At 47.1% G+C, this 237738-nt stretch overlaps 3 protein-coding genes and 2 long non-coding RNA genes across 7 annotated transcripts; 3 read left to right on the top strand and 2 right to left on the bottom strand.

The window, feature by feature from the left end:
* Positions 1-5982: 5982 nt before the first annotated feature.
* Positions 5983-50504, bottom strand: ANAPC5 (anaphase promoting complex subunit 5). Of its 2 annotated transcripts, XM_047697752.1 has the most exons (17): positions 50175-50504; positions 46247-46326; positions 45670-45779; positions 44610-44802; positions 35921-35987; positions 32229-32330; positions 31066-31256; positions 26682-26763; positions 25968-26057; positions 22643-22824; positions 21430-21565; positions 17762-17836; positions 14599-14720; positions 14044-14151; positions 13813-13960; positions 7097-7259; positions 5983-6320 (listed from the first exon to the last, which is right to left on the bottom strand). In XM_047697752.1, exons 1-17 carry the CDS (start codon positions 50379-50381, stop codon positions 6109-6111), a joined length of 2268 nt encoding a protein of 755 aa, XP_047553708.1. In that variant the 5' UTR covers positions 50382-50504; the 3' UTR covers positions 5983-6108. The 2 variants fall into 2 exon arrangements, with proteins under 2 accessions (XP_047553708.1, XP_047553709.1); XM_047697753.1 differs by lacking the exons at positions 45670-45779; positions 50175-50504.
* A 22790-nt stretch (positions 50505-73294) lies between these two features.
* Positions 73295-94627, top strand: RNF34 (ring finger protein 34). The gene is made up of 6 exons (XM_047698544.1): positions 73295-73420; positions 86609-86827; positions 88764-89171; positions 90851-90958; positions 91233-91434; positions 93657-94627. The coding sequence occupies exons 1-6, from the start codon at positions 73415-73417 to the stop codon at positions 93845-93847; spliced, it is 1134 nt and encodes a 377-aa protein (XP_047554500.1). The 5' UTR covers positions 73295-73414; the 3' UTR covers positions 93848-94627.
* Positions 94628-95630: 1003 nt separating this feature from the next.
* On the top strand, positions 95631-104472 carry LOC125082681 (uncharacterized). Of its 2 annotated transcripts, none has more exons than XR_007122039.1 (3): positions 95631-96050; positions 98817-101353; positions 104021-104472. It is a non-coding gene; the product is annotated as an uncharacterized LOC125082681 (long non-coding RNA). The 2 variants fall into 2 exon arrangements; XR_007122040.1 differs by lacking the exon at positions 95631-96050 and adding an exon at positions 98055-98281.
* KDM2B (lysine demethylase 2B) lies at positions 99764-223407 on the bottom strand. The gene is given in 24 exon segments (XM_047698543.1): positions 99764-100468; positions 108474-108692; positions 109419-109580; positions 109661-109824; positions 110517-111196; positions 111341-111379; positions 112059-112172; positions 112376-112636; positions 112809-112895; positions 114103-114246; positions 120336-120560; positions 148236-148322; positions 166654-167144; positions 169387-169513; positions 175204-175319; positions 182903-183056; positions 184049-184142; positions 195462-195568; positions 195740-195918; positions 217231-217277; positions 218544-218622; positions 221621-221765; positions 223024-223080; positions 223082-223407. Coding segments are annotated over 24 exon segments (4254 nt in total). The 5' UTR covers positions 223376-223407; the 3' UTR covers positions 99764-100286.
* Positions 223408-229209: 5802 nt separating this feature from the next.
* Positions 229210-234418, top strand: LOC125082680 (uncharacterized). The gene is made up of 3 exons (XR_007122038.1): positions 229210-229465; positions 230204-230340; positions 232325-234418. It is a non-coding gene; the product is annotated as an uncharacterized LOC125082680 (long non-coding RNA).
* The last annotated feature ends 3320 nt before the right edge of the window (positions 234419-237738 follow it).

The raw sequence follows: 237738 nt of genomic DNA, 5'->3' as shown, positions 1-237738 counted from the left end.
TATCGTTAGCAGGCAGAAACTTAGGTAAACACACACACTACTGTGTAAAGGTAGAGGCCAATTATGTGAGAAAGGCAAGAAAGTGCTCATTCAAATCTAAACTCTGGCCTCAGATACACTTCTTTCTGGAAGAATTTCCTGAAATGTTATGATCCAGGCCCTCCTTGGCCTCTGCCCTCTCTGACCTCCTATAGCAAGGAGTGTTGCCACGGATTTCAGTCTCAGCCACCAGGCTGTCTCTATTCCTTCCTTTTCACTAATGGGTTCTGATTTGCCAGTAGAGCTATTACTTCCTGGAGTATAGATAGCACTGCATCTGAAACATCTGTTTACCTTCAGCATTGGGGTTGAAAGCACTGACTTTGGAGTCAAGAAAGATCTAGTGCAAATCGCAGCTTTGCTAGTGAAGAGGTCTGTGGCCTTGGCCTTGGACAGGGACTCTGGTTTCATCAGCTGTCAAGTGAAGATAACCAGCTTTGTTCACAGGTTCAGTGAGGTTTAAATACAACAATGTGTGTAAAGGGGGCGTCTGGGTGACTTAGTAGGTTACAGACTCTACCTTTGGCTCAGGTCATGATCTCAGGGTCCTGGGATCGAACCCCACGTAGGGCTCTCTGCTCAGCAGGGAGCCTGCTTCCTCCTCTCTCTCTGCCTGCCTCTCTGCCTGCTTGTGATCTCTGTCAAATAAATAAATAAAATCTTAAAATAAAAGGGGCATCTGGGTGACTTAGTGGGTTAAAGACTCTACCTTTGGCTCAGGACATGATCTCGGGGTCCTGGGATCGAGCCCCGCATCGGGCTCTCTGCTCTGCGAGGAGCCTGCTTCCCTCTCTCTCTGCCTGCCTCTCTGTCTACTTGTGATCTCTCTCTGTCAAATAAATAAATAAAATCTTTTTAAAAAATAAATAAATTAATTTAAAAAAATAAAAATTTTAGGGGCGCCTGGGTGGGTCAGTGGGTTAAGCCTCTGTCTTCAGCTCAGGTCATGATCTCGGAGTCCTGGGACCCAGGACCCTGGGATCGAGCCCGCATCAGGCTCCCTGATCAGCAGAAAGCCTGCTTCTCCCTCTCCCACTTCCCCTGCTTGTATTCCCTCTCTCTAGCTGTGTCTCTGTCAAATAAATTTTAAAAATCTTTAAAAATATACATGTATACATACTTAGTACAAAGCTAAAAATCCCATGGTTTATGTGCCTTTCTTATTAAAGTGAATTAACCAAAGCAGAGGACATCATAATTGCCTTTCTTTGACATTTGGCCTTCCTTATGATAGGAATCATCCCACTGAAGAAAACCATTTTCTTCTTAGAGATATGAAAATAAAAATTGGCTTTGCTTTTTGGGATTTCTCCTCTAAGAACACTAGAAAAACCTGTTCTAGGCAAACCGATCTTGTTGTCTTGACAACCCAGATTGCCAAGAAAATAAGTAAACAAAGCATCTGAATCTTATTTTTAAGAAAACTTGGGACAGTACAAGGGAGGGGCTGAAAACTAAGACTAAAGAATTATCTTACCCCCTAGGTAAGCTCCTGCCAAGGCTTTGTCTTTTCCTCTGGGAACTGTTCTGTGTTCTACTCATGGTGTTCACTGGAATATTCCACCTCCCAAACCTCAAACATCCAGGTAAAGATAGCAGGATTAATCACACTGATATAGGTGTGAATTCAGGTATTAACGGAATTCCTCCCCATTCAACAGGAAAGTAGAGAAACACTGGTCCAAAAAAAAAAAAAAAAAAAAAAAAAAAAAAAGGAGAGAGAGAGCGAGCCTGAGAAGTTTCCCTTCAATGGGCATTGAGATTAAAATGTTTGTTAGTCCTAAACATAAACAATTGGAGAATTGTTTAAAAGGAGAGCATAAAAGGAGAAGTCAGTGGGGACATAGATGAAGCAGCTCTTCACTTGTCTTAGATGTACTATGAGAAAGAAAAAATCAGTGTAAGCATCCAAAAATATTGGGGCCAAATACAAAACACTCTCAGCAAGTAGGAGTGTTCAAGGCATGTAGGTCAACAGGAAGATGCTCCAATGACAAGACTGAGAAGCCTGTCACCCCGGGATGGAATCCCCACAGATCCTTCCTAGTGAGGGGGCTGGGTCAGGCCAAATCTCCGAGGCTATTCCCTCAACTGTAAAATAGTATTTGGCTTACAAGCATTAGAGATGGTACGGGTGGAAGTACCTAGCACCTAGTGGCCTATACTGGGCACTAGATAAATGTGCCTGGTATTACCAGTTATCAAATCTAAACTCTGAAAAGAATGTTCACAAAATATTACGGTACTTCTCAAAACTCCGGAAACAGGGAGCTCTGGGGGTAATGTAGGAACTGGACTAGAATCCCATCTCTGCAACCTACCAGCTGTGTGACCTTAGGTAAGTGAATTAACCGCCTTATGCCTCAGTTTCTACATCTGTTAAATGGGATGAATGCTATTGCCTATTGGGCGCCTGGGTAAGCTCAGTCGGTTAAGTGTCTGCCTTCAGCTCAGGCCATGATCACAGGGTCCTGGGATTGAGCCCTGCACAGGGTTCCCTCTTCAGTGGAGAACCTGTTTCTCCCTCTCCCTCTCCCTCTCCCTCTCCCCCCATCCTTGCTCATGTGCGGTCTCTCAAATAAATAAAATCTTGTACAAAAACGCAATTGCCTACGTTTTAGGATTGTTATAAAGACTAAATGCATCAATATACATAAATTACAACATGGCACTCTGTGTTAAAATATTTGTACCCACTTGCTGCAGGGCTGGAAACACTCATCACTAAATCTGCTAGTCGAGGTCCCACCATGCTGAGTCACTGGCTTGGGTCACCACACCTTTCTTCTATAGAGACCCACTGGCAATACAGCCTCAATTCCGTCCTCACCAAACCCTTTCCCCATTTACCCAAAGTATCATTTAGTTACACTTCCATGTTAAACCATCCATAATTACACCGTTCTGAATCTTCCCTGCCCAGATGCTCCACCAGGAAAAAAGCCCATTAGCTATAACCCAGACAGTTCAGGGCGGGGTGGGGTGGTGGTGGTGGTTCATTCCGATGTTTCCAACTTTCCATTTAACCCTTATTCCTTCCTGGAGGAGAGGGTCTCAGCCAACAAATCTAAGTCACAGATGGCGGCAGGCCACGGACTATATTAGCTTTGGATTCAGTTCTGCAAGGGTGAGTGTGCAGGCTGGGAGCAGGACCAGGCAGGCTAGCTTCACGGGTGTGTAAATTGTGACCCTTCCTTGGTTTAATGCTCTATTTAATACAGGGTTTGTATTTTTACTTGGCGCTGGCCCTACACATTATGTAGATGGTCCCAGTCAGGTCTGATTTCTGGTTTTCAATGTTGATACGTGAGGGGTCGGCTGGGCAACCTTGCCCCATCTCTTGGACCTTCTTCTGCTGAGGCAGAGTGATTAGGATCACTTCTTAGACTAATTACACGGACAAAAATGTATCAGTTGAGAGAATACATTTGGAAGAATTAAAAACAAACTGATAGGGGCATCTGGGTGGCTCAGTGGGTTTAAAGCCTCTGCCTTTGGCTCAGGTCGTGATCCCAGGGTACTGGGATCGAGTCCCGCATCGGGCTCTCTGCTCGGCAGGGAGCCCGCGTCCCCCTTTCTCTCTTTGCCTGCCTCTCTGCCTACTTGTGTCTCTGCCTCTCAAAAAAACCCAAAAATACAAAAAAACAAACCAAAACCTGATAATAGTGGTTACTTTATAGGAGGAAATTACTTTTTACTCTACAGCCCTTAAGAATATTTAATTTTGGGGGCGCCTGGGTGGCTCAGTGGGTTAAAGCCTCTGCCTTCAGCTCAGGTCATGATCCCAGGGTCCTGGGATCGTGCCCCGCATCGGGCTCTCTGCTCTGCAGGGAGCCTGCTTCCTCCTCTCTCTCTCTCTGCCTGCCTCTCTGCCTACTTGTGATCTCTCTCTGTCAAATACATAAATAAAAATCTTTATTAAAAAAAAAAAGAATATTTAATTTTGGGGGTGCCTGGGTGGCTCAGTGGGTTAAGCCTCTGCCTTCAGCTCAGGTCATGATCTCAGGGTCCTGGGATCTAGCCCCATGTCTGGCTCTCTGCTCAGCGGGGAGCCTGCTTCCCCCTCTCTCTCTGCCCGTCTCTCTGCCTCCTTGTGATCTCTCTGTCAAATAAATAAATAAAATCCTGAAAAAAATAGAATATTTAATTTTTGCCATCTACATATAACCTTTCAAATTTAAGATTTTTCAACATCAACACACCAATTACTGTCTCAGTCTCTACACCAAGCCTCTTGTTTCCAGAGCAGCTGTCTTTAGCCAACAAACGCACCCCCATGAGTGGGAGTTGTTTTACACTGTTTCAAAGAGCTCTAGAGATAAATTATTTCCCATAAGAAGGTTTAAATTTAACGGAGAAAGAGCCAATGATAGAAACCGTAAAATTTGGTTGGTTCCTTGTTGCTGTTTTGGACTTGAAACACGGTGACTTTCCTGTGAACGAATACCGAGGGATAAGATAAATTCACAGACAAAGCAGTAACTGGTTCTGCTTAATTGCAGGTTTGAGACGTAAATTAGATACATTCTATATTTGAGTGATAGCACCCACACACCTCTGAGCTTCAGACCCTTTTTTTTTTTAAATTTAAAAGATTTTATTTAGGGGCACCTGGGTGGCTCAGTGGGTTAAAGCCTCAGCCTTAGGCTTAGGTCATGATCCCAGGGTCCTAAAATCGAGCCCCGCATCAGGCTCTCTGCTCAGCAGGGAGCCTGCTTCCTCCTCTCTCTCTCTCTCTCTCTGCCTATTTGTGGTCTCTGTCTGTTAAATAAATAAATAAAATCTTAAAAAAAAAAAGATTTTATTTATTTATTTGAGAGACAGAGATCACAAGTAGGCAGAGAAGCAGGCAGAGAGAGAGGAGGAAACAGGCTCCCCGCTGAGCAGAAAGCTCGATGCGGGGCTCTATCCCAGGATCCTGAGATCATGACCTGAGCCAAAGCAGAGGCTTTAACCCACTGAGCCACCCAGGCGCCCCTTCAGATCCTTCCTTAATTTATAATCACCTTATTTATGATGAATTCCTAGACTTATCGTCACCTCCCATTTATATAAAGAGAGAAGAAATACACTCATGCAGAAGATACAAAAAACCAAACACCCAGAAAGTAACTGAAACAGGTTTCTTGTCACTGGTCCAAAAACCATAAAAAGATCTTTTCCTTTTAGGGTACCTGGGTGGGTCAGTCAGTTAAGTGTCTGCCTTTGGCTCAGGTCATGATCCCAGGGTTCCAGGATCGAGCCCTGCATCTCCCTGCTTCTCCGTCTTTCTTTCCCCCTGCTTGTGCTCTCTCTCTGTCAAATAAACAAATATATGTATATATATTTGTTTGTACTGACCCACTAGAGAGATCTACCAATACCCAAAAGAGCTTATGTCTGAGCACCGATGCTAAATGAATTCATGTGATGGAGAGTATGCACAGATTCTACTAAGACATTGGCAGCTTTGCTCAGAGAGAACATCATCCTTAACATTTGCACTAATTTAATGAAACAGCTGTTTATCAAAAACAGTTGGTATCTTTTGCTATCAAAAAGAGAAGGGTGGGGCTGCTGGGTGGCTCAGTTGGTTAAGTGTCTGCCTTTGGCTTGCATCATGATCCCAAAATCCTGGGATGGAGCCCCATGTCGGGCTCCCTGCTCAGTGGGGTCTGCCTCTCCCCTCCCCACTTGTGTTGTCTCTATCTTGCTCACTCTCTGTCAAGATTTTATTTATTTATTTGACAGAGAGAGTGTGTGCGAGAGAGAATGCACAAGCAGGGGAGAGGAAGAGGGAGAAGCCAGGAGCCCGATGTGGGGCTCTATCCTAGGACTCTGGGATCATGACCTGACCCAAAGGCAGACGCTTAACCAACTGAGCCATCCAGGTGTCCCTAAATAAAAACCTGAAGAAAAAAAAAAAGGAGGTAAAAAACAAATATGTATACTCTAGCAACAAAGTAAGACTAAACAGAATGCAGTTTATTGATCAGACAGACATCAAGTACATCATCTACATGGAGGGAGGGGAAGTAAACAAGTCCAAAATCTTCTAGCTTTTATGGTGGCTCGGCAGGGACGCGCTCACTAGAGATGATTTATCAAGGGCACCCCGTGAGAAGGCAGCTCCTGATGCAGCTGCCGGAAGAGCATCGCACACCGGTTCCTCTCCTGGGTCTTCCCCAGTGTGTGGTAGAGTCTGGCCTGGAAGTAAACAACATCTCTGATTTGCTCTTTGCAGTCGACCTTTGCAAAATAGTTCTTGGCTTCGTTGAGATTCTCGATGGCTGCCTCCAGAGCTGAGGGAAAGTGGGAAAACACCACACATGTTTAACTCAACAGTCTACACATCATTTTCTTTCTTTTTTTTTTTTTAAGATTTTATTTATTTATTTGACAGAAAGAGATCACAAGTAGGCAGAGAGGCAGGCAGAGAGAGAGGAGGAAGCAGGCTCCCCGCCGAGCAGAGAGCCCGACGCGGGGCTCAATCCCAGTACCCTGGGATCACGACCCAAACCGAAGGCAGAGGCTCTAACCCACTGAGCCATCCAGGCACCCCTACACATCATTTTCAAAACATAACATCTGGGCGCCTGGATGGCTCAGTGGGTTAGAGCCTCTGCCTTCAGCTCAGGTCATGATCTCAGGTCCTGGGATCAAGCCCTGCATCAGGCTCTCTGCTCAGCGGGGAGCCTGCTTCCTCCTCTCTGCTGGCCTCTCTACCTACTTGTGATCTCTGTCTGTCAAATAAATAAATAAAATCTTAAAAAAAAACTTAAAATCTACTTTTATTGATTTAACATGTACCAGATAGTTTTGTAATTCTACTCTTCAAGAAGAAAAAAAAATACACTAGGGTGAGGTTTTTAAAAAGGTCTTTGGTTAAAATAATGATTCACTTGCCCTTAAATTCATGCCAGCAAACATGGCAAAGTACTTTAAATACAGCATGAAATTTTACATATATTTGGGAACTAAATACGTCCCAAATTTAATGTCTTTCTTCTTCTGGGTCCTAAATTTAATTTTTGTTTCCACATTGGTATTGCCTAGCAATCTCTGAGTGGCTCCCTACCTTCTGCTTTCTTCGGTGGATCGTAAGAAGCTGCTGAAGCCACCTGGCACTTGGCCACCAAGAACATGGCACGGCCTTTGTCCAGCACTGCCCCGTCAGCCAGGATGGGCTCAATGGCCATGTGGAGAAGACTTAAGGCCTGTTCTGGGATTCCAAGAATGAGCTGAAAAAGAAACACTGTGGTACTGTACAAATCCACATCTACTGCCCATGACAGAAACGGCTTCACTTCTGGCTCTTCTCTCCTGAAGGGCCATGTCTGGCTTATGCTCTCCTTGACATGTACTACATTTAATACGCACCACACTCCTAGAAAACAATGTGTGTCAATCTGATTTCATATTATGATGGCTACAGTAGGTAGTAGTTATTCACACTGTAGAAAGGTTTTTGCCTTTACAAAAAGATTCAGAATCAATATCCTTTAGATTGGTGATTCCAAAGGGTCAGAACATCATTCTTGCTGTGTAAGAATCATTCAAAGAAGGGGAACCATAGAAAATAACTCAAAAGTAATAGTAAAATAAACAAGAAACATCCATTTAATACAAAGAAACAGTAATGGAGGAACTGATGAACAAAAAGATGTAAGACATATAGAAAAAAAGAACAAAACAGAAGTCTTTCAAATCCATGATTACATTAAATATAAATGAATTAAATTCTTTTAATTACAAGGCAGAATTAGCACAATAGATTTGAAAAAAACATGATCCAACTATATGCTATCTACAAGGATACTCTGGTTAAAGACACAAATAGGCTGAAAGTAAAAAGACAAAGAAAAGATATTCCATGCAAACAGTAACCAAAAGAAGAGCTGGAATGACTATTCTTATATCAGATAAAAGGACTTAAATCAAAATCTGTTACAAAAGGGGCACCTGGGTGGCTCAACGGGTTAAGCATCTGACTCTTGGTTTTGGCTCAGGTCATGATCTCACAGTTGTGGGATCAAGCCCCACATTGGGTTCCATGCTCAGTGTAGAGTCTGCTTCAGATTCTTTCTCTGTCCCCCTCTACCCCTCCCTGCTTATGCCCTTGTACTTTCTCTAAAATAAATAAATAAAATCTTAAAAAAAAAAAAACTGTTACAAAGCTAAAAGGACATTACACACTGATAATGGGTCAATTTATCAAGAAGATACAATTATAACCACATATATACCAAATAATGGAACTCCAAAATATATAAAGCAAAAAATGATAGAACTGAAGGAAAAATTAGACAGTTTAACAATAATAGTTCCAGTACTCCCACTTTCACTAAGGGAGAGAACAACCAGACAGAGATCAGCAAGGAAATAGACCTGAAAAACACTATGAACTGACAAGCTGTAACAGTCACTGGTTAGGGAGCACACTCTACCCAACAAACAGCAGAATGCACATTCTTCTCAAGTGCACATGGAACATCTTCCAGATAGATCATGTGTTAGGTCCAAAATAATACTCTAAATTTTAAAAGACTGAAATCATACTAAGTATCTTCTCTGATCACATGAAATAAAATTAGAAATCAATAATAGAAGGCAATCTAGATGATTCATAAATATACAGAAATTCAACAACACACCTCTGAGTAAACAGTAAGTAAAAGAAGAAATCACAAGGGAAATTAGAAAATACTTTGAGATGAAGACACATACAATACACAGAAACTTATAGGACATAGTACTCAGAAGAAAATTTATAGCTGTAAAGGCATAAATTAAAAAAGAAAAAGATCTCAAATCAGTAGTTGAACTTCCACCTTAAGAAACTAAAAAAAGGGGCACTTGGGTGGCTCAGTGGGTTAAAGCCTCTGCCTTTGGCTCAGGTCATGATCCAGGGTCCTGGGATCGAGCCCCACATCAGGCTCTCTGCTCAGCAGGGAGCCTACTTCCCCCTGTCTCTCTGCTTCCCTCTCTGCCTACTTGTGATCTCTGTTAAATAATAAATAAAATCTTAAAAAAAAAAAATGGGGCACCTGGGTGGCTCAGTGGGTTAAGCCACTGCCTTCGGCTCGGGTCCTGATCTCAGGGTCCTGGATCGAGCCCCACATCGGGCTCTCTGCTCGGCGGGGAGCCTGCTTCCCCCCTGTGCCTCTGCCTACTTATGATCTCTCTCTCTCTCTCTCTGTGTCAAATAAATAAATAAAATCTTTAAAAAAAAATAAAGAAAGAAACTAAAAAAAAGGGGGTGCCTGGGTGGCTCAGTCAGTTAAGTGTCTGCCTTCAGCTCAGGTCATGATCCCAGGGTCCTGGGATCGAGCCCCGCAATGGAGAGTCTGCCTCTCCCGCTCCCCCTCCCTTCTTTGCCCTCCTCGTGCACTCTCTCTCCTCTCTCTCAAATAAATAAAATCTTTAAAAAAAAAAAAGAAACAAACAAACTAAAAAGAGGCCAAACTACATCCAAAGCTAACAGAGCCAGAGAAATAATAAAGATTAGAGTGAAAATGAACAACACAGCGGGTGAGGCAGCTAGATGATGGACATTAAGGAGGGTATGTGATATAATGAGCACTGGGTATTATATTAGACTGATGAATCACTGACCTCTACCTCTGAAACTAATAATATATTATATGTTAATTAATTGAATTTAAAAAATAAAATTTAAAAAAGAAAAAATGATGACATATTAAAAAAGAAAGAAAAAAATGAACAAAACAGAGAAAAGAAAAACAACACGATCAATAAACCAAAAGCTGGTTCTTTTTTTTTTTTTAAAGATTTATTTATTTATTTGACAGAGAGAGATCACAAGTAGATGGAGAGGCAGGCAGAGAGAGAGAGAGGGAAGCAGGCTCCCTGCTGAGCAGAGAGCCCGATGCGGGCCTCGATCCCAGGACCCTGAGATCATGACCTGAGCCGAAGGCAGCGGCTTAACCCACTGAGCCACCCAGGCGCCCCAAAAGCTGGTTCTTGGAAAAGATCAAGAAAATTAACAAACTGTTAGCTAGACTAACTAAAAAAATAAGAGAGAAGACTCAAATGACAAAAATCAAGAATGAGAGCAGGGAGTTAGCTAACAACCTTACAGAAAGAGGACTATACTATGAACAATTGTATGCCAACAAATTAGATAAATTAGATATAATGAACAAATTTCTAGAAAGATACAAATTACCAAAATTGACTCAACAAGAAATAGAAAATCTGAATGGGGAGCATCTGGGTGGCTCAGTTGGTTGAACGGCTGACTCTTGGTCTCAGTGCAGGTCTTGATCTCAGGGTCCTGAGTTCAAGCGCTGCGTTGGGTGCCTACTTAAAAAAAAACTGAATGGACCCATAACAAGTAAAGAAAATGAATCGATAACCAAAAAAGAACTTCCAAAAAAGAAGAGACCAGGACCACATGGCTTCAACGGCAAATTCCATCAAACATTTAAGGAAGAATTAACACCAATCCTCATTCTTCTCAAAAACAGAAGAGGAGGAAACATTTCTTAACTCACTTTATGAGGCCACTATTACCCTAATATCAAAGCAAGATGAAGATATCACAAGAGAAGAAAACTACAAACCAATATCCCTTATGAATACAGATGCAAATGCTAGCAAACCAATCAGCTTATTAAAAGGATCATACAGCATAATCAAGTATGACTTATCCCAAGAAGCAACAGTAGGTCAATATGCAAAAATCAATGGCAAAACCTATATTAGGGGCGGCCTGGGTGGCTCAGTGGGTTAAAGCCTCTGCCTTTGGCTCAGGTCATGATCCCAGGGTCCTAGATCAAGCATCAGGTTCCCTGATTCAGCGGGAAGCCTGCGGCTCCCTCTCCCACTCCCCTGCTTGTGCTCCCTCTCTCGCTGTGTCTCCTCTGTCAAACAAATACATAAAATCTTTTTAAAAGAATAGAATAAAGGGGGGGGACACAATCTACTCAATTGAAAAAGAAAAAACAGGGACAACCTGGGTGACTCAGTTGGTTAAATCTGCCCTTGGTTCAGGTCATAATCCTGGGAAACCTGCTTCTCCCTCTGCCTGCCTTTCCCCGTTTGTGCGCACGCACGCGCTCTCTCTCTCTCTGACAAAGAAATAAATAAAAATCTTAAAAAAAAAAAGAGAGACAAAAAACATTTCACAAAAACCTAACACCATTCAGGAGTAGAAGGGAACTTCCTCAACCTAATTCTGATGCACCAGTGAAAAACCCACAGCTAACACCATGTTTAACAATGAAAGACTGAAATCATCCCCCTAAGATCAGGAGCAAAAACAGGATGTAAACCCTTGCCACTTTTATTCAGCACTGATCTGGAAGTTCCGCACAGGGCAATTAGGCAAGAAAAGAAATGAAAGACATTCAAATTGGAATGAAAGTAACACTCTCTGTATTTGCAGATGAGCTGATCTTATATATAGAAAACTCTAAGGAATTCTTAAAAACCTGTAATAGGTATTAAACAAGTTCAGTAAAGTTGCAGGATATAAGATCAATATACATTAGCAATAAACAATCCAAACATGAAATTAAATTTTTATAAGTTTTAAAAAATATGTTATTTATTTATTCACGACAAGGAAGGAGCAAAGGGAGAGGAACAAGCAGACTCCGCGCTGAGCACAGAGCCCAACACAGGGCCCAGTTCCCAGACCCCAAAATCATTACCTGAGCCGAAACCAAGAGTCAAACAACTGAGACACCCAGGCCCTATGAAATTAGTTTTCTAAATTCCATTTACAATAGCATCAAAAAGAATAAAGTACTTAGGAGTAAGTTTAATTAAGAAATTCTAAGAATTGTGCACTGAAAATTAGAGGACACTGTTAAAGAAATTATAGAAGATCTAAATAAAAGATATCCTGTTGGACTTAATATGGACTGAAAGACTTAATATTGTGAAGATGGCAACACTCTCCAAATGCATCTACAGATTTAACACAATCTTTATCAAAATTCCAAATGCCGTTTTTGCTGAAATGGACAAACTATTCTAAAATTCATAGGGAATTGCAAAGGAACAACAATAGCTAAAATAATTTTGAAAAAGAACAAAGTTGGAGGCCTCTTACTTCTTGATTTGATTGATTAACTTTAGAGAGAGAGAGAAAGCATGAGAGGGAAGTGGGGAGGGAGGGAAAGTCTCAATGCAGGGCTCCATCTCACAACGCTAAGATCACCCCCTGAACAGAAACCAACTGCACCATCCACAAGCGTCCCTCTTACTTCCTGATTTTAAATTTAATACAAAGTTCAGTAATCAAAACAGTACAGGCATAAAGACAGAATATAGAACAATGGAATAGAATTGCGAATGCAGAAATAAACTCAATGTCCATGATCAATATTTTTGACAAGGTACCAAGACCATTCAATGGGAAAAGAACAGCCTTTTCAACAAGTGGTGCTAGGACACGGGGATATCCGTAAGTGAAAGAATAAAGCTGGACTCCACCTCATACCATATATAAAAATTAACTCAAAATGGATCAAAGACCTAAATGTAAGACCTAAGACTATTAAGATCCTTAGAAGGAAATATAGGTATAATCTTCATGAACTTGGATTAAGCAACAGTTTCTTAAGTAGAATACCAAAAGCATAAGCTACAAAAGAAAAAAAGGATGAAATGGATTTCATAGAAATTAAAAACTAGTGCATCAAAGGTCATGATCAAGAAAGGGAAAAGATGGGGCGCCTGGGTGGCTCAGTGGGTTAAGCCTCTGCGTTCGGCTCAGGTCATGATACCAGGGTCCTGGGATTGAGCCCTGCATCGGGCTCCCTGCTCAGCACGGAGCCTGCTTCTCTCTATCCCACTCCCCTGCTTGTCCTCAATCTCTGTCAAATAAATAAATAAATAAAATCTTTAAAAAAAGAAAAAAGAAAAAAAATCACTAGAGAAGCTGGAAAGGAAAACATTAGATTTCTGTGCTCCTTTCATACAGATACTGACTGCATGCGTCTGCGGCAAGGCCAAATATGTAGATATTTTTAAAATCTTCCCAATTGATTTTAATGCATAGTTTGGGGAATCTCTGCTTTAGTAAATGCCTCTAGTGCCAGTGAGTTCAAAATGCATTCACTCACTAAATATTTATTAAAAACCTGGGCGCCTGGGTGGCTCAGTGGGTTAACCCTCTGCCTTCGGCTCAGGTCATGGTCTCAGGGTCCTGGGATCGAGCCCTGCATCGGGCTCTCTGCTCAGTGCGGAGCCTGCTTCCTCCTCTCTCTCTCTGCCTGCCTCTCTGCCTACTTGTGATCTCTGTCTGTCAAATAAATAAAATCTTAAAACAAAAACAAAAAACCCTACTATGTGTACGTTTTACTATGTACCAAAAGACACAGCAGGGAGAAAACAAAGGCCCTTTTCTCACAGCCTTTACATTCCTCAGGGGGAGATAAAAAATAAACATAAAATACAATTTAATTTCCAAAAGCTTTCAATGAACACACAATTTCCTCATTTCTTTATCCCCTTATTAACCAAGCATAGCTCTGGGCCAGCTAAATCATTAATATGATACAAGTGTCCTCAAAGAAGAGGTGCACCCCCTTTCTTAAATACACAGCTTGGCACGGCCAGTGCCGCTGGGAGGGGTCAGCTTGCCATGGACTTCGCAGCTTCAGACTCCCATGGAGGGCTTGACAATGAGACTACATTCCCAGACTTCAATATTAAGAAGACGTCAAAGCTCATTATTATCCTTTCCAAAACGAAAAAGTAGTAACAGACTCACCAGTTCTTGAGCACAAATATGTGCTGTAAAATCAGAGATCAGCTTACCTGAGCAAAAGCCAAGTTCAGCACCGTTTCTGAGGCCAAGTACTGTAACCGGTACTCCTTGGAGAGGGCCAGAGCCTGCAGGAGCACAGGCAGCGCAATGGTGGGGGAGGAAGATCGCCAGTACAGCTCTGCCACAGACAGCAGGACGCTGCCCGCAAAGAGAAAGACACAGGATGAGAACAGCCGACACAAAGGACCACCTACAGCAGGGGCTCGAGGGACCTCCCTTACCTGATCACCATTTCTGTGTTCCTGATTTTCTGACAATGAATCAACAATTTTTGTAAAAGCTTGTGTGCCTCTGACATTTGGTTCTGAGCTTGTAGTACAATTGCTTTCCTGACACAGAAACAAAATAAACACAAATGGTGACGCTGATGTTTTGCAAGTCGAGCCCCCTTCAGGGTTGGAGTCTCTATTTCCTCAATTAGACTGTGAACCTCACAGGGGGAAGAACTGTGCCTGATACAATTTTTGTGAAAAGAGGAAGAAAAGTGTGTGTGTATAAGCACATGTGTATACACCTACCCCCCCCCATACACACATGCAAGAACACAAAAGTCTGAAATTATCGGTATCAGCATGTTAGTGATTATCTTGGGGTGATACTTATTTTGTCCATTTTACTCATCTGTATTTTCTAATTTCCCAGAACAAATTGGTAATAAATACGTAAGAAGTCTTATCCTAAGCTAAAGTTAATAAATTAATTTTAATTAAACAAATAAGAATAAAGGCATTTGAGAATTACTTCATCCTGGGGTTGGAGTTTTCAAAGTCTCTTACCTGTATACGCCCTCTATGCTATTAAGAGCTGTGATTCCTGTAACAAGTGAATCAGCCAAATGGTATTTGCCATCATTCATTGCTCTGTCAAATTGTATTTTTTGATCACATAACATCCATAACTAACAAGAAAAAAAAATGAAGAACAAAATGGCAAGTGTTCACCTCATTATTCAACAAAAATATAAAAATATTTCAGCTTGCTTATAGCAAATATCCTTACAATTCATACACTTTTTTTGAGACTTAAAAAAATTTTTGTAAATTTTTACAGTATCACGCACTACTGAAGTTCTTTGCAAATTCCATTCCCCTCTTTCTTTACCCAAAGTAACTGATTTAATGTTTATAACTCCCATTCATTTTTTTTTTTTTAAAGATTTTATTTATTTATTTGTCAGAGAGAGAGAGGGAGAGAGAGCGAGCACAGGCAGACAGAATGGCAGGCAGAGGCAGAGGGAGAAGCAGGCTCCCCGACGAGCAAGGAGCCCGATGTGGGACTCGATCCCAGGACGCTGGGATCATGACCTGAGCCGAAGGCAGCTGCTTAACCAACTGAGCCACCCAGGCGTCCCCCCATTCATGTTTTTATACTTTTACAGCATATATTCTTACCCTTAATATACAGTATGATCCTGTATGATTTTTTTCCAATTAAAAATTAGAAGGATTTGGGGCACCTGGGTGGCTCAGTGGGTTAAAGCCTCTGTCTTCAGCTCAGGTCATGATCCCAGGGTCCTGAGATTGAGCCCCAACTGGGCTCTCTGCTCCACGGGGAGCCTGCTTCCTCCTCTCTCTGCCTGCCTCTCTGCCTACTTGTGATCTTTGTCTGTCAAATAAATAAATAAAATCTTAAAAAAAAAATTAGAAGGATTTGTGATTTCCAAGCTTTTGAGAAAGAGAAGTCAATGCAACGCAACAGAATGTTAATGAATTTACAACAAGGGGCGCCTGGATGGCTCAGATGGTTAAGCAACTGCCTTTGGCTCAAGTCATCATCCCAGGGTTCTGGGATCGAGTCCCACATCGGGCTCCCCCTGCTCTGTGGGGAGCCTGCTTCTCCCTCTCCCTCTGCCTGCTGCTCCCCTTGCTTGTGCTTTCTTTTTCTCTGTCAAATAAATAAATAAAATCTTCAAAAAATTAATTAGTTAATTAATTAATTTACAACAAGCCTAAGTAATTTTGTTACATAAATGAACCATTTATTATAGGCTAGCAGTATTTTAAATGGTAGAGCTTCTACCCAGTTTCACTTTTTTTTTTTTTAAAGATTTTATTTATTTATTTGACAGACAGAGATCACAACTAGGCAGAGAAGCAGGCAGAGAGAGAGGAGGAAGCAGGCTCCCTGCTGAGCAGAGAGCCCGATGCCAGGACCCTGGGATCATGACCTGAGCTGAAGGCAGAGGCTTTAACCCGCTGAGCCACCCAGGCGCCCCCCAGTTTCACTTTCAATTCCTTCAGAAGTGGTGCTGTAGGTCCGGGCCACCCCCCCACCCCGCCCCAGGCTGTGGTTTTCATGTAGGATCCTCAGTGTCAGATCCCCACAGCTCAGTCTTTTCATCTTGATTTTGCCATCGAAGGAGCAAGTGTACTTGGGGTGCTGGCTTATTTCCGTCCTGTTCACCATTTTCCTGAAGGAGGCACCCTAACGGGTCTGGTATTTACGGGTGGTTCCAGCCTTCTTGGTGCATTTAGCCCTGTCACCACAAATAGGTCTCTGCCTACTTGTGAGCAACCTTGTACATTTTAAGTTTTGTATTAAGTAAATACTGTCCTATCATATGTATCCTTTGACAACTTTTTGCTTTTAAGCTCAACATTTTTCTGGGACTCACACGGGTTCATACAAGTAGCTCTAGCTTACCCTTTGCACTGATGAACAGTTTCCAATTACATGAATAAGCGACAACTTCTATTCTCTGTTGTTGAGTATTTAGGTAGGAGCAACTTTTCACTCTTCTGAACAAGGCTGCAACCAACATTCTCATACATCTCCCCTGGGGAGAGAGTTGATCTCAGGTCTACAGTGAGCAGTGGGAACGTGGTTGTAGGACATACGTCCCTTCATTGTAATGTCGTGCCCATTTGTTCTCCCCTCCCAGATGCACGTGGCTCCTTGTCCTCACCAACACTTGGCGCTGTCAGGTGTTTTACCTTTGGCCATTCTGATGGGTATGCAATATCTCATTATTGTTTTCACTTGTATTTCCCTGATTGCCAGTCGGGAAGAGCATCTTGTTATATATCTATCGGCCATATGTTTTTTCTGTGAACTGTGAATTAATTTGTCATTAAAAAAAAAAAAAACCAAAACAAAAAAACCAGCTAGGACTATAACCAAAACTGTTCCATCGCATCAGCACTGCCACAGAACCACACTTCTTTCTCCCACATCACCCGCTTTCCCCTATCTTCTATTTTGTTTGTGTCCCACCTTTGCAGCTGGGTACTCTGAGTTCAGATCACAGCCTGCTGAAAGCAGCAATGAGACCCCAGCACATTTCACACGCAGATGGGTACCCACAGCCTATCCAACAGCCCCTGGGAGTGGCAGCCTCAGGGACCAGCAGTAGGAGATTCCCAGGCCATGGTCTCTTATGGTTTCAAATTCTCGAATCCATAGCTGACTAAACTTGGTAATGGAAAGAAGAAAGAACCGGTTTAACAGCTTTCTCAGCCCCATTAGAGACAGGTATCAGTGCACTAAGGAACAGGGGGCCTGGGAGTGCTTTAAAAAATTAAATCCCTTCTGGGGACAACATTTTTCCAAAAGGTCATTTAATTCTGGGAGGAAAAGATTAGAGTTGCCAAGTAAGGGACACAACACCAAACTGAGACCTAATTCTTCATCTGTTCGTGGACATGAGCAATCCATACAGTCAGAGATATAAGGAATACTAGCTAAAACCATAAAGACAGGAAAAAAAAAGTTCCCTAAATAAATCTTTAAACCTTTTATCAGAGTTTATTTCTCTGCCCTCTTGAACAGAGCTTAGAGAGTCTGGTATGCGCCTATGTTCACCTCAGTGCACAGAGGACACAAGAGAGGAACCAAGACACAAGAAACTGAGGGAGACCCTAAAATATTCTGCTTTAACAACAATACAGTAAAAACGGCCTCTTCGGAAATAAATCCAATGCCATGCAAAAGGCAGATTACCTGGGCATGCTGACTATTAGGCGGGAATCGTTCCTTCAAGTGCTTTAACACTTCCGAAGCTGCAGCGAAACAGCCCTAAGCAGAAACACACGAGTTGGTGAGCACACCTGTGTAGAAACTGCACCTGCTACACCACTCACAGGCTGTCACTGTGATTCACCTGTTCATGGTGCTGCACCTGGGAAGGTGCGAGCCACAGACTCCCATACATCGAGAGGTCATTTTTTTTTAGGTTCTAGCATATTTTATTTGTTCATTAAAATTGTTTTTGAATTACACATGTAATGCATGTTCACTCTAGGAAAAAAACTTCAAAATAAATATAAACAATAAGAAAAATAACCTCCTAGTGTGGGATAGTTTGGTTGTTTCTAATTTCATCCATTTTAAGAATGCTCCATTGAACATCTCGGTGCATATAGCTTCACACTGTCCACCTCATTTCCTCAGGATAAGACCTCTGAAGTAAAACTGGCTGGTCAAATGCTGGCATTCCAAAGCCCTCTGATATAAACTACCAAATTACTCTCCAGAAACGTGCTAAGAACTTTCACACCAGCTCTCTATGCCTTTCTCCCACCACAAACTTAAGGATTGCCTATGTGACAGGTGAAACTAGTATTTCACTGTATTAATTTGAATTTCTTTAATGACTAGATTGAAAATTTTTTCATGTATTTGGGTCATTTGTGTGTTTTTTTTTGTTTTGTTTTGTTTTTAAAGATTTTATTTATTTATTTGAGAGAGAGAGAGACAGTGAGAGAGAGCACGAGTGAGGAGAAGGTCAGAGAGAGAAGCAGAATCCCCGTGGAGCTGGGAGCCCGATGCGGGACTCGATCCTAGCACTCTGGGATCATGACCTGAGCCAAAGGCAGTCGTCCAACCAACTGAGCCACCCAGGCGTCCCTCATTTGTGTTTTTTATGTGAATACATGTTCATGCCTTTTTTAATACCCTTATGTCATTGGAATGTTTCTTGACTCCAAAAGCTTTTCAATTTGCCCCAGTCCTTTGATTACAAGGTGAAATGTCTTCCATCTATATAGAAGTTCAATTAGATTGCAAGTGAACTTTTATTTGAAGTGGAAATTACAATGAATTGTAATAAAAGGTCAATAATCTTTTTATTCTTATGATTTTTAAATGACCAATCTTGCCAATTATTCTCATGACTGCCATAGTGAGTTGGGCATGTGGATGGAGATGGGTCGTCAAACCTTTTAGGCCAAGTAGAGAGATACACACTGCATCCCCCCATTCCTACTGTGACCTGCGCCTCCTGAGGCTGGGAGAGGAATGATACCAGATGGTCTAGAATTACACAAGAAGAACAAGAGGGCTGGCTGTCTTAGTGCTCCCTCTGGGTTTCAGGAGGGAGGTCAGAAACAGCAATTCAGAACTTATAACTTCTTTGTAGGTTCGCTCATGCCCCAGTCACTGCCACATCAAAGTGCAGCACCCAGTTTATTTGGAGATCAGTTTCAGAACACAAACCGAAGCACTCACAAAGGAAATAAAGGAGCAAATGGAGATACATGATAAAGATGCCTTCTCCACCTCGGGTCAAGCTTAATTTTCCAGGGGTCTATCTAACCTGAACAATTAAAAATGTGACAATCATCAGCCATGTGGTATAGCTAATCGTTGATGTTCTAGCCCTAGAAAGGTCTTATGAAGGCAAGTTGAGGAAAGGGGGGAAGGGACTAAATTGAAACAGAGAGGCCACTGCCTATCTCCTAGCAGTGCAATTCTTTTTTTTTCCTTTTTTTTTTTTAAGATTTTATTTATTTATTTGACAGACAGAGGTCGCAAGTAGGCAGAGCGGTAGGCAGAGAGAGAGGGGGAAGCAGGCTCCCCACAGAGCAGAGAGCCCAATGCGGGGCTCGATCCCAGAACCCCGAGATCATGACCCGAGCTGAAGGCAGAGGCCCAACCCACTGAGCAACCCAGGCACCCCAGCAGTACAATTCTTAAAGGTTCCCAACATATCCTGGCCACTGGAGCCAGGCAATGATGGGGTCAGCAGCTTCTTCACATAAGCCAGGGATATAAGGAGATGAAGACGGAAATACTAATCCAAATCCAAACAGCAGGAAAAATCTCCCAGGAAACATCATAGAACTCTAATAACTGGCCTCAGAGAAAGTTTCAAGGCTTGAGCATTGAGTCAAGACCGAGATTTCTATAAAGCAGTTTTTCAGTCCAGCAGGAAAAAAAAATATCCTTTCTACCCTACATAACTCAAACAGAGCTTGAAAGGAAGTTATCCAGTTTAAGGCTGGGGTCAGTGGGGAGAATTTGACTTTAAAAAGCCGTATGGGGAAATTTAAATTGGGTGAATTGTATCGCATGTGAATTTTATCTCAATGAAGTTGTTGGGGAGAGAGAAGTCACACAAGGCTCACACCAAATACCTAACTGAAGGTTCACTGACTCATCCATTACCAAATGCTCCACTTAAGCACGGTAACAGGAAAGCAGAAGAGATGTCAGAGGTTCCATTAAGAGGGGAAAAAAAACCCAAGAAAGTGATGAACGTGCAGATTCCTCAGGGAAAGCAAACAGCAAGTGCAGCTGGCTGCTACTCTGACGTCAGGAAGCATGGGCAATGCCTCCCAGGTGCAGGAAGAGGGCAGTTGATGAAGGTGCATGTGGGACCCAGCCAGACCCCATCCATCCCCTTTGTCTCCACAGATGCCTAAAGGATTGTCAAATGCTAAAATACATTTAGTGGAAGGAAGTCTTTAGAGACTTCTAGAAGGGGTCGACACCATCCAACAACCTTTAGGCTGCAGATTAGGGAATACTGACTGCCGATGCCTGGGTGGCTCGTTCTGTTGAATGTCTGCCTTTGGCTCGGGTCATGGTCTCAGGGTCCTGGGATTGAGTCCCACATCGGGTTCCCTGCTCATCAGAGATCCTGCTTCTCCCTCTCCCTCTGCCTGCCTCTCCCCCTGCTTCTGCTCTCTCTCTCAAGTTCTGGCAAATAAATAAATAAAATCTTTAAAAAAAAATGATACAACCTAACAATAATCTAACAGTAAGGGAGAGCGGAGAGAAGTAGAGAAAAGATATATGATCAGGAAATGCACTTAGAGCCAAGGCAGTGTTTAGTGAGACAGAGGGGAAGCTTGGGTAAGAGGCTTCCCTGACTTCTCTTCCATGAAAGAAGACATTTTAGAGCATTAGAGCAAAGGAGAGAGAAAGCCTAGGGCAGCATGAGAGACCCTTTAATCAATCCCCTACAAAGAGAATCATGTAAAATGACTTGGGCTATAAGTCAAGGTACATTCAATTCCCACTGTCCCTTTTTGTAGTCAATCAAACTTGTGCTGTAGACTTAACATTAACTGGTGTGGCCTTCCCGTCTCCTATAAACATACCTAGCTCCACTACCTGAAATTTCAAAGACTCTTTTATATTCCATTTGCTACATGGAAATAGCTGATATCTTATGTCCTTTGTCAATGCAAAGAGATGCAAAGTTCAACAACTGTGTAGACTCCACACCCCATCCATTTCCACCGATGGAATCTCACCCTTTCAGCGCCCCCTGCATCCAACCAGGCCTGACCCAGACACATCCAGTGCTTTTCTCAAGGAGCAGAGGGGAGAGGTGGGGGAGCCTCCATCGATCCCGGAGCGCGCAGGCCCAGCTACCTGCCTACCTGCTCTGCGTGCAACTCTGCAAGATGGCAGAGGGCGACAGCAAATGACTCTGTGTTGTTCTGCTGCACACCCGCATTCACAGACTCCAGGCTGTTCATGCTCAGCAACATCTGGGCCTGCTGCAGGGCCATGGTGCTGGGTGGGGAGACAGACAGGAACTCCCTTCAGTCAAGAGACCCAGGCTGCCCCCCAGCCACACCCCACAACTCTGTTGAGTGGAAATGGAAGGACAGGAAGTCCGTCTGCAGGCTCTGGCTTAGAGGGAGTGGCGGCCTCCCACTGCTGGCTCTCCCACCCTCAGCACCAGGAAAGCAGAAACGCACCCTGCATGTGTAGCCCCAAAGGAAACATGGGGTGGTTATGGCACAACTGGGAGTTCCAAGCTCCAGACCCCCTGACTGCCTCTAATTCCCCTGTGGTCACAAGTGTGTTAATCGGTTTTCACGGATAAATTCAGACCTGATGCCATCCTGGCACCAGCTGCTCTGGCAATGTACGCAGCGGCCAGTGTCTGCAGCTGTCTCAGAGCGCATCCTGCCAAAAAATGATCTCAAGTATACACAAACAAGACTGGTCAAGTAGGCACTTCCTTTCATTATTGAGTTCCTAGAAATAGACTGTCTAGGTAGAAGGTGGGGTAGGGACAGACTCCAGGATTAAAAACCTAGTTCAGAAAGGTACTTCCAAGCTAAAGGAGGCCAAATGGAAAATTAAACTTGAGGCCGGAGATGCTCCAGAAAACACACCTCAGCTAACAGGGAAGCGAAACCTGAGTGACTGTGGCCCTGCCTGCCGGGGACAGGAAGAGAGAGTCCGGTCTCAGATCACAGGGGCAGAGCACTTGGAGTCACAGGACCTGAGTGTGAGTCTTGGCTCTGTCACTTGCTACTGACATCTGTGATCTTGGGCAGATCAGATGTGTGAACCTTGGTTTTCACATCCTGGAATGGAGCCCACCCACCAGTTACCTCACGGGGCAGTTGGGAGGCACAAATAAGAATGAGCACAAGAAAGAACTTTACAAAGTCTGTGCAAAGTACAAAAATGTTTTAAAACTATAAGCATTTTCTTTAATTCCCTGCACGAACAACTTTCATCAAAGGGGAAAATGATTTGTCCGTTTGGCCTTTCAGAAAATCAGTTTGCTAGCTTCTGCTCACCTCTGGAAGGATTCCTGCCCCTATGGCCTTGAAAGTTGGCTTGAAGACCCACCTGCGGCCATAGAGTCTCCAGATGGCTGTTTTCTGTGCAATGCTGATATCGATGAGCTCTGACAGGCTGTGTTTCCAGTGTAGGAGGTCAGAATCCTTTAGGGCATCCATCAGTTTGTTTGCTGTCTTCCCAGCAAAAGCCCTCTGCTGAACTAGGGACTGTATTCCCAGGGAGGCGAGGTACTAAGGGGACAGACATACCCCATGACTCCTCAAGGTACAAATTACATGACACAATTGTTCACTTTTCTGAAATCTGGCATATTTCACATTTCAGCACATACAAACCGACAGCATTATTTAAAAAGAAATTACCTATATCCTGACTCTAACCCATATGAGATGTATTCCTGAAAACCTGGGGCTGGAATAGAGGCAGGCAGTATGCTGAGAAGAGCCAGGGCTTTGACATAAAATGGGCCTGGACTTAAACACACTCTCTCACTTATATTGTGAGTCAAGGCTGGTTAGCTTCCTAACCAAGCCTCAGCTTCTTCATCTGTAAAATGGGCAGAAACTCTATCATTAAAGAATTATTGTAAGAATTAAAATAAAACAGTATTTGGGGCGCCTCTGTGGCTCCGTGTGTTAAGCATCTGTCTTCAGCTCAGGTCATGATCGAGTTCTGGGATGGAGCCCCATGTGGGGCTCTGCTCAGTGAGGAGCCTGCTTCTCCCTCTCCCTCTGCCCCTTCCCCAGCTCATCCAAGTGAGCTCTCTCAAATAAATAAATAAAGTCTTAAATAAATAAATAAATACAAAACAAAACAGTATATGTCAAAAGTGTTGGACACATTATGGAGTAGGAGTTGTGTTTTTTTTTTTTTAAAGATTTTATTTATTTATTTGTCAGAGAGAGAGAGAGCGCACAAGCAAAGGAAGCAGTAGGCAGAGGGAGAGTGAGAAGCAGGCTCCCTGCTGAGCAAGGAGCCCAACTTGGGGCTGGATCCCAGGACCCAGGGATCATGACCTGAGCCGAAGGCAGACGTTTAATGGACTGAGCCATCCACTCGCCCCCAGAGTAGAATATTTTTTACTTCCCTTTTTAATTTTTTTAAGATTTTATTTTAAGATTTTATTTATTTGACAGAGAGAAAGAACACAAACAGGGGGAGCAGCAGGCAGTGAAAGAGGGAGAAGCAGACTCCTTGCTGAGCAGAGAGCCCAACACAGGGCTCGATCCCAGGACCCTGGGATCATGACCCAAGCCGAAGGCAGATGCTTAACCAACTGAGGAACCCAGGTGCCCCCTAAGCTGAGTCTTTTAAGTTGTGCTTTCACCTTTGAAAACTGTATCAGAAGTTAATGAAAAGATAAGTATGCTCATAATAGTCATCCTTTAAAAATCTTCCTACTTCAGGGGTGCCTGGCTGGCTCAGTTGGTACATGTGACTCTTGATCCCGGGGTTGTAAAGTTAGAGCCCCACACCGGGTGTAGAGATTACTTTAAAATCATGCGGCACCTGGGTGAGAGAGAGAGAGAGTGAGTGCGCAAGCAGATCACAGTCAAATCAAGATCCCTGCTCAGCGGGAGCCTGCTTTTCCCTCTCCCTCTGCTTGTGTACTCACTCTCTTGCTCTCAGACACATAGACAAAATCTTAAAAAAAAAAAAAAAAAGAGTCCGCTTAGGGGCACCTGGGTGACTCAGTCCGTTAAGTGTCTTATTCTTGGTTTCAGCTCAGGATGTGATCTCAGGGTCATGAGATCTGAGCCCTGTATCAGGATCTACACTCAGCAGAGAGTCTGCTGGAAGATTCTCCCTCTCTCTGCCCCTCCCCCAGTAAAATAAATAAATAAATCATTAAAAAAAAAAGTCAGCTTAAATCCAAAACAAAAATTGTACTTACAAAGTCTATCATTTATTTTAAGGGACAACTTACTTTTGTCCTTATAATCAATTCTGTACATGTAAGTTTCCTTTCTCAAAAATGAATCAAATGAACAGTTTACAGATTTAAAAAGCATATAAAATGTGTTGACTGTACCTCAATTTTTTTTAAGTAGGCGCCTCACCCAGCATGGAGCCCCACATGGGGCTTGAACTCACAACCCTGAGAGATCAAGACCTGAGCTGAGATCAAGAGTCAGATGCTAAACCGACTGAGCCACCAGGCGCCCCTTCCATTTTTAAAAAGCATATACAATAGGTTATTACACATATTACTTTCAGTTTTCCTGGACCTTGCTGCAAACTTTATGAGACAGAATGCTTAAGGAGTCCCACTGCCTATGGTGCAGTTTTTTAGAAGATGTTTTTGAGACAGAATACAGTTCTGACAGCAACAGTAATCTAGACTCTGACAGTCATTACTACTACATATATGACAAGTGAGCCCTTTCACTGCCCCTCAGTATTTGTCACCCAGGACTACAATTTAGGTCCTTCTCTGTCACTTAAATTAAGAAAAGACAAATGTACCTGTGAGGTTTATTGGTTCCTGGCTTTGTTTCCTTTTAAAACCAGATTAGCAAACTGGTTCTGTAAAGGGCCATGTAGTAAATAATTTAGGTTTTGAAGGCCACATTTGGTCTCTGTCACATTTGCTTCTTTGTTGGTTTTTTCCCCCAACTATTTAAAAATGTAAAACCCATTCATAGCTTGAGGGCCATATATAAGCAGGCAGCAAGCCAGATTTGGCCCATGGGCTTTAAAGTTTGCCAATCCCTGGTTTAAAAATAATCTTTTCCTGGGGCGCCCAGGTGGCTCATTCATTAAGTGTCTCCCTTGGGCTCAGGTCATGATCCCAGGGTCTTGGGATAGAGCCCCACATCAGGGTCCCTGCTGGCTGGGAAGCTTGCTTCTCCCTCTCCCGCTCCCCCTGCTTGTGTTCCCTCTCTCACTGTCTCTGTGTCAAATAAATAGATAAAATCTTTGAAAAAAAAAATAAGCCTTTCTTGAAATTTTTCTAAGTAAATATGTGGAAGTCAATGTTGATCAATAAACTAAACAAGGATCTCATAGAATTGGTCAATGGAATAGATGTTAGATGTTAAGATAAAGGGAGCAGGAGTGCCTGGGTGGCTCAGTGGATTAAAGTCTCTGCCTTCTGCTCAGGTCATGATCTCAGGGTCCTGGGATTGAGCCCCGCATCAGGTTCTCTGCTTCGCGGGGAGCCTGCTTCCTCCTTTCTCTCTGCCTGCCTCTCTGCCTACTTGTGATCTCTATCAAATAAATAAATAAATTTAAAAAAAAAAAGATAAAGGGAGCAGCGAGAAACCTATTGGACAGAATTTAGTGGTTTGACTAACAGTTAAGGTCATATGAAACTACCAAGAATGAAACCACACCATTTATTTAAATAATCTCACAGGAAGATGAGCCTTACCGGTAACCCAAAATGTACTGCCTTCTTCACAGAGTGTTCTAGCAGGACATAGCTATCAGATCTCTTCTGCCCCAGCACATAAAGCCAGCTCTGGTAAGAGAAATCATCAAAATATATTCTAACAACGATAATGGTTAACATTCTATTGAAATATCAGCATGGCTATAAGAACGATTTAACAAGGGACAAGATAAATCCTCTAAACTACTCTTTCACGAAGTATGAACCTAAATGAAAACCACTGAACACATTAAAACTCAGACTGAGCTAAACAGTCATTGATTTTCACCTCTGACAGCAATGAGTGGCAAGTGTTCCATAAAAAACCATGAAGCTCCCATATGGCCTTTGAGAAATCGAGATTCTCAGGGAATGTTCAATGAATTCCGTGTTCTCCTTGTGCTTGGTGTTCATGCTTTCACAGGACAATGTCTCCTCCAGCTACCAGGTGTCGCATACACCTTTTTGTTAATACCAATGTTTAAGGTGGTAGCTTTGGATTAAAATTTTAGATAAGAAATGCCCCCAACGCAAAACAGAGATCATGGATTAAGAAAGATAATAATGATGAGTTGCCTTTTCTGAATTCTGCTAACTAGTTTCCCTTCACTGCTAAGGGCCTTCCAACTGCAAAATAACCCAATTTAAATGACGCCATTCGAAGGCCAACTCAATCCACAGGCAGAAGTCCCGAGACAGGAGGGGGCAGCTCACCAAGCAATGCTGGAGACACACATGATCGTTGGACTCCTGGGCAATCCTAATGGCCTCCTGCAGGGCGAGCTCTGCCTGCTGACTAGAGAAAGACCGAACATTAATAACTCATTAACAATCACAAACATGTCCAAGCAACGTAACAGCAAGGCCATCTGTACAGTAATTCATCCGAATAGAAGCCTCTGGGTTGGAAGTTGTAACAACGAGCTTATTCCATCAGAGGCACTTCCCTCCCCCAGCAGCAAGGAACATTCAGAGTAGAGACACAGAACAGGTCCTTCCTAAGGTAGATTTCTACTACAAAGGGCAAGAAGGAATGGCTTTTCTTTTCTTTTCTTTTTAAAGATTTTATTTATTTATTTGACAGAGAGAGAGATCACAAGTAGGCAGAGAGGCAGGAAGGCTCCCCGCTGAGCAGAGAGCCAGATACGGAGTTCGATCTCAGGACCATGGTATCATGACCTGAGCCGAAGGCAGAGGCTTTAACCTACTGAGCCACCCAGGCACACACCCCCCCTTTTTTTTTAAGATTTTATTTATTTATTTGAGAGAGAGAGAGCATGAGAGGGGAGAGGTCAGAGGGAGAAGCAGGCTCCCCGCTGAGCAGGGAGTCCAATGTGGGACTCGATCCCAGGACTCTGAGATCATTACCTGAGCCGAAGGCAGTTGCCCAACAAACTGAGCCACCCAGGTGCCCAGGAATGGCTTTTTTTTTTTTTTAAGATTTTATTTATTTATTTGACAGAGAGATAGCTCACAAGTAGGCGGAGAGGCAGGCAGAGAGAGAGAGGGAAGCAGGCTCTCTGCTGAGCAGAGAGTCCGATGCGAGGCTCTATCCCAGGCCCCTGAGATCATGACCTGAGCCAAAGGCAGAGGCTTAACCCACTGAGCCACCCAGGCGCCCCGAGGAATGGCATTTCTTGATCTCTAAGAGTATTTTAATTGTCTACCCCTAGGAGGAGAGGCAAGGATAGGATACAACATTTCACTTTTCACTGCACTCCCTTCCCCATTATGTGAATTTTTTCTTTCTTACTTTTGTAATTTTTCAAAACCAGTTTTAAAAGTATTTTGAGGATATTCACTTCTGAGATTCTTTTTCTGTTGACATGGCTCCACTCCATCTAAGATGTCTCCCTTAATCTCAGATTCTGTGGAAATTTAGCCAACTATCCTTGGCCCCACTGAGCTCTCACCTCTGAAAACACCCACAGAAATACTATCTGCAACCCACGTTGCAGTGCTTAATTATATACTACTGTGTATCACTTTCTATTTATTTAATCTGTGTTAATTTTACTTCTTCAAAATAGTTTATAAGCCCAGAGACAGCGAGCTCTTAAATTTTGGGTTTCCTAGTGGCAAGTCACAGAAAAGAAGTTCTATAAATGCAGGGTTATGGAAGATCTCAAAATCAAATCAGAAATTCTATGGGTATTACTTATTTTGGAAAAATTTACATAAGGAATTTTCTTTAAAATTAGCATTAGCCTCACACAATCCATTTTAACTGGGGAGAGCTGGATTGTTCCTTAATAACCACTGATTTGAATAGAGGTCAGAAACAGGGGCACCTGGGTGGCTCAGTCATTAAGACTTTGTCTTCCCGCCTTTGGCTCAAGTCATGATCCCAGGGTCCTGGGATCAAGCCCCACATCGGGCGCCCCGGTCAGCGGGAGCCTGCTGCTCCCTCTCCCACTCCCCCTGCTTGTGTGCCCTCCCTCACTGTCTCTCTGTCAAATAAATAAATAAAATCTTTCTAAAATTTTTAAAAAAATAAACAGGTCAGATACATCTTTACCTATTTTACATTTCTTTTAAATTCCTTTCAATGCTGAGATGCAATAGGACATAATCTACTTGAGGACCTGAAGCATATCACACATACAGGCCCTCAATAAATATCAGTTGATTTAACTTTACTCAATATCTGAAGACCAAATAAATAATGTTTAAAAAAAAAAAAAAAAAAGAGGGGCACCTGGGAGACTCAGTGGGTTAAGCCTCTGCCTTTGGCTCAGGTCATGGTCCCAGGGTCCTGGGATCGAGCCCCACATCAGGCGCTCTGCTCAGCAGGGAGCCTGCTTCCCTCTCTCTCTGCCTGTCTCTCTGCCTACTTGTGATCTCTGCCTGTCAAATAAATAGATAAACTCTTTAAAATATATATATATATATATATATATATATATATATATATATATATGGCTTCAACTTAAAAAAAAAAAAGAAAGAAAGGCTTTTGGGAGAACTGTATAGACAGTATGCTAAAACGAAAGAAGGATTAATAAGGGATTACTTTTCCCAGGGAGGAGGAAAAGTTAAATCTACCAAATGGTAGATTCCCAGGTAGACTAAGACTGCTTTAAATCTCTATTCAAATATGTAGTAGAGGTTAGGGAGGGCTGACCTGCTACCTTATTACGGAAGGAGTGATCTGTACATATATTGGAGGAGTGTCCCTTATGAAAACAACAGCACTCCCCAACCCTATTCTCATCTATCACCTTTGTGTATTATGTTTAGTGTTTTTTTTAATCATCTACCTCCCCACCGTAAATTCATGAGAACAGAGGGTTTTTACCTTTTTTTCCTCCTGTACCCTCAGCGCCCAATACTCTAACACAATGCCTAGTACACAGCAGATGCTCAGTAAACAACTATAATGACTTACAAGAAATCTTCACAAGCCTATAAGCTAAGTGACAAAGTTTTACACAGGCCACAGCTCCAGGACTAGAATCAAAGAAGCTAATGGAGTACATTAATTAGCAATTAACTTGATGCGGTTAATTGTCTCTCCTATTGTAAATATATAAATTCTGCGCACCAACAGACTATTTGTATCTAGAAGGCTGAATACAAATTTCCAAACCCTAGCAGAAGCTGTTTTGAACACAGAAATCAGTTAATGGTAAATACTACAAATGATATTGCTGTTTATTATGAGAACATAACAAAGCGGAAGTTTCCAATTAAGAGGTGGTTACACCTGGGCAGACAAAAAGAAGTCGGTCAAAAGATAACATGGAGGGTGCCTGGGTGGCTCAGTGGGTTAAGCCTCTGCCTTCGGCTCAGGTCATGATCTCAGGGTCCTGGGATCGAGTCCCACATCGGGCTCTCTGCTCAGCAGGGAGCCTGCTTCCTCCTCTCTCTCTCTGCCTGCCTCTCTGCCTACTTGTGATCTCACTCTGTCAAATAAATAAATAAAATCTTTAAAAAAAAAAAAAGATAACATGGAATCTCATAAAACCATGTACTTTAGAGTAGACTCGAAGCTTTCTGAGTCCAACTATCAATCTGATGCTTGAATTCCCTTTCTGACATCTGGTCTAGGCTTGAGCACCTCGCCGTCCCTTCCTTAGGGGATCCATGTGGGACCACCTTCCTTATCACGGGCAAAGCACAACCCTTTCCTTGTACTCCCCGCTTTTATTCTTCTCCAGGAATTACACCCTTTGTCATCTAACTTCTCTTCACATGACCTTTTATGACATAAACATGCCAAACACGTGCTTGGCTAAATCATGTTCTCTCCAGGTTCACCATTCTCATATCCTTCCCAAACTATTTATATGACAATGTCTTGGAATGCCTACAAGGAGACTGTCCCCCACACCAGCTCCAACCTGTCTACGTCCCTTTGAAAATGTGACAATCAGAAATAGAATTTCTGACCTAAACAGCAATGGGTAGAAGTCTGAATTCTTGAACTCTGGACACTATTATTTCCATTAACACACCCTATGATCTCTATTCAAAATGCCTGTAGCAGAAACCACATTTCTCTCAAAGGGGAAAAAGCCGTAGGGGCAGAGGAGAACCCTCTTAATTAATAATTCACTACCTTTTCACACTTATTCACATTATTTCATTGTTTCCAAAATACCCTCCATGTTTTTATCCACATAACTCTATTTACTAATTAATAATTGGGAAATCTTATTTTTATTCATTAAAATCATAAGCATATCTTAGCAATGGGTAAGCCAGTGTCACCCCACTGAACTGACTGAATTCTATCCTAAAGTACAAACATGTGGCTTTTAGCAAGCTGTATAGAGTTTTAGCCAGTAAAAGTACTACTTCCTTTTGGCTTTTTGCAAAACTGAAAATAGCTTTTGTACCTCAGTATTACCTCCAAAAAATCCTTTTGGGAATCTCTGGCCTAATGACCTAATTTCCTTTTAACTCAATGGCTGTTCTTAGAAGTAAGGAAGAGGCCGTGCACTAAGACAGTAATGCTCAACAGTGACACTAGGGGGCAGACTGCTTAAGCAGAAGATTTTTGTCAATTTCTGTCCAGGGAAAGAGCTTCCCTCTTTGGAAGTTGACGTTTGAGAATCTCTTCGGTCTCTGCGGCGACTAAAACCTGCGGACTCACTAGTGACCGAAGCGGCAGTGCAGGGCGGCCAGGTTCAGTGCGGCGTATCTCAGGCTCCGGCCGTAGCCCTCCTCCCCGTTACTTTTGCTTTCGGCCCCAGTGAGAATCAGGCGATCGAAATAATGAAGGAGGCTGTGTGTGGAACTGAACACATCTTGGACCCGGAGGTTGTTTAAGTAGCTGAGATAGTGCTGAAAAAGAAACAATGCACGTATTTTAAACGCTCGGCTTCCTCCCGCGTGAGACTAATTCAGAGCGTCCCACTGGCTGCAAGCAAACACCGGCGTACCCCCAGCCCTCCTAGCAAGACGGCTTAGCCTAACCTTGCCCCACAGGCAGGATAAAACAAGTTCAAGATACAGTGGTTTGTTTCCTCCTTAGGGAGCCCCCAAAAGAAAAATGGGCACCCCATTAGGACTTGCATCAGAGTTTTATCGTTAATTATACATCCACTATGCCACTGCTTATATTAGGTGATGGGGTTGGGGGACTCACCTAGCTCAGGCATTGAGAAATACTGTAAGCTCAAATTAAAAAGATTTTAATTCCTGAGTTCACATAAAAATTACAAAATTAATTTCTGTAAATGTCCAAGTCATAACACAGTGAGTCTTTAACTAGTATACTAAGTTAATTATCTTACAATTATTTTGACACTATGTTCATTTTGTTTGATTCACTGACAAAACCTCCCTCCAACAGGCAGATCCAAATCAGATATATTTCTGCATGTGAATAAAGATGTCAAATCCAGGTACCACTACTAAGAAAGTTTGAAAAAAAAGAAAGAAAATAAAGTGTTCAGGGTAAAAATACAGTAAGTAATGGAATTACTTGAATTTGAAAAAAAAAAAAAAACCTAATAAAAGAGAAAGAAAAAGAATTTTTAGCCCCCAAACTTGAAAAAAATAAAGTCTACTCTATCATCTGTCCATTATTTGGAGCCTCAGAGAGACGAAGCATGAACAAGAGCAGTAATAGACTGAAGAAACTCCTAAGGGCCCAGAGGTGAGTTTTGGGAGGAAAAGCTTTGTGACCTAGGCTTGTTGACTTGCCAACATTTCCTTCGAAGAAATGGGGCCAACAGGCCAGTCCTCATTTGCACAGCTCCTCAACTCCTCAATATAGAGTAGCCTCCCTGGGGCTTTCCAACTCAGACTCACCGCTTCAGCAAAATCAGGATTAAATTTCAACAAGTTGTTCAGTTCTTTCTGCAAAGATGCTGGAGTGAGGGCTTTCGTCTCATCATTCTTTAACAAAGAAGCCTGAAATTTAAAGATGACAACTCAGTGGAAAGACATATATACGAACCAGCATACCCTATATCCTTTTTCGTAGCCACTGTCTCCTCTTGACCACACAAAACACTGTCTCCGCTTTCTGAAACTCAAAGCCTTCCAACACCCTCTGCCCAGTCGCATGCTCCTCGCATGCCCTACAAACTCTTGCTCCTTCTTCAGGCCCCAGTTGAGACTTCTGCCACTTGCTTGTATCACTTTCTAGACTACGTAAGGTCCTGTAAGCCCCTACACGTGCCCAGAAGCTCCCTGAACTAGCCCTTCCTGCAGTACTTTTCAAACTACATGAAAAGTACCAGTGTGACCCAAACCAGCCCGAGACCACCCTCAGGACTGGTAGTATATACCTCCATCCAGTACTGCCAGAGGCCTCATAGCACTCAGGTGCCCTACTCCTGGTTAACTGTGTCATGTAGATGGTGCCAGCAATGATTATACAAAATATGTAGAAAACGAATTCCAAATTAAATATTAGGGATGCCTGGGTGGCTCAGTTGGTTAAGCGGCTGCCTTCGGCTCAGGTCATGATCCCAGCGTCCTGGGATCGAGTCCCACATCGGGGGTCCTTGCTCAGCGGGAGCCTGTTTCTCCATCTGCCTCTGCCTGCCACTCTGCCTGTGCTCACTCTGACAAATAAATAAATAAAATCTTTAAAAAATAATAATAATAAAATAAATAAATAAATATTAGTACTTAACCTTGTTACAGATACTTCAACTTTACCTAGACAAATTTGTATTTATAAATAATAATTTCTAATTCCATTTGAATGTTATATTGTTACAGAAGATTCCAGAAACATGGAAAGGCATACAGAGGAAACAAAAATCATCTGTGACACCTCCACCCAGAAATCACACTATTAATATGTAAAATAAGACACTATTAATATGTCTTATTTCAGTCTTTTTTCTATGTGTGTAGGATATATATGTGATACATACATTTATATACTATACTATATATTTTTTTAAAGATTTTATTTATTTATTTATTTGACAGACAGAGACCACAAGTAGGCAGGGAAGGCAGGCAGAGAGAGAGAGGGTGAAGCAGGCTCCCCTCTGAGCAGAGAGCCCAATGCAGGGCTCTATCCCAGGACCCTGGGATCACAACCTGAGCTGAAGGCAGAGGCTTTAACCCACTGAGCCACCCAGGCAAGCCTACACCTACACCATATTTTTAACAAAATTAGAACATGGTATATCACTTTACTTCCTGCTCTTTTCATTAATATTATAAAGTTTGTCTCATCATCGGTCTCTGAAAATATGATTTTTAAAGCAAAAGTATTAACCCTGTGACCATCATATTTATTGCAAATTCTTTTTCCCATTTTATTGTTTGCCTTTTAGTTTTGTTAGAATGTGTTCTGACATGCAGACTTTTAATTTTTATGTTGAAAAATCGAATGATCTTCTTCTACATGTTTTCTTCCATTGCTTTTATGTTTAGAAAGTCTTTCCCCACCTAGAGATCACTTAAAAGTTAATATGTAGTTCCTCCCAGTTTAATTACAGCTTTACGTATTCACATTTACCCTTTAATCCATCTGTAAAGTACTGAAGTGTGAGGATGAGGTAAAGATCTAGCTATATTTTCACTTCCACACTTAAACAATTGTCTAGATGGGTTTTTCTAATCTGTTTGAAATTCATCTTCAGGGTGATCCTATCACTTTTCATCTAGACCTAAACATTACACCTTTCTGCAGAAAGAAAATTACTTACAAAAATAAGGAAAATTAGGAAAGTAGAACAAAAAAATCAAAATCCTATACTTGAAAACAACATGGGAGAAAAATATTCAGCTTCTGTTCCCAAGCAAATGAAAAAGTACAACTCAAAAGCACCAGCAAGAAATGTCTGTGGTAAAATGTACTGATGTCTGCAAACTGAAATGCATCAAAGATGAAATGGTGGCTGGATAAGGGATGTGCAGGCATACGATAAGGAGAGAATAAAACAGTAATTGTGGTATCTAGGTGACAGGTATGTGGGTATTCACTGTGCAATGCTTTTCAACTTTTCTTTCTGTTTGAAAAAGTCCATAATAAAATGTTAGGGAAAGAGAAGTCAATCTTCCAAATCAGGTTTTTGGGCTGTGTTAGTCACACACTATTATAAAATGAACATGTATTATAACTTTAAGAAAAATAAAATCATGGGGGACGCCTGGGTGGCTCAGTTGGTTAAGCGGCTGCCTTCGGCTCAGGTCATGATCCCAGTGTCCTGGGATCGAGTCCCACATCGGGCTCCTTGCTCGGCAGGGAACCTGCTTCTCCCTCTGCCTCTGCCTGCCTCTCTGTCTGCCTGTGCTCGCTCGCTCTTTCTCCCTCTGTCCCTGACAAATAAATAAATAAAATCTTTAAAAAAAAGAGAGAGAAAAAAAGAAAAAGAAAATCATGGGGCACTTGACTGGCTCAGTCAGTAGAGCATTCGACTCTTGATCTTGAGGTTTTAAGTTCAAGCCTCATGTTGCGTGTAGAGATTACTTAAAAAATGATATCGTTTTAAAAAAGACTGAAAAAGAGGGGCGCCTGGGTGGCTCAGTCAGTTAAGCCTCTGCCTTCGGATCAGGTCATGATCTCAGGGTCCTGGGATCGAGCCTCCCATCGGGCTCTCTGCTCAACAGGGAGCCTGCTTCCCCTTCTCTCTCTGCCTGCCTCTCTGCCTACTTGTGATCTCTCTCTCTCCCCCTGCCAAATGAATAAACAAAATCTTTAAAAAAATAAAAGAAAATCACACACAAAATCATAAAGAACACATAATCACACTGTATTGTTAGTGAAGAAAAGAGGACAGAGGACAAAGGAATAATGCAGATTCACTAATAAACCTACTAACAAGATAGGCACATGTGATGACATATAATGCCACAAGACTTGTTTTTACTTATTAAAGATTTTATTTATTTATTTATTTATTTAAGAGAGGGAGAGAGCAGGGGGAGAGGTAAGGGGAGAGGGAGAGAGAGAGAGAGAGACTCTCCAGCAGACTCCCTGCTGAGTGTGGAGCCTGCTGTAGGGCTTGATCCCACAACCCGAAGATCATGACAAAAGCCAAAAATTAAGAGTTGTATGCTTAACCAAGAGTCACCCAGGTATCCCTCCACAGGATTTGTGATTAAAAGTTATGGGGTGTATGGGTGGCTCAGTTGTTCAGCGTCTGCTTTTGGCTCAGGTCATGATCCCAGGGTAGTGGGATCGAGTCCCACATCAGGCTCCTTGCTCCTCAGGAAGCTTGCTTCTCCCTCTCCGACTCCCCCTGCCTGTGCTCCCTCTCTCACTGTCTGTCAAATAAGTAAATAAAATCTTTAAAATAAATAAATAAATAATAAAAGTTTATGATAGAGGCACCTGGGTGGCTCAGTTAGTTAAGCATCTGTCTTCAGCTCAGGTCATGATCCCAGGGTCCTGGGATCGAGTCCGTGTCAGGCCCCCTACTCAGTGGGGAGCCTGCTTCTCCCTCTGCTTGTGGCCCCCCCATAAATAAATAAAATCTTTTTAAAAATAAAAAAAAAATAAAAGTTTGGGATAAATAACAGAATTAACATACCTGTTGAGAAAGAAAAAATTCTGCTTGTTTTTGGGAGAGAGGCCCACTGCAAGATACCTCCTCTTCTCTGGAAGAAAATAAAACAAAACTACTAAGGAATTATACCACGGGAATGGAAGAACCAGGTGATGGGGACCAAAGAGTGCTCGTGTCGTGAGCACTGGGTTTCATATGAAGTCTGAACCCACTGTATCGTACACCTGAAACTAGTATGACACTGTATGGTAACCAACTGGGAATTAAAATAAAAACTAAAAGAGTCAAACAAGCAAACAAAAAAGAATTACACAACAGCAAGAATGGTGAGGCTGACGAAGTCAATAACTTCATTAGAAGAGCTCAAAAACCTTTACAATTAATTCTCTCCTCTCAGAAATAGAAAAAACGGGGCGCCTGGGTGGCTCAGTGGGTTAAAACCTCTGCTTTCGGCTCGGGTCATGATCCCAGGGTCCTGGGATCGAGCCCCACATCCGGCTCTCTGCTCAGCAAGGAGCCTGCTTCCTCCTCTCTCTCTCTGCCTGCCTCTCTGCCTACTGGTGATCTCTCTCTGTCAAATAAATAAATAAAATCTTAAAAAAAAAAAAAAGAAATAGAAAAAACATCCACAAAAAGTGATGTGGATGTGGAATGACCTGCCACAGTTTGCACAATATAATTGTGGAGAGTTATAGACCTAAGTTCTATATAGTGGGATCTTTCCATCATATACATCTCTCATGGTATGCCTGATTTAAAGCCCTTGAGTGGTACCCCCCAGCTTCCAGAATAAAGTCTACGCTACTTAGCAGGGCAGGCGCAATGCTCCATGAGTGGTCCTAGCCACAACTCAATCCTAAGCCTTTTCTTTCTCACCCATACCCCCGCCCTGACTTCATAGATCTCCTATGTGCCAAGATGCCCCCACTGCTTCCTCAGCCTGCAGGGCCCACTGTCCCACCCGCTGTTGGACTGCAGTACCCCATCCATCATTCAAGACTGACTCAAGTGTCATGTCCTCCAAGAATCTCTGATGACGCCTCCCACTAAGCTCCCACCATCTCCTAGAGAGGCTGAGTACAGCGCCGATGCATCGCCACACCTGCCTGCTCTTACTTGCCGCTGGATGCCAATTCTGAGCACCATGTCTAGGAACAAAACGGGCACTGAGAGTTTGCAGAATGAATGAATGAAGAGTTTCTATCTCCTTGCTACAGATACAAGATGTGGTATATTCAAGAGCAGGAAAGAGGGCGCCTGGGTGGCTCAGTGGGTTAAGCCGCTGCCTTCAGCTCAGGTCATGATCTCAGGGTCCTGGGATCGAGTCCCGCATCGGGCTCTCTGCTCAGCAGGGAGCCTGCTTCCCTCTCTCTCTCTCTGCCTGCCTCTCCGTCTACTTGTGATCTCTCTCTGTCAAATAAATAAATAAAATCTTAAAAAAAAAAAAGAGCAGGAAAGAGGTGGCTTCTGCTAAGAAATATCTCCCTAGAAATTTACATTATACAGAATTAACAGACAAGGAATATAAGGATGTAAACCTGGGCTTGAGAAATCTACACATGCACAACAGTGAAGCCTTATTTTGACACCAAAGTATGAGTAATAACACCCTTTTGCCCCGAGACTCTGAAGAAATGGACTCCTGTATAGGATGATAGGAAGTATAAAAATCAATATTTACTCATAAAGAATGCTCTCGTTAGATGCACTCTGCATCTAATATAGCAGTTCTCCAACTTTTGTGTAAATGATATGTGAATGGATATTCTGAAAGAAAATGCTTCTGAGGTTACATAATTTGGGGAACGTTACACACTCTATCTTGCTTGGAGATTCATGACGCAGGTGAGAGAAATCCAACAGAAAGAAACTTTACTTTTGTTTAATGTACCACTGAGCAAACTCATTGAACAAAGAATCCTTTCCTCAAAACTTTCAAGAAGCACAAGTGTTCCACGGAAAACACTTCAGGAGGTACTGTTCTAATATTCTCCTGGCTTCATTTCTGATAAATATTACCTAACAATCCCTAAGGCTGTGTATCAGATTCTGCAACCATTGCAGCGGCCAAGAGAAAGCCCCAACCCAGGTCTAACAAAGATCAGTGACACAACAGTGACCTGGAAGGAAATGGAAAACGAATCCGCAGGCCAAGTTCTCTAACGGAAAACAGTTACTGGGCAGTAAGGAGTCCTTTTCTCTTAACATATCTCGTAACCAAGGTAAACCCAAGGCTTGGAAGAAACATGGCTACACACAGAAAGGCTAGTGACAGGGCACCTGGGTGGCTCGTTTGGTTAAGTGTCTGCCTTCAGCTCATGATCCCAGGGTCCTGGGATCAAGACCCGCATCGGGCTCCCCACATAGCGGGGAGTCTGCTTCTCCCTCTGACCCTCCCCTCTCTCGTGTTTTCTCTCTCTGACAAATAAACTCTTAAAAAAAAAAAAGGCTAGAGATAGGTAAGAGTGAATGAATGTTGAATTCATCTGAATGAAACTGGACACACAATACTGGTCCCATCCGCCTCTAAAGTCCACAACGATCAGGGCACCTGGCCGGCTCAGTCAGTAGAGCACAGAGAAAATCAGCATCATGCAAACGGATTCTTTTTTTTTTTTTTTTTAAGATTTTATTTATTTATTTGACATAGAGAGAGAGTACAAGCAGGGGGAGCAGCAGGCGGAGGGAGAGGGAGAAACAGGTTCCCCTCTAAACAGGGAGCCTGACACAGGGCTCCATCCCAGGACCCTGGGACCACGATCGAGCCAAAAGCAGCCACCTAACTGACTGAGCCACCCAGGTGCCCCTGTAAACCGATTCTGTAAAGAAGGAAGTACAGTCCCCACAAATAAAGATCGAATTCAGTTCTGGCCTCCACAGTGGCAATCATAGCTGACATGAACCATCTTGGGGAGAGCAAGTAAAGACACCATGGCCCAAACCATCCTTCAATGACTCCTCCTATTTCCTCAGGGCCCCACACATACGTGCAGAAGAAAGTAACTTGTGAGAAGCCACAGAGGTATTCAGTTTAGGAAAAAGGCTACCCATTTGGGAAAAGGGCTCAAGTATACCTTGCTTATAAACCCAATTATTAGCTGAGACAGAATTTTAGACTTACTAGTGCTAGAAATCAAGGGCACTTAAGCTGGGTTCGTGGATGGGCTTTATTTAAGTCCATGAACCTTATAAAACTGCACTCAAAAGTTGGAAAAATCGGGGCGCCTGGGTGGCTCAGTGGGTTAAGCCGCTGCCTTCGGCTCAGGTCATGATCCCAGGTCCTGGGTTCAAGCCCCACATGGGGCTTTCTGCTCAGCAGGGAGCCTGCTTCCTCCTCTCTCTCTGCCTGCCTCTCTGCCTACTTGTGATTTCTCTCTGTCAAATAAATAAATAAAATCTTAAAAAAAAAAAAAGTTGGAAAAATGTACGTTTCTAATATGGACATAGTATATGGCATTTGTGAGACTCTCAGGAGTCTGGAAATTCCTCTTAAAGTCTTAAATCTACCACTGCATTGAAATTTTGAAAATATGACATTAATCAATCAACAAAGATTTTATTTTTTGTTTTTGAATATTTGCAATGCAGAAAACGCCGGTCTAGGTGCAGGAGGACACACAATGTGTTAACAGGCTTACAGTCCTGGGGAAGGCTGAGACTCACCCAGGTGAGAAGACAGCAGTAAGCGATAAATGCCAAATGTGACTATGAACTCTGTACTGAGAAATGGGGAGAATCACTTGCAAGCTGGGAAGGAGCAGAGAAAATGATGATGAAGAAGGTGTTCCAAGAAAGGGAAACAAAGGACAAGACCAGGACCAGGATAAAGGATCCAAGCTGAGAAACTGCAAGTAATGTCAGAAAGGTCAACTGTGGAAGGCCTTGAACACCAGCTGGGGAGACTGTGAAATCCTTCAAGGTTTCTGAGCAAGATATTGACAGAAGCAGGGGCAGCGAGGGACTGGGACAGGAACAGTTATTAAACATTCAAGGAGGAAGCGAGGACCTCACCCTTCTGAGGTGAACAGAGGGCATGAAGCAGCCCCTCTCCCCGAGCCACACTGTCCTCCATCTGTGCCTCCAACATGTGGCTTGCCTTGTCTCGGAAGCAGGGTGTATGCCGTGTGCTCTGGCAATTTCTCCTGGCTCCTTCATCACCCGGTTCTGGGTCTGAGGGGCCCCTCCTCAGCCGGACCCCAGTTACTCTCTCTCTACCCTCTACCTGAGGGTTCCATTTCCTCTCGACGGCAATGCCTTGCTCTGAAACTACATTACTGATCTGTTGCCTCTCTATTTTCTGACCCTCCGCACAGGACTCCATGAGGACAGGGCCCTCTCCCCTTGGTGACAACACAGCCTCTTACCATGGTATCTGGTACACAGGAAGCACTCAGGAAGTATTTATTGAATAAATTAATGAGCCTGGGAGATTTATATTAAATCACTGGCAAGGGAAGAAATACCAGAGAATTTCTACTTCTGTTAGGTCCTTTTAGGAGCACAGGGAAGCTGTAATTACAGCAGCCTGCAGACCAGGAGCCTCCGTGGCAGACTCACGCCGGCTAATCCTATCAGCCGGCTCCTGACAGCAGGCACTTGGCAACTGCCGGCAAATGAAACATAGGCTCAATTTCAGTGTGCCCTCTCCTCTGTGATGGGGTTTTTTTGATAAATGATAAACATCCGTGGACTAAATAATTCTTCCCTCTCTTCTAAACTAACAGTGGGGGAAAAATCAATTAATTAGCGGTTGGGTTTCTCCTTCCAGATAAGAATAATTTCACTGTGGGATGGGAGATTTGCAAGCTATGCAATATTTCTTTCCCCTTTTTAATTTGTTTTATTATTTATTTATTTATTTCATATAGGCTCCACGCCACGCAGCGTGGAGCCCAATGTGGGGCTGGACTCACGACTCTGAGATTAAGACCTGAGCTGAGATCGAGTCGGACATTTGACGGAATGAGCCACTCAGGTGCCCCACTCCTTTCTAATTTTAAAACAAATATCCAGGGCAAGAAAAATAACTTTCCTGAAGAAAAGAGACCTGAAAACATTCCAATAATGAAAAAAAAAAAAAAAAGAAAGAAAGCAAACAGAAAGAAAGGAAAAATAAAAGAGCTAAATTAAGAAGCTTTTCATAATGTAATAAAACATTAGAAAAGATCACAAAAAATGAAATTTTCCTCTTTAAAAGAACCAAGAAATGAATGTAAATATATTCTTTCTTTTTTTAATGTAAATATATTCTATAAAATAAAATCTTATTACAAGTAAAACCATTTCTTTGTTGACAAAAAACTGTGATAACCGAGAAAAATATTTATTTATTTATTTTTAAGATTTTTAAAAATTTATTTGACAGAGAGATCACAAGTAGGCAGAGAGGCAGGCAGAGAGTGAGAGGGAAACAGGCTCCCTGCTGAGCAGAGAGCCCGATGCAGGGCTCAATCCCAGGGCCCTGAGATCATGACCCAAGCTGAAGGCAGAGGCTTTAACCCACTGAGCCACCCAGGCACCCCAAGAAAAATATTTAAATAGTGTATCTCTTTAATTTCAGTGACAAAATTCAGTTACTATATGTACACTATCTTCTCGAACTATACATACACCTTTTTTTTTTGGTCCAGAAATGTCACTTACTGGAAAATTATGAAAATTTACATTGGTATACATTTTTTAACCATTACAGAGCATTCTGCATATTGTATATTTTAAGTGAAAAAACATTCCTGATTTATCGCTGGGAAGACATAAAATGGTAATATATATGCAATTTGATTCTCAGTTCTTATGGTTTAAAATTCTTCACCCCTATTTTTAAAAAAAAGTTTTTTGCAGTGGGCGCCTGGGTGGCTCAGTGGGTTAAAGCCTCTGCCTTCGGCTCAGGTCATGATCCCAGGGTCCTGGGATCCAGCCCCACGTCGGGCTCTCTGCTTACCCTCTCTACCTGCCTCTCTGCCTGCTTATGATCTCTTTCTGTCAAATAAATAAGTAAATAAAAATCTTTTAAAAATATATTTAAAAAAATTTTTTAAAGATTTTATTTATTTGACAGAGATCACAAGTAGTCGAGAGGCAGGCAGAGAGAGAGGAAGGGAAGCAGGCTCCCCGCTGAGCAGAGAGCCTGATGCGGGGCTCGATCCCAGGACCCTGAGATCATAAACTGAGCTGAAGGCAGAGGCTTTAACCCACTAAGCCACCCAGGCGCCCCTAAAAAAAGTTTTTATACATTGCAATTCACTGTAGACTTTTTTCTCCTTTTTTTTCTTTTTCTTTGTTTGAGTATAGTGTGCACAATGTGACATTAGTTTCAGGTGTGCAACATCATGATTGACATGAAACGATACACCTTCCTAGTAAATACACTGGGTCACACAAAGATGAGTTCTTAGAATAGGATAAAAGCAAAACGATGCAGTTAGACATAGGATTGATTTAGGAGACAGGCAAACCAAAATAAGTCTGAACTTTAACGCAGGAAGTGACATTCTGCAACCTGAAGTAGATAAAGTAGCCAGAACAAGGACGACCCTGCGGCCTGGATGCACTCCTGAGGCAGCTGAGCTAAAAGAGAAACTAGAGAAAAAGAGCGCCAGTATTCACTGGCCGTTTACTACATGCCAGGCATAGTTCCGAACACTTACATGGATCTGACGTTTAATGTTCGCAACACCCCTCAGGATGCCCCGTTTTGCAGATGAGGACGCTGAGGCACGGAGAGAGAGGGTGAGTAACTGGTCCAGAGTCACACAGAGGATAAGTGGAGGAGCCGAAACCCTAAGCCAGCAGTCTGTCACCAGAGCCAGACTCAAGCCTACACTGTTCTGCCTCCACTACATGAGAGGCATTTGTCAGCAACTCTAAGTGAGCGAGGCGTTGGAAGTATTTAATGGTATATAAGCTCTTGTGCCCAGTATGTGCTCAACAAATCACGGAATCAACAAAGGCCACTCTCAGGAACCACCCATTCCCCGACAGTGGTTAGCCGGCCTCCTCAGGGCAGGCGAGGCTTACTTAAATCAGAGCTCTGAGCACACTGCAGTGTGATGATCTGTGATGTCAGTCGTCCTCACCACACTGTGGGCTCCTCGAGATCAGACATGGTATATACTGTACACGTATACACACACACATATACACGTATATGGCTTATACCATACCCATATATACACATGTATGGCATATACTGTACACGTATATATGCACGTGTGTATCCTTCTCTCCCACGGCAGTAGTTTACTTGGAAGGTGATCCCAGGTAACAGCTGGAGGGAGGGGAAGTGAGGGAGCGAAGTTAAGGAAGTCAGTAAAAAGCGCTTTAGGGACCACTGGGCAGTGCGGGCAACAGGCTGTGTGTGTTGATTTTCTGCAGTCACTCATCCAGCACATATCCACCAACACATTCTGTGAGGCAGGCACTACACGAAGCACTGGGAAAGATGCCCCGAAGCAAGACAGACAGGGGTCTTAGATCTGAAGGGGTGCCAAGGCAGAAGACAGATACAACGGAGTAAGCAAATAAATGTGAAAAGTTACTCCGTGAGGAGAGCCCTGAAGGAACTAAAGAAGCCAGAAGTATTTGGAATGGAGATTACTCCAGAGATGTGTTTTAGGGAAGGCCTGTGTGACGACGCCAGAGCTGGAGCTGAAGTCAGCGTGGAGTATTCGCAGAGCTGAAAGCAGGCCGAGCTGCTGAACCGTGGAGAGCGTAGGGGAGAGTGAGGAGAAAGAGGCGGGGAGGGTTACAGGGGCAGAACACATAGCCTCTAGGCTGGGATTCTGGTCTGAACGCCAACAACAGTCGCTGTACGTTTGGGGCAGAAGGGTATGGTTTACATGCACAGGGGTTCCCTTGGATGCTGCATGAAAAACATTGCAGGGAGACAAGAGCGGAGGCAAGGAGGCCAGTGGGGAGGCCAGAGAAGTCTAGCCCTAGTGGAGACGCGGTGCTGGGGCTGCAGGGGCAGCAGTGGCAATGGAGACAAGTGAACTAAGTCCAAACTGTCATGGAGGAACAAGTGCCTGGGCTGAGGGACTGGCTGTCAGGGTGACAGAGAGGGGGAACCAAGGACACTGAGGTTCTGAGCTTCAACAACTAGGTGACCAGTGGCACGCCATCTCCTGTGCTTAAACTTTAATAGGCACGCCATACATTTTCACTGAATTAATCAACTCTTAACTCACTCTGACATAAGGAACACTATCGGTCCAGGAGGGTCCCAGCAGGAAACAAATGGCACATTGAGATGGGGCGATTTGAGAAGAGTTTAATAAAGGACCACTTATAAAACTCCGGGCAGGAGACAGAGAAGCCATAAGGGACAATACAGTTCCCAAGGCTGGTGAGTGGGAGTGGAGAACCTGACACCCCAGGCCTGGGAACCTCTTCCTAGTTCCCGGACCCCATAAGAACGCAGAGAGGACCACCTGATAGAAACTGTGACCCCACAGACAGTCCACCATGGCCCCGAAGGAAGGGAGCCAGCGGATCAACAACCTGACCCCACTCTCCTCGGCCCACGACTGCCTCCCAGTCAGACATCAGAAGGCAAGAAGCCCACTGATGCAGCCCATCCAGGTCAACTTCTTGGACCTAAAGGGGCAAAAAGACAGCGGGCAGCACGTGAGCTCTGAATGAATGAGGATTTACTATGCCTGCAATTATACTATTTCACAGGAAAGGGATGTCTACCCGAAAAACCCCAAATTACCGTATAGACACATCAAGTTCTTCTTTTTCCATTTTTCTTTCGCCCTCCTCTCTGTTGGTCAGTTCCATGTCGGCATCCTCCACTGTCTTTTTCTCGCCATTCTGGAAGTACTGTTGAAGGGCGGTGTACAGTTTAAACACTTGACTGAAAGAAAGCTTACTGTAGGCCAAGATCATATGGCGCAGAAATAAACCTAGAAAATACGACATACACAGGAGAAGGCGTTAACTAAAATCCAGGCTACACGGCGTTGATACTGCTTCTTGAACTCTGCCTTCAAAAGAATCAAAAAGAGACACTTGCAATTGCTATTCCCTCCTCCCAGAATGTTCTTTCCCCGTCTTTCACAAAACTGGTTTCCTCGTCTTATACAGGGTTCAGTCCCCACCTCACTCACCCCTCTGCCCCCACACCCTATCATCTTTCGCCATCCAAAATGTTTTCTCGTGGCTACTGGAACTATGTGAAATTATGTTATTTACTTGTTCACTTGTCACCATCTGGCCCCACCCTACCAGCATACGATCTCCACAAGAGGAAGGTCCCTATCTATCCTGTAAGTCCAGATCCTGGCACACGGGAGATCATGTAATAGCTGATGTTGAATAACATAAAAACTACCCCACAAAAAAGCCGAATGAAGTATGGGTATAAGCCTAACAGACAAGCCTCAAGAAATTTCATGTATGCACCTTATTAACTATAGCAATGATATAGTCTCACTTCACCTCTGTTCATAAAAGTTTAAATAGTGACCCTGACTTAGAGCCATACAGTGCAGACAAGGAATCCAGAGAACTATGAGAAACAGCTCTGAAACCCTAAAAGGCCCCAGGACCAGGCTAATAGTTGGGACTATTACAGACAAAACAGAAGATGCTTTTCCACAAGACAGTTACATAAACATAGGATACAATGGCAAGGCAAGAAATAACAACTAAAACATGTCCAACACCCCCACCGTGTTTGTTCAGAAATGGCAGAGTCATGATAGATGTGATTCAGAAAGCTGCTCACTTCAATGAAAACATTCTCTGCTCTCCTTAAAAGAGCGTCATACCTACTACACTCGTTTTGTGAACCTCTGGTTCAGTTCCAGAAAAAGAATCTGAAAGGTCATCAAAAAATTGTTCCATATCCTTCAATTCGCCTTCAGCCATCAGTTTGATTCTGAATGAGAAAATTGAGGTGCGTATTTTAGGAAGTCCCTCTGAACATCCTCTCATGTTTCACATTCCACAGTTATACCCAATAAATCTATTTTAAAAGCAAATTAGATATTCATATAAAATGGTGGCACATAAAACAAACTTGACAATCCAAAATGTCACTCTCATTATTCTAAAAAGCATCACTGCTCATGTTTTCTTGATCATAAAATGTGTCAAAATAACAGATCAGCCAGCAAAAATGTAATTCTCCGCAACGACTAAGAAGAATAAGGTAGATCTGTACAGAAAAATAAATTTTGAAACAGTATGTTTAATGTTAACCACTTTTCAAAAAGAGAAGTAAAGTACTTAGGAAAACTGAGAGTAACAAAGATATATTTTTAGAGAATTCATTATCTTGTGCATTTTTCTAATTTTCATCTACATAAACGTATTTTCACATATACAGAAGGAAAGAAAGCTCACCTGATCTGTACTGAATTTGCCAGCTGGGGACAAGATTCTTCAATTAACTTGTACAGTTTAGACAGTGTAATATCTGGGCCCTGGATAAAGATGACAGGGAGGTTATAGATAAATTTTAAGAGCTGGAAAATGGTAAATAGTAAACATGAATTCATTTATCAACCCCTCTGCTTTAACAGGTATTCCAAATGTGAAATTTCAAATCACAAAAATAACCAATCTATAAAATGCTAAAGGAATACATCACATTTGCAAAGCACTCTCAGTTCATCGGAGGAAAGGTTTAAAATGGAAACAAAGCATAGACTCTGTAGTCCAAGGACCGGCCCTTCCTTCCTATTTTGTAATCATGGCAAAGCTAGTTTCCTTCATCAGTAAAATGTAGATAATCGTAACCATCTCCCTTGTTCCTGACAGAGAAAGAGTAAGAAAAGGAAAAGTGCTTTGTAAACTGGAAAAGATTATTCAAACACAGGTGTCCTATTTTTCACAAACATAATTTCATTTGATCCTTCCCAAAACCTTGTGAAGTAGGCAGACACTATGTGCCCAAGTCCATAAAAGGTACCAGTAGAGACAAAGAGTATGCATCCTTGGCTGTCAAGAAGATTACGATCTGAGGTTTAAAACCAAACACTGAATCTTTTTTGGAGAGTAAGCTGACACTATATATGCCAGTTTTAGACGTGGAAAGCAATTCCACTTCTGGGGAAAGTATGTTTGGCTTGCGTTGTTTGAAATGAAGAAAAACTGAAAAGAACCTGTAAGTCCATCAATAGTTAATCCATAACTTATAATAAGTTATAAACTTTTTAAAAAGATTTTATTTATTTATTTGACAGAGAGAGAGAGATCACAAGTAGAGAGAAAGACAGGCGGGGGTGGGGGGATGCAGGCTCCCCGTGAGCAGAGAGCCCAAAGTGGGGCTCAATCCCAGCATCATGACCCTAGCTGAAGGCAGAGGCTTAACCCACTGAGCCACCCAGGTGCCCCTATAAACTTATTTTAACATTAAAATTAGGAGTTATATTTCTTTCCTTATTGGGGAAAACAATGCAGCTGTTAAAAATAATTAGATGGCTCTATTCAAATGTGCTGACATGGAAAGCTCTCCAAGACTGGTTAAGTGAAAGGAGCAAGCTATAGAATAGAATTTTATTTTTGTAAAAAAAATTTTTTTAATTCAAGCAAAATTAAAAGGATACAAATATATCCTTACAATCATATGCTTCTACCTATTTATATACACATGGATTTAAAAAAATGTCTAGAAAGCTCTATTCTGACCTGTGACTCCATGAATAGTTGAATGAGCGAACATTAACAGTGATAATCTCTGAAAGGCAAAAGGACCAGATGACATGAAGAACCATAACCTTTCACTCCATTAATTTTAGTATCAGCTGAAGTTTTTACAATAAATTTTTGTAGGGCGCCTGGGTGGCTCAGTGGGTTAAGCCACTGCCTTCGGCTCAGGTCATGATCTCAGGGTCCTGGGATCGAGTCCCGCATCGGGCTCCCTGATGAGCAGAGAGCCTGCTTCCCTCTCTCTCTCTCTCTGCCTGCCTTTCTGCCTACCTGTGATCTCTCTCTGTCAAATAAATAAATAAAATCTTTTTAAAAAAAAATAAATAAATTTTTGTATATTAGTTGAGTAATTAAAAGTTAACTGGTTTTTAAAAATTAACTAATGGGTCGCCTGGGTGGCTCAGTGGGTTGAGCCACTGCCTTCGGCTCGGGTCGTGATCTCAGGGTCCTGGGATCGAGTCCCGCATCGGGCTCTCTGCTCACCAGGGAGCCTGCTTCCCTCTCTCTCTCTCTGCCTGCCTCTCAGAGAGATTTGTGATCTCTCTGTCAAATAAATAAATAAAATCTTTAAAAAAAAAACTATTTAAAAAAAAATAAAATAAAAATTAACTAATGCTTAAAGCCAAACATTAAGCAAAGGAATTGGGAGTCTGATTGGAACGTTAGAACCACAAGAACCAAAGAACCACAAAGGATCATTTAAGATAGAAAAAACAGCATGAACAAAGGCAGAGAGATGTGAGCTAAAACACAAGTACTGTTTTGTTTCTTTCTTCTATTACTGAATCTTACAATATAATGACTTTTATTTCAATAATGGGGAAAATACACTTGTAATAACAGTAATGTGGCTAGGACTGGGAGCTACAAGTAATGGAGACCCCATTCTTGTATTCAACCAACTGGGTAAGCCACTTAATCTGTGTCCGCAGTACCCTCCCCCAACTAATATGGATGATATATATATATACATATATATGTGGCTACATATGTATATAAAATATATATGTATAACATATATACATATATATTTTTTAAGATTTTATTTATTCATTTGAGAGAAAGATGGAGAGAGCACAAGCAGGGGGAGAGGCAGAGGGAGAGGGAGGAGGAGACTCTCTGATGAGCAGGGAGCCCAATGTGGGGCTCGATCCCAAGACCTGGAGATCATGACCTGAGCGGAAGGCAGATGATTAACCAACTGAGCCACCCAGGCACCCCTGGGTGATGTATTTTTTAAAAAGCCATTTAAGGGGGCGCCTGGGTGGCTCAGTGGGTTAAGCCGCTGCCTTTGGCTCAGGTCATGATCCCAGGTCCTGGGTTCCAGCCCCACATCGGGCTTTCTGCTCAGGAGGGAGCCTGCTTCCTCCTCTCTCTCTGCCTGCCTCTCTGCCTACTTGTGATTTCTCTCTGTCAAATAAATAAATAAAATCTTAAAAAAAAAAAAAAGCCATTTAGGGGTGCCTGGGTGGCTCAGTCAGTTAAGTGGAGGACCTGGTCTCAGCTCAGGTCATGATCTCAGTGTCCTGAGATGGAACCCTTCATTAGGCTCCAAGCTCAGCTGGGAGTCTGCTTGAGATTCTTTCCCTCTCCCTCTCCTTCTCCCCCTCCCCCTGCATGTACACATGTTCTCTATCTCAAATAAATAAATCTTAAAAAAAAAAACAAAAACCCTTTATCAAGCATATTGCTGTTGTGGGGGCCCAGGACCCCAGATCTTTGTTTCTGCCACCACTGCTCAATAGACAACTACTCATCCTTCAAGTTCCAGCTTAACTCTCCACTTCCTAAGTCCTCCCCGTTCCCAGGAGTCCACCCATCTGCCACGAGAGGGTATATCCCATTTCACTTATCCCACACTTCTACTTAGGTGCTCTACTAAGCTCTGGGGATAACAAGAGTGAACAAAAGTGGCACAAAACACGGCCCTTATAGCAGTCTAACAGGGGAGAGTCAATCATAAAAGCACACAAACAAATGAGAAAAACCATAACTGATATAAAAGGTGCATGGCCCATGAAAACACACTAAAATGGAAAACAGCTAACACTCATCATTTTACTATATGCCACAAACTGTGAAGCAGAGTCCAATTTAATACAACCCTCCCAAAACATAGTCTCTCTTACTGTCCCCATTTTACAGAGAGAAACCAGAGACCCAACTAGGTTACGGAACTTGCTATCCCCTGAGTCTGCGAAATGAAAGAAAACACGGAAAGGGCTGAAACAACAGTTAAGTGTGCAAGGTCGGCTGCTCGCTTTAGGTAATTGCGGTCCTCGGAGAGCCTGTTCGATTCACCCGTCTCCAACACTCAGGACTACGTGCAGCCCCTCTCCCTAGAAGACGGGAGGATCTGGGAAAAGCATTCCTCCCCCTGTCGCTCAGCTAAGAAATGCTGGAGACAAATATGAAGGCAAAAAAAATGCATGTAAAGCGCCTGGTCGATGGAGTAATAAGGACTCGTCATCAGCAGGTGGTACTAACTCCTTTTTTTGAGGTCCTCCGGGGCTTCAAGAGTGTCGCCTGAACACTGGTGCCCCCAGGCCCAGGGCGGTGTCCGGCACAGATGCTCAGTGAAGGTTTGCTGAATGAGCGGGAGCCGGCGGGGGCCGCTCACCTGCAGCAGGGGCAGGAGCAGCTGGTTGAGCCTCCGCCGCTCCATGAGACCGACGGCGCCCTCGCCCGTGCGGCCCATCTCGTTCAGCAGCACCAGCACCGCGATCTTATATGGCGTCACCCAGTCCTTGATGCCGAACACGTTGGCGTGCACCACCCCATTGGTCATCATGGGGTTGAAGTAAAGGCTCTCGTGGACGCTGGCCATCGTGCCCCGGGACTAAGTCTGGGAGCCCGGCCGCTCCACTGCGCTGCCGCCCCGCCCGGGTTCCCGCTAGAAGCAGCGAACCACCCTCCTCAGGCCCCCACAGGACCCCGCTCTAGCCCAGGAAACGGGTATCCTCCCTCGCGGCAAGCCATTGGCCAATCAGAGAAGGTAAACCAGAGCACATGGGAGGGCTACAGCCAATTAGAATATCCAGGGGTGCTGCGCGGGATGGGGCAAAGACGGTGCACCTCAAAACTGAGTCCCTACAGAAACTCGAGCGGAAGAAGTAAGTTCCCGAGTGCTTTGGGGTGGGACAGTGAAAGGAAGGTGATTCCTTGGGGGCCGCAGCTGAACGTCTCTGGTTGGGGTGGTTGGGGGAGCTGCCAATTTGTTTGATTTGAAAGCAGTTAAAATTGAATTTTGAAACAATCCTGTTTAAAAGCAACGAAATTAAATTTGCACCATTAAAATTCGTATGTGTTTCATGATGTTAATTTCTAAACTCAGTGTTTGGAAGTTTCATTTAGCTCTTTTAAGATGTGATGAAACATTTTTTCTCACTATTTCACAAATGTCATTTAGAGACAGCCGAGTCATAGAAGGTGATACCACTTTGGTTTCCTACCCAATAAACTACAAGATCCCTAGTCTGGCATTCGTAGCCTGGCAAAATCAATCCCTAGACGATATTTTCAAACGATTTTTTACAATTCCCCTTCCATTCATCAGTATCTCTCACAAGAAGCTTCTCTATAGCCTGAATTACTTTTTTTTTTCTGAATTACTATTAATAATGACTTGCCTTCCGTACTAATCTCAATGACACTTGAAAGAAAAACCAGGTACTATTCAACTTTGGCTACATACAGACACACACACACACACACACACACACACACTGCCTAGTACCTTGTTTGTGTCTCAATCGCTGTATGTTTAATAGAATAATGAGTGAATATGTGTTCTTAGTTCACAATACTAAGAGTATTATGAGGCAGAAATGTATAGAGTAAATTCCTGTGCCCAAAAGCGAGTTATTGGTAACTTGGAATAGAAAACCTACACTTTAGACATAAAATTACATGTATTTTGGACATACAACTCTGTACATTTTAACATATGCAATATCTATGTAACTGTCTCTTATTTGTAAAAGGGGAAATCGACATTTTGCAGGAAATTAAACACATAAATAACTTCTTTTTTAAGATTTTATTTATTTTGGGAGAGATAGAGAGCACAAACAGGGGCAGAGGGAGAGGGAAAAGCAGACTCCCTGCTGATCAGGGAGCCCCACTTGGGGCTGGGTCCCAGGAACCCAAGATCATGACCTGAGATGAAGGCAGACACCTAACCGACTAAGCCAACCAGCCACCTCGACATAAATAACTTCTTTCTTTGCCTCAGTTTATTTTTGTAAACCTCCCCCCTTTTATTTATTTATTTACTTTTAATATTTTTAAAAAGATTTATTTATTTATTTATTTATTTGACAGACAAGCAGGCAGAGAGGCAGGCAGAGGGAGAGAGAGAGGAGGAAGCAGGCTCCCTGCTGAGCAGAGAGCCTGATGTAGGGCTCCATCCCAGGACCCTGAGATCATGACCTGAGCCAAAGGCAGATGCCTAACCCACTGAGCCGCCTAGGCACCCCCTGAAAGCACTTTAACTCTTAGGGTATACAATATCATCATCTCCTCTGAGATTATGTAATCATTTTCAAAGCACTTTGTTCAAGCCTCATTTATTATACTTATTATTGGTTTTGTTTCATTTTTCCCCAATGATCTGCATAAGTAGCTCCCTCTAATGGGCTGTGAGTGCCTCAGAGGCAGGCACCGGGTTTTGTTTTTCAATCTCTGCAGTCTCGATTTCTGACATAGGCCCCTAGCATCTGGTATGTGCTCCTTATTGCCAAGATTCCTTTGGCACAATTCCTGTGCTTCAAATCCTTAAAATTCACTCCACAAATATTTTTGAGTACCTATTATGTGCCAGACATTGTGCTAAGTCCTAGGGGTACAGCATCAAATATACAAAATAGTCATTTGACCTCATTGAGAAAAAAAAAGGTAGCATAGGTCATAAGTCAAAAATCCCTGATGAGTCAGTCTCTGTCTCTGGGAGACTAGGAAGGTCTCGCTGTTGTAGATGTTTGGTTGACCTCCCTTCTTTATGAAAACTGAACGCTGATCTTCTTCACCTTTCACATTTCAAAGCAGACCTCCAAATCAATAAAAGAAGCAAGAATTTATAACTTGTGGGCTTTGGTTTATTTATTTTGTCTTTTGAGCATTCTCTACTATCATTCCCCAAAATGTGTTGTCTTTGATTTGAAAAAAGTCATAGAACATGCCCTTCTGAATATGGGGATGGGCATATGGCCCTAGCAGAACAAATCAGATCCTTCTCGGGGTTTGCTGTATGGACTGTGGAGGAAAAAGATCCCTCTTTCTCCATGAGGTTGCCAGGCAGGGCTGTTGATGCTACCTGTGGGAAGAGAGAACAAGGCCAATTTGCAAAAAGAAACAGAACCGAGCAGAACTGAGGTGGGTGGGAGAGGAGAAAGAGACAGCTATGGTCCGTTGACTTCTGTTTCTACCTTAAGATCATAGTTCTTAGGGCCCCTGGGTGGCTCAGTTGGTTAAGCAACTTCGTTCGGCTCAGGTCATGATTCTGGAGTCCCAGGATGAGTCCCACATCGGACTCCCAGCTCCAAGGGGAGTCTGCTTCTCCCTCTGATCTTCTCCCCTCTCATGATCTCTCTCACTGTCTCTCTCTCAAATAAATAAATAAAATCTTAAAAAAAAAAAAAGATCATAGTTCTTCAGTTCATTCTTCAGTGGGATCAGTTTTCCTAGCAGATAATCTCCCAATCACAAAAGTTAGCAAATGTTTGTCCATCTGGTTTGGGGCTTTTGTTTTGTTTGCTTTTTGCTTTAGCTTGTTTGAGGAAGGGTTTTGGCTCTTGCAACTGTAATCATCTTTATTGATATATAATTAAATATACTAAAAGCAATTTATCCTGCCAGACCTGTTTAGTCCTCAGAAAAACCTTCAGTCTCCTTAATTTGGTCCTATGTGAGCCTTTATCTCATCTTGTGTGGTATTCAGTGACTGTCTCTGTTAGTTCCCCAGTCACCAAATAGTCTCCTACCCATCAGAAAAAAAGGTGATTCAAATGTGGTCATGATTGATGAAACAAGAAGAAAGTTGGCGTGGGAATCAGACCCCCTAAGATCTAGTCTTAGCCTTGAGAACTAACTGTCTCTGTGATTCACGCAGCCTGTCTTCCCTAGAATTTGGGTTAGTCACATTAACAATGAAAGGTTTGGACTGGATAGGGAAAGAATCTCCAAGCATCTAATTCCAGAACATCTAATTCCAAGATATTTTAATAACCCCAGACCCATTTGCAATCACTCCCTGTTCCCCCTGTCCGCAACACCTGGCAACCACTAATCTTTCTGTGTCTATAGATTGGTATATTCTGGGCACTTCATATAAATGAAACCTTCAAATGTGTGGCCATTGGTGTTGGCTTCTTTCATTTAGTGTAATGTTTCTGAGGTTTGTCCATGTCATAGCATAGGTCACTATTTCATTCCTTTTCGCGGCTGAGTAAGAATCTGTTGTTAAGATAGACTATGTTGTATTTATCTGTCTGTCCGTGGACATTTGGCCATTGTGAATCATGTTGCTGTGAGCACTCATGTACACATTTTTGTATGAACAAACGTCTTCAATTCTTTGGGGGTATATACCTAGGAGTGGAATTTCTGGGTCATGTGGTAACTCTGTGTTTAACTTTTTTAGGAACTGCCAGACTCTTCTCCACAGTGGGTGCACCATTTCGCACTTCCACCAGCAATGAACGAGGGTGGTCTCTGCATCTTTTTTTTAAAAGATTTTATTTATTTATTTATTTATTTATTTGTTAGAGAGGGAAAGAGACAAGCACAGGGAGCGGCAGGCAGAGGGAGAGGGAGAAGCAGGTTCCCCACTGAGCAGGAACCCCGATGCGGGGCTCGATCCCAGGACCCTGGGATCATGACCGGAGCTGAAGGCAACCCCTTAACTGACTGAGCCACCCAGCCTCCCATGGCCTCTGCGCCTTAATGAGCATTGGGAACTCAGCTGGTTCTTTAATCAGGTGTCATAATTAGCAATGTCATGCCTATGAAAGAACGGAGTCATTATCGAAGATGTTTTAAGTTATTTTGAGTAATGGATGACTGTACGCATGATTTTCTGTGTCTCTGAACACTGTATGTCCCAAGTAGACGTGTGCCAAGTAGAACCAATGTTCCCCATTGCTCATTAGACAGCAGCTCTCCAGCAGCTAAGTGCTGGCATGTCATCTGCAGCTCCCACAACAGATGGGAAGCCCAGCAGTGTCACAGAGCACATGATTTACCTGCTGATCAGTTCCAAAATTTCTGAAAATGACAAACCCTAACTGGGGTTGTTGTGCAATTCTAAGACATCTTGTTAGAGGAAATAGATAATCGCTCTGATTGCCCTGAGCAAGGAAAATGTAATGTGTGAACCATGTCTCCTGTGTACATGCATAAACCATCTCTTTTTTGATAATCCAAGAAAATCCAGCTGCAAGGGAAGAAAATTTCTTCTCTTAAATAAAATGAGCCCCAACTCTGAGAGAGTCATGACGCGTCTCAGGGCTCAATTAATACAGAAAGTTCTGGGTAATTAACTTAGCTGCTGGGGAAACTTGATCACTAGGCTGACAGGCATCACTAAGTATTTCCAGACCCAAGGTAACATTCCAGCTTCTCAAAGCTCATGACCTGAATTGACCTCGCTCTCTGGGGAAAGAAACCCTCATTGCTGTCTCTGGACCTTTTATTTCATCCAATGGAAACATCAGCATTTGCAACTGGAAGGATCAATAACCAAATGAATTAGCTGGGGGTGAGTTTACACTTCTCCTGTCAATTGTCATCATTTGTTTGCTTGAACCCACTTCACGTATCTCTTAGTGCTAATGTGGAAGATACATTATGCAGTTTTCATAAGCGTATGAGATGAGTACATTTTACGCCCATCATTTTCATCTCTTTGAGGAAACCTAACCTCACTCTCAGTACTTGGCTACATGGCAATTTCCAGTAGAAGTGGCTGCTTTCAGTAATAGAAACAGAAACTATATTTGTTCATTGCTTTTCCCTCTTCCCGGGATGTTAATTCCTTGGTTTGTAAAAATTGCACGCATTTTAGTTTTTTTTTTTTTTTTTTTTTTTTTAAAGATTTTATTTATTTATTTGAGAGAGAGACAGTGAGAGAGAGCATGAGCGAGGAGAAGGTCAGAGAGAGAAGCAGACTCCCCGCGGAGCCGGGAGCCCGATGCGGGACTCGATCCCGGGACTCCAGGACCATGACCTGAGCCGAAGGCAGTCGTCCAACCAACTGAGCCACCCAGGCGTCCCGCACGCATTTTAGTTTGCAAGAGTTTTTGGATCTCTGATGTTTGATGAACATCCAGTGCCAGATAGTGGTAGTGTATAGTTCCCAACTGCAACAAAACGCCGTGTAACAACGACAAAACCTCCAACATGAAATAAGAAACACGGTTTGCTCACACAATCTGAAGCGGTAGTCTAGGGAGCTCTGCTAAGCTTGCTGGAGCTTGATCATGGGATGTTCTGGAATGGTTATGACCGGGACACCTGGAGTGGCTCTGTGTGTCTCTCCTCCTCTAGCAGGCTACCCCAGAGAACGTTCTCATGTGTGCCAGAAAGCAGAGACAAGTAGACCTTGGCATTCTCCGCTCAGTGGTGGCACTACCACGTTCTATTAGCTGAAGCATAAGGCTAGCTCAAGTCAGGAAACAGGTTCTGGCTCTTGAGCAAGAGGAGCTGCAAAATCCACATGGTGACAAGTGATGATATAGGGAAAGAAAAAGAATTTGGACCCAAGTGCTGTATACTAGAAGCAGTCCCTTCCCATCCCCTTGGAGTTCATTCTTAGACCTCAGTTTATTTAGGCAAAGGGAAAACTGGGTCCAAGAGGAATAGTTCTGACTGGTTTTTGTGTTTTTAATCTTACCAAACAATTATATAAACAGATGTATGAGCTGTTTTAGTTTGCTCAGGCTGCCGTAACCAAATGCCACAGACAGAGTGGCTTTAACAACAGGAATTTTTTTCTCAGAGTTCTGGAGGTTGGGAAGGCCAAAATCAAGGTGTCAGCTGATTCAGTTTCTGGTGAGAGCTCTCTTCTGGGATCACAGATGGCCACCTTCTCAGTGTGTCCTCATATGGCAGAAATAGAACCCTCTGGTGTCTCTTCTTTTTTTAAATTTTTTTATTAACATATAATGTATTATTAGCCCTAGGGGTACAGGTCTGTGAATCACCAGGTTTACACACTTCACAGCACTCATCTGGTGTCTCTTCTTATAAGGATCTTACTCTATCATGAGGGTCCCACCCTCAGTGACCTCATCTAACCTTAATTACCTCCAAATACTTTCACATGGGGAGTTAGAGCATCAGCAGGTAAATTGGGGGGGCACACGATTTAGTCCATAGCATGATCTAAATTAATAATTTTAGATTTAGCATCTTCATTCCCTTTTAATTCTCCCCCCCCCAATATATCTCATTTCCTATTGTGACCAGCTGTGAATAAAACTTCTTAATATTGGGGGCGCCTGGGTGGGTCAGTGGGTTAAAGCCTCTGCCTTCGGCTCAGGTCATGATCTCAGGGTCCTGGGATCCAGCCCCGCATTGCGTTCTTTGCTCTGCAGGGAGCCTGCTTCCCCCTCTCTCTCTGCCTATCTGTCAGCTTGAGATCTCTGTCCGTCAAATAAATAAATAAAATCTTTAAAAAGAAAAAACTTCTTAATATTGGGAATCAAAGTCGGAAACCAACTTTGGAGTCTCAGTGATTGATCAGAACGAATTGGAAACATATTCATACTATGTCTTATCTAGTGTTTAAGAACATTCTTGTTTCTACTAGAGTTTGGGAGAGAGTGATCTAAAGCTTCACTCGATCTAAAGCTCGAGGGAGTGGTTAACCAATCCTTGTCAAGCTGGGTTTATTGGATAGAAAATTCAAAGTAGTTTCATGCTTCCCAGCCAAAGCATTGGAGGTCGTCTTTCCCATAAGCTTCCAGAACTTCTGAGCACTACTCATTCAATCTTAAAAACTGCATGATTCTTCTACTCTTTACTTTTAGGCTGTTAATGGCCTTGAACCACAAAAGCAATTAAGTTGCCAGAGAAAGTTTCTAACATCCTGTTCATCTTAAGTTCTTGGAACAGATATTTTATTCACTGTGTGTGTAAGGAGAGAAGGGAAGGGAACCCTTTTTCAGCATTTTCATTTTGTGAATGAATGAGTAAAAGAATGAACATCTTTAAGGAGAGAGAAAGGTTTTATTTTATTTTTATTTTTTAAAGATTTTATTTACTTATTTGACTGACAGAGATCACAAGTAGGCAGAGGCAGGCAGAGAGAGAGAAGGGGAAGCAGGCTCCCGCTGAGCAGAGAGCCTGATGTGGGGTTCGATCCCAGGACCCCGGGATCATGACCTGAGCTGAAGGCAGAGGCTTTAACCCACGGTGCCACCCAGGCACCTCAAGAGAAAGGTTTTAGAGAAGAAAGCCATTATCCCAGAGAAATGATGAGATTAATCTGTTAAGAGAGTGTATTAAAGGTAGACCGATGGTGTGATGTGTTTACAGCCTGGATACCTACCCTCCAACCCTGGAGAGGGGTAGCCCTTGGGACAAGCTTTCAGGAAAGCTATTGTTCAACCCAATCAATATCTCATAGACAAGAGTATTATTGAAGTCTTCAATCAGCAAAAGAAAATTTAAATTCTCCCTAAAACCAATATTAATATCAGTATAAGGAATTTATGAAATGAAAACTAAAGTTGGGAACTTTAACACTTTTAACATCATTCCTTTCATTAACTGCTCTATGTTTTTTTTTTTTTAAGATTTTATTTATTTATTTGTCATAGAGAGAGAAGCGAGAGTGAGCACAGGCAGACAGAGTGGCAGGCAGAGGCAGAGGGAGAAGCAGGCTCGCCGCCAAGCAAGGAGCCCAATGTGGGACTCGACCCCAGGACGCTGGGATCATGACCTGAGCCGAAGGCAGCTGCTCAACCAACTGAGCCACCCAGGCGTCCCATTAACTGCTCTATGTTTACCAATGTTTCTGACCAGCCCTGGCAAAACTTACAAATGCCAGAAGAGATATCTGGGACGACTAGGACATGATTAATGGTGGCTATCAATTCTTTTATTCACCACATAGTCTGTTCTCATTTAGCACACGCTGGCACTTTGCCAGACACTGGTGAAAGCGTGATGAGCAAGACAAATTCAGCTCAGGCCCTCACGGAAGTCACAGCCTAGTTCAGACGAGCCATAAATAGGGACAACCACAGTGAGACTCCACTTCACACCCACTAGGAGGGCTATAACCAAAAAAACAGACAATAACAAATGTTGGCAAGGATGTGGAGACATTGGAACACTCGTGCGTGACTGGTGGGGAATGGAAAAGTCTGGCAGTTCCTCAAAAAGCTAAACATAGAGTTACCATATGGCATAGCAATTTCACTCCTAGGTATACGCCTGAGAGAATTAAAACACACGTTCCTGCAAAACTTGCACATGAAGAGAATGTTCACAGCAGCATCATTCACAATAGCCGGAAGACACAATGTCACTTACACTTCCAAATGTCCAACACCTGGTGAAGGGATGAACACGGTGTGGTCTGTCCATGTGACGGAATACTAGCCATCCATAAAGAGGAATGAACCACTGATACATACGTTACGACATGGATGAGCCCTGAAAACATGATGCTAAGTCACGGAAGCGAACACAAATGATTCCGTTTATATGAAATGTCCAGAATAGGCAAGTCCATGGACATGAAAGCAGAGTGATGGTTTCCAGGGGCTAGGGGTAGGGAGAAGGGGGAATGGTTGCTTAATGGGTGCAAGGTCTCTTTTGGGGGGCAATTAAAATATTTTGGAAGTGGACAGAGCCGGTGGTTGCACAACATGGTAAACATGCTAAATGAATTGTACATTTTAAAATAGTGAATTCTGTTATGTGTATTTTAGCTCAATTTTAAAAAATTAATTGAAATTTACACTTAAGGGCATGTGAGGACCTATTTTGCCAGAGCAACTCCATCTTGGGTAAATAGCCAATTTTGTTGTTTGTGCAGTAAACTTAAATTGACTCTCCCCCCAGAGAAACTTACTTAGAAGCAAGTCCAGGAAACCAGTAAAATGTAGTCGGCTAGTTCCTGATAACAGAGCCCAGAATACAAGGACGAGTCAGGCCAGATGGAGACATCTAATCAGTACGAAGTACTGTTTGTAATAGTAAGACGGTCTTGCCCAAACCAAAATGACTCCATCTTGGGAAGGACGATGATCTTATTATTCACACTGAATATGTTAACTGATTAAGCCTTCCCAGAAAGTACTGTTTGTAACGGTTCCTGGTATGGGGTAATCTTGAATAACACGTCACCAGACCGGATGGAACTAGCCAATCAGCAAGAGACACACAAACCCGGGGGGTTGAGATACCAAGATATGGGTTACAGTTTCACCCAATAAAAGGTAGCCTGTAAGACTGGGAGGGGTCGCGCTCTTCAGAGACGGCCCTGGCGGTCAGTCTAACTTCTAATGCTTGGCATAGAATAGAGCTTTGCATAACTTTAACTTTGTTTCTGTCTCGTTCCCCTAGCCAATCAATCTGATTTCTAATACTTATCATAAAATAAAGCATTAAATAACTTCCACTTTGTCTCAGTTTCGTTTTGTTTAATAATGGACCTAACAGGGCACCTGGGTGGCTCAGTCAGTTAAGCAACTGCCTTTGGCTCAGGTCATGAAACTGGGGTCCTGGGATCGAGCCTTGCATTGGGCTCCCAGCTCAGTGGTGAGCCTGCTTCCCATTCTCCCTCTGCCTCTTCCCAGCTCATGTTCTCTCTCTCTCTCTCTTGCTCTCTCTCTCTCTCTCTCTCAAATAAATGAAAAAAACCTTAAAAATATATATATACACTTAAGATCATACATTTTACTCCAAGTTATACTTTTAAAGAGATTTTTTAAATCACTTGAATTTTTCAGAGGTATGTCTTATTTCTTTCTGCAATAATTTTGACCGCATATATGTGTACTTATACACATGTAATGTTACTGCAAACTAAGCAGCTTCCATTAGGCACACATGAAAAATCTGTCTCCACTTCCTTGTTGCACACACAGGGAAGAAATGTAAGGTCGGTTTCCACTTTTAACTGTTTTCTCAGGTACGTAATAATACTTAACCTTGTTATCCTGATCAGGATATATAATACTTAAGTAGTTTTTTTTTCAATAGAAAAACAGTAATAAGGGCGCAGGGGTGGCTCAGTCAGTTAAGGGTCTGACTCTTGATTTCGGCCCAGGTCATGATCTCGGGGGTCATGAAGTGGGGCCCAGCATAGGGCTCCACGCTTGGTGGGGAGTCAGCCTGACATTCTCTCCCTCTCCCTCTGCCCCTCCCCCACCTCTCTTTAAAATAAATACAATCTTGGGACGCCTGGGTGGCTACTCAGTGGGTTGGCTACTCTGCCTTTGGCTCTGGTCATGATCTCAGGGTCCTGGGATAGAGCCCTGCATCGGGCTCTCTGCTCAGTGGAGAGCCTGCTTCCCCCTCTCTCTCTGCCTGCCTCTCTGCCCATTTGTGATCTCTCTCTCTGTTAAATAAATAAATAAAATCTTAAAAAAATAATAAAAAATAAAATAAATACAATTTTAAAAAGAGAAAAAGAAGACTAATAAAAGCATAATGGTTTAACAGCTTGAAACATCACTATCCCACCTTCAGATTAAACTATACTGAATTGACATGATACCAGACTTATTTAAAAAATGTTCACATAATTATGTGTTTTTTTTCAAATTATAAAAACAATATATGATCGTAGAAAACTTGAGAAAATATAGGAAGGGTAAAACAGAAAAAATGAAATTGACCATCATATCACAACCCAGCAGTAACTTCTACGTCACTGTTATATTTCCCTTATTTTGGTCATTGCTGCACAGCAGCATCTGGCATATGATAAATATTTGTCAAATATGTTAATAACTGGGTCTTTGTTGGCAGAAAGCTAAATCTGTCAAAAATTTAAAATCTGTCAAAATTTATGGTAAAAGTAAATTTTACCATAAAATTCATTAGAAGAATGCAGGTGTTACTGTGTTGACTTTTTATCTTTTTGATTTTCAAGTTGAGAATATGGAGCAAATGCTACAGACAGACCCAAATCACAAAGAGGCAGCATACTCCAGAGGCCAAGGAACAGCCTCTTTATTTTTTTTATTTGTCAGAGAGAGAGAGAGAGAGAGCGTGAGCGCACAAGCTGGGGGGGGGGTGTGGTCAGGCAAGCAGGCAAAGGGAAAAGCAGGCTTCCTGCTGAGCAAGGAGCCTGGTACGGGACTTGATCCCAGGACCCTGGGATCCTGACCTGAGCTGAAGGCAGACACCTAATCAACTGAGACACCCAGGTGTCCCTGGAGTAGGCTCTTTAAAACCACCCAGTTAGAATCCACTTTAGAAGTGGCCATCTAGGGGCACCTGGGTGGCTCAGTGGGTTAAGCCTCTGCCTTCGGCTCAGGTCATGATCTCAGGGTCCTGGGATCGAGTCCCACATCGGCCTCTCTGCTTGGCAGGGAGCTTGCTTCCCCATCCCTCTCTCTATCTGCCTCTCTGCCTACTTGTGATCTCTGTCAAATAAATAAACAGATCTTTAAAAAAAAAAAGGTGGCCGTCTAAAACATGTCATTCCTTTAATATGCTCGGCCACATCTCACATACCAAGGCAACTTCCCTTGTTGGTTTGGAAGCTACATTAGCTTTTGCTAGCCCCTGGTAGGCGATTTGGATTTTCAAGACTTCTTTCCCCAAAGCTGAGTTCATCCAAAGTAATGGGTCTTTTTGATGGTGGATAAATTTTCCAATGCCTTCAGGGGAGAATGCTAATGAAAGACTGCTGGGAACTAGTTCAGCAAGTAACCACGCTTCGATGTGTCTTCAGAAGAGAAGTCCAATTATGTCCAATTATGCCAAAAGTGGGATAGCTTGAACCTCCCTGTATTCCAACGGTAGTGTTTCTCCAACTTTAAGGTTCATCCGAATGGCCTGAAAAGCTCAGTAAAATACAAATTCTGATTCAGGTGGTTGGAAGCAGTGCGGGATTCTGAAAGACTACCAAAGTCCCAGGAGAGGCTGAGGCTGCTGGTCCTCTGACCACTTTGAGAAGTAAGGTCCCAACACACAAAGCTGATGAATGGCCTGACTCATCTCCACTGTTAAAATCTAGGGGTCCAGGGGCGCCTGGGTGGCTCCGTGGGTTAAAGCCTCTGCCTTCAGCTCAGGTCACCATCCCAGGATCCTGGGATCAAGCCCCGCGTCGGGCTCTCTGCTCAGCAGGGAGCCTGCTTCCCCCCTCTCTATCTCTGCCGGCCTCTCTGCCTACTTGTGATCTCTGTCAAATAAATAAATAAATAAAATCTTTATTTATTTATTTATTTATTTATTTATTTATTTGACAGACAGAGATCACAAGCAGGCAGAGAGGCAGGCAGAGAGAGAGAGAGGAGGAAGCAGGCTCCCTGCTGAGCAGAGAGCCCGACGCGGGGCTCGATCCCAGGACTCTGAGATCATGACCTGAGCCGAAGGCAGCGGCCTAACCCACTGAGCCACCCAGGCGCCCCTAAATAAATAAAATCTTAAAAAAATAAAAATCTAGGGGTCCAGAGGCGCATCCGCCTTCAGCTTCGGTCATGATCCCAGCATCCTGGGATTGAGCCCCATGAGCCCCATATTGGGCTCCCTGCTCGGTAGGGAATCTGCTTCTCCCTCTCCCACTGCTTGTGCTCTCTCTCTCTCTCTCTCTCTTGCTCTCGCTCTCTGGTTTGCTCACTTTCTCTCAAATAAATAAAAAGTTTTTAAAAAGGTAAACTTTCCTCTTTAAAAAAACAAAAAACAGTGGCGCCTGGGTGGCTCAGTGGGTTAAAGCCTCTGCCTTTGGCTCAGGTCATGATCCCAGGGTCCTGGGATTGAGCCCCGCATCGGGCTCTCTGCTCTGCGGAGAGCCTGCTTCCTCCTCTCTCTCTCTCTGCCTGCCTCTCTGCCTGCTTGTGATCTCTCTCTGTCAAATAAATAAATAAAATCTTAAAAAAAAAAAAACACAAAAAACTAAGGGGCACCTGCATGGCTCAGTGGGTTAAAGCCTCTGCCTTCAGCTCAGGTCATGATCCCAGGACCCTGGGATCGAGCGCCGCTTCGGGCTCTCTGCTCAACAGGGAGCCTGCTTCCCTTCCTCTCCCTCTGCCTGCCTCTCTGCCTACTTATGATCTTTGTCTGTCAAATAAATAAATAAAATCTTAAAAATAAATCGAGGGGTGCAGCGTGGGAGATGCAACAAGGCCCTCAGGCTGGGTCTCGTGTGGGGTCTATCCCACCAGCTGATCTAAATGATCTCTGTCTACATTTGAAGTGCTTTACCACTGACTGGACAAGGCTACACTTAATTTCTCTCTCTTTTTATTTTTTTTTTAAAGATTTTTTTATTTATTTGTCAGAGAGAGAGAGAGGGAGAGAGAGCAAGCACAGGCAGACAGAATGGCAGGCAGAGGCAGAGGGAGAAGCAGGCTCCCTGATGAGCAAGGAGCCCGATGTGGGACTCGATCCCAGGACGCCGGGACCATGACCTGAGCCGAAGGCAGCTGCTCAACCAACTGAGCCACCCAGGTGTCCCAATTTCTCTTTTTAAATTAAAAAAAAATTTTTTTAAATATCTTATTATTTATTTGACAGAGAGACAAAGTGAGAGAGGGAACACAGGCAGGGGAGTGGGAGAGGGAGAAGCAGGCTTCCTGTAGAGCAGGGAGCCTGATGCTGGGCTCGATCCCAGGACCCTGGGACCTCAGTCGAAGGCAGCTGATTAATGACTGAGCCATCAAGGAGCCCCTAATTTCTCTCCCTTTTTTTGAAAATTTGAGGTAAAATTCACATCACATGAAATTAACCATTTTGGGGGGAAGATTTTCTTTATTTATTTGAGAGAGAGAGAGAGAGAGAGAGAGAGCACAAGTCGTGGGGGGGCAGAGAGAGAAAGACAAGCAGACTCCCTGCTGAGCATGAATTTGAACCTGCATTTGAACCTGGCCCCACCACTCCCTGTCATGAGACTTTGGGCAAGTTACTGAATCCTCTGTGCCTCAGTTTTCTTGTCCATAAAATGGGAATAAAAACAGTATAAACCTTAGGCTTATTATAAGCATTAAATAAGAAGATACATGTATAGTGCTTAAAACAGTGCTTAGGACTTAGTGAACTATAATACATTTTTAGCTGTTACTGCACTTAAAACACTGATAAGCTGGGTGACTTTTGACTTTCCAAGTCAGTCACTATCTTTCTTATTTCCTCTACAATGGAAAATACAATACTTGCCTTCCCTACTTCTGAGCCTGAGGATCAAAATAAACAATAAAGGCAAAGCATTTTGGAAACAATAAAGCACTATACAAACATAAACTTCTTATTGAATGAAAGGGAAATCATACTTATCTGTTCATAAAAACACGTTTCCAAGAATTTTGATTTTCCTGAAATTCATTTGGTTTATTCAGTTATGCATGGATTAGAATGTACTAAAACCACATCTCTTTCAAATTATCATAATTCAGGGGGCGCCTGGGTAGCTCAGTCGGTTAAGTCGGTTAAGACAGTTAAATCCAACTCTTAATTTCAGTTCAGGTCATAGGGACGCCTGGGTGGCTCAGTTGGTTGGGCAGCTGCCTTCGGCTCAGGTCGTGATCCCGGCGTCCTGGGATCGAGTCCCGCGTCGGGCTCCTTGCTTGGCGGGGAGCCTGCTTCTCCCTCTGCCTCTGCCTGCCATTCTGTCCACCTGTGCTCGCTCTCTCTCCCTCTCTCTCTGACAAATAAATAAAAAAAAAAAAATCTTTAAAAAAAAATTTTTCAGTTCAGGTCATGATCTCAGGGTCATGACCTCAGTCAGGGTCGTGGGATCACGCCCCTCATCTGACTCCACACTCAATGGGAAGTCGCTTGAGCATCTACCTCTCCCTCTGCCCCTTTGTGCCATCCACACTTGTCTCTCTCTCAAAATAAATAAACAAATAAATGTCATAATTCAGAATTTCACTAATTCAGACTGTCATTGTCCTAATCAACACAGATTGTTGCAATTGTATTTATTTATATTTATTTATTTATTTATTTGACAGACAGAGATCACAAATAGGCAGAGAGACAGGCAGAGAGAGAGGGGGAAGCAGGCTCCCTGCCAAGCAGAGAACCCGATGCGGGGCTCGATCCTAGGGCCCTGGGATCATAACCTGAGCCGAAGGCAGAGGCTTTAACCCACTGAGCCACCCCGGCGCCCCTGCAATTTTATTTTAAAGCCATAAATACTAGTATGGATTTATGCTCCTGCAGGGACTAGAGCAAGAAGATTTCTGACCTCATGCTAAAGGAATCCAGACAAGAAAGGCCCCGAGTATAGGCAGAGTTAGGTGAATTTCATCAAGGAGAATATTTTAAGTCCAATAAGAGAGGTGTAATTTGGGAAGAAGGGGAAAGCATGAGAGTATCCAAGACTACAAAGATAGTTGTTGGATGAAAAAGAAAAAGAAAATCTGGAAAGAAATGGTGTTCCCTCTCTCTGTCTGCCTGCCTCTCTGCCTACTTATTGATCTCTCTCTCTCTCTCTGTGTCAAATAAGTAATAAATAAAATCTTTAAAAAAAAAAAAGTTGAGATGCAGGGGCGCCTGGCTGGCTCATTCAGTGTAGCATGTGACTCCTGATCTCAGGGCTGTGAGTTCAAGCCCCCTGTTGGGCGTGATGCCTTCTTTAAAAAAATTTTGAGATGAAATCAAACATTTTAAAGTGACTGATTCAGTGGCACTTAGTACATTCACAATGTTTCATCATCACCACCTCAATCTTCCTAGTTCCAAAACATCTTCATCACCACAAAAGGAGACCTCATACACGTTAAGCAATCTTTCCCCGTTCCTCACTCCCCTCAGAAGCTGATCACCACGAATCTGCTTTCTGTCTCTACAGATGTATCTGTTCTAGACATTTCATAGGAATGGACTCATACGCTAAGTGGCCTTTTCATGATCTCAGCGCTGTGAGATGCAGCCAGCATCAGGCTCCGTGCACAGTGCCGAGTTGGCTTTGGACTTCCTTTCCCTCTCCCTCTGCCCCTCCATTCCACACACATGTGCACGTGCTCTTTCTCTGTGTCAAATAAATAAATATCTCTGAAAGGTTTTATTTATTTATTTGACAGAGAGAGAGCGATCGCAAGCAGACAGAGAGGCAGGCAGAGAGAGAGGGGGAAGCAGGCTACTTGCTGAGCAGACAGCCTGATTCGGGGCTTGATTCCAGGACCCTGAGATCATGATCTGAGCCGAAGGCAGAGGCTTAACCCACTGAGCCACCCAGGTGCCCCAATAAGTCCTAAAAAAAAAACCCAACAAACCCAAAGTGACTTTTCTGGCTTCTTTCAGTTTGAGATCCAGCCACATTGTAACATATATCAGTACTTCATTCCTTTTTATGCCTGAACAATATTCCATTGTCTATGTATATCACAATTTATGTATCCATCCATCAACTGATGAACAGTTGGGTTGTATAAATTTTGGGGGTGCTGTGAATAGTGCTGCAATTCACACACATGAACAAGCATTTGTTTGAGTACCTATTTTAAATTCTTTGGGTATATCCCTAGAAGTAGAATTGCTAATTCTTTAACTTTTCCCACTGTTCACGGAATCCAGAATAGCCTGTCCCTGAGCTACTTGCTGATGGTGCCGATTATCTGGGAGAAGCAAATGCCATTAACAAGGTCGAAGAATTCTATTTATTAAGAATGAAAGTCTGATATACTCATCAGACAGTAAAAAGAAAAAAACTCTTAAGAGATGTACGGATATTTTAGAAGATATTTGAAAATATAGTTAAGATTTTTTAAAAAAGATTTTTATTTTTTTATTTGACAGAAAGAGATCACAAGTAGGTAGAGAGGCAGGCAGAGAGAGAGGGGGGGAAGCAGGCTCCCCGCTGAGCAGAGCCCAATATGGGGCTCGATCCCAGGACCCTGAGATCATGACCCGAGCTGAAGGCAGAGGCTTATCCCACTGAACCATCCAGACGCCCTATGGTTATTTAAGATTTGACAGTTACAGAAGCTACATTTTCATATTCGAGACTCATTTCTGGGGCACCTGGCTGGCTCAGTTGGAAGAGCATCAGACTCTTGACCTTGGGGTTGTGAGTTTGAGGCCCATGTTGTGTGTAGAGATCACTAAAATAATAATAATAATAATTAATATAAAGTTTTAAAAAGTCAGTCTCAAGTCACTCAAGGTTGAAGCCTTGTTTAATCCACTATAAGATTCATTTGCCCTTCAAATATATAGTAACTAAAATGTTTGACTTGATGAAAAAATGTTCAACTCTACCAAAAATAAAAAAAATGTAATCAAAACATAAAAGATGCCATCATTTAGGTACGATATTGACCAAGATTTAAATAAATTGATAAGTAAGTAATAATCAAGATGCAGGGAATCAGGACTTTTCTTTACAGGACTGCTAAGAATGCAAACTGATAGAAGTTTCCCTGGACAAATTTAGCAATGCATATAATTCCTTTTAAAAATGTTTATATTCTTTTTTTTTTAAGATTTTATTTATTTTTTGGGGCGCCCGGGTGGCTCAGTGGGTTAAGCCTCTGCCTTCAGCTCAGGTCATGATCTCAGGGTCCTGGGATCGAGCCCCGCATCGGGCTCTCTGCTCAGCGGGGAGCCTGCTTCCTCCTCTCTCTCTGCCTGCCTCTCTGCCTGCTTGTGATCTCTCTCTGTCAAATAAATAAATAAAATCTTTAAAAAAAAAAGATTTTATTTATTTATTTGACAGACAGAGATCACAAGCAGGCAGAGAGGCAGGCAGAGAGAGAGGAAGGGAAGCAGGCTCCCTGCCGAGCAGGGACCCTGGGATCATGACCTGAGTTGAAGGCAGAGGCTTTAATCCACTGAGCCACTCAGGCACCCCGGCCAAATTGTTTTTTTGGATAGAAAATATTTAATGATTTGGAATAATGTCCATTATATATATATATATATATATATATATATATATATAATTTATTAATTTGACAGAGAGAGACACAGTGAGAGAGGGAACACAAGCAAGGGGAGTGGGAGAGGGAGAAGCAGGCTCCCACTGAGCAGGGAGCCTGATGTGGGGCTCGATCCCAGGACTCTGGAATCATGACCTGAGCCAAAATCTAGAGTCCCACGTTTAACTGCTTGAGCCACCCAGGTGCCCCACCAATGCACCACTTCGGACATTTCATTTTATTATGACCATTTAAGCTCCATGAAGGGAGGGATGTGTCCCTCTTTTTGGTACTTGGCACCACATAGTGCGTGCTTAATTAATATCATCAAATGTTATGAGATATCAATGCCAGGGGAAATTGTACCAACTCCACATTTCTGTGGTAGATGAATTATTTTCCCAGTGCTTATAATATTTGCAGTATCCATAGAGGCTCTATGTGAATGTGGATCTAATGTACAAGAATTAACTAGTTTTACAAGGTCTGCGTCTTTATTAGAAGAGTAGTGGCGTAACCGTGGTCTGGACACAGAAGTTTTGGCATCTCTTCCTGTTTTCATCACAGCCTCATTAAGCCTCAAGCAACAGGGCTCACTCCCATGGCTCAGTTTCCCAAGCCTTGAAAAGAAAACCCTGTTCCCTTTCCGCCTATTCAGGGGGACCAAGGGGAAGGAGGAAAGCCTATAAAGGGCTCCAACTTACTATAGAGAAATATAGAATGGCCCCACAATTTTTGTTTCCTTCTCTCGAAAACAGTTTAAAGGGGGCACCTGGGTGGCTCAGTGGGTTAAAGCCTCTGCCCTTGGCTTGGGTCATGATCCCAGGGTGCTGGGATCGAGCCCCTGCTCAGCAGGAAGCCTGCTTCCCCTCTCTCTCTGCCTGCCTCTCTGCCTATTTGTGATCTCCGTCTGTCAAATGAATAAATAAAATCTAAAAAAAAAAAAAAAAGAAAACAGTTTAAAGTTCTCTTTCTGTTTCACTTATGGTATCAGGATTCTCCTACCATTCAGCAAAGTGTAAGACATAAGCCGCCAGTGAATAACCATTATCTCCATTTTACAGATGGAGGTACTTAAGGTAGAAGAGGGTTATATGTTCAAGTCGGCAAAGTAATTCACCAGCAGAATTCCAAAAAGAGTCTGAGTCCAAAACAAAATGATTCCGTGGAACCATCTGCTCTCCAGCTGCACAGACAGTTCCCTAAAACGCAGTAAGTATTGTTGAAACTATTTTTACTGTAGCAGAAGTCAATCAGACAGCTGGGATTCAGATAAGACCTGGCTTGAGCATTTCAATAAAGATGCTTTTTTCACTCTACCAGCTAATAGATTTTATGCCCTGTCTACATCTTCGGTATTTGCAAATGCAAGTTAATTGATGATAGAGAATCCCTTTGGTCTTGTTAAGTCATGAAATTCAAGCAACGGCCACAAAGAAGATGGATTGCATTGACTGGATAAAATAGTTACATTTGTGAAGGTGACAAGGATAAACACAACAAGCAAACCAGATCCAAGTCTCTGGTTCTTTTATTTGGCTCATATCTAGGCAACCAGAGTCATGCACTAATCTAATGAGGTGACTTAACTCCTTTGGGGAGGGTGGGTGAGGCGTGGGTGGAGAGATGCAAGTGTTGGATATGAGACAATGACAGAAGGTAGAGAATTGTGAAAACTGGGTGATGGATACATGGGAGTTCATCACAAACTCCCATTTACTTAATATATGTTTGAAAATTTCCAAAATAAGAAATAGCTTATTGTAGCAAGTTGCTAACCAACTTTGCAAAAAGACTCACATGGTCTTCCATGAGCTTTTAATCTTCAAAAAAATTTTTTTTTGAAGATTTATTTACTTACCTGATAGATCAAGATCGGGGAGAGAGACAGAGGGAGAGGGAGAAACTTAAGCAGACTTGGTGCTGAGCGAGGAGCCTGATCCCATGACCCGAGCTAAAATCAAGAACCAGGATCTCAGGGTCCTGGGATTGAGCCTGGCTTTGGGCTCTCTGCTCAGCAGGGAGCCTGCTTCCTCCCTCTCCGCATCCCCACTTGCTTGCGATCTCTGTCTGTCAAATAAATAAATAAATAAATAAATATCATTTAAAAAATAGTACAAGTTAATAGTTTTTTTAAAAAATATTTACAGAGTTTTGCAACTATCACCATGGATGATTTTATTAACTTTTTTGTTGTTGGGTTTTTTTTTGTTTTGTTTTGTTTTTAAATATAAGCTCTGTGTTCAATTTGGGGCTTGAACTCACAACCTGGAGATCAAGAGTTGCATGATCCACTGACAGAGCCAGCCAGGCACCCCTACCATGGTTACTTTAAAATTTTTTTCATCACCCCAAATAGAAATTGCCCATAGCAGTCACTTCCTTTCTCCCTAACCCCCTCAACTTCTGGCAACTACTACTCTGCTTCCTGTCTCTATGTATTTACCTTTCATGGACATTTCATACAAGAGGAACCAACAATATGTGACCTTCTGTGACTGGCTTCTTTCACTTAGCATCATTTTTTTTTTAAAGATTTTATTTATTTATTTGACAGACAGAGGTCACATACAGAGCGGGGGGGGGGGGAAGCAGGCTCCCCACTGAGCAGAGAGCCTCTGCGGGGCTTGATCCCAGGACCCGGAGACCATGACCTGAGCTGAAGGCAGCGGCCCAACCCACTGAGCCACCCAGGCGCCCGATAAAGCACATTTTTAATCCATTTATCAAATAATAGATATGTATAGCTTTTCACTTTTTGGCTGTTATGATTATGCTGCTGTGAACATTCATGTATTACGAATTGTGTAAGACTGATGAATCACAGACCTGTACCCCTGAAACAAATAAGACATTGTATGTTAATTTAAAAAATTCATGTATAAGTGGTTTTTGCTGTTATTGGTCATTGTTGTTGTTGTTTTGTGGGCATGTTTTTATCTCTCCTGGGTTTATACATAGGACTGGAATTGATGGGTCATATAGTTAATTCTATGTTTAACATTTTCAGACACTGCCAGATTGTTTTCCAAAGAAGCTGTACCATTTTGCAGTCCCACCAGCAATATACTCAGGTTCCAATTTCTCCACATTCTCACAACACAATTAGCTCTTTGATTTTAGCCATTTCAGTGGGTGTGAAGTGGTATCTCTTTGTGGCTTTGATTTGCATCTCCCTGACGGCTAATGAAGTTGAGTATCTTTTCACATACTTTTTTTTTTTAAGATTTTATTTATTTATTTGACACAGAGAGAGATCACAAGTAGGCAGAGAGGCAGGCAGAGAGAGAGGGGGAAGCAGGCGAGCAGAGAGCTCGATGCGGGGGGGGGGGGGGATCCTAGGACTCTGGGATCATGACCTGAGCAGAAGGCAGAGGCTTAACCCTCTGAGCTACCCAGGGGCCCCTTCACGTGCTTATTCTTTAACTTTGAGGCAGGCCTGCAGCTTCCTTTCTTAGTTGGGAGAATTACGGCTTTGTCCCACCTGCAAGTCTTTATTGAGTTTCTTAGTGCCTAGATCATTAGAAGAATAAATTAATACTCTTTCTCAATGGAGCTCAGCTACTGCTCCAACATGGTGAATGAAAGTTTTTCTTTGCATTTTTTTTTTCCCAAAGAAGAAAATTCAGGAGGATACTCTAAGAAGTTAAACATTAAGTACGCAAAAATGTAACCTAAAAAATTAGTATTCTTGCAGCCGAAGGAAGCGAAGTCCCTTTGTTTTATTTAATCTGACATAGTGCATATAAGTAAACCTATTTAAAAGAAATAGAACAGTCTTAGGTCCTATGAGAGGTGAGTGAATGGACATCTTCATGTCTCTTTCTTTAAATACTGGTGGATTTAAGAGGGGAGACGTAGTAAAGCAAAACCAACGGAGTGTCATCCAGTCGGGTTGAAGAAATCGATACTTTATTTTACCACCTCGATTTTCTCTGTTCACATAAAGTCAATTCCAAGGGCTCATCCGAATCCCCTCATTGTGTCAGGATTAGGATTTGGTTATTTTGAACGTCGCTCTAAAAGAGCAGCTGGGATTTGAGAACCGTTGGTTTAAGTGTTTTCAATAAAAGCTTGTTATTAGAGCCGAGTCTTTGAGTGCACAGCTTGCCGCTGCTCACCCGACCCTCCAGAGAGGAGACCTAAGGTCATTACCGAGTGTGAGTGGCTTGAACGTCTCGGAGGAAATCCGACGCCCGGTTCTGGCGACTATTAAAAAAAAAAAAAAGATAAACAATGAACCCTGGAACATTGAAAAAATAAAATTAAATTAAAAAAAAAAGAAAAAAAAAGAAAGAAAAGAAAAAAGCCTTCAAACCACCCGGCGTTTTCAAATTTACCACGCCCCTTCCTGCCTTCATTGCCCTGGAAACTTGACCACCTAACCTCAAAGCTAAATCTCTAGCATACGGGTTCCTCAGGGAACGGGGGCTCCTATTTCAGCGACCCAACCAAGAAAACCAGTCCCTGCGGGCGCCTCCCGCCACGCCCAGGCCCGCCCATCTCCGCTCTGGGTGGAATGGAGTCTTCCTCCGCCTACCCGGCAGGCCAAAGTCCCCGCCCCATTCCCTCCTCTTCATTGGCTCTGGTGACCAGCCCCCAGAGCGTTGGCTTCGGATTGGCCGCCGCGGCCGCCGCTCGGCGATCTTCCTGGGGGCGCGAGGCGGGCGTGACTACGCCCCTACGTCGGGACGCTCGGTCGCCGCGGGAGGTGCCGTAATCGCCGCCCAGAAGGCAGGAGGGCGGCTGTTCGAGGAGCTGCTATGGTGCTTAGTTCCCCGGTAGAGCCGACCGAGACGCGGCGGTCGCGGCCATGAAGGTGAGGGGCCGGTGGGGCCGGGCAGTTCCTCCTCGCCTCTCCTAACTGGCCGGGGAGCCTGAAGTGCCTTCCTTTAGTCTCAGCGGTTCTCCCCGCAGACACTCGGAGAGCTCCGCTGGGGGACGTCCCGGGCCGGCATCCGGGCCCTGACCAGCCCAGAGCCGAGATCCTGGTCTCCAGGACCTCTCCAGCTCCCACAGCGGCTCCCTTCAGCGAGCCTGAGGAGTGGGGAGAGGCCGGGCGGCCCCCCCGCGCTCAAGCCTGGTGGGCCCGTCTTTGCTCTTGGCCCTTCCACTCCTCGGGGGCTTAAAGCAGACCCCCTGGTTTCCGCCTCAGCTCTCCATGCCTTTGCCCACAGCGTGCCCTCTCTCGCCCCGAGTCCTTGAACTAACCCAAATGTCGGGAACACTACGGGACTGTCGCAGGACGGAGACTGCAGGACGAAGGGAGGAAGAGTAGTGCGGGGAGTCGTGAGGCTGGGACTAGGCTAACAGGTTAGAAATGCCTCCGGGCGGGGAGCCCACCCTTCTGAAGGATTTCTGCGTAGGCTTGTTATTGGGGCCGTGACCTAGAGCGCTAGCAAACTAGATGTGTCTCCATCGCCACTAGGTACGCAGCAAGTAATTTGACAGCTTGAGTTCTTCAAGGTGGGTGTGAGAGCGTGGGAGCATCAGTGAGTGAGAAGTTTAAGAAAAGGGGGAAGGGGGGAGATTCTGGCCTACTTTTGGGAGCTGATTTTCTCAACTTGATCTCAGAGTTCTAAAGAGCTCTGTGTACGACAGTCAATTCGGGTATTGATTCATCTGCTGATCTCAAACCAAGTGGGGTGAGTCGTAAAGTGATACTCTTTCAGACCCAGACGATTTCTTTAATCCCTGTGAAGAGGCGTGTTTGTTGTGGGTAAGGGAACTAACAAGAGTGAACTGCTAGCTTAAAACTACCCTCACAGAGCCTCAGAAATTTGCTGTGGAAGATTGACAGGGAGTGCCAAGTGGCTAGAGAAATTCAGCAGATATTTTCTTGAAGGTTTCCTTTGTGTTAGTGAGAGGGAGACTTGCGGAGTTGGAGTAATTGAAAATGAGATCTCTCACCTTTTAGGAGTTTGCCAATCAAGAGAAGAGACGTTCTCAGGTAACCACGTTACAAAGCAGAATATGACATAAGGTATCAAAAGCAAAATGCTAAAAAGCAAAAAAGGATATTTCTGGCCTCAGTAAACAAGATTTTTGGAAATAGGAAACTTTTGAACTGTGTGTTAAAGTGTGAAGATAATAGATATTAAAATATCCAAAACTAGCTTTCTTTGCTGCAAACCATCATCTTGCTGTGTTAAGATTCAGAAACAAAATAGGGATCTTTATATATATCTTTATATGTATACACACACATATGTGTATGCATGTATATGCATATGGCCTCAAAGAATGTCAGTATCTTGTTTAGTATTAACTTTGTGACCCATCAATGAACTAGGTGGAGAAAGAGAAAAGTAGTGACAGGTCCAGTGTTGAAATTAAAAAAAAAATTTTTTTTTGTTTTAAGGATTTTATTTATTTACTTGCCAGAGAGCAAGAGGACAAGCAGTGGGAGCCTCAGGCAGAGGCAGAAGCAGGCTCCCCACCAAGTAAAGGAGCCCCATGTGGGATTCCATCCCAGGACCCTGGGATCATGACCTGAGCCACCCACGCATCTCCAGTGTTGAAAAATTTTTTTTTTTAATTTTATTTATTTATTTGACAGAGAGAAATCACAAGCAGGCAGAGAAGCAGGCAGAGAGAGAGGAGGAAGCAGGCTCCCTGCTGAGCAGAAAGCCCGATGTGGGGCTCGAACTCAGGACCTGGGATCATGACCTGAGCCGAAGGCAGCGGCTCAACCCACTGAGCCACCCAGGCGCCCCTCCAGTGTTGAAATTTTTAATCAAGTTCTTTAAAATCAATTTATGGGGAAGACTGTGCTTTCTGAGTTGACATTTTAGAAAAAAAGTTTGGTGGTAGTTGAAAATGTAGAAAAGATAACATACTTTAAGAAGCAAAAAATAGACACCAGTCTGTGCAAGAGGACTGTTATGAAGATAGCTGCTTTTCATTTATGTTTTTATGGAAAGTGGATTCCTGAAATACAGGATTTGGGCTATTGTTTATTTTTTATTTTTTTTTAAGTTTTTTAAAAATTTATTTGACAGTGATCACAAGTAGGCAGAGAGGCAGGCAGAGACAGAGAGTGGGGAAGCAGGCTCCCTGCTGAGCAGACCCCCTCTCCCCCCATGTGGGGCTTGATCCCAGGACCCTGGGATCACGACCTGAGCCGAAGGCAGAGGCTTTAACCCACTGAGCCACCCAGGCGCCCCTATTGTTTATTATTTAACTTTGTTTAAAATTGAAATTAATTGTGAACATGCTCATCTAGATTTCTGGGCAGGGTCAGTGATTCCTGATGCCATGGAATCCTAACATGTGAAGTTCACTGAAGCAAGCACTTCTTTCAGGGGAATTAAAATTACTTTTGAGAGTTAAACAATCAGAAAATTATATCTTGGGGCGCCTGGGTGGCTCAGTGAGTTAAGCCGCTGCCTTCAGCTCAGGTCATGATCTCAGGGTCCTGGGATCGAGCTCTTCATCGGGCTCTCAGCTCAGCGGGGAGCCTGCTTCCCCCTCTCCCTCTGCCTGCCTCTCTGCCTACTTGTGATCTCTCTCAAATAAATAAAATCTTTTTTTTTTTTTAAAGATTTTATTTATTTATTTGACAGAGATCACAAGTAGGCAGAGAGGCAGGCAGAGAGAGAGGAAGGGAAGCAGGCTCCCTGCTGAGCAGAGAGCGCGATGCGGGGTTCGATCCCAGGACCCTGGGATCATGACCTGAGCTGAAGGCAGAGGCTTTAACCCACTGAACCACCCAGGCGCCCCTCAAATAAATAAAATCTTAAAAAAAAAAAAAGAAAATTACATCTTCACTCAACCCCAGGAGTAGCTGATTTTAGTATGTGTAGAATGGGTACTTACTTTCTTCCTTTAACTTGTTTGTTTACAAACTGATGTTTTGAAGTAAGTTTTGCCTCTCAAAAACTCAAGTAACTGTTTAACCTTAGAATAGCATCTAATTAATTCCCTCTAAGGGGTTTTAAAAACCCAAATTGGTGTCCTATATTGATTTAATCCTCCTTCCTGTTTTTCCGTATTTATATTGAGCACACCCCTGATTGTACTAATCATGTTCATTCTTTCAAGTTCAAAATAAAAATTAAGGAGAAAGAAATCTGTTGGATATAATTTCCTTTGCGGTTTTTGTTTTGTTTTGTTTTGTTTTTCTCTGAAAGGTGGGGGAGTGGTGCTAAGGATCAGGTATACTATTTAAAAACAAAACAAAACCCAAATAAGAGGAAGGTAATATTTATGATCTCCAGAACACCTTACTCTAAAATTCCATCTATCAGTTTGGCCAAATTTCCTACCTAAAAATATGCATTTTTAAGATCAGCATCTGTTTTTGCAGCCTGCTTAATGTCCAGATTGTATGAGAGAAAGAATTTAGGATGTAGAATTTCCTCCTTTGTGGTATATGGTCTGATTATTTGGTAATGTAAAAGGTAGAGTTTCTTGCAAATTTTATTTCAGTTGAGGCAGCAGTTTCAACATGAGATGCTTTCACATTTTAAGGAGCATATTCTTCTCAAATGGCTGTACATAGGGACACCTGGATGGCTCAGTCATTAAGCATCTGCCTTCAGCTCAGGTCATGATCCCAGGGTCCTGGGATCGAGCCCCCACATGAGGCTCCCTGCTCAGCAGGAAGCCTGCTTCTCCTCCTACTCCCCCTGCTTGTACTCCCTCTCTCACTGTCTCTGTCAAATCAATAAAATCTTTAAAAAAAAAAAAAAAAGTGGCTCTAAATAGGTTAAACGTTTTTGATAATTATCTCAACTTCTCAACTGTTTCTTCTGTTTTTCTTTGTTTTTTTTTTCTGCTATTCCTAAGTTCTGTAGGAAAGCTTAAACTAACTGAAATTTAAACTTTATTTTTTAAAATTATTTTTTTCTATCACTGGTGCTAAGATTTGAAACATCTTTTCATGTTGCTTAACACAAGGACATTGAGTTTTAGCAAACAAAGTTGTTTGGAGTTGAAAATAACACATATGGTGAGTGAATTCTCCAAGGAAGCCTTCATTATTGGAAGAACTGAATTTCTGCTTGGTCCCAGTAGCTTCATACAACATCCAAGAAAATACTCTTGAATTTGAAATTTGGAAGTTTTTCTTTAATGTAGCTGTATACGGTATTATATTTAATTTAGAGTTACGGCAAGCAACTCTTAGGAGATGGCATTATTATTATTGCTCTTTACCTATTTTAATCAAAGGAAATAATATAGGGGCACCTAGCTGGCTCAGTTAGTAGAGCTTGTGACTCTTAGAGTCGTGAGTTCAAACCCCATATTGGGTGGAGAGCTTACTTTAAAATAAAAAAAAGTATTAGAATATGATCATTAGTTTTCTGCTGTTTTCAAATCCATGAACTTTTTCATTGATTGTCATTTAATCTTCATGGAAACCAGCATGGTTTCTTCTTCTTTTTTTTTTTTTCTTAAAGATTTTATTTATCAATTTTTGAGAGTATGGGCACACAAGTGCACAAGCAGGGGGAGCACCAGGCAGAGAGCAGGGAGCCCAACATGGGGCTCTGTTGGAGGACCCTGGGATCATGACCTGAGCTGAAGGCAGACACTTAACTGACCAACTGAGCCACCCAGGTTCCCCAGCATGGCTTTTCTTATTATTCATTCTAGTTTGCCTGGTTATTATATTTGGTGGAATTTTTTTTTTTTTAAGATTTTTATTTATTTATTTGACAGAGATCACAAGCAGGCAGAGAGGAAGGGAAGCAGGCTTCCTGCTCAGCAAAGAGCCCGATGCAGGGCTTGATCCCAGGACCCTGGGATCATGACCTGAGCCACCCAGGCGCCCCTGGTGGAATCATTAAAAGTGATCACATCCTGGGACGCCTGGGTGGCTCAGTGGGTTAAGCCACTGCCTTCGGCTCGGGTCATGATCTCAGGGTCCTGGGATTGAGTCCCGCGTCGGGCTCTCTGCTCAGCAGGGAGCCTGCTTCCCTTTCTCTCTCTCTGCCTCTGTCTACTGTGATCTCTCTCTGTCAAATAAATAAATAAAATCTTTAAAAAAAAAAAAAGTGATCACATCCTGATGTGGTTTAGAATAAGATTCAAAATTTGTAGCAAACTTTTAAAAATTGAGCGTTTTGGAATTATCCCCCCCCCCCCAATAGGGATTCTAAAAGCACATTAGGGGGCACCTGGGTGGCTCAGTGGGTTAAGCCTCTGCCTTCAGCTCAGGTCATGATCCCAGGGTCCTGGGATCGAGCCCCACATTGGGCTTTCTGCCCAGCAGGGATCCTGCTCCCCCCCTCTCTGCCTGCCTCTCTGCCTACTTGTGATCTCTCTCTCTGTGTCAAATAAATAAAATCTTTTAAAAAAGCACATTAGATCACACACAAACACACACACCTACACAAAGATGGTTGAACCTTGAGGCCATTTGAAAACTGGCACTGTGCCGGAATGATGCTTGGTTATCATTCTTACAAAGACAACACATTTTCTCTTGGTTTTGTTGACTGAAATGGTGATTCAGAATGGACTTATGTTGTGTGAATCTGAGGAATCTGAGAGAGTGCTTGTAATATTGGTGGTGTATCATGGAAACAAATGTCACAGCAGTGGAAACTCAGTCCCACTCGCACACAAATTGTTTAGGCTTATGAATACACTCCCCTTCCCTCCTTTATATTCCTGCAGAGGGGAGAGACTTTCTGATTCATCCTCTAGGAAGAAACAATATAGGACAAACACTTGCAGCCTTTATGCTATCAGAGAAAGAAGAGAAACTTTTATGTTGGTGAGTTTTTAGTACAGGAGCCAAACAGCACTTTCTGGGACCTACTCCAATCTGTCTTCCTATGGGGTGATAGCATTCTGGTCAACTAGATGGTAAGCTTCTGTTGGTCAGCTTTGCTGGTGACTGATGTGTTATCAAGACTGATGGGCTATAGAGCTAAAGGTATGCTTTCACATTTAAACTACTGTTTGCATTATTTCTTAATTAGTTTCAAACTGGGAGTACAAGAAAAGGTAGTTACTGCCCCTCTACGATCTTGGTGCACCGGCTTTGGAAAAAAAACACAAGAACTGGCATTGGATACCAGAATAACATGAGGAGATCTAGGTGTCTGAGCCAGTCTGGACAGGAAGCTTTAGAATTTGATTTTGTACCATGGGCCATGTATGTGTTTAATGTGATACCTTGTTCTGACTAATACAAGCCAGGCAGGCCATGTCCCATAATTATTCAAGAGCAATTTTGGCCTAAGGTGGTATGTAGGAAATTAGATTATGCAAATCCATTTATTTTTCACTAGTCATTGGTGGGTAGAAAATAAACTGCAAACAGCTAAGTTCCCTGAGTTAGTTTTGTGCCAGGCATAGGTAGATAGTTGCCTTATTCAGTTATTCTCCATTTTTGAACTACATTTATTGTCAAGGAAGGAAACGTAGCCATCTTTACAGATTGTTCTTTCCAATCTCTTAGATTCATGTGGGTTAGCCCGTAAAGTCCTGCTGTCAGCCATGGTCCCAAGTAGGATTTAGAATTGTTAGTCACGTAAGCCCAGATCATAGCTGTAGTTTTCAGAGATCCAAACTTTGGCCTCACTCATGGAAAGGGTAGCTTTTTTTTAATCACACAAGGGTCACCATACCTTGCGTTTGGAATCAGGGCAGGGCAACAACCCAATTTACTACAAATTTAGAAGCCAAAGGGCTGTGCTTTCTGCACTGTCTAAGGAATTAGGTTTGCCCAGAAAATCTAGGAGGAAATGGAATGGTTTGGAAAATGTTTCAATCTTACCACTAGAAGGTGAATAGAGAGTGAGTAAAAGACAAAAGAAGGGAATGCAGGCTGCTTAAACTGGTGGAAGGTATTAAAGAATGGGGAAGACAGAGAGAAAGAACCCGAACCCGGGTCTCTAAAGCTTTTAAAAGGAAGATGCAAAAGGGGGAAAGCTTTTTGGCTATTACCTTACAAGATCTGGTAACTGGGCTCCAAGGAAATAGAGGCAGAGTCGGGAACTCAGAGGATCAGCTGGCATGTTCCCTCTCCACATCCCCTTGAAGATCCCACATTCAGTAAACTTTTGGGTCAGTGCTCTCTGAAATAGTTTCCTAATTGCTTTTATAGATTCTGTCACTTGAAATTTGGGACTGTCATGGCAAGTAGTAACAAAATTTGGACAGTTGAGAAGGGAAAGATTGGTTTAGGATACTTCAAGCATTATTAAGTGAATATGAAGGTGATGGTTGTGAGGTAGGGATACCTGTGCCCTGAGGGGACATGCAGAAAAAATTTTGGAAATTGGGACTTTACAGGAAGTGCTAGAAGATGAAACCTACCAAAGGGGTGGCAGGGAGATGGAGCCCAACTAGACCTGGGGAGAGTCATCTTCTGTGAATGGATTCTTCAACTTGGAGATGAAGGACAAAAATAGTTTGAACAATGGTGGGTTTTGTCCCAGAAATCACTGTCTTCCTAGTATGAGAGATTTCACACAAAACATGTAGAGGAATAAGTTAGGAAATAAAAAGTTAAGGCCAGAAAGCAAAGAGTAAATGAAATGAGGGAATAAATGAAAAATGAAGGAAGGTACCAATTTCAGCAAAAGTTCCAGGCCAATATGTGGAAAGGAACTAATTTAAGCAAAAGTTCCAGGCCAATATGTGGAAAGGAACTAATTTAAGAATCCATGAGATGGTTAGAAACTCAGCCAAGCCTTTCTGAAGGGATTAGGGGAGACTATAGAGGGAGAAGCAACACTGGAGACATGACCCACTCTTATGGGGAAAAATTGTCAGCAGGTTGTGAGGAGTGTTTGGCTAACGTCTTGCTCCTGGAACTCTAGGGGAACAGGCTTTAGAAGTAACCACAGCCCCTTCTCATCAGCATTCTGTTGAGTGGTCTTCAGCTAAAACCATGTAGGCAGGAAGAGGGCACCTAAACCGAGCAGTTGTTCACCCTTTAACCTTCACTGTAATACAAATCACTTGTGGAACCTAAAAAAAAAAAAAAAAAAAAAATTCTGGGTACACCCAGCTGGCTCACTCTGTGGAGTATGTGGACTCTTGGTCTCAGGGTTGTGAGTTTGAGCCCCATGTTGGGGGTGGAGATTACTTAAAAAAAAAAAAAAAAAATCTGATGCTTCAGGTTATACCCCAGACCAGTTAAGTCAGAATATCTGAGGTGGGACCCAGGCATCAGGATTTCTTAAGGCTCCCTTGTTGAGGCCAACCATGACTTTCTGGGCCACTTCACAGGCCTGTGTAATTTCCTATCAAGAGACCTTGACAGAAGCTGCTGTGGTACAGGACTGAAAATACCTGCTCCCAAGAAGTCGGGGAGGTTCAAATCACCAAAGAAATCACTTTCATTTCAGCACTGGGATGCCAGAAAACAAGGGACTTAGCAGGGAATGGAATGGATTTTTTTAAAATATGCTGGATGTGAAAGAAAGGTACTTCAAATAAAACTAGTGACTGGAGCTTCCACGATTTCAAATTTTGATCTTAGAAGAAGGCTGGGGTGTGGCAAACGCTATCATTAGAGGGTAACAGTACACATACGTAGGTTTACCCTTGAGTGTGATGTTAAGAGTATTTTCTTATTGGGAGATTTTGTCTAAGTTCACAGATCTAATGAAGCTGAGACCTAGGTCTTTTCACGTGTTTCCTCTTTCCCTTTGCTATGGTCTTTGGCTGAGTTATGCCAAATATTAGGTTGTAGTAAAATGTTTTTTTGCCTGGGACAACACTTTAGGAGTTGGCTTGAGCTTTGTTTTTTATTTTGTTATAAGATGCCTGAAAGACGATAGGAGTGTTCTTTTCACTGTTTTTCCTTTCACTGTTTTCACTTCTTTCCCTTCTGAAGAGGAAATTCTCTCCCCTTTATAGAAATAAGGAATGGGATGAAATTGTGACTCTCCAGTATTGATGCCTGTATAGAGATTCTACCTGTTTTCCCAAAATAAATCCTCCTTTTCCCTTTACTAGAGCTGTGAATATTTTCAGCTTAGAATTTTTTTTTTTTTTTAAGATTTTATTTATTTATTTATTTGACAGAGAGATCACAAGCAGGCAGAGAGGCAGGCAGAGAGAGAGAGGAGGAAGCAGGCTCCCTGCTGAGCAGAGAGCCCGATGCGGGGCTCGAACCCAGGACCCTGAGATCATGACCTGAGCCGAAGGCAGCGGCTTAACCCACTGAGCCACCCAGGCGCCCCTTTTTTTTTTTTTTTTTTTTAAGATTTTATTTATTTGACAGAGATCACAAGTAGGCAGAGAGAGAGGGAGAAGCAGGTTCCCCGCCGAGCAGAGAGCCTGATTCGGGGCTCAAGCCAGGACCCTGAGATAATGACCTGAGCCAGAGGCAGAGGCTTAACCCACTGAGCCACCCAGACGCCCCCAGCTTAGAATTTTAATGATTATACTCATTAATAGAGTTTGAAAATGTGTACTCTTCCTTAACTCTCATTGTAAAACTGCTTTCTGGTAGAACGAGCTGTGACAGCGCTGCTTGTAAGCGGGAGTATCATTTGAGATTTCATGCCTGCTGGGCCAGAATCCTTTTTACCTGTAATACTTTCTCCACTAGTCACAATTGGATCTTTCTAGGCGGCATGCAAAATTTGATGTTACATTACCTGTAAAAAGGTGATGCAAAGAAACCTGTTAGTTCTTACCAGTCATGGTGATGGAGCTAGATGCTGTAGAAGAAGGGAGTTGTGTTCACGAGGAGCTTGTCGGTGAGTCCGGGCGGCAGCATCACTGGGAATCGGAAAGGGGATAAAAGCCAACACAGCTGTTTAATTGTTTACTACCTAGATCAGCAGGAAGCCGAAGCTCACCGAAAACTGCTACTTTAAACTAGAATGAAGAAGAGTTTATTCCAGTGGTACTTTCTGTAGTTGAGGTGTTTCGCCCCCAAAAATGATATGTATAAGTTGAATTCCCCCCCTCCCCCCCCCGCGCAATGGCAAACTTGAAAACCATTTTTTTAAAAATTCCAGTATAATTAACAGTGTTACATTAGTTTCAGGTGTACTGCAAATTGAATTTTTATTTTATTCTTTAAAGATTTTATTTATTTGATTGAGTGACAGAGTGTGAGCACAAGTCAGGGGAGGGGCAGAAGGAAAGGGGGAAGCAGGCTCCCACCTGAGCAGGGAGTCTGATTTGGAGAGGGCTCGATTCCAGGGCCCCGAGATCATGAGCTGAGCCAAGGCAGATGCTTAACCAACTGAGCTACCTAGGTGCCCCACAAATTGAATTTTTAAAAACATTTTCGGTTTTAAGAGCTCACTTTTTTTTTTTTTAAAGTAATCTCTGTGTCTAACGTGGGGCTTGAACTTATGACCCTGAGATCCAGAGTCACATATTTCCACTGACTGAGTCAGTCAGGCGCTCCAGCAGCTCATCGTTTAAAGTTCTGAGGATGAATCTTTTGCTAAAAGAACACTTAAAAAAAAAAAGATTTTATTTATTTATTTGACAGGAGAGAAGGGGAGAGAGGGAGCACAAGGAGGCAGAGAGGGAGAGGGAGAAGCAAGCTCCCCGCTGAGCAGGGAGCCTGACGCGGGGATCCATCCCAGGACCCTGGGACCATGACCAGAGCCGAAGGCAGATGCCCAACGACTGAGCCACCCAGGCGCCCCTAAAAGAACACTTTTTTAAAAAATTAATTTTAAAAGTTTTTATTGAAGTGTAGTCGACATACAGCGTTACCTTAGCTTCAGGTGTGTAATGTAATGACTTGACACGTCTGTACGTTGTGTGCTCGCCGCAAAGAAGAACACCCACTTTAAACGAACTTAATCTGGATTTTCATGCTTTTATGTTTAAACATCATGTCTCTAGAGTCTGAGGTATGTATTTATTTAGAGGTGTGAACTATTAATGATAATTTAACCTGACTTTTAAAGGCATCACTGTTTCTCTAGAATTATAGGGTGTGAAGGTATGTAATACTCAAGTCAGTGACCCTGAGACTTGAGACAGTTTGAACCCTGTATTGTGGTTTCTTATTGCTTTACCTTCTCCTTCCCCTATATTTAGTATAGCATTATGTGTGGGAAGTAGCAAGAATAGCATGAGTCTTCTAGAGCATTCTGAATAGCCCTTAAAGGTTGTTTTTTAAAAAAGTTTCTAAAGAGCTTGTTGGACAAAGTAAATGTTTGATAGAGTTAGATAATAAAGTCTGGAACTATGTTGCCATTTTAACTAAATCACATCTCACCTACCTGGACTTCCATTACCTATCACATAATCTAGAGTCTAGAATGTGCTTAAGAATCAGGACAAGGGGTAAAAGCTCACTGGTTCCAAACACTATAGCTCTTATACCTTTGCATGGGAAAGTGCCTTGAGTGCTCACTGAAAATATATTTTCATATGTACTTCTGACCAGCTTGGTTATCCGGTTGCTGAGTCTACAGTAAAAAAGGAAACTGGTTGCTGGAGGTGAGTATAATGTGAGCAGTGGTGAGAGACAGGAGGGAAGAGACAGGAGGAAAAAAAAGGCAGTACATTAATTTCCGGTCATTTAGTGGAGTGACAAATAGCCCTTACGCCCTGGAAGGTCACTACCGTTATCCAGTCATCAGAAATTGTGTTTAGTATTTTCATTTTGAAAAGATAGGATCACTGCTTTTTAAAAATAGTTTTTTAACATCAAAGTAATGTATTTATAAAGAGTTTGGACGGTAGAGAAAAACTCAAGAAAATAGATTTATACAAGTTATATTAAACCCTAGAGCTTCAGTGGGCATTTTGATGTTTTCCCAGTCACTTTTTCAAAATAAAATTTGTATGTGCCATAGTTTATTATGCATGGCGACAAATGAGAGAACAGACGTTTAATGAAATTAAGTAATTTGAATTTATATTCTGTTTTCTAAGTGATAGCTGGGAAAATCTCCCTTAACCTGTAGGACAGCGCTATCTAGTACAGTGATCACCAGGTGAAGATTGCCAGAATACAGGGTGCTCAGTCTAGTTTGAATTTCAGATAAACAGCAAACGGCTGTGCTGGTGTGAGCATATCCCACATGTTGCACAGCCTGTACTTCTGTCCAGTCATTTTTCTCTGTGTGCATGTATCTCTGTTTCAGTGTTATGTGGATTTTTTTTTTTTTACAAAATTGGGTTCATATTGTATCTTTTCCTTTTGCTTAATGATGTCACAAGTTTCCCCATTTCCAAATACTCTATGAAAATACCAGAAATTACCTTTCCAAAGAGCTTAAAATTTTAATGCTTCAAAGAATAATCTGTCAAAACCACAGTGAGATATCCTCTCACACCTATTAGAATGGCTATTATAAAAAAGACAGGAAATAATATGTGTTGGCGAGGATGTGGAGGAAAGGGAACCCTTGTACACTGTTGGTGGGAATGTAAATTGGTGTAGCCACTGTGGAAAACAGTTCCATTGAAAATGGAACTATCATAATCCATCCATTCCATTTTGGGCATTTATTTGAAGAATATGAAAACACTGACTCAAAAATCTATACATTCCCTATGTCCACTGCAGCATTATTCACAATAATCAAGATAGGAAAACCCAAGTGTCCCTTGGTGGATGAACAGATAAAGAAGCGGGGAGTGGGTGCATGTAATGGAATACTACCCAGCCATCAAAAAGGAGGAAATCTTGCCATTTCTAACAACACAGGTGGACCTTGAGGGAATTATGCCAAGTGAAACAAGTCAGGCAAAGAGGGAAGAATACTGTGTGATCTTACTAATATGTGGAATTTAAAAAACAAAACAAACGAACAAAGTCATAAAGCAGATTGGTGGTTACTAGAAGGGAAAGGGATCAGAGGAGGGGTAAAATGGCTGAAGGGGCTCAACCGTATGGTGATGGATGGGGATTAGACTTGTGATCACCTTGTAGTGTATACAAATGTCGAATTATAATGGACACCTAAAATTCATTAACCAGTTTCATTCCTTAGAAGGATAATCTTAGTTATTTAGGGCAAATGTACTTTTCCAGATTGGCATTCCCTGAAGTTCCCAGAGAGCCCAGGTTCCACTCAGCTTTAAACTGTGGTCCTGTGTTCCTTTCCAGGCGGGTGCCACATCTATGTGGGCTTCGTGCTGTGGACTGCTGAATGAAGTCATGGGAACAGGAGCTGTCAGGGGCCAGCAGTCAGGATTTGCAGGAGGCACCGGTCCATTCAGATTTGCACCAAACTCTGATTTTTCCGCTTACCCACCAGCACCTACGGAAGGGCCCAATATAGTTTGCAAAGCCTGTGGACTTTCATTTTCAGTCTTTAGAAAGAAGGTAAGTTGGATGAAATGTTACATACAAAAGACACATTACTTAATTATATGTTGAATGCTAACGAATCATTTCTTTTCATTAAAATTACCAAAAATCGTTATTAACCATTTCCCATTCAGAAGAGTACTTAACTGGGGGTGCCTGGGTGCACAGTCGGTTAGGTGTCTGCTTTTGGCTTGGGTCGTGATCTCCAAGGTCCTGGGATCGAGCCCCGCATTGGGCTTCCTGCTCAGCGACGAGTCTGCATTTCTGTCTCCCTCTGCCCTTCCCCCTATACACACTCATGTTCTTTTTCTCTCTCAAATACATAAATAGTATCCTTAAAAAAAAGTACTCAGTTGAAGGGACTGTATTACTGTTCAAATAAATGTTCTGTGTTTCACATGTTACTCAGGCATCTTGTCTTCTGAGCTCTGTATACTTTGATTCTTCCTGATTATGCTTATGTTTTGGAACAAGAGATTTAATTAGTCTGCAGTTTTGTTCAGAGATGATTTATTTTAACTGACCTCAAGTTTCAAAAAATGTATCCCTACCAACATTTTTTTTTTTTTTTAAGAGAGAGCATGAGAGGGGAAAGGGTTAGAGGGAGAAGCAGGCTCCCCACTGAGCAGGGGGACTTGATACCCAGACTCTGGGATCATGACCTGAGCTGAAGGCAGTCGCTTAACCAACTGAGCCACTCAGGTGTTCCCCTACCCACGATCTTTTTTTTTTTTTTAAGATTGTGTTTATTTGACAGAGCACAAACAGGGGGAGTGACAGGCAGAGGGAGAAGCAGGCTCCCTGCTGAGTGAGGAGCCCAAGACTCCATCCCAGGACCGTGGGATCATGACCTGAGCTGAAGGCAGACGCTCAACCAGCTGAGTCACCCAGGCACCCCCTACCCACATTTGTAACCGGAAGTGAAGAAATTAGTGAAAGACAACCACTGTGTAGAGATTCAGCTTAAAACACTTGGGCTAGGGACGCCTGGGTGGCTCAGTTGGTTAAGCAGCTGCCTTCGGCTCGGGTCATGGTCCCAGCGTCCTGGGATCGAGTCCCACATCAGGCTCCTTGCTTGGCAGGGAGCCTGCTTCTCCCTCTGCCTGCCATTCTGTCTGCCTGTGCTCACTCTCTCTCCCTCTCTCTCTCTGACAAATAAATAAATAAAATCTTTAAAAAACAAAAAAAAAACAAAAAAAACCACTTGGGCTAAAACAGTTATTTTCTCTAAGACAGAAAGTCATTTTTTCTGAGACCCAGTCTCAGAAAATTACGAGGCTGTCTCACAGTCATTGATGTCAGTTCAGTCCTCCTAAGTATGGCAGGAACAAGGTGTTCACTTGTGGGAACAATGTGGCGAGCAGAAAGGACCACAGCTTAGTGTCGTCTTCGAGCTTTACTAGTGCAGTGACTCTGAGCGTGATGAAGGCTCAGTCGGATACAGATGACTGTACTAGTGAGATCCTCTGCTTTGAATGACCTTGAGAGATAATTTGCCCTTCTCTTTCCCTCTGTGGTCTCCCTGTCCACCTCCCCCCACCCCACCTTCAGCTTCTCTTTCAATGGGGAAATAGTTGACATAGGAAAAGAGTAGGAAGAGTTTGTGGTTGTGCTTTCTGCTCCACGTGGTTCAAGTCTTCTCTGTTCTGCTAATTACATGTTTGCGCCAAGGGGTGGAAAGGTTTTAATTCACTAACACAAGAGTGTATGTTTTTCTTAAAGGGCTGTATTTGAACTTCTGTGCATCCAAACTGCTTCAGCAGTGCGTGTTTTGATTTTCGTGGCTTTTGGAACACGAAGGTGGCTGTGAGAGTAGCCAGGGGCCCTGGGAGACTTCATAAGTTAGAAACTAAAATTGAATTTCAGTAGAAGGCAAAAAGAACACTAGTGCTTTCACAGTGGCCTGTGTCTGGCTATCATTAGCTGCTGCTTTTCTTTCTGTTTTCTTTAGCATGTGTGTTGTGACTGCAAGAAGGATTTTTGCTCCGTTTGTTCAGTCTTACAAGAAAATCTCCGTAGATGTTCCACGTGTCACTTACTACAAGAGACAGCCTTTCAGCGCCCTCAGTTAATGCGACTAAAAGTCAAGGATCTCCGGCAGTATCTCATTCTTCGAAACATCCCAATCGATACCTGTCGAGAGAAAGAAGACTTGGTAGATTTGGTACTCTGCCACCATGGCCTGGGCTCTGAGGATGACCTGGACACGAGCAGCCTGAATTCCTCACGGTCCCAGACTTCTAGCTTTTTTACACATTCATTTTTTTCAAACTATACAGCCCCTTCTGCTACTATGTCTTCATTTCAGGGAGACCTTATGGGTGGAGACCGGACCTTAGGATCTGGGGCGCTGGCACAGGTACGAGGGTATAATTATGCCTAGGGCCTGGCACTGCTAGTTGGCCATATAGGGTGGGACCTTTAGGGCTTCAGAAACCCCCTGGGAGCAGAGGTACCACACGCTACTGAATGCTGTGCGTGCAGGCTCTCCCGCTGTGAGTCTCTGAGCCGAGGTGCTGGGTAGCCCCAAAGTCAACTGTCTGAAGCTCATCGGTCTCTTGACTCTAGTTACTTCAGTTTCCTCCTAAGTTAAATAGTAACTGCTGAAGGAATGACTGTGAAAAGTAGTGTATAAATGTTTGCAAGATTATTTGTCCGTGACCGTGGACACAATGTGTAAGTAAACCTAATGCCCAGTTGGCTTGCTACAGTAAAATTGTTCCAACTTAGATAATGGGAAAAAGCCATCTGAATTAATCAGAGTGTGATTATCTACTAATTTCAAAGAAATGCCAGGGCAGAATATTGTCCCCGTGCGTCAGGGCATCCTGATTGAATAACACACAAGGGCTTGTAATTAATAATTCAGTTTGTATGTATGAGTGATTCTGAAATGCCGAATGGATTGTTTTGAACAATTCTCTCCACATTTAATTCTCTTCCCCGAAGAAAGATGTTAAAAGCAGAGGGGAAGTCTCGTTGCCTTCCAAATAGTCATAAATTAGAGAAGTTCAACCTGGGAGTTATATTATTTTCCCAAATGAGATCTGGCATCACAGCCTTGCAAACACAAGACACATCTGACCTTTGTGCCACTTTTGGGTAGATGACCATTCTTGGAAGGTCGGGGTCTTTGGGTGCTGCAACGTGGTGCTTCAGACCCAGTGCGGTGGAATATTGGAAATTGAGAACTGACCTAAACTATTGTAGAGCTCCAGTCAAAGTCTGAAGAGAAGGATATGGAAGAAGGTACATAACCCAAGTTGAAGGTCTTTCTGTCCTTCGTGAAAAAGAGCAACTCTGATCGTTGAGGAATTGCTAAGAACTAGAACTAGCATCAGCCATCAGCGAAGAGGTCTAGAAAGCATTCTTTAGAATCAGAATGTCTAGGTGCATTGTAGTAGGATTGGTGTCTTTCAGATCGAGGGGGCTGAACTTAGAGCTTTAGCTTCTGTCAGTATCTTCGAGGCTCCAGGTAGACCAGCCTCGCACAGGGCCCTCGATGACGAAGCAGGGCAGCCGCATACACTGACGGCTCTGGCGTTTCACGATGTGGCCTTTCGCAGGGAGTTAATACTCTGGTCAGGAATACACACATAGGAATTTTAAAGATTTTATTTATTTATTTGACAGAGATCACAAGTAGGCAGAGAGGCAGGCAGGGAGAGAGGAGGAAGCAGGCTTCCTACTGAGCAGAGAGTCCGATGTGGGGCTTGATCCCAGGACTCTGGGATCATGACCGAGCGGAAGGCAGAGACTTTAACCTACTGAGCCACCCAGGCACTCCTACACACATAGGAATTTGGCTTCTGAGATATCTTCACAGCAGGTAAATTCTTGATGAAACCATGTGGCTCCCAGCTCTTTGGGAGGAGCAGCAGTGCTCCAGGTCCAAGGTCATCATGGAGTACGCCAGGTGCTGGGGTCATTCTTGGGGAGGATCTGGGGAAGGATTTTTCTCAGTGTTGAATATTGACAAACAGGATGGATCCTGTTAGGAAAATAGGATTCCTGACCTAATCCAGTCGATATGTGTAGGTACAAAGTGAAATCGCTTCAGCAAACACCGAAGAGGAGGAGGATGAAGATGATGAGGATGAAGATGATGAGGAGGAGGATGAGGACGAAGAAAACTTGGAGGAGCAGGTGAGTGCTCCTGTAAAGTTCGCTTTCTTTTTGACACACCAGCGGGCAGGCAGGGCAAGTGCCTATGTGGACTTTTGCTAGATTAGCCTGGGCTGTTTCTTCTGGTTTGAGTGTAGCCTAATAGAGACGGCACTTGAAGAACTGATGAGTCTGGGAGGAGGGTCCAGTGGCGACGGGAGGGTGAGGAGAGGGTGAGGGGAGCATGCGGTTGCCCTCGCTGCGCGAGGTCTGGGTTTGCGGGAACGGAGGTGATGGAAGCCCTCTGTGATCACAGACGCCTGGGCTCTCTAAGAAGCGAGTAAGAGCTTCGCTGTCTGACTTGTCAAGCCTTGAAGATGTGGAAGGAATGAGCGTGCGCCAGCTGAAGGAAATCCTGGCTCGGAATTTTGTCAACTACTCTGGCTGTTGTGAAAAATGGGAGCTGGTGGAGAAAGTCAACCGGTTATACAAAGAGAATGAAGAAAACCAAAAGTCATGTAGGTTTCCTTTTTCTTTCTTCCCCCTATACTTTCCTTCTTTAGAGTTTTACAAATTGAGCTGTTTCAGTCACAGCGAAGTCACATTTTTTGAGAAAATTACATATCCTTTTATCGAACAAATTAGGCGTCCGAATTGGTCGCTGTTAGGTAGTAGGTTTATTATGTGATGTTAGCTCTGAGACCGCCATTGCCACGTGAGTTAGGTCGTCATCTGTTCAGTCTGGTTTTCTTGCCATAATTTGTTAGAACCCTAATGAAATCCCTTGTCTCTGTAAAAATGCGTGCTTTCCCGCTAACTCTTCTGGCAGGCCAATACTTCGGTTCTCTCAATTGTAGCTTTTAAATCCTCACTGGAAAAAAAAAATTCCCTAGAGGCAAAGAAGTGAAGTAGTTCTTAGCGTCAAGTATTAGGTTTCTGTGTGAGTTGGGGAAGCTGAGGTTAAGAATTCCTGATCTATGTATTGATGAGGCATAGAGTGGAAGTCCTTAGGGCCAAGCCATAGAGCGTTTATAGGCAAGAAAAAAAGATTTCAGTGGTGTTCAGATTGACAAATAAGTTCCTATCTATTTTGTTTGTTTGTTTTGAGAGAGAAGGAGCAGGGGGAGGGGTAAAGGGAGAGGGAAAAGCAGACTCCCTGCTGAGCAGGAAGCCCCAAGGGGGTAGATTCCAGGCCCCAGGATCATGGCCTGCATCAAAGGCAGACACTCAACCTACTGAGCCACCCAGGCGCCCTATTATGTTCCTATCTAAACAGTCCTCCCATCATTAACTTTTAATACCTTGAGGTTTTTTTTTCCCCTTCAAATCTGGTTATAATACAGCAATTATTGATAAACACTTAGGTCCAGAATATGCAGGAAGTATTTCGGCATACCCATTTCTAAGATGATACCACAAGGGTAGACACGGGAATCTTAATCCTCAGAGCCTTCCCAGGCTGTGGCTGGGAAACGGTGTTCTGGCGGTGAGGGGAGAGGTCCGTTCACTTAGTAAGCGCAGAGTGTGTACAACTGTGTGGGGCGCGCGCTGGTTGTGCATGGCTGTTCCCACCCTCCGGGGGTTTATGGTAGAGGAGGCCAAGACACGCACGTTTGCCAAAGTGCCTTTTTCAGTTAATTCACTGCTTACTCTGTCCCGGGTCCAATCTCCAGGCCTGTGGAAAACTCCCTTTTGTTTTGACCACAGCTGGAATCTTCCCTAGTTTGACTGGCTTCGGGCACTTCTGGTGTGATTCACCCTAGTAGCCTTTCCTAATAGCCTTGACAGACCCTGGCTCCTCTGCTTTCTGCTCAGAGCTTTTAAGAGTTGGAAGGAAACTTCCATGCAGGAGAGGAGACCACAGCCTAGACTCTGGTTTACTCAGGAGCCCTCCAGTGTCTTCTCTACTGGCCCATCTGTTGTCTTACCCCTTGAATCCTTTCTCCCCAGTCCCCAGTTTTTAAGAACATCTGGACATGGCATTGTTATTTCTCTTAAATTCAGAGACCGTTGGCCCTTCAGGGTTGAATTTCTGTTCGTTCTGACTGAAATCATGACATTCCCATCAGTCCCCTCTACCACCTGTAAAAAGGGATGCCTCGATGTCTGTAGCTCTAGGACCAAATCTCAGGCTGACGTAAATTCTTGAAACTCCTTCAGCACCTTTCTTATTCAGAGCTTGGATCTTCTCAGAACCTAAATCTGGGTCACCGAGCCAGGATGGCCTATCTGCTTACAGTTAGGCAGACTTCAGCTGGTTTCTGAGATCCTTCTAAACTTTCCCCCGAGTACAGGCTACTTGATGTATGACTCTTCAGAACTTTCCTGTCGGTGTAGAGATGAAGCTCTGGAAACTGACTTTTCCCGAGGCCACACAGTTGGGTTGGAAATTCCAATCATGTGCTCTGAGGCCCAGGTATAGGACAACCGTGGGTTTCTTCATTTGCACTTACAGAAGTAATCTCTCCTTATCACGTAAACTTTGAATTAGAGCTATAAAATAGAAGTAAGTAGCTAACATTTGTTGGGCCTTTCCTACCTGGCCATAAGCTAAGCATTTCTCATTTCTTCTTCACAAAATTTCACGAAGTGTGGGCATCCTTATCACTGCCATTTCTAGTGGAGGGACCGGAAGTGCAGAGAAGCTGGGTTATGTCTCCTACAGCCCCGGGCTTGTGCGGGGCTTAGCACCCGTCAGGCAGTGCGGTGCCTGCAGCCCCAGCTCTCTGTTGCTTTTCAGATGGCGAGCGGCTGCAGCTGCAGGATGAGGAAGATGACCGCCTCTGCCGCATCTGCATGGACGCCGTCATCGACTGCGTCCTGCTCGAGTGCGGGCATATGGTCACCTGCACCAAGTGCGGCAAGCGCATGAGCGAGTGTCCCATCTGCCGGCAGTACGTGGTGCGCGCTGTGCACGTGTTCAAGTCCTGAAGCCCAGGTGCTTCCCAATGGCACACTCGCCCCCAAGCTCCATCTCAGACATTTCAATGTATGGAAGCGACTGGAAACTTAACTGTTCAAAGGCTGAAAACTATTTTTAAAAATTATTTTCACTACTAACTGGGGACAGAAAGATCCCTCCTAAGTGGTGGTGACGTTGGTCTGTGCCATACGCCTGCCAGCCCGTGGCTGTGCCAGATTCGCAGGTCCCGCAGAGCTCCATCCCGTGTCCGTGATCAGTGATCGCTGATGAAGTCAGACTGCTTGCGGCATCAGCTGTTGCTCTCTTTGGAGAACAGTTATCCTGTTCTCTTATTTCTCCTTCATCCTATTTTTAACTTAAACTACTCAGATGTTTGAAACTTCTGTTCTCTTTGGATGACATCACTGTCCACAAGTGGCCCACATGTACACACTGAGCAGTGGCCCCTCTGAATGTTCACTTTATTAGTCATGTAGATTTTAAATGCTACTATTTGATGAATGTAAGTTTCCACATTGTTGCTATTTCTGGGTTTAAACATAACTGGGAACAACCAACATTCTGTAGTCAACTTGCCGGGGCCTTAGACTCGACATGTCCGTTTCTGTTCAGGTACAGCTTTTTAGAGCAAGGGCTGCATCTAGCTTCTTTTCGTTAGAGAAGTGTGTGTGTGTTAAATCCTTTATTAATGTGTAATCAGTTTACACTGTTTTGTATAGTGAAAGTGTATTTTCAGTGCTACCGCTAGCTAATTTGAACTTTAGGAATAAAATTAGATTTTAAGAAATGCTTTTGCTTACATTGTCCTTGTCCGTTCCTAATTCACTTGGGTACAGCACAAATGGGTGTCTGCGCCTGGTCTGGCACCCTTCTTCACAGGAGACGGGGAGTACCTTCAAAGACTTGCAGTCTTTGATCTACCTTTGCTGCTGATGTACCAGTAAGCTGAACTACGGACTTGCTGTCTCCTGTGACCAGGTATTGTGCTGGGTGCTTTCTGGTTCTCTTTAGCATTCTGAAATCGGTTGCCTTGTTTCACAGATGGGGAACCTCTGAGAAATTAAAGAACTTGTCTAAAATCTTAGAAAGTTGCTGGGACACTTGGCTGGCTCAGTCGGAAGAACATACGGCTCTTGATCTCAGGGTCGTGAGTTGAGCTCCACGTTGGGGGTAGGGGTTACTTAAAACTTGGGTGAATTATTTGGTATGTGACTATCTTTTAATAGAGCTGTTACCAAAAAAAGTGGCAATAAAATATTTGATACTTTAAAAAGGAAGTGGCTAACATCAGAACGTGAAACCCGGCTCTGACACTAATTTTTTTTTTTTAATTCTTCCGCTATCACCCAGCAAAGAGAAACCAGACATAGGCTTATGCAGAACAGTTCCTAGAACATGAATGATCTGAAATCGCTTCACTTTCACATCTAACTCCAACCAGGGTGGTGTTTTGGTTGAAACCGACTGTGAACTGATTCCTTCAGCAGGTATGTTTTTAAGAAATGCCTAACTTCTCAGCCGAGTCCTGTTGGGTTTTATGTGGGTTTTTTGGTGTTTTTGGTTTTTTTTTTAAGATTTTATCCATTCATTTGACAGACAGAGATCACAGGTAGGCAGAGAGGCAAGCAGAGAGAGAGGAGGAAGCAGGCTCCCCGCTGAGCAGAGAGCCCCGATGCGGGGCTCGATCCCAAGACCCTGGGATCATGACCTGAGCCGAAGGCAGAGGCTTTAACCCACTGAGCCACCCAGGCGCCCTGGGTTTTATGTTTTGACTCTGCAGTGGACAACACAGATGCCTTTAAGTGCTCAGGATCCACAAGTCAGTCAACAAATCTGAAGATTATAGCAAGGGAGGCAGATAGTCTGCCCCGGGTATAGGGAGAAAGTTTGCCTAGTTGTGAAGAAAAGCATGCCTTCCCGTGTCTCCTGGTTTTGAGGGACACTGCATGCAAACCTAGGCCGTAGGGGTATTTCAAACAACTTTCTCTCCTGTTTGCCTACAGAGCACAGGGTGGGTGCTGGCCACAGTTCATGGTAAGCAGCCTGAGCGGATCCTTACCCCACCGCAGAAACAATAAAACCCACCCCTGCTGAAGTGGTAGGAGCGCTTACCCGGTCTGTACCTCTTGTGAGACCGTGAACTCCAGAAATCCAACCTTACCCACAAACTGCTAATTCAGTGGAAAGAAGTCTTCAAATCCAGGCCAGCAGGTGATAGTAAACACAGAAATAGAAGCTGAGCAGAAGGTGCTGGTTTGTCTTAAGTTAGAAAATTGAGATTCATTTGTATGTGGCCTCAGCTTCAATAGCTCGTTTGGTGTTTCCTCTTGGATTTATAGAGGTTGTTTCAGGTATTTGTTTTTAGCAAGAGAACGAAAACTCTTTAATAGTGGATTTTTCAAAGATTTCATTTGTCAGAGAAAGAGCACGTAAGCAGGGGGAGAAGCAGGCCCCCCCACTGAGCAGGGAGCCTGATGCGGATCTCGATCTCAGGACCCCTGGGACCATGACCCAAGCTGAAGCCAGACGCTTTACTGAGCCATCAGGCATCCCTTAATGGTGGATTTTTAAAGGTAGTGTTTTGAAGTAATCTTGGCTTAGTGAATAGCCAACAGAAATTTTTAGCCTAACAGACTTGACAACTCACAAGGTGCTGACTGCCTTGTTTGACAGAGGGCAGACATTTCCCCCTACAATGTACATTTCCTAGCTGGCATGCTCTGGCTCCTGAAGTTTTTGAACAGGTCATACACGGATAAAGGTCTGAAGGTCTACAGCAGAATACGATGCTGTCCCCTTGCTCTTATCCTCACAACATGCAAGGATGGCATTCGATGCTTTGGACATGCCATGGTGGTGTTCATCCTTTGTAAACCCCAGGTTCCCCAGAGGAAGCAGGGATGGAGCGGAGCCTCTTTTCTGGATTAGGAAACTGCGATCTGATCCATGAAGCACTGCCTCTGGCTTATGCTTTTTTTGCTTCACCAGTTACAGTCTATGACTATTATTACAAATAGTTGCTCTCAGAGCAACTATTTTTAAGCATTTAGCTCAGGCCTACCTCATCTAAAGCTCATTTTTATTTATTTTTGAAGATTTTGTTTTTTATTTATTTGACAGAGAGCGATAGATCACAAGTAGGTTGGGGGGGGGAAGCAGGCTCCCTGCTGAGTGGGGAGCCTGATGCGGGGCTTGATCCCAGGACCCTGAGATCATGACCTGAGTTGACGGCAGAGGCTTAACCCACTGAGCCACCCAGGTGCCCCTGTTTTTATTTTTTTTTAAGATTTTACTTATTCATGAGAGACAGGCAGAGGCAGAAGCAGGCTCCCATCAAGCCCAATGTGGGACTCAATCCCAGGACTCTGGGATCATGACTTGAGCAGAAGGCAGATGCTTAATGAATGAGCCACCCAGTGCCCCTTATTTATATATATATATATATATATAATTTTTAAGATTTTATTTATTTATTTGACATACAGAGATCACAAGTAGGCAGAGAGGCAGGCAGAGAGAGAGGGAAGCAGGCTTCCTGCTGAGCAGAGAGCCCGATGCGGGGCTCAATCCCAGGACCCTGGGATCATGACCTGAGCCAAAGGCAGAGGCTTTAACCCACTGAGCCACCCAGGCGCCCCTTATATATATATATTTTAAATTTTCCTTAAAAATCTTAATTACTTGACAGAGTGGGAGAGAACCAAGCCGGGGGATTGGCAAGGAGAGAGAAGCAGGCTCCCTGCTGAGTAGAGAGAGCTTGTGACACGAGTCTCCATCCCAGGATCCCAGGATCATGACAAACTGAGCCACCCAAATATCCCTAAAACTCATTTTGAAAAGTAACAGGTCTGCACAGAAACTGTACTGGGGTATAACTTAGACTGGCTTGTTCAGTACATGCAGGGGAGCGGATATGCCGCCACCGCAGGATGGTGGCATGCCTCAGGCCTGGAGAGACCAGTGTCTTGGTTCTGAGGCCTGTCCCATGATAGCTTTGGCTCCCCAGCCCGGGCAGCCCTCTCTGCCTCCTCTTGGCAGACCTGCGAACTCCTGGAAACATTACAGGAGAAACGGGGCCCTCTGGCCCCAATGAATGTTCACCTGGAGAACACTGTAATTCTTTAAAAAAAATTTTTTTTTTTAATTTATTTGACAGAGATCACAAGTAGACGGAGAGTCAGGCACAGAGAGAGAGAGAGGAGAAAGCAGGCTCCCCGCTGAGCAGAGAGCCCGACGCGGGACTCGATCCCAGGACCCCGAGATCACGACCCGAGCCGAAGGCAGCAGCCTAACCCACTGAGCCACCCAGGCGCCCAGAACACTGTAATTCTTAAAGCAATTCCCAAAGAGGAGGCATCAGGATAAGGCTTACTCGGAAGTTCAGGGAACTCAAGCTGGGGTCTGTGGGGTTGCTCCATAGATGAACGAACAGGCTTGCGAAGGTAAGCCGTATTTTTATAAATAAACCACAGTGTTGGGGCCCCTGGGTGGCTCGGTTGGTTAAGCATCTGCCTTCGGCTCATGATCTTAGGGTTCTGGGATCGAGCTCCCTGTCAGACTCCCGGCTTGGCAGGGAATCTGGTGCTCCCTCTCCCTTTGCCCCCATCCCTGCTTGTGCTCGAATAAATAAAATCTAAAAACAAAACAAAACATAGTGTTAAACTAATCTTACCTTTGTAAGGTGCATCTCCTGAGTTAAATTCTGGTTTCCAGTTTGAGTCAAAGGATCTCTGTGTTTAAGCTAACAGGAGGCATGAGACTGGGTGGGATCTAAAACATTTCGTGGCAAAAAAAAAAAAAAAAAAAAAAAAAAGGAAGGGGGAGGCAACAAACTACTGAGGAAACGAGGTGTGTTATCTTGTCCATTTTCAGAATCCGTACAGCAGCCTTATCTATGTGGGAATAGAAGGTTGCAGGACCCTCTTTAAAAAAAATTGTGTGATCTAAAATGACTTCTCCGTGGTTTGTGTCCACCAGTTGGCGACAGCAGCGGCCCCGGCCCAAGGCTCCCGGGAGAGGCTTGAGCAGCTGGACCCCCCTGCCCCCCACCACGGCAGTGGCAACACCAAGGGGCCACGGCTGTTACTTCACACAGGTGAGGCGCCCGCACAGGTAAGCCACCTCCCCGAGGCCAGTGGGGCGGCCCCGTTCTTTCCCCAAAGGCCGGGAACTGCAGCTGGGAAACCGCGGGCACCGCGGGGCCACTGCGGATCTCTGCCGACTAAGGTAGTTTATACCAGTGTCGAGACTGCTGGCCCTGGACTTCTCAGTCAGCTTTCTAGCACCCCCCTCGAACAGAAACTCTCTAAGGCCGAGAGTGCTTTTTTGTACAATTGTTTATACAAATTCAACAAAGGTCAAACCGCATCAGGGAAGGTCTAGGAAAACAACACCTTAACAACAATGGCACTTATGAAGGCATAACTTTACAACTAGGAAACAGCCGTGTTATAAGCCTTGAACGAGAACTCAACTCACTTCAAAGGAGAGAAAAAAGGAAAAGAAAGGCTATGTTGGATCATTTATTCTACTTCTTGACCCACTGTATAAATTAGATCCTTGTAGAATACAAGAGCTCATGCTGGCGCAAAACTCTCCTGAGTGCAAAGGCTGAAGTCTGAATTTTAAAATTTTGAGAAATGGGTGAATTCTATACAGAGGAAACTTGGCAGAGTGTCTTACTTCGACTATAATTAACATATGTCCACATGCTTGTGTAATTCTTGATGACGTACAAAGCAGGCTCTCAACTTCCAGTTAAACATGCTTTTAATTGGAAGGTCTTCGCCTGCTCTGCCGGATCTGGGCACGTGTGTAGATGATTATTTGTGTGGATGAAGCACAGGTTCAGTTCTCTTCTACCTTAGGAAACCAGGGAAGTTGGCAATCTCAAAACAATAAAAACACAGGTATGCATTCAAACCTTGCATAAATAACTTTTAAACAATTTGTACAAAAATAGTTCTGCATAATGTAAGATGTAACAAAACCAAACAAACAAAAAATGTCACGACTGCAGCAGATGTGGCGTGTGGTCCGCTGAATGTCGACACCGACCCCCGGAGCTGCAAGGAACAAGGTGTCCAAAACGAAAACACCACCACCCACGAAACTCCTAAGCTCATGCTCCAGTAAGAGAATTTCTTCGAAGTCTGTCCTCCTCTCCGGCAGGAATGTCTTCTTGGTAAAGGCCGCCTTTAGAAATGGTCCAGAAAGCGGTGCGGTTGTAATTCGGAGAGACTGAAGGGGGAGTGTCCAGTTCACTCCTCCCCCAAACAGGAGCCAGGACGGCTTCTCCCTCAGCAAGACTAGCAGAATGGAATCGTGGGGTCTGTTGTTTCAAGTTCCAAATTGAAAATAAAAGCCCTAGTTTCTGTAAAGTTTTTTCCCCTCCCCTGCCATGATCCCTCCCCCTCCCCACCCCTTATTTACATACTTGTCCTTGGACTAACTCAGTTTCTGTAGGAGTTTTTCTTCCACTTGCCCAAACTGGACACTCACAGACATTTCAGCTATGAACTGCTCACAGCCTTCCTTGGTAACCTGCTTGCAGTACCTCAGGTCAATATGACAGATATTTCCACAGCGTTTGAAGAAGGACAGGCACTGGTCAGTAACCTTATTGCAGTCTGCGGGGGGAGAGGAGACAACATGAGGTGAAGGAAGTACAAAGGCCAGAGGCCCCTCCCGCCCCCGCCAAACCCCAGTACCGAGCAATGAAGTAACAGGACAGAGCCCTTGAGCACTGTCCAGCCCCTGGTGCCCTTGGGAAAACTGCACTTGCTGGAAAGCTCTCATTAAACGGGGAATGGTTCCATCTACCAATTATAAAGGTTAATGTATGCTTGAAAAGCGTTCAGACTTCCAAGTGAAATCACTTCCAAGCTTACCATTGCCTCTCTGTATGTATAAAATAGGTCTCCTGTCCATGCTGTTTAACAAAGACAGGCTCACACAATATGTTAGAAATACCTTGTTTTTCCCATCTAATTTATGGTCGATAAATACCTCCCTGTCTACGTGATGGTGCACTTATCTGCTTCCCCCCCGCCCCCGCACCGCTCCCCAAACTGATCTGTAGGGAATAAGCAAAGGGTGAGAGTGAGAACATCTGTATGGTCATCTTGGGCTCCTCTTGGCCCATACAGGCACTGGGGCTTTCAAGTGAGGCAGAGCAGGCTTGCGCACCCCTTGCTAAATGCTTACTGGAAACCCGTGAAGACCAGGCTACTACCAAGGCTGACAACGAGCAAACCCAGAATTCGGAGTCTTTCATCGTGCCCTCACTTAGAGACACACTCATCTGCCCCTGCTCTTGTGAATTTCTACTTTGCCTTTACCACCCTTTTTTGCTTTAAAGCTGCAGCCACAGTCGATTGGCCTCAATGCCAGTTAGCAGCCAGCGGAGGCTCAGAGAGCGCCCCCACCCTGCAGACAGATTTCCTTCATCTCCGTGGTGTTCAGCCCGAGCCCTCTGTCCTCACTAGCATCTGCACTTTCACTTCTCCATTCAGGTGAGTCGGAATGAAAACCGTACAGGCAAACTGTCAAAATACTGACAGCCCTAGTGCAGGCCTCATGACTGTCCAAGTACCAGGTTTGGAGGTGGCATAAAGAAGTAAACAAGTTTAGCCAAGTTGCAGGATACAAAATAAACACACAAAAATCAGTTGCATTTTTGTACACTAGCAATGAACAATCAGAAATTTAACAATTCCACTTACAGTAGCATCAAAAAGAACAAAATAAAATACTTATAGTTTAACCGACGAAGTGAGTGACTTTGTAACTCACTTTGTAACTCACTGAAAACTAAGAAAGTGCTTTATAAAGATATAAATGGAGAGCTGCCCCATATTCATGGGAAGACTTAGTATTGTTAAAATGTCAACACTGTTCAAAGCAAGCTACAGATTCAATGAAGTTGCTATAAAATACCAACATTTTTTTGCAGAAATTGAGAAATCCATCCTCAGATTCAGGGAAAAGTGTAAGGGATCCTAAATTATCAACACAGTCTAGAAAACAAAATTGGAGGACTCACACCTCCTGACTCACTACAGCATGTCTTACTGGCACTAAGGTCATGCAGATGAAGAGAACAGAACCGAAACCCCAGACAGAAATTAAACCCCTGAATCTTCAGAGATTTCTGACAGGGTGCCACAACCACTTAGTGGGTAAAAGACAAACTTTTGAACAAACGCTGCTGGGAAAATCAGACCTTCTACCTCACACCATACACAAAGTTAACTCAAAATTATTTAGACCTAAAACTATAGGACATTGGATTTGTCAACAGTTTCTTTGTTCTTTTTTTAAAGATTTGGAGAGCACGAGCAGGGGAGTGGAGGCAGGGGCAGGGGAAGAAGCAGTCTCCCCACTAAGCCAGGGCTTCATCTCAGGACCCTGGGATCATGACTGGAACTGAAGGCAAACACTTAACTGACTGAGCCACCCAGGTGCCCCTGAATTTGTCAGTGGTTTCTTTTTTTTTTCTTAAAGATTTTATTTATTTGACAGAGATCACAAGTAGGCAGAGAGGCAGGCAGACTGAGAGGAAGGGAAGCAGGCTCCCTGCTGAGCAGAGAGCCTGATGCAGGACTCGATCCCAGGACCCTGGGATCATGACTTGAACCAAAGGTAGAGGCTTAACCCACTGAGCCACCCAGGCGCCCCATATCAGTGGTTTCTTAACACCACACCAAAAGCATAAACAGAGTCTGAACTAAATCAAAGTTAAAAACATTTATGCAAACGTCATTATAAGAGAGTGAAAGTCCAACACACAAGATGGGCAGAAGTATTTGCAAATCCTGTATCTGATAAGGGATTAATATCCAGAGTCTATATAAAGAACTCCTTAAACTTGGGGTGCCTGGGTGGCTCAGTCAGGCGTCCAGCTCTTGATTTCAGCTCAGGTCAGTCATCTTGGTGGTGAGATGGGAGCCCTGCTTTGGGCTCTCTACTGAGCATGGAGCTTGCCTGGGATACTCTCTCTGCTTCCGCCCATCCCCCACCCCCGGTTTGTGCTCGTGCTCTCTCAAAAACAAAACAACTACAACTCAACAACCAAAAAACCCCACAACCTAGCTAATTAAAAAATGGGAAAAGGACATGAATAGACATTCCCAAAAGATGATAAATAGAAAATAAACGAAAAGATGCTCAACATCACTAGGGAAATGCAGATCAAAACCACTTTGAGGGGCGCCTGGCTGGCTCAGTCAGTAGGGCATGCGACTTGTGTGACTACTTAAAATAATACATATTTCAGGGGCACCTGGGTGGCTCAGGGGCACTCTGCCTTTGGCTCAGGTCATGATCCTAGGGTCCTGGGATCAAACCCCGCATCGGGCTCTCTGCCCAGCGGGGAGTCTGCTTCCTCCTCTCTCTCTGCCTACTTGTGATCTCCGTCTGTCAAATAAATAAAATCTTTAAAATAAAAATAAAAATGATACATATTTCAAATCCACGTTGAGTACTTCTTACCCACTAAAACGGCTCTAAAAAAAAAAAAAGATACGCAAAAATGTGGAGAAAATGGGACCCTTGTGTCAGTAGGAATTTAACTGTGCAGCAGCTATGGGAAAAAATACAGCAGTTTCTCAAAAAAAAAAAAAAAAAAAAAAAAAACAACCCTAGAATTACCGTATGATTCAGCTTGTCCACTGCTGGGTATATGCGCCTAAGAACCGAGAACAGGGACTTAAACAGGGATTTGTCCCCCCATGTTCTCCTAGCAGCATTATTCACGATAGCCAGAAGGAAGAAGCAAGCCAACTGTCCACTGATAAATGAAGGAAATTTGGTATACACAGAATGGAATACCATTCAGCTTTAAAGAGGAAGGAAATTGTGACCTATGATAGAACATGGATGAACCTTGAGAACATTAATTAAATAAGCCTCTCAACAAAACACGTAATTACACTTTCATAAGGTCCCTGAAGTCAAGTTCACACAAAGAGTATGTGTATTGTGAGGGGCGGGGAGAAGGAGGAATGGGGAGTTACTTTGTAGGTAGAGCTTCTGATGGGGTGAAGAGGAGGTTCTGGAGATGGATGGTGGTGGCGGTTACACAACAACATAAATGCACTTAAATGCTAGTGACCTGTATGCTTAAATGGTAAATTTTATGTTATGTATTTTACCGCAATTTTTTTTTTCAACTTTGGAAGCTGGAGAAGCGAGAACAGTTCAGTAGATTTGAGAAAGCTTAACCTAAACTGGCTGAAGGGAAAGCAGAGAAGCAGATTTACTCTATAAACACCCTCAGGTTCCGGTAATGGAAGCAGCAATCACACGAAATGGAGCTGAAGAAGGGGTCAGAGTCCCTCCGCAGCTGCAGAAGACTAGAGTTTCAGTCTCTGATGGTGAGAGAGAAAGTCTCTGTTCTGGGCACCACCTGGCACAGCAGGCTGGGACACCCAGCCAAAATCAGGTCTACGGGAACAATTACCTGCGGACTGTTGAGATCCCCTAGCCTCCTTCCCTTGCCAGGCCCTACGACACCGGGCAGCCTCGTCTGCACCCTCCAGTTGGGAGGTCAAGAAGAATACTTTTGGCAGCCCTGACCAGCTCAGGAGAAATGTCTGAAAGATCTCACATCTGGGTCCCCGCCCCCGCCCCTGCCCGCAAAAAAAAACAACCCATGCTGACCACACAACTGATGTCCACAGCCTCCGAACGCCCTGAAGGAAAAAGTATACGCAGGGAGAAAAAATAAAACAATATCCTCAGGATGGATCTAAGAAACAGGAACGGGAGCAGGCCTCTTTACATGAGTACAAAGAAGAGGAGAGGGCGGAAGATGGGAGGGGATAGGGGGGCAGGAGGGTATGAGTTCAGTGAATAAAAGAAAGCTCTAAAATTAAAAATAGAGGTTGAACCATATGAAGCTGCCCATGTTTTGGCTGGTTTGGACCTACATTAATAGCAGCAATAAAAAAAAAAAAAAAAAAAAACCAAAAAACGGCGCCTGAGTGGCTCAGTCAGTTAGGTATCTGACTCTGGGTTTGGCTCAGGTCCTCATGATCTTAGGGTCGTGGGATCGAGCCCCGCACTGGGCTTGTGCTCAGTGGGGAATCTGCTTGTCCATCTCCCTCTGCTCCTCCCCGCACTTGTTCTCTCCCTCAAATAAAAAATAAAATCTTAAAAACAAACACTGTATGAATTGTGTGATAAAGTGGAAGAAAACTCCCAGAAAAGCAAGAAAAAAGGTGACACAAAGATGGAAAACAGGAAGAAAAAAAGGTATCAGAGTACTAGTTAATAAAGAAAAAACAAGAAAAGGAAATTAAGAAATAATTAAAGGAAATTTCCCAGAACTGAAGGACATTTGTTTCTAGATTGAAAGTGTGAGTGTCCTGGAAGAAAAGATTCAGACGAAGGCTCATCATCAAAAATTACCAGGGGCGGCTGGGTGGCTCAGTTGGTTAAGCCTCTGCCTTCAGCTCAGGTCATGATCTCAGGGTCCCCAAATGGAGCCCTACACTGGGCTCCCTGCGCAGCAAGGAGTCTGTTTCTCCCTCTCCCTCTCCCCTTCCTCCTCTGCTCTCTCAAACAAAATCTTTAAAAAAAAAAAAAAAATTACAGATGGGACGCCTGGGTGGCTCAGTCTGTTGGGCCACTGTCTTCAGCTTGGGTCATGATCCCAGGGTTCTGGGATCAAGTCCCACACTGGGCTCCTTGCTCAGCGGGGAGCCCGCTTCTCTCTCTCTCCGCCTCTGCCTGCTTGTGCGCACTCTCTCTCTGGCAAATAAATAAAATCTTTAAAAAAAAATTACAGAAAACAAGAAACAAAGAAAATGTCCTGACAAATTACAGATTAGAGAAAATACTCACTGAAAGAAGAAGTATCAAATGGTTCTGGATTAGGCTCTGGAAGGCAAAGAAAAAGGAGCAATGCCTCCCAACCTTCTGTAAAAACATGGTTCCCAAATCCAGCTGAGCTACCAATGTGAGGGAATAATCAATGTCTACATATCCTCCATGAAACCAGAGAAGCCAAGAAAAAACGTGGGATCACAGAAGGTGGGGACCCTACATAACACACAGACCAAGAAAATTTCCAGGATGGCAGTGGGACACTGTCTCAGGCTGACAGCCGGGACAGCAGGCAGGAGTCTGGAAGAGAGCAAATCCAGAAGGGAGGCCTCCTGCAAAAACTGGTAAGGGCCAGAGGGGTCTGTGTGGGGGCAGAACAGTACTCGAGTCTGGTGCAGAGTCGGCCTGGAGACTAAGCGAAAAAGAGGCCATTAACTCCAGGGAAAAAAAATGTGTGCAAGAACGGAAATGTACTTACAATACACTATTTAGCACAACAGTGGACAGTCCTTCTGTGGCCATAAAAACAGACTTAACTGTGAATTGGAAAGATAAGGGCAGGGGGAAGATGTAAGAGTAGTAGTAATCCCTGTGTTCTACACAGCAAGCTAATAAGCACAGAATGCCTGAGTGGAAAAAGAAAATCAAGAACAGTAACGCAGGCTTGCTGTGTGGAAGTACAGAGACTCTGGAAGAAAGAATTTAAGCTGGGGAGTGTGGAGGGAGTAGGGAGACAGCGGTGAGAATCAGGGGAAGAGAAGGGAAGGACTGGCCTCAAATTCAGGCTGAGTAACAAAAGCTGGACCACTGACTTCACTCAGTCCCTAGAGCAGATCCTTCAAGTTCAGGGATCCTGAGGCATGTCCACTGTCATCTATTTTGTGCCACAGAGTTATTTTTATCATTAGTTATTATACTGATGGCAAGGGAAAACTTTTTTTTTTAAATAAATTCTTTTTTCTTTTTTAAGATTTTATTTATTTATCAGATAGAGATCACAAGTAGGCAGAGAGGCAGGCAGAGAGAGGGGGAAACAGGCTCCCCACCGAGCAGACAGCCTGATGCGGAGCTCGATCCCCGGATGCTGGGATCATGACCTGAGCCAAAGGCAGAGGCTTTAACCCACTGAGCCACCCAGGCGCCCCAAGGGGAAACTCCTTAAAAAGAAACGAATCTGGGGCACCTGGGCGGCTCAGTTAAGCAATTGCCTCCCACTCAGGTCATGATGTCAGGGTCCTGGGATTGACCCCCCACATTGGGCTCCTTGCTCAGCAAAGAGTCTGCTGCTTCCTCTGCCTGCCTCTCCCCCTGCTTGTGCTCACTCTCTGTCAAATAGATAAAAATAAAATCTTAAAAAAAACAACACAAAAAAACGAACCTAAAAGAGACTGGCTGCAGAGGTTTGCCTCCGTGTACAGCAGAGCTTTTTTTTTAATTTTTTTATTTTAAAGATTTTACTTATTTATTTGACAGAGAGATCACAAGCAGGCAGAGAGGCAGGCAGAGAGAGAGGAGGAAGCAGGCTCCCTGCTGAGCAGAGAGCCCAATGCGGGACTCGATCCCAGGACCCTGAGATCATGACCCGAGCCGAAGGCAGCGGCTTAACCCACTGAGCCACCCAGGCGCCCCAACAGCAGAGCTCTTAAGCGGAACACAGCGATCTCTCTACTGAGAGGAAGGGAGGACCTTCGTGGAAAAACAAATGCAGAAGCGGGTTTCTACACGCGCAAGCACGGCCTGGACGGCACTGCAGGGGAGGGCTTACCCCAGGATCTCTGCCCCATGTATGGCGGAACTTGTAGTAAAGAGTCACCACAGCACGCAGCCCCGCCCAGGACTAGAGCAAGAGCCATCTAGGCCCTCCTCCGCAGGGCAGCTCCAGCAACCGTGTGAGACCACGAGCAGAGCCTGGAGCTGGGATCCTCAGCCCAGCAGGGCTCCCTCTTCTCTGTCTCCACAGGGTGGGCAGCCCTTGCCACCAAAACTCCCCAAGGAGGAGGAATGGCTTCCTAGGTAGAGAATTCTCTAAATTCTCCGAATTCTCAAACCTCCCCATTCATCCTCAAATGTGGCCCAGTTGGCAGGAAGGTGCGTGAAGTGAAGGTGTCCTTTATTAGTTAATTTCTGGAGGAAAAAAAATGTTTTCTTAGGTTTTGTGTCTTACATACACGATCTGACATCCTAAGCAACGAGATCAGAACTGGTAGAGCTGGGCGGAGACGGGCCGTGCTCTCTGTCCACCTCGCCACCGGTCACATCCCAGGGCCTTCCAAACTCACTCCAGCCCCACCAGCACGTGGACCGAGGATCCTGCAGATGCAGAACCCCAGCAGCACCAGCCGGAGAGTTTTCTCCCCTCCAAGAGGCCCCCCATAGCGGGTCAGGCGGGGAGCACGAAGTACAGACAACAGCAGCAGAAACCAAGCTACCTCATCCGTCCAAGCCTGCCTAGCCTCCCCGCCCGCCGCTGCCCTGCTGCCCTCCCTGCGGCGCGAGCTGGCTTGTCCGCACCACCCCGGAGAAGCTCCGCAAGCCAGTATTCTGGGTCAGGAACCACGACGCTCTGCTCTGGCTGCTACCAGCATCATTTTTTCGTCAGCAAGTACTACCAATCTGGCAATAACTGCTGTGTTTCATGTTTCTCCTCTAGCCTTGGCCGTGTGTCTGTCGTATTTACAGATCTGTCCTCCCCCTCACGCCGGGACCCTCCGAGAGCCGACACACAAAGTATTTCCCCACAACTGTGAAGGTCCCAGCCTGTCCCCCAGGGCCCCAGGCCGAGCCTGCCGGGTGCCCCCGACTGACCTGATAGGTTGATTTCAGTTAAGGAGTCTCGGGTGGTGGTGCCCACGGCAGTGAGCAGGTTGATGGACTGGTCGGTCACGTGATTACAGTAACTAAGGTGGAGCTTGGAGAGCAGGGGCATGTGGCGGATGATGAGCCGCAGGGAGGCATCCGTGATGTCCAGGCCCGCTAGACGCAGCTCCACAATGTTCCGGAGCTTGCTCCGGTTGTCCATCTGACCTGAGGGGTCAGGAAGGAGAGAGGCAGCATGTGGACCCGATGAGGGAGATCTGCTCACACTGACCTAACACGGGAAGACTGACCAGCCACACATCGCACTTGGGATTCACTTGGCCAGTGAGTGTTTCCCCAAACTGGTTCCTACATTTAAAAATCCAAAGAACACAGCCAATCTCACGCTTCTGCAGTCCTAAAAAATCAGAACATTTGGAAATACAGCCCACATTCTACCCTGCAGTACTCTGCCCATCCGAGCAGGCCAGCACGGCATCTCCGGGTTACAGCACTTTTTCGGGTGAGCGCCAGGCGGGGAGCAATGAGCCTCGCAACCCGGCCCAGGAAGGCTCCCTCTTAGGAGCTTGTCTCTAACTACACTGACCCTTGTGCTCATGGAGGCTTAAAGCCAACAAAGTACAAATGAACGGAGAAGCGGTCAGATGCATGCCAAGACCCCCCAGTGGAGTCTCGGGTGTACAAAGAAGCCTCTGCTCTCACGCATCATTTCTACGCCTGAAGATGCCCGAGAGCACATGAGCCAGGACAATCTCTGCATCTTCTGGAAAATGGCTGAGACCATGAAGGCTTGAGAACACATGCACCGGGTGGGGGTGGGGGCTGTGGTGAAAACCATATCCAACAGCACAGCCTGGTCACGCCACCTCCAAGCTGACCCCCTTGGGCACCTCCCCCCCCCACCCGGGGCACAGCATGGTCCTGGCCACTCACCTGGCCTGTTATCTGTGGGTGGGGACAGGAGATCCCGCATCTGGGCATCCTTTAGTCCTTCTACCCACTGGACATCCAGGGTCCGGAGCAGTGGACAGCTAGAGCTACAGAGAGCTGAGACCGCGATCCATGAGCAGCCCGACAGCACCAGGTCTCGGAGCCCTGGGGGACAGAGGGGGCAGGTAGGAGATGCAGCCCAGCTCCCACCACGGCACCTCTGGGGTCCCTGGCGCAGTGCTCACCAGGCAACCGGTTGATGAGCCAGCTCAGCTGTTTCTTGGAGATATTGGTCCAGCTGAGGTCCAGGGAGACAGGCTGCCGCCGGATGATGCCGCTCAGCATCAGGGGTGTGACGGACTTGCAGTGGTTCAGATCGATGCGGGTCCACAACCGCTTGTCGCAGCACCTGGGGGCCGGGCCCAGCAGAGGGCGTGAGCCCCCTGCGAGGCTGTGGCAACTCCCCCCGCGACCAAGTTTGGGGGTGGGAGGGGCCTCCCTAACTCCACCCTCTGGATCCTTTGTTTAACGCCTATCCTGCCCACACCTGGGCACCTCTGCTCTGACTGCAACAGGCCCCCACAAAGATGCCAGGACCTGCTCTCCGTGAAGCATTTACTGGGAGCTCTACTACTCCCCCTACAGGCCACTTCCCACAACAACGCTCTAGGCAGACATCCTATGATGTCCTTTTACAGGTGAAGGTAAGTAACCTGGTAAAGGCCAGAAAGCTAAGAAATACCAAAGCTGAAGTTAAGACCAGTAACTGGAACCCTTGCTTTGAACCTGGGCTACCTCTTCAAGGACAAGGACTCCACCTGGTTCTTAGCTCATCCTCTTAGAGCTGAACCAGGCAATCAACTACCGCTCACCTCTTCTGACAAGACCAGCATGACCAGGTTGTTGTAACCACCTGGAACTCTTTGAGAAGAATTAAGCTGGACTGAGCTTAGAAGGAAAGAAAGATCATCACGAGGGACTAAAGTGGGGACACATACCACAAATGTGCCATTCCTGGTCTAGTCTAAGCCTGAGCCTGGAGCCCAACACTGGGCCAGTCCCTCGCTGCCTCCCCAGCCAAGCTCTGCCAGCGCCCCTCACCAGCGGTTCCAGGTCCTGCAGACCCGCATGCAGACACACAAGTCTTGGTGGCTGAGGTAGCTGAAGACGGCCATCCACACCTCCCTGTGCATGACATGGGCTGCCCCATCATCCAGGGGCAGTGAGTCAGGTGGGGGGCTGATGGGGGGTGGCCGAATCACGTGCCGCTCCATCTGGATGCACTTGGGCGGGGACACGGAGGGAGGGGGCCGGGAGATGACACGGGGTGGGCTGCGTAGGCCGGGCCCCAGCTGGTGCCGCAGCTCCCGGGGAGGGCCGGTGAGCCCCTTGCTGAAGCGGTGGGGGCGCTCGCAGAGGCCCAGGGGCCGCTTGGGCTCCTCGCTCTCACTCTCGGGCTCTGACTTGATGGGCTGGTGGTTCTCGTTGGCCAGGCTGTTCTCCGTCTTCTGGATCTCTTGGTTCAGCTCCTTGCTCAGCTCCTTGCTCAGCTCCTTGGTGGGAAGCCGCCTTTTCCTGCGTATCTTTACCTTTTTCTTCTCCTCGGGGCCCTCTGCCCCCTCGGTGCTGGGCCCCGCGGTGGGGGAGCTGGAGCGGGAGTGGTCGCTTTCCCGGGCCTTGGGGGGCGCCTCAGGCAGGTCATCCTCTGGCTCCTGCTTGAAGCGCCGCAGAGGCTTGTTGGCAAGAGCCATCCGGTCCTCCGCGTTCTTCCAAGACCGCCGCTGAGGGAGGAGGGGGAGCAAGGGCAGCTAAGCCCCTAGGCTCAGGACTGTACCCACCCAGGCCTCTCCACCCTCCCCGGCAGCACCCACTGACACAAGGGCAGGCGTGGGGGGAGGGGAAGACAGGAGAATGGAAGACGGTACCTTTTTCCTGAAAAGCTTATCTTCTTTGCCAGGTTTTAGCTGTCACAGGAAAAAAAGCATGTAGATCTTGCTCCCAGGGTTCATGGGATTTGGTCCCCTCAACCCCCAACCCCACCATGAGTCCACAGTCTCTAGAGTAGGGGCTGGAGAATCACCTTCCCCGCAAATCCCATCTACTGTGACTGAAAGACGGTGGGCCCTGCCTGCTGCTTTTAAGAGAGAAGTTGGAAGGGGATAAGCATGGTCAAGCTGTTCCCACCCAACTGACCTTCCACCCTCGGACAGACCCTGAGATGTACACTGGCCCACTGAGGTCGGACTTGGCCCTGGGAGCCAGTCCTGGAGGCAGGGCCTGCGGGGTTCCCAGCAGAGCCTTAATGGCTGTAGCTGGGAAGACAACCAGGCGCCACCTCGTGGCCGAAGTGGGAAGGGCAGGTGGGCGGAGCTGCCACCAGAATCCTCCGAGGTTCCCAGACCCACAGAGCTTCCCCGCGGCAGCCTCAGCTTCCCAGGCCCCACGCCAGAAGCACGAGCCAGCCATCCGGGACTGGGGCCTGGGACGCTGCGGCGCACAGATGCCTCGGAGCGGCCACGGCAATGGGCTGGAGGACCCAGGGGAGGGGGGGATGAGGGAGGGCCGGCGGGGGGGGGGGGGGGGGTTTGGCCCGGGACTCACAAGTCCCCAGGACCTCAGGAGGGCGGGGCGACGTGGGAGCACCTGCTGCTGGAAGTAAGTGAGACTGGATCTCCACCAGGGGCTGAGGCTGCTGCCTAGAGGGGGCCTCGGCGAGAGGTGAGAGGAGGAACCGGGGGACGTTTGAAGCGTCGAGGCCTAAAGGGGGTGGGAAGAGGAGTGACTCGCTGGTTTCCCCCTCCTTACTTTGGGCCGGGCTCTCAGGACTTATGTGACCTGCTCAGGGCAGCCAGAGGCCAGGCCCCCGAGTTGTCCCCGCTGTCCTTCCCGCCCCCGCCCGTGCACCCCACACCCGGGACCAGCCAGGCCACCCCTCGCTGCCCGCTCCTCCCAGTGCGTACTCGCTTGCGTCCACTCAGCTCTTGGGGCTTCTCGTATTTCCGCTTCCTCCTCAGGTGCGCATCGTCCGACTTTCGGCGCAGGATGCCGTCGGGGGGTACCTTCTTGGGGTGTTCGTCTGACCTGCGCCGAGGTGCCTCCTCACACTCACTCCTCCGCTTGGCAGGCTCCTGCCCTTCCTTGTTGTCCCGGTTCATCTTCTGCTCCTTGAGCAGGGAGCCGGGCAGGTTGGAGGCATACTTAAAGCCAGGGCCACGCTTTTGCTTGTAGGCCAAAAAGAGAGAAGGAACAAACCCACTGTATATCTTTGGACTTGCCCCACTCTGGGAACCCGCAGCACCTCACTGGCCAACAATGCAGGGACAGGGTGCATCTGGCAAGGCCAAGGCCCGCCCCTCCCAGGCTGACCCCTGGGACTTGGAGCCCGACACTCACTTTCCCGGTCTTGCCGGCGTGGTTACACTTTGGACACTCCCAGCAGTTTGGAAGCTCATCGTTGACTACGCCCTCTGATTCCTTAATCTGCAAAGGACACACGCCAGTCAGCAGGCAGGGACCAGGCAGAGGATGCCACACCTGCCAGCAGCAGCAACAGCCCCCTCCCATATGGTATTTCTAGCCCATCCCTGACCAAGAGAAAACAAACGTGGCTAAGACAGGCGGCTCTGGATTCTGGCCAGCGGTCAAATCCTAACTTTGCCTCTTACTGGCTCAGTGATCATGGGCAAATCACTCCATCTCCGTGGGCCAGTGCCCTCGACCATAAAACGGACCGTACCTGTCTCACAGCCACTCTGCAGTTCAGTGAGATAACCTCGGTAAAACGACTGGCTCAGGGCCTGGCAGCACCCAGAAATGACCCCACCAACTGTTCAGTCATTGAGTAGCACTGTCCTGGGTGCTGAGTGTGAGCAGCTCTGAGGCACTGTCTCTGATCTGGGAGACCAAAGTCACCAGGCAACTAAACCATGAAGGTCTGACTTCCAAAGGCAGGGAAAATCCCAGTGCGGCCTTCAGAGTGGGAGGTGTGTGCAGGAGGAGGAACCTTGAGACAAACCCCTACTACCGCCTCGGAGGAATGGACACATTTCAGAGCTGAGGTAACATCTGGGGCAGGCAGACCTCCATCTTGCCAGGACACACAGATACACATAGGCTGACACCTGGGATGATGGGGAGGTGCCAGGCATGAGGACATTCTCTGCGGAAAGCCCAGAACAGTCTCCTCCCTTCAGAAGTGGAACCTGTTGCCTAAGACAGGCAGGCAGAGCATGCGGTCCCCACAAGAAGGCAGCCCTGCCCCGGGCACACCAAGGGAGCAGGTTCTTGGCACACAGCAACACTAACGCAAGCACCTGTTGTTACAGGACCCGCCCTCCCCTGGCCTGGGCCTTGTTCTCCCAGAAAACCCAAGCCAGGATTCCAGCAAGCAGCACAACCACCCAGCCTCTCCCTCTGGTTTGGGGGCAAGACTCTGGGAACTGTCTGTGGTTCTGTGGGAGGTGGGGGATATGTGTTTTTTTTCCCTCGAAGACATGGGTGGGGGAGGTCTGAACTACTCCAGACCCTTCTGGGCCTCAGCGCATTATATGACACACAGAGCCCTGCAGACTTGGACGTCCTCTGCGGAAGGAAGCTCGCCGGCCCCCCAGCATCAGCACCCCCACCCCTGAGGCCCTCAGTTGGGGGCGCTGAGCGGCACAGCCAGAGGCCCCCTGGGACTGCTCACCTTAAGGCATCCAGGGTGGATGATTTCATTGCAGATGGAGCACTCCATGAGCATGAGGTTAAACTTTCCTTCTTCCTCTTCCACCGTGTCTTCCTTCCCTGCCTCGCCACACACCAGGCACACGGCAGTGTGGGGCAGCACTGGCTGAAGAGCCGGAGAGAGCACAGCTGCGTGAGCAGGGGTTGGGGCCGTGGGGAGCAGGTCACAGGCCAGGAGTCAGCAGAGAACTGGCCCGAGCCCTGCCTGTCGTCCATTCACTCATTCATTCCGACAGTCATCAGGCTGCTGTCTCAGTGTGCCAGACACTCAGTGCTGGGAAGGGCACCGAACAGGACAGAAATCTCTGCCATCCCGAGCCCACCCTTCAGTGGAGGGACGCAGACAGATAAGAGTGACAGTGTATGTTGTGACAAGGGATATGGAGAAAAATACAGCAGGGAGGTCCAGGAGTGAGGGGGGCATGCGGGCTCCCTGGAAATACGGAGGCCAGGGGCCAGTGTCAGGGGCAAGGAAGGACCTGAGGGGGTGGGTGGGGCGTGAACTGCGCCCAGACCCTCAGGGGACTGAGGCTGTGCGTCACCAGCACTATCGCTGCACTGTCCCCACCACCTGTCCAGGGAGGGCCGCGAGGTCAAAACCATCGTCAGAGTAACACTAAGATGTTATCTGCCTTTTCCAACTATGTTGACATTTGCTCCGGTGAGTGAAACTCTGGCACTCTGTGTCAGGGCGGCACGGGGTTTGTCACTGCCACACGCTCATGACCAAGATCACCAGGTCTCACTGAGGAAGGGCTTTGATGGGCCAGATGACACTACTCATGTTATTAAAACTGACGCTTGAGTGCGTAGTTTTTTAATTTTTAAAAAATTATTTGAGTCCCTATCTTTTTAATGTTCTGTATGACAAAATAAGTATGCATAAAGCACTACTGCGGCATACCAAAGGACGATGGTTATCTAAAGGAAAGGCACTCGTGACTAAGTTGTGACCTGACTCGGTCCTTTTCTCCATAGGACATCATTCTATTTGACAGAACAACTGATTAAAAAAAAAAAACAAAAAACAAAAAGAGAGTATTGGCAAATTTCTCAAAGATGAAATGAGCTGGTCAATTCCAGAAAAAACAAATTATAGCATTTGTTATAGAGGATAAAATTCTGATTTTAAAATAAAAATTAGAATTTTGGAAAACTGACATTAGCCGCCGTGAACTGGATAGCTTCCCAAAAGTTAAAGACCTAGTTCTTTTTTTTTTTTTTTTAAAGATTTTATTTATTTATTTGACAGAGAGAGATCACAAGTAGACAGAGAGGCAAGCAGAGAGAGAGAGGAGGAAGCAGGCTCCCCGCTGAGCAGAGAGCCCGATGCGGGACTCGATCCCAGGACCCTGAGATCATGACCCGAGCCGAAGGCAGCGGCTTAACCCACTGAGCCACCCAGGCGCCCCTAAAGACCTAGTTCTAAGGAGATTGGTGGTGGTGTTAACAAATGTGATTACTTTTTTTTTTTTAAACATTGTATAACACTGTGTGCCCATATTTGGAAAATCTGTATAACTCAGTGAGCCAGTGTTTCCCAAATAATGATGTTGTAACATCATGCGTGAGCAAATGAGCTGTTCCAGGTGCAAGAAAGACTAATGAATTTTAATGTAACAGTATGAAAAGTTCATTGATACAGTTTCAGATTCCACACTGCAACTAACCTTTAAGAAACTACCACCTGTTGAGTTCGGGCAGAATCTCAGAGATACCCACCACCACCTGAGAAGACTATGACAATACCCCTCCTCCTTTCTAACTACAGATCTGCGTGAGGCTGCGTTTCCTCACACAGTTCCTCCAAAACAACATACTGAGACAGAATGAAGCCAGACACAATGAAAGAAATGCAGGTCTTGTCTAACGAACCAAACTAAAAGAAGAGGTTTACAAAAACGTAAAACAATGCCATTCTTCCTCATCATTTTTGTTTTGGGAGATGGAGTTATTGCTCATAAAAATGTCACTCATGAAAAAAAAAGTTCTTTAAAATGTCGTTAAGTCTGTTTTTTTTTCAATGAATTCAAAGTATTTTTTTAAACTTCCCCATTTTAATTTTGAATATAGTAATAAATAATACACATCAACAAAGCTCTTTGGGGTCCTCATAATTTTCAAGGGTTCCCAAGACCAAAACATTGGAGAACGGAGCGACTGGGCTGCAAGCCCTTTGCCAGCACGCCAGCACTTACTGTCTCCCCTTATACACACCCACCTCCCAGTACCTGGGATCCAGACAAAACACTCAGTTTTTATTACACTGAATTAGAAAAGCTTCAAGTAAGCTGGGATATATGCTCCACTAAATGAAAAGCCTATAAGATGGCACAAACATCTGAGTTCAAATAACACCAAAGGCAAAAGAGCTATCATTTGTTCAACAGATACTTAATAAACATCTACTCAAGCCTGAAGCAAGGACCCAAAAGGGGAACAGTAACGAGGAAGGCCCCTGTTCCCTCAAGCCGTCCGGGAGACGGAACATGTTGAAATCCCAGGAAAACATGGAAAAGTCATGTGCAAGTGCCTTGGGAAGCAGCGAGCAGCTGATTTCTGGAGGACTCCCAGGACAGGGAATCGGGGCTCCTACAGGCAGAGCAGTGGGGAGCAGGAAAAGCAAAAGAGACCTCCAACCCACGTGACGGGGACAGAGAAGCCAGAGCCAGATGTGTGCAGCAACAGGGGCAAGCCAGGCCAGCTGGGGACGGGGAGCGCAGCAAACCCAAAGCTGGGGGTGCTGGGTGAGGGACACCTGGTGGCTGGAAGATGGTCTGTGATGGGGGAGGCAAGGGCAGGGGACGGACTCTGAGATCAGCAGGCGGAACCACAGGCAAAGCCCTGCAGAGCCTCAGGAGGGGAACCCAGGCCCAAGCCAGCAGGGAGAAAGAGCTGCGCAGTGCGAAGCGATGAAGCCTCACAAGTAGAAGCAGGGCGAAGGCTGGTCACAGAGAGACACTCTGGCACATCAAGAGAGAAGGGAAGAGAGGTGGCCTGCGTGTGTCAGAGGTGGGTAAAGCGCGGCAGGAAGAGTCCCAACAAAGTGGGAAGGTTGGAGGAAGAGTAAGGAGGACACCAAGGGTCAGGCCAAGACCACATTTACTGTTAGCTCCAGAATTCCCATTAGACTGGAGAGACACACAAAAGTGAGGTTTCCTTCAACACTCACTGTGCCAGGCACTGAGCTAGGCACCAAAGCTGCAAAGCACCGGTGACAGCAGAGACAGGTTCTGAACCTGCGCCTAGAATGCGGGGCAGGAGCGGAGCAAGGCTAAAGAGGAAGAGACAGTTACAGGTCATGGCCCACGGCCCGAGTCTTCTCAAAACCAACAGTCCCTACAGATAACAACCCTTCAATCCTGACACAATGCAACAGGTCACACGGACCCTCACTCCAGAAAAATGTATATATAGGCATGCACAGAGACAAAAAGCTGTATTTAATTTCAAGGGGACTCCCAAATTTCCTGAAATCCACTGAAACGACCTGGGTTCAGGTAACAAAAATAGAAGCAATGAAACAAAAACCATATGGGAAAGGAGATAATCCACTGAGTGAAAAGGCAACCCATGGAATGGGAGCAGATACTTAGAAACCGTGTATGTGATGAGGGGTTAATACGTAGAACACATGCAGAACGGCAACTCAGTAACAAAAACACAAACAATCCAATTTAAAAAATGGGCATAGGACTTAAAAAGACCTTTCCCCAAAGACGCTATGGCCAACACACACAAAAAGATGAAAAGATGTTCAAAGTCACCAATCATCAGGGAAATGAAGATCAAAACCATACGGGTAACCGCTACCAGCACAACAGAAAACCACACGTGTTGGTGAGATGTGGAGAAAACGGAACCCTTGTGCCCTGCTGGGGGGAACGTAAGGTGGGTCAGCCTCTATGGAGAACAGTATGGGGGTCTCCAAAATAATTAAAAATAGAGCTACTGGGACACAGGGTGGTTCAGCTTGGTTAAGCATCTGAATCTTGATTTTGGCTGGGGTCACGATCTCAGAGTCATAAGATCAAGCCCCAGGATGGGCTCCGTGCTCAGTGTGGAGCCGCCTTGAGATTCTCTCTCTGTCCCTTTCCCTCTGTCCCTCCCCTCACTTGTGTGTGCATATGCGATCTGTCTCTCTCAAATAAATCAATAAAATCTTTTTTTTTTTTAAAGATTTTATTGATTTGATAGAGATTACAAGTAGTCAGAGAGGCAGGCAGAGAGAGAAGGAAGCAGGCTGCTCACTGAGCAGAGAGCCCGATGCCGGGCTTAACCCCAGGACCCTGAGACCATGATCTGAGCCGAAGGCAGAGGCTTTAACCCACTAAACCCATTGATTTAGGCACCCCTAAGTCAATAAAATCTTAAAAAAAAAAAAAGCTACCATATTATCCAACAATCCTACTTCTGGGTATATATCCAAAAGAATTCAAATAGTAAAAGGCGAAAGATTTATACGATCTGAAGAGAAACCAGAGTATAAGAATTCAAATAGGATCTCAAAGAAACACTGGGCCCCCCTGTGTTCACAGCAGGATTATTTACAAGAGCCAAGAGATGGAAGCAACAGAGGAACAGGTAACAAAAATGCAGCACAGGGGCGCCTGGGTGGCTCAGTGGGTTAAGCCGCTGCCTTTGACTCAGGTCATGATCTCAGGGTCCTGGGATCGAGCCCCACGTCAGGCTCTCTGCTCAGCAGGGAGCCTGCTTCCCTCTCTCTCTCTCTCTCTCTCTCTCTCTCTCTCTGCCTATTTGTGATCTCTTTCTGTCAAATAAATAAAACAAAACAAAACAAAACAAAAAAACTGCAGCATATACAAATGGTGAATATTATTCAGCCTTTAAAAAGAATGAAATCCTGACTGGCTCAGTTGGTAGAGCGTGCAATTCTTGGTCTTGGAATCATGAGTTCAAGTCCCATGTTGGGCACAGAGTTTACTTTAAAAAAAAAAAAAAAGAAAAAGAAAAGGAAATCCTGACCCATGCTACAATATAGATAAACCTTGAGAACATTACGCTCGGACAAATAAGCCAGTTGCAGAAGAAACAGCACTTTCGGGAGGTACCTACAGCAGTCACACTCAGAAAGTAGAAAGGTGGTTGACAGGGGTTGGGGGAAGGGAAATGGAGTTGTTCAATGGATATAGGGTTTCCATTTGGCAAGATGAAAAGGTTCCAGAGATCAACTTGCACAACAATGGGTATATAGGTAATAGGACTGCACTGGACACTTAAAAATGGTTAAAATGGTTAATTCTGTTCTGTGTTTTTGACCATAGTAAAAAAAGAAATAAAACCACTGAACTAAAACAAAAACACACACAGTATATGTGGAGGGAGAAGGGGGAAGGTGCCTCTGGCCTCAGAGGGGCAGCCGCAGCCAGAGAGAAAGGCGCACGCAATGCCAGGCTGGGCCTTCGGAGCTAACCCAGGAATCCCGTCCCTCCTGCTAAGCCTGCTTTCCCACAGGAGCAGAGAGAGCACACTGTTCGCACAGGGAGGACCCCGAGGCCGGCAGCAGCACCCTGTGGAAGGCAGAGTGTGTGTATGTGCCGGACGGACCCACGGAGACACCCCGGGACCACACCAAGTTGTCAGAGTCTGCATCCACTGCCAGGTCCTGGAGCAAGGCTGGGGGCAGTGAGAGGGTCCGGAGGCGCTGGCCAGACTCTCTGGCAGCCCAAGCTCCTGGGCACCATCAATCAGTCCTCTTTATCCGGGTCAGGCCCCTCAGGAGGGGCACTGACCTTTCCCCTAGACCTCTGACTTTGAAGGCAGGACAGGAAGGAAGGGAGGGCCTAGAACCATCATGAACTGGACCATAAATGTTGGCAACGGGGTCACAGACAGGACAGGCTGACATCTGTAATGGCAAAGACTTCAAAGTACTCAGCCACCGAAGGGAGGAAGGAGTTCTAGGACCGTCAGCCTAGGAAGAAAAAGGGGCCCAGGATGGTGAAGTGGGCCCCTCAGTCCTGCAATGTGGGATCTGAAACAGCGTGGCTCAGAGCCCCCGTTCTTGCCGCAGGGGGCACCTCTGAGGTGTTTCTGCAACTGGAACACCCACTCTAAGAGAGAGGCCAGGCGACCAACAAGCGGGCGCTGGGGGGCGGGCAGGTGCTGGGGCGCGCACGGGCGCTGGGGGGGCGGACGCGGAGCTGCCCCAGGGCGCCCGGCTGCCGCACTCACCGCGATGCACTGCCGCATGATACAGCTCTGCTTCATCCGCCCGGGGCCCCCGAACTTCTTCATGTCCTTGCAGAAGTGGCACTCTCCGCACTCGGTCCGCAGGCAGGCCTCGCACTTGCGGCATCGCGTCCGGCGTCGGCGAGCTCCCGCCGTCGTCCGGTTGGCGGCCAACTTCACGGCGGAGGCCGGGCCCAGCTTCCCCTTGGGCCGCCCTACTGCCCGGTTCTGCGGGAGAGCACACGGGATGGTGAGATGGGCCACAGGGCTGGCCAGACCCCACGGCGGGGGCGCGGCTGGGGCTCGTGTTCCGCTCCCAACCCCAGGACCTCGGACAGCGGGCCTTACGGAGAAGCAGGGCCTTTACAGCAGCGATCCAACTGAAGTAAGGTCACTGCAGTGGGCCCTACTCCTGTAGGACCAGCGTCCCTATGAAAGGGGCAGTTTGGGCCCAGGAACAGAGGGAGTGTGTGTGGAGACACACGAAGGAGATGGCCCTGTGACTGGAAGTGTCTACAGGCCAAGGAAGCCAGCAGTCCCCAGAGGCTGGAAGAGACAAGGCGCCCCGGGGGGGTGGGGGGGGGGGGTTGGTTAGGAGCGAGCACAGTCCTGCCAGCACCTGATTTCAGACTTCTGGCTTCCTAACTGTGAGAGAATAAGTTTCTGCTGTTTTAAGCGCCCCCGTTTTGGGTACTTCATTCCGGCAGCCCTAGAAAGTGAACAGAGGACACCCTGCTTCTGAGAGCACGTCCTGGTTCAAAGACCCTTCCGCCACTATCACGTCTCAGCACAGGCGCCCCCCTTCCTGCCTCGTGCCAGGTTCTGCATCCCCATGAGGCCACAAAGGGCCACATGGAAGGCCTCTGTCCCCTCGGCCAGGAACACAAACCTCCTCCCTACTCCAGGTGGCTGAGACCTAATCATTCTGCAGGCCCCAGTCTACACACTGCTTTCTTCTGACGGCCCTCGGTGCCCTCCCTTGTTCTGCGTTCTGGGCGCCTCCTATGGGCTGTGTTCTCAGGGGCCTTCCCTTTGAGACAAGAGCTCAGGAAGGCAGTTATCAAGAGTGTCTTGTCGGGGCGCCTGGTGGCTCAGTGGGTTAAGCCTCGGCCTTTGGCTCGGGTCACGATCTCAGGGTGCTGGAATCGAGTCCCACCTCGGGCTCTCTGCTCAGTGGGGAACGCCCCCTCCCACCACCTCTCTGCCTGCTTGTGATCTGTGTCAAATAAATAAATAAAATCTTTTAAAAAAAATATGTCTTGTCACCAGTGTCCTTTGACAAGATTGCCTAGCACAGGATATGCTCAGCAAACCAAAGTCTAGCAGAATGGGACAGAAAGCCTAAGGAGCCTTGGCTTCTGAGCTCCTCTCTAAACGGGCTCCAAACGCTCTTTTCCCGCAACTCAGAAGAAAACAGAGATGAACAGCAGAGCAGTGCTAAAATGCAGAACAGTGAACCAGTCAGCCACGGGTCCTGCCCAGAATCCTGCTGTCTGGGGTGGCAGCCTCAGAGCCCCTTGCCAGCCAGGATCCGTGGGGGAGCTCCCAGGCCAGCTGCCTGGGACACCCTCTGCTCAGGTCCCCCATGCACCTGGGACTGGAAGTGGGAGGGACCAGGACGGTAGTGTGTGTTGTCTGAAGCACCTTTTCCAAGCAGCAGGAGTCTGCTGGAAAATGGTTCATCGGTTGGGGAGACACACTCCTTATCCCAAATTATGACTGAGTTGGCATCTAACGCTTAAAACAGCCCCTTTGCGGCCAATTAATCTCAAGTCCGGTCCCAGCCTTTTAATTTTACTTGCATGCCACACCTGGATCCCTAACAAAAGCCTCTTGTCAGCTCCCGGGCCCAGAAGTGTGGTTACTCTGTATCACAACAGTGCAAAGGGTCCTCCTTCCAGAGACCCCTCCGCGCACCACCACAGGGGCTATCTAGAAACCTATAACCACATCAGGAAGAAACACAGTCCATCTTTCCCTGTGAATAACGCCTCGCCATCAGCCATTTCTTCTGCAGTGCAGTGGTCCCTGCAGAGAGCTGAAAATCTCACACCATCCCCCTTTGGTATTGACACCTTAGATCCTTCCCTCCAATTTATCTTCCTAGCACCCTGCGACATTCAGGGGAGCCCGGCTACTCTAGATCTTTATCCCCCTCAACTTGCTCTAAACTCCAAAGAAGAAAGGGAGACACAAGACCTGGCTCCAGTGGCCCATCAGTCCTCGTCGACCCCACCTGGCCCCTGCTGCTCCCACAGAGCCGCTCCACACTCAGTCAGGGCCCCCCCTCAGCTGTAGGGTGGCCTGGCCAGCGGCCCTGGTACCAGGGAGGGCCACTGGACCTATACGCCATCAGCTGCATCGGGCAAGCAGCAGCTCCCACAGAAGCTACTCCGTCTCCCGGCAGTGAAGGTCCAGCGGCCCCTCCCACCAGTCCTTATACCACACCCCAGTGAGGGCTGGGGCACCCCTGTCACACATAGGAGGAGCTTAGCAGCCCTGACACTGGGAGAGGGATGATCAGGCTACACATCACACGCATCCATTCAGGTCAGGTACTGCTGCCAGACAAGTGGTTAAACACAAAAGTGTTTCAGAACGTCTGGAGTTGAGAATGGTACACAGGGGCCATGGACCTGAACGCTAAGCAGCTGACCATAGAACAGCAAGTGTGCCAGACGGGAGCAGCCGTAAGGATGGCGACGGCAGTGACAGTGGATATTTGCCGAATGCCTGCTACTGTGATCATTTTACATATGATAGGACCTTATTTTCCCAACAAGAACCCCATGAGAGATGCCATTTCTCAGACAAGGAGACTGGAGGGAGAGGTAAAGCGACTTGTCCTAGGTGACAGAGCCCGCCGAGGATGAGCACACAGCCCTGGAACGGGTCCACGGTTAGCGCCTTCCTTCACGCCCACAGCAGGACAGGTGCCAAAAAGAGATACGGAGAAGCACACTCACTTCCAGAGAGAAACGGAAACCAGGAGGGTTTTTCCCTCTCTTCACAGCTCGTAAGAATCAGATTCTACCCCTATAAAGAGCACGTGTCCTGGAAGCAACTCACTCCTCTAATCCCCAAAACACAGGCGACAAGGTGGACAATTCTGAACCTCAAGTCGGGGAGACAGAGGGCAGCCCAGTCTGACCTCCAAGGACAAACTGGGGTGAAGGGCTCAAACTATGATGCCCAGAGCAGGAGAGTCTAAGGACCAGTTGCTTTGGTGAAAGACTGAAAAAATTCCCAGAGTCCAAACCCGGCTCTCCCCTCCCACTCGGGCACGTCAGGTATAAATAGCCTCTGGGCGCCTCTGGCCTAACTGACCTGGAGGACAGCGTCTCTCCGAGAAAAAACCTTGGGCCGATCCAGCCAGTGTCACAGAGCTCATTCGTGATGCTGAGATGAGCCTACCTTCCAGCGCTTTCCAAAGCACATTCCCACCCAGAGAAGCACTTCTCCAACCCACGGAAAAAACAAATCCTCCTGAGTTCTGATGGCAGCTGAGCCGCTCTGGAAAATGACAGAGCCAATGACAGACAACATCCTGGAAGAGGTGTGAGGAGGCCCTGTTTTCCGAAGACCTCGACTCAGGCCCTCTCCAGCCGGTTGCCAAGCCAAGTCTCAAGTTGCCAAGAGAAGCTGCTGCCGCCTGCAGCTTCATGGCCAGCTTTTGTGGGACGTGGGCGCCAGGTGGCTTGTCAGGAGTCAGCTGAGCAACACATGAAGTACACGATCCTAAGACACACCACCCAGAAAACCAATAGGTGATAAAGACACTGGAGGGTCTCTGAGAAGGAAGATAAACAAGCCAAAACCCTATCATTCTGGTATCAAGCTCCTGTCCTAATCTCTTCTGCATGGTATCTTAAGGTTCACAGCCCAATTCTAAACTCCACTCTATCCCACCTTTGCCCCTACTTGTTCAAGTAACCCAGAACGCAACTTTCTTAATTTCGGCATGACCCGGTTTTCTCAGCAAAAAGGAGTGATGGCAGCCACCAACTTTCACTTACAAACCAGCCTTCTCAATCCCAAGGCCACTTGTTGATTTTATCAGCCCAGCTCCACCTGTTAAGGAAATCTGCAGTCCACATGCCCCCCTACACAAATCATAGTATTCCAACAATCTTCTCTACCAGCTACTCCTAAGCATCTTCGTTAAAGGCAACATCATTCCAGTAGTTCTTTCATTCATTCCACAAATACTTACGGAGTCCCTCCTACCCATCAGATCCTCTCCTCCTGAATATTCATGGACAGAACCTTTTCAATCCCTCATCTCTAAAACTCTGGGGTTAAAATTACTTGGAGTAACCTAAATTAACGAAAAAACATCCCATGTTCATGGATTCAAAGACAATATTGTCAGGATGGCAATACTCCCCAAAATGATCAATAGATTCAATGCAATCCTTATCAAAGTCCCAGCTGGGTTTTTGTAGAAACTGACAAAGTTTTTCCTAAAACTCATGTGGAAATGCCAGGGACCTGGAAAGGCCACAGCGATCTTGAAAAAAGAATAAAGCTGGAGGGGCGCCTGAGTGGCTCAGTGAGTTAAAGCCTCTGCCTTCGGCTCACGTCATGATCCTACATCATCCCACATCGGGCTCTCTGCTCTGTGGGGAGCCTGCTTCCTCCTCTCTCTCTCCCTTGCCTCTCTGCCTACTTGTGATCTCTGTTAAATAAATACATAAAATATTTAAAAAAACAAAAAAGAAAAGAAAACAAGCCCTTAAAAAAAAAAAAAGAATAAAGTTGGAGGACTGATATGTCCTGATTTCAAAACTTAGTACAAATCTACAGTAAACACGACCATGTGGTACTGACATAAGGACATACAGATCAATGGAATTTAGAGTCCAGAAATAAACTCTTCTAGTATTTATGACCAAACAATTTTCAGTGACCAAGTGAATTTCAACAACTGTGTCAAGACAATTTAGTGGGGAAAAGATAGTCTTTTTAACAAATGGTGCAGGGACATGCAAAAAGAATGAAGCTGGACCCCTACCTTATACTATATGCAAAAGTGACCTCCAACATGGATCAAAGACCTAAATGTAAGAGCTAAAATTATAAAACTTAGAAGAAAACATAAGGGTAAATCTTTATAACCTTGACTTCTTGGATATGACCCCAAAAGTACAGGCAACAAAAGAAAACAGAAGAACTGAACTTCAAAACTAAAAACTTTTGTGCTTAAAAGGGGCACACTCCGGTGAAAAAGCCCAGAGAATGGGAGAACTTACTGCCAATAGTACATCTAGTAATGGACTAGTACCTAGAATATATAAAGAACTGCAACAACTCAACAATAAAAGGACAAACATCCCAATTTGAAAACGGGCAAAGGATTTAAATAGGAATTTATTCAAAAACATATACAGGGGTGCCTGGGTGGCTTGGTCGATTAAGCACCCGACTCTTGATTTCAGCTCAGGTCCTGACCTCAGGGTTGTGAGACTGAGTATCATGGCAGGCTTGGCTCTGGGCATGGAGCCTGCTTATGATCCTCTCTCTTCCTCCCCCCGCCCCGCCCCCTGCCACATGCTTTAAAACAAAACAACCCCCCCAAACCCATATATACAAATAGGGAATAAACACAGGAAAAGATGCTCAACATCACTAGCCAACAGAGCATACAATCCACACTGGAGACTCATTTCATACATTCACCCACCTGCCTACCCAAGTGTTTCCCGGTTGAGAACTATGTACCAGAGTCAGTGCTAGGCGCTGGGACTACAGAGATGATTATGTTCCTTACTCTTAAAGGCATTACGGTGGGGTGGGGGGGTGGGGAGAGAAAAAAAGATAACTATGTAAATGCAATGCAATGTGATGTGATAGGACGATGATATTTAAAAGTAACACTGACTAAAGTAATTGCTCTTTTCAACATTTGCCATCAGTAATCTACAAGAAATTATCTCCATTCAGAAGTGAGGAAACTGAGGCACAGCAGAGTTAAGTCATCTGCCTAACGTTACATGGCCAATGAACGAGAAGCCAAGATAGGAGTCTGGGCAGGGGCTCTAAAGCCTGGACCCTGACGTGCTGAGCCTCATCTCACTAGGAAGGGAGGTTCGGAGGAGGGTCTAGACACAGGAGGTAGTGACAAAGGGTCTTAAGGGAGAATAGGCCTCTGCACTGGGACAGGGGTGGGGTAGAGAGCAGATAGTCTAGGCAGAAAGAAGAGTAGTAAGATAGAGATGTGAAACTACGCGGCACATTCAGTAGCCTGATAGGGCCATTGGAAAACAGCCTTGAGATGGCAGGAGCCTAATCCTGCAGGGCCTCATAGGACACAGAGAAATGGTGTCCCCTTCAGGAGCAACACGATCACATTCTGGCACGTGTGTGAGTATTTTTTGGGAGGCTGAGCAAGGTGAAAGGCAGGGAGAAGAGATGAAGACACTACAGTAGCCCAGGCTGAAGATGATGAAGGCATGGAGAGGGGACGATTCAGATGTTCTAGAAGCAGACCCATGAGGCTGCCTGATCATGGGGTGTGCAGGCAGGAAGAGTCCTGAAAAGCTCTGAGGTTTCTGGCTTGAGCAACAGGAGAACACGGGGCTTAGGAGAGGAGAGATCAATGACTCCATCATCCACACGCAGACTCTGAGGGGCCAAAGGATGTTCAAGGAAGGTGGCCGGCAGGCAGGAGGGCCCAGAGCCCATACACAACTGGGAGTCAGCATCAGTACTGTTAAACTAGTTAAATCCATGAGGTTGCCCAGGGAGAAAAGGCAGAGTGAAAAGAGGATCCCGGACACTACATTCAAGACTACAAACATTCAAGGACCAGTGCAAAAGACCAACTTGTGGAGGAATGGCCAGAAAGGCGGGCAAGGTAGCAGAAGGTTGTGTCATCACCGAACCAGGGAAGAATTTCAAGAAGGGAAGACTGTCAAGACGAGTCAGTGAGAAGAACAGTGAAACATGGTTGTGTTTTTACAATTAAGACAGTTCTAGGTTTCCTAGCAAGCTACTCCCAACTGCAGCACACTGACATTGAGCCCCACAAGGGTAGCCACAGCCCCCCAAACATGCTAATGTCATATTCTACTGCATAATACAGATTCATCTCAACATATGCCTGTTCCCAAATCTTCGTGCATAATGGACATTTCAGGAAAAGCCGGATTTTAGCAACTTCGTGGGGTTTCTTCACACACACCTGTAGACTCCAGGGAGGGCTTCGGTTTGTTTATATACTAAGGGTAAGGAGCAAGAGAATAAAAACACAACAGTTACCAGAAACCCAGGGGAGGAGAGGACCTCTGGAGAATTTGAGGAAAGCTAAGGAACTTTTCCCAGAAAAAAGCACACGAAGTCACCAACCTTTGCATAAAATTTCAGGAAGGTTCAGGGATCACAGTCTTAAAATCTCACTAAGAAGCTATAATGAGTAACACATTAGTTATGGCAGCATAAACTTCTGAGAGATTTTCCTCTTCGTAATTTTCTAATTGTTACTTTTTTTGAAATGAACAACAATCTCTATTATTATTATTATTGTTATTATTTTTAAATGGGCTCCACACCCAGCCTGGGGTCCAACACAGGGCCTGAACTCATGACCCTGAGATGACCAAGACCTGAGCTGGTACCAAGAATTGGATTCTAACTGACTGAGCTACCCAAATGCCCCAACAATCACTTTTAGTTTAAAATAAGGAACAAAGCTACTTTCAGTTCAAGGGTTAAAAATAAAACAAGATGGAACAAGAATTTTCATTAACAGCCATTCTTTAAGGGGCATCTCCTTAAACTGAAAAGAGCTAAAGAATTTTCTGACACATTCTGCACTGGAGAAGCAAATCAAGTCCATGGGAGAAGGCCCAGCTAAGAGTGAGCACCGGCAAAGGGCATGCAAGGGGTCTCCTCCCACCCACCATCACCCCCTCACTCCTGGGAGCAGGGGGACACTGGCTGCTGTGGGAAGGAGTGGGGCAGACAGGACTAAGGAAGCCTGGTGCTACCCAGGTGGGGACAAGAGACTTGCACAGAATGTCAAGATGGAACAGGCAAAATTCTGATGAGGGGTGGTAGTGAGGGGCTAGGTGCAGCTGCTGGAAATTACAACTGGGCAGTAGTAATTTCCCAACAGGGCCTCCACTGGTCTCTTCACACAGCAGGCAGGGAGTGTGCCTGTGTGCCCATAATCCAAGACTTCCACCCCTCTTTGAAGGACATGTTACAGAAGAGTGGGGTCTAGAGCCCACCCAGAGACTCACTCACCTGTGGAAGACATAAATGCTTTTGAGATCCTTAGAGGAAGTCACTGTTCTCAGGCCCATGAAACCCGGAGGCTGGGTAAACTAGTGAAGAAGGGGGAGGAGGAGGCAGGGAGCCCTGAGCCACAGCCTGGAGCTTCTGCAAATGCAAGGTCCCTTGCTGACAACCATCCTCTGTTGTTAATATGGGAAAAACCTGCTGTCCTTTGACCTGGCTTAGGGGTCACCTCAATACACCTGTGTGGGACAAATCATTTTAAAGCAAACCTTGAGAACACTGCTGACAGCTCCCGAAGAGCCACAAAGAGCTGACTGATGGGTGGAGGAGGAAAGTAATCTGGCTACAGGGAGTACAGGTCCTCTCCTGATGGGAGTCTCTCTCAGGAGTGGCAGACCTGAAAACGTGGTTTTTAGCCCAGAGACATATGAAGTCTTGTCTCATACACTGTCAAAGATTGTATCTACCATAGGCTGCAGGGTGTGGCTAAATTAAAAAACAAAACAAACAAAGCAGGTAACAGGAACCTCAATCCTGAAACACCAAAGCGAAGTCAACGCTGAACACAGGTGTCTTATGAAAGAGAAGATGCAGGAAGGATTAGGCAGATCCAAACCGAACTGAGAAATTTTCAAACCAAGATTTGGTGCAAACCACGACACCAGAACCATTCCCACAGGGTCCTATACTGACTTGATAAAAGTTCCAAGACAAAACCACTTGGGTTGTCTCCAGGTTAATCCAGTTGGTAAAACCAGTGAGATTCAGGAACACCGTAAAGGTAGATGCATGTGCCTGAAAAATATCCAGCAAAACTCAGAAAACAATAAAGTGTAATGAAATAATAAAATTTAACTTCGTTTGTTAGATAAACCACTTAATGATGTGTGTGATACAATTTATGTGCAGCACACACAGCACTTCCTCAATCACCCCTAATGGAAGAGGAAAAACGCTCCCACATCTCGGCCTGAACATTCCAAAATATCTTTATTCCACGGAGGAAAGACACCCAGGATTATAAATAAGCATCTTATTTACCTGGTCCCGTGCCCGCATGATAACACAACCCACCCCATGCTTAATTCCTCGGACAAGTCTACCTAGCCTGCGCCCTGTTGCAAATATTGCGCTGATTACATTTCGTAAATCCTCAACTTTCTTCCCCCGCTTCCTAAACACGAATCTTCCCGGAGTAAATTCACGCCGTAAACACACCCAGGGCTTTGTTTTATACACAGATTTCTCCCCCCAGGTCCCAAGAGAGGCTGCTTTCCCTTCTAAACCCAACGGAGGCCAAATACTGCCATCTGGGGTCACGGCTTCCTCCCGCCCGGCCGCGGCGGAGCGCACTCGCCGGGTTCCGGATTCCCCGCGCCGGCCCGAGGCTCGCACCCCTTCCTGTCTCCGTCTGCCCACGGCGGGCGGCGGGCGCGCGGCGCCCAGACAAAAGCTCGGGCCGTCGGGCCCACGGGCCCCGAGCCGCGGCGTCCTCCAGCCCCGAGGCCGAGGGTCCCGGTGCAACTTTGCAAACAGAAAGGAGAGAGGCGCCGGCGGCCGTAGGTCCGGGTGCGCCCGGGGCGGCCGGCACGCGCGTGGGCCGCGGGCTAGGGCGCGAGGGGAAGGCGAGGCGAGCCCTGGCCGCCAGCGCCGGCGCCCGCAACTTGCCCGCGGGCCATGGCCCGCGCCCGGCAGGGCCCGCCCGACGGCGAGGCCCACATTGTCCCCGCGGCACGGCCGGCCACCCTCCCGCACCGCCGCTCGCACACGCCCCCTGCCCGGGCCGGCTGCGGGGCCCGCGGCGCCCCGGCGGCCGCCGGCCTGCCGCGCTCCTCCACGCCCCGCTCGGGCCCGGCCCTGGCGGCCCCGCCGGCGGCGGCTGCAAAACTTTCTCCTCATCGCGGCGGCGGCGGCGTCGCGGCCGCCCCGGGCGCGTCAGTCGGTCGTTCGGGAGGTCGGCGGGCGGGCGGGCGGCGGGTCCCTCCCTCAACCCCACCCCGGGCCGCCGACCTGGTCCGGCTCCGATTCATAGTCGTCGTCCTCGGCGCTCACGGACATGGCCATGGCTCATGGTGGGCCCAGGCTCGCGCGCGCTGACATGGCTGGAGCGGCGCCGCCGCCGCCGCCGCCCGCCCGGAGCAGGCTCGGCTCGCCCTGGCTCGGGCTCGGGCTCGGGCTCGGGCTCGGGCGCCTGCTGCCGCGAGGAGGGAGCCGCGCCGCGCGCCTCGCACGCCCGCGCGGGAGGGGGCGGGGAGGGGCCGGCGGGAGGTGGGGGGGGGGGGGGGGGCCGGGGCGCTCATGCATATGCATGAAGCGAGCCAGGAAGGGGCTGGCCCCCCGGGCCGGCGGGCCAATGGCGCGGCCGCGGCGCTTGGGCCGCACACAAAGGGAGCCCGGCCTGCGGTGACATGGGGGCGGGCCCGCCAAGGGCGGCCCCTCGCGGCCGGCGCGCGGGGACTGGGACTGCGTGGGGGCGTGCCCCACGGCCCGCCCGGCCCGCGCGCCACGGGATGCACATGGGTGGCTGCACGCCGCCGCCGCTCTAACAGGAAATGCACGCCGACCTGGGGTGGGGTCTTTTGTGTGGTCCGGCGGGGCGTCTCGCGGGAGCCCCGGGGCGCACAGGCCACGGGGGGATGGCTCTGCACGCGACACCGGGCAGGAGTCCCTGTGCACCCGGCAGCGGGCACACGGGCTCCCGGGTTTGCACATGCTCTGGGACCAGGACCTGATGTCCGCGAACCCGGGAGTCCGGTACCCGGAGCTTGCAGGCCCGCTGGCCTGGATACGGTCCGGGGGCCCAGTTCCCCCCGAAAGCGGGCAGTTAGGTTGGGCCGGTCCCCTGACACGGTCCTCGCTGCCCTGAGGTTTGCGTTGGCAGATGGAGAGGGAGTCAGCGCGAAACGTACGGTGGTGCTGGTGGGAGTTCCCATAGAGCTGCCTGACTTGGAGGTTGAGAGAGAGAGAGAACGCCCTGAATGCACTCTGCCCCGAGGTGGGTGCCCCACCCTCTTGGACAAGAACCCTCCTTCCGGTGGTGTCCTGGAGGTGCTGTGCGCTGGAGACGATCTCAGAAGGCGTAGAGAGCTACAGGCCTGAACCCAGTTCTCCTAGGAGATTAGCAGCACCCCGTGGCTGGTGCAGAAGGTGTGGGTTTCTAAATTCTTTAGACTGTAAAGGTTCCTCTTAATGCTTAATCCAACAGCAGCCCACTCCTGCAGAAAACTGTTACTGGATTCAGACTGAGGTTCATTAAGAAAAAAAAAAAAGTCTATGGGTTTTATGCCCACAGCCCTTATCCTGAAGAAGGTGCTCTGACCATTAACTAGAGGGATCAATGCTGTTTCAGGCATCAAAACCACAGCTAAACTCAAGACAAGGAGTGGGAGGGCTTAGCTGGGTAGCTGGTGCAGCTGTCATCTAACTGGGAGTGTTCAAGATGACACTGAACATGCATACCCATACCTGCTCAGTTTCTTCATCTAGAAAATGGGAAGGTTTGCCCAACCCAAGGAGCATCCTTCTGCAAAGAGATCAAAGGCTTTCCCAAGAAAAAGCTCATTAGCTGTGAAATCTGGTGATCAACTCTGCAGTACTGTCCAACTGTTATTCATGCCCAGGCCACTGGCCATGAAATCCACTGTGAGAACGGAAGGGACCCATAGGCAGGTCATGGCCTGGGCTTTCAAGGAAGGCAGAATGCGTGTGGCAGAGACCTTGTAAATAAAACTCAGGAGTCTTCCAGCAGGGAGTCGGCAGGAAGGAGTGAACACGGATGTCAGTTTTACTGAGTGCATTTTGAAGTCTCTATGAAATTTATACACCCACTGACACTATGGGAAGAAATCCCAAGAGACTTGCTCTTTACTGAAACATATCTACTCCGAGTTTCCTTCCTCCCTTCTTAAAGTTTTCACAATCCACTCAAGGTTAACAAAAACAAAAAGCAAAAGCATATCCCCCTCCTCCACCTCACTCCATCCCCAAAGATCTCAGCTTTTAAAAAAAGCTACGGTGATAGACCAAAGTCTGTAACTGATGACCTCTTAGGAGCCACTCTACCTGAAGCCCCTTTTTTAAAAAGGGGAGGGGCTGATAAAATGCTAATCATGCTTTCACTTCATTGTCATTCACTGTGGTCAGAATGGCAAAGGTACAAAGATACCCAAATACCATAATACATCAAGAAAGAGGTAAGGAAGTGGAACTTTTTTTTTAAGGTCTCTCTCATTGCTTATCAGAAGTGCAAGATTACTTAGACCTGTCTTTGGGCTGATTTCTTCTGAACGATCCAAAACTCTTTTCTGTATTTAAGGAAGTAAAAAGACACGGTTCTCATTTATCATGGCACAAAGAAGAGAAAAGGAAAATGTTGATAAACAGAAGCTGTGGCTAATGCAGACTTCCTTCTACCACACCATTTCTGAACTAAAAGGGGCCTCAACCAGACCCCCTCACTTCACAAGTGAGGAAATGGAGACCCAAAGAAAATGAGGAAGTAGCTCTTAAGCCCAGGGTCCCTTATATAATAATACCACCACCGAGAGACAGCCCCCCCCACCTTCCAAGGATTCAGACAGTAATAGCAGCTAATATTTACTAACCATGGTTGAAGGGCTAGATAGAGCCAGTGCTGAGTGTTCTGTACATTATCTCATTTATCCCTTTAAGCAGTCCCATTAGGTATGTACTACTGTTCACCCATTTTATAGAAGAGGAAACTGAGGCATATCGCTGCTCAGAAATGAAAGGACCTGGATCCAAACCCACAGGCAGCTGGAGTCCGGAGCCTGGAGCCTGGGCTGTTAATTCGACCCCTCCAATGCCTCAGGCCACGGACAAAAGAAAAAGATGCCAGATGAGACCGGATGTAAGAATCCAAGTGAAAAATTCAAACTTAATGTTGAATTAAATTAACTGTCCCTTATTAAATTTTGTAAATTCTGTACTCCCGGTTCAAATTCAATTTCAAGGCAGGTAGGTATGGTTCTGGTAATCTTTGGTAACCAAACTGCTGTCTGATCATCTGTCAGAGGCCAACTCTGAAAGTAGGAAAACCCGATTAAGATATCATATTGCAGTGGGTTCTCTCCAGACATAAGAAGGCTCCTGCCAGCCACTATCCTAACACCTCTTAAAAATTTCTCTTCTGACCTTGCGAAGAACTTCTTAATCTGCTTCCCTTGATCAAGTTTCCTTTAGCTAATCAGCACACACAATTATCCAACATTTGTTTTGTCTTAATAATGTGCTGGACCACATATAAAATACATCATGCTAGCCATGGCCCAGTAGGATTGTGATCTGAAAATTTAGTGTTTACATTGTGCTTTAGGCTTATCCTTCCTCCCTCTTGACCCCATCTTTGAGTGACCCTAGGAGCTGAAAACTCTCCCAGCTCCACTTAGCTAAGGCTTATGTTCTTAGAAAGAGCTTCCCGAAGCTGATGCCACTCGGGCAGTTGGTGCCTGCCCTGAGCCAGGAGGATCCAGAACTTCCACCAAGTGGTGAGGAAATAAACAAAAACACATGGGAGCCCAGTCAGCCTTGGTCACAGTGGGCGCCCACTCCTCTGTTTTCTCTCCGAGTGTCATTTAATTTTCTGGTCTGCCTATCAGATCATGAGACACCAGGAATGTCCCCTGTTGGCCTAGAGATTGTGCCCAGAATCAGCCACGCTGTCTCCAGTGCAGGCACAGGTGGTGAGTTTAGGTCCTTGGGGACAAGGGACAAGCTGCCCCTGGGGCTCTGGACTTCCCTAGGACAAGGATCTCTCCTACACCTGGACCCTTTCCTTGGGCCCATGTCGAAAAGGGCATGGCTAAAGCTTGGGAACGTGATTCCCCAGAGGATCAGGGCAGGCAAAGAGAATGGATTCTCTCCGTCCAGACCAGCAGCTGGTGGGCGTTTTCCTGAACCAATGGACCCCATTTGTGTAAACATGTCCCTAAGGAAGGAACAGAAATGACAGAACAGGCACGTGAAGGGGAGCTTCCTACTGTCCTACTGCAAGTAATAATTTATATTTAACAAGCAACAGAGAATGCATGCTTCAGTTAGTTTACTGTATTTTGCCATTTGTCTCTCTTTCAATAGGGTTTTCCCCCCTTAATGGCAAAAGGTCTCTTGGAGAATTATTTTTCTAATAAAACGTAAATAAGAGGAATTTTTACATTGTGTCACAGTGCAGCTTAGGAGTGACTGCAGGGTAGTCTGGATTATGGTTCAAAGACTGTCTGTGTGACAGACCAAGGGTTGCAGTGATTTCTGCTGAGGAAATTACTAATGTTATTTAATTGCTTTCTATTTTCCCCCTGGAGAGTCATTCCACAAGCATTTAAAAACCACACATATTTGTCATAGGGGTCCTTAAAACAGACTGAGCTTTCTGTCCAGGGGCGTTCCTCTCCTAATAATGTCTCTTTAGGTTACCAAAATCAACCAACAAATATTTACATTCACTGGAAGATTTGTGATGGGGCATGGGTTTTTGTTTTTTGTTTTTTGTTTTAAGATTAGCTAATTTAACAGGTGATAGGCATTGATCTGAGAAATATTTTCCCCACCATCCACCCCATTTTCAGTTCATTTGCTGACCTAAGGAAGTTACTTCCCTTCTCTACTCATTGCCCTACAAAAATCCAGGCTAAGGCTGAGCACTCAATTTGGATGTGATAAATGAGTTCACTTGACAAACCCCTCTCCCTTGGGTCTTGGGGTGGGGGGATTGGAGGGGCTAAAAATACATAAAATGCGAGCATCATTCTGGCCTACAACCGAGACTTCGGTAACTTAAAAACATTTTTCTTATTATCAAGACCAAATCTTCCGCCCTTTGATTTCCTTCCCAACCAAATCCCCCCTCCCATCATCTGTCTCACCATCATCCAGCTGAGAATCGGGATGCAAAGTTCTGTGTTTTCAAAGTATTCAAAGGAAAACACTAAATCCAAAGATCACTCAAGACAGGCAGTAAACAGACAGACAAGGTGCAAAACAGGAGTAAAAGTGTTTTTGTTGTCAATGAGTCGCTCTGCTCACGACAGCCAAACTTCCATTCACTGATGAATGGGTGGACAAAATGCGGAAGAGCTATACAAAGGGATACATATGTATATATTTTTTCACTGGCCACCACTTAAGAGTGATGTTAAGTTCCTACTCCTTTTTTTTCTTTTTTTTCTTTTTGTTTTAAGATTTTTTATTTATTTGACAGCGAGAGAGATCACAAGTAGGCAGAGTTCCTATTCCTGAAAGGTAACCTGGTTGGGAAATGTAGGCCCTAACCCTGGGGGTGTGTTGAAACTAAGGAAACCAGAGAGTTGAATCTCCTCTTAAAGAAGCTGCTAACAGGCACTGTGGTGGTGGGATGGGCTCTGATGGAGCTCTGATGCCCTTCATTTAGGGAAGCCTGAGAAATGCAAATGTACAGTGGCTGGTTTGGTGGGTTGTAGGGATAGGGGAACTCTCTCTCTCTCTCTCTCTCTCACACACACACACACACACACGCTTTGACTAGAGCCATAGCTTCTCTTCATTTACCATTCTTGCTTTCCTTGAAAAATGGTTCATTTCCAGCAGGCCAATTTGCCTAGAAAAACCCCCTGGATCTATGAAAAGCCATGAGTTTATCATGACATTCAGTGTAGAAAAAGCCTGACAAGTTCATCTGTCACCATTTGAGGCGGCCATTAAACCAACTTCTTACTTTGAGAATTGGTATTTAAAAGGGAAGGAATTAAGCATGCCTACTGTCTTTTCAGGAATAACTGTGTTTAAGTATAGCTGCAACTCATAAGGGAAAACCCTGCCCCCCCAAATCCAACTCAGTGATGTAAGCCAACTTTTTCTCAGTAATATTGGGGGGAGGAGGGGAGGGGAGGGAGGAGGGGCCAACAAATTCACAAGGGAGGGATGATAGACTTTCAAGTTTCATTCTCATCTCCTGATAAAATTATCGAATGATCAGCTGGTACTAAAACCATCGGGGAATGATGGGAGGGGCCCAATGTTTCCCCTTCCAGACTATTCTCCGGAGGAAAGAAGGACAAAGCTAACTGAATAATGGGGATCAGATCACCATCACCTTAATCCACAACCCATGACACTGAACTTTAACCAAGCCTTCAGATCTACTTTCCAGTTTACAGAAATTACAAGAGATAGTGGGAAAGCCACATGACACAAGGAAGCAATCAGACAAATGCATAGAGTGGGATATTCTGCAGGACAGATGGTTCTGTCTTCTCTACAAATCAATGTCCTGAGAAAGGTCTGGATTGAGAGAGAATTGAAAACAGATTCAGCGTACGGGCCTGGATGGGAGCCTGGTTTGGATAAAGCATCTGCGAAGGATGATTTGGGAAATCTCAGTATGACCAGGCATTAGGTGGCATTAAGGAACTGTAAATTTTGGTAACATGTAATCACACGGACTTTAGCTGTGTAGAAAAATAATTAGTCTTTTGCAGAGATGCAAACTAAGTATCAGGTAGGTAGGGGACACAATGTCAAAATCATAACTTTCTAAAGAATACTTGCGCGTAAAAAAATAAAGGAGTTCAAAGGAGGTGACGCCCATCCCTGCACACCCATTAGGGTAGCTGTTCTCAAGACCAGAAAGTCACAAGTGTCTGCAAGGATGTGGAGACACTGGAGCCCTTGTGTACCCTTGGTGAGCATATAAAATGAAAAAATCATATGGCCACTATGGAAAATGGTACGGCAGTTCCTCAAAAAATGAGACGTACAGGGCGCCTGGGTGGCTCAGTGGGTTAAAGCCTCTGCCTTCAGCTCAGGTCATGATCTCAGGGTCCTGGGATCGAGCCCCGAGTCGGGCTCTCTGCTCAGCGGGAAGCCTGCTTCCCTCTCTCTCAGCCTGCCTCTCTGCCTGCTTGTGGTCTCTGTCTGTCAAATAAATTAAAAAAAAAAAAAAAAATCTTTAAAAAAAAAAAAAAAAGATTAAAAAAAAAAAATGAGACGTACAATTACCGTATGAGCCAGCAGTTCCAATTCTGGGTGTACCTCTCGCAAAGAAGAGGTTCACAGCAGCACGATTTACAGTGGTCAAAGCTGGAAGCAACCCGAGTGCCCACGGGTAGATGAATGAACAAACACAATGTGGTCTCTCCAGACACTGATGATACTGTTAGCTTGAAAGGGGAAGGGGGGGGGGGGGCACCTGGGTGGCTCAGTGGGTTGAGCCTCTGCCTTCAGCTCAGGTCATGATCTCAGGGTCATGGGATCAAGCCCTACATCGGGCTCTCTGCTCAGCAAGGAGCCTGCTTCCCCTCCCCACTTGTGATCTCTCTCTCTCTCTCTCTGTCAAATAAATAAAAATAAAATAAAATAAAATGAAAGGGGAAGGGGATTCAAACACCTGCTACAACCTGGATGAACCTCGAGGACATTAGGCTGAGTGAAATGAGCCAGTCACACAAGTACTGATAGATAACGATTCCACTAACATGAGGTACAGAATTCATAGAAACGGTAAGCAGAAGGGGAGTTGCCAGGGGCTGAGGGGGGAGGAATGGTGACTGAGTGTTCAAGGGGTCTAGAGTTTTACTTGCATATGACAAAAAAAGCTCTGGTGAGGGACAAAAATGATGATTACATAACCATAAGAATGTACTTAATGCCACTGAACTATTCATCTTAAAAAGGGCTAGTCAATTTTGTTATTTATTTTTTCCCGCAATTAAAAAAATATGATAAAAATCAGGGCGCCTGGGTGGCTCAGTGGGTTAAGCCTCTGCCTTCGGCTCAGGTCATAATCTCAGGGTCCTGGGATTGAGCCCCGCATTGGGCTCTCTGCTTGGTGGGGAGCCTGCTTCCTCCTCTCTCTCTCTCTGCCTGCCTCTCTGTCTACATGTGATCTCTCTCTGTCAAATAAATAAATAAAATCTTAAGAAATATATATGATAAAAATCAAAGAAAAAGAAAGCACACCCTCCCCCAGAAGGACAGATCAATCAAGAGGGAGCACTCAAACCCACAAACCGCTGGGAGGTACCATCCCGTCCCATAAACATGAACCAAGACAGAACTGAATCTAAACCATCTCAAGTCCCTTCAAAGTGTTTTGCTGTTTCGTTATTTACATGCACTGGTGGAGAAGGTCAGTGGTTTCGAGCAGGTTTTACTATAGCTTTCACTTCTCACCTACCTTCCTCATGTGTAATTAAAATTCCCCTCATCCCAACAAATGCCCTTGCCCTCGTCACCTTTAGAACAAAAAGCCAAATTAAACAATGCAAATATTTCACCTGTATTCACCTACTCTGCCCTGTTTTTCTCTCGATCATCTGAATTTGGAGAACACATTACCTGACAACATCATCATTCGACAGCATGCACATCCATCCTTCTAACAAAGGCAAATTGTAGAGTGGGGAGGGAGCAGGGGGGAATTAAAGGACATGACAACTTATTCCCCATGTCAATGATCAAGTATCCTCCTTTAAGAACGGGAAATATATGATGACATTCGACAAAAAGAAAAGTCTGAAGGATAGGCCATTGTTCCAGAAATAAAACCATGATAATGGCAGGCAATCACTTACAGCGGCTGCCTGGCTTTCTAATTACCCCACCAAAGGCAGGAGCCCGCAATATTTCAATTGCTTTCCAAGAATTTGTCTTTGGCATTATTAACACAGACAGCTGAGCAGGTTATCAGACTAAGAAAGAAATCTTCGGCTGCAGACTTTAATTACAGGTTATTTCAGCTGAACGCTGACTTTAAGTTCCAATAAAGCGGTTCTAAAATGACACAGATGTTGGCTGAGAAATTCCAGGTGATTTCTAAGTCCAGTGGGATAAAGGAGGAGGCTTAAATCTGAGGGACAAAAGGGTCCAGGAGTACCAAGGAGCACTGAACATTCCATTTAGCATTCCTTCAACAGTTGGTTGGGACTGGGATATTACAGTAAGGAGAGATCCACACTCTCACCAAAGAGACACAAGTGAAAGAAAGACAGCCAAGAGCCAGAAACGGATTAGGTCCAATTTCATCTTTTAGAAGTGCTAGGAAAACCTTGTGATTGAGTTCATTCATTCAACAAACATTTCCTGGGCCCTTGCAATCTGGGAGCACACATGCATGACGGGATAACAAAAATGGAGAAGGAAAAAAATTAATAAGATGAGCTCCAGTCTCGGGAAGAGCTGGTGGAGGCCATAAAATGCAGAGTAGAATATAGACATCCAGTGGAAAGAGAGACTGGGGAAGTACAGCCATCAGGATCTTGGCAGGAAATGGATGGCACCCTGGCGGTCTCACACTGGGTCATGGAGGAGAGTTTAACAGAGACTCGATCTACAGAGCGTAAGTAGGGTTAGAGAAACCTACAAGGTGTGGTGTTACACTCTGAGCCTAGTAACAGCCACAAGCCATTACTTCCCTTTGGCTGATCGGCCACAGGAGGGACCAGTTGCTGGAAATGCAGAAAGAAAAGCTGGAGAAGTCCACAAAATAGAAATTGTGGCCTTCAGAAGAAGGAAAGAGCCAACGTGCCATGATCTCAGGGGGAGGTAGCTGGGGTTATAAATACCCCATCCTCTTTCTCCTCTCACATTCCCATCTCCTGCTGGAAAATCCCATTGGCTGAGCCCAACCAGAAGCCAGAGAAGCAAGAGAGCCCTCTGATGCAGCCCACGGAACAGGCCAGAGAAGGCCAGAGAAGGCTGGAGAAAGAGGACCTCTAGAGAGATAACTAGAAAACGTCCAGCCCTGGAAGCTTCTGGTGAAGCAGGGGTTCGGCTGGGCTTAGAGGTGGAAGTTCTGTAACTCGGGAATAAGAAGGGCATTTCTAGAAGGCGACTAGCATGAGCAAAGAACAAGTAAATGGAAAAATCTGGAGTCATTCAGTTCCCGGTGATGTTGAGCAGAGGAGAGAAAATCTTGAGATTCTAAGGCACAACCATAGCTGAGGGCTTGGGCACACCACAAGGATTTGGGACATGATTTAGAGAAGACAGAGACTCCCTGAAGGCTTCACAAGTTTATAGGCTGAATCGTATCTGCCCCAAAATTCATATGATGAGGTCCCACCCCCAGGACCTCAAAAGGTGACACAGTGGCTTTACAGAAGTGATTCAGTTAAAAACAGGCTATTAGGGCCCCGATTCAAGACCTCTAAAGACTGGCGTCTTTATAGAAAGAGGAAATTTGGACACAGACACGTATATGGCAGAGAAAAAAATGTGAAGACACAGCGAGAAAACAGGACTCTTAGCTACTAAAAGCCAGCAGCTAAAGCCACAGTTCTGTCCTGCCTACATCTCATGTGTGGTGTTTCTCTAGCAACTTCTACTGTCTGGCTTGGGTTCACTCCACCAAAAAGGGAGGGCTCCGATGGGATCCTTGTCATCCAGCTCACCGGCAGGGACCACATTGGCAGGGACCACATCACTCGGGTTTGGCCACTAACAAATCTGGAATTGGAGCTCGCAAAAACTGGTCCAGGCCCCTGGGTCCCAGCTTCCCCCTTCACCATTGATGATTTTCTTCCAGTTGGATTTTTCTGCTTGTTGCTGCTGTATACAACACTCTTCAGAATAAGAAGGCCACGTTTGTGGGTATTCTTTGATCACAGGTTTTTGCTGCCTCCTGAGAATGTGCTGGACTTCACAAATGACTCAGCAGTCACTGAGGAAAACCCCGGGGATTCCAGACGGGGGCCCCAGATTGTTTGTCCCTTGGTTCCCCTCACTGTGTCCTCTCCACCATCCACTTGCTTCTCTTGCCTTCCTTTGCTCTGCTGGTGCTGGAGCTCCCACGGCCGGCCCCCTCCTTCCCTGAGCATCACACATGCCCAACCTTGGAAGTGGCCCTCCCCTAGATTTGTCCTGCTCTCAGGAAGCTGGAAGGACTGGACCCCTCCCCTGAGCCTGTGGCCTCAGCAGCTTCAAACCCTTGAGGGGATAGTCTAAGGCAACAGTCACCCACAGTGCCTAGGGCTTCTCCCTTTGGGAGAGTAAGGAACGGACACAGGAGAAGCCCTTTCCTAAACCAGCCACTTCAGCACAGCCACGACTACTTCGGGGAGATGAAGCCACTAAGGTCTTTGCTTGAGATGAAGCTGTTGCACCAGCCAATAATCACCGAAGCATGGGAAATGTCTAAACTATTCACTCCCTTCCCCTGCTCCAGGCCCTTCCTCCTGTGTCCTCTATTTCTACAGAGAGCATCGCGAACCTTCTGGGAGAGCAGATGCAGGGTCGTCATTGACCTCTAAGTCATAATTACAAAAAATGACAACAGGTATCGCTGACCGATGGCCTACACTCAGCATCTCACAGCAATTCTGCAGGAAGGGCATTATGAGCCCTTTTTTACAGATGAGTAAACTGAGGCTCAGACTTGTCCACAACCACACGGCTAGTTTGTGGCAAAGCCAGGGTTTAATCCCCAGAGGCCCCTGGCCCCAGAAGCCCCCCTAGTCCTACAAGAGAATTACCTGCGAAGTGTTAAGAAAGGGTAGGTTCTCAGGCCCCACCCCCTTGAATCTCAGCGCCCCAGGCCAGGCCCAGGAAGCTGGTTTTTTGTTTGTTTTTTCTTTTTTCTTTTTTTTGTTTTTTGACCAAGTTCCCCAGGTGAAGCTGATGCCGCTCGCCTGAGGACTGGCTCTCATTAGTAGCCTTTCTGGGAAACTACCTGGCCCCAGGAGACAACAGTAAAAGGCCTTCCTTATTGTCATCCTCCTCCTCCTCTTCCTCCTCCTCCTCCCCAACTTCATTACTGCAGGGGTGACAGGAGTTGAGAGCAGGGCAGAGAAAGAACAGGAAGTACACAGGCCCCTTTTTACCGAATTATGGGCCTCGCCTTCAAGTAAAGGCTGTGTGTCTCTCCAGGGGGACCCCACACTTCCCAGATCTCAATGACCGACTACAGAGGAAGAGGAAGAGAAACAAAGTAGAATCAGGGGTAATAAGACATCAGGGGTGTGTATGTATGTGTGTGTGTGTGTGTGTGTGTGTTTGTGTGTGTGTGTGATTTCCTGCCCTGGTTCCTGTGTGGTCCCATAATGTCCCCATAAGGAAGCCAGTCCTGTAACTGAAAAGGGCTGTCCCGTGTCCCCTATCAGGGCACTTGTTCATACCTACTCTAGCCTCTGCTCCTACTGTCCAGAAAAGTTGCCAGTTGAAATTCAAGTGGCAGTCCGGTTTGGCCTCTTGAGATAATGGATTAAGAATAAGAAGCAGGATGTAGGGATGCCTGGGTGGCTCCACTGGTTAAGCATCTGCCTTCGGCTCGGGTCATGACCTGGGGTCCCGGGATCGAGTCCCATATCGGGCTTCCTGCTCAGTGGGGAGCCTGCTTATCCCTCTGCCTGCTGCTCCCCTGTTTGTGCTCAGTCTCTCCCTCTCTGACAAATAAATAAATAAAATCTCAAAAAAAAAAAAAAGATTTATTAAAAAAAAAGACAAAGCAGGATGTATCCAGGGGCTCACTCTCCAGAGAAGGCTGTGTCCCTGTCTCCCCTCCTTCCTCGGTTTCCCTCTCTGTGAATGACCCAGCAAGCTAGCCAGGTAGCAGTGTCTGGCTGGGGAGCAGAAGGTTGCTTGCTGAGGTCAGAGGTCGGGCCTCAAATAAGTTCAGTTCCCCTTGGCTTGGTTCTAAGGTCACAGACAGGCCCCCCAAATCCTGCCACCTGGTCATAAAAGAAGTGTAGACGGATCAAAACAAATCCATCACCGCTGGTGGAAACAGCCGATCGGGTGAATGACGATGGACGGCAGTTCAGTAGCATCTTTGAGAGACGCGGCATCAGAAATGACCTCCCAGCACCTAATCAGTTCCAGAAAAGGACTTTGTTCTCCGGGAGGCAAGGTGGGAGATCAAAGCATTTCTTGCTAATCATCATTTAGCATTAATTACTTGTTAAGTAACCTGACCCAGACCCAATACCGCTCCCTACCTCGCATCCTGACAGCCTCAACGGGCACCCTTGATCTTTCAACCCAACCTGCATCAAATTGGGAGCCGGTCGACTGCAGACCTGGGAACCGCGAGACCCCGGTGGCCCAGGCAGTCAGTCGTTCACTCACTTCTCCTTTTCCTGTTAACTTTTTAACCCCACCAGCCGGGAAACGCAGACCTAGAGCCACGCGACTCCCCTCCTCCCCCTCCCCTCTGCCACATTTCCCTGAGTTCCCCAGATCTAGGGACCAACACCTCAGATTCACAAGCTGCAGGGCCCAGGGCGTACCAGCGTCCCTCTCTGGGTCCCCCCTCTCAGCCGCACCCACGGAGGTAACACTATCTGTGCCTCCCAGCCTCGCCAGGAGGATCAAATACAATGGAAAGAAGGCATCTGAAGATGGGTGCAGGGGCGCCTGGGTGGCTCAGTGGGTTAAAGCCTCTGCCTTCGGCTCAGGTCATGATCCCCGGGGTCATGGGATTGAGCCCCGCCTCGGGCTCTCTGCTCGGTGGGGAGCCTGCTTCCTCCTCTCTCTGCCTGCCTCTCTGGCTACTTGTGATCTCTGTCTGTCAAATAAATAAAATCTTTAAAATAAATAAATAAATAAAGACGGGTGCATACATCCAGGTGGAATGCCCAGCCGGGTTTGGACGGTACTGGCGGTCGTTTATTTCTAGAGCTGAGTGCGGGGCCACCGTATTCGTTATTATATTACTGACATCATTTTGTGGCTCTGAAATCATGTATGATAAATGCTAATTGCTGAATGGTGTTCCCCACCGTCCCCACTCCTCCCGCCCGGATCACCACCAAATTCTTAAGTGGAAGCCCTGACCCTCCCCAGGACCTCAGAATGTGCGCACCTGGAGATAAAGTCTTTCCAGAAGTAACGGAGTTAAAGCTAGGGTGGGTCCTGATTCAGCGGGACTGGTGTCTTCTGAAAGATTAGGACACAGACGCCCAGGAGGTCAGACCATGTGACAATACAGAGACAAGGGCTATCGACAAGTCCAGGAGATGTACCCAGAAGACATATATCCTGCCAACTGACATCTTGTTTTCAGACTTCTGGCCTCCAGAACTGTGAGAAAATGAACTTCTGCCCTCTGAGCCACGCACACAGAGTGCAGCCCTCTGTGAGGGCAGCCCTTGCAAACTCCTACGAGAAGCTTCCAGTGAGTTCGAGAAATCATAAAGTAAATTGAGAAGAAAAAGGGCTCTCAACAAAAAGACGGATAATACGCGTTGGCGAAGCTGTGGGTAAACTGAAAGGCTTGCACGTTGCTGGTGGGAATGGAAAAGGGTGCAGCCGCTCTGGAAAACAGTCTGGCGGTTCCTCACAGTTAAACACAGCGTTACTGTGGGATCAGTCGGTGCCACCCCTAGACGCCTGCTCAAGAGACATGAAAACCTGTGACCATGTAAAAACATGTGCATGCATGTTCACAGCAACATTACCCACGACAGCCAAATGGTGGGAACAGCCCAAATGTCCTGTAACCGGTGAATGGATAAACCAAGCATGGTAGACAAGCACAATGGAATACTATTCAGCCATAAAAAGGAAGGAAGTCCTGACAGAAGTGACAATGTGGGTGAAGCTTAAAAATATTATACTAAGTGCAAGAAGCCAATCACTAAAGGTCACATATCGGATAATTCCATTTACATGAAATGTCCAGAGCTTGCAAAGCCATAGAGATGGAGAGATTAGTGGTTGCCAGGGCCTGGGGGAGGGGAAGATTTGAGGGTGGAGGTTGGGGGACTGACAGCTGATGAGATCTCTTTCAGAGGGTAGGAAAATGTTCTAAAATTAGATTGTGGGATAGTTGCGTCTCTCTCTGAATATACTCGATTTACCAAAAAGTGAGTTGTACACTTTAAGTGGGAGAACTGTACGGTAAGCACGTTATGTTTGTTTCATTATAAGGTTTCAAAAAAACCCACAGTGGTACCCCCCCAAAGTACTGTCAAATAGCAAATGCTCTCTCTTCACCCTTCACTAGCCTAAGGGCTCCAGTCTCTCCCCAGTCTCCAGATTTGATACCAGCCACACGACCTCGTGTGTAGACACAAGTGCGTGTATAGACACACACTGATCCTCCAAGAAAGTCTTAGGTAAGGGCTACTCCCCCCTGGGAGCCTGCTTCCTGCTTCCAGCCCTTTAGAGGAAAGGAGCAGAGGTGTGGTCTTTTTTGTTTTTTAAAATGCCCATCAGCCTCTCAGGAGTAAACTGGAGGGTCTCCACCACGGAGGACAGGACACCTTAGCAGTCCTGAAGTGACTTCCCCCTGAGAAGCTCATTTGGACCCATCCATGGATTTTGGGATTACACAGGGTACTGGCAAATTTGTTTTTTGAAAAGCCCATGTTCTGCAAACCCTAATCCCTCCCCCCGGAGCAATTCCTCAGCTGGGAGGGAAGCAGGCAGTGAGGCAAAGCCACGGTTTCCTCTTTGGGTTCAGGGCAGCTGTGGGGCCTCGAGGCGTTGTTGCAAGGTGCTAGGTCTGCAAGCATAGTTTGTGGGCTCAGAAATGCCAAATGCATTTAGTGCCCGTGGAGGGGAAAGTGAACATTAAAACCCCATACGCGGGGCGCCTGGGTGGCTCAGTGGGTTGGGCCGCTGCCTTCGGCTCAGGTCATGATCCCGGGTCCTGGGTTCAAGCCCCGCATCGGGCTTTCCGCTCGGCGTGGAGCCTGCTTCCTCCTCTCTCTCTGCCTGCCTCTCTGCCTACTTGTGATTTCTCTCTGTCAAATAAATAAATAAAATCTTTAAAAAAAAAAAATAAATAAAACCCCATACGCTTCCACGGATCCGGAAACCAAAGGCAGGAGCTAGGAGGGCGAATCCTTTTTCACTTCTCCCATCACCTAAATTCCTACTAAGCTTCAAAGAGAATTAGATTTTACCTGCAAGGAACAGGGACCCATTTCCCCAGCAGTTCCACATTTAGGAATATACCCTAAGAAGATAATCAAACAAAGGTGGAAAGAATAACCTAGAACCTCACTGCCCAACAGAAATATAAAGTCATGCGTGTACTTTTACACTTTTTTGTAGCCACATTTAAAAAGGCAAAAAGAAAAAGATGAAATTAATATTAAAAACCCATTTTGTCTAACCAATATATCCAAAATATTATAATTTCCACTAGAGTTGCCAGATGTAGCAAATAAAAATACAGGACATCCAAGCAATGAATCTTGGAACACTACATAAACAACTAATGATATACTGTATGGTGACTAACATCACATTAAAAAGAAAAAAAATACAGGACATCCAGTTAAATTTCAGATGAACAATGAATACTCTTTTCCAGCATAGGTATATCCCATGAGATATGTGGGCTATACTTATATTTAAAAGTTTTACCCGTTGTTTACCTGATATTCAGTTAAATGGGCATTCTTTTTAAAATCTGGCAACCCTAATTTCAACAAGCAATCAACATAAAAAAATAAATGAATGAGTAATTTTACAGCGTTCTTCTTTGCACTCAAGTCTTTGAAATCTGTTGTGTATTTTACACTTAGAGCCCATCTCAGTTTGGGCTTGCCATATTTCAAGTTCTCAACAGCCATATAACCAGCAACTACCATTTTAGACAGCACAGATCTAGAAAGTTCCTCTATATGTCTCTTATAACAGGAAAAAAAATCAGAAAAAATACCCATCAGTGGAGAGGCCGCTTAAGTCACAACTAATGTTTAAAGAGCACTAACTACTGGTCAGTCCTTGTCCTAAGAACTTGCATGCATTGCTCTGTTTTTTGTTCTTTACAATTAACCAGAAACAAATTCAATAATGCACTATCTCATCTAGTCGTCCCAACAACCATTTGAAGGAGTTGCTGGCATAACCCCTTTTTACAGATGAGGAAAGCAAGGTTCAGGATGTTTCTAGGACTTGCTCAAGAAAGTGGTAAGTCTGAGTGTGGACAGACAGGTTGATACATACATGTCCCACCCTAGCACAGACTTTGGAAGAAGACACACCAAAATCTTACTGTTTTTTTCCGGACTTTGAGATGGACACTGATTAACAGTTTGGTCTCTGCTGTCACGCAGACTGATCATCCCACCCTCGGCTCTGCCAAGTGCCCTCACAAGTGACTTGACCTTTGTAAACCTCTGTTTCCTCATCTGCAAATGAGAGTCCCAAGTGTCTGCCCCACAGGGTTGCTGGAGTCTAAAGAAGATAAGGGATGCAGATGATGACGGAAAGCAACTTGCTTCTGGTAAGTCCTCAGTGACATTACTATCATTCTCCCTAGGGTCTTTGTCCTTTCCTATTTGATTAGACTTTTCCAGGCTCAATCAAAATTAATGGAGAAAATTAAAAGAGGAAGAAAAATAAAAGAGAAAAAAGTTACTTTCAAAAGAGAGGAAACAGTCCCTGAAGCACCTGGAGGAAAAAGAGAAGGAGAAAAAAAAGAAAGGAGAGAAGGAAGAAGAGAACTCACACCTAAGATAGGGAAAGGTGAGGAGGCATCGCTCCCCTACAGTTTTCTGAATGACCACCAGGGGGCACTGTCTGCAGTTTCCACAGCTTAGGGAAAATTGTTGCTTTGAAAAAACAAAAACTTGCAATAGACAAATCACCAAAACCATTCATCTTCATTGGGGTGCCCTCTGCCTGGAGTCCCCACTGAAAAGCTGCTGACAGTCATCTTACAGGAGATGTGAAAGGCAGTAGGAGTGGTCTCCCAGCTGCAGGCAATCTGCGTCTTACCTTTGGTGTCTTCTTTGGCCAAGTGACTACAGGGACCCCAGTGATGGCCAGACTGGGGTCGTCATCCGCGTGCTCCTTCAGGACATTCTGTGGCCAAACAAAGGAGCCATATTAGCCCAGAGTAGAGGGGAGGTTCCTGAAGGGGGCGAAGACTATACCCAACCCAAAAAAGCCCTCTACCGAGTCAACAACACCCTCACACTCAGTAGAAACCAAGTCACCGGGGTTCCTCAGAGGCCAGAAGACATGCAGTATCCCGCATTCCCCCCAAAATGTTTAAATAGCAAATCACGCACCTCCCTATGACTCCCATGACTGTATCGCTCACTGATCATATTTAAACATCTGTCAAATTCAAACATTTGTCTAGAGCACCATGGGTCCTCACACCCACGATCTCATTCAGTCTCTACCAACAGTCCTGGGACTGGACTGGCCAGGGCATTGAGAGGCTCTAATGTACATAAACTCAAATACATATGCAGGGCAATGAAAAACAAAGCCAACCATGAGGTCTTGACACCGGTGAGACCTCTTTTCTTCCATCAGCCAGCAAGCCATGTGTATTCTAATCCTGGTGCGTTTATTCCAACATGGGCCACAAACACAAGTATATCCTTAATCTGGTGTGACCAAGGATGGAGTCATCTGACCAAATGCTGGCAGAAAAGTGGGCTGTGACAGACATACTCCCGGGCTGTGCAGGGGTCTCCCACATGGGGTATGGTGTTCATAACTCTGTGGGTGGACCGAAGGCTTTCCAAGGGTAATGCTGACTCCACCAGATTTTGGCCTTAGAACCTCATCCAGGTGTAAGATTCTACTCCAACGAATTACCCCTAAGTTAGAGGTGAGGCAGTCAAGGCTCAGAAAGACTCAAAGGGCTTGGGTGCTGCTCCAGACCAGGAGGGCAGAGCCCCTGAACCCCACTCTCCAGCACCAGACTTCCCACCCCATGACCACTTCACACGCAGTTTTTTTGGATGCACCCACAACATGCCATGAAAGAGCATTTAGGAACAGACAGATCTGCCACTGGCCTATTCTGTACTTGACCATTGGTGTCTGCATTGTACAAAAACATTCCTACAGGGACATTTAAAGAGAAAGCTGCATAGTAGAACTTACCAGGAGGAGCAGAAGAGATCAAAAGAGAAATACAGGTAAAGATTACTTAAACTCACTTTCCCTCATCTATTCACCAGAAATGAAACAACTCACTTCTATTTTGTTCTATTGTCTTAGCTTTCTCATCATTCCACGGTTGCCAGATATTTCAAGATGTGCTTCCTACGCTGGATCCACCTATAGAACTCTCCTCTGCCCATGGGAGGTGGCAAACAGGACGGTGATCAAGGGTCAAACTTGGCGCTATCTGGGTTCAATCCTCAGCCTACACAGCTCTCTCCAAGTCTAGCATCAATGTCACTGATTTATAAATGCTGTTTATAGATGTCTTCATTTCACTGCTATATCCCAAGCTTCGCACAATGACTAACCTACAGTAAGCCTCCAGTAAATAACTTTAAAAATAAATAAGTAAAAAAAAAAAATAAAAATAAAAAAAAAAATAAATAAGTAAAGCCACAAATCCCCGAAGAGGGACTTTCTACAAAATCCCTGACCAGTACTCCTCAAATCCGTCAAGGTCAACAAAACAAAAAAACAAAAAAAGTCTGAGAAACCATCACAGCCAAGAGGAGCCTAAGGAGACATGACAAATTCAGAGGTAGTGCTAGTGCTCTCTTGGGTGGGATCCCCAAATACACACTCGATTAAAAACTAAGGAAATGTGAATAAACTCTAGACTTTAGTTAGCAATAATGTATCAATGTTGGATTAATTGTAACCAATGTGCTCCACTAATATACCATGTTAATCCTAGGGGGGTGGGGGAGTGGAAACTGTGTATTATCTGCAGAATTTTCCTGTCAATCTAACACCATTCTGAGACATAAAATCCTATCATAAAAAGCAATTTTTTTTTAAGTAGGTTCCACACCCAGCGTGGAGCTCAACGTGGGGCTTGAACTCATGATCTCAAGATCAAGAACTGAGCTGAGATCAAGAGTTAGATGTTCAACCGACTGAGCCACCCAGGCGCCCCCTCAAATGCCAATCAGACAGCAGTAACAGCCACCATAAAGAATGGGATTAGTAGGCCGCCAATTTTCCTAACGTGCATGCCGCATACTTAACAAGAAATATGACAGAAACGAACCAAGAACACAAGCATGATTCAGCTTCAGTTGTGGGCTACACATGGGGCATGAAAGAGGCTATCAAAGGTTGGGGGTAGGGGCAGGGGGAACGATCCATGTGTGGGGGGAGGAGGAGTGTTTCATCACTGACATTGTTTAGAACTGTCATTTCCCGGGGCGCCTGGGTGGCTCAGTGGGTTAAGCCGCTGCCTTCGGCTCAGGTCATGATCTCAGGGTCCTGGGATCGAGTCCCACGTCGGGCTCTCTGCTCAGCAGGGAGCCTGCTTCCCTCTCTCTCTCTCTGCCTGCCTCTCCATCTACTTGTGATCTCTCTCTGTCAAATAAATAAATAAAATCTTTAAAAAAAAAAAAAAAGAACTGTCATTTCCCAATGATGATAAAAAGTAGACCAATTTTTTTTTTTTTTTTTTAGCAGTTTTGGTTTTGAATTAAATGGACCCCAGAGGGGTGCCTGGGTGGCTCAGTCGTTAGGCATCTGCCTTTAGTTCAGGTCATGATCCCAGGGTCCTGGGATCGAGCCCCATGTCGGGCTCCCTGCTCTGCAGGAAGCCTGCTTCTCCCTCTCCCACTCCCCCTGCTTATATTCCCTCTCTCACTGCATCTCTCTCTGTCAAATAAATAAATAAAATCTTTAAAAAAAAAAATGGACCCCAGACATTGTACCCATTAGTACATGGACCCAAGTGGGTGATTCCCACTTGGTCTGCCACTTGGGATGGGTGGGACAGGCTAGGTGTGGGGGGAAATGGAACCATCAGGAAGCAGGCACCATGCATTTTGTTGAACGAATGTACAAGGGTAGGATATATTGAGTGTTAGCTCTGGGCTGGGCACCGTAATAAATATGCCATATCCACTCTCTCATCCAACGCTCTTAAACACATTGTGAGATGGACCACCATCATTTCCAGAAGAGACTACTGGGGTGTAGGGGGTGAGGGAACTGTCTAAGACCACTCAGCCAGGAAGAGGTAGGGACCCCAAAACTCCACAACCTGTGCTCCAATGACGGTCGTACTCAACCTATCCCTCAAGAAGACAGGGGGCCACATTCCTTAGCAGCATGACTCCCAACAGCCAAAGGACACGTGGAAACAACCCAGTGGATGGATGGATAGATAATATGAGGTCTATCCACGTGACAGAATATTATTCAGCTCAAAAAATGATGGAAATCATGACATTGCTACAATATGGATGAACCTAGAGGACATTCTGTTGAGTCAGGTACAAGTAGTACATGATTCCACTTACATGAGCTCCCTAAAGCTGTCAGGTTCATACAAGCATAAAACAGAGTGGGGGCTGCCAGGGCTCTGGGAGGGAGAAGCAGGGAGTTGTTTAATGCTGCAAAACACTGTAAACTTATTTCATGCCTTTGAATGGGAACTTAAAAAATGGTTAAAATGATAAATTTTATGTGATGTATGATTTACCACAATTTTTAATTTTTTTAAGGGTTTTATTTTTGTTTATGTAGTCTCTACACCCAACGTGGGGCTGGAACTCACTTCTATTTTGATCACCCAAGATCAAGAGTCACATGCTCTTCCAACTGAGCCAGCCAGGCACCCCACACCTACCACAATTTTTTTTTTTTAAAGGAAGGAGACAGTGGGGCAAAGTAATACCTAAGGACTGGACTCAGAGGTTCTAGAAAGTACACACGGGAGAAATAATATCTCACAACTTAAGCTATTACTTTTATGCCTGTGACAACACTGGTCCCAGAGTCAGAAGACATGGCTTCAAGTTCTGTACCTTGCAGACTGTATGACCTTGAGGAAGCCACAGCTTAGAACAGTAATATCTACCCTTGACTTTACTCTGTGAAGTGAGATGTGATTTTACTACCCTTCTTAGGAGCATTCATTGAATGCTTGCTCTGGACTTGCTCTGGACTAATCCTCTCTGTGGGATAGGGCTGAATCACCTCCTTTCTCCCCAGAAGCAGAAACTAAAGTTCAGAGGGATTAAGTGATGGGCCCAAGGTCACACAACTGGAAGGTGACCGAACCTGACACTGACCAGGTCCATCTAACTACAAGCCCAGGTAGTAACGTCGGGTGATAAAGCCTCAGGAAACCATTCCGGCAAACTCTGGGGCTGACCTATACCCCATTATTGAAAAACCAGGAGACAATCTGAGCTCACATTCACCATCTGATGAACAAATACAGAAGCGAGTCATCCTCGCCTATTCCTTACAAAACAGAGAACTCATTCAACCACTAAATCTACAAAGCATTCTTCAAACTTTGCCCCCATCACAGAGGAAAGACACACGTGTGCCCAGTGTGGGCCTGCACAAGCACAAAATTCTGTTGACATTTCATGGTTCCTAACAGTCCTTATGAAATTCATATGAATTTCTACAATACAGGGGCGTCTGGGTGGCTCAGTGGGTTAAGGCCTCTGCCTTCGGCTCAGGTCATGATCCCAGGGTCCTGGGATCGAGCCCCACATTGGGCTCTCTGCTCTGCAGGGAGCCTGCTTCCTCCTCTCTCTCTCTCTGCTGCCTCTCTGCCTACTTGTGATCTCTGTCTGTCGAATAAATAAAAATCTTAAAAAAAAAAAAAGTCATTTAAGAATTTCTACAATACACCAGGATTTTCTGTTGTTTATTCTAATAATGTTTCCCTACCCCCCAAAACAGCATAAAAATTTGATATATATATATATATATATATATATATATATTTTCCCCCCCCCCAGGAAGAAGCTCTATGTATAGGCAAAACCTTTCAATTCACAGATATCTATATCTAGATATCTTTTTAAAATTTTTTATTTTTTATTAACATATAATGTATAATTAGCCCCAGGGGTACTGGTCTATGAATTGCCAGGTTTACACACTTCACAGCACTCACCATAGCACATACCCTCCCCAATGTCCACAATTCAGCCACCCTCTCCCAATCCCCCTCCCCCTAGATCTAGATACCTTATATAGATCTAGATAGATCTATCTCACCATATGGTGGGAGCAGGGGAGCCCATCACTTCCATGGGACTTCCTGTCCCCTTACCCCAATCTCAAACTCCAGGCTGGGTCGACAAACTCAAATGCTTCCAGGAACCAAGCAGATAAAATGCAAGGAATCGGGGCGCCTGGGTGGCTCAGTGGGTTAAGCCTCTGCCTTTGGCTCAGGTCATGATCTCAGGGTCCTGGGATAGAGTCCCACATTGGGCTCTCCGCTCAGCAGAGAGAGCTGAGCTTTCCCTGCTTTCCCCTCTCTCTCTCTGCCTGCCTCTCTGCCTACTTGTGATCTCTGTCTGTCAAATAAGTAAATAAAATATTAAAAAAAAAAAAAGCAAGGTATCCACAGACTAGAGCCCTAGAGAGTGGTGTGGTCTCAGGTACACTGGAGGCCACAGGCCCCATTCAGAGAGGGCAAATATTAGTCAGTTCCAAATGACTAACCTCTTGTGGGAATGAAAGCCCCCACCTGCTCTCTGATTTTTTCAGAAGAAATCAAAGATCCAGAGTGTTATCTGAAATCTCTTAAATGCTGGCAACTGACAGAAAACTTAAAACAAAAATAAAAATGAGAAAACCCCAAAAACAAAAATGAAAAAACAACTATAAGCTAAACAGTATCTGGGGCCAGTTTGGGCCACAGGCTACCAGCATGCCAACACCATTCTGCCTAAGACTGAACATCATGTCCACTCGCCTTGGTTCTCCTGGAGTTTCTGAACTGTCTCAAGACATCCTGTCATTTCGATATCAGAGCTGGAGTCCATACCTCACAAACAAAGTGAGGCCTCAGGAATGTCTGGTTACAAAAAGCTATTACTGAAGCTGTAAGTATTACCAATAATAAATACATTAGTAACGATAAATAATAATTCAAAATTAATAGAAGGTGCGCCTGGGTGGTTCCGTCAGTTAAGAGTCCCAGCTCTTGGTCTCAGTTCAGGTCATGATCTCAGGGTCATGAGTTCAAGCTTCACTCCAAGCTGGGCATGAAGCCTACTTTGGAAAAAAGTCATTAAAAAGTCATTGTAAGAATAAATAAATATGAAAATTAACAGAGACCTCCCCAAGGGCCCTGGAGTGGTATCTCGCTCACACGGTCCCCGCAGGAAACAGTTCCCCTCCACGGCCCTTGGGGGCCACCAGGAGGTGCTCGGGGTTCTGCCCCTCAGGGAAGTTATTTTCGTTTGTTTGTGACAGGTTACAGGAAGAGATTTTTCTAATTGGGGATTGACTCTCTGAGAAATAAATTGTGCTGAAGAGAATCACGTCCTGCCTCTATTTATATACTCCCTAGGGCTCTTGGAAACAGAGACTAGGAAGCCTGGGTGCCGGGACCAGCCCAGGGCTCTCTGGGTTACACCCATAAACCTTCTGAGTAGAAGAGCCTAGGCCAGGCTTTCTAAAAGGGAAAGAGGGGCACCTGGGTGGCTCAGTGGGTTGAGCCTCTGCCTTCGGCTTGGGTTGTGGTCTCCGGGTCCTGGGATCGAGCCCCGCTTTGGGCTCTCTGCTCAGCGGGGAGCCTGCTCCCCACCCCCCCACCTGCCTCTCTGCCTACTTGTGATCTCTCTCTCTGTCAAATAAATAAAATCTTTCCAAAAAAATAAAAGGGAAAGATTGGGGCCACCAGGCCCCTTCTGCTGGGACCTGACCCCCAAGATCACCAGAGACAACAGATGTGCTGGGCCTCTCTGCTCCGTTAGGCCAACCCTCTCGGCGGGTTTAACTGGCTAACAACGGATTCCGGCCCCACGGCTCCACAAGGTGGGGTGTTAACAATAACTGACGATAATAAAACAGAGGCAGCATCAAGAATCCCCAACCATCAACCAAACCAACAGGTAAAGGGACGGTACCGAGGCACGGAGCAGCTCAAGACTACGGCTCTGGGGTCAGCAGACTGAGGCACCCTCCCCTTGCCACAGGCAGCTCGGCCCCAGCCCAACCATCTTGTGCCGCCTGTAAAAACCCACCTGTACTGGGTTGACCTGTATCTCTCAAGTAGGTATGTTCAGATCCTAATCCCTGGTACCTGTGAATGTGAGCTTATCTGCAAAAAGGTTCTTTGCAGATGTAATTCGTTAAGGATATCCAGATGAAATTATCTGGGATTTTAGGGTTGTGCCCCAAATACAGTAACTAGTGTTTTTTGGGGTTTTGTTTTTGGTTTTTTAAGATTTCTGTATTGGGACTCCTGAGTGGCTTGGTCGGTTAAGGGTCTGCCTTTGGCTCAGGTCATGATCCCATAGTCCTGGAATTAAGTCCTGCAGCAGGCTTCTTCCCTCAGCGGGGAGTCTGCTTCTCCTTCTGCCTGCGACTCCCCCTGCTCGTGCTCTTTCTCTCTCTCTAACTAACAAATAAATAAAATCTTAAAAAAAAAAAAGAGGTAAGATCGTATTTTTTTTTTAAGGGACCCACCTTTTCAAAGAAAATTTATTAAACAAACAGACTGATTTTGCAATAGAGATCTTAAGAGATTTCTTTGGAGGAAAAAAAAATGTAAGTATTTGGTTACTTTTCACTTTGCAAAACAAATGCATTTAAAATAACTGAATCAGGGGACACCTGGGTGGCTCAGTGGGTTAAGCCGTTGCCTTCGGCTCGGGTCATGATCTCAGGGTCCTGGGATGGAGCCCCACATCGAGCTCTCTGCTCGATGGGGAGCCTACTTCCCCTTTTCTCTCTCTCTGCCTGTCTCTCTGCCTACTTGTGATCTCTGTCTGTCAAATAAATAAAAACAAAATAAAATAAAATAATTTTTATTTTATTAAATCATTAAAGATTATTTATCATTAAATCTGAATCATTAAAGAATTTTAGCTATCAATAAATCAATTAGAATACCAAGAATTCTAATTTAATTAGAATTTAATTAAATCAATGTAATTGTGTAGATTAAGGAATCCTGATTATCAGAATCTTCATAAAATCATGCTATATTATAATAAAACAGTAAGATCCTTTATTTTTTAAAAAAAGAAAACTTATTTATATATTGGACAGAGAGAGCACACACGTGCTTGCACGGTGGGAGCAGGGGGGTGGAGGGAGAGGGAGAGCATCCCAAGCAGATTCCACACTCAGCCCAGAGCCCAAGGCAGGACTCGATCTGAAATAATGACCTGAGCCAAAACCACGTCTGACACTTAACTGACTGTGCCACTCGGCGTTCCATGACTGGTGTTTGAGTAAGAGAAAGAGGAGGGGGATCTGAACAGACACACAAGGAACAAGGTCCTAAGAGGACAGAGGCAGAGACTGTTGTGACGTGGCCACAGGCCTAGAAACACCAGGAATCACTAGAAGCTGGAAGAGCAAGGAAGAAACCCCCCGCCCCGCCCCACCAGAACCTTCCCAGGGGGCAGAGTAGACTGGAAGAGAGTAAGTTTCTGCTGTTTCAAGCCACCAAGTTCATAGGCATTTGTCACAGCGGCCAACACCCTACACTAGCCAGAGGAAAGTGTGGTTAGAAGCCTGTTAGCTACATCATTTGTAGCTAGACCTCTTGAAGTCTCAGTTTCCCCATCTATGAAATGGGATGACGACAGTCCCCAACTGTGCCAGCTCGTGGCGAGAATCACAGTGCTCAGGAGGGACCTGGTCCACAGTAAACACTCCACAAATGTTGGCCGCTCTCTTGCGGCTTCTGTCCTATTTCTTGCTGGGATACCTTGCCCCTGTCCTCCGTTCGCAGAACTCAACCACTTCCGAAGCTCTAAGCACAGGGAAATTTAAAATAGAAATTTTAAAAGTGTATTTAGTTGGAAGGACAGTCTAAGCGCTCATCTAGCTACATAACGAGAAGGGGTAAGGAGGTGATTCAGGTGCCCACCATTTCATTTTAAGCCAAAGAAAAAGTCCCAAGGGACACGGCTTGACCTACCCATTTTTGGGGGTCTAGGCTTTGCCCAGATGTCTAGAACTCGGGTGTCTGGCCCTTTGCTGTTCTCCTTCATTTCCTGAGGTGGGAGAGGCAGAGACCTGGGGGCGCCCATGGCTGTTCCACCATCACGCCGGGACCTTGCTAGGTGAGAGGCCTGTCTCATTCATCCTTGTATCAACCCTCCGGCCCCTCACTGCCCAACCGAAATACCAGACACAGGGCTCAGTCTGACACCCAGCCCCCAGCAGGAGAGCCTGAACCTGACTATACCGTTGTCTGGGCTCTGGGTCATCTTTTGGGTGGGAGCAAGCCAGGCTTCCTGCTTCTTGGCTCCTCTGAAGAAGGTTGGGGGTGGGAGAAGTAAACTAAACTAAGTAAACTAAACAGCTAATAGTGCTGGAGGTCTGGGCCCTACACCTTACTATTCTGCAAAACAGCAAGGCGGTGGGGTGGGGTGGGGTAGGGTGGGGGCAGTTCTTAAATAAACAGGTGTGTTCTGGGGTCGGGCTGATGGCCCCCAGAGAATAAAGCTGTACACACACCTTCCATGGTCATGGGTTTCACAGACTCTCACACTTGACCCTCAACGGACCTGTTTTCATTTTTCACTGTCTGAAACCATCATCATCATCGTCATCTCTAGGTTCCAAGCACTTAAAGGCCCTGTGCTAAGTCAGGCTTTATGCCTCTTGCCTCGATGAATTTGATGAGGCACATGTTCTTTCTCCATTTTTTCACTTTCCCCAACAGCATTCCACTGCTTGATGTACGGCACCTGGGAGTCAGCCTGATTCCAGAAATTTTGGTCTTAAAAGACAATACCTATTTGGATAACGTACTCTTCATTTAGGATTATTTTCTTTCCTCTTATATTTGGGTTTTGATGAAACAATACAACTGATTTCTTTCTTTAAATATATATATATACACACACACACACACATATACATATATATATACGACACCTGAAAATAACGGCCCCTCCATGCCTCTTCCAGCCCCCTAATTCCAGAGTCCCACAATTCTGTGCAGTAAGAAAGGTGGCTGACTGCTGCAAGCTGGTATTTTCATCCCCAGCTGACACTCTCACAGCCAGGGGGGCATGGCACTGTGGGAAAGAGAGCCTGGCATTATTTTAATTAACAAGGACCACTGCAGAATCACCTTGGAGGGTTCTCTGACAAAGACCCTCTTACTGCCAACCTCAGTCGTCACGACCCACTTAGACCCAAACCCTTCACAACCTTGCCAGGCATTTTCAAGTCATCTACAGTCCATATGAGGACTGCCCCCCAGTAGCCACACGCCTTCCTTTCCTCCCATCAGGAGCCACAGCTCTCTCCCTGAGTTCCAGCAGATAGATTCTTCTAGAAGGAATGGCAACTCCCAGGGCAACTCCCACCTCACTGTTCCCAATCCAGGATGGAAGAGAAAAAAGATGATGATGCATTGGGTTGAACAGTGCGACCCTCAAAATTCATGGGCAAAACCTCAGAATGTGACCTTACTGGGAAATGGAGTCTTTGCAGATGTAACCCTATTAGGACCTGGTCATGGTGGATTAGGGCGGGCCCTAATCCAATGACCGCTGTCCTGGTAAGAGAAGATGACACACAGGGAAGACAAACAACCATGTAAACGAGGAGGCAGAGATTGAAGTGATGTAGCTACAAGCCAAGGAATGCCAAAGATTGCTGGCAACTGAGAGAAGCTAGAGAAGACGAGGAAGGATCCTTCCATCCCTACAGCCTTCAGAGCAAGCACGGCCTTGATTTCAGACTTCCGGCCTCCAGCATGGTAAGAAGGTGAATTTCTGTTGTTTTAAGCCAGTCTGTGGCTCCTTGTTATGGCAGCCCTAAGAAACTTACACCAGCGGTGATCATTAACCTGGAAGTCAGATGGGGGGGAGCTTAGAGGGGGGAACAGTGGGGAGATGGGCAAAACCAGCTAGTCTCTTTTGACTGTTTACCTAAGAATATCTAATTTTGGGACGCCTGGGTGGCTCAGTGGATTAAAGCCTCTGCCTTCGGCTCAGGTCATGATCCCAGGGTCCTGGGATCGAGCCCCGCATCAGGCTCTCTGCTCATCAGGGAGCCTGCTTCCCTTCCTCTTTCTCTGCCTGCCTCTCTGCCTACTTGTGATCTGTGTCTGTCAAATAAATAAATAAAATCTTTAAAAAAAAAAAAGAATATCTAATTTTTCTCCAAGGGTTTACTAGGAGTGCTCAGCGTTCATTACCTCACTGTCCCTCAAAGTAATCCAGTGACACAGATCCCTGTTATTACCCCCATTTTATGGGGAAGACACTCAGGTTTCTCAGGGTTAAGAACTTCAGGACGGCCAAGGGACTACAGAATCTGGTCCCCAGAGAGATAAAGCACAGCTAGTCCAATACCCATGTTTCACCTGCAGGAAAACAAAGGCAGAGTGACTCGACCGCACCGCAAGCAGCAAAGAACAGAAACCAAAATTGGACTCAAGGGTCTTGTCTCCTCTGATTTCTTACTCTTCCCATTAGGTACTGGCCAACATCCTGCACCTGCAGCTGAAGAAGCATCTTAAAAGAAGGAAGTCACTGAAGGTATCTCAGTGCCAAATCCCAAGGGTTTCACAAAGACAGGGAAAGGAAATGCCTTTCTTCCTTTCTTTTTTTTTTAAGATTTTATTTCTTTATTTAGAGAGGATGCGAGACTGAGGAGGGAGGGGGCAGAGGGAGAGGGAGAGAGAGATTTCCAAGCAGACTCTGTGCTGAGCGTGGAGCCAGACATGGGGCTCAGCCTCATGATGCTGAGATCACGGGCTGAGCCGAAATGAAGAGTCGTACACTTAACCAACTGAGCCACCCAAGCGCCTTGGAAATGACTTTCTTAGTTGGATTTTTACCAGAGGTCGCCCTCTCCCTTCTTTTCACAAAATAAATTAAGTGGGGGTGGTCCTTTTGGTTTGAATCTACATCCATACCCTCAAGGCAAGTTTTCAAAGTACAAATGAGCTCTCTCAGACCTGGTGAAACCACAGGGTCATGGGAAGGACAAACTCAACTTTCAAAGATTTTTTTTTTTTTTTAATTTATTTGACAGAGATCACAAGTAGGCAGAGAGGCAGGCAGAGAGAGGAGGAAGCAGGCTCCCGCTGAGCAAAGAGCCCGATGTGGGGCTCGATCCCAGGACCCTGAGATCATGACCTGAGCCGAAAGCAGAGGCTTTAACCCACTGAGCCACCCAGGCACCCCCAAACTCAACTTTCAAAAGTTTTGCCTACGAAAAGGGTGAGCCAGACTTACAGGAAGACACAAAAAAGAAAGCTTTAAGGGACAGAAGCAAGTTGTAAAATAGAATCATCTAATTTTTTTTTTTTAATTATGTATAGGTGGGGGTAATGGGAAAGCGCCAGAACTATGATCAGCAGATGAACAGCAGGGTTACCTCTAAGGGCCGGGACTGAGGCAGGGGACATTTCCTAGCCTCTAGCCTCTAACGTTTAATTTTTCTTATATTGATCATGTAACATTTTAACACTTAAAACTTTTACCGAGAAAAAATATGCAGAGTGGATAAACCTATAAAGACAAAAAGCAGGGGAGCCTGAGTGGCTCAGTCTGTTAAGCATCTGCCTTTGGCTCAGGTCATGATCCCAGGGCCCTGGGATCGAGTCCCACATCTGGCTCTCTGCTCAGCGGGGAGTCTGCTTCTCCCTCTCCCTCTGCCACTCCCCCTACTTATGCTCTCTCACACTCTCTGTCAAATAAATAAAGTCTTAAAACAAAAACAACAAACAAACAAAACCAGAAAGCAGACGGTAGGGGCAACAATGGGAAGTGACCGCTAGTGGGGACAGGGCTCTGTCTGGGTGATGAAAATGTTCTGAACCACACAGAGGTGGCGGTTGCACAATACTGTGAATGCATTTAAAGTTACTAAAGATTGGGGCATGTGGCTGGCCCAGGCGGCACAGCATGTTAATAACAGGGGTTGTAAGGTTAGGCCCCACAGTGGGGATACAGATTACTTAAAAATAAAAAAAATAAAAAAAATCTCAAAAAAAGTTTTGAATAGGGGCGCCTGGGTGGTTCAGTGGGTTAAAGCCTCTGCTTTCAGCTCAGGTCGTGATCCCAGGGTCCTGGGATCGAGCCCCGCATCGGGCTCTCTGCTCAGCGGGGAGCCTGCTTCCTCCTCTCTCTCTGCCTGCTTCTCTGCCTACTTGTGATCTCTGTCTATCAAATAAATAAATACAATCTTTTAAAAAAAATAAAATAAAATAAATTAAAAAAAAAGTTTTGAATAAAATAAAATGGTTAAAGCGGTAAATTCTTTAAGATTCTTAAAGATTCTAAAGCGATGGGGTGCCTGGGTGGCTCAGTGGGTTAAGCCTCTGCCTTCAGCTCAGGTCATGATCCCAGGGTTCTGGGATTGAGTCCCACATCTGGTTCCTGGCTCAGCAGAAAGCCTGATTTTCCTTCCCATTCTGCCTGCTGCTCTCCCTCTCTGTTAAAAATGAATAAATAAAATCTAATACAATTGTTGGCACATCCTATGCAATATATCTAAATTGAATTATGGTATCAGATAAAATTATAAATGGGATTAAAGCTTGTGTATCATCCATTATTGTGTGTGATCAATAAACGATTTAATATTCTCTTGAAAAAATGAATAAATAAAATCTTTTTAAAAAAAGATTCTAAAGTGGTGATCGAGTAAGCAAAAAAAAAATTTTTTTTTAAAGCAAAATGGAGTCATATGCATTTCACCACAGTTTTTAAAAAAGTACATTACAGGGGCGCCTGGGTAGCTCTGTCAGTTAAGCATCTGCCTTCAGCTCAGGTCATGATCCCAGGTCCTGGGATCAAGCCCTGCATCAGGCTCGCTGCTCAGAGGGGAGACTGCTTCTCCCTCTCCCACTCCCCGTTTGTGTTCCCCCTTTCGCTGTGTCTCTGTCAAATACATAAACAAAATCTTTTTCTTTTTTAAAGATTTTATTTATTTATTTGACAGACAAATCACAAGTAGGCAGAGAGGCAGGCAGAGAGAGGGGAGGAAGCAGGCTCCCCGCTGAGCAGAGAACCCGATGCGGGGCTCGATCCCAGGACCCAGAGACCATGGCCCGAGCCAAATGCAGAGGCCTCAACCCACTGAGCCACCCAGGCGCCCCACATAAACAAAATCTTTTAAAAATTTAAAAATTTTTAAAAATATATTACAAATGAAGGAAAAAAAATTTTCATTATTATATTTATTCATTTCAGAGAGAAAGAGAGAGAGCACAAGCAGGAGGCAGCAGAAGGAGAGAAGGAAGCAGACTCTCTGTTGAGTTGGGCGCCGGACCTGGGGCTCGATCCCAGGACCTTGAGACCATGACCTGAGCTGAAGGCAGACGCCCAACCACCTGAGACACCCAGGCGTCCCCCAAAAATGGGTTTTTGATTAAAGCCAAAACCTAACCATCTGGATACTGAGTTGTTTTGGGGACAGTCTCCAATCCCAGGGCCTCTGGTGAGCATTAGCCACCCCATACACAGCAGATCAAAGATTACAACTGGTCAGTCACCAAGGGGGAACCACCACCCGCCAGAAACAGGAATCACTCAATGGTAGCGATAGCATTAGGCGCTGGCTAAGATTTCTGCTCTGGACCCACATTCCTGAGCTGTGTTTTATTTCTCAGACAGTATAAGCAAAACCCCAATATCTGAGGAGAGAGAGCCAAGGCACAGAGGGGCAACCAGGACGAAGCTGCTCATTCTCTGTGACAACACTCTCACTCTGAAGGTCAGTCTTGGGTTCAACCTCTCTTCTGGGTCTCCAGAGACTGTGAGGGGCTCATGGCCAGGCTGCACAGCCAAGAACCCTCCTGTTCCAGAAGAGACATTTGGCCCACCTCCCCTACACAGACCCCTGGCCACACAGCATTTAGAGACATGAGCAGACCCTCCAGTTCTCCTGGGGTTCTAAGGACACTTGTTTACCCAATTTACAAGGTCTTTAAGCTAAAAAAGACCTCCCCAGACACGGCTCAAGAACAGACATTTCTCGGAGGAGAGGCTAACTGGGGCTCTTTTGGCCTTAGCGCCATCTTCTGGAAACTTCCACGCCATGACAGCCAAGTGGAGAAAGAAGGGAATGCGCAGGCTGAAGGGGAAAAGATGAGACAGAGAGGTCCTAGTAAAGCTCCTAGTAAAGCCTTGGGCATCCACAGAAGCCACAGGAGCAGAAATAAGGAAAGCCAGAGGCCAGTGACGCGGTACAAACTGTTGAACAGCATGTCTACTTTGTAGAACTTGAGTCAATGGACCTAGAACACCCAACTGCCATCTGATCACAATGACCACCACTGAAAGACCCATCTTGCTCATAACAAAAAATAGCCCTTTTGGGCCTTCTGCCCTGGGCCTGTGACTTTCGGGACTAATTCTGTTTTCTTTTGTGGCTGAATACAACACGTGTACAATAAATCATCTCTTCTGGCGTCTCAGGAAAAGAAGAAAGAGAGATAGCTAAGTTCAATAAGTGAGATAGATTAGATGAAAAAGAGATGTGTGAGTCTAATAATATATACACACTCAGGGAGTCAGTAGGGAGTGGTGAGGATTGGGGTGTATGAGGTCAGCTGCTACTCACCTTCCTGCTGCTTGGAACCTGTCAGGAACACGGGCCAGGATAGCTAGGATTTTTTTTTTTTTTTTTTTTTTTTGCCATTTTGATATTTTAATGTTGGCAAGTAATTAAAAAATATGTTTAATACTGTGCAGGCCAAACATAATGCCTAGAGACTGGATTTGGCCGGGGACTGCCAATATACATCCTCTGTTCCAAGGCCAGATCTGTTGCTTGCTCTATGAAGAAAGCCAAAGCAATCCCCTTCCTACTTTCTCCCGAAATGTAGGATGGTCTCTGAGAAGAGAGAACATGTCTCTACAGCAGCCCAACAAGGCAGTACGGTGTAGGGGGTGAGCACAAGGTCTCCCCCATTGAGCAGCACATGTGCAAATCACTTAACCTATCTGTACATTAATTTTCTCATCTGCAAAATGAGGATCATAAAAGTACTACCAAGGGTTGTCGGGAGGTTTAAATGAGTTTATAGATGGAAAACACCTGTGAGAGCACAAAGCCACTGAAATGCCTTCTCACAACCTGCCATTGAACCCCGCGGTGAGGACAAGAGGGAGGAGACTGGGCTCCCCATCCCCAACCCTCCTCCACACCATCAATGGGCCTAGGCTGAATCCAGCCTCAGGGCCCATCAGGTGGGTCTAGGGGAGGCTGGAGGGGCCAAGTTCTATCCCCAGAAAGAAACCTGATCAAAAAAGAAAAAAAGAAAGAAATCTGATCAACCAGGAACCAGGAACACTACACACGAACAGATCAGAGACACAAAGAAGCTGTTAAAGGAAAAAAGAGCTTTCCACCACAGCACAGAACACTTCCTCATAAGACGCATGTGGTTTTTTTTTCTTTTTTCTAAAGATTTTATTTATTTATTTGACAGAGAGAGATCATAAGTAGACAGAGAAGTAGGCAGAGAGAGAGGGAAGCAGGCTCCCTGTTGAGCAGAGAGCCCGATGTGGGACTCGATCCCAGGACCCCGAGATCATAACCTGAGCCGAAGGCAGAGGCTTAACCCACTGAGCCACCCAGGCACCCGATGCATGTGTTTTTAATTCACTTATAACATTCTGGGGTCCCAATACTATTAATGGTTTTGTTATTGATGAAAACTCCCTGTTTTTACTTTAAAGGACCTCTGAAGAAAAAAGGAGCCTCAGGACAGAATTCTAAGGTTTCCTTTAGGAAACTTAACATACAGGGGCACCTGGGTGACTCAGTGGGTTAAAGCCTCTGCCTTCAGCTCAGGTCATGTTCCCAGGGTCCTGGGATCGAGCCCCACATCGGGCTCTCTGCTCAGCGGGGAGCTTGCTTCCTCCTCTCTCTCTGCCTGCCTCTCTGCCTACTTGTGATCTCTGTCAAATAAATAAATAAAATCTTAAAAAAAAAAAAAAAAAGGAAACTTAACATACAAAACTCCAAGCCATGAGATCAGGCATTCTGAACCTGTGGTCCAGGAACAGGCTCGGAAGTCTAAGACCCCTTGGGCCAGCATGCAAAATTTTGTGTGTATAAGCACATTTTCCTAGAACTCTCAAGAGAGATCAGTGACCTCCAAAAAAGTCAAGAGTCAATGAAAAGAACCCAAAGCAAGTAAAGATTGGCTTTATGGGAATGGTCACCACAGACTTCTTTTACCTGGCAATCTCCACCCCCCTCCCCGTCCCATTATATTTTTCACTTCCCAGCGCCCAGAAGGGCACACCTTCTAATAAAGTAAAACACCTCTGGATTAATGATTTTGTACGCCGCCTTCCTCTGTTGATGGCCCTTGTCAGGCAGCCTGATGACGGTCCGGGGTCCTCATCCCAGCTCCCTGCATTTACCTGCTCTGTCACCTCGGGCATATCCTTTACCCTCTCTGAACCTACTTCCACTTCGGTTAAGGGCAGGTAACTCAGGTAGGTACCTTGCCCAGCGCTGGTACCTGACCAGTAGTGAGTTTTCAACAAATGTTATGATGACAATTACTAGAGGGGAAGGCCTCTCTGTGTATTTCCTGGGAAATACACACACTGCACGTTTGCACTCTGCTTGTAACAGCCTTGCCCATCCCGAGAACTCCTATGCAGCCTCTAAAACCCAAACCAAATGCCCTCTGCATAAATGTCCCAGAGCCCTAGCACCCAGTGTGGCTGATGAGTGTCTTTCACTCCGATAACTGGTGAGCTGCCTGAGGGCAGTGACTGTGCCCTCCTGCTTCCTGTTCCCCCAGTGGCCAGCCCAGATGCTGCTCCATGAACATCTGCTTGATAGTTGGGCTCTACTTAGAGACCTCTGAACCACAGGTGGCTACGTGCCCCACCTTAGCGGGCCACCTAGTGGACCACCTGGAGGTACAACCTGCTCCTATGAAACAGGTGCGTGCCCCAGGGGAAGCCAGCCCAGAATAGGGAGTCTTCCTGAGCAGGACGGAGAGGTCTGTCCCCAGACCTAACAGCAGCACTACGGGCACACCCATAATGCCCACTGCTAGCAAAGCCTCAGATTTTCCACAAGTGCTGAGGAAGAACTCCTTGCCAACCACAGAGGCAGCTTCCCCTTTAGTTCTCAACAGCGGCCTCAGCTTGGGAGGCATAAGCAGGCTTGCTTGGACCAGAAGCCCCTCTCCGTGCACAGGCATACACCTGAACAGTCTGCACCGAGCTGCCCTGAGCTGAGATGCCCCTGGGAACCCATCCGGACCTTCTCAGCTGCCCTTGCCCAGATGCGACCCCCTGCCCACCTTCACACCCTCCAGGAGTGCCTGGGGGTCCTCGATGCCCTCGGGAACACACTTCTTGTTCTCTGGGAGGGATTCCAGTTTCTCCACCAGCGCTTTCAGGCCCTTCAACTCAAACTCAGTGAGGTGGGTCCACTTGGCGGAGACCCCCGTGGCAGGGGAGCCGGTGGGCGTCTTGGGGTAGTCGGTGGGCACCGTCGTGGACTTCACACTTTCCTCTGACTCGTCAGACAAAGTCCTTTGGAGGAATCGCAGAGCAGGTGCTTTCGGCTTCTTCCCGGGGGCCTCCTGGTCCTCTGAGGGGGTGCTGGAGGGCGACGGGGGGCCGTCGGCAGGTGGCTTGGGCACCTTCTCTGCACCCTCCTCCTCTTCCTCCTCCTCCTCCTCCTCCTCCTCCTTCTCTTCCTCTTGAGGCTGCTGCTCACAGGACTCCTCCTCCATCTCCAGCCAGGAATCAGATGAGAAGCCGTCTATGCTGGGCTTTCTCGGGGCATCTACGGGGAGCATAAGGGTCACAGGAAAGACTGAGATGAACGCCCCAGACTCCCTGCTGGAAGGCCCTGGAACGTCCACACACTATACCTCCCCTCTACTCTGGACATCAAGCTTCTTTGGACATTTCTCATGGTCTATGTCTCCCTCCGCCTCTAGAAAGGCTGGGCTCAGCCAGACATAGGATCAAATCCCAGCTCGGTTTCTTCCCAGCTGTGTGTCCTCAGACAGGTTGCTCTACCTCTCTGAATACCCCCGGCATTTTATTTTTCAACATATAAAAATAAGGCCAGGGGCGCCTGGGTGGCTCAGTTGGTTAGGTGTCTGCCTTAGCTCGGGTCACAATCCCAAGGTCCTGGGATGCAGCCCTGCCTACATCGGGCTCTCTGCTCAGCGGTGAGCTTATTTCTCCTTCTCCCCGATGCTCTACCTACTGGTGATCTCTCTCTGTCATATAAATAAATAAACATCTTTAAAAAAAAATAAGAATAAGGCCCAAAACTCATATATAACAAAAGGATTCCAGTCACATGAAGTGTCCGGAACAGGGGGAAATCTGTAGAGCCAGAAAATAAATTAGTGGGCGCCTAGGCTGGGGGTGGGGAAGAGAAGGCTCTAACACAAGGGTACAGGTTTCTTTCTGGGGTAAAGAAAACGATCCCAAATCGACTGGTGATGGTCACCCAGCTCTGGGAATATGCAAAAAAACCACTGAGTTCTACACATTAAATTGTATGATATGGGGACAATATCCCAATAATGCTGTTTTTTAAAAATATAGGGCAAAAAAAAATGCTTCCTCCGAACGCCCGCGGTGAGGATCGGCTAAGGCATCACTGAGCACGGTCCTAGCACGCAACCAGTACTCGATACATGAGCCATTGCCCTGATGTCGCCGCTTTACTTTGGCGGGAGAAGCAGTGCGGCAGGGGGGAAACAGACAAGCAATTTCAATGACCCCAATGCTGCCTCAAGCTTTCTTCTTGTGCCTGCGAATGGAATCGGGAACGTTCGCCTACAGCCCTAAATATCCAAATGAGAGAAGCGACTCTCCGACTCTGGTCCTGAGGACAGCCACAAAATCAAGCCTCTGGCCCCCACAGGAATGTGTAAGCTACTACAACCACAGGGGTCGCCCCATTATTTCAGACTAATTTCCCATTCCCTACCAGGCTGGGAGCTTCCGGAGAGCAGGCTGTGAGGTTTCAGGACTTCTCAACACCCGAATATTGCACATTTGACACGTCGGAGACTCACAAGAGACTCCCCCAGGCAAAACTGAATTTCTAGGAGGGAAATAAGCACTTCCCTATAAAGAGCTCAGCGGAAACATTTGCTCTCCATCATACGCCCAGTCTGAAACCCCTAAGAGTCACTAAGGATGACAGGGAAGGAGGGAAAAAGGCTTTTTTACAGTGAGAAAAGAAAAATCTAAAAATCCTGGGGATCGCAGGAGAAACCATTGCAGACCCTAAAGGAGACAAACTGATCGTGTTTTTCTAGAAAGAAGCAGTGAATGAGTCTCAACAAACTCTGCCCCGGGAAACCCCTCAGCAGGAAGAGCTCAGAGGCGGGGGGTGTGCGGGGGTGTTCTTCCAGATTGTTCCTCGGTGCTTGCAATCACAGCTAGAGGCAAAGTCAGCTGGATATCCAGGAGTCAAGACTCAAGGACTGAGCCATTCAGGGGTGATGTCCCTTTAAGTAAAGGCAGTAAGGCAGGGCTCTCCTGCCTCTGTCAGAACCACCCACTGCTCTGCCAAGTTTGTGTCTCCAACCCTAGTCACCACCCCCCTCCCCCCCAGCTCAAAGCTTGGTCTCAGATTTTGGAGACTGGCTGCACCTCATGGGCCTGCTCCCATAGAGACAAAAACCCAACCCTAGGTGCAGGGGAGGGCTGGGGCTGGGGGATCAGCTAGCTGGTGGCCACGGAGGACTAAAACCACCAGGATTCTTTGCTCCATAGGAATCCTGTTTCAGCAACCAGGCCTTGGACTGGTTCCTCAGCGAGACCTGGGAGGCCACCAAGGTGACTCTGTGGGGGGTTACAATTTCATTTTCTTGGACTCTGTATTCCACATGGGAAGTTGACAAGGATGGCTTCCCCTCCTAAGGGGTCTCTAGGAGTCTGGCCAACACTCTGGCTCAGAAGTATTCCAGAAACGTAGAGAGTCTCAAGGGCCACACTGAAAACATTCTTCCTGCCCAGCTGAGCAGAGGAAGCGGCCGGGCCCACATTTCACTCACCAATAAGCATTGATTCTCTCTGGTATTCCTGAGTGAGGTAGGACCGCTGGGTCACACAGTACACGTATCTTTCCAAGACATACCAGCACATCTCATAGTAGAAGGGGTAGCGAAATTTGGGCTGCACCTGAAAGCAAAGACCCAGGGGTGGAAGTCAGTTTCTGGGGGGCAAAGGAGAACCAAGGGAGAAAACAGGGGGGAGGGGGTTTCTGCGGGTGGGAGTTATTTTCACCATCTTAACAAGAGCACAAATGGTGTGAGGGGAAAATGGGGGAGGCGGGCTAGAAGGCAGGAGAGAGGCGCTGGAAGGGGCAAGATACCGGTAGCATGCACAAATGAGAAGGAAGAAGGGAGAAAGAGGCCTATGTGAGAGCATCATTTCAAAGCTCCCTGAAATGCAGGCCGCCAGGGGAAGGCGGATGGGTCCGCTTTGTGCTTCTGTGAGATGCAGAGAAACAGCTGTCCCCTGACCTGCTGACGGAGGGTGCGGGTACCTGCGGATGTGAGCCTGATTTCCAGCTACAACAAACACAGGCTCCTCCTTGTTCTCAAAAATTCTTGAACAGACTCTGCTATCCCTCCCTGCCCCTTGAAAGACAGAAATCGACACCCCCCCCCCAACCTCACCCATTCGCAGACCTGCTATCAAGCATCTCCTGCACTCTGGGAGGGAGGCAACACCGGACGGACCAATGAGGAGGGAGGGGTGTGGCCTCGCCTACCTCCAGGGGCGGGGCCTTAGAGGGTCCCACCTCCTGCACCTCCGGCTCCTCCCAGACAACCAACCACCTGGCACTCCCCAGTCTGTATCCCCAGAGGATTCCCTCCGTCAAAAGTCCCCAGGGTGACCTGGGGTGGCTCTAACACCAGGAGACACACGCCCCGGTCTGGAGCAGGAGTCCAGATGGGGATCCCCTTCGGGCCACTTCTTATACGGGAGGAAGTGTAGGTGCAGAGAGCTTTATGCATCAGAACCGTGAAAGGCCGGGGCTCCAGGCCTGGGCTCCAAGAGAATTCTGATGGGTGGAAGCGCGGGGTCTATATGGACGAGATGGTAGAGAAAGATGGCAAAGGAAGCAATTACACTGACGGCCCTGCACAGATGAACCTTCCGGAAGCTTCATCCTGAGCGGGTAAGTGAGGAATGAGGGAAGTGAGTGGGTAGTCCCTATCTCCCCCAGAGGGACTGAGCCCTCTTTTCCAAAGCTAGATCCTACAGGTCCACACTCACTCCAGACCTGCTCTCCTGCCCTCTCGCCAAGGGTGTGTCTGCCTCCGGGGATCTCTGCGGGTGCCAGAGAACCCTCTTCACCTCTCCTACCTTCCAGAAATCCAGGGAGTTCAACGTTAAGCCAGGACAAGGCCCCAACTTTCTCGCAACAGTCTACAGGCAACATTCTACGTGTGGGATGAAGGCAAAGACAAGCAGACCTCAGTCCTCTGTTTGCCCTAAAATACCAGTCTCCTGCCTCTCTCACAGTGCGCACCTGGAAAAGGCCCCAATTCTGCCCTCTCTGAGAGTCCCAGGTCAGTCCCCCGGCCACCCCAGGCCCCGCTGACTCAGTCAGTGTTCAACCCTGAGGCCCTTTTCCCATGTCTGGGGAGGTCTCACTTCTCCCATCTGCTATTGGGTCCATTCGACCTCCCCACCTCTGGTGGATGGTACGTGCTGGAATGAGATCCTGGCCGCCGCATGCTTTTGAGCTCCTCCGGGGGGATGCATGGAGTTGGGAACATCTAGCGGTTTCCTTGGCTCCAGCTACTTTCCTGAGAACCCTGGTTTGAATGCTGGGATAGTAGTAATCCTTTTTCACTGTCACTGAATCAGTGCCCTTCGGAGTTTAAAAAGGAGAGGGTCATTTCAGACTGAGACAGACCCTAACCTCCTGTGAGGAGGGGTCCAGGAGCCTCAGCCCTACCCTTGCTCCAGAGCAAGGACCAAGAAACTTTGAAAGCAATTGCCAATACCTACAGAGCAGGCTGAGGACAGGCAAGCCCGCCTCTTCTCAGACGGACCCTTAATCCCATCTCCTGACTTCAGATTTGATTGGTAAGACTCTGAAGTTGCTTTTGACCTTTCAAATTTTGGGAAACTGTGCGAGCCACTCCGCACAGCAGGGCACCACGGCGCCTGAGACTTTTTCTAGATCAGGAAAAAAAATATATTTTTTGGCTGTCTATCAGGAGAGGAAGAGAAGTCTCCCCTCATTGTTGCTGAACCCAAGGGAAACCAGCTGGGTGAAAACAAATGCTGATGAAGGAATTCAAATTTTTTCTTTTATTTTTATTTTTTTTTTTCCAAGAGAGCACGGCAGGAAACAAAATGGGCAAAGAATTGACTTACAAACGGGTTGTCGCCTTCCACCCTTCGCCTTCAAAAGGTCTCAGCCACATGCCTGGGAACATTAAACACACGATTGCTCAACATTATTTGTTGACAAATTCGGAGCCTCACCAAATTGAGTTGTTCACCAAAAGGCAAGGCAGTTCAGAATGCATGCAGCGCTCCCAGCCTGGGGGGTGATCAGTCTATGAGCCGATCTCAAGGGGTAGCTTTGAGTTCCCAAAGGCCCCTGCGAGTAGCACTTGGCCTTAGCCCTTCCTCTTACAGCTGAGTGACCTCGGGAGATCAGAACCAAAGGTGTTTTGGTGCATTTAGAACTCCCAGGTCTCAGGGGACTTGAAAAACTAAAATATGAGGGTGGGTGGAAGTATCTTAAAATTTGTTTTTCTCCTGGAAAAAAAAAAAAAAAAGTCAATGGGAAAAAAAAAATCCAATGGCAGAGGAAAAGAGGAGAGGAAGGGAAAATTATTTGCAATTTCCAAATAGATTCACTGGCTGAGACGGAATGGAGCGTGCGGCGTTACCTTTCCTGAGAAAGCTGCCTTCACTAGAGCCATTGGGGGAAAAAAAAGATAAACATAAGAGAGACGGCAGTTTAATGAATGATCAACTGGACCATCCCTGTCCCTTATCAAGCTAACTGGCATTAAAAATATGTAGTGATAGTTGTTGAGACCTTCTCTTCACATAATAAACATGCAACACATCTGGTCCTTGGTATAGCTCCTCCCCCACCCCCCGCATCTTTACAATGAGAGGGTTTACTCTGCATAGGGGAAGACACGTGTGGGTATCTACACACTGGAAACCACCAGGCCCAGGGAAGGGCAGGGCCCCAGCGGCAGTATCACCCAACCCCCCCGCCCAAATTAAAATCCTAGCGAGCGAGACGCAGCTTCCTAAACATAGGAGACATTGGGGTTCCCCTGGTCTGGATGGGAGGGGGGGATCCCCCCCTTGGGCCACAAAGGCAAATTCTTTTTCTAAGACAAATCCACACCACGGGGCTTAAAGACTGACAGTTTCCTGTCCCACCCCCTGCCTTTGGTTTCCAAGCAAAGCCCCGTTTTAGGGACTCTTGAAAAACTATTTTTAAATGGCCATAACCTTCTTAAGAAAGCTCACAGGGATGTAAGGAATTAAGCTGTAGCGAGCTGACAAGGAGCCCTGGCATTTTATCTGGCTTCCAGTGCTCTCTCCCCAGCATCTTTTGTCTGCCTTGGCTCCTAAGACATAAACAATTGGGCCCTGTAGCCAAGCCCTCTCCAAAGACCAGAAATCAAAGCAGATTAAACAGCCTGCCGCTGCTTCCAGCCCAGCCTGCCCGCCAGCCGCCCCCCCCCCCCAGCAACCTGCTTCAGGGAAACCAGATGGGGCGCCCACTCAGATGACAGGGAGAGTGGGCCTTGGGGGAGGGGACCCTGCCGTGCTCATCTCAACATGGACCTGAGAGTCTCCGGGCGCTCAGTGTGATGCCGGGGTTCCACACTATTACCCTCCCTCCTCCCTCCCTCCGAGCAGGGGAGGGGAGCTGGACTCCTGATGGAAGGATAGGGCCCAAATCCACTGAGACGGACAATCCAGATTCCCTGGGGGAGGGGGACAGCTGCCAAGCAAGTTGCCAAAGCCTTTAGAAATCCCAGCCTGATTCTGGCTTTCAGGAATTGGCTGGAAAGTCATGGGCCTCACTTCTGGATTTCTCCTTTTTTATCCCATACTCCCTAGTCTGCTCATAACGCAAACTGGCCCATTCTTCAGGGCTGGCCAGGGAACAGCTGGCCGAAGCCCCAGACAGCACTTGACCTAGACTATGGGATGACCACTCACACCCAGGGTGCCACAGGGCGGCCTCCCCCAGACCTGGAAAGGAATGGTGGGCGGGCAACAGAGAAAAGAGGTGCGAAAATCCACAAAACAAGACCCAGTCTCTGCAGACCCAGCAGCAAACCCATCACTGAAGACGCACAGTTGCTCTGGGAGGACAACCTGACCACTGAACAGAGCTCAGAGTTGTTCCCAGGAAATCCCCAGACACGGTCCCTCAATGCCATCAGGACGGTTCGAGAAGTCAGACACAACACAGTAGCTAAGTTCTGGTTCACGTATGTGATTCTGGCAGCCCAGGGCCTAGAAACTAGACCAAGAAAGGAGGGGACCCTGGGCCCAAGGCATCTGCCTCGAGGGAATGCTTCTGCAGAGTCCAGACACCACGACACCTCTCTGGGGCAAAAAAGCCTCCTCTGAGGCAAAACCCAAGAAGATGTGGTGTGGTCCATCCACACGAGAACTGTGACTCAGCCATAAAAAGGGATGAAGCAATGACCCCGGCTACATCGCGGATGAACCCCGAAGACAGAAGTCAGAAGTGACAGAAACTAATCACGAAAGGACACAGTACAGGATCCCATGTCTGTGCAACGTCCAGTGACAGGCCAATCTGTGGAGGCAGAAAGCAGACTGTTGGTTGCCACAGGCTTGTGGGGGGAGAGGGGTGGCTATGGAAGGTGACTGCTAATGAGTAGGGGGTTTCCTTCCGGGATGATGAGAATGTCCTTGAGTTAGAGGCGGTAGCTGCACAAGGCTGTGGATGGGCTAAATCCCACGGAGTCGCACAGCGTAACTGGTGGCTCATGTGCTATGCATGTCATAGCTCAACAGAAAAAAAGACAATATGTGAACAACTGTAAGAAAAAAGGAGAAAGAAGGGGCCCTCTTAACCCCAGTTTCCCGCCCTCAGATCTGCCTCTCAACTGCCTTGGGATCCTTGGCCCAGCTCCACAGTGGGAAAGAGGGTGTAGACGCGAGCAGCCAGTGCTCCCCAGGGGAAGCTCGTGGAATGGAGCGACGTGGAGGGCACACGGGGCACACGTCAGGTGTCTCAGCCTCAGTCCCGGTCCTGGGGGGTGGGGGTGGGGGAGACCCTATGTCTGAGAAGCTGTGACCGTCACAGTCACCAGGAAAAGCCTCTTCTCCGCTGCCTGCAAGCAGACATGGGGACAGAGCTCAGAGACCATACAGATACTGGCTTCCTCGGGGCGTGATATCACATTTGGGGTCCCTGGATGGAGGCGACACATGGCCAAGAGCTGACCTTTCTAAGCTCCCCTCCGAACCACAGCCATAACCACCCCAAAATCCCCCCCCCCCAACTCCTGTGCATCCCTGTCTACACCCGAGAAGAAGGAAGAGGCAGGGTTCCCAGTATCTCACAGCGTTTCCTCACTAGATGCTTCCTCTTTGACGAGGGGGTTTTGGCCACCACTGGCCTGGAGATGAACAGAAACTCCAGGGGCTCTGGGTGGGGCTCTTACAGACAGCCCCCTGCAAGGACCAAGGCCCTGCTTGAGGCAGGGGACGGGAGGGAGGGGGGAACCACGGAGGACTTTGGAACGACTCACCCCCACACACCCTGAGCGCCAAGCAGGGCTCAGGGGCTTGGGCAATCCCGCCAGGAGAGAAGGAAGCCACCTTACCCGTGTTCTGTCCTCGATCTCGTAGATCCGCAGCTGCATGGGCACGTTAAAGCTGTGCAGGATGTTTCCGCCAAATACCAGAGAGTCTACAGGGGTGTAGACGGCATGGATCCAACCTGGGGCAGGGAGGGCACAGGCAGGGTCATCCGTGGGCTCCTGGACCCCTGGGGAGGGTCACCCATGGAAGCACGCACAAGGGCCCAGGAGGCCCAGGGGAGCAGCCAGGGCCACAGCTGAGGATCCCTGGGCTGCCTGACCCAGAAGGCACGGTTCTGAGCTGGCCGACAGGGCTCGGACACACATCCCCGAAGAACGACCACAGGCATTGACCCCTGGGTGGCGCGAGACAGTGGTGGGCAGCGGAAGGGCCTCAACAAAGGCTTTCTCATGTTGCTGCAGCCTCCAGCGGGGACAGGCCTCGTCTCCCCTCCCCATGCTGGCCAGGGAGCCGCACACCTCTCATTCAGGCTGGCCCTGAGCCTCTTTCCCAGCCGCCCAGACAACATCAGTCTCAGAAGAAATCACAAAGGACCACCTGGGGCCACAGCTAAGGAGTGACACCCACTGAACACTGCGGGGGACCCAGACACTTCCCTGTCTGCAGTGCGGAAGACCGAAGTCACCTGTTAAGGACTGGAACCCAGGGCGGTGGCCTCGCTTGGTCCCTGAAGGCTGGACATATCGAGCCACCCGACTCCCTCACATGTAACTAATACATGTCTCCAGGGCTCAGCGGACCCAGTGCTCCCGCCCACAGTCACAGTGCGGAGCTAGGGGACAGGCAGTATGATAATCCCTGCCCAGTGACAGATGCTGCAACCAAGTCACTTGCTGGATGAGGTCGCAGCGCCTCTGTTCGGAACCCCTACGCCGCCGGCCGCTCCATCACAGGCTCAGCCCGCCAGGCCTGTGGGTCCCAGGACCAGGCCAGGGAGGCAAAAAGAGACATGCAGAGGGAAACAAGACAGACAGAGGTAGGACAAGGACAGAGAGAGGCAGACAGACTCACAGTGAGAGACAGGATCGGCAGAGGAGAAAGGGGACAAACAGGGCAACCCCAACCCCGAGATCCCCGGCCCAGGCATCCACATTTCCTCTGACCCCTCTTCTCTAAGCTGTGTTAGTTTGTCTGCCTGGAGGACGATTACAGAGCCCCACCCCCACCCAAAACACGCCAGCCCTGGGTCACAGGCAGCCCCAGGTCCAAGGCGGCCAGGAACAAAGGTACAAGGCCACTGCTGCCCTCTGTGGGACACTCGGGGTGCTGGTGCTGCCCTGCAGGGCAGGGAGTGGGATGAGCCGGTGGTCCTGGGGGAGGGCGGGGACAAGCACCAGCGCGAGCACAGGAACAAAGGCTCTGTGTAACCTGGTTCTGTCTCGCTCCCCACACCTCGGGCTCCGCTGGGCAGGTGTGCTCTTGTCGTGTTCCCTGCGTGCCTTCCCATCACCCTCACACCTACGTGCAGGACAAGTGTGGCTGCCGCTTGGCTTCCGCATCTGCTTCGGCCTCTCCATCTCAGCTGTGTGCCCGCTGATTTTCTCGGCTGTATGTCTTCTATCTTTACTGAGCAGAGCTACACTGCCCAGGACTGTTCTTAAACTTAAGCAACGTGACTTAAGCAACATTTCCTGAACTGGGACCCAGGACTGCCAGGGTCAAGGAGATGCACGTGGCAGAGTGAAGCCTGAATGGGGCCTATGAACGTTCCTATGCTCCTTACATGCCCACCCAGGGCCACACAGAAAGCTCCAGCCCGTCACACCTGGGCTGGAAACTGTCCCGTGGCCGACTCACCATGTGCTATGGGGTAGCTGACCACCCCCTCTCCTGGCCTCTATCTGCCCGAGTAAAATGAGGGAGATCACTATCTCCCTTGTGGGGAACCTGGTGAGCAAGAACTCAGTCCATGTAAGCAATTGCCACTGATACTCATGGTGGTCTCGTCCACCTTGAAGACTTTGCAAAGACTGGTGCCCGTGTCAGTCTGCATTCATGGACTCTCCCTTCCGTCCTATCAGGTGGAAATGCAGACACACCTGACTTACACCTGTTACCCTAGTAACTCATCCAGCCAGTGACTCGGTGAGCCAAGAGGGAAACGGAAGAGAGGTTCTGTTTCAAGCAGAGTGGCAGGGAACCTATACCCCCAGGCATTTCAACAGATTCCAGAAGCTTCTACTCCATGACTTTGGAACATTTCCCTCAGGAAGAACCAGGAAGGAGAAACAATAGCGTTCACAGGCTCCATCCATCCCCACCCTCCTGATGATGTCTCCTTGGCTGCATCCCCGGAAGCACAAGAGAGCAGGTGTCCCAGGCTGGTGACTGAGCTGGGGAGGCTGACATCTGCCTCTTGCTTCCAGAACAGAGTCACCAACAACATGAAGGCAATAACAGGGGCGATTCCGGACAAGCGACAAAGGACAGATCCAATCAAGGAAGGAGAGCAGGCAACCCACAGAGCCTACTGACAAGGGTTCTCTGGGACCTGAGGAACAGTGGAACACACAACCCACACACTCGGGATTCAGAAACCGAAGTCCCGGTTTTGTCTGTCTCTGTGGCTGCCGTAGGGGTAAACCCAAAAGTCACAGAACTTGGGGGCACCTCACAAAGGGCCATGGCCTGCTTCCTTCATGAACTCCCTGAGCTGAGCCAGGCTCCAGGCTGGGCAGACCAGCTGCCAAGGTGCAGCCTCTCCTCTCTAGGACCTCCCAGGTGGTACCAGGGACTCAAACTGACAGGCCACAGGCTGCGGCAGACTCAGGAGCGTGTTTAGTTTGACCCACCTATGCTACAAAAATGGGGACACTTCACAAGATGATCTGAACTGCTTCCTTCTCTAGAAAAACAGGAAGACGGTCCCACCAGGCTGTTCTCCTCTGGCTTTCACTGGCTGGAGATGCGTAGCAACCGTCCAGTCTCCCGAAGCCCACCCACCCTCTGCCTCCCATCCAGCCTGCTCACTGCTACCCTCTCCCTGCTCTGTACCCATTTTACAGGTGGGTCATCGGAGGCCCAAGTCATGTAACACTTTTTTTTTTTAAGATTTTATTTATTTATTTGCCAGAGAAAGAGAGAGAGAGAGTACACACAAGCAGGCAGAGAGGCAGGCAGAGGCAGCCAGAGAAGCAGGCCCCCTGCGGAGCAAGGAGCCTGATGCGGGACTCGATCCCAGCACCCTGGGACCATGACCTGAGCCGAAGGCAGTGGCTTAACCAACTGAGCCACCCATGTAACACTCTTAAGTAGCTTCAGGTTACTTTTTCCTCAGACTGGCCCCAGTCTAAGAAACACCTAGGGCTACCCATGAATTTGGGGTCATAAGTGATTTTATTTATTTATTTATTTAAGAGGGAGACAGAGAGCAGGGAGAGCAGTGGGAGGGGGAATCCCCACTGAGCCCAGAGCCTGAGGCAGGACTCAATCTGGGTCTCAATCCCATGACCCAGATATCATGACCTCAGCCAAAATCAAGAATTGGATGCTGGGGCGCCTGGGTGGCTCAGTGGGTTAAACCCTCTGCCTTCAGCTCAGGTCATGATCTCAGGGTCCTGGGATCGAGCCCCGAGTCGGGCTCTCTGCTCAGTAGGGAGCCTGCTTCCCCCTCTCTCTCAGCCTGCCTACTTGTGATCTCTCTCTCTCTGTCAAATAAATAAATAAAATCTTAAAAAAAAAAAAAGAAAAAAGAAAAAAGAATTGGATGCTGAGCTACCCAGGCACCCTTGGTCATGGGTGAGTCTTACCACAAAGCAAGGATGGAAAATACTTTCAGGCCAGTCCAAGCCACCGACCCCAGGGTCCTTCTAGCTCCCTATGTTAGAATCCCCCTCCTGGCTGCTACCTGGCTAGACACATTCAGGACAGAGAGAATGTGTCTTACAGCCTCCCTAGGACCTTCCACACTGCCAAGCAGGCCCTTAAGGAAATTTGTTAAATGAGCAAATAATTCTCCCAAAGCCATATGGCTGAGAAGGAAGACCGAATCCTAAGTCTATTGACTCCCAGACTAATGGGGAACCAGGTGAACTCTGAAACTAGACACACCTGGGTTCTTGCCCTGCTCTGTTGCTTATTAACTGTGTGACCTTGGACTAGTTTGTTTACCTCTCTGGGCCTCAGGAACGTTCTTTATTTAAGGTTTTTTTTTTCGTTTTTGTTTTTGTTTTCATTTTTTAAAGTCATCTCTATACCCATTGTGGGCTCGAATTCACAATTCTGAGATCAAGAGTCGCATGCTCTACCAACTAAGCCAGCCAGGCGCCCCCACGAACTTTCTTTATTTAAAAAAAAGGCAGAAGGAAATAAGTTTCTCCCCATATGCTTATGAAGAAGGTAAGTAATATATGCAAAATGTTTGCGGCTTGCTAGTATGTTATTATGATCATTAGCCATAGTTCACCTAAGCTGGCGCAGCTGGGGGAGGCTAAGCCCATCCACATGGTCAGGGCAATGGCCACACGCACCACATGAAGGAAAAAGAGGTCACCGAGTCCATCTGACCTCTGATTCCTTGGGGATGATTTCCACCTCTAGCTTTCCATCCACCTCACGATCAGGCTGAATCTGGGTGACCAGCCAGCCGCTCCTGACCCTGACTGTGTGCCCTGGTGAGGCCTCGGCCACCTTCAAGTCTTCCTCTTCCAGGCAGCTTTCCAGGACCACCCAAGAATGAGTCCTGAGAACCACGAACCCCCGCAGCACAGCCATTACCCAGCTTTTCACCCCAGACACAAGAAGGGTTAAATCGCACCTCACAAAGTTACTGTAACATTTAAAAACCCTCCCAACCCAGCAGCCTCCCGGTTAGCCTTCAGAGTTGAAGACCTGCTGAATGACCCACAGGAAGGGACACATGAGGCCAGCATGAGGTAGGAGGACACCTGTCTAAGGTCACACTGTGGGGACAAAAATCACTGTCAGATGTGAGAAATGCCAGAATTAGATTCTCTACTCCGGACACAGAAAAACCCACATGCAGACAGGTCTTGTTCCCCAAGGCTGGCTCTCCACTCTCCACCCAAAGCCACACTCCAACTCCTCCGACCCCCAGCTGTGTGTCTGCCCACAGCTCAGGGCGTGTGGATGCGGGAGAGAATCCCCAGGTGCCCGACTACTTCCTTGATGGCGAACTCTGGTCCTTCAGTTTTCACTGGGATGGCAAGAAAATGAGAAAAAGGAAGATGGCACAGACTGTCATAAACTCAAAACCATCAAATATAAACCACCATCCTTTATTCCAAAATTATGGATTTCCAACCTTTTTAGTAATGGGATCACCTCCTATTTGTGAAAATCAGCAGTAGTAGAAGCCAGGTTGTGTTTTTTTTTTTTTTAAACTAACGCCCATCTTTAGTAAAACTACAAGTTTGTAACAATAAACTCCTAACTTTTTTCTTTCTTTCTTTCTTTTTTTTTTTTAAATTTCATTGGTCCCTGCAGAAATCAGTGCTTGGGAACCACATGTACCCCCTGCCTCTGTGAAGGTGACAAGTTCTAACTGTCCTTTTTTCACTTCCTGAACATCCTGGTGTCTCGCTCACAGCCCTCAGGGCCAGGAGTCTTTGCTGGGGTCTAACTCAACCTGCTGCTGCGGTTCAAATCCTCCTCTTGCCTTCAACAGATAGTCACACCCCTGCTGGGACTCAGAGGCTGCCTCTCAAGACTTTCTCCAACCTGTTAAGCCACCAAAATGAACGCCCCTCCCAACCAGGACTGAGGGAAAGCAATGAGCCACCTCCCAGCTGTGCAGAAGGCCTGGAGTCCTCCCAGGGAGGTCAGGAGGCCTGCAATCAGTGGGACCAGGTTGGGAGGCACCTGGAAGGTTCCAGAGTTCAGCGCCATCCTGCTCCCATTGTACGGATGGGATGGTTGAGGCACAGAGAGGGGACGAGACCTGCCCCAGGTCACAACAAGAGTCAGCAGCAAGGCCAAGAACGTGACAGGGTTCCCCTGCATCCACCATGGCTAACCCCCATGAAGAGTGGCTTTCACACACCTAAGAGGTCTCTGCCACTCTGCCCACCCACTGCGCAACCCCTTCCTGTCCCAAGGAGGGGTCCCTCCCCTCCCCAAGTCTGAGGATGGACCTGGGGCCATGGTAACAAAGTCACCCCCACTAAACCCTGTCACTTCCAAACCCCCAGTTTCTCTAATAGTGAAATCTCTGCCTTCTGCTCAACTTTCTGGAAAAGCCCAAGTGTGCAAACCCCATCTCCTCGGTGGGAGACGCTACCAAAACGGCCCCCTCTTCACTTGACACTAGTGCTTCATGTCCAGACCCAAGACCAGCTTCAAACGCCACTCTCAGAAACCTAAGTGTGACCAGATTCTCCATCCAATGGATCTTAGTTGCTTCAAAGGATACTCCTAAGGTTCAAGTCCCCACTCAGTGGCAAATTCCCTGCAGGCTCCTTAGCACAGTCATATACATAGCCTCTGCTTGTATACATCCAGTGACAGGGAACTCACTACCTAGCAGAGCAAATCATTCCACCACTGGGCTGTACCTCTTCTTCCAGGAGATCTTTCAACCAGCTGACAGCTGTTCCCATTCACTATTACTTCCCCGGATCAAACCATCCAATTCCTCCTTCAAATTCATCTCACCTGGTGTGACATCCAGACTCCCATATCCAGGTCAACTCACTCTCCAAAGTATAGTGACCAAAAGGAGCACAACCTCCTATATGTGACCTGACCCCCTCACTTAATACAGAGGGACTGTCACCTCCCTCATCCTGGGTAAAATGTTACCGTTAATGCCACCAAAAACAGCACTCCCTGACCCCTAGGGCATCTGTCATACTCACTGGTGCCTCAGCCTGTAGCTGCCCAAAAGCCCTCAGTCCATCACCAGAGAGCTGAGGCATGGAGGTTTCAGCTCACTCGGTCCTCACTACCACCCCGGGAAAGCTCACTCCCATTTTACAGACAAGAACACCGAGGCACAGAGAGCTTAACTCATTCCCGTAAACTCACAGCTCATCAGCTCCAGAGCTGAAATTCAAACGAAGGCCGTTCAGTCTGGCTCCGGGTCCGGTGCTCTGAACTACTGCCCCCCACTATACTTGCAGCCGCAATTTTTTTTTTCTTCTTGATTTCTTTTTTGTGTGGGGGGTGGGGTGGGGGTGGGACTCCAAGTACAAGAGCAGACGTTGACCTCGACTACTTTTCACCTTGTGCTGCAGGAGGCTGCCACGTTGGGTCCTTCCCCAAAGCTACATTCCCCTCTGCCCATTCCCTAGGCTTTCAGGCACCCTTAGAAGACCCCCCACTCCGGGGTCCGCCCTTCCCCAGAACCTGCCGGGGACTGCCATTACCATACATTGCTTCTTTGGGTAAAACAACCCAATTCCTCCTTTAAGGGGGTGAAGCCACCCCCCTCCCCACAGTACCACATCACCCCGTCACACAGGAATCTCCATAGTACGTCCTGGGGGAGCCACTCACCTTCCCCTGAGGAAGGACACCAGGCTTTTTCCCAAGAGTGAATTCTAGCCCACAGGCAGGGAGACACAGGCTAGATGTGAGAGAGACGGGGGCTACTTTCCCGGCAGCCCGAGGCCTGCTTCTCCCAGGGACTCTCAGTGGCCACGAGAACCACAGAACCCTGTCGCCTGGCCCGAAACCCTGGCTGAGGCCACAGGAGAGCCAGGGGCCGAGGGAGAGCCCGGCGCCAGCCTTGCCAGAACCTACCGGAAGGGATGAAAAACGTGTAGCCCTGTTTCAGCTCAATTCTTTGGCATCGCTCCACGCGGTCTCCCAGGAAGATGTCACTCTGTTTGCCTGACAGCACCCACTCCTCGTACAGTGCCAAATTGTGCAGGGTTGGAGGAATCAGCCAAAAGATCTTGGGAGGAAAAGGAGGCAGTCAGCTGAAGATCCGGGCCAAAGTCCTGGATTCCTTCCAGGCTGTGCCACAGCCCAAGGAGACAGCCCTACCTGCCTGGAAGCGGGGAGGATAGGGGACCGCCTCCAGGCCCAGGCCCAAAGGGTCTCTAGGATGGCGGGGAGGCTGTGTCACCCTTCTGGAACACCCTCTGCCTGCCTCTAGGGACTCTCCATTCCCGCTAAAACATCAGGGTGGGTAGAGTTCCTCGACTGGGTGGAACATTCTTTCTCCCGAGCCACAGGCTTGCTGGGGAGGTTAAGGGAAGGAGAGGAAGGGAATTTCCTAAGTTGTATGAAAAAATGGTCCAATAAATAAACTCAGCCTGTGCTCACTCTGCAGAGGGAGGAAAAACATCTGGAACCAAGTAGGATGACTTCCTACCCAGAATTTCTTCCAACATGTTTGGTTAAAACAAACGCACGCACAAACCCAGACAAGCAGGGCGACATGCATCCGCTGAAGGAGCGCCCACGTCCGTGCGGGCCACACTCAGAAGCAAAAGCAGCAGTAATATCCTGAAAGCACGCACCACCTCCTCTCTCTGGGCGACGTCTGTCCCTCAGATAAAATGTTCTTGGAGGCAGGTGGTACTGGCAACTAGACTTTTAAGTTAAACGGTCTCCGTGCTGGGGCTGGAAACCACACCGCACAAAGTGAACGCCGGGAGCTCTTGGGCACCAAGGCTGGAGTTCTGATCTGGCCGGAGGTGCTTGGAACACTGGACTGGGGGAGCAGGTGTAGGACAGGTAACCGGATGTGATGCAGAAGGGCTGAGTGGAATCCTCCCCTCCAGGAGAAGACAGGGAGTGGGGAGGTGGTCTTGAAAGTGGGCGGGGCAGGAGCCACTGGATGTTCAGGGCGGGGAGGACAGCGGGGAGAGCAGAGCGAGCCCCTCTAAGAAGGAAACAGGCAGGGATGTGCAGAAGTGGAGGAGACTCGGCTCAACTCACCTTCCCACCCCGGAAAACATGGTACCAAACAGAAGTGCCTCCGAAGTCGATGTGGAAGTCAGTGAAACAGCCTTTCACGCTCATCAGACAGTACCTGCGGCACAGAAGCGGGGCGGGGCGGGGGGGGGCGGGTGGAGAGCAGGAAAAATCATTCAGGGCCTGAATCACTGCAGGTGCCTGACCTGCTGCCCTTTTATAAATGCTAACACTGGGGACTTTTCTTTTCTTTTTAAACCCAATTCTAACCGGAGTTCCCCCTAGGGGAAGCCCCTATGATCAGATGACACATCTCAAGCATTGGCCACCTGCCCCCAAGGCTGGGGGAGGCATCTGGGTTTTCAAGTCCCCAGAAGAGAGCTGGCAACCCACAGGCCACTGGGTTCCTTCCTCACACCCACCCCAGGGAGGAGAGGCTCCCTTTCTACTCCCTCCCAGCGCCCGGCCCTACATTTTTCCCAAGACGCCAGTCTCCTTTGCAGCAGCTGGACCCCTGGAATTCTCAGTGTAAACCACCTGCAAAGCTTGCCAATTACCAGTCCCCATTCTCCTCTCCGTTCGCTCAGCAAGAGTTTACTGAGAGCCCATCAACGGTCCAGCCCAGAGCTAGGCACCACCCTCAGAGCAGTGTGTCAGAATGCGTCAGCCCCCGCCCCCTGGGAAGGGACATGAACGGAACCCCACACAGGGAGAGTGAAACAGCAGGACAAACTGCAACGGACTGAGAAGTGAGCAGTGAGCTCCAAGCACAGGCTCCAGCCAGCCACCAAAGATGACCGTGTAGGATCCCACAGATATGAAAGGGCCCGAGTAAGCAAACCTAGGGACACACGGAGTAGAGGAGTGGCCAGGGCCTGAGGGCGGGGGTGGGGTGCAGGGCTGGGGAGGGGCTGCTCATGGGCACCCGGTTTCCTTCTGGGGTGATAAAAATGTTCTGAATTTGACCGTGAATGCACAACTCTGTAAACGTACAGAACCGCTGAACTGTACACTTTAAATGAATGAATGGTATGTGAATTCTATCTCCATATAACTGCTAAAAAAAAAGTGAAAGGATTAAGAGAGGATGCTGGGGGTGGGGTGGGGGACAGGCCCAGGGGAGAACCTGGGCCTCAGAGGCTTGGGCCGGGGAGGTGCGTTCAGGAGAAGGAACCTACCAGCAGCCCCCCTTCTGAGCTCTCGCAGCAGCCAGATAACCCACCCTTCCTTACAGGAACTCACCAGTCTCCTCCCTCCTCCCTTGACATGCTGCCCTCCTAGGGGCGGATAGAGCTTAAGGGGGGCGGGGGGGGGGCCCACAGAGCAGGCTTCCAAGTCCAGGCCTGGCAGACAGCGATGTCAGGGCCCCCTCTCTCCCTCCCACCCCTTCCCACAAGAGCCACCGGCGGCACGGATGGGGAGGCCTCCCCACAGCTCATGCCCATGCACCTTGGCACTCCAGAGGCCCACACGCACATGCTTACCCCACTGACCTCTTTTCCCCGCTGCACTTTGCTTTTCCATGGTTTGGGGAAGAGGGGAGGAATGGGGCAGGGACAGACAGGGAGGAGCCAGCAGCAAGCCCCAGTGGAGATAATGGGGGGCGTGGGGCTGAGCTGGTTAGGAGGCTGGTGGGCTCCAGGCGCCCCCTCCCTCTGGCCGCCTTTTGCACCTCACATTCAGGTGGACCCGGGGCTCGGCAGAGTATGCAGGCGGCGTGCCCCGCGTCCCTCCTCCGGATAGGCTGGAAGGAGCCTTAACCATGTGTCTGCAGGAGGCTGACAAATCAGAAGGCCTTCCCCCACATCAGAGCCCCGCTGCCTAGCAACCCCATCGGAGGGGTGTAGTTGATAGCACAGGACGCAGCCCTGTCACGAAGACAGGCCCGGGCTGCCCGGCTGGCGCTGGGGTTGTTCAAGTCCCAGCTCAGGCTCGGGCTCGGGCTCGCTCCCTCCCGCCTCCGCCCCATGCGACAGGCCAGGTTCCCCAGGCTGAAGACACCAGTGACCCTCTTCTCTCCAAGGAACTGGGGGTGCGGAGTGAGGGTAAAGCCCTAACCCACCCCACCCCCACGGACCACACCGGCCTCCTCTCCAAGCACCACTTCAAAATATTAGTCCTCGTTTTCCTAAAACCACCTCTTCCTCTGGGTTTTCTTTTCTTTCCTTTTTTTAATCTAACCTTGGTTTCCACCTCCTTCAGGCCTCAGCAGAGAACAGCCTAGGGAAAACAATTTAAGTGTTTGTGGGGTGGAGGGAGGAGATGTGCTTCCTTTAGTCTGCAGCTGGATAACCACCCAGGTGCCGGCAGAGGAGAGGAGAGGAGCTTGGCTCTTGGGCACCAGGCCCGGGACTGGCCTGGTCACTACCCCCCCAACCTCCTGCCCCCAACCCCAACCTCCCCAGCACGCGTGGACGTGAACACTAGGAGCTTCGGCAGCGGTGTGCAAGGAAAGTTCTCCAAGTTATGCCTGCGTCTGATCTGTCCTCCCAGTCACCCTCCAGCATCCTCTGAGGCCCTTCGGAGCTTGGGGGCGCCACTTCCAGCCCCGCCTCTCCTAGAGAGGTCCCTCCTCCCATGTCCCTCATTTCCTGGCCTCCGGGCCGGGCCGCCCCTCCCGCCCCTCCCGCCGGGCAATTGCAGGCTTTGGAGCGGCTAGGGTGGCTGTGACTGGGCCGCTTTGTCCGGGCCCCTGCAGCCGCCACCCACCCCCCCGCCCTCCCGCCCGCCCCGCGCTCATTCCGGGTCTCCCCCCTCACTCCCGCTCCCGCTCGCTCTGGCGTGACGCCTTTGCACTGACCTCTACAGCTTCCTCTTCCAAAGCACACCGCAGTCACATGGGCACCCCGGCTCGGTGCCACGGCCGCTAAGCTCTCCCGCCGGCCAGCCAGCCTGGCTTCCGCCTCGGCTGCCCCTTGCCCGGAAAGCCGCGCCCCTCGACACCCCCCCCCCCACCGCCCCGGTGGCTTCCGTGCAGGAGTGCACCCTCCAAGTTGGGGGATGAGAATCAGGAGCCCCCGAACTAAGCCTCTGGGGGGGTTCCCGCCTCCCAAGGCCCGGGTTGGCTGGGAGGAGCGTGGTAGGAGGGGGCGCTGCACCTGCAGCACCAACTTTGGGGCGCTGCCTGGGATCCGCGGAAGCGGGGCGACCCCACCCCGCCCTTTTCCTTCCAACTTAGCGAAACTCCCCCGGCAGCTCTGGCAGCATCCCCTGGGGCAAAGGTCTTGGCTGGGGTAACCTGGAGAAAGCTGGCACCGGGAGACGGGGCTGGAGGCGCAGAGCGCGCGCGCACACACACTACACACTTACACGCAGCCCGGGGAGACACAAAGAGCTGCTCCGCGACGCCGGCTGCGCTGCCTGCGGGCGGGAGGCGACCCACACCCCGCCCCGGCGCTCGCGGTAGGAGCGGGGGCTCCCGGGCAGCCCCGGGCCCGCGGGGCGCAGCGCAGGGACGCCCGCCCGGCCCCGCCCGGCGCGCCCGCGGTTACCCTCGGCGGCGGCGGCAGCGCGACTCCCGGGCGTCCCCTTCGGCAGCGCAGGATCGACGCGCGCCCAGCCCCGGCGACCGGAGCCGAGCCCCCTCCACGGCGCTGCCAGGCCCTGGCCGAGGACCGTGCAGCCCTCTCTCTCTTCCTTCCTTCCTCGGGGAGCCGGGCGCAGCCTGCGCTCATCCCCGCGCTGAAACTGAACACCCGCGCGGCGCGGCGGCCGCCAGGAAGGAGGAGGGAGGCCGCGGCGGCGACAGGGAAGCTTGCCGGCCAGCGCCAGGGGACGCCGCTGCCGCCCACGGCCGCCCCCTCGCCCCCGGCTGGGTGGGGACACGAGGGTAGCTCTACAGGCGGGCGCGCAGCAACACCCGCGCCCCCGTTTTCAGGGAGTGTGGGTGCCGTCCTGCTACTGGAGGTGACGACCCAGCAAAGCCACCTTCCTTAAATGTGCCCATCGGGGTATGGCTGGGGTTTGGAGGGAGTGTCAAATCCCAGGTAGAGCTGCTGGGAGACCAGGGATGATGCTCTGGCCCTCAAACAGACTATCTGTGTGACCTTGGGCGGCTTACCTCCCCTCCCTGAGCCGGTTTTCTCATCCTAATGGCAGGCAGGTGATTTGAAGTTCAACTCTGCATTCTAAGGCGCGCCTATGCTGCCCCTTCCCCTTGCCTGCCTCCTTAGTAGCTGTGCAACCTTACATCATAGAATTACTGTGGGAATTCACTGAGACATGTATATATTAACACAGTACCTAGCACTATGAGACTGATTATTTAATTGGATTTTCAACCCTCCAAGATCACTCCCAGGACTGTCCCCATTTTACAGATGAGAAAGTGGAGGCTCAGTGGTCACTACTTTAATCAGTGACAGTGCTTACCCAAGCAGCCCGGCTCAGAATTTCTCAGCTCTTCTCCCAGGTCTACCTGGCAAATCCCAAGACTCAAGAGTATCGATGTCTTCAGGTTGTGTACAAACTCAACCCCCATCAGGCTGCGGGAGATGGTCCTGCTCAAATGAGAAGTCCCACCCTCCAGGGCAGGCTCACCAGGGCCACAGCCCTTCTCCCACTCTATCCCCACACCCTTCCCCTAAACCACAAGGGGTCAGGAGACACTGGTATAGCCTCTGTAGGGGCAGAAATCAAGCTTCTCCATTCTTTGCCAAACTCCATCCACTGGAGCTATCCACCAACATTAACTAATAGTCTCTAATGAGTGCTAATGATAATAGCTGTTTACATGCATGATATCATTTCACCTTTAATACAACCCATAGGCTGCCTGGGTGGCTCAACCGTTAAGCGTCTGCCTTCGACTCAGGTCATGATCCCAGGATCCTGGGATCAAGTCCCCCATCAGGCTCTCCGATCTGCAGGAAGCCCGCTTTTCCCTCTCCCACTCCCCTTACTTGTGTTCCCTCTCTCTCTCTCTCTCTGTCAAATAAATAAATAAAATCTTTAAAAAAATAAAACCACCTATAATCCCCATTTTAGGGAAGTGAACATTGAAGCCATTTCAAGGTGGTCCATGCCCAAGGTTAGAGTGCTGCTTCCCAGGATCATTTACAGGATGCCCAGCCAGTCCTTAGTGCCTCTCCAACGGCCTATGAGATTACACTGTGAACTCTTTGGAACTGGCTGACTTTTTTCAACATATATATATATGTTCTGCCTACTTACAAAAAAAAAAAAATTATAATTACAAGAAACATCTCCCATCTTGGATTTGAGCAAGTCATTGGGTGGGTGTTCTTGAGCAAGGTTTTTTAAGCACTCTTTTTGGGGGGGGGGGGAAATGGAGAGGGACAGGGGGAGAGGGAGAAAGAGAATCCCAAGCAGGCTACACGCCCAGGGCCGAGACAATGTGGGGCTCCATCTCGGGACCCTGAGATCACAACCTGAGCTGAAATCAAGAGTCCGAAACTTAACCAACTGAGCCACCCAGGCACCCCTTGAGCAAAGTTCTTGACACACACAAAATATAAGTGAAGTTGAGTGAGCTAAGAGAAGGCTCTGACAGCTGAACCAGGCTGGCCACATGGGAAAATTGTTACTTTTTTGGTCACAAATGCCTCAGCTCGAGCCCCAGCAGGGATCACATCAGATTCATCTGTGTTAAGTATAGCACCCAGCGATACAGCCCTATAATTATTCTGATCAACTGTGTGACACTGGACTAAATCCTTCCCCCTCCTGGAACTCAGCATCCCCATTTTGGTGAGCTAGTCAGGGGCCTCTAAAAGTGGTTCTCAGGGGTCAAACCAGGCCCTAGATGTGCTTCATTTGGCCTGCACTGGGTTGCTGCTGTTTTTTTTTTTTTTTTTTCATTTTTAAAAGAAGAATTTTTGAAACTATCCACAGCCGCAGCAGCCCCCACTGTCTTACACTCAGCTGTACACCTATTATCTGCATGGAAGCACTAGGAACTACAGTTTCCTTTTCTGTAAAATGAGGATAGTAACACCTACTTCCAAGACTGCTGAGATATGCGCGTTAAGTGTCTAACACAGTGTCTGTGTCTATACGTGGCAGCACAGAAAAGGCTGGCTTTCTTTGGTCCTCTTGTAGAGGTAGAGAGGTAGAGAGGTAGAAAGGAAAAGCCAGGAATCCAGAAGCCTGGGGTGTGCTGCGTGGCCCACAGCTCCGCCCCTGTGTGACATCAGCAACCTCTCTAGTCCGTCTGTGTTCCAGGGTGATCTATCACACAGGGATGATCATTTCTAGTACCAGCAAACATGGCTACTGAGAGGTGAAAGTAAATAAGGGTTGTCAAGATAAAAGCCCAATGCAGGGGCGCCTGGGTGGCTCAGTCAGTTAAGCATCTGCCTTTGGCTCAGATCATGATCCCAGGGTCCAGGGACTCAGCCCCTCATTGGGCTCTGTCCTCAGTGGGGAGTCTGCTTCTCCCTCTCCCTCTCCCTCTTCCCTCCCTACTCCTTGTGCTCTCTTTCTCTCGAATAAATAAAAAAAAAAACTTAAAAAAAAAAAAAAGCCCAGTGCAAATGTGATCCGAACAGATTGAAAAGCCAGGGACTCCGATGGCACTTGGAGACCTTGTGTCTACATGAGGCCACAGAGACAAACATCCTTCCCACACCGCACATCCACTATTGGCTCCATTTCCCTACAGTGTGGTTGGTAGGTGGGGCAGGAATGACAGGATCCCCATTTTGTAGAAGGGCAAACTGAGTCCCTGAGAGGAGATGAAGGATTTCCCATGGCCACCAGAGATCCCCAGGGGGGCAGCCTTAAAACTTGCTGATCCCAGCACCCATTTTCTTCCTGTTGGGGTTTCAGCTTCGCATCCCCCAATTTTCTCCCAGTTCTTCCCGCCAGCCCCAGAAAGTACAGGGAGAAAAATACAACTGACTCCCAATTCTTTGGGGGCCCAACATATGTCTTATGTGGGGTCCCCTTCCTTTTCCTGCCTGTTAGTTCACAGCTTGTCTCCATTAAGCCACAAGCTTCATTTCTGGAAGCAACATGTGAGGACAGAAAAGACTTGCTAATTTCCTTCTGGGATGCATCATAATACCCAGCAGTACTAAGTGAGAAAGGTATGCCCATGTCATAGACCTAGGAGATTATGGAGAGTTTAAAACATGTCCACGGGGGTCCTTGAGACCACCCTCCCTTTCAGATATAGAGCCAAATTCCCCTTCCCTTGAGTGTGGGCTAGACCAAGTGCCTCACTTTTAATTAAAAGAATACGGCAATGGGGCGCCTGGGTGGCTCAGTGGGTTAAAGCCTGCCTTCGGCTCAGGTCATGATCCTAGGGTCCTGGGATCGAGCCCCGCATCGGGCTCTCTGCTCAGCACAGAGCCTGTTTCCCTTCCTCTCTCTCTGCCTGCCTCTCTGTCTACTTGTGATCTCTGTCTGTCAAATAAATAAATAAAAAATCTTAAAAAAAAAAAAAAGAATATGGCAGAAGTAAACAGCATGTGACTTTCAAAACTGGGTCATCACAGACACTGTGGCTTCTTCCTTGCTCTCTCTCCAACCATTTGTGGGGTGGTGGTGGAGGGGAACCAGCTGCCATGCCACAAGGACACTCAAGTCACCCTATGGAGAGGCCCACACAGTGAAGAACGGTGCCCTCTAGCCAACAGCCATGAGGGCGTACCCTCTTGGAAGTGGGCCCTCCAGCCCCAGTCAAGCCTTCGTATGAGCACAGCCCAGGCCCCCACCTTGAGACAAGCTCACCAGCCACTCTGAGCCTGGTAAGCCACTCCCAGTTTCCTGATGTACAGAAATTGGGAGGCAATGTTTGTTGCTTTAAACTGTCAAGATTTCTTTTTTTTTTTTAAGTTATAAAGTTTTAGGATAATTTTATGCATTAATAAACTGATACAGGAATATTCCCAAAACAGTTGTCACTGTTTATCTATTATAAGGAATTTTCTAAGACAAATAACTCTAGTCAGCCAGAACATTCCTGCAGGGTAGAGACAGAGAGAAGGCAATGGCAGAAGCGCCCAGGGCAGCCGATATATATTCAGCCAGCCCTGTCATCCTCTTTTCTCTTTATCTTATTTTTTTTTTTTTAAGTAATCTCTACACCCAACATGGGGCTCGAATTCACGACCTCAAGATCAAGAGTCGCATGTTCCACCAATTGAGTCAGCCAGGCACTGCCCCCCTTTATCTTGCTTTATGTTTCCTCCCAATACTTATAACTTCCTTAATTAAAAAAATACTTACCACTTGGGTTTGCTCACCCATCTCTTTTCCCCACCCGAACATAAGCCCCCTGAGCATGGGGACTTTGCTTTAGTCACTGTAGACTACCAACTACTCACAACAGGGTCTTGGATTTATGGGCACTCATTAAAGGCAGTAACAGATTGCTAATACACTAATGTAACCATTACATCTTTTGTCTCCCACAAAGTTACAGCTACCCCCTTGACAAACGTCAGCACTCCTAGCTTTAAGTATCTCAACCAACCCCATTAAAATTCTGAACCCCTCGCCATGATCAGACGGCACAGTTCTGGAGCCAGAGACAAGGCAGTAATGGATCTGTAACCCTCCTCTCTTCCCTCCTGCAAACCTCAATTCAGGTGGCCCATCAGGGTAGAAGCTCTGACTTCCAGAAACAGTGTCATATTAATTAAATTCCACAGAACCACTCTATGGCCCCAGAGGACTTCATCACTGTGGGATTTTTACCTTCCTGATTAACTGAAATCAGCATTCTTTTCAGCAAAACCAACAGACTATTTCCAAGGTGACAACTTCCTTCCTAACAAGGTTCAATCCTGTAACAAATTCCCACAGCCACGGACGGGGCTTGTAAATCTATTTGCCACACGATCCAACCAATGGGATGAAGCAAGTGTTTCTAGAAAATTGTGTGTGAGCCTTTTTTTGGTAATTAGATAGGATTCTCAATGTATTAATAGAATTAAACTACTTAGAGGAATTTTTCAGTAAAGCCAAGAATATATCAAACATCGGAAGGAGGCAAAGTAATTGAGATTGATGTCCCCCCCAGCACTATTTTACCTTCCTAGATACATGTCCCATTTGTTCCCTGCTCCCTCCTGGCCCATCATTTGCCCTCATAGAGGTGATGCACCGGTTTCTCCTATCACTCTACTCCCAGCTCCTACAAACCACACAGCTCCAGAACTTGCATAAAGCAAATCTGAACACACCCATCTCTGCTTGAAATCTCATGGAGAGAGGCTCCCGGGTGGCCCACTGGGTTGAGCAACTGACTCTTCATTTCGGCTCAGGTCATGATCTCAGGGTCCTGGGATCCAGTGCTGCCCTGGGCTCCCTGCTCAGCGAGAGGCCTGCTTCTCCATCTCCCTCTGCCGCTCCCCCTTCCTTTCTTTGCTCTCTCTCTCACTTGCTTGCTCTGTCAAATAAATAAATAAAATCTTTAAAAAAACAAAGATCTCACAGAAGTTTCTGACTGGTCTTTGGAGAAACACAGACCCTTCACTATGGCACCTTGGGCCCTGATCAGCCTGGCCCACCCACCACCCTGCACCCACTACCCTCTTTCCTTCCTCTGCTCCAGCCTCACTAACCTTCCTTCCACAGGTCTATCTGTCCCCCTCTCCCCTGCTTTCCTAACCATCATACCAGGCTCTCTGCATGCAGCCAGGAAAGCTCTTCCCAGGTCTCTTCTCCTAAGTAACCCCTCTCTCTTCAGATCCCATCTCGGGGACACCTGCCCTGCCCTCCCTGACTACAAGTACCAGGGTACACGCTCCCCTAACCCCACAGATCTCTGCCTTGTGGCCTCAACACGGCTGTAAATTTCCATTTCTCTCTCAGATCTGGATGAACATTTATCTCCTGAGAGTCTGTAAGCTCTGTCAGAGCAGGGAGCTCATTTGGTTTTCCCCTCACCATATGTCCAGTGCCCAGCACCAATCAGATGTTTAATACACATGTTGAATTAATGAATGAATCAATCAATCACCCAATCAATCAATGGCAGCTGTGATCCGGCCCTCACTAATTTCTGCATCCCACGTTCTTTCCTCCAGCTGTCCCCTCATGATTCCTTCAAGGCCCTTGGCACTTCACTACCCCCACCCCTCCCCACATTCCTCCTATCCCCTCTACCCTTTAAAGCCCGGGTCCGATGTCCCACAATGCCACCAGCCAAAAACGATTCTTCCTCTCCCTGCTCCCCTCCCCAGAGCCTGCCTCCTTCGACCTAGGATGAAAGCTGCACTTCATCTCGTGTGTTTTATGACACATCCTCCAGAGGGTAAGGGTTCCCAGTCATCCTTTCCTTCCCCATCCCAGGGGCTCGGGAAATTTTGCTGCAGTGGAATAGAAAAGGAAGAGAACTGAAAACCCTCCTCTCCCTCCTCACCCTGAACCCACTCTTTGTGTCTGATATAGCCCAGATCCAAGGGATGTAAGGAGCTTCAGCTTCAAGGGGACGAAAAATGCCTGAGAAATAATTAAAGAAAGAGAGAGCTTGAAAGCAAAGCCTCAAGCAGCTCAGGGCCAGCGTGCTAGCCTCCCTCACGAAGTCTGGCACGAAGTCTGCATATTCACTGTGCCCTGAATGAAGGGTGCAGTGAATGAAAAGCTCACAGCCTTCGGGCTCCCGGGGGCACTCCTAGCAGCAGGGCTGAGAGCGGAGATGCTAATGGATTTGGAGCCACCCCGGCCAACTCTTCTAGGAAGCCCAGAGCAGCAGTGCTGCCCAGGACGGCCAGCATCTCCTTACCATTTCAGAGACGGAAACACAGACAGCCTGGGATGGAGAGAGCTCTAAGGCAGCCCCAGGGGTCCCAAGGGTCCATTCCTGAAATTCTAGAAAGTGGAGGGGATCGCAGGTGCCTCTGCCCAAGTTAAAAGATGGGTGTCAGGACTTACTGGTCCACAAGGAATGATGTCCCTGCATTAGACGCGGCCACATTCCCAGCCCAGAGCCCAGCTGCTGCGTGGAGACACCGTCTAAGGGGTGTTTGATGATGAATAAGTAGCCCTTGCTCTTTGTTTGGGAAAAGCCCTGGGTCTCCGCAGCAAGGAACAAAAGAACACCAGACCCCCCCACCAACACTAGCAAAAGCAAAGTGTCCACGGTGAGCGAGTCTCTCTGAAGATGCCTGATCCCGGACCATGCTGTCCCTTGGTGGGAGAAAATAAGGATGCAACAAGCACATACAGACACACACACATGCACACACACACGCACGCACACACGCGCGCAGAGATGGTCCCATTATTCTTCCTCCCCCTCCCTCCACCCCAGATCACATGCTCCTGGGGAGAGCCAACAGAGAGGCCGAAGGCCCATCTGGAGGGGGAAGGCAGAGCCCCAGTGTTCCAAGGCAGCAAGATGCCAGGCTGCCGATGCCAAGGACCCCCTTCCTCACGTCCCAGCAGCGCCCGCAGGGCTGTGAGACAACCCCCCCGCCCCACGTCCCTGCCCTCCCAGCTCCCACCACTAGCCAGGCAGTCTTACTTCTTCACTTTCGGGTATTTCATCTCGGCAATGGCATTTGTGGCTTCCGTCTGCTTCTCCTTCAAATGCTGGGGCCACATGTTGTCCACCCAGTCCACCAGATCTACCTGAAAGCCGGACCGCTGTCAGCACCTCCTGTCCGGGGCAGCGCCCGTCCGCCGGGCTCCCTCACCCACCTGCCACCCGCCCCCCCGCCCCGGGGCTGGCACAGGCCCAGAAGCTGGGCGAGGAGAGGAGGGGGGTGGCATCGGAGAGGGGATGGTGGCCGGGGGCCCTACCACAGTCGGACGCTTGACCAGGTGCTCCAGCTTGGTGTGGCTGAACTCGAGGCTGATGACGTTGTACAGCTTGTCCCGCTGGGCCTCCGGAGTCTCGTAGTAGCGCACAAACTGGGACATGCTCATCTCCGTGCCCTTCTGGGTGTTCACGTCCATCACGTCCACCAGCCGCCGGCTACCTAGAGGCAGAATCCACATGCTGGTGGCTCCTGGGGGCTCAGAAGCTGGAGGCCACTGGGGATCCGAAACAACGAAACTCGCCTCACCTGTACACCACATCTGCTCTATTACCTGGTCGGGTCGGTTTTCCTCACTCTCTCTCTCTCCAAGCCATCAGCTTCCCTCCACCACCACAGACTCCACGCTGGTCCAGTCCTCCCTTACTACTCTTCAAGACAACCTCCAGAACTTTCTAACGGGTCCTCAGGCTCCCCCCTCCTATCCATCCTCCACAGTGCTGCCAGCGTGAGCTTTCTGAAACAGAGACCTGACCATGGACACCCCTCCTTCATTGCTCCCCACGGCCTACCGAAGATCCTCCTGACATGGCCCTCAAGGTCTTTCTGCTTATTCACAGCATTAGGATAGTCCTTATTTCCACAGAAAATTAGCTTTTTGGTCATCTCCCTCCCTAGTTTATGGGGCCAGGAAAATCACTTGGGCTTCTCTGAACTTCTGTGTCTTCATCCTTCCATCTCCTTTCATAGGCTAGTTGCGAGGATTAAATCAGATGATGGTCACAGAACTCCTTGGCCCAGTGTCTTTGGCGCATAAATGCATGGGTCCCCCCCATTACCCTCTGACAGTAACCATAATTCCTAAGTAATGCTTGTCTGCTCTGTTGTCATTCTTCCCTACCATTCCGTAACTGTCACCAGAGCAGAAGTCCTGTCTATCTTGCTCACAACTTTGCCCCGAGTATCTACACAGAGACCGGCACAGAGTGGGAACTCAGTACCTATTTATGGAACAAATAAACGAATGTTGGCTGTCCTGTACAGTAAATGACATATGACTTCTCATATGAACAACGTCTGAACTAAAAGGAATGAGCTGTGTGTCTCCCACTGCTTCCCAGAGAGAAGGAAACAAGCTCAGGACGGGAACACGGGAGCATTCAGTGCCAGCCCTGGGACCCCCAGCAACTAATGAAGTTTCAAGATGGGGTGCCCAGGTGGCTCAGTCGGTTGGGCGTCTGACTGTTAATTTTCGCTCGGGTCCTGATCTCACGGTGGTGAGATCAAACCCCGCTTTGGGCTCTATGCTGGGCATGGAGTCTGCTTCAGATTCTCTGTCTCCCTCTCCCTCTCCCTCTCCCCCTTCCCCCGTACCTTGCTCTCTTTCTCTCTCTCCAAAACAAAAACAAGACAAACAAAAAAACAAGGCTCCAAGGAAATCACAACCTTCCCGGGGACTCTGCGTCCCCATCTATAAGATAGAAATTAAAAAAAAAAAAAAAAAGATGGGAATAATAGCTCAAGAACTTTAGCCAATGGAGAAGGAACAAGCAAAGTTCAGTGGAAGGGCGGTGAAAGGGGAGAAGACAGACACAGAGCAGATTGCCAAATTCATGGTGATTTATGATGAAAGCTGCCACCTCCCGTCTGTCAGGACACAAAATAAGCATCATGACTAGAATAAGAAGTGTGCCATCTGGTAAGGAAAGACCACGATTCCCCATTAGCTCAATGACAAATACACAGTCCACAGAAACTTAGAAATGTGTAAACCAGGGGCACCTGGGTGGCTCAGTCGGGTAAGCATCTGATCTGAGCTCAGGGTTTGGTCTCAGGGTCATGAGTTTGAGCCCAGCATGGGGCTCCACACTGGGCGTGAAGCCTACTTAAAAAAAAAAAAAGGAGAAATATGTAAGCCAGAAAAAAAAAAAGAGAAGAACCAGAAACCAGGTAATCACCTTGTTCGAAGCAACTCCAAGAATGAAGAGCAAACTAAACAAAAGGGGCCAGGAAATGACAGCCCCATGGGCAAATCTGGCCCCCCACACCTGTTTTTGTATGCCCCCTGAGCTACAGATGGTTTTTATGTGTTGTTTTGTTTTTTTAATTTGACAAAGAGAGCAAGGGAGCACGAGCAGAGGGAGCAGGAGAGAGAAAGGAAGAAGCAGACTCCCTGTTGAGCAGAGAGCCCAACACGGGGCTCGATCCCAGGACCCCAGGATCATTAAACTGAAGGCAGATGCTTAACCACCTGAGCCACCCGGGCGCCCTGGTTTTTATGTTTTTAAGTGGTGGAGCATGGGGTGGGGGGGAGTCAAAAGAAGAATACTTGGTGATATGGAAATGATACAAAACTCAAATCTCTGGACCCACAGATAAAGTTTTATATTTTTTTTAAGTCGGTTTTTTGTTTTGTTTTTTAGATCTTATTTATTTGACAGAGAGAGAGAGACAGTGAAAGAGGGAACACAAGCAGAGGGAGTGGGAGAGGGAGAAGCAGGCTTCCCGCTGAGCAGGAAGCCCCATGTGGGGCTCCATCCCAGGACCCTGGATTATGACAGGAGCCAAAGGCAGAAGCTTAACAACTGAGCCACCCAGGTGCCCGTACAGATAAAGTTTTATTAGCACCCAGCCACACTCTGGTTCACATAATGTCTCTGGCTCTTTCCACTCTACACCAGGTGAGCTGCAAAGCCGACAGGAAACTGAACGGCCAGCAAAGCCCAAAACACTTACTCTCTAGATCTTTCCAGAGAAAGCTTGCCAACCCTTGAACTAGACAAAATCCTCCTGACAATTACATGCTGATGTGAGTACTATTCCCATCTGGTTTGGTGCTCTATCCCCAGCTCGGTGCAGAGCTTGCCCTGTAACAGGCCCAGGGTCAATATTTGTTGAATAAACACACAGTGCCCTTCACATCGCAGGAACTGAATAATAAAAGTAGCCCCTTATGCACATAGGAACCCTTGCCTGTTACCATCTTCCCGATTCAATATCTAATTTTTACAACCACCCCAGACGCGAGGTAGGACGGTCCCTATCTTAGAAATGAGGAAACCAATGCCCCAGAGATTATGGGATTGGCTCAAATCCTCCAGAATATCCTCTACAATTAGAAGAGCTAATGTTTCCAGAGCACACGCAGCTTATCTTAAGTTAACTGCGGCTCTGTGTGGTAGAACTTCACTTATACCCATTTGATGGATGAGAAAATGAGGCTCAGACAACTAACTAGACCCAAAATGCCCAGTGAATGAGCTGCAGAACTAGAATTTAAAGCCAATTCAATCTAATCCACAGCCCAGGTTCCTATCCCCCCAACTCCCACCCCTGCGCCATTGACTTGAGATCACACGCTAGGATGGAAAAAAAAAGATTGCCACCCTCAGCGACTGGGACGTGAACAACTTTGTTTCTGCATCAGGAGTGCAGATCCACCAGGGGGCATGCCTGAACTTTGTTGGAAATCCTGGCCTGCTCTGGAAAGCGCTGGTTCCTTCCTAACCAGGGCTCCTGGAACAACAGGTGGGCTGGAGTCAGCTTTTAGGGGAAGCCCAGTTGGCAGAGAACCTGCTGTGACAGTGGGGGAGGTGAGAGGGGAACAGACACCCAATCCCTCTCCCTCTCTGGACAGCCTCCCTCGTCCCTCTGCCTCTCCTCCCAACCCTGGCACAAGGTCCCATATGTGAAGACCCCTGTGGGAGGACTGCTGGGCAGGTAGTCGGGAGTCACAGCCCTAGCCACTCCAGCCTAGAAAACCTGAACTCCGTCGCCCCTATCCACACAACAAATTTTTTTTTTAAGATTTTAATTATTTATTTGACAAAGATCACAAGTAGGCAGAGAAGCAGACAGGGAGAGAGGAAGAAGCAGGCTCCCCGCCGAGCAGAGAGCCCGATGCGGGTCTTGACCCCAGGACCCTCGGATCATGACCTGAGCCAAAGGCAGAGGCTTAACCCACTGAGCCACCCAGGCGCCCTCCACACAACAAGATTAAAGGAAGACTTTGTGGTTTAAATCCTTCCTGGGCCTCAGGCCTCTTAGCTTCTCTGAGTATCAGTTTCCCCATCTGTGACCTGGGGACAAAAACAGTAGCTAGCCCATGGGGCTGATCTGAGCCTTAAATGAGATCATGCCCATTAAACACTTCCTTTAAGTGCCCGCAGGCAGGTAGTGTTACAGAATTGGCCAATTTCATCTATAATTACAGGTGGAAAAAGTGAAGCAGTAGAAAGTCAGAGCCACTTAAATCTCCGCCAGCCAGTCCAGTGGACTGACTACTTAAGATCCTAAAACACAATAAGGATGGCCAAACGGGTGTGGAGACGTTTGGGGATGGGTGGGGGGTGATAAAAATGTCCTAAATCTGACTGTGGTGATGTTTGCTCAACTATGTGGACAGATGAAAAACCACTGATTCGGACATTTTAAATACTTGAATTATATGGTATATAAATTATATCTTGATAAAGATGTTATTAAATACAAAAACTTGGGCACTAAATGACGAACAAAATTGGTTTTTCTAAAAGTAACATTTTCTTTCAAACGTCTCAACTGGGGGCACCTGGGTGGCTCAGTGCGTTAAAGCCTCTGCCTTGGGCTCAGGTCATGATCCCTGGGTCCTGGGATCCAGCCCCAAGTGGGGGGGGGATCTCTGCTCAGTGGGGAGCCTGCTTCTCCCTCTCCCTCCTGCCTGTTGTCCCCCTGCTTGTACTCACTCTCTCACTCTCTCTCTCTCACAAATAAAATCTTTAAAAATACATAAATAAATAAATGTACATCCTTCAGCCATAGAAAGGAATGTACTATCGATCCCTGCTGCAACATGGATGAAGCTGAAAGACATGATGCTGAGTGAAAGATGCCAGTGGCCAATGGTCACACGTTGCATGAAGCCATTTATATACCATATCCGGAAATCCAGACAGCACGCAAGTAGATTAGTGGGAGCCTGGGGCCAGGTGACAGGAATGAGGGGTGCTAAGGGATAGGAGCTTCCTTTCCGGTGATGAGAATGTTTGAGAACCAACAGAGAAGGAGTGCCTGGGTGGCTCAGTAGGTTGAGAGACTGCCTTCGGCTCAGGTCATGATCCCAGGGTCCTGGGATCAAGCCCCGCATCGGGCTCTCTGCTCAGTGGGGAGCCTGCTTCCTCCTCTCCCACTCCCCCTGCTTGTGCTTTCTCTCGCACGCTCTCTCTCTGTCAAGTAAATAAATAAAACCTTTAAAAAAAAAAAAAAGAAGAACCAACAGAGAAGTAATAGTTGCACATTGTAAATGTACTAAATGTCACTGAATCCTATACCTTAAAATGATTAATTTTTGTTATGTGAATTTCACTTCAATAAATTAATTTTCTGGGGCTCCTGGGTGGCTCAGTGGGTTAAGTGTCCAACTCTTGATTTCAGCTCAGATCCTGATCTCAGTGTCTGTGCTCAGGCTCCGAGCTCAGCAGGAGTCTCCTGGGGATTCTCTCTTTCCCTTTTGCCCTACACCCCCCCACACCTGTGCGCTCTCTCTCAAATAACTAACTAAATCTTTTTTTTTTTAAGATTTTATTTATTTGACAGACGGAGATTACAAGTAGGCAGAGAGGCAGGCAGAGAGAGATGGGGGGGGGCCGGGGAGCAGGCTCCCTGCTGAGCAGAGAGCCCGATGCAGGGCTCGATCCCAGGACCCTGAGATCATGACCTGAGTGGAAGGCAGAGGCTTTAACCCACTGAGCCACTCAGGCGCCCCTCAAATAAATAACTAAATCTTAAAAAAAAAAAAAAAAACTTTCAAAGCAATATAAGACATTACTTCCTTTAATCTGACAAGAACAAGAACTTACAAACTCTATTGCTCTTTTGGCGAGTCTCTTCCTCGTGGATCAGGAACTTGGGCCACAGCCCAGCTCTTCCCTCAACAGAGCCTTCGCCGACTGCCCACAGTGCCCTATCCTCCCTGCAGGGAGGTGTTAGGTGCTAGGTGTGTGCCTGGGCTCAGTTCCTCACAACTTAGTTGACTTAGGGATGCAGGCACAGGTGGGGAAACACTGCAGAGAGCCCAGGAAATGATAAACACAATACAGGATGGTAGTGGGATGGTGACCCTCCAGAAGATTTACCAAGAACCTTTGAATAGGATCTTATTTGGAAAAAGGATCTTTATAGAAGTAATTAATGCGGGGTGCCTGGATGGCTCAGTGGGTTAAGCCGCTGCCTTCGGTTCAGGTCATGATCCCAGGTCCTGGGTTCGAGCCCCACATTGGGCTTTCTGCTCAGCAGGGAGCCTGCTTCCTCCTCTCTCTCTGCCTGCCTCTCTGCTTACTTGTGATTTCCCTCTGTCAAATAAATAAATAAAATCTTTAAAAAAAAAAAAAAGAAGTAATTAATGTAAGGATCTCAAGAGGAGATCATCCTGGACGCAGGGTGGGCCCCTAAATCCAATCACTAGAGTCCTTAGAAGAAAGTCAAGGTCAAGGGAAAACCGGAAGCAAAGAGTAAGGAGAGTAGAGTAGTGTTCCTATAAGCCCGGGGAATGCCTAGAGTCACCAAAAGCTGGAAGAGGCAAGGCAGGAGTCTCCTTCAGAGACTCCAGAAGAAAGGAACCAATGTAGCCACCACCTCGATTTTGGACTTTGGGTTCAGAAACTGAGAGACTTAAGTTTCTGTAGTTTTAAGCCACTCAGTCTCTGGTACCTGCCGTAGCAGCCCCAGAAAACCAATACTAGACAATGGCCACTTCTGGGGCAGAGGGTTATATGGGAACCTGAGTGGCGGGCGCTCATTTTATCATGCTTCTTTAAACTTTTCAGCATCTAGAGTACATTCCACATACAAAAAAGGATCGAAGGACCGAAATGTTTCAGGTTCCAGTCTTTCTCCATTGCATAAGACCTGTAGGCAAAGTACCCCAATACCCCAGTGTGTGAGAGAGATAAGACCATCCACTTAAGAAACAGTTGTGGGGAAAAAACAAAACAAAACAAAACCATTGCTTTTCATTTAAAAACTGATTTCAAATTCAGACAATTAACACTAGAGGCAAATGAAAGGCCCTTAAGGGTATCAGAGGTGCCGGCATCTCATCGCACAGAAGTTAAGATTTAGTTAGTTATTTGAGAGAGAGCGCACAGGTGTGGGGGGGTGCAGGGCAAAAGGGAGAGAGAGAATCCCCAGGAGACTCCTGCTGAGCTCGGAGCCTGAGCACAGACACTGAGATCAGGATCTGAGCTGAAATCAAGAGTTGGACACTTAACCCACTGAGCCACTATGGTTTCAGAACACTGAAAAAATATAAAATTAAATTAAAAATTTTTAAAAAATCCCCAGGACACTGAGATCATGACCTGAGCTGAAGGCAGATGTCCTGGGATCAAGTCCTGCATTGGGATCCCTGCTCAGTGGGGAGTCTGCTTCTGCCTCTCCCTCTGCTGATCCCCCTGCTTGCGCTCTCTCTCTCTCTCTCTCTAATAAATAAATAAAATCTTTTAAAAATAAATAAGTAAATAAAATTTTAAAAACACATGTGGGGGTGCCTGGGTGGCTCAGTTGGGTTAAGCGTCTGACTCTTGATTTCAGCTCAGATCATGATCCTGGGGTTGTGAGATCGAGACCTACATCAGGCTCTGCACTCAGCCCAGAGTCTGCTGGAGAGTCTCTCTCCCTCTTCCTCTGCCTCTCCCATTCATGGTATCTCTCTAAAATAAATCTTTAAAAAAAAAAAAAGGTAAAAACAAAAAGGAAAAACCAAAAGTATGGAGTCAACTGAGGTGACCCATATAAAACACGGGAGGCATAGACGGCATAGCTCGGCATTGGTTCCTTCCTCTCCCCGGCCTACTCTACTTCTCTCTATCCCGCTAACAGGCTTACCTCAAGGGCTCTTGTGGTTGAACTGTGTCCCCCAAAAGAAATGTGCAAGTCCTGAGGGTGCCTGGGTGGCTCAGTGGGTTAAAGCCTCTGCCTTTGGCTCAGGTCATGATCCCAGGATCCTGGGATCGAACCCCGAATCGGGCTCTCTGCTCAGCAGGGAGCCTGCTTCCCTTCTCTCTCTGCCTGCCTCTCTGCCTACTTTTGATCTCTGTCTGTCAAATAAGTAAATAAAATCTTAAAAAAAAAAAAAAAAGGAAAGAAATATGCAAGTCCTAACCCAAGACACCTATGAACAGGCACTATCTGGAAGTAGGGTCTTTGCTGTTGTGATCAAGCTACAATGAGGTCAGGATGGATGAAGATGGGCCGTTAGCCAATTCCGGTGTCCTTATAAGACAAGGGAAACTTGTACGGAAACACACATACGAAACAGCCACGTGAAGATGGCGCCAGACGATGGAACCGCATAGCCACAAGCCAACAAACATCAGAGAAGCCAGAAGCTACCATAAGCGGGAGGAGGCTCTGAAGAATTCTCACCTAGAGCCTTCCGAGGGCACCCAACCCTCCCAGCACCTGGATTTCAGACTCTTGACCTCCAGGACAATGAGAGAATACGTTTCTGTGGTTTTAAGCCACATGGATTGTGGTGCTACAGCAGCCCCAGCAAGAAGGAAGGCTGACCAGAAAATGACTGGGTAACCCCACAGGGCTCCCTAAACATCCTTGAGGGCAGAGAATGGCCTAACCCACCCCTGGCCTCCCCCATGGGGCCTAGTACAAGGTGTTACAAGACAGACACGATGCATAACTGTGCTGCTGACGAGAAGCTTCGCAAAGAGAAAATGGCATCCATGGGGGACATCACACCACTCCATCCTCGACCAGCTTGTGTCTTATCTCTCCCCACTACTACACTGTAAGCATCATAAGGGAAGAGTCTTGCTCACGACTCTAACCTGTGGATCTAAAACGGAGAGCCTGGCCCACAGCAGGAGCTCACTAAATATTTGTGGGATGAGTAAGTCAAGTCAGGTGTTTTTCGATCCTATGTTTTTCCTAGCATGTGACATAGGATCTCACATATAAATGATAGTTGAACTGGAGAAATGACCTGGGGGTGCCTGGAGGTGGGTACGTGTACGCTCTCCGTTTTAGAGAAGATAAAGCCCCCACAACCTGGAAAGAAGCATCTGGAAATCCCGAGTACTCAGGAGCCCCACCGGTGGGACAACCGTTGCTGAACACAGAAGGATGTGGGTGAGAGAGGCCTGTTCTTTCTTTTCTGAACACAAACCAGGCTTCCAGCTCCCCCCAGTCACAATCCCCAGGGCTCTCAACGCACCCTCGCTTCCCTCTGCTCTTGGTCAGGTGCACCTCCCCGGCTGACCCCACCTCAGCCTGCCCCGTCCTCACACGGAAAGGGAAGTCAAGGCCTGGTACGGTCAGACCAGTGAGGAGCCTCTGGGGCTGATGGGAGAGTAAGGGTGTGCAGGGAAGAGGCCCAAGGGTGGGAGAGACAGACTGACTATATCTGGCGTGCAAGGTCAAGACAATTGGTTCTAAGAATAGCTTTCTTGGTGCGCAGGGAGCTCCGTCCAGCTCCCCAGGTGTCCTGGACACCATACTCTGTGGGAGGGGTTGAAGTGGGAAGAAAGGGAGGGGGAAGGGAAGTCAGTTCTTTTAGGTGCCTGCGCTCCATAAATATAACCCCCCAGGAAAACACAACCGTACCAGTAGCCAGAAAATTAAACTCTGCTGGGTTCCAGCCCCAGGTGGCAGCGAGAGGGGCAGAAATGATAATGTACTTCGTGGGGAGGCAGAACGATGTTGATCGAAGCCACCACTGGCTTAGGAGTCTGAGATAAGGGAAATGGCGGATAAGGGGGAGCATCTCTCCAGGTGTATTACAGCCAACAAATGACAAAGGACGAGAGCACGAGACCATCACCACTTTGCAGCCCTGAACACAATAACAAAGCTACACCTCAGACATCAATACCTACTCACATCAGACAGAGAGAGAGAGAGAGAGATGACCTGACATTATGTGCCTCCTGATGGAAGAGTAGAACATCATCTATGAAGTAGTCTTGCTAGGAAGAATGATGAATGAATAAATGAATGAATGAATGAGTGCATTTTTATGCGGAGAGAAAGACAGACTCTGAATCTGATGGAGCATCTCCATCTAACTGCCAACTTACAGAAACTACTGAGGACAGGAACACTAACCACTCCAAAGGAATGCTATGGGCAAAATCCAGGCAATGGAAAAACCCTACAGGTCAAAGAATCCAACTTCAGATTGGCTGGAGGTGATGGGAAGGCCAGAGATTACAAGAGACTTAAAAGACATCCCAACCAATCTCAGCATAAAGACCGTGTTTACATACTGACTCTCAGAATCGGGAAAAGAAAAGGAAAAAGAAGTAACATGTATACTAATGTGAAACTGGACATTTGCACGATAGATGTGGATATCTACTCACGTTATTTATTTAAAAAAATTTTTTTCCTTTATTAAGTAAGCTCCACGCCCACTGTGGGGCTTAAACTCTCAACCCCAAGATCAAGAGTTCCATGCTCTACTGACCGAGCCAGCCAGGCACCCTGATATTTACTCATTTTAAGGAATTACTGTTTTTTATTTTTTTTAATTTTTCTTTAAGGATTTTTTTATTCCTTTATCCGACAGACAGAGATCACAAGTAGGCAGAGAGAGAGAGGAGGAAGCAGGCTCCCCATGGAGCAGAGAGCCGGATGTGGGGCTCGATCCCAGGACCCTGGGAGCGTGACCAGAGCTGATGGCACAGGCTTCAACCCACTGAGCCACCCAGGTGCCCCAAGGAGTTACTGTTTTTATTTATTTATTTATTTATTTATTTTTAAAGATTTTATTTATTTATTTGTTAGAGAGAGAGAGAGAGAGAGAGAGAGAGCGAGCATGAGCACAGGCAGACAGAGTGCTAGGCAGAGGCAGAGGGAGAAGCAGGCTCCCCGCCGAGCAAGGAGCCCCATGTGGGACTCGATCCCAGGACGCTGGGATCATGACCTGAGCCGAAGGCAGCAGCTTAACCAACTGAGCCACCCAGGCGTCCCAGGAATTACTGTTTTTAAAAGATTAGGTGTGATAACACTATTGTGACTATGGTTTTAAAAACCCCTTCTCGTTTAGAACTATATACCAAAAACTTTATGGATGAAATGGTATGATGCCTAGATAGGCCGGAAACATCGCAGGAGGATAGAAAGTGGGTGGACATATGCAAGGGGCAGGTATGGGGGCTGGGGGCTGGGTCCACGGGAATGCATTATTACTTTCTGTCTACTCATTCCTTTTCAAAATTCTCTCTGGCAAAAAGGATTTTTATAAATCCCAGCTCTGTTACTCGCTCGGCAGCTTTGGGGCCTCAAATACCCTTTCTAGACTTGGAGGGTGTTTATTTGCAAAAGGGGCCCATTGATGCAAGACAGCCCAGCACAGTTTCTGGCATATGGTAAGGTCTGCAACACGCTTCACCACCCGCCACTGAGCTGGGCTGGGAAATGCGGTGTCCAGACCAGACAGACAGGGAAAGAGAGCTCTTTCCCCTGCCCCATAGATGGACTTCTTAGGCACTTTGAGTTTAACCCCAAAGACACAGCCCCATAACAGGGTCTTTCATTCTGTCTGGAAGAACCACACCAGAGGCACCGGTGCCTGGCTTGTTTGTTGCTCGGTCAGCAACAGCCCACAGGAGGCCACGAAATGAGCGGTGGACACCTCCGGGGCACCTGGGACAGTGCCAAGAGCCCTGGACTGAGTTCCAGTCACAGCAACCCTCACTGACCCTATTTCCGGCCTCAGTTGCTTCATGTGCAAAAGCCAGGAAGAACTGACCTTTATACTTCTGTTTTCACCGCCATACAACTCTTTCTTCAAACAGAAGCTTCGACAAGAGCCAAAGGCATAAATAAAAACAGGCAGCTCAGGTTGGAGGAGGTGCGGGGAGGGGAGATGGCGCTCAGAACCCAGATCCGGATTCCAGGGATTTCCTTTTGAAAACCACTGGGTTAGGTCTTTTTTAGGTCCTCTTTCAGGACCGACACATTGAAGTTTAGCCTAGTTCTCAAATACTCAGATCAGATCCCTTAAACGTGAACTTGGAAGAAGTCGGAGGGGGACGAGACCCCGAGGTTTGCCCCAGGGGTCACTGGGGACACTGGGGCCTGCCAGTCCTTTTCAGTCTGAGCTGGGAGATTAAGAATTAGCCCTCCATCTTCTCAGGTTCCCAGTCAGATCTGCCACTGATGGCAAAGGAGAGCTGGGCATAAGTGCCAGGTGTCTGAGCAGGAAGCTCAGGGAGGAGGCATGTGCCCCCAACGGACAGAAGGGACAGACGAGCGCTAAGAATGGAATGTGGCCCTCCACTCTCTGGGGAGCAGCCATCCCTGGACCAGACAACAGGGACAAACTGCCCTTTGGATCCTGCAAGGGACCCAGAGCCCTGCAACTCTCGGGCTCCTGAAGTCAATGGGTTACAGGAGAAATTTTCCACATTGAGCAGTGCCTGGCATTCCTAAGTAGGCCAGCAGCTCGGCCCCCCTCCCTTCCTTTCTCCTCCCCCCATCTCATTGGTGCTCTGGGCTCACGGGCTACATACGCATCCAACAAATTCCAGCTGCAGAAATTAATCCGTGGCCCCATGGCCCTTGCTTTGAAGGCCCCATCCGTCAGCTCCAAGAACCGTGGGCTCAGAGCCGGGAAGAGGCTGCTGAAAGTCACCTTGAAGCTGATATAAGGCACACGTGGGCAATGACCCCAAACTGTTGCTGAACCCGCTCTTTGGAGAGTGTCCCCCACCATCCCTCTCCATCTTCCTCCAGTTTCTGGATTGTTTTATTCTTCTCCTTCCTTTTATTTTGCTACCCACTTCACAGAGGTAGTGTGAACGCACAAAAGCACTGGAGTGGAGCTCACTCCACTCTCTCCTAGCAGGGAGGCTTTGGGGATGTACAGCCCCAAAGTTCCCTGGGTCTCCGTTTCCTCATCTCTAAGGTGGAGACAAACCTTATCCCAGGTCTAGGCTTCAGTTTCCTCACTGTGCAACAAGATGCTTGCAAAGGTCGCTGGGTTTTCCCTAAGCACTGATATCTTCTGGCTCCGCACCTTTGAACCTTCAGAAATGGTCCCCAGGACACATCCGGTGCCAGGATGTCCTCTGTGCCCTGGGTTCAAGACCCTGCCTGACGCTCACAGACAGATGAGCCGAAGAAGACACAAACCCAGACTAACCAAGCAGGGTTAAACCCAGTCAGCCAAGAAAACCCAAAAGACATCCGGGCCAAAACCAAAAAGAGCTCTAGATTATAGGACGCTGGGAGCCAGCCACAGTTCTGTGCAGAAGTTAAGAGAACAGCTCCGTGTCCAAACAGATATGGCCATAAACCTCAGCGATTCCATACACTAACTCTCTGACTGTGGACAAGTCACTCTGAGCCTCAACTTGACATCGATGGAATGGGGATAGCAAGAAACCCAGTTTTATACGGATCAGACAAAATAATATGGGAGGGGTCCCCGGCTTATAATAAGATCTCAGGAAGCAACAGCTAATGTTAGTGACTCCAGTCTAAGGAGTTACCCCACAGGGGAGTGATTCCTATTACGTAAACAGGGGACAGACGCAAGTTTAGTTCCCCAAGGCCCAAACACAGCCAAGATTTTGATTTCAGAACACTGGCTTTGCAAGAAAAGGGAAATAGGACAAAAAACCAGTAAGCCGGGTGTTCATCTTAAAGAGAAAAAAAAAGGAAACACAACTGAACCCCCTCTGGACCCCTCCTTCCTTCGGGCTCAGGAGCCTCAGCTCTCCTGCCCTCCTGCACCACCCCATCCCCGCTTGCATCTCTGTTCTGCGAGGTGGATCTCTCCCGTCCTGTCCATCCAGCCTGCATTTCTCTCCTGAGTCCATTCAGTGTGGCCAGAAAGGAGCCCATCCGCACCACCCCCCATGCGAGTCTACTTACTCTTCCTCTGAGTTTGCATTTCAAGCATCACTTTCTCCCAACCTCAGAAATTCAAACCCCACATTTGAATCTGAGATGCCATCTGCTGTCTGGGCAACTCGCAAGTCCCTTCTCTCCAGGCCTCATTTTTTACCACCTGTGAAAGGGGAAAGCAAGACTAGAGGAAGTTGGGGTGCCTGGGTGGCTCAGTGGGTTAAGCCTCTGCCTTCGGCTCAGGTCATGATCTCAGGGTCCTGGGATCAAGTTCCGCATCGGGCTCTCTGCTCAGCAGGGAGTCTGCTTCCCTCTCTCTCTTCCTGCCTCCTGCCTACTTGTGATCTCTGTCAAATAAATAAATAAAATCTTAAAAAACAAACAAACAAACAAACACTAGAGGAAGTCTAAGAACTTCTCTGGGGTTTACAATGTAAAATGTCTATGATTTTAAACCAATTTTTAGAAAAGGTCTGGAGGCGAGTCAGCTATGGTTGATTTGTAAACAGGGGAGAATTTACTAAGCACCGCAGGTCAAGGGCACACGCATGTCTGGTGAGCCTCCTTCACCAGACACAACACAGACACAGAGGAGGAGAAAGTCAAGGAACAGAAGCATGAGGAAACGCCCAGAGCTGGGTTCATATCCGAACTCGATCACCTGTCCTGTGGGTTGTCCTGTCTGAGCCTCGGATCCCCCACTGGGGTAGTGAACAGTCACACTTAATTTATATGATTACTGGTGAGGACAAAATGAGGTCATATAGTAAACATACAGTAAAAGATAGGTGATGATTACTATAATTGATGAATAAATGAATAGTGAATGAGGCGATTTGTTGTGAAGATTCTTCAAGATAAGAGGCCAAAGAAAACATCAGTTCTCTTGGGTATCCTTATTAGAGAGAAATACAGTAAAGAGGGGGCGCCTGGGTGGCTCAGTCCGTGAAGCATCTGCCTCCCGCTCAGGTCATGATCTCGGGGTCCTGGGATCGAGCCCCGCATAGGGCTCCCTGCTCAACAGGAAGTCTCCTTCTCCCTCTCCCTCTCCCTCTCCCCCTCCCCACAGCTCATGCACTCTATCTCACTGGCTCTCAAATAAATACGTAAAATCTTTAAAAAAAAGAAATACGATAAAAAGAGAATATACAGGACACCATGGCTGTGAGCCATCCCTCAGTGACATAATGGTGGAGAGGGACTAGGGACCCAGCACCTTATGGATATGTCCTCTTGGAAGGTTTAAAGCATCTTTAGAGGCAACTAGAATTCTTTCCCAGTCTCCCCAACGCCCCAGCTCCCAGCCCACAAATGTGAAAACATCCCAGGATTCCTAAATGAATTATCTGGGGTTGAGAGTATTGGTTGTGGGATGGGGGGAGCTGCTCAGGGGACATTCACATTAGAGCATCCAGAAACAGACCCACACAAATGCAGTCACTGACTTATGCCAAAGATAATATTTTGGTGCCGTGAGGAGAGGGTGTTTTTCATTTTTTTTTTTTTAAGATTTTATTTATTTCACAGAGAGAGAGACAGCTAGAGAGGGAACGCAAGCAGGGGCAGAGGGAGAGACAGGCTTCCCGCTAAGTAGGGAGCCCAATGTGGGGGGCTCATTCCCAGGACCCTGGGATCATGACCTGATCCCAAGGCAGAGGCTTAACGACTGAGCCACCCAGGGGTCCCAGAGGGTGTTTTCTCAATAACTGTACTGGGATCAACTGGATTCTCAACCCCCATCTCGTACCAAACACAAAAACCAATTCCAGATAAACCATAAACCTCAATGTGGAAGTTCAAACAAGAAAGCTTTTTTGAGGGGTGCCTGGGTGGCTCAGTGGGGTTAAAGGCTCGGGTCATGATCCCAGGGTCCTGGGATCGAGCCCCACATCGGGCTCTCTGCTCAGTGGGGAGCCTGCTTCCCCCTCTCTCTTTGCCTGCCTCTGCCTACTTGTGATCTCTCTCTGTCAAATAAATAAAATCTTTATTAAAAAAAAAAAAAAAAGAAAGCTTTTTTGAGAAACATCTTCTAACCCTGGAGTGTCCAAACGTTTCTTAAGATACAAAACAAGCACAAAAAAAAAAAGACTCAAATGGCCTATGTTAAAATAAAGAACGTCTGTTCATTCAAAGACACCTTTGGGCGTGTGATAAGGCAACAAACCCACAGAGTAAGAGGTGATTTTGGAACGCACTGTCATATCCAGAACACATCAAGAAATTTTATGTTATGGGCTGACTTGTGTCCCCTAAAATTTCTATGTTGAGGTCCTAACCCCCAGGACTTCCAAATGTAATTGTATTTGAGAACAGTCTTTAAAGAGGTAATTAAGTTAAGATAAGGTCTTTCGGGGTAGGCCCTAATCTGACAAGACTGATGTCTTTATAAGAAGAGATTATGTCACAGAAAGTGAGAGGGAAGACCATGGTGGAGACATAGGGCGAATACAGCCATCTACAAGCCAAGGAGAGAGGCCTTTGGAGAAAGCAACCCTACAAGACCTCCATCTTGGACTTCTAGCTCCAGAATTGTGAGCAAATAAACCTCTGTTGTTTAAATCATCCAGTCTGTGCTACTTTGTTGCAGCGGCCCTAGCCAGTAATTCATCTTACACTCAACAGAAGACAACCCATCAAAATAATGGAGAAAAGACTCGATCAGAGAGTTCACAAGAGTATATCCAACTAGCAAGCAAACATATGAACAATGGAGCTCAATTGAGGGAAGAGGGCAAACTAAAACCACCATGTGATACACCAACACAGCAATGGGACTAAAATGAACAGGATGGAAACACGAACTCTCGGAGAGAATGTGGCTCAATCAGAACCAGACCCACGCCTGTGGGCAATGACTTGACGGTGTCCACTAAAACTGAACATATGAGCTCCCCTGTGACCCAGGCAATTCCACGCTCAGGCATATGCCCCACAGAAATGCATCCCTGTGTTCCCCAAAAGTCACGTTCTAGAGTGTTCATAGCAGCACAAGACATAGAAAACTGGCAGCTACCCGTGAGCCCATTAATAGCAGTGAATAAACATGTTGTGAAATGATCACATAACAGAAAACCACAGCAATGAAAATAAACCATCTACAACTACACACAATAATCTGGATGTCTCGTAAACACCAAGGTGAGCAAAAGAAGCAGAAACGACAAGAGGTCACCTGCAGGATTCTGCTGTCATAACGCAGGAAAAGGCAAAAGTCATCCACGCTGGTAGCATTCAGGGTGATAGCAGAGGGGACGGACGGCATGGGAACATGAGGGTAGATTCTGGGGTGCCGGGTACCGTAATATGTTCAGTTTGTTAAAATTAATCGAGCTGTATCATTACCATATGTGCACTTTTCTATATGTAAATTATACTTCAATAAAAAGCTTTTATTTTAAGTGTACAGTGTCCTAAAAATGGAAAGTGCCTTTTTTTTTTTTTTTAAAGGCGAGGAACTAAGAACAGAGACCAGGTGCCTGAATTCCCAGGAGGCATATAAATAGGGCTGATAGAGGGGCGCCTGGGTGGCTCAGTTGGTTGAGCGACTGCCTTCAGCTCAGGTCATGATCCCGGACTTCCAGGATAGAGTCCCGCATCGGGCTCCCAGCTCCTTGGGGAGTCTGCTTCTCCCTCTGACCTTCTCCTCTCTCGTGCTCTCTCTCACTCATTCTCTCAAATAAATAAATAAAATCTTTAAAAAATAATAAATAAATAAATAAATAAATAAATAAATAAATAATAGGGCTGATAGAGAAAAGCCCGATGTTAGGGCATCAGAGGAGAATCTGGAGCCCCAGCCTCCATAGCTGGCCCCTTCTCGAACAGCTGCCTCCCCAAGATTCGAGGCCTGGAAGACAGAGGCTGAGATCATACACTGACCGCCCCATATGCTGCCCTCCGAGGCAGAACCCCCCATTTCCATTTCCATAAGGGGCATGATTATGCCATCCTGCAACCCTGCAATGTCACCCCTTCCCCGCTCCCTGATCACTTGCTTGTGCTGCAGCAGACCCAGACTGTACTAAACCTGCCAGAGCCAATCCAGAGACCCTTGATGGAATCACTGGTAGATGTGGCGAGAGAGACCCTGAGCTGGCAGGAAAGAAGTGGAGAGCTGTTGGCTCCCCATCTTTGCCAGCCCGTGGGGAGAAGCTAGCCCAAGAATGAAGCAGAAAGCGGAAGCAAAAGAGGGAAGCAGAACTGAAAAATGAGAGTCAACCTCTCGAGATCTTGGAACACCTAGATCAAGAGGTTCCTGAAGGTCACATCCTAAATTTATTATGTAAGCCGGTGAATTCTGCTTTGCTAAAGCCAGCTTGAGTTACATCTGCCATTTATGTCACTATGAAGTACATGTCCTTTCACTACTCCCCAGAAGCCTGTGTGCACTCTCAGAGACTAAAATGGGCATAATAGGGGGACCTGGATGGCTCAGTCAGTGAAGCATCTGCCTTCAGCTCGGGTCACGATCCCAGGGTCCTCGGGTCGATCGAGTCCTGCACTGGGCAGCAGGGAGTCTGCTTCCTCTCTGTCTCCCTCTGCGCCTCCCCCGTGCTCGTGCTTGCTCGCTCTCTCTCTATCTCAAATAAATAAATAAATAATCTTTTAAAAAATAAAATAAAATAAATAAAATGGGCCTAATAACTCTCCATGCTAACTGCACCCTTCCTGATGTCGGAACACAGTAAACCTTTCAAACCACTTCAATACCCATCAATCCATTCCTTCGTCACAGAATTGTCAAGTGAGATAGGGTGCAGGTATCACTACCCCATTTTCCTTGCCATCCCAGACTTTTTGAGAACTGGCAAGGATGTCTGGACCATCTAATTGCGTCCTCTTGCTCCAACAACCAGAAGAAAGCCACAAAGAAAGTAGCAGCAGCCAGCATACGACTAGAGTATAATAGAACTTCGCAGAGCTTTTAAGTTCCTCCAAAGGGCCAAGAGCATCATGATGAAGACTCTGATATTGCCCGAACCTGACTTGAGAATCTGGCTTTCATCCCTATGCATAAAGGGAATCCCATCAGATCCACATCCTGCCATTATAACAAATAACATCGGGGACCATTCACCAAGTACCCATCAGCCAATATAATGCTAAGCCTTCATTCAATCTCATCCTCTTTTGAGGTAGATTCTGCTACTAGCTCCATTTTGCAGATGTGAAAACTGAGGCTTGGAGTAAACGGCTTGCCCCAAATCGGTCAGCTGGCAGAGCTAGGCCTCAGACTGAGGCTGTCCAACAGCAACCGCCCTGGGTAGGGCTGAGGCACCGAAATGAGTTGTCGGTGCCAAGACTTAATTTTGGGGGTCCATCGTCCCATCTTCTGCACAGTGTTGGGAAGTCTGCCCCTTCTGCTCTGATGTTCATCTCCTTCAGCTTTCTAGAATCCAGCTTTACCTAAGATTCCACCACCCACCATCACCAGCATCTCCTTCTAGCCCATGGGTCCTCCCTTCCAAGTACTTGGGGTCAATTATTCCAGCTGGATTATCTGACACTACCGCTGGCCAGCCAGCTGTCTTCACCCACACGGCCACCCAAGTCGGCTTTTATGAAAAATCGTATCACACCACTTCATCCCCACTAGGACGGCGATCCTCAAAAAGACAGGCAATAATGAGCTTTGGCGAGGATGTGGAGAAACCAGAGCCCTTGTACGTTGCTAATGGGAATACAAAATGGCCAGCTGCTTTGAAAAAGTCTGGCAGTTCCTCAGGTTAAATATAGTTACCATATGACCCACTTACCCAGGTAAGGACCCAAGAGAAAGGAAAACGTATGTCCGCACAAAAACTCGTACACAAGTGCTCGCGGCAGCATTATTCCATCACACAAGAGATGGAAACAACCAAAACATCCACCACCTGGCGAACGGATAAACAGACTGGGTGGATACACGCACGTCCAGTGGAATCTTGTTCATCCATAAAAGAGAACGAAGCCCGGGCCCCAGTTGTCACATAGATGAACCTCAAAACCGGGAGGCTGTGGGAAAGAGGCCAGTCACAAAAGTCACACGGTGAGTGATTCCACTTACACGAAATGTCCAGAATAGACAAACCCACAGAGGCAAAAAGCACACCCCTGGTTGTCGGGGTTGACTATGTAGGTGACGCTCGTCTGAAATCCCATCGTGGTGACTGACAGCCGCATGACACCATATATGCACTCAGGCCGCTGAGGCTGTACACTCTAGAGTTGTTAAAGACTGAGTTTTCCTGCTGTATGAATTTTATGTCAATTTAAAAAAAATTTTTTTCACCCTCTCTCAAAGAAAATGATCGGATAGCTTAGTGACCCCTGTTGCCCTTCTTTAAAACTCCTCATTGGCTTCCCATCACACCAGGCATCCACCCCAAATTCCCTGCCAGGGCCTCTAAGGCCCCACATGGCCCCAGCCCTGTGACCTCTTTCTTCTACTTTCCTTCTACTTTCCCCCTTACTCCTACTCTCCCCCCACCTCCTGGCCTTCGCCCTGGCCTGTCCCTCAATCTGGCACGTTCTTTCCCACAGCTGGCTTCTCATCAGTCAAGTCTCTGTCCAAATGTATAAACACACACATACACACACACACACACACACACACACACACACACACACACACACACGGCCCTCTCTGACCGCCTCATCTAAAATACAGCTCCCAGGGGGTCCTAGGTTCCTCAGTTGGTATCCTATTAAGCATCGGCTCCTGATTTTGGCTCAGGTCATGATCTCAGGGTAATGAGACAGAGCCCCGAGCAGGGCTCTGCACTGGGCGTGGAGTCTGCTTAAGATTCTCTCTCTCTCCCTCTCCTTCTGCCCCTCTCCCACCCACAGGTGCACACGTGCGCTCATGCTCTCTCTAAAAACACAAATAAATAAGAATTTAAAAATAAAATAAATACAGCTCTCATCAATATCTCATCAATATCCCATCAATATCCCACCAACAGCTCCATCCCAATATCCTGCTTTATTTCTTCATAGGCCTAATGACCTTCCAAAAAGATACAGACTTTTTTTAAAAAACTGTTTACTTCTCTGTTGCCTTGTCACTCCAAGCAAGAGGAGGGGGATCTGGTCTGTCACGCCCACAGCTCTGAACATGCCTGCCATGAAGGACCTAATTGAGAAACACCTCCGGAAAGAATGGGTTTATCCAAGGACTTCCATAACACCTGAAATGCCACCTGCTACCTGGTCAGGTGTCCGGACCCCTAAGGGATCAGCCACACTCTGCAGGTGCTCAGGGAATTAATGAGCATTTTCTGGTTAGAGTGGCAAACCCCACCCTAGACTTGTCTAGAACCCCGAGGAAGCAGGAAGAATGATCCCGCCCCTTGAAGTCTGAAAGTCTTTCAGGGGTCACAAAGCACCCAGTGTTTACCCAGCAACCCACAAACAAACACAAAGGAGAGATCTAAGATTGTGTTGCTGATGGAGGCTAGGGTCCAAACTGGCCTCATAAAACCGCGCACTGGCAAACACCCTTCCATATGGTTTCTCACGACTGTGCAATCTGACCTGTTCTCCAGAACGAGACGGTTGCGGCTCGCACCTGCTCCTGCCTCTTCCCACGGGGACTTTCTTTTCAGGGGCAGTTAAAAATCTAAACAGGCGGGTGGTAGAGACCTCCTGCCCCTTGTCCTCCCTACTTTTGGCATCTCTGAGCTGCTCACACAGCAAGCAACTTACCCACTAGGAGTTTGACATCTCGGACTGTGAAATCGGGGTCAGGCATCCTGGAAAAAGAGGAGTACAGGTGTTTGCTGAGAGGCCAGAGACAATAGAGTTCGACCCAACTCTGGGGGCTGGGGAAGGCCATTTTCCAAGAGGGTTTTCACTCTTCCTTGCTCTCAGTTTGGGAACCCAAAATGACAACATCCAGAGGGAGAGTGATAGACCAGTCAATGTCCCAAGGGAGGGTCACTCTCCAACCCCTGAGCCCTTTCCTCATCCCGGTAGGCAAGCCAACCCCCTCACTCTCCCCGATATGAACTCAACACTGCTCCAGAAAAGATGCAGCACCCCACTCTTCAGGGGAAGACTGAATTGTGGTGTCAAGGGTAAGTCCCAGAGCTGGGCATTCAAACACCTGCATTCTTTTAGGGTGGGCAGCTCTCTCTGTGTCTCTTCTTCTAGCAAACACTCGCCATAAAAGGAATTGTATGGAGGGCTGCAGAGATCCCTTTAATCTCAAAGGGGAAAAAAAAAGACACACATCATTCCAATTCCAAGGATCTGGTAACACCGGCTATAAGGACAGTGATGACCTTCACTATTAATTAACAGTGATGTCAAAGGTTTGATTTCTACCCGAGGAACGAGGAACCAGACTCTTGAGCAAGCCTGGCAGGAGAGGCTGTGGAGGAGGCAAGCTGGGATGATAGCAGCCGGCTCCTCTCCACCCCTGCCCAAGGGACGGAAACCTGTTCTTCCAGCCTTCCTCCCGGATCTCTCCCCCACCCCACCTGGAGCTCTGACAGATGTCTAAGAGAATGTAAACCAAACAAGACACAGTGGGGGAGGCAGGTGCTGGGGTAGGCAGAGAAACAGAAGACTTGGAGCCTAGCATCAGAGGAACAGGCCCTCTACAGAAAAGAACCAATTTCCCATACAGTGGGAGTCTGAGTAGAAAAATATGTTTTTAGGTGTCCTGCCTCTGGGCTTAGTGACTGGCCAATCCCTTCACAGCTCAGGCCCTGCCTCAGTTTCCTAACTTGGGAGGGGGACACAATTCTCCTTAGGAACCCACTGCATGTAACTGGGGTGGGTCAGGGAAAAAAAGTCAACACTGTTTAAGTACCCTCTGTCCTCTCTGCCCAAATTCTCTGAAAAAGACCAATCTTTGGAGAGCTTTTCCCCCTTTGTCAGGCCTTGAACGAAGAGATACTCTCCCCATACAATGAAGAAAGATCCTTCTCTGTGACGAAAGGTGGGAAGAAGGGGAGAAGAAAATCTACCAGGGAGAGAGACATGGGAAGACGCAATTCGTTTCGCCAACTTACTTAATCCCCAGTCCATCCTTTTCTCGAAATATCAGGGGAACCCTGAGAGCTTCTCTCTGCACGTATTCATAGTTGAAATCTGTTTGGATATTGGAATTAAAACAGCTTGGTTAAGTCAGGAAGGAGCAGATGAGCCACGAACGATCGGTCGGAGGAAAGAACATGGGTTATAAGGTTCTACCAGGCTCCCTCGCTAGGGCAAGCGATCCCCGTCCAATGACAAGGAAATGGAGCAGGCCCAGGCCATGCCAACTATCAGCTCCTCTGCCTACTCAGTCATTCCCCGCATGCCCCACGGGTCAGAACTTGTCAATGAACAACCCAAGGCCAGGGAGGCTGGGGAGGGAGACTCACGAAAGAGCCCCGCACAGAAAAGGCCCCAGCCATCGCTGAGAAAGACGGACAGAGAAATGCACCCCAAGCTGAGCTCAGAAAGTAAAGGCAGTGCGAAATCCAAGAATGCCACCTGGGAGATCTGAAGCCCCAGAGAGGGGGCTGGGAAGAGGGTTCTCATTGTAGCTGAGCATCGGGGAAGATCTTATTGTAATATCCTGCATAGTGAAGGGGAGTGGGGGGGGTGCTGGTTTCCCTGGAAACTGTGTATTTGGTGCCAAAATAACTAGAGAACTGGGCACAGCTTTGTTGTCTTAATAGTGTAATTCTGCTCCAGCTACTGCCATCCTTGTCTCCACTGGGTAACAGACCCGGACGCTCCCCCCAGGTGAAGACAGGGTGAAGGGGGGCACAGCGAGGCCCAAAGCCAATTCACAAGGTAGTGCTCCGTCTCGGGCTTGTCTAGCATAGACCCCCAAATCCCTTATCGAAGGCCCCGAAGAGTGAAGGAGGCCTCCGTTTCAATGTTCCTCGAGTTCCAAAACCAGGGGATCTGACCCAACCTTACCCCAAAATATGGAATGGAGGGAGGCTGAGATAAACCATCACATCCCCAAATCCTCAGGTGAACCAAAGCAATCCACACGGACACAAGCCCTCCCTGGCAGGTCAGAGGAGAGACAGGAGAGACCACAGGCCTCGGGAGCCCCTGCCCCAGGGAAAAGGTTCATCAGGGCAGCTCAGTGGGGGAGGAGGCCAAGGCGACTCTACTCAGAGCAGAGGAAGAGAACAAAACCAGAGCTGGGGAAAGCCCTGACCTTAGCAGCTCAGATCCCCAGGGGCTCACAGTGAATGGGGATTCCTAAGGATTTAAAGGCAGAGAAGTTTAAGAAGCTTCTATTTTGAATCCAGGCTAAGGGCTCCTTCTGTTTCTAGCTCCTCCCTCGAAGTTTTTGGGCCAGATCTGAACTAACTACCAAATCGCTAGGGCCCTCTCCTTTGAAAAGAGCCTGGACAGATTTAAAGGCTCTCCCTAGCTGGAAGCCACCCCCCACGCACCCACACCCATACCCAAAGCCCGCCCACCACCCCCACTCTCCTCAGCTTCAACTTCCTCAAATGAGCTTGAGAAAACACTCAGATCTTGGGCTGAGAATTCCTCACCAATGACTAGGAAGAGTTTGCATGTTGTTTTCTCATAGGATCCACCAAACTCAGTAAAATGGGAAGGAAACCAAAGGAATTAAAATCCCATTTGCGCTAAGGAAATTTAAATGCAGTTGAGACTAGCACCACCAACCCCCCAGACCCTCTGCGTCAAGGTGCAACGCTGCTTTTCGCTCTTCGGACCTGGCGCTCTTCGGACCTGGCGGGCTGGAAGAAATGTCTTGTTCCCTCCCCCAACGACTACCCCCTACCACTGAAGCCCTGCACCCCAGGAAGCAGTGGGCACAAAAGAGAAACTTCAAAAATGCAAAGCCAGGACTGTCTCTTCTGGCGGCTAAACTACAGCCCCAGGCACTCAACCAGAACCTGGAGGGGGAAGCACTGTCCCCGTTGTCAGCTCACTGAGGGATGGAAGGTTTTCCAAGGGGCACAGGGGAGTCAACAAAATGAAAACGGTGTATTATAAAGGAAACCTGAATATCTAAGAGGAGGGGGAAAAAAAAAAAAAAAAAACAACTTAGAAACCCCAGAGAGCCCAGGGAAATAACTAGGTAGGCAGGGGCATCTCCAAAACCCCAACCCCACAGGCAGAACCACAGGTCACATAGGGCCTCTGGAGGCCTCAGACCCAAGCCAGAGCATCACCCCAACATTGGCAGGACAGCACCAGACACCTTTCTAATACTAGGGTCAGGGAGAAACTCAGGTCCTGAAGGTCTCAGGCTGGGATGGGACCCCAAGACCTCAGAGGTTTCCCCAACTTCTCTAAACTGGCAGGGCCTATAAGGGCCAGTGCTCTCAAGGTCTCAGGCTGAGAAGAGACTTTGTTCCCCAGAGGGGTACCCCCATTTTCACTTCAAACCACAGGGGTCAGCCCCAAGCCTGAGGGAGTAAAACTCTTCTTATCCCCAGTCCCTACTTCAAACTGTCAAGGCTGGAGGGTCAGAGGCCTCAGGCATAATTATGTGGGGGCACCAGCCAAAAGCTCTGAAACTCATCCAGCCCCTGCTCAAATCTGGCAGAGACCAGAAGGTTACAGGGTTCCGCAGACCCCAGGAGCTGAGGAGTCATCATTCAGGGACCCCAGCATCCCCAGCACCAGCTCTTAACTGGCAGGGCCTGAGATGGGACGGGGTTCGCGGGAGGCTTCAGGCCTAGGGGGGTCCTCATCCCAAAGCCCCAGGGGCACCTGAGCCCCTCTCCCAGTCAGGCAGCCGCACCTCATCCAGCACAAGGAGCCGGGCTGGCTCCGGGAGGGGTAGAATGCGGCGCACCCGCCCTCCCTCCGTCCACCCGTCAGTCCCCAGGTCCCTCGGACCGCTGGTCCCCTGGCTCTGCCCACCCTGCGGCCGCCTGTGGGCGCGGGCCGGGTCTAGGCCCACGCCCGGCCCCCGTTCCCGCCTGCCCTCCTCCTTCGCCACCCCACCCCACCCCCCCAGTGCTCGGCCTCGTTTCGTCACCGGATCCCCTGGAATGGGGGACGCGGGCGCGAAATACGAACCCAGCCACCGGCAGCTCCCTCCCCACGTGCGCTCGGCCCGCGGCGCGGAGGGCAGCCCGAGGAGGGGGCGCCTCACCTTTGCCCTCCATGGCGTGCACGAAGTCCCCCTGGTACAGCTGACTGCGCAGCTTCTCCTCCAGGCTGAAGCCGCGGACGCTGACGATCTCCTCCACGTCCGACAAGTCCTCGTTCTCGTCGTATCTCTGGCGGTCAATCGGACGCTGCGGGGACCCAAACCAGAGAGCCCGAGGCATTATTGGGGGAACTGGGGGTCGCCTCTTACCCTAGGCCCAGCTCAAGCAGGTGCAGGAGTTGCGCGCCCCCCGCACCCCACCACTGCGACCCGAGCAACTTTGCGCAAATGCCAAAGATGCTGAAAATCAAGATAACGAGAGGGGCCCGCACCCCGGGGTCTGGCCGTGCCCTACGCAGGACACTCCCCTCCTGCATCTTTGGAGGCCGTGGAAAGGACATCTGGGGGGCTCTCCCTGGCTCCCCCACCCCCGATAGGTGTTGAGTTTTGCCCACTCGGCCGGGAGCCTGGTTATGTAACCCGCGAAGGGGGCTCCGCGCACAGGCTGGCAGGGCATTTGTAGGCCCCGGGAGGAGCCGCCGCAGAGCCCTGCTCGGCGCTAACAGTAGCCCCGGCGGCCGCCGCGGCAGAGCCGGGAAGCCGGAACCGGGGGCCGGCGGCATTTCTAAGACTGGAGCCGCCCCCGAGCTACTCGGGAAGCTGGAAAGCTGAAATGGAAGGGCTGAGACCCCAGCCGCCCCCGCCGACCGCCCGCCAATGCTAGAAGAAGAGGTGGAGGGGGAGGTCGGGGCTTGGGAGGGGGAGAGGCAGACGGCCCGCCACAAAGCTCCCATCGGAGACCCCAAAACGCACCAGCAGCTGCCTCATCTCCCCACAAGCGCGCGCGCACACTCACTTCCTAAGGAGACTCCCCCACCACTCCCCGCATCCCTGCCTCCTCCCTCAACCGCCCAGCGCCGGGCCCTGCAGCCCCCCAGATTCCGGGCGAACCCCGAGCCCGCTCAGCCTCTCTCCAACGCCTTTCCCCGCTACCACCTCCCCACTCAAGTGTCTGAGACTCTGAGCCTCACAAGGGACTGGAGGAGTAAGCTGCTTGCTTCCTTTTGCATGCAATTTATTATATTTTTTCCGGTCCTCTTGCAAAATACAGAAAAGGAAAGAAAAGGCAGCAAGAAACAACAACAACCAAAAAAAAAAAAAAAAAAAAGATCTATCATTACCAGATACAGATTTGGAAAAAAAAAAAAAAAAAAAGCTACACACCAATCTTCTTCCAGAGTCTTTCTCTGCCTCCATTTTTTTAGGAGAGTTCACCAATTAATTGTCAACACTCCTGCCCCCTGCATTTTGGCGGAGGGGGGAAGGAGGGAAGACCAAAGAAAACAAACCAAAAAATAAATAAATAAAGCAAGCCACAGCCGAGATCTACAAAGTTTTGCACCAACACTTAAGCAGATCCGTTTGCAAAGTCCTAGGAAACCATTTTCAGCAGTTGTGGGGGGGGGAGGCGTCGACGTCATAATCCCCGGAACGTAAACATTGTTGCCGATCGCGCTCTGAGCCCGCGGCCGGGCTAGTGGAGGGGGCACTCGGCCCGGGATAGGGGGGGCGGGGGCGGCTGCCCGAGGAGGTGTGGGGCGGGGAGGGTGCCCGGGAGGCACCGGGCGCCGTTAGCGCCCTGGCATCGCTGTTTTGTTGTTGGGTCACGAGTGCGCCTTGCACGCAGGCGCCGCCGCCGCCCGGGAGTTGTGTGCAGAGCTGACTTTTGGAGGGCTGAGTTGCAGGCGGCGGGCGCATCCCGGAGATGGCGGGGCAGGGAGGGAGGGAAGGAGGAGGGGGTGGGGAGGGAGGTGCAGATTTGCACGGCTGGCCTCAGCGGGAGGCGCGGAAATGCAAGCCGAGCTTGCTGGCTAGAAAGCCCCCGAGGGCTGGCACCCCGAAAAACGACCCCCCACCTCAATCCCTGCCCCCATTGCCCACGGTCCCCACGGGCCACCCCTCTTCCTCTTCCTTCATCCACCCCACCCCTTTACCTACGTGGCCGACCCAAATTCAAAGAGCTTTGTATATATAATTTTTTTTTTCCTGCTGCATGTCTTGTTTTTTGGGGGGGTGGCGGGGAGCGATCCTCTCCAGACCCCCATATGAGGACCTGCCATATGGAGAAGGCATCTGGGGGCTCAGGAAGAATTTAGCGCAGCTCCATACCTGTACGGACTGCATAACTTTTAAACTCCCGGACTCAAAAGATAATGGACCCACACAAACGCAGGTACAGGAAATACATCCAGACCAGAGCCTTTCCAGAGCCGAGCTGACCGGAAGACGTTGCCTTTCATTCATTCATCCTGCCCGCATCTGTGGAGTCCTTCACTAGGCGACGAGCCCTGGAACAGAAGTTGGACAGTTTTTAAAGGTCCCTGCGCTCGCCAAGAGAAGGAAATAGATGCTCAGGAGTGAAACACCGAGAGAATCCGATCTGGCGCCTCCTAACGCAGCTGGCAAGCAGGCGAAGGGTAAGCCCTTATTGGCCGTTTATAGGAGAAAAGTCGGTGGAAAGGTGCAAGGCGCTCTGGGGTGAGGCGCGGGGACCTTTGGGTGCCCCTTGATGAGTTCTTAGGAATTCTTGGCAGAGGGACTGATTCTCTCTTGCTTTCCCTCAGTATACCTGGTTGGCCGTGACCATCCCTAAAAGTGAAATCCTAAAAGCGGCTGTCCTGTAATTAATTCCATTATGAACAACAGTCAGGTCAGCTCTGATTATGAGAAAAGCTGGCCCTAAACATTCCTCCAAGTCCAACTAGGCCTGCTCTTTGGGATAACGATCAGGAGGAGATGAGGACAGGGCACAGCTCCATTAAAAGAACATAGATGCTCATAGCAGTCTTGGCCAAAAAAAACTTAACATATTTTTATTTCTGCCATTAAGCCTCAGTCATTTTGCAGATAGAGAAACTGAGGCTCAGAGACACGATCGGTCGCGGTGGTTCCTCTGCTCCAAGCCAATATCCTCCCTAGTGGACACACCATTCAGATGTGTGGAGAGGATGTGGCTTCCCCATCAGAGATCGGATGTGAACCATCACCTCTGTATTGGTCACCCTAAAAGACAGCTTCCCCCTCACACACCTTAAAGTTTCCTGTCCCGTCCCGTCTTTCTATATTCTTTACCACCCACCCCTAAAAACTGTTGTTTTTTTTTTTTAAAGTTTGTTTTAATCCCAGTCCTCTAGATGGCAAATACCAAAACATTTCAGCTTAGTGGGAGTGAGGAGGTTTTGCCCTCAGCCTCTGTCAAGAACCAGGGGCCATCTCACTAGTTTCTCTCACAGAAGACCCCTTGAAGAATAAGAGTCTTGTTATAGGACTCATGTTACAAATGAGGAAACCGAGTCTCAGAAAGGCAAAGCCGTTCAAGGCCACAAGCTTGTAAGTGACTTTCATCACAGCCTTTATGGATACTGACCACCTTCCTTGTTCCCACATAATGAAATGAACATGTTCAAAGGAGGGTCTCTGCAGCTGGCGGGTCAGGAAAAGGAAGTTAAGTGCCATAAGGCAAAACCAAAACAGAATGCTTCATCCCAATTCTCCTTTGCTCCCAGAGACACTTCTCTCCCCATGTGGCCTCAGGGTGTCCCCAAACGCTGGTGTCAGGAAAAGATCCGATGGCAAGCACCTCAGTGCCAAAAGTCAAGTCCATATATCACCCCAATGGGGAGTTCCTGGCCTGTCAGAGTGGGAAGGGTTTGAGTAGTCACCTAATTTAATCCCTTCTCTTTACAAACCCTGAGGAAACTACAGACCAGAGAGAAGAATGGGCCAACCCGGGTGTGTGTTCCCTCGGACTCCCCCAGAATGCCTATCCTACCTTCTGGTCCTAAGTGGTCACTCAGTAAATGTTGGGCTCTTGATGGATCACCTTCCCCAGCGATATTTGCATTTTCCCTTTATCAGTAATTGGCAGATGAAAGGCTTTGTCCTCCTGTTGAAAGAATTCCAGGCATTTGCTCCAAGTGGGGGAGGAGGTTATTTTGGGCCAAAGGGGGATGGGCCAAGACCCTTGAGCTCCTAGTGCTGGCTAATTGTCCCAGAGGCGTGGGCAGTAGGTGAGAAAGGGGAGGGGAGATGAAGGTGCTTCTCCAAGAGAGGTATTATTTCTTGCAGGGGAAAAAAAAAAAAAAAAAAGACCAGGCCAGTTGTATTTTAAACTTAGTAATAATGACTTCCCGGACCCTCCTTCTCATTCTTACTAAAGACCCAGTCAAACCCTGGCTGTGTTGGCCCCATTCATTCATTTCTTCATTCATCAAAGGTTGATTGAGCAGCTCTGTGCTTTAACACACAGGGGATATGGAAGAACCAGTTTTGATTGTAGACATACTCCGGCCTGGACAGGGACTGGACAGACGGCTCCCAGGGGAGTTAGGAATCCCCAAGATTTTAAAAACTGTTAGAAACTGAAGCTGGGGGCGCCTGGGTGGCTCAGTGGGTTAAGCCGCTGCCTTCGGCTCAGGTCATGATCCCAGGTCCTGGGTTCAAGCCCCGCATCGGGCTCTCTGCTCAGCAGGGAGCCTGCTTCCTCCTCTCTCTCTGCCTGCCTCTCTGCCTACTTGTGATTTCTCTCTGTCAAATAAATAAATAAAATCTTAAAAAAAAAAAAAGAAACTGAAGCTGTTCTCACCCTCATACATAATTATAAGAGCTCCGGATTTCTGAGTGCCTACCATGTCTTTAAGCAAAGTCATTCATGTTTGTTACTGTCTTGAATCTTTCCCAAAGCCCTATTGAGGGAGGGTCTATAATTCCCCACCGCTATGGCTGAGGCTCGAAGAGAGGTCAAGGTACTTGCCTAAATTTTACAGCCGTAAAATAAGAGACAGGATCTGCACCCAGGGTTTGCAGGAATCCAGAGCTCACACGGTTTACCACTCACTATGCCCCCCTTTCAGGGCTGTCCCTTAGGACATGGTCATAGAAACATTCTATGTCTGTGCTGTCCAATGCAGCAGCCTCTAGCCACATGTGGGTAGTGAGATTAAGAAAATGAATGTTAAATTTTATTTAATTTTAATTAAAATTTAAATAGTTGTACATAGCTGGTGTCTGTTATCGGGCAGTGCAACCTTACGGTGTTTTCCAGAATTTGTCTTAACTCACCTACCAGACTAGATACATCTCAGAGTCTGATTTGGCACTGTGTCTCTATAATCAACCTTCTGGAAATATTTGTGGAATGAACGAAGGGACCCTGAGAAAATGAAGTATTGGAATGATGGGTGGGGGAAGGGGAAACGGGTGGGGGACTGCAAAGGTTTCCTTGAAGGGACCATGTGAGTGTTCGCAGTGCTGTTCCTTAAACCACTCACTCTGTGGGTCTGCCAAGAGCTTAGCACGGTGGGCACATGGGGATACTGGTTAGATACAAGATTGTCCCACCTGCCCGGATCTGACAAATAGACTTTTCAAGGACAGATAAGTGGTGTTGGGACAGGAAGCCTTAGAAATGGGTAACCACTTCCTGATATATATCCTGCTGATAGACACAAAAACAAAGATGCAATCCATTGTAGCCCTGTTTGCAACAGAAAGAGACTGAAAAGGATCCCAAAGTTGGGGAACTGATTAAATAATTCTTGGACCATTTGTCCATTGAAATGTTACCAAATCATCAAGAAGAATAAGGTAGTTCTGTATATACTGATGAGGATGACTTAATGATATCCTTACATTAACACAGAACAGAGGTACCTGGGTGGCTCCATCGGTTAAGCATCTACCTTCCTTTCCAGTCACCATCTCAAGGCCCTGGGATCCAGCCTGTGTCAGGCTGCCTGTCCAGCAGGGAGTTTGATTCTCCCTCTGCGCCTCCCCCTGCTCATGCTTGCTCTCTCTCTCTTTTCCAAATAAATAAAATCTTAAAAAAAAAAAAATTAACACAAAACAGAACAAGGTGCAGAATACTTACAGTGAATTGTGCTGACCACTTACATCAACCAAAGGGGACAAATTTATATCTACATTTATTCTTTTGGATGTACAGGCTTTCTTTGGAAAGAAATAGAACCAAAAAATGGGGGCGGGGAGAGAGACTGGGAAAACAGAAGGGAACGTATTCTTTGGTACAATGTGACATTTTTAACACATGTATGCATTAGAGTTGCCTGACTTGGGACCTTATAGACTTAATTTCATTTTCTAAGGTGTAGTACCTTTTGAATTTTATACTATGTACCTGTATTATCCTGCTCAAACAGGAATTTGATTTTATTCATTCTTTTTAACACTATAAGTCTCAAAATCAAGTAAATCTAAACCACTAAATATTGTGTGGGTATATATACATAAGAGTAAGGCGCAAGTAAAAGCAAAAGAATGATTAACACAAAGTGCAGAAAAGACTCCACTCTAGAACAGGGAATGTGAACAGAGAAGGGGCAGGTGATTTTCCATCTCTTAATCTAGATGGTGGGTACCTGAATGTAATTCTTCAAAACGAACTTTAGAATTTTACAAATTCTATTGTACTTCTGAAATATTCCACGACTTAAAAATTGTTTTAAAATTTCTTCCAGTCTTGGGGCTCCTGCCTGGCTCTGTCAGTAGAGCACGTGACTCTTATCTCCTGGTTATTAGTTCAAGCCCCACTTTCGGTGTAGAGATGACTTAAAATAAAAATCTTTTTTAAAAAATTGCTTTGTCTTTCTCCTGTATCTCTGCCCAACCACCCAGTTTCACTCCTTCACATTCCCACCCCTCGGAAAACTTGTTAGCAATGTCCTTTGGGGATCCTATCAGAAATAGTTTTTGCATTTATACACATCTGTATATTTTCTATTATGACGATGTCACACAAATATACCCACTGTCCTTTCCTTCATCACTTAATACGATCTTGGAGATTTTCCCATATACTATCTGTAGAACTGAATCATTCTAAAATATTAGGTAAGGGTGAGGTAAATCTGAATGTCATGATTCAGAAAAAGTTCAAGATTGGCTAAGAAAAAAAGTCAGAATAATGTACATGTTGTGATCCCACTTAAGTAAAAAAAAAAAAAAAAAAAAAAGGAAGAAGAAGAAGGAAGAAGAAGCATTTCAGTGGACCAGCAAACCATTATGTTTGATCACTTCTGAGGAGAGAGAAAATTTTGAGGGGTTTATACACAGACCATCTCATGCATTACTTGCCCTTTTAAATTTATCAGGTATTTCAAGCATAAAGAAAGGCATCGAAATTAAATATACGAAATATACCAAGGACTTGTCTATTCACCTCCTAGCTTTGCCAAATCCTAGATTTTTGCCATATTTTGTATTATGTTTGCAATTTAAAAAATATTTTGGGGACCCACAGACCATACTTTTTCCATTAGAGTGATTGGCGTTCCCAAAGACCTTTTTTTTTTTTTTTAATGTTTTAATTTTTTCACCAGTGCTGTGTAGATGGAATTACCAGAGTCAGAGCAGCTTACATATAGCCTGAGTGTCTGGCTTTGGGCATTTTGGGAAGACTTCGGGTCTAAAGTTCTGCATCTTCCCGTGCTAGGACCCGAAGGAAACTTGAAAATAACAGGTGAGTTAATTAAGGGGTTAACTCCAGGAGGAGAGTCATAAAAGTTCAAAGATACTCCGAAAACTTGCATCTTTCGATTGATGGACAAATGCATTAACCAATGGAAATCAAAACCCAGGCATTACTTCATCATGCTAAATTATCATTGGCTGCCAGTCCCCGAGGGCCGGACCGCAGGGCTGGCGGTTAACCCTTTCAGGGATGATTTTTGCCCTCGACAATTTTATTTTGAAAGATGAAGTAGGAACAGATGAAAAGCCTAGATAGGTCCTCAGACCTTCAAGTGTCGCCTTTGGATCTCACCCCAGCAGGTAGAGTTTCCCACCCACAAAAGAACACCCCGGGGACAAGTTTCCTGGAGAGAAAGTTTTGAACTTTTAAAATGGGGAATCAGCTGACCTTGCTTGGCGAGAAGAGAGGGGAGGGGAGAAGTTTGATTCACTTTTTGTCCTGTCAGAACAGAGACCAGTGTTGGAGACGATTCCATTAATCTTGCAGAGCGATCAGTCACTGAGAGGATTGAATTGCATTTCCTGCCCCAAAGACGTAGAGACCGATGACCTTTGCAGCAGCCCTCAGACCCCCAGTTCACAGCTGGAGAGAGGATGTGTCAGCATTTACTTTCGGGTCTCACCCTGCCCTTTGTTCAAAATTCAAACTCTGTGTTCAGGCTGCTGCCGGCCTGGCCTTTTTGTCGTTGATGCTGTCGATTTTTTTTTTTTTTTTTTTAAACCTCCCACGTCTTGCAACTTCTGAGAAACTCTCTATTTAGCAAAAGATAGTATCTGGAAGTACCCCCAGAGGGGGAATCAAAATAGACAGGAGGAAATTTTAAGAGAGGCCATTGGGCCTCTTAGCTTTCTTTACTGCCCCTTCCTGGGCTCCGCTGCGAGTTGAACGGGATGGAGGCACTGGGTCTACCTGAGTTAACAAGAATGCCTCCTGTGGCCATGCTCGATTACAAAAAAAGCTTTCACATGCATTACCTTGGGTAAAAAGGAACTGCTGGAACAAAAGCATCTCCATAAAAGGACATTCTAAATTTCCAGATTTGGTGAGCTAGACGACCTTGGACAAGGTGCCCAAACCGAGCCTCAGTTATCCCATCTATAAAATGGGGGTCATGTCTACCATCTAAGAGTTCTATGAGGATTCAATGAACCAGTGTTCTACAACCGGGCGGTTGGTAAATGCTGTCTCTTTGTTAAAATGAAGTCGACCTTCTGGACTTCATATCCCTAACTAGTTCTCGATCTGGATGGGGGAAAAATGTTTTCCTCCAAGGGGAAGGACGGAATATTCCTAAGGATGGAATATCCCTGCTTTTCTATCCAACATCGGTTCCCTCCCCAATAAGCCTTCAAAGTCTGACTGCCCTCAACTCTTTTGAGTTCTTGGAATAAACCTGCTTTCTCTCCCCCAGACCTTTGCATATGGTGATCCTTCCACTGGGAGCAGTCAATCCTGCCTGCCCTCCTCTCCATAGCTCTCACCCTCTTGGAATCAGCTTTGCTGTCTTTTTCCTGATCTGCTCATAATGCTTATCATATTATCTTATTGCTGCCTATGCTCTAGGCTCATGGGAGTCCTGGGAGTGTAGGGACCCTGTCTGCCTCATGGATGTATCTCCTACCTAGCACGGTGCCAGCACCCAGTGGTTTTGTTGTTGTTGTGTGAGGGTTTTTTGCACCCCATTTAAAGGTACATGTCTAAGGATACCTGTCTGGCTCAGTCAGTAGAGCCTGTGACTCTTAATCTCCGGGTGGTAAATTCAAGCCCTACACTGGGTGTGGAGCCTACTTTAAAAAAAAAAAAAAAAAAAAAAAGGAAAGAAAAGAGGGGCACCTGGGTGGCTCAGTGGGTTAAAGCCTCTGCCTTCAGCTCAGTTCATGATCCCAGGGTCCTGGGATCGAGCCCCGCATCAGGCTCTCTGCTCAGCAGGGAGCCTGCTTCCTCCTCCCTCTCTCTCTCTCTCTCTCTCTCTGCCTGCCTCTCTGCCTACTTGTGATCTCTGTCAAATGAATAAAATCTTAAAAAAAGAAAAGAAAAGAAAAGAAAAGTGCTTTTCTAATGAAAGTCCTGAGTCCCTACTGTGCCTCCCTTAGTCTCCAAATTCCTCACCCCTCCAGAGATCTAGGAGTAACAGTACTGAGATCTTTCTTTTATCCTAGCTAGCCATTATAACATCCTTTGCAGATGGAATCTGTGGCTTTTGCCCTCCTTGAAATGACCTTCATTAATTGACCCTTTGCTTACTGAGTAGCACTCAGATACACACAGAGGGCTCCCTTTGTAGGAAAGCCTCCTCTTCACCCCATAGCATCTTTTCAGGGCAGAGAGCAGGCCTTTTTCTCCCTGGTGAGGCTAGGATGGACAGTTGGCTCTTAACCCCAGCCCAAGGAGAGAAATCTGAAACCAACCCTTGCAAACTGAGAGCAGTTGAGTTTGCCCAGTTTACCCTAGTGCAAAACTCTCATTCAGAATACTTCTCACAATTATAATAAAATACGAAAGTGTTAGCAGCCCATTGTCTGGGTCTCTCTTTAAAAGGAAAAGTCCCTGGGGCGTCTGACTAGCTCAGTCCATAATGCACAGGACTCTTAATCTCAGGATCATGAGTTCAAGCCCCACTTTGGGTTTAGAGATTTTTTTTTTTCTTCAAGATTTTATTTATTTGACAGACAGAGATCACAGGTAGACAGAGAGAGAGGAAGGGAAGCAGGCTCCCTGCTGAGCAGAGAGCCCAATGCAGGGCTCAATCCCAGGACCCTGAAATCACAACCCAAGCTGAAGGCAGAGGCTTTAACCCACTGAGCCACCCAGGCACCCCTAGAGATTATTTTTTTAAAAAACATTTTTTTTAGGAAAAAAAAGGAAAAGTCCCTGAGGTGACTGACCTTGGTCTTATTTACTGCTTATCCCCTAGGGCCTGGCTCATAAAATACTTAATCTCTCGAATGAATGAATGAATTTGTCTAAGGAATGAATTCCTCAAACTCCCAAATAAGTGTATTTTCAGCTTGATTAAATCTTAAAGTGTACCTCTTTGAAAAAGTTGCAAAGATTCTAAGAGGCCCTCTTAAAGTGCAACAATGTGAAGTTGTTCCTCGGGGAGGTGGTAATCTACCTTTCTAGCTCCAAAGCCCAGGTTCTCCCCTACTCTTTTCCAGACTGCATCCCAGATCCACGAGATCTGCTGGGCAGAAACCGAGGGAGCCAGCTGTCATCGCCCGCAGCTGAGGCCTGAGAACGCGCACCCTGCGTGCTCGCCGCGGACCCCCTTGTCTGGGAGGCCGCTATCTGCACGTGAACTGGGCTTCCCCAGGGCGAGGCGACATATCATGGTCACTTGCCACTTGCTATCCCAGCTTAAGGGCCTGGAGTCCCGACACCCGGAGCCGAAGGGGGCGGGGCACAGAGCGGGCTGTGGGGGCGGGGCAGGGGCCGGTAGGCACCCCCAGAATAACCTCCTGTGCCTTAGACTTCTGCTCCCTACCTCGGGAATCCATTCGTCAGCCTGCACCTTGACATCAACCTCTGCATCCGCGTCTCCCACCGCTAATCGTGCTTAATGTATGCCCTGGGCACCGCCAGGACCGGTCAGCATAATTTTGGGAGTCCTCACTTGCCTGGGTCAACTTACCCGCCTGCTCGAAAAGTTGGATGCTCCTTCCAGAGTCCCGACTTCTCAGCCTGGGAGCTGTGTGCTGTGGATAAGTGACTTCACCAAGTGAATCTCATTATCATTTCTACGGTGGGAAAATAATAGATGTTTGGGAGAATGAAATGAGACCACAGAAACCCCAGTCATTACGCGCCGTAGTTCCCTTTTCTGCTTTCGTTTTCTCTGTAGCACTGGTCACCATATATCACATTTTATTTGTTGTTTTCTCCTCCCACTAGGATGACAACGCCACAAAGTAGCAATTTTAATCTCTTTTGTCCACCTCTGTAACCCCACACATGTCAATTAGAGCTTGGCCCACGAGAGTCTCAGTAAATATTTGTTGAATAAATGAATGGATGATATAAAGTGACTGGCGCTCAGTAAGTACCCCATCATGGGGTAGCTATTGCTAATTTATTATTGTGATTAAGTACTCTGTCTCGGGAGTCCAACTGAAAGCAGTATAATAAGGGAGGGAGAAATTTAGCATCATGGTAGGATGTTGGCATTCTGGCTGAGAAATCCTGTCGGCTCCATTTACTAGCTGTGTGATCTGGAAGAAGTGACTTCACTTTTCTAAGGCTGTTTCCTCACCTGTAAAATGGAGGTAATCACAGTGCCTCCCTGGTAGGATGCGAAGGTAGGATAAGATGGTAACGGTAAAGCATTTAGTAGAGTGCCTGCCGCATAATAAATGCTCAATAAACAATGATCAGCATTCCTCATTATAGTAGTACTCACACTAGAGGTGACATCTAAGTCAATTAAACCATTGCTAAGCACTCACATATGTCCGGGTCTAGCAGGCTCAATAAATGTTTATTGACCTCCCTCTGTGAGCTCCTCAAGGAAAGAGATTGTGTTTACATTGTCCTGATTTTGGCCTGCAGTAGGTAGACAGAGACATGCTCCAAAAAAATCATATTCTAGACTCAAATATGAGTAAAAACGTAGAACAGCTACTAGATTCATAATGCCCGTGGCCTACTAGGTGCCAGGCACAGTGTTGGATGCTGGAGATATGGCAACAAGCTTAAAACAAACATGGTGGCTACCCCTTTCAGGCTGGTGAAACTTCACACAGTTGACTGACTTTGTGTCGATCGTTGCTCAGACAGATGGAACATTGCAACTGCGAAGTGTATCACAACAGAGAGGGACACAAGGCTCTGGGGTATATAATGTGGGTCTGGAGAAGATGGGATTGACCTGGGCTGGGCTTGAGGAGGGAAGAGCTGAGCGCTGTGGAAAGCAGAGGTCTTAGCTAGGCTGAGAGTAGGGGAAGTGTTCTCAGCAGAAAAAATAGCAGATGCGAAGGTCTCGTGATGGGGGAGCATATGAGCTAAAGGAACTGAAAGAAGGCCTAGTGACCCCAGTACAGTGAGCTGAGGGCAGGGGCCCGGGGAGAAATCAACTGGGAAAGTAAGTCAGCACTTTGGAAATTAAGTGGGCCATGTATATGGTAAAGCAGAAGGAGTGTGCAACCTAGAATCCAACAGTTCCAGTTCTAGGAACATTCTAGAAAATTAGCCACGAGGGCCCCGGGAGGCATGAGTGAGGATGTCAGCCCGCGCTGCATTATATGCAGTCTCAAAAAAATGGGATTTACATGACTCGTTTCCCCCCACACACACACACTCTTATTTCCCTCTGTTTCCCCAGCATTCAGCATTGGGGCTTGTCCCTCTAGGGGTCAAAACATTGTTGAAGAAATAAACAAAGGTGAGACTACGATAGGGTAGTTCAGCCCAGCCCCCGGGCCCCTGACATCTCTGATGGGCGATCCATCCATCGGGAAGATCGCATCAGAACTTCCAATGAGGGGCGCCTGGGTGGCTCAGTGGGTTGAGCCTCTGCCTTTGGCTCAGGTCGTAATCTCAGGGTCCTGGGATCGAGCCCTGCATTGGGCTCCCTGCTCAGCAGGGAGCCTGCTTCGCCCTCTCTCTCCGCCTGCCTCTGCCTACTTAAGATCTCTGTCTGTCAAATAAATAATGGGAAACAACCCAACTGTTGGTCAACAGGAGAGTGGTAAAAATTGCAGAATATGTTTTCCTCAGGTTCCTCAGGAAAGTCTGAATGAAAAGTTAACGTAGTACTGGGATGCTTGGTTAAGTGTCTGCCTTCAGCTCAGGTCATGATCCCAGGGTCCTGGGATCAAGCCCCACCTCGGGCTCCCGGCTTGGCAGGAAGCCTGCTTCTCCCTTTCCCTCTGCTGCTATGCGGGCTCTCTCTTGTGATCTCTGTCAAATAAATAAAATCTTTTTTTTTAAAGATTTTATTTATTTATTTGACAGAGATCACAAGTAGGCAGAGAGGCAGGCGGGGGTGTGGGGGAGGCAGGCTCCCCACCGAGCAGAGAGCCCGACGCGGGGCTCGATCCCAGGACCCCGAAACCATGACCCGAGCTGAAGGCAGAGGCTCAACCCACTGAGCCGAAGGCAGAGGCTTAATCCACTGAGCCACCCAGGCGCCCCTATTTATTACTTTTCATGACAGTAACCAAAAATAATTTAAAGACTCAGCTTTACTATGACAAACACTGTATTTGCCATATCTTACCAAGATAATTGGTACATTATTAAAGTTATATTTGTAATTGTTCTAAACAACTGATCATTAAATATAAGACTCCAATAGGGGTACCTGGGTGGCTCAGTTAGTTGAGCAAAATTTGACTCTTGGTTTCTGCTTGGGTCATGATCTTGGGGTCATGAGATTGAGCCCCACTTGGGGGTAAAGATTTCTTTTTAAAAAAAGGGGGGTTCAGGGTTGTCAGTTCGATCCCTCCATCTGGGATGCAGTCTGCTTAAAAACTAAAATCATAAAGGGGCACCTGCGTGTCTCAATTGGTTAAGCATCCGACTGTTGACTTCTGCTTGGGTCACCATCTCAGAGTTGTGGAATCAAGCCCCGCATCGGGCTCACCCTGGGTATAGAACCTACTTGAGATTCTTTCTCTCTCCCTCTCTCTCTGCCCCTCTCCCTTCCCTCTCTCCCTCTCCAAAATAAATAAAATTATTAAAATTATAATTTTATGTTGTGTGTATTTTAAAACAAAAAAAGAAGGGAAGGAAGGAGGGAAGGAAAGCGTCTGATCAGGCAAAGCCTCCTGACTGGTGAGCTATGGCGTCTTTAACAATTTCTACACATTGCCTGAATTTTTTTTTTTTGCCTGAATTTTTATAAGGATTGATTCTATAGAGGACACCTGGCTCAGTCGGTTAAGCGTCTACCTTCGGCTCCAGTCATGATCCTGGGGTCCTGTGATCGAGTCCCACATCCTGCTCCTTGCTCAGTGGGGAGCCTGCTTCTGCCTCTGTGTGCTGTTCTCCCTGCTTGTGCTCGCTCTCTTGTTCTCTCTCTCTGACAAATAAATAAAATCTTAAAAAAGAAAGAAAGAAAGAAAAACTAGATCCCATAGAAGTCGAGTCAAAGAGCTATACCAAGGGAGGAGAACTAAATCCTTCATTTAAAGCTGGAAAAGTCAGGCCAAATGGATGGTGGGCAGCCTGTGAGAGGCTCCGGGCTCCGGGCCAGAAGCCCAAGGGTTGGGATCCAGCTGTTGCCCTCTTGCCTGGCATCTGAATGAAGGAGCAACTGCCAGTAGGGGAAACCTCGGTAATCAGATAACAGGCATTGACTGAGCTCGCGTTGCCGGCCAGGTTCTTCCCAGGTGCCCAGGGGATGGAGAGGCAGGTAAGTGAGGGGCGAGTCTACCTGACCTTCAAAGAGCTGGTTCCCATGTAAGAAGATAAGACTCTGAGAAAGGTACCTGCCAGTACGAGGTGATAAGGGGCCCCTCCGCGCTCTGAACACACCCACATTATTGCCTTATCTTTGTGTGTTAGAGTTATTTATTTACAGGCCATTTTAGCGGGAAGACTAGGGGCTCCATGAGGACATTCATTGATTCCGTCATTTATTGAACGACTGTGTACCCACGCACTGATTTGAGGCAACACAATAGATGTTTGATGACTGTACATTGCCTAGCATTCAGTAGACACTCAGTAAATGCTTTTTTTTTAAAGCTGATTCTCATCTTTTTTTTTTTAAGATTTTATTTATTTATTTATTTGACAGAGAGAGAAATCACAAGTAGGCAGAGAGGCAGGCAGAGAGGGGGAAGCAGGCTCCCCACCGAGCAGATAGCCTGATGTGGGGCTCAATCCCAGGACCCCGAGATCATGACCCAAGCCGAAGGTAGAGGCCTAACCCACTGAGCCACCCAGGCGTCCCTCAGTAGATGCTTTTTGACTTGAATAAATAATGTGTGAATAAATAATTTTGCACCAGGCTTGGCACACAGCAGGTGTTCAATAAATGTTGAATTGCATGAAGGAAGGACTAGCACAGGGCCTGGTACACAGGAAGTACGCATTAAACGTTGCAACAGACACCCCCTCCCCCAGCCTGTCTGACCTACCTCCACTCTGAACCTGAATCCTGGGCACTGAAACCCAGAGACCAAATTGGATGTCCTACCCATCATTCATCCATTCATCCATTCAACAAGCATTTATCAAGGATCTACAGTTTAACAGTCACTGGGGATGTATCAGTGCACAAGGAAAGGTAGTATTTTCCTCTCATTTGGTCACTTTTTTTTTCTTTAAGATTTGATTTTTTTTTTACAGAGACACAGCGAGAGAGAGGAAACAAAAGCAGGGGGAGTGGAGAGGGAGAAGCAGCCCAATACGGGGCTCGATCCCAGGACTCTGGGATCATGACTTGAGCTGAAGGCAGACGCTTTGCAACTGAGCCACCCAGCCGTCCCTCATTTGTTCCCTTTCTGATGGGAGAGAAAGACAGGACAGTAAATAAGTGAATAAGTAAGTGTTTTTAAAAATAAATAAATAAATAATTTTTTAAAAGGTAATAATACGTAAACCCGGGTGACATTAAGGGAACCCAAGT

Source organism: Lutra lutra, chromosome 12 (assembly GCF_902655055.1).
Source record: "Lutra lutra chromosome 12, mLutLut1.2, whole genome shotgun sequence".
NCBI lineage: Eukaryota > Metazoa > Chordata > Mammalia > Carnivora > Mustelidae > Lutra > Lutra lutra.
This window is presented reverse-complemented; position numbering and strand designations above follow the sequence as displayed.

Bases quoted from the DNA above. Each gene is read 5' to 3' on its own strand.
- ANAPC5 (XM_047697752.1), bottom strand. From the start codon at position 50,381: ATGGCCAGCGTCCACGAGAGCCTTTACTTCAACCCCATGATGACCAAT. The intron at 26,058-26,681 runs GTGAGCTGCCCC...TTCTCTTACCAG, and splicing joins TGTGTCTCCAGCATTGCTTG to AGCTGGCTTTATGTGCTGGG. The intron at 17,837-21,429 runs GTAGGCAGGTAG...GTTTCTGCTTAG, and splicing joins CAGAGTTGCACGCAGAGCAG to GGCTGTTTCGCTGCAGCTTC.
- RNF34 (XM_047698544.1), top strand. The intron at 86,828-88,763 runs GTAAGTTGGATG...TGTTTTCTTTAG, and splicing joins TTTCAGTCTTTAGAAAGAAG to CATGTGTGTTGTGACTGCAA. The intron at 89,172-90,850 runs GTACGAGGGTAT...CGATATGTGTAG, and splicing joins GATCTGGGGCGCTGGCACAG to GTACAAAGTGAAATCGCTTC.